The 225883-nt window shown below is 57.9% G+C and overlaps 18 protein-coding genes and 1 non-coding gene across 86 annotated transcripts; 9 read left to right on the forward strand and 10 right to left on the reverse strand.

Moving 5' to 3' along the window:
• Positions 1-10003: 10003 nt before the first annotated feature.
• On the forward strand, positions 10004-14492 carry SLC39A4 (solute carrier family 39 member 4). Its single transcript, NM_001046067.1, has 12 exons — positions 10004-10278; positions 10726-11010; positions 11401-11596; positions 11697-11839; positions 11932-12103; positions 12456-12628; positions 12740-12877; positions 12957-13085; positions 13266-13320; positions 13450-13602; positions 13960-14147; positions 14237-14492. Exons 1-12 carry the CDS (start codon positions 10078-10080, stop codon positions 14363-14365), a joined length of 1962 nt encoding a protein of 653 aa, NP_001039532.1. The 5' UTR covers positions 10004-10077; the 3' UTR covers positions 14366-14492.
• A 3985-nt stretch (positions 14493-18477) lies between these two features.
• CPSF1 (cleavage and polyadenylation specific factor 1) lies at positions 18478-32989 on the forward strand. Of its 3 annotated transcripts, none has more exon segments than NM_174720.3 (38): positions 18478-18590; positions 18668-18826; positions 24889-24916; positions 25006-25148; positions 25228-25308; positions 25390-25541; positions 25622-25768; positions 25884-26023; positions 26106-26216; positions 26289-26382; positions 26471-26558; positions 26632-26754; positions 26833-26884; positions 27155-27249; positions 27319-27393; positions 27483-27563; positions 27634-27723; positions 27893-28003; positions 28072-28213; positions 28297-28475; positions 28558-28694; positions 28850-29024; positions 29100-29306; positions 29380-29469; positions 29550-29693; positions 29780-29932; positions 30650-30766; positions 30893-30983; positions 31055-31139; positions 31240-31381; positions 31454-31606; positions 31683-31859; positions 31960-32026; positions 32097-32144; positions 32226-32381; positions 32452-32581; positions 32662-32800; positions 32876-32939. In NM_174720.3, coding segments are annotated over 37 exon segments (4335 nt in total). In that variant the 5' UTR covers positions 18478-18590; positions 18668-18682; the 3' UTR covers positions 32924-32939.
• Positions 32978-46572, reverse strand: ADCK5 (aarF domain containing kinase 5). Of its 4 annotated transcripts, none has more exons than XM_010811850.3 (15): positions 46505-46572; positions 39834-39937; positions 39251-39400; positions 35461-35536; positions 35152-35352; positions 34931-35071; positions 34745-34870; positions 34542-34673; positions 34300-34383; positions 34121-34202; positions 33961-34039; positions 33790-33881; positions 33476-33728; positions 33290-33406; positions 32978-33211 (listed from the first exon to the last, which is right to left on the reverse strand). In XM_010811850.3, exons 1-15 carry the CDS (start codon positions 46514-46516, stop codon positions 33106-33108), a joined length of 1755 nt encoding a protein of 584 aa, XP_010810152.1. In that variant the 5' UTR covers positions 46517-46572; the 3' UTR covers positions 32978-33105. The 4 variants fall into 4 exon arrangements, 3 of the variants coding, with proteins under 3 accessions (XP_010810152.1, NP_001421985.1, XP_010810153.1); NM_001435056.1 differs by having other exon boundaries at positions 32981-33211; positions 34745-34858; XM_010811851.3 differs by having other exon boundaries at positions 33123-33211; positions 33290-33401.
• Positions 46573-54206: 7634 nt separating this feature from the next.
• Positions 54207-56891, reverse strand: SLC52A2 (solute carrier family 52 member 2). Of its 11 annotated transcripts, XM_059893282.1 has the most exons (7): positions 56850-56887; positions 56429-56541; positions 56020-56212; positions 55045-55918; positions 54827-54950; positions 54611-54724; positions 54263-54385 (listed from the first exon to the last, which is right to left on the reverse strand). In XM_059893282.1, the coding sequence occupies exons 3-7, from the start codon at positions 56147-56149 to the stop codon at positions 54281-54283; spliced, it is 1347 nt and encodes a 448-aa protein (XP_059749265.1). In that variant the 5' UTR covers positions 56150-56212; positions 56429-56541; positions 56850-56887; the 3' UTR covers positions 54263-54280. The 11 variants fall into 11 exon arrangements, with proteins under 11 accessions (XP_059749262.1, XP_024857369.1, XP_024857373.1 ...); XM_059893279.1 differs by having other exon boundaries at positions 54207-54749; positions 56499-56541; XM_025001601.2 differs by having other exon boundaries at positions 54207-54749.
• A 26-nt stretch (positions 56892-56917) lies between these two features.
• On the forward strand, positions 56918-60026 carry FBXL6 (F-box and leucine rich repeat protein 6). 5 transcript variants are annotated; one of them, XM_025001945.2, is made up of 9 exons: positions 56918-57585; positions 57695-57853; positions 58017-58080; positions 58371-58502; positions 58577-58684; positions 58771-58884; positions 58953-59184; positions 59272-59518; positions 59781-60026. In XM_025001945.2, the coding sequence occupies exons 1-9, from the start codon at positions 56918-56920 to the stop codon at positions 59929-59931; spliced, it is 1875 nt and encodes a 624-aa protein (XP_024857713.1). In that variant the 3' UTR covers positions 59932-60026. The 5 variants fall into 5 exon arrangements, with proteins under 5 accessions (XP_024857713.1, XP_024857714.1, XP_024857715.1 ...); XM_025001946.2 differs by having other exon boundaries at positions 58989-59184; XM_025001947.2 differs by having other exon boundaries at positions 58771-58803.
• A 421-nt stretch (positions 60027-60447) lies between these two features.
• On the forward strand, positions 60448-62802 carry TMEM249 (transmembrane protein 249). The gene is made up of 8 exons (XM_059874515.1): positions 60448-60586; positions 60670-60692; positions 60842-61039; positions 61114-61264; positions 61619-61713; positions 61819-62014; positions 62172-62257; positions 62501-62802. The coding sequence occupies exons 1-8, from the start codon at positions 60448-60450 to the stop codon at positions 62681-62683; spliced, it is 1071 nt and encodes a 356-aa protein (XP_059730498.1). The 3' UTR covers positions 62684-62802.
• Positions 62803-70635: 7833 nt separating this feature from the next.
• Positions 70636-76023, forward strand: SCRT1 (scratch family transcriptional repressor 1). The gene is made up of 2 exons (NM_001206823.2): positions 70636-70750; positions 72704-76023. The coding sequence occupies exons 1-2, from the start codon at positions 70636-70638 to the stop codon at positions 73645-73647; spliced, it is 1059 nt and encodes a 352-aa protein (NP_001193752.2). The 3' UTR covers positions 73648-76023.
• A 4241-nt stretch (positions 76024-80264) lies between these two features.
• On the forward strand, positions 80265-90241 carry DGAT1 (diacylglycerol O-acyltransferase 1). Of its 2 annotated transcripts, none has more exon segments than NM_174693.2 (17): positions 80265-80468; positions 84085-84172; positions 86116-86156; positions 86236-86321; positions 86414-86466; positions 86682-86787; positions 86877-86990; positions 87091-87165; positions 87236-87339; positions 87430-87468; positions 87547-87588; positions 87662-87706; positions 87781-87893; positions 87981-88046; positions 88133-88220; positions 88302-88364; positions 88437-88868. In NM_174693.2, coding segments are annotated over 17 exon segments (1470 nt in total). In that variant the 5' UTR covers positions 80265-80277; the 3' UTR covers positions 88593-88868.
• HSF1 (heat shock transcription factor 1) lies at positions 90108-109848 on the reverse strand. Of its 8 annotated transcripts, none has more exons than XM_005215151.5 (14): positions 109565-109848; positions 94952-95060; positions 94545-94681; positions 94183-94307; positions 92952-93027; positions 92824-92885; positions 92641-92737; positions 92425-92561; positions 92074-92343; positions 91635-91718; positions 90993-91098; positions 90849-90914; positions 90690-90759; positions 90108-90619 (listed from the first exon to the last, which is right to left on the reverse strand). In XM_005215151.5, exons 1-14 carry the CDS (start codon positions 109679-109681, stop codon positions 90414-90416), a joined length of 1662 nt encoding a protein of 553 aa, XP_005215208.1. In that variant the 5' UTR covers positions 109682-109848; the 3' UTR covers positions 90108-90413. The 8 variants fall into 8 exon arrangements, with proteins under 8 accessions (XP_005215208.1, XP_005215207.1, XP_010810128.1 ...); XM_005215150.3 differs by having other exon boundaries at positions 90690-90762; XM_010811826.4 differs by having other exon boundaries at positions 94183-94340.
• Positions 109849-109973: 125 nt separating this feature from the next.
• BOP1 (BOP1 ribosomal biogenesis factor) lies at positions 109974-128613 on the forward strand. Of its 2 annotated transcripts, XM_002692583.6 has the most exons (16): positions 109974-110104; positions 111547-111747; positions 116074-116154; positions 125739-125893; positions 125970-126087; positions 126164-126265; positions 126344-126556; positions 126639-126800; positions 126871-126951; positions 127029-127098; positions 127185-127317; positions 127399-127579; positions 127672-127960; positions 128033-128117; positions 128193-128300; positions 128380-128613. In XM_002692583.6, the coding sequence occupies exons 1-16, from the start codon at positions 110009-110011 to the stop codon at positions 128531-128533; spliced, it is 2229 nt and encodes a 742-aa protein (XP_002692629.2). In that variant the 5' UTR covers positions 109974-110008; the 3' UTR covers positions 128534-128613. The 2 variants fall into 2 exon arrangements, with proteins under 2 accessions (XP_002692629.2, XP_024857706.1); XM_025001938.1 differs by lacking the exons at positions 109974-110104; positions 111547-111747 and adding an exon at positions 112362-112565.
• SCX (scleraxis bHLH transcription factor) lies at positions 118415-124241 on the reverse strand. 2 transcript variants are annotated; one of them, XM_059874342.1, is made up of 2 exons: positions 122831-123249; positions 118415-122724 (listed from the first exon to the last, which is right to left on the reverse strand). In XM_059874342.1, exon 2 carries the CDS (start codon positions 120014-120016, stop codon positions 118790-118792), a length of 1227 nt encoding a protein of 408 aa, XP_059730325.1. In that variant the 5' UTR covers positions 120017-122724; positions 122831-123249; the 3' UTR covers positions 118415-118789. The 2 variants fall into 2 exon arrangements, with proteins under 2 accessions (XP_059730325.1, NP_001422157.1); NM_001435228.1 differs by lacking the exon at positions 122831-123249 and adding an exon at positions 123534-124241 and having other exon boundaries at positions 122399-122724.
• Positions 128614-128688: 75 nt separating the features above from the next.
• Positions 128689-185031, reverse strand: MROH1 (maestro heat like repeat family member 1). Of its 24 annotated transcripts, none has more exons than XM_059893219.1 (44): positions 184943-185031; positions 183807-183924; positions 163907-163987; positions 163134-163279; positions 162171-162302; positions 161576-161738; positions 161305-161403; positions 156412-156563; positions 155908-156048; positions 155579-155671; positions 152612-152690; positions 152370-152483; positions 151386-151459; positions 150204-150326; positions 148411-148518; positions 148129-148273; positions 148007-148047; positions 147581-147776; positions 147166-147278; positions 146633-146740; positions 146126-146242; positions 145923-146045; positions 145046-145192; positions 144931-144957; positions 144018-144140; positions 143833-143912; positions 143612-143762; positions 143395-143505; positions 142854-142958; positions 141093-141228; positions 140862-140974; positions 139735-139887; positions 134984-135138; positions 132901-133066; positions 132133-132329; positions 131430-131567; positions 131061-131175; positions 130629-130856; positions 130264-130452; positions 129978-130133; positions 129776-129910; positions 129604-129706; positions 129430-129495; positions 128691-128956 (listed from the first exon to the last, which is right to left on the reverse strand). In XM_059893219.1, exons 3-44 carry the CDS (start codon positions 163926-163928, stop codon positions 128871-128873), a joined length of 5169 nt encoding a protein of 1722 aa, XP_059749202.1. In that variant the 5' UTR covers positions 163929-163987; positions 183807-183924; positions 184943-185031; the 3' UTR covers positions 128691-128870.
• MIR1839 (microRNA mir-1839) lies at positions 167871-167942 on the reverse strand. The gene has a single exon (NR_031086.2). It is a non-coding gene; the product is annotated as a microRNA mir-1839 (primary transcript).
• A 123-nt stretch (positions 185032-185154) lies between the features above and the next one.
• On the forward strand, positions 185155-188330 carry TSSK5 (testis specific serine kinase 5). 6 transcript variants are annotated; one of them, XM_025001955.2, is made up of 8 exons: positions 185155-185748; positions 186107-186214; positions 186374-186576; positions 186661-186716; positions 187015-187147; positions 187242-187357; positions 187770-187904; positions 187984-188330. In XM_025001955.2, exons 1-8 carry the CDS (start codon positions 185545-185547, stop codon positions 188277-188279), a joined length of 1251 nt encoding a protein of 416 aa, XP_024857723.1. In that variant the 5' UTR covers positions 185155-185544; the 3' UTR covers positions 188280-188330. The 6 variants fall into 6 exon arrangements, with proteins under 6 accessions (XP_024857723.1, XP_059730322.1, XP_059730320.1 ...); XM_059874339.1 differs by having other exon boundaries at positions 186380-186576; XM_059874337.1 differs by having other exon boundaries at positions 186107-186576.
• A 68-nt stretch (positions 188331-188398) lies between these two features.
• Positions 188399-191348, reverse strand: HGH1 (HGH1 homolog). The gene is made up of 6 exons (XM_002692546.6): positions 190665-191348; positions 190492-190592; positions 190303-190401; positions 190004-190095; positions 189792-189914; positions 188399-189715 (listed from the first exon to the last, which is right to left on the reverse strand). Exons 1-6 carry the CDS (start codon positions 191225-191227, stop codon positions 189536-189538), a joined length of 1158 nt encoding a protein of 385 aa, XP_002692592.1. The 5' UTR covers positions 191228-191348; the 3' UTR covers positions 188399-189535.
• Positions 191349-197072: 5724 nt separating this feature from the next.
• On the reverse strand, positions 197073-205721 carry WDR97 (WD repeat domain 97). Of its 7 annotated transcripts, XM_059874325.1 has the most exons (24): positions 205562-205721; positions 205261-205391; positions 204454-205082; positions 204161-204282; positions 203261-203966; positions 203047-203189; positions 202724-202960; positions 202560-202650; positions 202251-202383; positions 202040-202179; positions 201723-201783; positions 201426-201575; positions 201120-201350; positions 200916-201041; positions 200746-200829; positions 199787-199915; positions 199489-199695; positions 199211-199405; positions 198924-199121; positions 198726-198847; positions 198494-198656; positions 197659-198221; positions 197501-197562; positions 197073-197401 (listed from the first exon to the last, which is right to left on the reverse strand). In XM_059874325.1, exons 1-24 carry the CDS (start codon positions 205689-205691, stop codon positions 197199-197201), a joined length of 4956 nt encoding a protein of 1651 aa, XP_059730308.1. In that variant the 5' UTR covers positions 205692-205721; the 3' UTR covers positions 197073-197198. The 7 variants fall into 7 exon arrangements, with proteins under 7 accessions (XP_059730308.1, XP_024857729.1, XP_059730307.1 ...); XM_025001961.2 differs by having other exon boundaries at positions 201120-201575; positions 202040-202161; XM_059874324.1 differs by having other exon boundaries at positions 199489-199692; positions 201120-201575.
• An 85-nt stretch (positions 205722-205806) lies between these two features.
• On the reverse strand, positions 205807-208846 carry MAF1 (MAF1 homolog, negative regulator of RNA polymerase III). 5 transcript variants are annotated; one of them, XM_005215167.5, is made up of 8 exons: positions 208498-208846; positions 207654-207776; positions 207422-207550; positions 207181-207346; positions 206929-207050; positions 206720-206839; positions 206420-206560; positions 205814-206293 (listed from the first exon to the last, which is right to left on the reverse strand). In XM_005215167.5, exons 2-8 carry the CDS (start codon positions 207734-207736, stop codon positions 206272-206274), a joined length of 783 nt encoding a protein of 260 aa, XP_005215224.1. In that variant the 5' UTR covers positions 207737-207776; positions 208498-208846; the 3' UTR covers positions 205814-206271.
• Positions 208847-209049: 203 nt separating this feature from the next.
• On the forward strand, positions 209050-213378 carry SHARPIN (SHANK associated RH domain interactor). The gene is made up of 9 exons (NM_001109766.1): positions 209050-209674; positions 209964-210138; positions 211622-211759; positions 211834-211975; positions 212060-212150; positions 212229-212382; positions 212462-212580; positions 212663-212791; positions 212862-213378. The coding sequence occupies exons 1-9, from the start codon at positions 209477-209479 to the stop codon at positions 212943-212945; spliced, it is 1230 nt and encodes a 409-aa protein (NP_001103236.1). The 5' UTR covers positions 209050-209476; the 3' UTR covers positions 212946-213378.
• An 828-nt stretch (positions 213379-214206) lies between these two features.
• CYC1 (cytochrome c1) lies at positions 214207-216604 on the reverse strand. The gene is made up of 7 exons (NM_001038090.2): positions 216435-216604; positions 215661-215857; positions 215452-215578; positions 215209-215366; positions 214963-215123; positions 214611-214711; positions 214207-214509 (listed from the first exon to the last, which is right to left on the reverse strand). The coding sequence occupies exons 1-7, from the start codon at positions 216561-216563 to the stop codon at positions 214405-214407; spliced, it is 978 nt and encodes a 325-aa protein (NP_001033179.1). The 5' UTR covers positions 216564-216604; the 3' UTR covers positions 214207-214404.
• Between the last annotated feature and the right edge of the window lie 9279 nt (positions 216605-225883).

Consider the following 225883-nt stretch of genomic DNA (forward strand, 5'->3'; position numbering starts at 1 on the left):
TGAATTTAACTCAGATAACCATTATATCTACTACTGCGGGCAGGAATCCCTCAGAAGAAATGGAGTGGCCATCATGGTCAACAAAAGAGTCCAAAATGCAGTACTTGGATGCAATCTCAAAAACGACAGAATGATCTCTGTTCGTTTCCAAGGCAAACCATTCACTATCACAGTAATCCAAGTCTATGCCCCAACCAGTAACGCTGAAGAAGCTGAAGTTGAACGGTTCTATGAAGACCTACAAGACCTTTTAGAACTAACACCCAAAAAAGATGTCCTTTTCATTATAGGGGACTGGAATGCAAAAGTAGGAAGTCAAGAAACACCTGGAGTAACAGGCAAATTTGGCCTTGGAATACGGAATGAAGCAGGGCAAAGACTAATAGAGTTTTGCCAAGAAAATGCACTGGTCATAACAAACGCCCTCTTCCAACAACACAAGAGAAGACTCTATACATGGACATCACCAGATGGTCAACACCGAAATCAGATTGATTATATTCTTTGCAGCCAAAGATGGAGAAGCTCTATACAGTCAGCAAAAACAAGACCAGGAGCTGCCTGTGGCTCAGACCATGAACTCTTTATTGCCAAATTCAGACTTAAATTGAAGAAAGTAGGGAAAACCACTAGACCATTCAGGTATGACCTAAATCAAATCCCTTATGATTATACAGTGGAAGTGAGAAATAGATTTAAGGGCCTAGATCTGATAGATGAAGTGCCTGATGAACTATGGACTGAGGTTCGTGACACTGTACAGGAGACAGGGATCAAGACCATTCCCATAGAAAAGAAATGCAAAAAAGCAAAATGGCTGTCTGGGGAGGCCTTACAAATAGCTGTGAAAAGAAGAGAAGCGAAAAGCAAAGGAGAGAAGGAAAGATATAAACACCTGGATGCAGAGTTCCAAAGAATAGCAAGAAGAGATAAGAAAGCCTTCTTCAGCAATCAATGCAAAGAAATAGAGGAAAACAACAGAATGGGAAAGACTAGGGATCTCTTCAAGAAAATCAGAGATACCAAAGGAACATTTCATGCAAAGATGGGCTCGATAAAGGACAGAAATGGTATGGACCTAACAGAAGCAGAAGATGTTAAGAAGAGATGGCAAGAATACACAGAAGAACTGTACAAAAAAGATCTTCACAACCCAGATAATCACGATGGTGTGATCACTCACCTAGAGCCAGACATCCTGGAATGTGAAGTCAAGTGGGCCTTAGAAAGCATCACTACGAACAAAGCTAGTGGAGGTGATGGAATTCCAGTTGAGCTATTTCAAATCCTGAAAGATGATGCCGTGAAAGTGCTGCACTCAATATGCCAGCAAATTTGGAAAACTCAGCAGTGGCCACAGGACTGGAAAAGGTCAGTTTTCATTCCAATCCCAAAGAAAGGCAATGCCAGAGAATGCTCAAACTACCGCACAATTGCACTCATCTCACAGGCTAGTAAAGTAATGCTCAAAACTCTCCAAGCCAGGCTTCAGCAATATGTGAACCGAGAACTTCCTGATGTTCAAGGTGATTTTAGAAAAGGCATTGGAACCAGAGATCAAATTGCCGACATCCACTGGATCATGGAAAAAGCAAGAGAGTTCCAGAAAAACATCTATTTCTGCTTTATTGACTATGCCAAAGCCTTTGACTGTGTGGAGCACAACAAACTGTGGAAAATTCTGAAAGAGATGGGAATACCAGACACCTGACCTGCCTCTTGAGAAATCTGTATGCAGGTCAGGAAGCAACAGTTAAAACTGGACATGGAACAACAGACTGGTTCCAAATAGGAAAAGGGGTATGTCAAGGCTGTATATTGTCACCCTGTTTTTTTAACTTCTATGCAGAGTACATCATGAGAAACGCTGGACTGGAAGAAGCACAAGCTGGAATCAAGATTGCTGGGAGAAATATCAATAACCTCACATATGCAGATGACACCACCCTTATGGCAGAAAGTGAAGAGGAACTAAAAAGCCTCTTGATGAAAGTGAAAGTGGAGAGTGAAAAAGTTGGCTTAAAGCTCAACATTCAGAAAACGAAGATCATGGCATCCGGTCCCACCACTTCATGGGAAATAGATGGGGAAACAGTGGGAACAGTGTCAGACTATTTTTCTGGGCTCCCAAATCACTGCAGATGGTGACTGCAGCCATGAAATTAAAAGACACTTAACTCCTTGGAAGGAAAGTTATGACCAACCTAGATAGCATATTCAAAAGCAGAGACATTACTTTGCCAACAAAGGTTCGTCTAGTCAAGGCTATGGTTTTTCCTGTGGTCATGTATGGATGTGAGAGTTGGACTGTGAAGAAGGCTGAGCGCTGAAGAATTGATGCTTTTGAACTGTGGTGCTGGAGAAGACTCTTGAGAGTCCCTTGGACTGCAAGGAGATCCAACCAGTCCATTCTGAAGGAGATCAGCCTTGGGATTTCTTTGGAAGGAATGATGCTAAAGCTGAAACTCCAGTACTTTGGCCACCTCATGCGAAGAGTTGAGTCATTGGAAAAAACTCTGATGCTGGGAGGGATTGGGGGCAGGAGGAGAAGGGGACGACAGAGGATGAGATGGCTGGATGTCATCACTGACTCGATGGACGTGAGTCTGAGTGAACTCCAGGAGTTTGTGATGGACAGGGAGGCCTGGCGTGCTGCGATTCATGGGGTCGCAAAGAGTCAGACACGACTGAGCAACTGATCTGATCTGAACCTTTTCTGCACTGGAGGGCCTCAGCTGACAAGCCAACACAGCAAGCATAGCCACAAACATTACTATAGGAGTGGCCTCATATTTCCCCCTTTCTATTAATTTTTCAGCCCGCTGAGCGAGATGTTTTAGCTGGCCCCAAGTTAGTACTGTGTTGGAGGTAGCTGTTTGAGTATGATGATGGCGACGAGGTGGAGCAGAATACGGCTGAAGTCGATCAGCATGTCTGTCTTGAAGTGCCAGGTGCCTGAAGCGATGTACTAGCGATGAAGCCTCAGGTGAAGAGTCACTCAGCCTTTGGCTTTTCCCTGGCTCCTTCAGGCCTGGACTCAACGAGCTTTTGGTCTCCCCATCTTTTTTCAGTCCCGGACTCCAGGGCGCCAGGGATCTCAGTGACCTCGGGGGTCTTCGTGATCCTGGAGGTCTCATGGGGCTGGACATGTCAAATCAGTCTGTCAGGAATCCGGACAGGAGAAGTGGAATCCTGTAGAAACACACAAGCATACCCTCTCCCACAAGTTAGCAACACATCTGGCCCTTTTCACTCTCTGGTAAGGAGGTCTTTTCACTTGACCAGGGGCCGAGTCATAGCCCCTTTAGGAATCCAGTGTCTCGTCATTGCAGTCTACCCCTGTGTGTCTATGTTTAAATGATTAATTACAAACAAAGCATGGTGTAAAACATGATGTGGAGAGGAATACTTAAATTCTCCCTGCCTTAATTTAGCTATCTGATTTTTTAAAGTCTGGTGCGCTCTTTCTACTATGGTTTGGCCTTGGGGATTATAAGGTATTCCTGTTGAATGCACTATAGAAAATTGTTGACAAAATCTCTTAAAAGCAGCAGAGGTATAAGCTGGGGCATTGTCTGTTTTTATCTGTTCAGGGAGTCCTATTTGGGAAAAGCACTGAAACAAGTGTTGAATTACATCTTTTGCTGCTTCACCTGATCTAGCAGAGGCTGTAATAACATGAGAAAAGGTATCCACGGTAACTTGCACAAAGGATAGTTTTCCAAAGACCCAGGTATGAGTGACGTCCATTTGCCAGAGAGCATTCGGCCTAAGGCCTCGGGGATTCACTCCTAATGGTGGAGATGGATTAGATGTTAGGCAATTTGGACATGACTTAACTATTTGTCTAGCTGCCTCCCTAGGGATATGAAACTCATGCCTTAAACCAGCTGCATTTTGATGGTGGATTTTGTGAGAACTTTTGGCCTTGTCAATCTTTTCATGTAAGTTAAAAGCAATTACTTTAGTTAATGCATCTGCCAAAGCATTTCCTTCATGTTAAAGGCCAGGCAAGCCAGAATGGACTCTAATATGTCCCACAAAATATTTCTTATCTCTGTGTTTAATCTCTTTCTGTATATCAGATAACAAGGAGAAGATAATAGTTTTATTTTCCACAATATTAGCAGTCTCTATATGAGGAAACAACCCTACAATATATCGGGAGTCAGTCAAAAGATTGAAGGTGTTGTCTCTTAAATGTTGAAAAGCCTGAATAACTGCTAGTAACTCAGCCCTCTGGGCAGATGTCTCTTCAGTTACCTGAACATGGGATATTCCATCAATAATTGTGACTGCTTTACCATTAGAGGAACCATCTGTGAGAACTAAAATCGCCCCTTCCAAAGGTTGAATAGAAAATTTCTTCGGAAAAATCACTGGATGAGTTTTCAAAAAAAGCGAAAGGGGGCTTGAGGGCAAATGAAACAAAATTTGACCCTGGAAATCTACCAGGGAAACTTGCCAATCATCACTATTTTGTAAAAGAAATTGCAGTTGATCTTTATTGAATGGAATCACTATATTTGCTACTTCTTTTCCAAAAAGTTCTACACTTTTTTTTTTTTTTACCTTTTATATATTAATTGTGCCACCAAGCTGGGATAAGATAAAACTATTTTTCTTGGGGTCACTGGTATATGGAGCCATTTCAATGGGCTTTCTTGCCACAAGCATCCTGTAGGTGTATGCTCTGTGGCGAGAATCATTAAATCCCATCCTCTGATAATATTAACCCTAATTAATTGATCATTTAAACCCTCATCCACTTTAACAAGAGCCAACTCACTAGTCAATTCTCTCTTAGAACTTGGATTAGGATCGCCTTCAGATCAGATCAGTCGCTCAGTCATGTCCGACTCTTTGCGACCCCATGAATCCCAGCATGCCAGGCCTCCCTGTCCATCACCAACTCCCGGAGTTCACTTAGACTCACGTCCATCGAGTCAGTGATGACATCTAGCCATCTCATCCTCTGTTGTCCCCTTCTCCTCTTGCCCTCAATCCCTCCCGGCATCAGAGTCTTTTCCAATGACTCAACTCTTCGCATGAGGTGGCCAAAGTACTGGAGTTTCAGCTTCAGAATCATTCCTTCCAAAGAAATCCCAAGGCTGATCTCCTTCAGAATGGACTGGTTGGATCTCCTTGCAGTCCAAGGGACTCTCAAGAGTCTTCTCCAGCACCACAGTTCAAAAGCATCAATTCTTCAGCGCTCAGCCTTCTTCACAGTCCAACTCTCACATCCATACATAACCACAGGAAAAACCATAGCCTTGACTAGACGAACCTTTGTTGGCAAAGTAATGTCTCTGCTTTTGAATATGCTATCTGGGTTGGTCATAACTTTCCTTCCAAGGAGTAAGTGTCTTTTAATTTCATGGCTGCAGTCACCATCTGCAGTGATTTTGGAACCCACAAAAATAAAGTCTGACACTGTTCCCACTGTTTCCCCATCTATTTCCCATGAAGTGGTGGGACCGGATGCCATGATCTTCGTTTTCTGAATGTTGAGCTTTAAGCCAACTTTTTCACTCTCCACTTTCACTTTCATCAAGAGGCTTTTTAGTTCCTCTTCACTTTCTGCCATAAGGGTGGTGTCATCTGCATATGTGAGGTTATTGATATTTCTCCCGGCAATCTTGATTCCAGCTTGTGCTTCTTCCAGTCCAGCGTTTCTCATGACGTACTCTGCATAGAAGTTAAAAAAACAGGGTGACAATATACAACCTTGACATACTCCTTTTCCTATTTGGAACCAGTCTGTTGTTCCATGTCCAGTTTTAACTGTTGCTTCCTGACCTGCATACAGATTTCTCAAGAGGCAGGTCAGGTGGTCTGATATTCCCATGCCTTTCAGAATTTTCCACAGTTTGTTGTGCTCCACACAGTCAAAGGCTTTGGCATAGTCAATAAAGCAGAAATAGATGTTTTTCTGGAACTCTCTTGCTTTTTCCATGATCCAGTGGATGTTGGAATTTGATCTCTGGTTCCAATGCCTTTTCTAAAATCACCTTGAACATCAGGAAATTCACGGTTTACATACTGCTGAAGCCTGGCTTGGAGAATTTTGAGCATTACTTTACTAGCCTGTGAGATGAGTGCAATTGTGCGGTAGTTTGAGCATTCTCTGGCATTGCCTTTCTTTGGGATTGGAATGAAAACTGACCTTTTCCAGTCCTGTGGCCACTGCTGAGTTTTCCAAATTTGCTGGCATATTGAGTGCAGCACTTTCACGGCATCATCTTTCAGGATTTGAAAGAGCTCAACTGGAATTCCATCACCTCCACTAGCTTTGTTCGTAGCGATGCTTTCTAAGGCCCACTTGACTTCACATTCCAGGATGTCTGGCTCTAGGTCAGTGATCACACCATCGTGATTATCTGGGTCGTGAAGATCTTTTTTGTACAGTTCTTCTGTGTGTTCTTGCCACCTCTTCTTAATATCTTCTGTTTCTGTTAGGTCCATACCATTTCTGTCCTTTATCAAGCCATCTTTGCATGAAATGTTCCCTTGGTATCTCTAATTTTCTTGAAGAGATCTCCAGTATTCCAAAGCCTCAATCAATTCAGATAAAATTTGTTGAAACAAGGCTCTGTCCTTATGAGCGGCCAAAATATCATCTATATAATGAATCAAATATAAATCCTTATACTTTCTTCTAACATTTTGCACAGCTTGGTCTACAAATTTCTGACACGATGGGGCTATTTTTCATTCCCTCAGGCAAAACCTTTCATGGAAACCTTCTATAGGGCTGTTTAAAATTAGCTAAAGGGAAGATGAAGTCGCTCAGTTGTGTCTGACTCTTTGCGACCCCGTGGACTGTAGCCTACCAGGCTTCTCCGTCCATGGGATTTTCCAGGCAAGAATACTGGAATGGGTTACTATTTCCTTCTCCAGGGGATCTTCCTGACCCAGGGATCGAACCCGGGTCTCCTGCATTGGAGGCAGATGCTTTAACCTCTGAGCCACTAGGGAAGCCCATCTAAAGGGAGACTGAAGGCAAACCGTTCACAATCTTGATCAGCCAGGGGAACGGTAAAGAAACAATCCTGTAGATCTATAACTATCACATTGTACTGAAAAGGCACAGCCACTGGGGAAGGGAGGCCCGGCTGGAGGGCCCCCATGTCTTCCATAGTTGCGTTTATAGCTCTCAAATCTTGTAACAATTTTCTATTTTTTTGATTTCTTCTTAATAACAAAAAATAGGAGTATTCCAGGGGCTACTAGAAGGCTCCATGTGGCCGGCTGCCAGTTGTTTCACAACTAAATCCTCAGCTGCCTGTAGCTGTTTAGCTGTTAAGGCCATTGCTCCACCCATACTGGATCATCAGATTCCCAGGTAATAGGGTCGGCAGCAAGAGCAGCAGCCTCTGGATAAATTTGAATATCCTTGACCTTCTGTATTTTTGTTAGGAACCACCTCTAAGGCAGAAACAATTTTCTGCTGATCTTCACCAAGCGCCTTATCAGGATTACATCTCATTTGCAGCATTTGATTAGTAACCTTTTTATCTGGGCTATATAAAAGCATTCCCATCTGAGATAATATATCTCTCCCCCATAAAGAAAAAAGGTAGTGAAGGAATCACATATGGACAAAAGGTGCCTTGTGCCCTCTTCTCATCTGACCTGGTCAAAATTTGTGAGGTCTTAGCAACCAAGGGCACTGACCTTATTCCTACCAAGCCAGCACTGGTCAAGAGTGTCAGCCAGGACAAGGGCCAGTCTTTTCCAGCAATGCAAGAGACGTCTGCTCCAGTATCTAACAGCCCTGACATTTTATTCGCTTGAATTAAAAGATCTTTCAAAGGCCTCGGAGCTGTAACTACCTGCACCCAAAAGGCTAGATCACTAGATCCAAATGCTCTGGGGTCCCTAGCTTGAGAAGTCAAGTTTTTTCCTGTCTGATAATAAGATAAAACCAAAAGCTGTGTTACTCTTTGACCTTTCTTAATTTGCACAGTTTTGGTAGGCAGCGAGATCAAAACTTTAATTTCCCCAATATAATGAGAATCTACTACACCAGGCATCACCGAAATTCCTTGAAAAGAAAGCGAGCTACACCCCAGCACAAGTCCCACGATGCCCTCAGGTAGGGGGCCAGCCACTCCCGTTGGAATCGGAGTAACTGGCATGTCAGGGGTTAATATTGTTGCTAAATCCCCTTGTCGTTCAGCTTCTCTCCTAGCCTGGGTGAGGCCCCCCTGAGGGAGTTTTCTCCAAGGAGTAGGTTCTGCATATTGTGCATGCTTTAAAAGCTCCTTTGTTCAAAAAACTATCTTCCTCAGCCTTAGGCAACGCTTTGGGAGGCTTTGGGTGCAAAGTGGGGAACTCCTGGGCCCTGGGAGGCACAAACGGAGGCAGCGGCGAGCGCCTTAAATCAGAAAATGGTGGATAAATTTTTAAAGGTTTGCGTAGAGGGGGAGGGGGCTCGCCAGGGCGCCCGGCTGCAGCGTCCTGTAAGCCCTCTCCTTCCTCAGGAGGTAGAGCACAGTCTCCCTCCTTTTCTTTGTCAATGGCAGAAAATATGATCTGCACAGAAGGTGGAGACCCACCACCCACCGCCATAGCCTCCCCCATAGGCTATCTAACAGCCTCATGACAAGGGTCCAGGACATTTCTAATCATATTCCACAGAGCAAAAACATCTACAGGAACCTTTTCTGGCCCATGCAAAGTATAAAACAAATGTAGAAATTTAGACAGTCTTCCTGTGCTTTCTTTAATGCCTCTATGGGCTAACATGTGAAGTAATATTTCAATAAACATTTGTCTATTCTTAGATGCAGAGAAACCCATTCTTCTAGAGAATATTCTTATTCATTCTGTACACTCCTCACCCTGCCTAAACTGCAGAGGGGTGCCCGCCACCCACAGGTACAATCCTAATGCCCCGCGTTACAATCTCAGATTACCTTCCCTTCAGTGTCCCCTGTTCTGGGCGCCATTTGCCGGAGTCCAGCTCCAGCAGCCAGGGATTCAACCTGAAGGGGTGGGCGGTGTCAGCGAGAGAAACTGAGGCAGCCTCTCATTTTTCTTGGACTGCCTGTTTATTTCAAGCTTATGATTCTCTTTTATACTTTTACAAAAGCATTAGGTCAGAGGTTTGATATTTTTAGTTCCCATTGACCCAGATTTATTTTTCTCAAAAAATCATTGTTGCCCCTCAAAAGGAGTTCCTCCCTCAGTGATTCTCTTATCTACTTTTTCTCAAGTGTCCTTGTGAATACACTGTAACTCATGCTAATGTCTGGGCTGCATACCACATTCCTCAGTTTCTTTCTTATCTAAGCCCTGTTTGCCCCTAGTGTCCTAAGCTCACTATTTCTTAGAAAGGGCTTCTAGCTAATACTACCTCTAAAGTCCCTAATTTCTATAAGCTATAGTAGAATATGCTAACATTACAGCAATCCTTGTATCTTTAGCTTCTAACTATTTTAATTATTCCTAAGCCCTAAATTCAGCAAACTCCTTTGCCATAAACACTTTTCTCACAAATGGCCTTCAGACAGCAATCCCTCCCATGGTCTCAAGCTGCGGCCTGTGTGCTCACCCTGGAACACTTTTTTGTAAAAGTCCTTGAACAAATGTCAGTGATTAACTTTATGAATTATTCTTTGAGCACAGCTGCAGAAGGCTTTATGCCTTCTTATGCTCCTCTCAAAAACAATAAGCACCTTAATATTCTCTTCAGTCAACTCAGCCGAGGAAAGGAAGAAACAAGTCAGAATCACAAAGCCTAACTCCTTCATTCCGGGTCCGTGCCTACGGAACAAAGGGAGGGGGTTTAGGGCCCTGCCTCCATTTTGTCAGTAATGCCTAATGTGGCTCCTGACCCCGGCCTCACCCTGGGGCAGCAGCCCCGGGCTCAGGGAGGACTGCCACTGGAATGGTTAACCTGCGGCAACGCCTTGGCAGCCAATCACAGGGCCCCGCAGGAAATACCTGGAGAGCCTCGCTGGGTGAGAGGTACTGGCCCAGCCCCAGTCCGGCATCAGGCAGCCCCTGCGCCCCGCAGCCACCCAGGCAAGCTCGGCCTACCCCGAGCTCAAGGCACCCGGCGGCTGCAGCATGGCGCTGCTGGGCCGGCCCGGACTGGGGCCGCTGCTGGCTGTGCTGGCCGCGCTGGCGGCGTCAGGGACGACGACCCGTCCTGTTCATCTGCTGACCCTGCTGTCTTCGGGCCAGGGCGCTCTGGACCGCGTGGCGCTGGGCGGCCTGTTAAATACACTGGCGGCCCGTGTGCACTGTGCCGACGGGCCGTGTGGAAAGGTAACACCCCCAACCGACGGGTCCTCCGGCCCCAGCCCAAGCCCGCCGCTCCACCCTGAGGCCGAGGCTGGCTGCAAAGAGCCTGGGCAAACTCCAGGAGGCGGGCCGCGCGGCGGCCTGACACCGGGCCCTGCCCGCAGGCCCAAGCCCACTCTCCTCAACTCCCTTTCAGAACCCCCTGAGCTCCCTGGGGAGGGGGCAGGGTATGGCTCTGGGATCCCATGGCTGCCCCCCAATCCCGTCAGCGCCCCCCTCTCCCCACCCCCAAACTGATAATGGTTCCAGGCAGAAACCTCCCTAGGATGGGGGACCCTCCATGGGTGTGCCTGCCTGTCACGGGGGACGGCGGGGGTCGGTGAGCGAGCCAACCGTGGAGGGCACCGGCATGAGGGACAGGAGGGTGGCAGCCCTTGTGTATGGCCCCCGCCTGTCCGTCTGTGCCAACAGTGCCTGTCTGTGGATGACGCCCTGGCTCTGGGCAGACCTGAGCAGCCCGGGGCCCCCTCGGGCCAGGTCCTGGAGCCCAGGCACATCGCCCGCCTCAGTGCCGCCGCCGCCCTCTACCTCAGCGACCCAGCGGGCACCTGCGCCGAGGTCCGGGCTGGCCGCTGGGCTGCCCGGGCCGACCAGCTCCTGGTCCTGCTTGAGAGCTCTCAGGCCCTGAGCGTGGCCCTGACCAGGCTGCTGCAGCAGATCCAAGCCCGCGCCGCTGGCCAGCCCACTTCTCAGCAGGTGGGCACCTGGGCCAGCTGCCCCCGGGCACTGGAGGAAGAGGGTCTGAGAGGGACTGAGAGAAGGGGGACCACTCGGGTGGCGCTGGGCCTCAGCACCTTTCTGGGTGCACGGGGGAGCCTGGGCTGGGGCGGTCACAAGTGGACACTCACCACTGAGCCAGGCAGGGCCGCGGGCATCCCGACAGGGCCCTGATCCTCGACGGGGCTGAGAAAGCTCCCAGGGCTCCAAGGAAGAGCCCGGACGAGGCAGGGCTGGGAGCAGCTGGGCAGGGAAGGGGACAGCTGTGGTGCCTGGGTTTCAGCAGAGTCCGGGGGCACCAAGGGCACCGGAGAGGGAGAGGCCAGTGTGGCCACGCTGCTTGAGACATTGAGGCCGGCTCCTCCCCAGGCCTGTGTGGACCTGCCTCAGCTGCTGGGGGAGGCGGCAGGAATCGGGGCTCCCGGCAGCCCTGGCCCCGTGCTGGCTGCCCTGCTGGGCCACGTCTGGAGCGGCGCCTGCTTCCACGCCCTGCCGACCCCCCAGTACTTCGTAGACTTTGTGTTCCGGCAGCACAGCAGCGAGAACCCCAACATCACACTGGACGGTGAGGCCTGAGCTGGGCTACAGGGCAGGGAGTGCCCTGAACCCCAGCATCCGCCCCCCTGGGGAGTGCAGGGCTGGAGCAGATTTTCACCCTCTGCCAGAGCTGGCAGCCTTGATGGAGCGCCTGGGGCTGGGCGGAGCGACGGAGCCCCACGACAGCCACAGTGACGACAGTCCTCTGGGAAAGGGCCAGGGCCCCGTGCCCCTTGCCGCCCCCAACAGCAGCGCCAGCGCGTGGGACACGGTGAGCCGTCCGTGTGCCTGAGTCCCGGAGAGAGGTGGGGGCCCATGGACTGCTCAGGGCCCTGAACACCAGATCTGTCACCCCCACCCCAGCTGTGCCTGAGTGCTCAAGACATCATGGCTGTGTACGGAATGTCTGAGCAGGCCGGGGTGACGCCGGACGACTGGGCCCGACTGAGCCCCGCTCTGCTCCAGCAGCAACTGAGCGGGGCCTGCAGCCCTCAGCCCACGCTCCCCACCCAGGATCAGCTCAGCCAGGCTGAGAGTGAGTGTCCACCCTACTGCCTAGCTGCTTCCTGGTGGTGTCCAAGGGGCTGGCAGCATGGAGATGGAACCAAACAGGGAGGAGAAAGTAGCCGCTGGTCTGCGGAGAGCCGGGACCAGGGCTGGCAGACCAGGCAGCGGGGTGGAGGGGCAACAGGGAAGGGGGTGCTGTGAGGGAAGAGGATGGGGACTTGAGGCCAGGGGCCAGCAGGAAGCCGAGGTCAGGATTGCACCCGAGTGCCTGCAACCTTGGGGGGGGGCTCCTGCTTCTCCCAGACTCGGTCTGGACGCCCCTCCCGAGAAAGCAAAGGGCCACAGTTGGGAGGGAGGCGCTCACTGTCCTCCCTGTCCAGGGTACCTGTACGGCTCCCTGGCCACGCTGCTGATCTGCCTGTGCTCCCTCCTCGGGCTCCTGCTCCTCAGCTGTGCCAGCTGCAGCACCACCTCCCACTACATCATCCAGGCCTTCCTGAGCATGGCTGTGGGCGCGCTCACTGGCGACGCCCTCCTGCACTTGATGCCTAAGGTTGCCCCAGCCCGCCAGAGCCCTCCCTGACCCCTAATCTCTACCCGCCTGTCTGGGAGGAGGAGGTCCCAAGGCACCCAGTCCAGTGTCCTCTGCCCACTCCCCCACCAGGTGCTGGGGCTGCACACCCATGACGGGGAGGACCATGGCTTCCAGCCCACCTGGCACCTCCTAGCTGTGCTGGGCGGGCTCTATGCCTTCTTCCTTTTCGAGAGACTCTTCAACCTCTTGCTGCCCCTGGACCCCGAGGTCAGGTGCTTGGGGGCTGGACGTGGTGTGGGGACGGGGTGGCGGAGGCACGGTGGATCCTGAGCCTCCGTCCCCGCAGGACCCAAAGGATGGGGCCTGCAGCCATGGCCACAGTCACGGCGGCCATAGCCATGGCGTGTCCCTGCAGCTGGCGCCCAGCGACTTCCGGCAGCCCAAGCAGCTCCATGAGGGCTCTCGCGCAGATCTGGTGAGCCCGCTCTGCCCGGCGTCAAGCCCTCTGGCGGAGCCCTGTCTGTGGTCCCAGTCACCCCTCCAGAGCTTCCGCCCCTGGCCTGATCTGGGGACTTGGCTCCGCCAGCGCCTCCTCACCTTCCTGCCCTGAGCCTAATCTACACGGCCCGCCCACCAACTTGGTCTCCCCCTCCAGGTGGCGGAGGAGAGCCCCGAGCTGCTGAGCCCGGAGCCCCGGAGACGGAGCCCAGGTGAGCCCTGAGGGAGGCCCTGGAGCGTTGGGGGTCAGGGTCTCGGTGCGCGGCGCAGGCACCGGGACGGGGAGGGGAGCGGAGGAACCGGCCGGGGCAAATACGCACCCACGCCCGCCGCGCCCGCAGGGCTGAGACTGCTGCCCTACGTGATCACTTTGGGCGACGCCGTGCACAACTTCGCCGACGGGTTGGCCGTGGGCGCCGCCTTTCTGTCCTCCTGGAAGACGGGGCTGGCCACCTCGCTGGCCGTGTTCTGCCACGAGGTGCCGCACGAGCTGGGTGAGCCTTGCGGGGTTCCAGCCGGCCGGAGGCGGGGCCTGCCCGCAGCTGGGGTCTGGGTGTGGCTGGTCGACCGCGTAGCTGGGCGGGACTATCGGGGAGTGGGCGCGGCCCTTGACCTGACCCCAGCCCCGCCCGCGACTCATGGCTCAGACAGTAAAGAATCCGCCCGCAGTGCTGGAGACCCGGGTTCGATCCCTGGGTCGGGAAGATCCCCTGGCGAAGGGAATGGCAACCCACTCCAGTACTCTTGCCTGGAGAATCCCATGGACAGAGGGGCCTGGGGGGCTACGGTCCATGGGGTCTCAAGAATCGGACACGACGAAGCGACTAAACAACCCCCACCGCCCGCCCCAGGGGATTTCGCGGCCTTGCTGCACGCGGGGCTGTCGGTGCGCCGCGCGCTGCTCCTGAACGTGGCCTCGGCGCTCACGGCCTTCATCGGCCTCTACGTTGCGCTCGCGGCCGGCGTAGGCGAAGACGGCGAGACCTGGATCCTGGCGGTGGCCGCCGGCCTCTTCCTCTACGTGGCGCTCTGCGACATGGTCAGAGCCGGGCGGGCCGGGGCTGCCCCGGGGGGGGGGTGCGCTGGGCGGGCGCTCTGAGCCGGCCCTGACTCAGGCCCCGTCCTCAGCTCCCGGCCATGCTGAACGTCCGCGACCGGCGGCCCTGGCTCCTCTTCCTGCTCCACAACGTTGGCCTGCTGGGCGGCTGGACCGTCCTGCTGCTGCTGTCGCTGTATGAGGATAACATCGCCTTCTGAGAGCTTCTGCCCCCCCGCCCCTCTCCCCTTGGGCTCTCGCAGCCCTTCAGACGCGCCGGCTCCCTGAGCGCCCCAGCCTCTCCCCCGCGCCCTGCTTCCCAGCTTCAATAAATTCTCTCGACTTGGAGCCCGGCCTGCTCGCCTCATCTCTCCTCCCCAGGAGAGGAGGGTTTCCCACCAAGAAACGTCGACAGGTGGGGGGTCCAATCCCCACAGCAGTGCCTGGTGCCTGATGGGGAGTCAGGACAGTTGAGCTCAGGGCCCTCCAAGAAACCAGCCTCAGACCCGCATCTGTGATGCATGTGTGAAGCGAAGCCCAGAGAAGTGGGTCCGGGGCTCAGGCAGCGGCCCTCCTCCTCCGCTTCCTGCCCGCCTGCTGCGGCTCTTCCCAGGGCGGAGCTGCTTCAGTGCCTCTGGCTCTCTCCACCCTGGGCCCCTTTCTCCCACAGACAGACAGGTCGCACATTGTTAGGGCGTGTACCACGAGCCAGGCTTGAGTCTGAGGGTTCTGTGGTCACTGAGCTGTTTAGCCGTCACAGTTGCCCTGTGATGTGAGTGCTGTGACTGCCTGTCTGACTCGGACGGGGAGGGCCGGTGTCCTGGCCGTGGCCCCCGCTTTGCCCACTCCCTCCTCTAGCACGTCCTCGGGGTGGCTCTGGCTAGTTGATTTGGGTTTTTTCTGATTTTACTTAGTTTTGGTGTGCTGGGTCTTCGCTGCTGCTCAGGCTTTCTCTAGTTGCGGAGATCGTGGGCCACCCCCCAGTTGAGGTGTGTGTGCTTCTCATTGTGATGGATTCTTTTGTTGAGAAGTATGGGCTCTGGGGCACTTCAGCTTCAGTATTTGCAGCACGTGGGCTCAATCTTTGCGGCTCCCGGGCTCCAGAGCACAGGCTTAATAGTTGTGGCGCATGGGGTTAGTAGCTCTGCAGCATGTGGGATCTTCCTGGATCCGGGATCCAACCCATGTCTCCTGCATTGGCAGGCAGATTCTTTGCCACTGAGCCACCAGGGAAGCCCTGGCTCCAGTTTTGGTTTTTTTTTTAATGACTTTTTTTTCATGCTCTCAGAACTTTATTAGGTGGAGTTTGGGCAAAAGAGAGAGAAAACCTCTGAGACAGTCACCCACCTGGTTCAGCACAAGCAGAACAGAGAAACCTTTGGTTGGAGATGTACTCTCACTGGGATGACAATATCTCTGATTTTTAAATGGAGAGATGACTGGCTGAATATCTCTGGGCACAAATTTAGGTTATTTTAAATATTTAACATATATTTTAACAAATATTTTAAAAATTTTCCACCAGAAGAAGGCAAGTCTCTGAGGACAAGACCGGACCAGAAGCAGGAGCCCCAGCCCATATGGAGACAAACCAGTGCCACTTTTATGTTGGGTGAGAGGCAAGGGATATACCTCTGCTACTCCCAGATCAAGATTTGGAGGCAGGAGAACATGACAAATGACAAAAGGACCAGTTTCTCAAAAAGCGAGGGATAATGACACAGGGATGAAACTCAGATGCTGTTTTTACAAGGAAGCAAGATAAGTGAAGAGGAACTAAAAAGCCTCTTGATGAAAGAGGAGAGTGAAGAAGTTGGCTTAAAGCTCAACATTCAGAAAACGAAGATCATGGCATCTGGTCCCATCATTTCATGGGAAATAGATGGAGAAACAGTGAAAACAGTGTCAGACTTTATTTTTGGGGGCTCCAAAATCACTGCAGATGGTGAGTGCAGGAATGAAATTAAAAGACGTGTACTCCTTCGAAGGAAAGTTATGACCAACCTAGACAGCATATTCAAAAGCAGAGACATTACTTTGTGAACAAAGGTCCGTCTAGTCAAGGCTATGGTTTTTCCTGTGGTCATGTATGGATGTGAGAGTTGGACTGTGAGGAAAGCTGAGCACCGAAGAGCTGATGCTTTTGAACTGTGGTGTTGGAGAAGACTCTTGAGAGTCCCTTGGACTGCAAGAAGATCCAACCAGTCCATCCTAAAGGAGATCCGTCCTGAGTGTTCACTGGAAGGACTGATGCTGAAGCTGAAACTCCAATACTTTGGCCACCTTATGTGAAGAGTTAACTCATTGGAAAAGACCCTGATGCTGGGAGGGATTGGGGGCAGGAGGAGAAAGGGATGACAGAGGATGAGATGGCTAGATGGCATCACCGACTCAAGGAACATGAGTTTGTGTGAACTCTGGAAGTTGGTGATGGACATGGAGGCTTGGCGTGCTGCGATTCATGGGGTCGCAAAGAGTCAGACACGACTGAGCGACTGAACTGAACTGAACTGAACTGAAGATAAGTCATGACTCTTCATTGCTGTCTGACCCCACAGGGCGGCCTGCTGAGTCGAGTGAAGAGAGGTCTGCCTAGCTGCGCTTGGTGGTCCTGGCTCATGGGCCCTTGAAACTACTTTAAAGCAGTCTCTTCAGACACAGCCCTCCAGGGGGCCATGTTGGGCTGAGGTGGAGGGGGGCTTATTTTGCTACAAGAGAAGGGGCTTGAGTGGGGAGAGTAGCAGCTACTCCCCACTCCCCCACGACTTCTGTCACAAAAAAAAAACCACCTGTAAATGCATGACATACAATAGTGAATCTGGGAGGCAGGCTCCCCACGGAGAGCCTGCTGACATATGGACACATTTACAGGCCTCAGTAATTCTAGGAAGGGCTGCTGTGTTCTCCCAGGCCCATGGTAAGCCCTGCCCCAGTCCACCCCTCTCTTCAGGGTTCAATTTTGTTATGACTTTTAAAGGCACTGGTGTGGTTTGGGGTCACACACCTGCCCAGGCACCCAAGTGACCCCTTGGTTCACAGCTCAAGTCTTGATGCTGACATGACTAAGTGGGCAGCTCTGGATGCAACAAACACATACTTTGCTATTTTCTTGGCTTTGCCTATATTTTCTTACTTGTTTTATTTCTTAAGATTCCATTTCTTGGAATTCCCTGACAGTCCAGTGGTTAGGGCTCCGAGCTTCCCCTCTGCACTGCAGAAGGCACAGATTCCATCCTTTCATTCAGTTCAGTCGCTCAGTCGTGCCGGCTCTGCAACCCCATGGATTGCAGCACGCCCGGCTTCCCTGTCCATCACTAACTCCCGGAGCTTGCTCATACTTATGTCCCTCAAGTTGGTGATGCCATCCAACCATCTCATCCTCTGTCGTCCCCTTCTCCTGCCTTCAATCTTTCCCAGCATCAGGGTCTTTTCAAATGAGCCTGTTCTTCGCATCAGGTGGCCCAAGTATTGGAGTTTCAGCTTCAGCATCAGTCCTTCCGATGAACATTCAAGACTGATTTCCTTTAGGATAGGTTGGTTGATCTTGCAGTCTAAGGGACTCTCAAGAGTCTTCTCCAACACCACAGTTGAAAAGCATCAATTCTTCCGCGCTCAGCTTTCTCTATTCGATCCTTAGGCAGGGAAATAAGATCCTGCAAGCCACAGGGCAGCCTGCCGAGCCGAGTGAAGAGAGGTCTGCCTAGCTGCGCGTTGTGGTCCTGGCTCATGGGCCCTTGAAGCGGGCAACTACCAGGCCTGGGGAGGGAGCAGTGGGCAAGACGGGCGAAAAGGTGTCCTCAGGGGAGGGGCTCGTAGAGGGACAGTCCAGGGCCCCGCGTCGTGAGCTCGCCTTCTGGTGCTGGTGTCGCGGGGGGCGGGGCGGGGGGGTCGTCCTGCGGGGGCAACGCCGAGCAGGGACAGGACAAGACGCCTCCAGGAAGCTCTCCAGACCCCTGTGCTAGTCGGGCTCCGCCAGGCTTCCGGCAGCCGCCGGGGCCTAATTCGGCGCGTGTTTGGCCCGGGGGTCTCTGCTCCCCCGGCCTCCACACTGCTGCCAGCATCCAGCAGGGTGCTTGAGACCTCGCCTCTTCTTGCGGGAGAGACCCTCTGCAGTGACCCCATTCTGGGATCCGGGGGGCGAGCAGGTCCTGACCAGCCAGCCCTGAGCCGCCCAGCCACCGTCCGGCTTCCAGCCGGCTCTGCATTCTCCGCAGTGAGACCCTGGATCTCCCGCGAGCTGGGTTTTCGGGGCGCTGTATGTGGAACCCGGGAGCGGAGCCGCGAGGCTGCCCCCGGCCGCCAGGGGCCGCTGCGTCCCCCGCGGCCGCCGCGCCTCTGTGGCGCTGCGCAGGCGCAGGACCCGGAACCGTGGCGCGCGGCTTCCGCGTCCCGGCGGGCCGTGTTCGGCGCCGTACAGGTCCCCCATCAGCTGGCTCCAACTGCAAGGTGGGCGGCGGGTGGGCGCGGGCGGGCCCGGGGTCCCGCGCGGGCGTTCCTGCTCACCCTGTCCCCTTCCTGTGCAGCCCGAGTGCGGCGCCATGTACGCTGTGTACAAGCAGGCGCATCCGCCCACCGGCCTCGAGTTTTCCATGTACTGCAATTTCTTTAACAACAGCGAGCGCAACCTCGTGGTAGCCGGGACCTCGCAGCTCTACGTGTACCGCCTCAACCGGGACTCCGAGGTAGGCAGGCCCGCTGGGGCCGCTGCGCCCCGCGGCGAGGGGGTGCCCCGGCCCGAGGCCGATCGGGCCGACAGCGCCGCGCTTGGTCGTGTCCGGGAACCATGTTCCTCGACCTCCTGAAGCTCTGTTGGGCTCGGCGGCCTACCCTGGGCATCTCATTTGCTCTATTTCTCAACAAATCGCATGAATATGTACCGTGTGCTCGGTTTTAGCGATACGGTAGAGAACAAAATCTGCACACACTTGGAGCAGGAGGACACCTACTGACTAAATACACGCGTGAGAACACACACCTGTGGACACCCTGCAGAAACAGCGAAGGAAATAGATGAGGGCTGAGGGATCAGAGGAACCTCCTTTAGACAGAGTAGGAATTCGTTGGGGGAAAGAACATTCCTGGCAAAGGGAACAAGGCTGGGTGTAGGGTGGGGGCAGGTTGTGGGTTGGAGGTCAGTAAGGTGTGATGAATCCCTCGGTGGGGGAAACACCGGGGGTGCTCTGATTGCCAGAGGTGTGAGGGTTTTGGTGGTGAGGGGTGGCTTCTTCAAGAGGCATCTTCGCATCTGTTCTTGGAAGGGGAGTAAGAGCCAGATGCAAGGATAGGGAGGGGTGGGTTCCACGTGGATGCAAGGACAGCGTGCCGGCCAGAAGCATCTGAGGGCAGGCAGGGTTGGACTGGGGTGCAGAGTGGAAGTGGGGCAGGAAGGGTTGTCCTCCGCAGGGCAGGGTTCTGAGTAAGGGCTGGGGCAGCAGGGAGGAGGCCGCCTTCCCCGGGCACTTACTTCAGGACACTAGTGTTTGTTTTATGTTAAATGTGTGTACAGCTGTACTAATCCACACATGATGAAGCAAGCAAAATACAGAAGAATGTGTGAGAGGTTAGTGACTGTTTGTGTCAGTAAATAATATTAGTTTAAGCTTTTGTGATACAGCAGTTTTGAGATCAGTATTTGGCTTTTGTCGACATTTCAGTCAAAACTGAAAATGAAATTTTGCTAATAAATACATACGGCTCTACATTGAATGAGAGCATCTTTGCTGTATATACTATATCTGACACTGGCTTTCAGTCAACTTTGAGGGACAAATTGAATGTTTTTACATCTGTATATGTTTTGCACTTGGGTTCGCAGCCCCTTCCTTAGCGATCACTCACTTCTCTTTCTAGGGGTCATCTGTTAAGAGCCTGTTTTGTGTGGGCATCTTGAGAGGGGTTGATGAGCTGCCCTCATGGCTGTGGTTCTGGGGGTAGGGGGCCACACGCTGCCAGTGCAGCACTTGCTGAAGGCCAGAGTGCCCATGCATACCACCAGGACGGGATGGGGAGTGGGGAGCCAGGCGAGGTCTAAAGCTCACCTCCTTGGAAAGGTGAGATTTGAGTGGGTGAGGAGGAGCTGATGGGGGGAGCCTTGTAGGTGTGGGGGGGAGAAGAGCTTTGAGGCGGAGTGAAGGTGCCAGGGCAGTAGGGAGGGAAGAGTGGCTGGTCACAGGGCTTGCAAGGCTGGATCAGGGCATCAGCAGGGTAGCCTTGAGGGCAGTCTTGGGAGCTGAGTGTTGACCTGAGGCCAATGGTGAGTTAAGGTTTGGGCAGAGGAGTGAGCTGATCTGACCCTTGTGTCCTGGGGTCACCGTGGCTGCGACAAGTAGAAGGCGACTGGGCTGGGTGGTCATTGGTGGGGCAAGGAGGCAGGATAGACAGGATGTGAGGCGCGCAAGGGAGCGGAGCTGTGGGCTGTGCAGAGGCTTTGCCAGAGTTGGGTTTGGGGCCAGACTCACCCTGCAAGTGAAGTTGCTGGCACTGCAGGGGCGATGGTTGCGGGGTGAGAGGCATAGGGGCGAGAGTGCACTCTGGACGTTGTTGGAGTGTGTGTTGCTGTCAGCAGCTTGAAGCACCGCCGGCGCCTCAGCGTCTGTCGTCAGGAAGCCAGGAGCTCTGCCACCTGCAGGCCCCACTGGGGTATGGTTTCTACCATCTCTCGATGCACGCATGCAGCTACTGCAGAAAGCGTCCGGCCTTGCATCACCGCCTCCCCCAGGACAAGGGCTGAGAGACCTGCCACGCTGGAAGCCGTGGAGCCTTTCATGGCCTAATCTGGATGCTGGGCCCTGTGTTTCTGAGCCTCAGATGGGTCCTGAGACCTAGACGCGCTTGGCGACCCCGACGAGGAAGCCTGGCGTCAGGCAGGATGTGGGCTGGTGAGGCCAGGAGCCCAGAGCAGGAGAGTTAGCACCAGTGGACAGAGACAACTCCATGGGGGAGATCTGTGCAAAGGGAAGGGAAGGAATGGAACAGGAACTGGTAGGAAAAGCAGGGTTTTGTGAGGTGAGTGAGGGCGCATTAGTGCCCTGAAGGGAAGGAGCACTGGGCAGCCCCCGCATGGAGCCCACCGAGACCCTCAGAGGCTCTGCATACCTTTCAACAGCTGTGAAGAATCCCACAGGAGGCCCTCGGCAGACCGGATGTGGCTGCCAGGCCTGAGTCAGGTGTTTGCTCCACAGCCTTTCAGCGTAGGGCAGCCTCCAGCTCCTGGACAGAGCACAGAGTGTAGTGGCAGGAGGGAGTGTGGCGCCTGGGCAGAGCCCTCAGTGGCTGAGCCCGTCGGGGACCAGCCTAGTCACTGCTGCAGGACAGCCTGCCTGGAGCCCCAGACACACTGTCACCAGGGTGGCACAGTCCTGAGGGCAGCCGGGAGCCAGGACAGCACCACAGGGACCATGCGGACGGACGCCCGGCCTGGGCCCGGTCTGCGTGACGGGAAGGGCCTGTCTCCTCTCTCTCCACGGGGCTAGCCTGGTGTCTGACCGGTGGCCTCGCGGTGGCTGAGCTTCCTGGGTGGTGAGACGAGGCCAGGGCCAGACCACTCACAGGGCACTGCCTCCCTTTTGAGGCTCCTGTCCTTCAGAGCAGCCCCCAACTGGGATGAAGAGAGGATGGTGAGCCCCACGGGGCCATGTGCAGTCTCCGCCAGGGAGCCAGGTTCATGGGCAAGGTCTGCAGGGTGGCGGCAGGGAAGGGAGAGGGTCCCGAGCAGGTGGTGGGCCTGGCGCTGGGTGTGTGCCTGGCTCGGGTCCTGGGCTGGCAGACCGCGGACAGCGGCCGGGGCAGGGTAGCTGTGTGTGGGAAGCGGGTGAGTGCTGGCTGGGGCAGCTGTGACCTTTGAGAGGAAAAGACATGTAGGAAATGTAGGGCACTTCCTAAAATTAATGACAGTCCCAAGTAAACAGAAAAGGTATCATGGACGGGAAGTCTCAATACTGTAGAGATGTCACCCCCCCCGCCCTGCCCCGCACAAATTAATCCAAAATTAATTAATTAATTTTGTCCTTTTAATTAATTAAATGTCCTTTTTCTCAAAGTTGCAGTAAAGTTTCTCAACAGTTTAATTTATCGTGATTCTCAGATTTACATGGAGGAGCCAAAAATCAAGAACGTATAATTTTAGAGATGAACAAGATGGAGCACTTGCCCTATAGGGTTGTCAGGAATCGTGTGTGTGTGTAAGTGTGTAAGCTGAATTATTAGGTACAGAAAGACAAATTACAAGTCACTTTGGGGGACTTCATGGTGGTTCCACTGCAGGGAGTGCAGGTTCCACCCCTGGTTGGGGAACCATCTCCACATGCTTGTGAGGCCGAAAAAGAGTTACTTTTGAACTGAGCTTTTTGTCGGGAAACGTCCCCCTTTAATACTTTTTGCCTTAAGATCTACTTTGTCTAGTAGTAACTTGGCTACGCGTTTTTCGTTTGTTTGTTTTCTTAAGTCCTTGCATAGAGCATCTTTTTAAAATCTGTGTTGTTATGTTTTCAGTGAACCAATAGCAAATAGTTGGATGTTGTTTATCATTCTGACGGTTTTTATTGTCTTCTGGCCTGAATGTTTGGTTTATTTATTTATCCTGTCACGAATGGATCTGCTCTGGTCTAGTTATTTGAGGGAATTTCTCGTGTAGTTGGGTTTGAATCACCCTCTTGCATCTTACTGTTCTTTTATTTATTGTTTTGGATTGATCAGCTATTTTGTTTCATTTTATCTCTTCAAGAAATATTTTATTTATTTGCTTGTTTTTCGTTTTATTTATTTGGCTATGCTGGGTCTTAGTTGTGGCATGTGGGACCAGGATCAAATCTGGCCCTCTGGCATTGGAAGCATGGGGTCTTAGCTCCTTACTGGGCCACCAGGGGAGTCGCTCATTTCATCTTTTCTGTTGACTTCGGGTTGTGCATTTTTTCTTACATTTGAGGTCACAGCAGTCTCTGGCTCGAGGGAGCCTGCCCAGACAGCCTAGAATCCTTGAAACCCTTCACCCTCTTTCCCTGCTCGCTGCATTCTGTTGTCACAGGCTTGCTCCTGCAGAACATTATACTGTTGTTAGCATTTTGATTTTACATAAATTCAGACTCTCAGAAAAGCTGCATAAGCACCAGAATTTCCTGCATACCCTCGTCTACAGTCCTGAACGTGTTGCTGTATCTCTGGCTTTTTCCCTGGGCCTGGAGGATCCCCTTGGCTTTTCCCAGAGGTCAGTACACCTGTGCATCCAGGCAACACCACAGTCCCTGCTGGGACCACAGGCCCGTGAGAGTCCAGGCCTGGTCAGATCCTTGGTGTGGTCCTGGGCGCTGGTGTCGGTGGCTTGGAGAGGTGGGTGGTAGCCTCCCCACTGTGACACGGACTTGAGGTGGAAGGTGCCATCTCGTGCTCAGACCTTCCTCTGCGCTTGGCATCTGTGGGGTGGCGGGGCAGCTGGGGCGCACCTCACTCACCCTCTCCCCACCTCCAGGTGCGCCTGCCTCTCTCCCCTGAGTCCTTCCTTCATTTATTATCACACGTTCAGCAGTTCACACTCTGTGCAGGAGGCTGTAGTCTTTTTTTGTCATCTGGGGTCTTCAGCCTGAAGACCTTCCTTTGGTAATTGTTGAAGAGTGTTTCTGATGTTGATGATCTTGGTCCACTTTTGTTTGTCTGAAAACGTTTTTATTTCAACTTCCTTTTTGAGGGATATTTTCATTGGGTTTACAATTCTAAGTTGACTGTTTTCTTCTTTCATCACTTTAAAGACCGTCTCTGGCTCCTATAGTCAGTTTTAATGAAGGTGGCATTTCTGTTCTCCTCTGACTGCTTTTATGATACTTGTCTTTGTCTTTGATTTTCTGTCTTTCAACTGCGATGTGCTTGGCTGTAGTTTGTTTGTGTTTGTCCTGCTTTGGGACTTACTGACCTTGAGTCTGTAGGCTGATGCTTCTCATCAGGATATTTCGGTTATGTCTTCAGTTAGAGGTTCTGTCCTTTTCCTGCCTCTGCCTTCTAAATTGCCAGTGGTGTGTTAGATTATTTAATTACGTCTACGTGTGTCTTAAAATCTGTTATGTTTTCCCTCTGTGTCTTGTTACTGCCCAGAGTGGCAGTCAGTCTGCATCTTGACCCTGTGTCTGGCCAAGGGAGGCGGTGCCCTGGGCTGGACCCATCGCTGAGGGCAACTGTCGTGTTCAGTGCAAGTGTGTCCCTGCTAGAGACCCGCCGGGGATGACTTTTTCTGGATTAAGGAAGTTGTGTTCTGGGTCAGCAAGGGGTTTCCGTCATGAATGGGTCTCGTCTGTTATCAAGTGCTTGACATAGTCACTGAAAACAGTAGATGGTTTTTCTCCCTGCTTGGGTGCAGTGGGCTGTAGTGAGGGGCGTTCCCGGGATGCAGCTCAGGGTTGGTGTGGCCGCCTCCCCTCACCAGGGTCCTGGGCCCTGGGCCTACCTGGAGGATGCAGATGGGGTGAGGCCACGGCCCCGGTAGGGTCACTGTCACAACCAGTTGGGCTCAGCAGAGCTGGGGTTCCTTCTTCCTAGCAAGCACGTGTCATCGCTGGCTGGCCCAGGGTGAGTCTGAGTGGTTTTGGGGGGCACATACAGTGCTGTCCAGCCTTCGACCCTGAGAGCCCCAGCGTTGGGGGAGCTGGGGGTGCTTCCTGCGGGCTGGTCGCCCGCTCCCCATTGAGGGCTCTTGGCCACAGGGCCGGTTGTGGGTAAGGTGGGCCCCTCACAGTTTTTTCCTTCTTCCTCCCTCCTCCAGGCACCGACCAAAAATGACAGGAGCACAGGTGAGTGAGCTCAGGGTGGCTGCCCAGCCGTGAACCCGGGAGCGGGGGCTGGACGTGGGCCCCAGGCCCTGTTCACTTTCTCTCCGCAGATGGGAAGGCCCACCGAGAGCACCGGGAAAAGCTGGAGCTGGTGGCTTCCTTCTCCTTTTTTGGCAACGTCATGTCCATGGCCAGCGTGCAGCTGGCCGGCGCCAAGCGGGATGCCCTGCTCCTGAGCTTCAAGGATGCCAAGGTGGGGCGGGGGTGGGGTGGGCAGGGGTGGGATCTGGGGGCTGTGGGGGGCGGGCCCCATTCTGACCTGCCGCCCCCAGCTGTCGGTGGTGGAGTACGACCCAGGCACCCACGACCTCAAGACCTTGTCTCTGCACTACTTCGAGGAGCCTGAGCTGCGGGTAGGGCTCGACTCCCCACCCCCAGCCCAGCCCCAGCCCAGTCTCTGGGGGGTGCTCCTGCCTGACGCCCCTCTCCTGCAGGACGGCTTCGTGCAGAACGTACACACGCCACGGGTGCGTGTGGACCCCGACGGGCGCTGCGCGGCCATGCTCATCTACGGCACGCGGCTGGTGGTCCTGCCCTTCCGCAGGGAGAGCCTGGCCGAGGAGCACGAGGGGCTCGTGGGAGAGGGGTGAGTGTGGGGGCGGGGTGGGGGCCCCACGGAGTCCAGGTGTGCACCACACTGCCCCCACTGACGCCTGCTGCCCCTAGGCAGAGGTCCAGCTTCCTGCCTAGCTACATCATCGACGTGCGGGCCCTGGATGAGAAGCTTCTCAACATCGTCGACCTGCAGTTCCTGCATGGCTACTACGAGCCCACCCTGCTCATCCTGTTTGAGCCCAACCAGACGTGGCCTGGGTGAGGGCCTGCGGCCTGGTTGTGCACAGGGCTTGCTGCGGGGGAGGAACCTGGCTGGTCTCCGGGGGAGCGGGTCTGCTATGCTGGCCCCACGCTGACTCCTTTTGGCCCCCAGGCGGGTGGCCGTGCGGCAGGACACATGCTCCATCGTGGCCATCTCCCTGAACATAACGCAGAAGGTGCACCCCGTCATCTGGTCCCTCACCAGCCTGCCCTTCGACTGCACCCAGGCCCTGGCGGTGCCCAAGCCCATAGGTGACAGGGGCCTGGGCTGGGGCGGCAGGGGTGGGGTGTGTGTGGAGCGTGCTGGGCCCTGCCACCAGCGTGTCTGTTCCAGGTGGAGTGGTGATCTTCGCGGTCAACTCGCTGCTGTACCTGAATCAGAGCGTCCCTCCCTACGGCGTGGCTCTCAACAGCCTCACCACCGGCACCACTGCCTTCCCCCTGCGTGAGTGCTGGGGAGCAGGGCCCAGGGTGGCGGGGGCTGCTGCTGGGCCTGGCTGACCACCCCTGCCCACAGGCACCCAGGAAGGTGTGCGGATCACCCTGGACTGTGCTCAGGCGGCCTTCATCTCCTATGACAAGATGGTCATCTCCCTCAAGGGCGGTGAGATGTGAGTCCCCGCTCTGGGGCCCGTCCTCCCTGGCAGGGGAGTGGTCCCCCAGCCCCAGCTGAGTGTCCTCCCACCCCCGCCCCCGCAGCTACGTGCTGACGCTCATCACGGATGGCATGCGCAGCGTCCGGGCCTTCCACTTCGACAAGGCTGCTGCCAGTGTCCTCACCACCAGCGTGAGTGGGGTCTCGGAGGGCGGCCCCGGGCCCCAGGTTGGGCAGGCCGCACCCTCACCCATCCCGCCCCCAGATGGTCACCATGGAGCCTGGGTATCTGTTCCTTGGCTCTCGTCTCGGCAACTCGCTGCTCCTCAAGTACACGGAGAAGCTGCAGGAGCCCCCGGCCAGCACCGCCCGCGAGGCTGCCGACAAGGTGAGCTCAGGCCCGTGGGGATGCAGCCCCTACAGGCGCCCTCCGAGGTACTCAGTCCCTACTCCTCCCACCTCACAGGAAGAGCCACCCTCCAAGAAGAAGCGTGTGGACGCCACCACGGGCTGGTCAGGTGCGGGCTGGTCGGGTGCGGGGCTGGTTGGGTGTGGGCTGAGCGTCAGGTGAGGGGCTGTTCGGGTGAGAGGCTGGTCGGGTGAGGGAGGGCTGAGCGTCAGGCTGGTCGGGTGCGGGCTGGTTGGGTGCAGGGCTGGTCGGGTGCGGGGCTGGTCGGGTGCGGGCTGAGCATTGGGTGAGGGGCTGGTTGGGTGCGGGAGGGCTGAGTGTCAGGCTGGTCAGGTGCGGGCCAGCAGGTGGGCTCAGGTGGGCTCTCGTCATGCTCCAGGGAGCAAGTCAGTGCCGCAGGATGAGGTGGACGAGATTGAAGTGTATGGCAGCGAGGCGCAGTCAGGCACACAGCTGGCCACGTACTCCTTTGAGGTGAGGTGGGGCTCAGAGTGGTTGCCCGGTCCTGGCCAGCCTGCCTCCTGACCACTGCCGTGCCCACAGGTGTGTGACAGCATCCTCAACATTGGACCCTGTGCCAACGCCGCCATGGGCGAGCCTGCCTTCCTCTCTGAAGAGGTGCCCACTGGGGGAGGGGGGCACACGGCGGGGCGGGGCAGGCTGCACAGCAGAGGTCCGGCCCTCACCCCTGCCCCTGCCCCGTGCAGTTTCAGAACAGTCCGGAGCCAGACCTGGAGATCGTGGTGTGCTCCGGCTATGGCAAGAACGGGGCCCTGTCGGTGCTGCAGGTGAGGGGCGTCGAGGGGGCGCCTCCTGGTGGGGCCTGGGTGACCTGCTGACCCCCGCCTGTCCTTCCAGAAGAGCATCCGGCCCCAGGTGGTGACCACTTTTGAGCTCCCTGGCTGCTATGACATGTGGACCGTCATTGCCCCCGTGCGTAAGGAGCAGGTGAGTGCGCCCAGGTTGGCAACACCCAGCCAGCGATCCTGGCCTGCGCCTGGCCTGTGGCGGGTGCCCAGGGGCCACGGGGCCCGGGACCCGGCTCTGTGCCGCTCAGGCTTGCTGCTCAGGTGGCGTGGCCTGGGCTGGGAATCCCTGCCCTCTTCTGCCTTCACAGGAGGAGACCCTCAAAGGGGAGGGCACGGAGCCAGAGCCTGGTGCTCCTGAGGCCGAGGATGACGGGCGGAGACACGGGTTCCTCATTCTTAGCCGGGAAGACTCTACCATGGTGAGGCACCCGGAGCCCGGGTTGGGGCCCTACTGTGAGCAATGCCCCTCACCCACCGCTGCCCACAGATCCTGCAGACGGGGCAGGAGATCATGGAGCTGGATGCCAGCGGCTTTGCCACGCAGGGCCCCACGGTCTTTGCTGGCAACATTGGGGACAATCGCTACATCGTGCAGGTGTCGCCGCTCGGCATCCGCCTGTTGGAAGGAGGTGCGCCAGGCCTCGGGCGGGTGGGCGCGGGCCCGGGGCTGGCGCGTGCCCCCTGCCCGGGGCTGACTGGCCTGTGTCCGCAGTGAACCAGCTGCACTTCATCCCTGTGGACCTGGGCTCCCCCATCGTGCAGTGTGCCGTGGCTGACCCCTACGTGGTCATCATGAGCGCTGAGGGCCACGTCACCATGTTCCTACTCAAGAATGATTCGTACGGGGGCCGCCATCACCGCCTGGCGCTGCATAAGCCACCCCTGCACCATGTAGGCGCCCTGCTCTGTCCCAGGGCCTGCTGACCTCTGCCCGCGTGCCCCCTCCCCAGCTGAGCACTCTCTCTCCCCGCAGCAGTCCAAGGTGATCACACTGTGTGTATACCGGGACGTCAGCGGCATGTTCACCACCGAGAGCCGCCTGGGAGGAGTCCGCGACGAACTGGGGGGCCGCGGCGGCCCTGAGGCTGAGGGCCAGGGTGCAGAGACCAGGTGTGTGAGGGCAGCAGGGCGGGGTGGGTGCAAAGACCAAATGTGTGAGGGCAGCGGGGTGGGGCGGGTGCAGAGACCAGGTGTGCGAGGGCGGCGGGGCAGGGAGGCTAGGCCGCGCGCCTGTGCCTGTGACCTGTGACACCTGCCCTTCGCAGCCCCACGGTGGACGACGAGGAGGAGATGCTCTACGGGGACTCAGGCTCCCTCTTCAGCCCCAGCAAGGAGGAGGCGCGCAGGAGCAGCCAGCCGCCCGCCGACCGGGACCCCGCGCCCTTCCGGGCCGAGCCCACCCACTGGTGCCTGCTGGTGCGGGAGAACGGAGCCATGGAGGTGGGTGGCACCCTGTGCCCACGCCCCCCAGGCCTGCCCGGCGCCCGCCCCACCGCTGACCGCACCACCCCACAGATCTACCAGCTCCCCGACTGGCGGCTCGTGTTCCTGGTGAAGAACTTCCCTGTGGGCCAGCGCGTCCTGGTGGACAGCTCCTTTGGCCAGCCCACCACCCAGGGCGAGGCCCGGAAGGAGGAGGCCACGCGCCAGGGCGAGCTGCCCCTGGTCAAGGAGGTGCTGCTGGTGGCTTTGGGGAGTCGCCAGCGCAGGCCCTACTTGCTGGTGAGTGTGCCCACCTGCCCGCCCTGACCCGGCCCGCCTGCCGGCCCTGCCCCCTGACGTCCCCTGTCCCCAGGTGCACGTGGACCAGGAGCTCCTCATTTATGAGGCCTTCCCTCACGACTCACAGCTCGGCCAGGGGAACCTCAAAGTTCGCTTCAAGAAGGTGCAGTGACCGGCAGGGCTGGGTGTGGGGGCGGTGAGGCAGGGCTAGGGGTCCCAGCCCTTAACTGCAGCACCCTCCAGGTCCCCCACAACATCAACTTCCGGGAGAAGAAGCCAAAGCCGTCCAAGAAGAAGGCGGAAGGGGGTAGCACGGAGGAGGGGACAGGGCCCCGAGGCCGCGTGGCGCGGTTCCGCTACTTCGAGGACATTTATGGCTACTCCGGGGTAGGCCAGCTGCTCTGCGGAGCAGGGTTGGCGAGCACAGGGCCTCCCCACAGTGTGAGGGGCTTCCTCACACTGTCTGCCCCCAGGTGTTCATCTGCGGTCCCTCGCCCCACTGGCTCCTGGTGACTGGCCGGGGGGCCCTGCGGCTGCACCCCATGGGCATCGACGGCCCCATCGACTCTTTTGCCCCGTTCCACAACATCAACTGCCCCCGAGGGTTCCTGTACTTCAACAGACAGGTAGGGAGGCCCCATGAGGCCCGGCCAGGCGTGCCAACCCCCTCCGAGGACAACTAGGCAGGATGAGGTGCTGGGGCCCAAGAATGAGGCCCTCAACCCATGGCTGGGAATGGGGGCACCGTGGCGTGGAGAGTCGGGCTGTCCGGTGGGTGGTGGGAGCCAAGGTCAAGGAGGTGATGTGGGGCTGAACGCTGGAGAGGCTTGGAGGACGAGGAGATTGGCAGTGGAGGGTGTGGCCCACAAGGGCACCAGCCGGGTTCAGTCGCTGGTCTGCCCACTGGGCGCCCAGCTCTGCTCAAGGCGCTGGGTGACCGGCTGGGATGCTCACGTACCGAGCTTCCTCGTGTCACAGAGATGACAGCAGTAGCCCCATGGGCCGCCGAGGACTCGGCAGCGCCAGTGCACTTAGGCCTGGGCTGGAGGGGAGCCGCTGGGCCCCGTGTGCAGGTGCTGGCGTGGCGTGCGCGTCCCACCCTGTGCCTGCGGCCTCCGGCGCCCACCCCCCCGAGCCCAGCCTCAGGCCACACCCATGCCAGCCCTGGGCAAACCTGGGTGAAGGGACAGGAAGCCCGCAAAGAGCAGGACAGTGGGCCACAGCCTCTGTCGCTGCCCGTTCCAGCGGACCCGAGGGCTGACCTGAGGGAGCCCTCGAGGCCTGGGTTCACCAGCTCGGCCTTCAGTGGGCACCAGGCCTCCCTCACCCCTGTGCCCACCCAGGGCGAGCTGAGGATCAGCGTTCTGCCCGCCTACTTGTCCTACGACGCCCCATGGCCTGTTCGGAAGATCCCGCTGCGCTGCACCGCCCACTACGTGGCTTACCACGTGGAGTCCAAGGTCTGCCCCTACTCGGCCGGTGACCCTTGGGGCTGGACCACGTGGAGTCCAGGGTCCGCCCCCACTCGGCCAGGAACTCTCGGGGCTGGGGTGGGCTCTGGCTCCTGACACCCTGCTCTCCCCAAGGTGTACGCCGTCGCCACTAGCACCAGCACACCTTGCACGCGCGTTCCACGCATGACGGGCGAGGAGAAGGAGTTTGAGACCATCGAGAGAGGTGCGCGGGGGCCCAGGCCGGGCCTGTCCTGGGGGCCGCTCCTCCCTGATGGTCCCCCTCTGTCCTTACAGACGAGCGGTACGTCCACCCTCAGCAGGAGGCCTTCTGCATCCAGCTCATCTCCCCAGTCAGCTGGGAGGCCATCCCCAACGCCAGGTGAGGCTGTGCCTGAGCGGGGCGTGGTGGGTGAGGCTGTGCCTGAGCGGGGCGTGGTGGGGCGGGCCGGGGCTGGCTCTGACCGGGGCTCCACCCGCAGGATCGAGCTGGAGGAGTGGGAGCACGTGACCTGCATGAAGACCGTGTCGCTGCGCAGCGAGGAGACTGTGTCAGGCCTCAAGGGCTACGTGGCCGCTGGGACCTGCCTCATGCAAGGGGAGGAGGTCACATGCCGAGGGCGGGTAAGTGGCCAGCAGGGCTTTCACAGCAGACAGTGCCCAGCACCCTGACTCAGCCACCCATCTCCTCGGCAGATCCTGATCATGGATGTGATCGAGGTGGTGCCTGAGCCTGGCCAGCCTCTGACCAAGAACAAGTTTAAGGTCCTGTACGAGAAGGAGCAGAAGGGCCCCGTGACCGCCCTGTGCCACTGCAATGGCCACCTGGTGTCGGCCATCGGTCAGAAGGTGTGCACCGCCCCCGCGGCCCCCATCGCCACCCCCCAGGCACCCCCCAGCTACTCACTCCCCCGCCCACCCCCAGATCTTCCTGTGGAGCCTGCGGGCCAGCGAGCTGACGGGCATGGCCTTCATCGACACGCAGCTATACATCCACCAGATGATCAGCGTCAAGAACTTCATCCTGGCCGCGGACGTCATGAAGAGCATCTCGCTGCTGCGCTACCAGGAGGAGAGCAAGACGCTGAGCCTCGTGTCCCGGGTGCGGAGGGGGCTGTGCCGTGCCGTGGGGGCTGGGGGCTGGTGGCTGGCCCGGGCCGTCCAGCTGGCCCGGGCCGTCCTGATGGCCCTCCTGTCCTCAGGATGCCAAGCCCCTGGAGGTGTACAGTGTGGACTTCATGGTGGACAACGCGCAGCTGGGCTTCCTGGGTGAGTTTGGGGGCTGGGGCCCCTGAGACCCCTGGGTGTGCACAGGGGCTGACTCGGCTCTGATCCCCAGTGTCGGACCGTGACCGCAACCTCATGGTCTACATGTACCTGCCAGAAGGTGAGTGCTCCCTCCCTCCTCTGCCGGGTGGGGTCGGGTGGGGGCCAGGCGGGCAGTGACCTGAGGTCCCCTGTGGCCCAGCCAAGGAGAGCTTTGGGGGTATGAGGCTGCTGCGCCGGGCGGACTTCCACGTGGGTGCCCATGTGAACACGTTCTGGAGGACCCCATGCCGGGGGGCCGCTGAGGGGCCCAGCAAGAAGTCCGTCGTGTGGGAGAACAAGCACATCACGTGGTTCGGTGAGCATGGGGCCGGGGTGGGGGCAGCGGGCCGTGGCGGGTGCACTGGGTTCATTCCCTGTCCCCTCAGCCACGCTGGACGGTGGCATCGGGCTGCTGCTGCCCATGCAAGAGAAGACCTACCGGCGGCTACTGATGCTGCAGAACGCCCTGACCACCATGCTGCCCCACCACGCTGGCCTCAACCCCCGCGCCTTCCGGTGAGCCCACCCCCCAGCCCGACCAGACCCCCTGGGTCAGCCCAGACCCCCTCATGGCCTGTGCCCTCCGCACCCCCCAGGATGCTGCATGTGGACAGGCGCGTCCTACAGAACGCTGTGCGCAACGTGCTGGACGGGGAGCTGCTCAACCGCTACCTGTACCTGAGCACCATGGAGCGCGGGGAGCTGGCCAAGAAGATCGGCACCACACCCGACATTGTGAGCCGCCCCCACCGGCCCCTGCCCGCCCGCCCCCCGCCGGCCCCCCGGCCTCACCCAGCCCTCTCTCTGCAGATCCTAGATGACCTGTTGGAGACGGACCGAGTCACCGCCCACTTCTAGACCCCTGGATACTGCCACTCACCCCACCCCTTTTTTGTACAAAATAAAAAACACTTGTTTTCAGAAGAGCATTGTGATTATTTCGGGGCCCCAGGGCATCCCCTACTCCAACAAATCACAGTCACTTGGCCCTGGCTGGGTGCGCGGTGGGACGAGCTCTATGGTCCTCCTGTCCAGGATGCCTAGGTCTCCAGGTACTTGGACAGCCCCTTGGTGTCAGGCATGATGCCCAGGTAGACCAGAACTCGAACCAGGAGGGCAGTGAGCCGCATCGACAGGGTCTCCAGCCTGTGGGGGGGTCGGGGGGCAGGTAGGTGGGGAGTGGGCCTTGGCTTCCCATCCTCCGACCCCCACACGCCAGCTCACCTCAGGGCCACTTCAAACTTGAACGTCTCCCAGATGACCCTGATGTGGCGCAGGATGCTGGCACCATAGATGCTCTGGTACATGGCACCTGCCAGGCGGCTCCAGCCCCGGACTGCACTGCACAGACACCGCGCGTGAGGTCAGCGCGGCCTCCCGCCCCCACCGCCCCAGGCTGCGCGGCCCTACCTCTTGGCCATGAGGAAGTAGCGGTCCACCGGGGCGCCCAGGGCGTTGTTGATGGAGCGCACCGTGTTGACGTTGCGCAGCACGAGCAGCATGGAGCGCGGCAGGGCCTTGAGCACGGCCATGACCTCCTCGAAGTGCTCGCGGGCCATGTCCTGCATGTAGGCCGCCTCCTCACGGCTCAGCAGGCGCGAGCGCCACAGCTGCCCCAGGCGCACGGGCCGCTGCATGAGCACCTCGGAGAACAGGAGGTAGTCTGGGGGGGCCTGAGCCAGGCTGTGCCCCCTCCGGGCTGCACACCCACCCCCCGGCCTCACCTTGCACTCCCAGCTCAGCTGCATGCGCCTTCATGGCCGCCTCGTCCCTCAGGATGATGGCCCGCCACAACTGGCACAGGGCGAGCCTGTCCCTGCAGGCCCAGCAATGAGCAGGGGAGTGGGTGGTGGCCAGTCGGGGGGCGTGCCCCCCCAGCCCACAGGCCCGCTTACTTCTCGTCCAGGAACTGGTAGAGCCCATGGTCCAGCAGCACCAGCTGAGCCTTCCCGTCCGGGCCTTTCCGCACCAGAACTGGGGAGGGGCGGGCTCTAGTTCCCTGGTTCTGGGGTGCAGCCCCCAGCACCCCGCCCCCAGCCGTGGGGCTCTCCTTACCATTGCCGGGGTGGGGGTCAGAGTGGATGAAACCCGTGTAAAAGATCTGTTCGGCAAAAGCCTTGATCAGCTTCTCTGCAATCTGGGCCAAGGACAGGCAGGAGTGGGGATGGGGTCAGACCACACGCCATCACGCCAGACGCGGGTCACACCCTCCAGTCCAGCCCCACAGCACTCACATCCTGCACCGCCAGCCCCATGCTCTGGATGGCCTCCACGTCATTGACCTTGCAGCCCTCATAGAACTCCGCTGTCAGCACACGCTGGGAGAGAGCAGGCGTCAGAGGTCCCCTACCCAGCGGGGCCCAGCCCACCTTACTGGACGTGCCCCAGTGCACGTGGGCACCACCCAGGGGGGCCCAGCCCACCTTACTGGACGTGCCCCAGTGCACGCGGGCACCACCCGGGGGGGCCAGCCCACCTTACTGGATGTGCCCCAGTGCACGCGGGGCACCACAACGTGGCGGAAGTGTTGCAGCTCCCGTGCACAGCGCTCAGCGTTGCGGCCCTCGTTCTCAAAGTCCAGCTCCTGGGCCAGGGTCCCCTTGAGGTCCTGGGAACCATACGGGCAGTTGGGGGTCCAGCCTGGGAGCCGGCCCACCCCAGCCCCCTGCCCCGCGGTACCTGGAGGACCCAGCTGAAGCCGAAGCTGGGGTGCATGAGCTCCACGAGGTGCAGCAGGAGCTCCAGGGTGTGGATGTCGCCATCAAAGCGGTCCCGCAGATCGATGTACTGCACCTGCACAGGAGGCTTCAGGGAGGGCCGGCTGCCGGCACCGCGCCCCCCACATGCCCTGGGGACCCCTCGTACCTTCACGGCCACCACGGTGCCATCGTGCAGCCTGGCACGGTGCACCTGGGCCAGGCTCGCTGCAGCAATGGGCTGGTAGTCAAACTCCTGGAAGAGCTCGTGGGGCGGGGCCTGGAAGTCTTCGAGGAACAGCTCATCCACCTGGAGGAACACGCCTCGAGCAGCGTGGGGGACACCATGGGGCCACACTCCCCGCCTCACGCCTCGGGGGGTGGGCTCACCTCCCGGAAGCCCCGCGTGAGGGCCCTGTCCTCCAGCACCCGCAATGTCCTGATGTACTCGGGGGGCAGCAGGTGGTTGAAGGAGCAGAGCCCCTGGCCCAGCTTCACGTACAGACCCCCGTTGCTGATGGCCCCCGCCACCAGGGCGTCAGCCGCCCGCTGATGACACGCAGACATCACCTCCAAGTACCTCGGGCTGTTCTGACCACAGGCAGAGAGGACAGGGATGGGGGCAGGCAGGACCCTGGGCCCCCCAGGCATGCCCACCCCACAGGCACAGGACGGGCCAGCCAGGACGCAGGTACAAACCTCCTCCACCCCACGCAGGATGACGTTCGTGCACCACCAGTAGTCCAGTGAGATCTGCAGGCCGACCCGCAGAGACCTGCGGGCAGAGGACGCCCTCAGCCCCAGCTGGCCCGTGCAGCAGGCACCCCACCAGCGCCTCGGACAGCTGTGAGCACCTAGGGGATGCCGCGGGGCTCTCGGGACTGCACAGCCAGCAGGTCCATCTCAGCTCCTGGGCTGGGCACTGGGCAGCCTGCACGCATGCCACCCCCCGGTCCCTGTATGCAGATGAGGGGTGCCCAGGACAGCAGGGGGCGCAGTCCCTAACAAGCAGACGTGTTCCTTCATTCTTTGATAGCACTTGTTAATAGGAAAGCCCACCCTCGAGTAAAGCCGCTCCGTCTGTGGACACACTCGTGTCCGTGCACAGCGGACCCTGCACAGCGGCCCAGCCTCCTCTGCACTCGGCTGCGCCCTGTGGACTGGAGCCCTGGGTCGAACCCCGGAGCTGCGGGTGCACCCCGAGCAGTCCCACGGGCCCTGGCCTTCTGGTGCAGGCTGAGGTCATCACTCCCTTCTGCACCCCAGGCTATGGACATGGAAGCCCCGGATCTGGAGAGGGGAGGATCCAAAACCAGGTTCCAGACCCTCACTGAGCACCACAAACCAGGTCCACCCAGCCACTCCAGCAAGAAGGGCTGTCTGAGCACGTCAGGGTGAGCAAGGACACACGTTTCTCTGAGCTCCCGGGACCCGAGGGAGCTGCACTCCTTCCTGAGTACTCTGTCCAAAAGCCAACGCAAGGTCTGCACAGGGGCTGATGGTGAGGTGCAGCTGGTGGGGTGAGGTCTACACTCATGGGGGTGACCTAATAAGTCACTAATTTAGGGACAAGGGCAGCCGGGTGTCTCCCAGGTAGAGAAAAGGTTACAGACACAGAAAGAGCGGAAATCTGGAGGACTCACGTTGAAAATGGAACGGCACGTTTACCTCTGACAACGGCAAACAGCTGACTGTACATGCAGCCCGGAGCGGCAAACACACTGGCGCCGCGCCAGGGTCCCTGCCCATCCTGAGGGTGGATGGTCACAAGGCTGAGCCTGGAGTGACTGTGGTGCCAGCGGGAGTAAAATGCTTGAAGGATGGATCACGTCAGAAGGATTCAGAAATGTCAGAAATAAAATGTTGTACGTTTGAAATGATTTACAATAAAATTGTAGAGATTAAAAGAGAGGGTCACAAGTCAGGTGCAGGAGCTCCTACAAAACAACCCTCAAGAGTTGCAGCAACAAGCCGGCAGTGACGCCATGTGTCCGGTAGAGGCTGATGCGAGCAGGGTTGGGGGAGACACACAGGAGGACAGGGTTCCCTGACGGCAGAACAGCCCTTGGGGGTGGATATGACGGCTGAGCCAGGAGGACGAGCTCACCGGACAAGCACCGGAAGGGAAGGCGCTAAACCAGCAGCAACAGGAGAGGGCAGGGCACCGGCGTCAAAGTATGAGGGAAGCCGAAGGCCAAACGTGGGACAAACCACGAGCACACATCAGAAGTACACACGTCGGGGCTCGGCAAAGCTTTTCTTGGAAAGGTTAGACAGTGAACACTGGGCCTCAGGGGCAGCCTCAGAAGGGGCAGGGATGTCCTCCACGGAGCTCGCTCTACGGAGCAGGCAGCACCTCGGACCTTGTATATGGCACAGGGCCAGGGTGCTGACCTGATGGTGTCATAAGGCCTATCGGCCCGCAGACATGTCAAAGTCATCATACGATGCAGAATTAATGTAAGCCTGCTCCTGTAAACCTAGAGGTTTCCCGAGCGAGGCAGCTGATGGCGGCCAGAAAGGACAACCATGGCATTAGAGTTGGGGGTCTTCGCTCAGTCAGGCCTACGGAGTGCAGCCCCAGCAGAGATTCTGGACACCACAGTCAGAGGCCAGGGGTGTGGGAGCTCTGAGGCGGGGCCGCCCAGACCCCTCCTGGGCACCCCGTTCTCGTGCTGAGTCTAACTTCACCTTCTTGTAGTAAAAACACCAAAACCAACATGGTGTTTTCTGAGCCATCCTAGGAAACTATCAAAACTGAGGGAGGGTGGGGACCGCCCCGTGTGTAGCCCGTGGTCTGAGGGGAGGGAACCTTGGGGATGCTGGGACTCACAGCTGCTGTCAGATGCCCTGGGCAAGGGGGGTCTGGGGACCGTGTCCTGAGCCTGAGTTTAGCCACGAGAGCCGAGGAGACTCTGAGAGCTGTTCCAGGCTGAAGGAGGCTAGACACGGGCCCAGACCTCATGTGGAAATGGCTGTTACTGGAGGGCCTGGTGACACAGGACGGGGTCTGAGGGTTAGAGGGTCACAATGTGTTTGTCAGCTCCCTGATCGTGGCTGTGGAGGAGAACATCCTTGTTTAGGAAATTCTCAAGGTTTCAGGAATAATGGAGCATGTTGACAACATACTTGTCAATGTTTCAAAAAGAAAAAAGTTGTATTATTAGTCCAACTTCTTTGGACATTTAAAATTGTGTCCAAAAAAAACAAAAACAAAACCCCACAGGGTTTGTAAAGTTAAAATTAAGTAAGAGGTGGGATCAGAAACCACCCTTAAGCACCCCGGCCCCGTGAGCAGGCCTGGCGCGTGCGCTGCGTCCCAGCCCCCCCGCCACAGCAGGACCAGCCGCCACCCTTGGGCGAGCCAGGCCCGACTTCCTGGGCTCCTGCCAGCACACTGCAGGCTCCCGGGTCTCCAGGGGCCCCGTGGCTGCCCTGCACCCACCAGGGCTCGGCCAGGCCCACCCGTTCTGGCAACTGTCAGGGCTGAGAGCTGAGGAGGCCACGCAGCTGGTGGGGAAGGTAACCTCTCTAGCGCTCCTTCACTCAGTCCCAGCTCGGCTTCTGAAAACTGGCTGTGAAAGCCCCCTGAAGGAAGAGGAGCGGGTGGGCGCGCCGAGCCTGCAGCTAACACGGGGGACAGCAGCACATGCGAGCTGGAAGGGGAAACGGCCCGGACCCGCTGAGGCCGCGGGCTGTGGAGCCTGGGAAACCCTGTAGGACAGAGTCCGCTGCCTGGAACCTGCCCAGGAGGGCAGCCAGGAGTTCAGGCAGACCCTCAGGAGGGTGGAGGTGAGGTGCTTGTCTGTCTGCCCACCCGCAGCTGCCGCTGGGGTAAATCTCAACAAAGAGGCAGCCAAACGGCCCTGTCCTAGGCATCCTGATCCTCCACCAGGCCTGGACCCGGGCTGCCCAAGGGCTGGGGGCTCAGAGCTGGCACAGCAGGACAGCCACTGTGGCCTCCGCACGCAAGGCCGCGCAGGAGCCGCCTCGGGCCATCGCCTCCCGGCCCCTCGGTAGGGTGGGGTGGGCTGAGGTCTCCCACTACGGAAGCTGGCTCTCAGGCCTCTGTGGGCAGCAGGCTCGGACCTGGCTGGAGCAGGACGCCTGCCCAGGCTTCTCAGAAGGAAGACCGCCCACACTACCCCCAGAATCCTGCCTAGGAGATGCAGGAGCGTGAGGCAGCCTTCAGCTTAAGGAGCCCCAGGCTCCAGTGACCAGCAGGGCGTGGTGCTGGTCCAGGCACCTGCTAGTGGAGGCAAGGAGGAAGCCCCCGCGACCCCGAGCTATCCCTGGGAAAGCAGGGGTGGCCAGAAGGGAGACAAGGCAGCGGCCAGAGATGGGTCTGTGGGGGCCACACCCTGTGCAGACAGCTCGGTCCTGCAGTGCTCAGTCGCCCCGGGGCAGAACAGCGCCCCAGGGAGGCAGCATCAGAGCGCCCAGCAGAAACCTGCAGCCCCAGCCCCCAACGTGGCCGCGCCTGCCCTACCTGCTGAAGCGCCCAATGCCGTCCACCACCAGCCGCATCCGCCTCCTCTCCTGGGCTCCCGCCGTCAGGTATCGCACCCCGAGCAGCAGGGGCGCCCCCAGGGCCGCGGCCGACAGCGCCTTCCTCCACAGGGGCTGGGGCCTCAGGGGCCTGCACAGACACGGGCGCACGGCCCAGTCACCCGGGCGGCTCCGCCCTGGCTAAGGCCACAGGCGCTGCAGCGGCACTAGGACCTCGGCAGGCGGCACTGACTTCGGGCGCTTGACCTGCGGGTCCAGGTCACCCCACTGAGCCCCCCAGACGCCCAGACCCCACATGGGCTCCATCCTGCCCACTGTCCACCAGGCCTTGGATCCTCCCGCCCCCACCCTCGCTGCCCCCTGGTCTCCAACAGGCGTGCCCCCCCACCACTCTCAGCCCACAGCCCCCACCAGGTCCCAGACCAGGGCCCTGGCGGTGGGGGGCCGGCACAGCCCGTCGTGGGAAGGGTGCGCAGAGAAGGTCCAGCCTTACGCCCCCCAATGGAGGGCACCCTGTATGATGAGGGGCATGTGCCAGAGGGTGCCTGTGGCGAGCTCCCCACCTTGCTGGTGGGGCTGCGAGGTTCCTCCTGAAGAAGGTGGCAGGGGACGGCCAGGGCTTGGGCCTGCCCTGCAGCAGGGCCGAGTGGAAGTGGCAGAGCTGTGCCTGCAAAGAGCAGAGGGCACAGGGCTGGCGGCAGGAATCCCCCTTGCCCCCCACGACCCATCACTGCGGAGCGTCAGTGCTTCCTGGGCCCGCGTCTGACTCGGGAGCAGCAACAGCTCCAGGTTCAGAGCGCGGGCAAGGGCAGTGTCACACGAGGGAAGCAAGGCCGCATCTGCACCAGGAGGCCGCCCCCCACTGGCCCTGCCCCCAGCTCCCGGCAGAGTCCTGGCGCCCTCACCGCCTGTTTCCCCTCTGAGACCAGCAGCTTCCCAGGGAAGGGTCAGGATCAGAAAGGAGGCAGGGCCTCGGGGACTGGCACTGGGCAAGTAAACAGACACAAGAACTTGTGTCTCTGAGCCCCATGGTGAGACCTGGGGTGGGAGGCAGGGGGGGCACAGCCAGGGGCAGGCAGAGAAGCAAGGCCCCACGAGCTGCCCTGGCTGAGGGGCACGGAAGAAACCACGGCACGCCACGGTCAGCCTTAGTCTCCCGATCTTACTGGAGTAAGACCTGAAGGGCTCTCAGCCTCAGGTTCCCCAAACTGTAAACAGTCTCAGTTTCGGGGACAAAAAAAGATTTCGCAAACTAAATCATAGCCCACAGCACAGATGTTAACGTTATTATTATGAAATCTGAGCCAAACAAGGAACTGACTTTCCAATCACTTTCTGGCCAAAGCACACAGCCCTGGAGACGATTTCAAGGATACAAAACAACACAGAAGTCAAAGGAAAAGTCAATGACCCACTGTCCTCAGAGGAGACCAGGGCTGACAGAGAGCGCTGCTCCCCAAGGCCCCCGCAGTGAGTGCAGATCCTCGAGGAAAACCCCGCAGGGGCCACAGAGGCAGCCTCGGGCAGACGGGCAGCAAGGGCCAGCCGCCACAGACGGTGCCCACCCTTTCCTATCCCCCACCCCCAGCCCGCTGACAACACGAGCCCGTCTCCTCCCCAGCAGAGCCCTCTGCGCGTGTCCGGTGGAGACATGCTGGCCGCAGGCCCCCTCAAGCCCTCTCACCACCATCGTCCTGCAGCAGGAGGTGCATGCCCCCGTGTGCTGCGCTGGCCCAGCCGCAAGGCCTGGTCCTGGAACACTGGAGCCTCAGCCAGGTGGGGTGTCCCAAGGGACCCCAGGGGATTCATGCAGGGAGGCCGTAGAAGCAGGCAGGGCCAGATGCCCAGCAAGACCGGCTGCAGCCCGAGGCAGAGCTGGGCCTCTGGGGCGATCAGGGAGACGGCATAAGGAGCCAGCACGAGGGCCGAGGCCGGTGCCTGAGTCGAGAGGCTGCCATTCCCCTCATACCAGCCACCTGCGCCTCCGGCCAGGGAGCAGTCTGATGCGGCTCAGTCTTCTCAGAGAGACCACAAACCCACGGAAAAAGAAATGACGGCAGCCAGCAGCCCTGGGGCTTCTGGTTCATTATCTGTGACCCAGAGGATTCTTGAGCATGGGGTACTCTTTACACAGCAGTCTGGCCTCTCCGAAACCTGTTCAGATCCACGCGTTGACAACTACTGGTACCTGGTACAAGCACTTATCAATTCTCTCTCCTTGTTGTACATGTTGCCTAGTTTTCATTAGAATTTTAAAAAAGAGTCACAAGAAAAAACCTGGGAGGACTTGCACCAAATGCAAAGCATGAATCCTAACTGAATCTCTGAAAGAAAACACCTATGAAACACTTGTGGGACCACAGTCAGCAGAGAGCCACAGTCAGGATTTTGAGGTGAGATGGTTCTGATGGTCACATCAGAGGATACCCTCCTCCTTTAGGGGTGCACGATGAAGTGTCGAGATTATGCGTCAAGAAGTCTGTGTCTTACTTTCAAAATACGTATGGTTTCAAACGGACACAATCAGCTGGAGCCAGATGCTAACACTGGGTAGACCTAGGTGGAAGCACCTGGGTAAGTAACTCTCGGGGACCCTACACTTGACCGTTTTCACAGTCACAGGGGTAGCGCGTCTGCCGCACTCTCCGGGAGGCGGTGGGTCCAGGCACACCTGGCACTGCCCGGAGACGCTGAGCGGTCACGACCCGGGGCGGAGGCGCTCCCGGCATTGAGGGGACCGCTCACCACCAGCCACTGGCTGGGCTCCCCAGAGCCTCAGGCTGAGCCGAGGCCGCGGCTCAGGGCGGACCCTGGGGCCACACAGCTGGGGCTGGAATCTGGGCTGAAGCACTTGCCAGCCATGCCATTTAGGTAAGTTCCTTCCTCTGTGCCTCAGTTTCCCTGTCTGCGGGGTGGGACCACTGCACTGCTGCAGCGCGGGTGAGTGAACTGACATCTGGAAAGCCCTTGGGCAGTGCCCAGTGTGGGGGCAGGTGAAGCACCGCCAAGGCCAGCCTGTGGTCAAGGAGAGGGCAGGCCCTTCCAGGTGCTCCTCGCTGCAAGAAACTGCCCGCTGGTCCCCAGTGCTCCCTTGGGCACCCTCCTCCCAGCAACCCTGCCCTCCCAGCTCCGCAGGCCACCCCACCTAACACAAACAAGCACTTATTTGCTGGGTTGAACTAAGCTGAGAAAACAGACTACAGATCTTCTTTGATTTACGATGGGGTTAGGGTTAAACCCATTGTAAGTTGAGAAATGTCAAAAGTCGAAAATGCATTTAATACACTGAACCTACCAAAGTTTAGCCTGGTCTTCCTGAAACCTGCTCAGAACACTCACAAGTGGGCAAAACCATCTAGCACAAAGCCTGTTTCACACTGAAGCGGGGACCAGTTCTGTAACTGACTGCACACCGCGCCGACGGTGAATACAGGACGCGGTCAGGGCACCCGAGTGTGCCCTGGAGATTGCAGGCTGACGGGGAGCTGCTGCGGCCGCTGCCCAACATCAAAGAGAGCATCCGCTTCCCGCCACTGGTCCAGAAAAGGGCCAAACTCAAAGCTGGAAGTACTTTCTACTGACTGTGCATCACTTCCGCACCATCATGAGTCAGGGATCAACAGGTAGAAAGTGTGGAGCAGATTACACACGCTGATAAAGAAATCCTCAGCTCTGGAGCGGATGGGCCGCTGCCAAGTCCCGGTGGGGACGCACACGAGACAGCGAAGGAAAACGGCCAAAGCTGACAGGTAACGATTACCCTGAGATGTTCCCATTCAGAGGCAAGGAAAGGACAGATCCACAAGTTATTCTAGCCAGAATGCCAACGACCTGCAGATCCAAGGCTGCCGGCGCCAAGGCTGAGGTGAGGCCTGAAGGGGCTGCCACACCAAAGGGCAGGCACAGCAGCTCCAAGACCACGGCTGAGCCCAGGGCCACATCTCCTCCACCAGGGACCCCGCACACGTGCTCCGGGTGTGTTTCAGGGGCAGCAGGAGACTGCGAGCGAGGACGGTGCCCTGAGAGGGCACTGCCATCAAGGCCTCCACCTGGGCAAGGCCCAGAGTCCATCAGGGAGATGCGGCGGGGCACATGGCGAGGACACTGCCAGAGGAGAAGCAGGCGCAGCCCCAGTCGGTGCTCCTCCAGGGGAACGGCGCCCCGGGCCGACAGGGGCTGCAGAGCGGGGCAGAGTGCCCGCGGGCCAAGCCCTGCACTGCGCCGCAGGCCTGCCCAGCCGCCTCACTGACCGCACTCTGTGCCTGCGGGGCGGCTCCCTGCTGTGCCCTGCCAAGCTAGAAAGGTGGAAGATGGCAGAAATAAAGCGCCTTGCTCAGGGCCTGGCACCTAACAGGTGCTCAATAAAATGCACGCATTTCTGAGGCGGGGCTTATTTCCTCACGAGGCCCACAGCACAGCAGAGAAGCCAGAGGCTGGGAAATCGAACCACTTCCCCAGCCCATACCCTTCCCATCCCCAAACCAGCCACCAGGCGGAGCACACTGTCCCTGGAGTCATTAGTAGGAGAGTCCAGTGAGAAAAAGGCAAATCACCTAACAAGTAAGTTTACGTATCACGTTCTTACTAAACACAGTTCTTTTCACAGAAGGCCAAACCTGAATCACTGACTCTAAAGCTCAGGGCCCTGGCTGCTCCCACAGCCTCCTGACCACTGTCCACCACCGGCTGGGGCTCTGGAAGGGAAGCTGAAGACCAGCGTCCACAGCCTCCGGACACCTGGCCAATGCCAAGGGGGCACGGCCAGAAAAGTAATGGCCCCTGACCACAGCCCCCAGAGCAGCTTTCTGTCGTTTTCTGAGGAATCAGCACCACAGCAGGCGCTCTGGCCACACTGCCTCATTCCCAGCCCTGACCCCTCACTCAATCGCCCGAGACGAACATCCCTCTGGCAGACCCTGCACAGCCGCGAGGAGCCTGGCCCAGGCCTGCTCTCCAGGCCGCTGTTGTGCCTGAAGCCCGCCCCCATTCACCAGGGCTCTTTGTTCCCCCACCCCACTCCACTGTCCTTATCACAGGAGCACAGGTTAGCCTGCAGGCTTTCTCCCCACCAGGCTGGGCAGGGCCATCTCTTTCTTAATCATCTCAAAGGTACAGCAGAAATTCTTTATCATAAACACTTGCTGACCTTAGATAAATGCAGAACCCCACATGGCCCAGGCCATGTGCTGAGCAACAGGTGGAAGGCCGCAGTCAGGAGAGAGACAGCAGCCGCTCCCCCGGAGAATGAGGCCTCTGCTGACGACACCAGAGCCCTCACGGGGCCCTGATGGCTCATGCCAGCTGGATGCCGGGGACTCCCCAAATATCCCCACCACCCAGGAGACACCCGAGGGTCACAGAGCTATAAATGCGGCAGAGCCAGCAGCCAGAACTCCCAGGAGCCAGTCCAGGGCAATATCCACGCATCACATGTAACCCGCACCACACCCAGAGCGGCAGCAAACAGGTACAGAGAGGGCGCCTCCTCAGCAGCATGAACACACACGCAGCCTTCCTGGGGCGGTCCTCTCACTCCCGAAGCCTCCCGCTTTGGGACAAGATGAGAGGGCCCTTTTCTCAGCCCAGGTGCACCATGCTCATCCGGAACTCAGCTAACAATCTATCCAGCAGTGTCACTCAGACAGACACTACAGAGCTCACAAACTCCGTGTGCACATCAACACCGAGCCACGAGCACCTGCCCTCATGCTTTAGGTACAAGCTGAGCTGTTGGATTTCCTAACACCCTGTAGATTAGACACAGCAGATTTGAAAAGTCACTGCAGATAAGCCGGACCCCAGAAGAAGCATCTGCTGAATCTCACGAGACCTGAAACTACAAAGAGGTGACAAGAATCTGGGCACTGTAAGGGCAGGTCAACAGCCCTGCGCACACAGCAGGAGAGTAAGCAAGCTCTGAGCCCGAACTGCTCTTAAGGTCAGGAAGAGAGGCTGGGTGTCTGGGCCCGGGAAAGGGAGTGGAGATGACCTTGAACACCGTGTCCTTTGCTTTTCTCGGGTCTCTGACCCTCTCAGCACCAGTCAGGACTCAGAAGCCTACTGGGCCCTGCTCTATTTACTGGTCATGAGCATCTCCTGCTCAAGGGCCAAAGCCCGCCTGCCCACTCCCGAGGGCTGCCTAGAGGACGGAGTGACCTGAAGGAGTGAAGCCGCTTTATAAACTAGAAAAGACCAACTCACTGTCTCTGCCTGACTCTCAGACTAACGCTGCTTCATCATCTCACCCACAAAACACCCCTGTGTAATGGAGATGCTCTACAAGCCACAGAGCCAATGGACATTCATTTGTATTGACACCTAAGCCCACAAGGCTAGGCTTATTAGAAAACTATGAGGTCTACAGAAAATTCCATGTTGAAAATGGTGATGAGCCCCACTCAGTCTCCTCACCTCTAAACCAAGGGGCTAGGTTTTCGGAGAGGGAGTGGCTAAGACCTGGGTCAACGACTATGACACCCTGCTTGAAAGGTGCCAATTCAAACGGCAGAGATGCAATAAAACGGGAGGTCCCACGGGGCGCAGACTGGAAAGGCAGGTGCCATGTTCGGGACCAAAAGAAGCTGAGTTAGGCGGGCAGCCCAGGGCCAGGCAGAAACCTAGGAAGGCCTGAGAGGCGGGGTGACCCCGAGGCACAGCCGGGCCGCAGCAGCTGTCAGCCCACCTGCCGCCCCTGCAAGTCCTGTCTCCCCAGAGGCGGGGGGCAGCAGTCAGCCCGGGATGACCCGGGCTGGGCTGGTGACAAGGAGAAAAGGGTGCCCAAGGGATCAGGTGAAGAAAGGGCGGGGGGGTCCGCTCTGCGATTCGTTCGGGCAGAGCCTGCAGCGGCGAGGGGTCTGAGGCAGACACGGGGCAGGCGGAGGCGCCAGGCGCCAGGCAGCCGCCTCGGGAAAGGGCGTCTCCCTGGGGAGGAACGTCCGTAAGGGACGAGGGTCGTCCCTCGCGGGGAAGGAGGCTTTGGAGAGTCGCCTCTGAGACAAGACTCCCGCACCAAGAAGTAGCCTCGGAAAAGCGGAGCTGCGGCGTGCGGCGGGGAAGGCCCGATGTCTCCCTCACAGGGCCTGGGGGCTGAAGCGGGGACCCGAGGACAGGCTGCCTGACGGCTGTGACGGGCTCCAGCCAGCCGGGAGGATCCCTGGGGGGCGAGTCTTGGGCCCTGCGGGTCCCGGCTGGGCGACCCGGGCCGCGGCAGGGGCGCGAGCGCTCGGGGTCTCACAGGTCTCCACATTTTCGGTCCGCCGCTCAGCTCCCGCTCGCCACACGCCGCACACCTTCCGCCGGCCCAGCAGGCACTGCGGGAGGGGCACAGTGCGCACGCGCGCGCCGTCCGATGGGCGGGCGGGACTGGAGGCCACGCCCCGAGTAGTCCCGCCGCCGCGGTGGAGCAGCGCCCCCTGGCGGCTCCCGGCCCACTAGGTTTAGGGCCAGTACCGGCGCTCGGTCAAGGCACGCGGTCTGAAACCGCTCAGTTCAGTTCCGTCGCTCAGTCGTGTCCGTCTTTGCGACCACATGGACTGCAGCACGCCAAGCTTCCTTGTCTATCTCCAACTCCCAGAGCTTGCTCAAACTCACGTCCATCGAGTTGGTGATGCCATCAACCATCTCCTCCTCTGTCGACCCCAGACCCTGCTGCTGCTAGGGTTTTTTCCCACCCCCAGTGGAAGCTGAGGTTTGGGGAGGTCAGGTCACCTGTTGCCCCAGGAGTTCACAGCAAAGGCGGAAGCCGGGAGGGAGAAGAGACCCCACTAGGGGCTCAGCGCCGGCAGCTGGAGTTGAACCCAGGGCGGGGAAGGGGCAGCCGTTTCAGCCCAGCACTTGCAAGCGATGGATTAGGGTGACTAACTGCTCAAGCCTCGCTTTTCTTGCTGCAAAATGAGGTCCTGGCTCACAAGTTAAGGATGCTAAGATACCACGCAGGCCACCTTAAGTTTGCTTTGCTAGAAGTTATTATAAAAACTCTCAGATTGGACTTTCAAAGGCCTCCATTATTTGTTATCCCAGGTGAGAAACATAATGTATATTTTATGAGCGAATTTCTGTTTGTGAGCCTGCTAGAAAGAGGCCTTCCTGACTGCCTATAAGGCACGGAGTGCGAAACCCTGGTAGTGTTCTGTAGGCATTCGCTCCAGGAGGTCGACCCATGTTCCCTAGAAGTGACTCACTCCTGTTAATGAGCCACCCTCTTGGTGTGGCCATTTACAAGGCCTCTTGCACACAGCAAATTTCTCCAATTCTGTCTTGGTAAAAAGAAAGATAGACTCTAACTGAACTTGTGCATATATATCTATGCTGCTGTGAAGAGTAAGACTCAGTAAAAGTCTCAGTGTGAGAATCAGGGATGCAAGTTGGTGAGAAGCAAGTGTTATTTACAGATTGATTCCATTTTTTGGCTGATTCGGGTCTTCATTGCAGCCGGAGGGTTTCCATTGCCCTGTGGCATGTGGGATCTTAGTTCCCCAGCCAGGGATTGAACCTGCGCCCCTTGCTTGGAAGCACAGTGTTAACCACTGGACCATCAGGGAAGGCTCTGCTAGTATAACTTTGTAGTAAGTTTTGTAATTGGGAAGTGTGAGAGATTCCTGAAACTTTATTCTTTTTTTTAGTGCTTTTAAAATGTTATTGCGTGTATGTATATTATATGAAATATATGACTACGTATTTCTACATTATCTTGTAAATCCCGACCAAGGGATCGAGCCCCAGTCTCCTACATTGCAGGCATATTCTTTACTATCTGAGCCACCGGGGAAGCCCATATGTATATACATACATACACACACACATATATATATGCTTTTGAAATAAAATGTTTTTTTCTTCCAGTTTTATTGAGATGTAACTGATGCTGCACTGTGTAAGTTTAAGGTGTGCAGCATGATTAGACTCACATACATCATAAAATGGTCACTACAATACACTCACTGAACATCATCTTGTATAAACATAAAAGGTAAACAATTTTTTTCCTTATGTTGAGATCTCTTAGGATTTACTCTGACAAACTTTCATATGTAACATTCAGCAGTTAATTAATCATGCTGTATATTACATCCCTAATATTAATACTTACCTTTTTTTGGCTGTGCCACTCGGCATGCATGCATGTTAAGTCACTTCACTTGTGTCCAACTCTTTGTGACCCTATAGACTGTAGCCCACCAAGTTCCTCTGTTGATGGGATTCTCCAGGCAAGAATGCTGGAGTGGGTTACCATGCCCTTCTCCAGGGGATCCTCCTGACCCAGGGATCAAACCCATGTCTCTTAGATCTCCTGCATTGGCAGGAGAGTTCTTAACCAGTAGCACCACCTGGGAAGCCTGCCGCTGGGCATGCAAGCTCTTAATTCAGGATCGAACCCATACCCCCTGCAGTGAAGCAAGGCGCCCTGACCGCTGGACGGCCAGGGAAGTCCCCCTAGTACTTGCCTTACAACCGGAAATTTGCCCCTTCTACCTTTATTCAGTTCTGCCTCCCCCACCCCTTGCTTCTGGTAACCACAAATCAGACCTCCTTTTCTATGAATTTATTCTCGATGCATAGTTGACCTACACCACCAGTAGTTCCAGGTGAACAATGTAGTGATTCAATATTTCTGTACATTACAAAATGATCCCCAGGGTAAGTCTAGTTACCATCTGTCACTGCACAAAGTTACTACTATATTATTGACTATATTCCCTCCTGTACATTTCATACCTGATGACTCACTTATTTTGTAACTGGAAGCTTGTACCTCTTATTAATCTCCCTCACCTATCTCACTCATCTCACATACCTCTCCCCTCTGGCAACTACCTGTTTGGTCTCTGCATCTATGAGTCTGTTTCTGTTTTCATATGTTTGTTCACTTGTTATGCTTTTTATTCCACTTATAAGTGAAATCATACAGTATTTGTCTTTCACTGTCTTACTCCACTCAGCAAAATACCCTCTCAGTCCATCCATGTTGTCGAAATGGCAAGATTCCATTCTGTTCTATGGCTAATTGTGCTCAGTTGCTCAGCTGTGCCCGACTCCTGTGACCCCATGGATTGTAACCCACCAAGCTCCTCTATCCATGGGATTTTCCATGAAAAAATACTGGAGTGGGAAAAAAAAAAAAAAGAATACTGGAGTGGGTTGGCATTTCCTACTCCAGAGGATCTTCCCAACCCAGGGATCAAACCTGCGTCTCTTGTGTCTCCTGCATCAGTAGGCAGGTTCTTTACCACTCTGCTACCAGGGAAGCCCAAGGACAGGGTTCTGTGGCTAATACTCCATTGTGTGTATATATATATAATACATGTGGCACATCTTCTTTATCCACTTATCTGTCAATGGACAATTAGATTATTTGTGTATCTTGGCTATTGTAAATAATGCTGCAATTAACATAGGGGCTCATGTATGTTTTCTAAGAACAAGTGTTCTTGTTTTCTTGAGATAAATACTCAGAAGTGAAATTGATAGATCATATGGTAACTCTATTTTTAACTTTTTGAGGAAACTCCATACTGTTGTCTACAGTGGCTGCACCAGTTTACGTAACCACCAACAGCATACAAGGTTCACTTTTCTACACACCCTCTCCAACACTTATTTGTTGTCTTGTTGATAATGACCATTCTGGTGAGTGTGAGGTTAGATCTCATTGTGGCTTTGATTTTTCTAGTGACTGATGATGTTGAGCATCTTTTCATGTGCCTGCTCTCCATATGTATGTCTTCTTTTGTCTATTTTGGTCTTCTGCCCATTTTTTAACTGCTTTGTTTGTTTTACTGAGGTTGCATCATGTGAGTTCTTTGAATGTTTTGGATATTAATCTCTTGTTGGATATAACCATTGCAAATATCTTTGTCCATTCAGTAGGCTGCTTTTTCATTTTGTTGATAGTTTCCTTTACTGTACAAACGCTTTTTAGGTTGATGTAGTCCCATTTGTTTATTTTTACTTTTGTTTCTCTTGCTTGAGGAGACATATTCAAAAAAATTGCCAAGGCCGATGACAATGTTTTCTTCTAAGAGATTAATGGTTTCAGATCTTACATTAAGTCTTTAATCCATTTTTGGTTTATTTTGTATCTGGAATGGGAAAGTACTCCAGTTTGAGTCTTAACATTTGCAGCGTCCAGTTTTCCCAACACCATGTACTGAAGAGGTTTGCCTTTTCCCCTTTGTATATTCTCCTGCATTGGCTGGCAGATTCTTTACCACTATTGCCACCTAGGAAGCCCCCCCCCCCACCTCCTTTGAATATTCTTGTCTCTTTTCCTTGTAGATTAATTGATCATAAGTGTGCAGGTTTATTTCTGGGCTCTCTGTTCTGTTTCACTGACCTATATGTCTGTCTTGATTACTGTAGTTTTGTAGCCACCTATATTCTTTTAAAGATTGTTTTGGGGAATTCCCTGGCGGTCCAGTGGTTAAAACTCAGCACTTTTACTGCCAAAGATCCAGGCTCAATCTCTGGTCAGGGAACTAAGACCCTGCAAGCCATGTGGCATGGCACACACACAAAAAGGATTGTTTTGGCTATTCCGTGTCTCCTGCATTTTGTTTTGTTATGAATATTAGGATTAGTTGTGTTTTTTTTTTTTTTCAAAAAAAAGCCAGATGGGATTTTGATAGGGATTAGTTGAATCTGTAGATCAGTATTGCCAAGTTAACAACAGAAGTCTTCTGATCTATGAATATTTACTCATGTCTTTCATTGTTGTCAACATTTTGTAGTTTTCCATGTACAAGTTTAGCATTTCCTTTGTTATATTCACTTCGAGGTACTTTATTTTTTTTGATGCTACTGTAAAAAAATGTTCCTTAATTTCACTTTCAGATCTTCGGCTGAACATGTATAAAGATACAACTGATTTCTGTATATTGATGTTGTATTCTGCAAATTTTGGTTGTATTTGTTTTCGGTCCTAACAAGTTCTTTGTGGACTCCTTATGATTTTCTATACATAGAACCCTGTCATCTGAGGATAGTTTTACTTTTTTTCCCACCTGGATGCCCTTTTTCCTGTGTAACCATCATTGCCAGGACCCGCAGTGCAACGTTGAATGGAGACAGAGAGCAGACACCTTCATCTGGGGATCTGTCTGTTTCTCCTCTGGATGCCTGAGCACCCTGGCCGCTGCATCTCTTCACATCCCTCTGACCTAAATCCATGTGGGGTGGGGTGGGCACTTGCAGGGGGACATGGGTAGCAGGACGCCTGTGAGGGGTCAGGTAGGGGCCCTTTTGCAATCTGCTTTCTAACGAGCTCAGTTCTCCTGCCACACTTGCAAAGGAGAGGAAACATGAAAACAGAAACCCCCTCCAGGGCTTTGTCTGGATAGTCCAGCTGAAGAAGGTCCTGCCTCCTTCCTTGCCCGGCCTGGCTCAAGGTGTTCTGAGAGGGTCCAATCTCCAGGAAACTCTCCTTTCTAGGGTGGAAGTGGTCAGCGAAGCATCCTGCTCAGGAGCTGGTGGGGGAGCCTAGGGCTCTTGACATGGGGAGTACAACGGGAGAGTCTGCAGGACGGTGACTGATCCTCCCCCAGGCACGGAAAGGTCAGCCAGTGCTCGGCATGCAAACTTCTGGATGGTCCCAGATGCTTCAGAGACGAGAGAGGACCTCACAACTCTTGCAGCTGTGACAGATAGAAGACAACTCAACTAAAATAAGCACAAAATTTTGGGCTGACATAACTTGTAAGTCCAAGGGGTTTAGCTTCAGGTACAGCTGGATCCAGGCAACTGCAGGATGATGTCAGGGTCTGGCTCCCTCCACCCCTTGCTCTGTTCCCTCTGTGGTATCTTCACCGTCTGGTGTGCACTGAGTAGTTTGGGTAGTTTTTACAACTCTTGGAACAACTGACACGCCTAATACCAATCTACTGGGTCCTCATTTGCTCCACAGGGTCACCTCTCCTCCCCCATTTCAATTGGTGTGGGCACCATGGCTGGATCAGCTGGGTTACCCACCCAGCCACAGGGTGTGGGCCAGAGGGGTCTGTGATTAATAACCCACTAGAACTACAGTTGCCTCCGAGACCCCTGGAAAGTGCAGTGGACAGAATGTCTGGGGTCTCCTTCAAAGTCTGAGACACCCTTTGGGCAGGGCTGGGAGGCCGAGTGACTGGCCACATGCCATCCAGCTGGAGGCATCATGCCTGGGTGCAGTCCTGGGGGACACTCTGCTCTGAAGGGCTGGCTTGGTGGGCTGCCCCGCTTCTGGCCCTCATCCCTGGGTGGCTGAGAGTGGGAAGGGTGTGCCAAGCAAGCGAGTGGCTCTCCAGGATTTGGCCCTGTGGCCTTTCCTCCCCTTGTCATCTGGACCCCCACTTGTTTGTTTCGGGGACGCTGGCCGGAATGTCCTGGAGACTTCAAAGGGCGGCTGCTTCCTCAAACCCCCTCCGGTTCCCCTGCCCCCCTCCTCTTCGGGAGACCATGCACATTCTACGCAGCCTGGCACATCTGGCAGACACAGAGGCAGGCAGAGGCTCCCTGGACTCCCAACGTGGAGGGGGAGGGGCTGCGGGGAGGGGCTGCGGGCAGGAAGGAACTGGGAGCCATTCCAGGGTGGGCAAGGGAGGGACAAGGGCAGTGTCAGGGGGTGCGGGGAAGGATACACCACCCATTTCATGCCCTCAGCCTCTGCTCGCTGCAACCAAAAGCAGTGTCCCTAACTCACAGCTGCCCGTCACCTTGCTTCCCAAATGCAAGAGGCAAGTCAAGCTGCTGCTGCCCCCTACCCAGTCCCGTCAGGTCAAGTGGCCTGCTGGTTAGCACCACTAGGGCCTGTCTTCGGGGCTGGGCTGTCTGAGCTCCATGGGAGTGTGGCCCAGCTGAATGCTTGTTGGAGGGTCAAGGCCTGGAAATCCTTCCCTCCCACCGGGAAGTTCCTCCTGCTCAGCTGGTCCAGCCAAGGCCGGGGCCTTGAGAAGCCCACGTGCTTCCCGAGTCAAGGACAGCCAGCCTCTGAAGTTAAGGGCATCCGGAAGGGGCTGGGTGGCAAGGCAAGCACCACTGCCTTGAGTCCACACCCTAGGCCTCAGGGCCCCCTGTGGAAGCGGGTGCCTGGTCTGTGAGAACAGGGTCTCCATACCAGGCCGGTCCCATTGGACCACAGCTCAGGGCCCCGCTGGGAGCCTGTCCTACACAGGCCTCTCTCTGCTCCCCACCTGCCCTGGAGGCACAGAGGAGACAGAGGAAGCCCAGGCCCAGCCCCACAGCAGCCTCCATCCAAATCCCCTCCCAGCCCCTCCCAGCTCAGGGCTCTCTATAGGCTGCGCCAGTCCTGAGTGGGGGAGCCCGCAAGTACAGGACAGCCTGGCTCCCTACAGACACCACGAAGCAGAGGCCCAAACCGCCATCCTGGGGCCTCGGGGGCAGAGTGTGTGTTGTGCAAAGACAAGGCCATCTGCCAGCAACCCAGAGAGAAGGCAGCCGCTGTCACGTCCACCTAACAATGGCTTGGGGCTTGGCAGCTTTGATCACAGGAGCTAAAAATGGGACAGGTGGCTTGGGGGAGGGGGTGACATCCTTGGGCAGAAGGATCCCGAGACTGGCTAGACCCTCACATCCCAGTCTTCTGAGTCCCGCTCACAGAGCCCTTTCCATGCAGGGACCTGGCAACAAGCCCCTGGTGTAAATCCCCCCCAGGATCCTCCATAAAGCAGCAGGGAAATGCTGCCACACCTGGGCCACAGACCCAGCGACCAGCAGGCAGCCCATGCGGTCGGGCCCTTGTGCCTGGCTGGCCTGGCCCACCACAAAGCCTCTGGCTGCTGTAACCTGTGTGGGTCCTTGGCCCAGACCCCAGGCCCCGGGAGCAGGCCTTCTCTGTCCCTCTGGGCACTTCTCTGTGTGTAGAGGACAAAGTTCCACGAACCCGGGATCTCCAGACACTGCCCCAGGGAGCGGCAGCCCCTCCTGAATAGGTCAGACCAAGGCTCCAGATCAGAGGAAGTCTATCTGCACCGTAAAAGTTGTTCCTGGGATTGACTCCAACTCACGGAATAAAAATGCTTTATTGTACAAATCCCACACAAATCCTGGGCCAAGTCCATGTCTCCAGATGGGCCATGGCTCTGAGCCTGCTGTGTCCTCCACCTGCCTGCAGTGCCAGGTTCGCCTGTGGAGTGTGCAACTGTCCGTGAGCAGGCCGCATGTGAGGTGGGCCTCTCCAGGCAGTGGACAGGCAGTCTCTGTGGCACCCTGAAGACAGGTGGGGGGAGCAGAGTCCCCCCCAACACTAGGCTTAGGGGCCACAGGGGTCCACGCAGTCCTTCCCGCTGTGGAACACTTGGTAGATGCTGGTGGGAGGGAACATGGCCACGGCGCCGAGCAGGGAGCCCACCTGGATGGCCACGCCAGCGGCCAGCAACGCCGGCTGGCCCCCACCATGCAGGAGCGAGCTGGCAGCCACCTTCACGTACGAGAACACGCCCAGACACAGAATCCACGACACCACCTGGGAGGGTGAACATAGTAGCAGGCTGAGCAGAGACGCCCTGCTCTAAGGCAAACCCCTCCTGATGGCCACCCTTTTTGTTGCCCTGTCCCAATTACTCACCACAAGGACCACCCCTGCAGAGGTGCCCACCAGGGGTGGGCAGGGACTCAGGACTGCCAGTGCCATCAGGTAGGCCCCAAAGAACATGCCCAGCAGAGAAAGACCGCCCAGCCCTGCCAGGGACCTGCCAAGGGCGAGTCAAAACTCAGAGCTGGCTGTGCCTGGCCCAGGCCCTAACCCCGAAATCCCATCCCGAGGGGCCTGGGCTCCCTGTGTACCTGCACAGAACACCCATGGCTAGAAAGCAGGCGAGTGGGTTGGCAGCACTGCCCAGCACCACAGCCAAGTGGTAGGCGAGGCGCCCGTAAGGCAAGCAGGAATAGCTCTGCACAGCGGGCAGCACGCCGTTGGTCAGAGCGTTGGTGACGGCCAACAGGCCCAGCAGGAAGGCACCGTGGGTAGAGAGCAGCCTGGGGCCCACAGGTTCTGGGCTGGGGGTGGCGTCTGCCGCCGGGCTGGGGGGTTCCTGCAGGGGCGAGGCCTCTTCCTCTTCCTCCTTCTCCGCTCCTAGGGTTCCCACCCGCAGGCCAGGCCCTGGGCCGCCCGTGGGTACAGACGGCGGCAGTGGCAACAGCAGCAGGAGACCCTGAAAGGCGGCAGCTGAAATGACCAATAGGGTGGACAAGATCCCAAAGAAGGTGCTGGCAGGAAAACGCTCTGGGAAGTAGAGGGGGGGCCCAGGGGTGCCATTGGTGGGGGTTGGTGGGCACTCGAGGCGGCCCACACCCTGCACTAGAGCCAGCACGCAGGGTAGCAGAGCGCTGAGGCCTTGGCCCAGAAAGAAGGACCGCAAGAAGGGAGGTGGCAGGCGGCTCAGGAAAGGCAGGAAAGTGACGTTAGAGGCACAGCAGGCCAGCGCCAGCACGAAGGCCAGTGCCAGGAAGGCCACAGAGTGCTCCTGCCCCGCCACTGTGGTCACCTGCGGCCACAAGGGGGCCAGCAGGGCCGTGCCCACCACGCTCAGTGCCTGCACCACCTGGATGGGGACCCGCTCGCCCTTGCCCGGGGCCAGCCGTTTCCACATGGTCACCACCAGGAGACCCAGGTTCCCCAGAGCCACAAGCACACAGAGGTAGGAGGGGAGACTCCAACCTGCAAGCAAAGAAAGGAGGCAGCTGTGTCAGAGGCAGGACGCCCAGGGAAGGAAAGGAGCTGCAGCTTCGGCACCCCCCAACCCGCCCCCCGCCACTCACCCTCGGGTAGGTTCTTCACCACCACAGGGAGCTCCACCCAGATACCATTGACTGCAGCCCATGAGCCCATGCCAAAGAGGGCTACCAGCAGGTGGGTCAACACCAGACGGCCCAGCGGGGGTGCTGCCATTCAGACCAAGGCTGGCGCCTCCAGGACAGGGCAAAGGTCACAGCCAGCTCTTCTTTTCCCCACCTAGGTCCAAAGATGCTTCGGTTCTGGGAACTGAAAACCTGGTCTGGCTTGAAGGGAACACACTCGCATGCAGGATCACGACAGAAAAACACAAAACCGGAGTAAGGAGAGGACCAGGGAGCCAAGACCAGGGATACTGAGTGGGGTGCCAGGGGTGGGGAATGGGAGGTAGGAGGGGCCAAGCAAACCCGGGACACGACACCAGGATACACATACCCCCGCGGGCAGACAGAGTAGCGGGAAGCGCCGAAGCCCAGGGCAGAATGAGTAAAAGAGGGAGGATGACCTTCGGGTCTGAGTGGCCGAGACCGCCGCCACCACACTCGCACCTATGGACGTGGAACAAGGACTCCGGGACAGGGCACCGCACACCGCTGCGGCTTCTGCGAGCCGCGGGACAGTCGGAGCCGAGTCGGGGCTAGGCGGTGTGACCGCGGCGGGCACCGCCCCGCCCTACGTCGGGGAGCCGGGGAGTGCCGACCGGTGCGCCCAAGTCCCGCGCCTCCCGGTCCTGAACCTGCGCGCTGCCAGGCCCGGCGGCCGTCCGTCCAGCCACCCTCTGAGGGCGCCGCCTCCGCCCAGGGCTACGACAGTAGAACTAAGACGCAGTTGAGCCGGAGCGAGAGCCTCAACTCACCCTCCCAGACTCGTCGAACGCGCTCTCCCGACCGGCCCCAGCGCCGGAAGCCCCGCCCCGGAAGTTAGATGCTGAGCCCGAGCGAGGGGCTGGCCCGGGGTCCAGGCCCCGCCCCGGTCACGCCCTTCCGCCTCAGGCCCCCGCCCCTTCCGTCCCCGGCGCGGAATCTGGAGCGCGGCGGGCGGTTATGGCTTCAGGGACTGCAGGGCGGGCCCGCCGGGCCCGGCGCAGAGTCCGGGTCGTGCACCCGGCCGCGGCGCGGACCCGCTCGGCGGAAGACTGGTGGTGGGATCGACTTGCTCCGAGCGGCTCAGGGTACCACCTGCTGCAGTCAGACAGCATGCTGCTGGTGCTGCCAGGCCCGGGGCCCGCCCGCCCCCGCGCGCAGAGGCGCGCCGCCCGCCGAGCTCAGCGGCTGCGGTCCCCGGGGTCCCGTGCGGCCGAGGCCAAACCCAGGACCGCGCCCGCGCCCACGCCGCTGCAGGAGCCCGACCCGGGCTGGGGTGACCGCGTTCCCCTGGAAATCCTGCTGCAAATTTTCGGGTTGCTGGTGGCGGCTGATGGGCCTATACCATTTCTCGGCAGGTACCCTACCCTTTGCGCGCAGCACCGTAGCTCAGGCCGACCGAATAGGCACGCAGCGGGGGCCCGAGCGCCCACACACGTGTCCACGGCAGCAGCCTCTCAGGGTCTACTTGGAACACCCGGGGCCACACTTTGAACTGACCGCGCCGCTGTGAGAGTTGGGAGGGGCAGGTCCCTCTTAGGAAACCCCACAGCGGCAGCCAATGAGGGCGAGCGTCGGCCACAGAAAGCCCGGCCCCTCACTAGATCCTTTCTCCCAGGGCTGCGCGCGTGTGCCGCCGCTGGAACGAGGCCGCCTCCCAGCCTGCACTCTGGCACACCCTGACCCTGTCTCCCCCGCTGGCTGGCCGCCCCGCTAAGAGTGGGGCCAAGGCTGAGAAAAAGCTCCTTTCTTCCCTGGAGTGGCTTATGCCCAATCGGTGAGGAATTCCATCTTTTTCTTACTCCCTCACGTCACTTTTGTGTTGTGTGAAAGCCCCAGGCCCCTTCCTGCATTCCTGCACAAAGGGGATGGGCGGGGAGAACGCTGGCAGAAGGGAAGCAAGGAAACGGCCTGCAGCTCTGCCTCTGCTGTCGGCCCAGGTTCTCACAGCTCCAGAGGCTGACTCTCATCCACTGGAAGTCCCAGCTACACCCTGTGTTGAAGGTGAGAGCGTGAGGCTGCCCTACACGCCAGCCATGACACTTTGGGGTTGCCCAGTACTTCCAGGAAGTGAGTCAGGTACCGTGGGGGCCCAGTGATGCCCCATGAGGATGCCTGCTTGGTTTTCTTTTCCTGGCATCTCCTCCAGGAGGGAGGAGTGAGAAGTGGGAGCACCCAGGTAGGCCTGGAATGGCCAGAAAGGAGCTCATTGCTGAGACAGTGAAGTGGCGTTGGCACCAGCCATTGGTCTCTTTCCCTTCTCCAACCCCCAGCTGGCCCTCTGTCTTCCACAGCTGGTTAGCGAGTCCTGTCCTCGGCTCAGCTTCCTCAAGCTTTCTGACTGTCATGGTGTGACCCCTGACGCTCTGATCATGCTAGCCAAAGCCTGCCCTCAGCTCCACAGCCTGGACATACAGCACTCAATGGTGAGCCCTATGTCCCCAGGGGCCCCAAGGAAGCCTGGGCTGAGGTGGCAGGTACCCCTGTGCTGGGTCCCTAGGTGGAGTCCACGGCTGTGGTAGGCTTCTTGGAGGAAGCTGGACCCCGAATGCAGAAGCTGTGGCTGACCTACAACTCCCAGACAACAGCCATCTTGGGTGCACTGCTGGTAGGTTGGTGACAGCCAGGAGCAGAGCTGGGTGCCAAGCCAGGGACTGCCAGACGCCCGACCTCGTGTTCTCCCCACCTCTACAGGGCAGCTGCTGCCCACAGCTCCAGGTCCTGGAGGTGAGCACTGGCCTCAACCACAACATCACTCCCCTCCAGCTGCCTGTAGAGGCCCTGCAGAAAGGCTGCCCTCAGCTGCAGGTACCTGACGCCCCACCTCTTGCACCTGTCACCCCCCTCCCCATCTGCAGCCTGGGCCTCGCTCCTAGGTGCTGCGGCTGTTGAACCTGATGTGGCTGCCCAAGCCTTCCGGGCGAGCGATGACTCCTGGCCCAGGTTTTCCCAGCCTTGAGGAGCTCTGCCTTGCTAGCTCCACCTGTAACTTTGTGAGCAACGAGGTCCTGGGCCGCCTGCTCCACGGCTCCCCTCACCTGCGCCTGCTGGATCTGCGAGGCTGTGCTCGGATCACGCCTGCTGGCCTGCACGATCTGCCGTGTCAGGGTCAGTGCTTCCTGGGTGGCAGGTGGGCAGGCAGGATGCAGGGATCCTTCCCCACCCAAAGCTCATGCCCACTCCTCTTACCTCCAGAGCTGGAGCAGCTTCACCTGGGCCTGTACGGCATGTCAGACCGGCTGACTCTAGCCAAGGAAGGCAGCCCTCTGCTCACCCAGAAGTGGTGTCACAGTCTGCGGGAGCTGGACTTAAGTGGCCAGGGCTTCAGTGAGAAGGACCTGGAGCAGGCCTTAGCTGCCTTCTCAGGCACCCCTGGGGGCTCCCACCTGGCCCTGTGCTCCCTCAACCTCAGGGGCACTCGGGTGACACCGGGCACAGTCAGGTTAGCAACCCCCTAGTTCCGTGGGGCCAGTATAGCTTAGCCCCCATCCTGCGTGGCTTGCCAGTTCCAGGAGTCAGAAAACGGAGCCCATACTGGCCAAGTCCCTGCTTGGGGTTGGCCTCAGGGACACCCAGGGTACTGAGGGTGGGCCTTGATAGGTGTAAGGGGCATAGCCAGCTGTGGTGCAAGGGCAGCGAGGGCTCCCTAGACTGGCTCAGCCCTGCTGGTGCTTAACCTGCTGTGGCCTGCCCTGCCCCCACAGCTCTGTGATAAGCAGCTGCCCAGGTCTGCGGTACCTCAACCTGGAGTCCTGCCGTTGCCTTCCCCGGGGCCTGAAGCGGGCCTACAGGGGCCCAGAGGAAGTCCAATGGTGCCTGGAGCAGCTGCTCACCAGCCTCCCCTCCCCCAGCTAGCCAGCTTCAGGCCCCTCTGCCAGCCAGCCCTGCTCTGCCTCTTTTCCCAGTTTTGGATATTTGAGTGTTTTGTTATAATAAAACCCTTTTTGGAACTCTTGTGTGGTCTTTGGGATCAGAGTGAGGGGACAAGGGTTGTCCCTGAGGGAGGCTGTGCCTTGCCAGCTCACTCCTGGACTGAGTGCCTGTGCTTGTGTGCCCCATCCTAGGGCACTAAGGTGAGCTGCCTCTGATAGTATGTGAGGCTGACTAGGACAGAGCTGGCAATGGAGAGAGAGTGACCACGCCCAGTCATGGGCTCCTTGTGGGCACCTGCCTGCCGATTTCTCTCCAACTTAGGCTTGGGGTGTCTCTCTCTTAAGGCTGACCGACCCGAGTCAGGGACTAAAAGGCCGGGATGCGGGGCGGGGACTGGGGTGGGGGCGGGGCCGAAGCGAGGGGCCAGGCCAGAGCTGTGGCCGGATTTGGCGCTGGAATCGCAGGCTGAACCCGCCTGCAGGCGGCCCCAGGCCCTACATGGGGCGGGCTGTTCCGGGCCCGAGCCCTGAGGGAGCACGGGCTGGGTGCAAGCCCCCAGGGGTGCCTGAGAAGGCAGCTAAGGCCTGCTCCAGGTCCTTCTCACTGAAGCCCTGGCTACTCAAATCCAGCTCCCGCAGTCTGTGACACCACTTCTGGGTGAGCAGAGGGCTGCCTTCCTTGGGCTAGAGTCAGCCGGTCTGACATGCCGTACAGGCCCAGGTGAAGCTGCTCCAGCTCTGGAGGTGAGAGTTGTGGGCATGAGCTTTGGGTGGGGAAGGATCCCTGCATCCAGCCTGCCCACCTGCTACCCAGGAAGCACTGACCCTGACATGGCACATCGTGCAGGCCGGCAGGAGTGATTCGAGCACGTGATGTGAGTCAGGCTGTATAGGGGGCTTCCAGTGGGGTAGGGGCTAGCCGGGAAGTTCACGCCCACCACAACAGAATAGTCCCTTCTAGAACCCACTGCCCAGAGCTTCTAGAACCCGGCGCCGCGCAGCCTAGACCGCCACCTGGTGTCGCTCCCCTGTCTTCGCCTCAGAGCTCCTGCTCCTTCCTGACCGCAGCCCTGGAAGCATTATTCTCCCAGGTATGAGCGTAGCTGTGGGCAGTGGGTAGTGGCAACAGACGAGCCGCCCAGCTGACCGTCCGTACCCGACCCAGGCCCCCAAGGGCCGGTTCAGCGGACTGCCTACGACCTCTAGCGGTAAGCCCTTCCAGCTCTGGGCCCAAGGACTCTTCTGCACCGAGCGCAGCCTCGCCAGGCGCCTCAAGAACAACAGTTTCTACCCGTTCATGCAGCAGCAGCCCAACGGTGCGCGCGGACCGAAGTCAGGGACTGGGACTCCGACACTGAAGCGGGGAGACGCGGGGCGGGGATTGGAATCCGAATAGGGAGGGGAAGGGCGGGGCCAGAGCCTGGGTCAGGGCTGACGCGAGGGGCGGGGCCAGAGCCAGGGGAGGGGCGGGGCCGAAGCGAGGGGCTGGGCCAGAGCCCCGGGCCTGGCCTGCTGCTGCCCGATTAGGCTCCGGAACCGCAGGCTGGACCATGACCGAGGCCCGGGCCCTACGTGGGGCGGGCTGTTCCGGGCCCGAGCCCTGGCGCTGCCACCTCAGGCAGCGAGCAGGAGCCCGCTGTCCTCATGCGTCCTCGCCGCGTCGCCCCCAGTCTTCGTGCTCGAGTACTACCTGGACACGCTGTGGAAGGGGACGCTGCTCTTCATAGTATGCATCTTGCTCATCAGCTTCGGTCTCGTGAGCGAGGTCTGAGCTCCCGGGCCCGCCCCCACGACCTTCCTACCCCGGGGACCCGGCCCCGCCTCGCCACCGGCCCCGCGGCGGCTCAGGGAGTCCCCGCGGCGCCCGCAGGTGCAGAAGCAGGAGACCTGGGGCTTCCCTGCCTACGGCGTGGGCGTGGGCCTGTGGCTTATGATCTCGTCGCTGCCGCGGCGCCGCCTGGTGCTGAACCACGCGCGTGGCGTGTACCATTTCTCCATCCAGGGCCGCACCGTGTGTCAGGGCCCCATGCACCTGGTCTACGTGCGCCTGGCGCTCAACTCGGACGGTGATGCGAGGGAAGGGCCGCGGACTAGGGGAGGGCGCGCAAGGGACGGGAAGCCACGTGGAGTGGGGAGGGGCGGACACGCGGGCCAATACCCCGTCCCCGGAGCCCCACCCCCGCTCACCAGAGTCCGGGAGCTGAGCAACTTGCCCCTTACTAGCCTATCGAAGGTGCTTCTTCCAGCTGGTTCTGTGCGGCCACAAGCTGGAGCCGCTAGTGCTGGTGCAGCTGTCGGAGCGCTATGAGGTGCGTCCGACAGACAATCCTCTCCCCTCTCGGTCCAACGGGACTCCGACCACTGTTTGGGCTCTTAAGATGGGGACATTTCGCAGGTGGATGGTGCATACAACGGGCTCCTGGCCCGGGCCCTCAAGCTGGTCGCTGGCAGAGAGGGTGCCAGGGCTGACGGTCAGGGCTGGAGGTGCAGTTTGGCAAGGGGAGGGACGAGCAAGAGCTGACCTGACCGCCACTCGCCACCCGTTCACACAGCAAATGGAATATCTGGGCCGGTACATTGCCCGGAAGCTCAACATTAACTACTTTGACTGCCTGGCCACATCGTACCGGCACGTGGTCCGCCACTGGCCGCTGGGAACCACCTTCAGCCCGGGCATCGTGCTGCGCAAGACCGGTGCCTACGGGGGGAACCCTCAGTGGGACCCGGACGTGTGATGCTGCCAGCAGGCACCCACCCTTCTCCCACCCCAAGAGGCGTTCTGCCTTCCCCTCCAGTCCCCCGCCTCCACCCCCACCACTGGCCTTCTTCTCAATAAAGTGACCTCTTGCTTCAAGCCTGGGGGTTTTCTTTGTGCGAGTTGGGGCTGCCTCTTCAGGATCCTCCCCTCCTGCACAGCTCACAGGGCCTCAGGGAGCCTGCCAGGAAGCAATGGGGAGTTTGGGTTGGAAGATGGTAGTAGTGGGACTGAGCCTGACAAGCAGTCAGGCATCTAGGACATGTGTGGGACACACTGCCTTTCACGGTCAGTAGAAGTGCTGACCAATGAGCAGAATCCATGATTCAGAATCTGATTGGTCCAGTCTGGGCCAGATGCCCTTTCTAGTCCAATCAGAAATGAGACAAGGACACAGCCAAAGGTCAAGCCCTGTGTCTTCTGGTGGACTCCACTCCCCAGAGTTGCTGCTGCTGCGCCCGAGGCCAGAGCTCAAGGCCTGCTGGAGGACAGACCCATGGTGCCCCTGGAGCATGCTCCTGCCTGACTTGTGTGGCCCCAGTTCCACGTTCTCTGAGCAGTGGGTGTTTTTGCTTCCTGGGTGTTGGAGGCTGCTGTGGGAGCAGAGAAGTCACTTCGGGTTCCTGTCAGGGTTTTTCCTCAGGGCCATGCTCAACATGACCCCGGTCTGGTCTTTGTGCATCATGCCAGCTTAGTGTCCCTGGAACCAGGACCACCTGCATAATTTGCAGGGCCCCATGCAAAATGAAAATGCAGAAGTCCTTGTTAAAAAGTTATCAATTTCCAGATGGCAGCACTAGAGCATTAAACAAGCTCTGGCTCCTGGACCTCATGTCACATGCTCGTGACGGCTGCCCCTGCCTGGAACCCTGGCTCAGCACTGCTCACTTTTTGGCTGCCAGCATCTCTGCCCATCTCTGGAGTGGAGCCCAGAAGCTAGGCGAATGGCTTTAGGCAATCCCAGGGAGCAATTGTTGTTCATGGCTCAAGGCTAGGAACCCCTACTTCTCAGGAGGTGTTCTACCAGGAGATGGGCTCAAGAGGTTGGGCAGAACCCAGCTGTGGAGGTACTGGGATAGGTTGGGGGTCAGTGCAGCAAGGGAGGCATGGAGTGTGGAATGTGAGCCAGGGGCTTGGCTGCCTGGGTGAGTGCCTGTGACCAAGCCAGGCCTGGGATGCCCAGGCTGCCTGTCAGATGTGGACAGGGGCTAGAAAGGCATGCCAGCTGCCTGGGCTCCCAAAGCTTGGGCTCCGCTCGGTCAGTCAGTGAGACTTTAGGGTGGGCTTTGTTTCCACCCAGTGACCCAAAGCCTCTTCCCACTTGGAGCTGATGACCTAAGGGTGACCCAGGTTGAAGCACCTACTTCTTTGCTGGCAAAGTGGCTGGAGGAGGGTGGTGTTCCTTCAGCTAGGGGATCAGGGCTTTGCAAGGATTCAGCATTTGAGCTGATACGAGAAATTGCGGTCTTGTGGAGCTCTGGGGGAGAGACTTCTGGGAAGAGGAGGTGTGAGGTGCAATGCAGGGTAGAACTGGACGTGTAGGAGAAGACATGAGAAGACAGGCTGGGCTGAGGAAGGGGACCGGGGCCTCGGGAAATCACTGGGGAGTTGTAAGCACAGATGCACTGCCATCTGAGGAGGGTGTGGGGAAGGACCAGGAGGCTGCAGGAATTGTGCAGGGAGAGAAGGGCACAGGGGAACAGAGAGGATCGTAGGCAGGTCTGAGCCCCATTGAGGCCATAGCAGACAGGATTTGCAGGAGGGCTGGATGCAGGCTGGAAAGGAATCCAGGGTGGGACTTGAGCTGGGCAGGCAGAACAGTGAAGGAAGGACTCAAGGGTGGAGGACAAGTGGATACAAACAAGCACCCTGATCTCGGGTGCTTCAAACAGCAATGATGTACTTGTTGTCATGGTTTTGTGGGCTGGCTGGGCTCAGCTGTGCGGTTCCCCTCCGTATGTGTAGCTGCAATTGCTCATATGGCTGCATCAACTGGGATCTCAGTTGGAGCCAGAATGTCCAAGATGACCCCCATCCTCCAGGGCCTCTTTTCAAGTGGTGTGTCAATATTCAGCAGACTGTCTTGCTGCTGGTGTGCAAGAGGGAGTGTTGTAAGAGGACAAGACCCAGTGGGCCATAGTGTGCACCATCTGCATGCATCATTCATACTACATCCCAGTGGAGAAGCAAGTCATGTGGCCAAACCCAGAGCCAGAATGGGAAGGGTCTACCAAATGTGTGAACACCAGCAGGATCCTGGGAGCCACGAATGTAAGTAGCCCACCACAGTCCACTATCTGGCTCCTCCCAAGACCTCCAGCATCTCCTCCCATCCCAGAACTCAGCTCAGACTGCAAGTCCAAGATCTTGCATCTAAGTCAAGTCCACATACAGATGAGGTTTCTCAGGTGTCCTTTCTTGGGTATGGCCCTCTCAGGGGTCACTGTCCTTCGCTGCCCAGTACCAATGTCTTGAGGCCCATTGTTTCATTTATTTTGTCCAGTTTTGAAAAAATATTTATTTTTGGCTGCGCTGGGTCCTTGTTGTTGTGTGTGGGCTTTCTTTAGTTGTGGAGAGCAGGGGCTACTCTCTAGTTGCGGTGCTCAGGCTTCTCATTGCGGTACCTTCTCTTGTTGCAGAGTATGGGCTCTAGGGTGCCAGACTTTAGTAGTTGTGGCTTGTGAGCTACAGAGCACAGGCTCAGTGGCTGTGTTGCATGGACTTAGTTGCTCTGTGGCGTGTGGGATCCTTTGGGACCAGGGATCGAACGCGTGTCCCCTGCAAGGCAGATTCCTCACCACTGGACCACCAGGGAAGCCCTATTTTGTCCGGCTCTCTAGTTGTTCCAGGTAGGGTGGTAAATCTGGTTCTTGTCTGCACTCTGTGCTGGAAATGACAGCCACCTTAGTTCCTCTGGAGCTCAACTAGTCTGATGCTTAAGTCAAGGCCTGACCCTCACCACCGTCTGCACTTTGGCTGAAGAGCTGGGAGCCTGCCTCAGTGCAGGCGACCAAGGGGCTGGGCCTTCAGCGGCTAGACAAAACTCTCCGGCCCTTGCTGTCCTCCCTCTGGGGCATCAGTAGAACTGAACCACAGCCATCGCACCCCCAGCCCTTCAGTGACTGCTGCTCCTCTATTTCCCGAACACCAGGTCCTGGGCCCGCTGCCGCGTTTCCTCCCTGCTGTGTGATCCCTGCTCACCACTGGCCAAAGGTCTAACCATTGGACCTCGGCCTTCTGCTTCCGCCTGAGTTCCGCCTGCACCATGGATGGGTCCTCGCTGCCAGCCAGGCAGTAGGCGAGTCTGCCCAAGTTCCTGCTGCCTGCCTTCTTGGAGTGTTTGTTCCTGATGCCTGTCTGGGTTCTCCAAGAGGGAACCACTGAGGCAGCAGTGTGAGGACATGCCCCTTGGTCAACCCCGAGGAGGAAAGAGAGGAAGCAGGAGGGCCGAGGCCAGCCCAGCACCCTGCGAGGGCTGAGGCATCAGAATGGCTCACCAGCATGACGTCACGCATCATGCTGAGATGCCAGGCCTTTGCGTCCTGCATTGATCAGCCATTGGGTGCTGGCCACAACTAGGAGGCTGGGATGTGGGGCCAGGGGCAACCCCTGGAGCCTCTGACAGCTGAAGGTGTCCCCCGTAGGCAGTGGAGCCAGAGTCCTTCCCAGGAGGACAATAGAGACCATGTGTCATATGTGCACCCCAGAGAAAAGTCCCAGGAGTGGCAATGGGGAGTGGGACATAGGCCAGCAAGTGCTCAGAAGACTGACCAGTGCCCTTGGTGGGGAAGTGTGGTCTCAGGTTCCTGTGAGAGTGGCTGCCAGAGCCGACCTTGGTGGCCCCGCTGCTGGCCTTCCTCTGGTCGGTCACCTTTTCCCTCCTCCCCAGGGCTCACTCTGCCCCTGCTCTGGAGTCTCCTTTAAAACTCCCCAAAGAACACTCCTGGACTCAAGTGCCCCGTGACTTGATCGGGCAGACACTGTGTTAACACATGGAACTCGACACAGAGATGTTTCAGTTCTCTGGGAGTTACAGCTCAGGCTGAGGATGAGAGACAGAGGCTGTGAGCAGTTCTGGCAGCTGGATCCCTTGGACTGAGGAGGGACCTGGGCCACTTTGGGGAGGCTGGCCTCTCCAATAGCCAGCTGCAGACCCTGGACACAGCAGGCTAAGGGGATGTTCCTGCCCAAAAAGGAAGCAGGCAGGGTCTGGTGGGACTTCCTAGTATCCCCAGGCAGGGCTAGATTGACTCACAGCAGGAGGCAGGGGGTCTCTGATACAACAGCCAGACCCACCTGCTCTCATGTCTTTATTTCCTAAGAGAAAAGTGCCATTTTGTGATAGGGGGAGGGACAGAAAGGAGGCCAGATTGGCTGTGAACTGGTCTTAAGTGATGGTGGTGACAGGCACACAGTCTGACGCTCTACACTTTCGTGCATATCTAATATTTTCTATAATGAAATGTAAAAAGAAACAAAACAAACCCCCAAACCTGAATTTGCATATTTGTTGTTTAATGTCTTTTCTGGTGAAGTCTCATTTCTTGTGTAGTAAGATACCTGCGAGTGTCCCGCTAAAGTCTAACTTTTTGGTTACCTGGGACCTGCCAGGCCTCACATGCCTAGAAGCAGAGGCAGGCAGAGGAACAGAACCAACACCAAATCCTTCCCATCTGACATGGATGAGGAGCTGCTGCTGCAGTGTGAAACAGGACGGGGCAACCGAGACCTTCAGGCTGAGAGGCTCCTCGGGGCGCAGCATGTGCATACACCTGGAGTGCTGGAGTGCACGGAACCACTGGGTCTGCCACTGAGACCCCGGTCTCTTCTTCTGCAGCAAGGCCCCTTATACCTCCAGCTCCCAGTGGAAGACTCATGGTGGCCTGAGGGGAAGGGGCTGCAACTTTCCAAAAGTGTTAGTATCTCCAACTGTCCTTTCCCAGCCTCTCCCTGGTGGGCTGGACCCGATCGTGGGGCACAGTGACCTCAACCTCAGGATGCCTGAAAAGAGGCAGGCAAGGAGGACTAAGTAATTGCTCACGGGCCCCATGTGTGCTCCACACCACGGCCGTTCTGGACTGATGGCCAGGGCCTAGGCCCAGCTGCCCCTCCCTGCTGGACGCCCCAGGGGCTGCAGGCTCTACCCACAAGAGGGCAAGCAAGGGCGGCCCAGACGATCCCCTTGGGAGCGCCTGGCCGGGGGACACATGTGTCGGTGCTCTGACACCGCCCTGTCATTAAGAGCGTTGGGAGCCAGGGGATGGGAAATTGACAGAGAGGCAGGAACTGGCAACCAGGAGCCGGGGAAGGAGAAACAGAGAAGTTGGCTGAAGGAAGACAGAAATGAGGGAAAAGTGGAGGGCGATGGAGGAATGGGACTGAGGAAAGAGGTGGCGGAGTGGGGCCAAAGGGTGGGCCAGGGGAGTGAAAGAGGACGAGGTGGAGGAACAAAAGCGCATGACAGACGACCGGGCGATGGGACCAACGGAGGGGGACAGGGACGCGGTCCGACTGCAGTGTTGGGGCGGACTTTGCGGGAGGTGGGGAGCTCCGGCTGAAGGGACTGCGCCTGGCACGTCCCGCTGGCGCCCCGAGGGTTCGCCCGGTAATTAGGCCTCGGTCCAGATGGGCCCCCAGTCCCGCAATCAAAATGCTAATTGGCCCCGCGCCTCCGGCTGCGCCTCCGCTGGGACCCCCGGGAAGGGGCAAAGATGAACCGCTCGGCCGAGGGGGATCCCTGCCCCCACCCCCACTGCGGTCCCGCCGGCTGCGGCTCCGCGATAAGGGGGCGGCCGCGTCCCGCCCCCGCCCCTCGGGAGCACCAGCCACGCAAGATGAATATCCCGCCGCCGTCACAAAGCGGGCCTGCGGTCCCTGCCGCGCCCCGCGCCGGGCCGGTTCGCTTACAGCCACGCTCGCTCGGCTCCTCTGTTGCGACGCTAGGTAAAGCCGAGAGATCCGCGGAGGGCGGGGAGCCGCCGAAAGCGCGCCTCCAGAGCGGCCCTCCCGCCGCGCGCCCGGCCGGGTCCGCGGGCCCGACCAGCAGCCCCGCACAAGGTCACCGCTCGCCGCGACGGGTACGCGCACCCCCGCCTCGCACGCGCTCCCGGCTGGGGCGCGCCCGCACACTCCCGGGGCCGCCCCTGCGACCTTGGTCCCCAGAGACAGCGGGCCGCGTGGGGGCGCGCTCGGAGCAGGGAGACCCGAGCCACGGGCGGGGGTGCGTGAGGGGACAATGGCGGCGCCGGGCCCTAATTGGGGACATATGTCCCCGCGCGCGGCCATTGTGCGGCCCGGAACTCCCCGCACCCCCGCGCCAGCCATTGGTCACTGGGCCTGACGTCATGCGGGCTGCAAACTCTGGGCGGGCGGCCGGGGGAAGGGTTATCCGCCTGGTTGCGGGGCCGCGTGGGGGAGCTGCAGGCGCGCGGGAGGGCGGAAAACCACCAGTGAAACCGAATTTCTGGAGCAAGGGCACAGCAGCCCCTCTCCGCCTTCACACTCCTCTCGCTGCGACGCCGCTGCGCTCGACCTCCGCCCCTTGGGGGAAGGGCGGGGGTGCAGAAGGCCTCTCCAGCGGGCACGGGGTCAGCCCGGGTGACCGAGCGGCAGGGACACACTGCGGCACGGGGTGCGCGCAGCACTTCCACACGGCGCTTTCGCTGCCTCAGCATTCGCTGCTTCTCCGCTCGCCTCCCCCACCTGCCCCCGCAGATCCCTCGCCTCCACACCCGACAGCTGGGCTGGCCGGACCGACCATTCTGGGGTCCGCCCTGTGTTCTTCCCTCAAAGATCCCGAGTCCGGGCTCGTGGGCCCCAGGCCTGCTCCCACCTCTCCTCCCACGCCGCACAATGCTGCGGACGTCTGGGCCTCCGTTCCCGGAACCTCTCGGGGGAACTCCACACGAGCTGGAGCCGCGGCATCCCCAAGACCCCTCCCAGGAGACCCTGGCGGGGGCCAGGCCCCGCGCAGCCATTTCCGCCGTCCTCTCCCCCATCCCTCCCTCCCCCTGCTGTCGCTCCTGGGCTTTAAAAGCCGGAGGCTGGGCCGGGCCGCAGGCAGAGGCGGCCGCGGGCGCAGGAGGCTGGGCCCGGGAGCTGTCCGAGCGCCGAGCCCCGCCCCCGAAGCCCCCATCCCTCCCTCCCACCTTCCCTCGGCCCGCCCTCCCCGAGCACCCCTCCCCCCCAGGACCCCCGCCCCCCGCCCGCCGCCGTCGCCGCCGCCGCTCGCTCCGGCTGCAGAACAATAAAGCAAGGCTCCCAGAGACCCCCGCAGAGGACCCCCGCCCGGCGGCCGAGCCCCCGCGGCCCGCCCCTCGCCGCTCCCTCTGGCTGTGCGCGCCCGGTCGCTGGCCGAGGTGCTGGCCGGGCCGGCGCTGGCCGCGGTGCTGAAGCTGCCGGCGCTACCGCCGCCGCCGCCTTCTCCAGGCCCCGCGCCGCTACCTCCGGGGGCATGGGGGGTCGCTGACTGAAGCTCCGCCGCGGCGGCGGGGGGGAGGGGAAGGGGGCCGCGGAGCCGGGCCAGCCCTGCACCCACTCGCAGCCTCCGGGCCCGGGACGGAGCCGCTCCCCCCCCCTCCCCGCCCCCCCAGCCTCCTCCCCCGCCTGTCCAGGGGCGGCACTGCGGGCTGGGAAGCCGGGACCAGAGGAGGAAAGGAAGGAAGGAAGGAAGAGAAGAGAGAAGAGAAGAGCAGTGAAGAATAGAAGAAGAGAAGGAAGGAAGGAGAAAAAGAGGGGTCCGGAGCAGCAGAGGAGGAAACGCAGGACGGGCAGGCAGGAGAGAGGACGGCACCGTGCGGCAGCATCCAGAGGCCAGAGTGGGGACCCGTGCTGCCTCAGCCGCTCCTCGGATGGTGACGGGGCCCCGCCGCGGCCGCAGCCCCCCCGCGTCCCGGCTCCGCAGGCCCACAGCGCCGGAGCCCCGCAGGAATCATGCCCAGATCCTTCCTGGTCAAGAAGGTCAAACTTGACACATTCTCCTCGGCAGACCTCGAGAGCTCCTACGGGCGCGCCCGGAGCGACCTCGGCGTGCGACTGCAGGAGAAAGGTGCGAGTTGGTATGGGGCTGGGGCGGCGGGCGAGGGGCTCAGTGCTGGAAGGAGTAGAGGGTCAGAGAGTGGGGCTGGAGGGACCAGGAACCCCAGGCTATAGGCTCGGAGGAATCAGAACCAGCAGGAGGCAGTGTCTGAAGCGGACTTGGGAGGGGATGGGGATGGGGGTGGGGAGAGGGGAACGCAGAGGTAGGCCAGAACGGAGCCAAGGCTGAGCAGGGAGAACATGGATGCAGGAAAGAATGTGGGGAACAGGGGTCAGGAACAGGAGGAACACACTGACCCGCGCCCTGACCAACACAGAATGGACCCTGCTGCCATGTCAGGAACCAGCAATGTATGCAAACCACACTCAGAAACAGCCTGCCTCAGAACCGTCTTCTTTTCTTTGGCTGCACCTCTAGCCCCCTCTTCTAGGGCCAGCAGGGAAGTGCTAGGAGCTCCAGGGAGTAGCCATGTGGTCCAGTGGGGGCCGCCCACCTATCGGGGCAGAGGCAGTACCAGTGCCCCCATCCCTGGAGCAGGGTCAGGGAGAAGGGTGTGGGCAGGTGGGCTGTGGGCAGGGAAGTCCAAGTGCTGGAGGCAGGGGGAGGCTCTTTGTGCTAGGGCGCCCAAATTCAAGGACAATTGCTAGCAAGTGGGCAAGGGGGCTGGGAGTGCCAGCAGCCTGGGGTGGAAAATAAGTGTGACCTGCAGGAGCATAAGCCTGTGTTCAAGCCTGTGTGCACATGTGACTGCGTGTGGCCATGTGACTATGTGCACTTGTGTGTGACCCTGTATCAGTGTGTGCCTGTCTGTGTGCCACTACATGGGACCATGTGACTCTGAGGCCGTGATGTGCCCATGTGATTGGCAACCCCAGCTGAGAGTGTGTCTGGTTGGCTACATGTCTGACCCTGCGTGAGTAGGTGGTGCAGGCCTGGCTCAGGGTGCGGCCCACCCTGAGGGGACTCCAGAATTTACAGTCTGAGAGGCTGAGGGTAACTCTGAAGAAGCCAGACTCTGCGTCGTGCGGGGTGTGTATTTGTGACTTTGAGGTTGTGAGATCCATCTCATGCCTTGAGAACAACCGCAGTTGCAGGCATGAATAATGCTGCCTGCCTGCAGCTTGTCTCTGTGAAGGTGTCCACTGGTGCGTGCCCTGGCACTGCCTCCAACACAGTGTCTTCCTGGTCACCTTTCCTGGGGTTCAGGAAGGCCCCACAAAGGATTAGGGCCTGGGGAGAGGGAGTAATGTGGAACAAGGTGGTACCCAACGGTGCAGGATGACGGAAAGGAGTGGTGGGGAGAAACAAGAGTGGATGGAGGGAGACAGGGTTGGAACGGAAGGTGGTCAAATCTAGTGAGTAGTGGGAGACCTGGAAGATGAAAGGGAGGTAGAATTCTCCAGGGCTTGTTGGGAGACCCCGAGCACCAGAACAGGTGAGCATCGAGGCTGGACACAGGCTCTGGGCACGGTGGATGAGCCAGTGGGAACCGTGAGAACAGGAGCGACGGGGTCCCTGGACAGGCGGTCCTGGCTTTGTGCGCTGCGGTTCTGCAGTGTGTTGCATAATCAAGGAAAACTGCTGAAGTGGGGAGAACCCGAGGGGGAGGGAGAGGGGGAGGGGAGGAGGGGAAGGAGGGCGAGGGAAGCGCCGCCCCTCCCCCCTGACCTTGAAGCTCCGCGGAAGGTGGGGGGGGGGGCAGCCGCGCCCGAAGATGCGAGTCTTTCCCTCCTCCAGCGAGGGCGGGGTGCAGCCCGGCCGGGCCCTGGCTCATCTCTCCTCTCTCTCCTCCCTTCCCCGCCGTCGCCATCCTCCCTGCCCCGCTCTCCCTCGGCCCCTTCTCCTTTGTCCTCCCCGTTCCCTTCTGGCCGGCCCCGGTGTCTCTTGCCACCCTCCTGTGTGTCTTGCCTGCTGCCCTGTTCCCCTCCCGCTGTCTGCCTGTCTGTCCGCCTCGGCCCTTAGGATACCTCAACGACTACGCGGGGCCCGCCTCCGTCTACGATGGCGATGCCGAGGCGGCCTTGCTCAAAGGGCCATCCCCGGAGCCCATGTACGCTGCGGCCGTGCGGGGAGAGCTGGGCCCGGCGGCCGCGGGCTCGGCGCCGCCGCCCACCCCGCGCCCGGAGCTGGCCACAGCCGCTGGTGGCTACATCAACGGCGACGCGGCGGTCAGCGAGGGCTACGCAGCTGACGCCTTCTTCATCACCGACGGGCGCTCCCGTCGTAAGGCAGCCAACGCCAGCGCCGCCGCCGCCCCCTCCGCAGCCTCGGCGCCGGCCCCAGACGGCGACGGCGGAGGCGGGGTCGGGGCGGGCACGCGCGGTGCGGGGTCGGGGGCTGGGGGTCGGGGCGGCGCGCGCGCGGGTGCGGGCACCGAGGCCCGCGCGGGGCCTGGGGCCGGCAGCTCAGGAGGCCGGCACGCGTGCGGCGAGTGCGGCAAAACGTATGCCACGTCGTCTAACCTGAGCCGCCACAAGCAGACGCACCGCAGCCTGGACAGCCAGCTGGCGCGGCGCTGCCCAACGTGCGGCAAGGTGTACGTGTCCATGCCGGCCATGGCCATGCACCTGCTCACGCACGACCTGCGCCACAAGTGCGGCGTGTGCGGCAAGGCCTTCTCGCGGCCCTGGCTGCTGCAGGGCCACATGCGTTCCCACACCGGCGAGAAGCCCTTCGGCTGCGCGCACTGCGGCAAGGCCTTCGCCGACCGCTCCAACCTGCGCGCGCACATGCAGACGCACTCCGCCTTCAAGCACTTCCAGTGCAAGCGCTGCAAGAAGAGCTTCGCGCTCAAGTCCTATCTCAACAAGCACTACGAGTCGGCCTGCTTCAAGGGCGCCGCCGCCGGCGGTCCCTCGGCCCCTGCGCCCACCGCGCCGCCGCAGCTTAGCCCTGTGCAGGCCTAGGGCGGCGGTACCTCCGCCAGCCGGGTTGGCTCTCAGCAATACGGGCCCCCAGGGAGGTCTCCGCCGGCGACCAGGCGGAGGGGCCGGAGGGCGGGCCCCTCCTCACAGCAATAGGGGGAGGGGGCCCGGCCCCGCCCCGCCCGCCAGGGGCCTTCCCGGCCCCTTCAAGCAATAGGGTCCCGAGGGGAGACCCACCCCGAGCCCCCTCCCTTCCCCTCCAGGGTGCCCCAGGCTTTTTCCCAGCAATAGGGTCGAGGAGACCCAGAACCGAACCTCATCTCCGAGTTAGGTCTCTGAGACCGGGGTGGGGTGAGGTAGGGAGCGCCCCCTCCTCCCTCTTCTGCGCCCCTGGATCGCGTGGCAGAGACTCAGGTCTTCCCCACCCCTTCCCAAGCCTTCCAGAGCCCGGCCTGCGGCCTAGACGTCGGGGAGCAACAACGGGGGAGGAGCAGGGTGAGGGGCGCAGAGGCTACCTGCGCCTCCTTCTCGGTGTCCGCTGAGCCCCGGGAGTGTTAGACGAGTGCGGATCGGGGACTGGGGCGGACGGCGGCACCTCTCTCCCTTGGGTTCCTTCCGGGGCCTCAGTCCGAGCCGCTTTCCTACCCTTGCCTCGCATCCTCTGCCCAAATCCGAATTCTTCCAGCCCAGCTTCCCGGGCTCTGTCCTCCATAACGAATAATAATGACGCATATCAAACCGCATGGACTTATCCGACCTCCTCAGATCCCGCTCCCGCCCTGCCCTGGGGCCCCCTCCCTCGTACCCGGGCATTCGGTGTTGGAGGACGGATTCCTGGGGCCTGGCAGGCAGGCCTGGGCACGGCCCTCTACACACCTCTCTGTATTCGCTTTGCGGGTAAAGCCCCCTAGGGGGGTTGCGGATGCGTCGGGTTTTCTTTCTGTATTTGTACGTTTTATTTATGAACGGATTGCACTCGGGTCCGGGAAGGGGCGCAGAGGCCCCTATCCTTCCCGCCGACGCCGGGGGCTTGGGACGTCCAGGATCACTTTCCCCGCCCCCGAACCCCGCCCACCTGGGCTCCGCCTCTCGGGAGCCGCAGGCCCCGCCTCTCAAAGGCCGGCCCCCTCCCGGAGCCCCAGACCCCGCCCTCACTCTGTTGCCAACTTACACCCGTCTATGCCAAAGCCTCGGCGGCGACCCCGCCCCAAGGGCCCGCCCCATTGGCCGCCGCCTTTGTGACGTCACTGCATGCAGCCCCAGTGCCCCTCCCGTCCCTTCCCGGAGCTGCCCGCTCCCAGTCCCTCTTAGTTAGTCCGAAGCCGACTATAGAGCAATAATGCGCACTGCATGCGAAGCTGCCGCCGCCTCTAGAGTTACTGAGAATCAGGTATCCCCCCGCCCTACCCACCCCATAGGCCCCTAGATCAGGGACGCTGCGCGGGGCCGGACGCGCAGACTTTCTCCCCCCTCTCCTGCTCTTCCCTCCCTCCCCTCCCCCCCTCCCACGGCAGAGGCCGGCGGGTGTAATGGTTTCAGGGGCGGGGCGGGGTGTTTGTCCCCAAGACCCCTCCTTCAGTCGTCCATCACCCACCCATACTTCATTAGGCACCTACTATGTGCCAGGCCCACTGCTGAGTCCGCCAGGGGTGCGGCGACCTGCGGGAAGGTGCATGTTGATGAGGGATCCAACCGGCTTCGGTGGGCCAGGGATGGTCACAGGTGCAGAGAGAGCCGCGGTCCCTAGACCCAAGCGTGGGCCCCTCACTCCTCCCCACCCCAGCTGGGGCCAGTGCTAGGCACAGGGGGCTCTGCTTTGACTTGGGCCCGGGTCCTCAGCTCAGGTGGCACAGACCCGGGCCCCAAGGCCCAGTGCCACCCATACCGAATCCCATTCCTTCCATCCCTTGGCAATGGCAGCTTTGTCACGTCAGGCCAGGGTCCCAGGTCAGAGGACAAGGTGCATGCTGGAGCATTTGACCTGGCCAGCCCTATCCCAGTGGGTACCAGGCCCAGCGGCTCCCACAGGGGTGGACCCGGGCCTCAGGGCCCGGCACAGCAGGGCTCATGTCCAAGACCCCTCCATCCCAGCTCAGTGTTCACACAGCTCCCAGGCCGGGGCCTGCCCACTTGTGCTGGGCACACCCGCATGCACAGGCACACACAGGTGCCCCACCCTACCCTACACGCCTATCTACCTACCTACCTAAGGAGAAGGCCGGAGGGCCGTGGGCCGGCCAGGGTCTCCCGCTTCTCCCCACACCCCGCCGCCGTGGAAAGCCATGGGCCCCCTCCCGCCCCTGTAACTAAGCAGCACAATAACCGACTTAGCGAATTCAGGTAGAAGGAACGTTTAGGTAGCACCTATTTTGTACTGATTCTATAAGTAGGGCCCGAGATGCGGGGGCCCTCGGGTGGGGGCTGCGGCCGCCGGCCTGCCTTGCCCCCACCCCCGCCTGCACCCCGCCGCCTTGTACATACTCCCACCCGGAACAGGCCGGGATTTTTACTCGGGCTGCGCCCCTCTTCCGCCCCCGTTTGGGGCCGGGCCGGCCGGACAGACGGACGGACGGACAGACCTCCTTCCTAAGCACAATAGCACCAGCTCCCCGGAGCGCCGCACCTCCACGAGGAGAATAAATGCCACTCTTGATAGAACTTGGAGTGTCGGGCTGATGTATACAAGGCTGGGCCCGCGCCGCAGGAGACACTGAGGAGTCTGGGGGGCATCTTTCTGGGCCTGCAGCATCTCAGAGGCCAGGCAGGTGCAGGCCCTGCGCTGGGAGTGGCAGTCTACCCATGCAGCCCTGGAGTCTCACCGCTGCCTTTTGGGCATGTGTTTTCTTTGGCAAGAGGACAGTCTTCCACCCTGGAGGGCCGGCTCGGCAGACCAAATGCAAGAGGACACTCCTGAAGGCAAAGCAGCTGGCTTTCCTCCCATGGCAGGTAAATCTTCTCTGTGCCAGGAAGTGCGGAGCCTAAGTCAAGTCTAGCCCAGGACTGATCTAGAACGGCCACAGTGGGTACAGCAGGGCCTGTAAATCCTGTGGCCTGGGGTATCCTCACTCTTCTGTTAAGACCTCCTGCTGCCCCGACAGGCCTGACAACCAACAACAAGCCTTCCTCAATGCCACTAGAGAAATGGGAAGTGCAGACCCCTTCCTGCAGCCTGCTTTCCACATCCTGACTTCCAGATTCAGGGGACATGTCCCCACACTGAGGAGGCTTTCCTTGGTAGCTGGACCAGGCTGGTTGTGGGGAGGAGATACCCAAGGAATAAGAACCTCCCATGGCCACCCCCAGCCCTTAGGCTCTAGACAGGGTGAGTCAAGTTGAGAAGATGAATGGCAGGGCTGTGCTGGGCTCAGACAACCAAGGAACATAGACTCCTGCCCCAGCAAATGCCCTTGGTAACCAGGTAGGTAGGCATGAGCTAAGAGGCTCCAAATCTTTGCAGACATGTGGTCAAACTGGATCAGCCCAGGGCCAGCACAGCTGTCTGCACCCTGGCAGGGGACAGGCCCACCAGACTCCACTGGTGTGGACAGCAGGAAAGCCTGACCTGCAGTAGACCTGCTGCTTCAGGGTGGGATCACCTGAGGTGGGCACCCCCTTCTGGGGAGCACTGTCAGCCTTCATAACCTCAGGATGAAAGCCCCCAGTATTGGTAGAGCTTAGGTAGGCATCATTGCCCAATCTGCATATGAAGAGTCTGACCCTCAGGGAGAGAAGCAGCTTGCCAAGGGCTGCCTTTGACTTAAGCCCTGCTCCAGTTGGGCTTCCCTGGTGGCTCAGACCCTAAAGAATCTGCCTGCAATGTGGGAAACCTGGGTTCAGTCCCTGGGACGGGAAGATCCCCTGGAGAAGGGATGGCAACCCACTCCAGTGTTCTTGCCTGAGAATCCCACGGACAGAGGAGCCTGGCGGGCTGCAGTCCATGGAGTCGCAAAGAGTCGGACACGACTGAGCAACTAACACTTTCACTTTCTGCCCCAATACCCCACCCATCTGAACCTGAATACCTGAGTGGGTCCCACTGGCAGGAAGAGAGGCTCCTAGAGGCCCAGTCCTCCCCAAGGCTCCTCAGCTTTGGGGCCTGGATTGACTGTTCCAGGACTCTGATGGGCGGCTGGGGTGGATGACGGGTAGAGGCTGCCTCCCCAGTGACTGGGACAGGCCTAGCCTTGTCTCCACAGGTGTCCATGGACAGGACTTTGCAATCCAGAGGATGGGTGGTGTGGTGCAGGCTGCTGACCACTGTGTCCAGGGTCTTCTCTCACGGGCCCAAGGCGCCTCCAACCTGGAGTCAGCCCAAGGCTCTTTCTAAATCCCCAAACCCTTCCAGCCCTTCATTCCGCCAGCCTGCAGATTCCTCGTCCCAAGACAGATGTTGCTTCCACCAGGGGGAGATTCCTCATTGAGCTTTCTTTCAACAACTCCTCACGCACATTTGTCCCCAAAAGACCCCACCTATCTTGACGTTTTCCCTCGTGCCTCTTCGCTGTGACCCTGGCAGCACCTCAATCAGGATCCAGAGGTACCAGGGCTGTAGGCCCCGCCCTCCCCGGAGGCCCCGCCCTCCCCGGAGGCCCCGCCCTCCCCGGAGGCCCCGCCCTCCCCGGAGGCCCCGCCCTGTATCAACCTTGGACCCCGTCTTCCTCAAACAGGCCCCGCCCCGCCTTGGTACAGAGGCCCTTCCTGATTGGTGCCTTCACAGTCCGTGCCTTCTCATTGGCTTGAGGCCCTGATCTCTCAACTCCAGCGGTGGAACCCTTGGTTCCCTCACGTCCCGGGTCAGATCGGTTCTCTTTGATGACCCTCGGCCCACCCTGGTGTCCTCACTCCAGCTGTTTCATGTTAGCCGAAGGCAAAGGAGCCTGGACGCGGACACAGGGAGCCGCCCCCAACACGTACCTTCACTCGTCAGTGGCTACTGTGCTCAGCCTCTCCAGGCCAACAGGCAGCCTGAGCCGTCAATCTTCTCCTCTGCCAATCAGCGCGCCAGCCAGGCTGGCCCTCTAGTCAGGGCTCGGTACTGAAGGATGGCAAGTCCCGAAGGCTCCCAGGGACGCGTGCGCACGGGTTAGGGGGCTTCCCACCAGCTGCCTGGGAGAGGGATAGGGAGGGAAAGGCAGAGCTCCCGGGACTCAGCCCTGCTGCGCGTTCCTGAGAGGACTCTCTCCTCCTTCCATCCTCCCTTGGGAGCTATACTGAGTCCTAGCGCTGAGTGGCCCAACTCTGCCTATGAATAGACGAAGGTGCTTGGACACTGGCTAAGGGGATACTCCTGATCCACCGAGGCCGGGCCTGTGAGGAGGCAAGAGGGGTTCTCCAGCCTGATGAGGTCGCTCGAGCCCTTCCACACGCTACTCCAAGACACGGGCCAGGTAGCTCCAGCCTGCCAGGTAAGGATGTCAGGCTGGCCTCAGCCGCAAATGGTCCAGTGGGAGAACATGTCACCAGGGTCCCAGGTGCCTGTTGGTTGAGGTAAGAGGGTCAGGAGCGAGTCCGGCAGGAAGGAGGCTTGATCTCAGGCTGAGCCTCTTGGTTTATTTGCTTTCAGAGAGGCGGTCTTCCCAGCTTTGCTTACCCCATGGGAGTGAACGGAGTGGGTTCTGTGGCTAGGGGTGTTTCTTGTGTAAACCAGGCCTAAACTCCCGGTGAACCCTCGCATCTGGAGATCCAGGATACTCACACTCCATGCTCTTTGCCAAATGTTTGTGAAACCAAGTAAGATCGGCCTTGCCCGCGCACGGGCCTCACTGTGCAGTTGTTTTGGTGTATTGGTTGCTTCATTCAACGACTGGATGACTGCCGACTGTGCAATGAAACAGAAACCTCTGGGTCCCTGCGAATCAACACCCCAGGATCCTAACTCCCTGGCAAAACTGGCCCAAGTGGGGAAGGCGGGAAGTTCTGCAAGTCTGCAGATGAAGGCAGAAGCGGGGCGGGTGGAGAGGCGGGCTGGCTTGTCTACTGTGGGGGCCTGGGCAGGGGAGAGGTGGCCACCCTGGGAATAGGTGGGCATGGCACAAGTCCCGGAATGCGAGGACTGCGGCCTTTCTCCCCCTCCGTTCTCTGACCTGGCGCGTGTTTGAACAGCCTAAGTGGAGGAAAAGTGGGTGCCTACGGTGGTAATTAGTGGGTTCACAGAGCACGACCGTGCCGCGGGATGTACGTTCGGTAGACGCGTTGGGTGTCAGCCTGACGTTAACGCACTAGGCATTTCATAAATAACTACAACCCCAAATTCTGCGCCTGAGCTGAGAAATGACGAAATCCTGTGTTTATAGAGCGGGACAAGGGGCAGGCAGCGGTCAGCAGAGGCTTGTTTGCAGCTGCCCGGAAGCCCCGCGTGTTCCTCGTCTGTCCGGGATTGCATTTGCCAGGAGACCACAACTCCCAGGGTGCACCGCGCGCCAGCGGACTACAAAGGTATGCGCGCCGCGGCCCTGGGCCAGTTAGCTGCTCCGGGAACTACGCTTCCCAGGACTCCGAGAGGAGCCGTCCGGCACGGATTTGCACGCGCTGATTGGCGGCGCGGACCACGGCAGTGGCGTAGTAGAGGCGGTGGCGGCAGTTGGCCAAGGGTCCGGAGGCGGGGCCACAGGCCTCGGGTGCTGCCAGCCCGGCGGGCTACGACTTGGCCGCGGCGGGGTGCGAACTAAGGCCATGGGCGACCGCGGCGGCGCGGGCGGCTCCCGGCGCCGGAGGACGGGGTCGCGGCCTTCGATCCAGGGCGGCAGTGGGCCCGCGGCAGCGGAAGAGGAGGTGCGGGATGTGGGCGCCGGAGGGGACGCGCCGGTCCGGGACACAGACAAGGACGGAGACGTAGACGTGGGCAGCGGCCACTGGGACCTGAGGTAGCGGTGCGCGTGACCCCTAACCTTTGACCCCTGATACGGGGCCCCTGCGACCCAACCTGGTGGCCCAGGCCTGTCGGCGGCAGCTCGGGCTCGAGTCCGAGAGTCTGGCGCCTGGACCTTGGTGCACAGCTGTGCCCCTCGGGCCTCCACGGGGAAACTTAGCGGGAGGTTGGGGGCGGAGGGTCTCCTGCCCGGAACACCCAGGTACGGGGGCCGAGGGGAGGGCAGCGGCTCAACTTCTAGACGCCCTCCCTCTGCCTTCCTTTGGTGGGTTCTGAAGCTTTCCCAGGGTGAGCCCACTACGCACAGTGTCCTCTACCTGGAAGGAGATACAGGGGTCCTTCCTGAGGGCTATGAGGGGTGCCTTGTGGGTTGATAAAGCTCCCGGGGGAGGAGGGTGGACCGGCGGAGAACAGAGGCAGGGGCAGTGCGAGGGGATTTCTCATCCCTCGCAGACCCTCCAGAGAATGGTCTTCACAAAGGTCCCTCATCCGTCACCCGGCGATTGACTGGCCTAGGATCCTGCTTATTACCAGCACAAATGGCTGCTCTAGGGTCAAAGTGGGTCCTGTAATGGGACCCTCACCCCTGGTTGGGGTACAGGGGAGGAGTTGGAAGTGCGCACACCCACAGGTGGGCGCCCTGCTTAGCTGAAGGACTGATGGGAAGGAGTTGGGGGAGCAAGCTGCGGCTGAAAGGGAGGATCTGACCCACGTGGGCATCAGCTAAGTCCTGCTGGCTGCCTCCAGGCGCCCCCTTTGCCATCCTCCACGCCCCTCCCCCCAGCCCTGACCTTCATCCTGGTCAAGGGCTCTCAGGGGCTCTGGTTTTGGGATCAGCTCCAGAGCTAGAGGTTATCAAGGAGGAAGTGGGCAACAGGTCAGTCAGCAAGGATTTGCTATCTTCACTGGGTGCTGTGGGGAGGGGAGGGACAAGGGCAGTTGGGGTGCAGGCACTGTCCCTGCCCTTGGGGGGCACACAGTTCACCTGAGAGATAAGATAGCCGCAGCCCTGAAGAGTGAGAGCAAAGGTCAGGCACAGAGTTCAGGATGACACCAGGGGAGGGTGGCTCTGTGAGGGGCACTGGCTTCCTACAGGCCCCAGGTGGTCCTGAGGGGGCGGCTGCAAAGGCCAGGAGGCCCACAGGCCCCTCTGCCCACTCCTGGGGAACTGGATTTGGGGTCACTTTGTATGAGGTGGGGGCGGGTACCAGCTTTGGGCCAAGCTGTCACCCTGGATGGGCCATCACTTGCCTGCTCTGTATAGGCCAGATGGCCAGAAGCTGCTCCTGTCCTGTTGATGGCCCATCCTCGAGGTCTGGACCCTCGGGAAGAGGAGCAGTTGGTGGCAGGGATGGGCCACCGGAGACCCTCCTGACCTCCAGGACACGCAGCTGTGTGTGCCTGTCCCCAGGCCACATGCCACAGGGCTGGGGGCCTCCTGGGGCAGGGCTGGGCATTGGTCTGGCTACTCTTGGTATCGCCTCTGCCTCCCTGCCTCCCAGTCATCATCCTCCCACCTCTGCCTCCCTGCCTGTTCCTCTCTTTCTCCTCAGGCCCTTCCGGACATTTCCTGCTCACCTAGGTCTGGGCAGGCGGGGTCAGGTGCCGGGTGTGAGCTCACTCCTTCCGGCAGCAAGGTGTAGCTATGTGCCGGAAGGAAGGCCGCTGCTGTTGCCTCGCCTCTGAGTGCATCCCTTCCAGGTCCTCCACACTCCCCTGTGCCCCGACACCTGGTGCGTCCTTCAGCCATTGGTTCATGTGTCCTCCAGGCACAGCTTTCTAGTCCAGAGCCTCTAGGCTGGGTGCAGGAAGTGCTGAGGAAGTGGCAGCCGGGAGGCGAGCTGGCACCCTGTCCCTCCTTGTTCTGTCCGTCCCTGGAGCTGGACCGTATGGCCCCGCATGTGTGATCCCCACTTGGGGCTGTGCCTCTGGGCAAGTTGGGAAGCTTGGTGAGCCTCATTTTCATGTGCCCGCCTCCCAGTACTGATGTGCAGGTTGAATGAGGTGCCAACTGTAATGAGTTGGAATGGCCCTGCTGGCTGGGTGGGACTGGGGAGCAGGTGGGGGCCGCTGGGGGGCACAGAGGCACACCCAGTGCCTCAGTCAGGGAGAGGGTGACAGAGAAGCTCTGGGTGAGGCCCCACCTCCACTCTGGCCATGGCTGCTGCCCTTTGGTCCACTGCAGTGAACTGTGCCATGGGGCTGGACCTCTGTGGGGATTGGTGGGCAGTGGGCTTTCTTCCCGCTTGGGGCCTCTGACCTCTGGGGGCAGGGCGCTGCCCGGGTGGGACAGTCGGAAGGCTGGTAGAGGGACCTGAGGGGTCTGTGTGGTGGCTGGGGGCAGGCCTCAGGAATTTGACAGCAGGGATCTGGAAAAGCTTTAATAACATTATTTGTTGTCAGGATTGGGAAATGCTCCCCTCCCCCCTCCCCCTCTTTCATCTTAGAGACTGCTGCACATCTGGTCAGTGTGGTCTTCTTGGTGGCCCCCAAGGTGGCAGGGGTCACACTGTTATGAAACCGTCCCCTGGGTATGTGGTGCAGACATGCACATGCAGATGGTGATTGGCAGGTTGTAGCATGAGGTGGCTTTGGGACGGTTCCAGTGACAGTGAGTGGGCTGGATCTGGGGGGTTCTGGGCAGGTCCATCAAGCGGATACCCCCACAGACTGTCCTCTTGGGATAGTTGGGCCTGGGAGCCCTGCTTGCCTTGCCAAAAGGCAGGCGCAGAGTCATGAAGAAGAGGGCTTGGGGGCTCAGAGCCCCACTGTGTGTGCAGCCCAGGGTGGACCTGGAGGAGGTGCGTGGGCAGGCTGGGCCGGCCGGGGCCTGGGGTGGGGGGGCCTGGTGTGGCAGGGAGGCAGGGCCAGACTGTCAGCGCTGCCTGGCTGAGGATGCTGGCACCCTGTCCTCCCCAGCCGTCTGTCTCCTGGGTGCAGCCATCTGAGTGCTGACCCCAGCCGCCCCTGGAGGCTGGCTGTTCTCCTGTGCCCTATTGCTGGGGACATGTGTCCACAGGAGGGAAAGGGAAGCCCCGGCCTCTCCCCTTACAAAACTGGAGGCCTTGCTCAATGCCCTGGATGGCCTCCTGGTGGCAGGGTGGTTGGTGGGAGGTGGGGCTGCTGCTTAGAACCCGCCAGCGGGCCTGGGCCTGGGCTGAGCTGCACCCCTCCACCTCTGCCTCCAGCTGAGGGTTGGCTTCCATCTCCACCAGGCCCAGCACTGGGCACAGGGCTCTCAGAGGCAGGCTCTGAAAGTCCCCTGCTGGCTTCTGCAGTGGACTCCAGGCGCCGAGCCCCCAGGGGGCTCGCATGGCGCTCACCCTGCGAAGCCACGTGAAGGCTGGGTCCTCCCCTCCGGAAGGGCCAAATGCAGGGCATGGGTGGTTTGAATGGTGGCCCCTGGGCTCCCCGGAGGGACCAGCTGCTGTGAGGGCCGCCCCCTCCCCACTTCCGTCTTGCATCACCAGCTCCTGTGGCACTCCCCACGCCCCGTCCCCCAGTGGGAGCGGCAGGCCCCCGGTGGCTCTGCCCGCGGAGGGGGATGTGTGGGCGGCGGGGTGGCCTTGCTGCCAGATGCTCTGCCCCGAGTGTCCGTCTCCGCTCTCCAGGTGTCACCGCCTGCAGGATTCCCTGTTCAGTTCTGACAGTGGCTTCAGCAACTACCGTGGCATCCTGAATTGGTGTGTGGTGATGCTGGTACGTAGAGTGACACCTTGGAGCAAGGGTCCTGACGGCCGGGGGGCCATGGGCTCTTCTCCAGGGGTAGGTGTCTGTACTTGTGTAGCTGTGGTGAATGGAGCTCTGTGCTGGCGGTGGGGGTCCCTGGAGCAGCCGTACCCTGGGACCCTACCGGGAGCATGCTCATGCCGTCCCTGCTGAATCCCAGGAGATGCCTGCAGAGGGCAGCCTGGGAGCCTCTGAGCTGGGGTCTGCGCCCCAGGGGGCACTGGAGTCTCCCCAGGGGGCGAGAGAGAGTAGGCAGGGATGGTCTGGTGGCCCTGGGTGGGGGATGGCTGCTCCGTGGGCCCAGGCCCTCCCTGGCAGCACAGGTGAGTGGTCTTGGGGGTCCACGTAGAACTTCCTCTTCTGTTCCAAATTGCCCTCATGGGTGCGGCATGCCTGGGTGAACCTGGGGGAGCAGGGTGAGGACATGCTTCTCAGCCCAGCCCACAGCTCCAGGCCACACTCTGCAGGACTCTGGCCCCTCCCTCAGCCCTGGAGGGAGCAGGACTGGAGTCCTGTGTCCGCCTTGCTCTGACCTGGCCGAGGCCACTGCTGTGGGGCCCCAGCAGGCCTGCCCAGCAGAAGGTGGAGTGCAGGGACCCCAGGGGCAGCCTTCAGGGTGGGGCAGGGTGAGGCCCGACTGGGCCCAGCCCCACCGCTCAGTGCTGATGTGGCGCGAGGCCTTCGCCCCTCCAGCTGACGTGTCTGCCTGCCCTGGGTGTGGCTCCAGAGGCTGCCTGTGTACCAGGGGCCCCCACGCTTCTGTTTGTGGTTCTGGGCAGTCCCCTGGGGAGCGGTGGGGGCTGTGTGCCAGTCCAGACCCAGTAGTCCACGCGTCCTGGTCTCTGGAGGCCGTGGCTGGTCCAGGACTGTGGCAAGGTGGTCGTGCAGGGCAGGCCCTCAGCAGCCTGTCTGTTCTCCTGCAGCCCCCAGCCTCCTGGCCCTTTGGTGCACCCACAAAGCTCCCCCCTCCCCCAGGAGCTGGGGCCGCCTGCTGCGTCCTCTCGGCAGCCTGGGCTTCCAGGTGGCTGGGCCTCTTGGCAGCTCCAACTCTTGCCTGTGGTGGGCTCTCAGGACAGACAACTGCCAGTCGGCAGACATTGCAGGACCACGTGTGTCCTGGTAAGCTGGCTGGTTAGGTGTTTAGCTGGGGGATGGTGTGGCAGGTGGCCCCTGCATCTCTGAGCCTGTCACCTCCTCGGGAAGCCTTCTGGGTGGGGGACTCCACCCATGTCGCCTGGAGAAGCATCACTTTTCCACAGAGCCTTCTGCAACCCCCGTGGGGCCTGAGCCTGGGGTGGGGGAGGTGGTGGCCCCTGCTCCTGCAGAGGCCAGCCAGGCATCTGGCCCCAGGCCACTGGCAAGAGCTCGTTGTGTTGGGGGATCTGTCCTTTGCTGCTGCTGCAGGAGCGGCCGAGGCAGGCGGGGGCGTGAGTAGGGGTGGAGACCCAGGCCCAGCTTCCCCAGCCCCTCAGGACCGGCCTGCTCTTTCCCACCACCCCACCAAGTGCGTGGGCACACCCCGCCTGTGAGGATGGGCCCGGTTGGCAGGGCGGAGCCCTGGGAGGGTGGCAGTGCGCCGGGCAGGCTTGGACTTCACTGGGGCTTGGGGTTGTCGCTGTGGCCAGGGGCGCTGACCCGCTTGGTGGGACGGACGGCCGCTGGGCAGCAGGTTTCTTCTGCCACGGTGGCACAGGCACCTGGGGTTGTGGTTGGCTCCAGGCGGGCGGGGGCTGCGTGCCCCTGCGCAGGCACATAGGCCGTGGGTGGGGAGTCTCAGAGCTTGGCGTGAGGTCCCACAGGGCTGGGCCTGCAGGATGGAGGCCACTGTCCTGAGCTGCAGGTGCTGGCAGGAGCTGGGGTGGGCGTTCTGGGGCCGTGGCTGACAGCGTTATGTCCCTCTCTCTCTATCGCAGATCTTAAGCAACGCACGGTTATTTCTAGAGAACCTCATCAAGTGAGTGGGCCCCGGCCTGCCCCAGCCCCTGCCACCTCACCCCTCGCCTACACAGACCCTCACCCACCTGCGTCTGCAGGTATGGCATCCTGGTGGACCCCATCCAGGTGGTGTCTCTGTTCCTGAAGGACCCCTACAGCTGGCCAGCTCTGTGCCTGGTCATTGGTGAGCTGGGTGCCCAGGAGGCCTCAGGCCGGCGGTGGGTGGGACAGGGCTGATCTGGGCCTGAACCTGCCCTGGGTTGCTTCTGTCCTCAGTGGCCAATATCTTTGCCGTGGCTGCGTTCCAGGTGGAGAAGCGCCTGGCCGTGGTAAGCAGTGCCCTCACGCCCTCCCCTGACTTGCCTCAAGGTCCTTACCAGTCGGGCTTAGGGCGGGCCACCAGCTGGTCCCACTGTGCTTCAGGGTTTTGGGCCTTTCGTGGCCTTCCTGAGAGGGGCTGCACCTCAGGCCTGGTGGCTCTTCCTCAGGGAGGTCCTCTGACCAGGGAGGGGGGTCCCTGGCTGACGCTCTGCTCCCACCCCAGGGAGCTCTGACGGAGCAGGCGGGGCTGCTGCTGCACGGGGTCAACCTGGCCACCATTCTCTGCTTCCCAGCGGCCGTGGCCTTTCTCCTCGAGTCTATCACTCCAGGTGGGCCCCACCCCCGCCCCCGCCCCCGCCCACGCTGTCTCGGCCACGGGCAGCGCGGGGGGCGTGGCCTGAGCTTGCCTCTCCCACAGTGGGCTCCGTGCTGGCCCTGATGGTCTACACCATCCTCTTCCTCAAGCTGTTCTCCTACCGGGACGTCAACCTCTGGTGCCGAGAGCGCAGGGCTGGGGCCAAGGCCAAGGCTGGTGAGGGCTGCCTCGGGCTGGGGCCACTGGGCTGCCACTTGCCTCGGGACCGGCAGGGGCTCGGCTCACCCCCGACCCGCCCCCTGCCGCTTGCTCGTAGCTTTGGCAGGTAAGGCGGCCAACGGGGGAGCTGCCCAGCGCACCGTGAGCTACCCCGACAACCTGACCTACCGCGGTGAGGATCCTGCCGGGGGCTGGGGGGACTGCCCGGCGGCCTGGCCTGCTAGCCCCGCCCTCCCTTCCAGATCTCTACTACTTCCTCTTCGCCCCCACCCTGTGCTACGAGCTCAACTTCCCCCGCTCCCCCCGCATCCGAAAGCGCTTCCTGCTGCGGCGACTCCTGGAGATGGTGAGGCGGGGCCTCGCGGGCCAGGGTGGGCGGGCCTGCCGGCACCCGGCACCGGGGCTCAGCTCACTGTCCGCTTGCTTCCTTCCCCAGCTGTTCCTCACCCAGCTCCAGGTGGGGCTGATCCAGCAGGTACGTGCCCGGGGGGGGGGGGGGGGGGGGGACGGGGACTCTGGGGCCGTTGGGGAGCTGACTCTGCGCTTTTTGCAGTGGATGGTCCCGGCCATCCAGAACTCCATGAAGCCCTTCAAGGTGAGCAGGCAGGCCTGGCAGGGTGGGTTCCGGGGTCAGGGCTGAGGGAGCCAGCTGTGCCCTGTGCCCACAGGACATGGACTACTCCCGCATCGTGGAGCGCCTCCTGAAGCTGGCGGTGAGTGGCCTGCTGGGTGGGGACGTGTGGGGGCGGGTGGGGCTGTTCTGGCACCTGGCACCCACTCCCCACAGGTCCCCAACCACCTCATCTGGCTCATCTTCTTCTACTGGCTCTTCCACTCCTGCCTGAACGCCGTGGCTGAGCTCATGCAGTTTGGAGACCGCGAGTTCTACCGGGACTGGTGGTGGGTGGCCTTGCCGGGGCGGGGGTGGTGGGGGCCCCCGCTGGGGCTGGGGCCGGAGCCCCTGCCCACTCTGCCCCGCCCCCGCAGGAACTCCGAGTCCATCACCTACTTCTGGCAGAACTGGAACATCCCTGTTCACAAGTGGTGCATCAGGTGGGTGTGCGCCTGGGGGCGGGGGGTTGGGGGGTGGGACGGGGTCGCGTGGCCCGGCGCCCAGCCCACTGCCGCCTCCCCCGCAGACACTTCTACAAGCCCATGCTCCGGCGGGGCAGCAGCAAGTGGGCAGCCAGGACGGCAGTGTTTCTGGCCTCCGCCTTCTTCCACGAGGTCAGTGCACTGAGGGCGCGCCCTGCCCCTGGTGGGGGTGGGGGTGGGGGTGGGGGCTCGCTGACGCCCCTCTCCCCTCAGTACCTGGTGAGCATCCCCCTGCGCATGTTCCGCCTCTGGGCCTTCACCGGCATGATGGCGCAGGTGAGCAGCCCTGGACCCCCGCTCCGCCCCGCCCCGCGAGCGCAGAGGCTCACTCCCGTCCTGTGTCCCCAGATCCCGCTGGCCTGGATAGTGGGCCGCTTCTTCCGCGGCAACTACGGCAACGCGGCCGTGTGGCTGTCACTCATCATCGGGCAGCCGGTGGCCGTCCTGATGTACGTCCACGACTACTACGTGCTCAACCGTGAGGCGCCGGCAGCCGGCACCTGAGCGCCTCCAGGCTGGCCCCCTCGTGGGTGTTGGACTGCTTTGCCGCGCTGCCTGCGGCTGGACTAGAGCCTGCCCCAACCTGGGTGCAGCAGGAGGAGGCCTGGCTGGTGGAAGCTGCCTCCTGGCCTCCACCAGGCCTCTGCCTGAAGGGCTTCCTCCTGCCAGGGGAGAGCAGGCCCGACGCAGTTCTGGCCCCTGGGAGGTGCCCATGCTCTGGAAACCCTACAGATCTCGCCCAAGGGTCTGAATGTGTCAATAAAGTGCTGTGCACAGTGAGCTCCCTCAGCCTCCAGGGCACAGGGCTGGCAGGAGGGGGCGGCCCTCCCACGTGGGGCCATGCTGTGGGAAGGAGGCCCCAGCGCCTGGAGAGGAGCTGGGGCTGTGGTGACCCTCCCTGCCTCACAGGGCTCTGTGGTCAGACGTCTTGCCCTGCAAGGTGGAGACTCCATGCTCCAAGGCCCCCTGTGCCTGAGGTCTGCACACAAGTGGATTCAACTTGGGTCAGGCCAGAGGCTAAGGTGTGGAAGAGGGTTGAGAATCAGGCTGACTTGAACGGCAGCAAAGACTCCAAGGCAAGGCTGCAGAGGTCTCAGAGGCTATGCGCACAGTCCCCTGCTGGGGTGCTCACCTGGGCTGGGCTCTGGGCTGCTTGGACAAAGCAGGTGGCCTGGCTCAGCCCTCACCGAGGGCCTCCCTTGGGGGCAGAGGTTGGCCTGATGCCAGGGGCTCCCCGTTTTTCCAGGCCCTCAGCAGGTAGTTGGGTGTGGCCCTCAGGATACCTTGGTCCCAGAGCTTGCCACTCAAAAAGCTTGGCAGTGAGGCAAGGGCAACCCCGGGCTGTTCCCCCCTCTACTGGCTCTGCCGCCTGGGTTGGAAACCCTGAGGCTGTGCCAGGCAGGTGTACCCTGACAGCCAGCCATGGCCCAGTAAGATGGGTGCCCGAGGTGGTACCTGGGCAGCGGACCCAGCTGTGCTGCCCCCGCCCCAACCAGAAGCCGCTCTAGCCCATGGTGGTCGTCTGGGCGAGACAGGCTGGTTGGCTAGGCACTGTTTGGTCTACAGCAGGTGTAGGCAGCGTCTCCCTGACCCCTGCCTCCTAGGAAGCCACCACCCTGGGCCCTACTCATCAGCAAGGACAGCGAGCAGGGCTGAGCTGGGGGTGCGTGGGCTGCTACGGCCCGCCACCTCCATCACATGCACCTCTGCACCCCCTGCTGCCTGACTCAGGAGTGGGGGGGGGGTCCTGTGCTTCCTTCACTCCAGACCCACGGTGCTGACCCAGTGCACCCACCTGGTCCTCTAGTGCGGACCTGGCCACAGGGCTCCTGTGGGCCCACGCTGATCCCGCCCTGGTCCCTTCATAAAGAACTCTTGAGCACATGCAGCCCAGGGGAGCCAGGAGGCTCCAGTGTGCTGTGTCCATCTGCCTCCCTCCAGCCCCTTCCGAGACACTGCGCATCATGCCCCCCTCCACCCCCACCCACACTGGCAGGAGGAACAGACAGGGAGACCACACACAGAGCTCGTTGTTTATAAATCTCTGCCTGGCTCATCGGTCTGTTTGTCCATGTATATATCTGTATATCTCTATGGAAGGGGAAAGGGGGACTCGTGTAAAAATCCAAAATACAATTCTATGAACACCTGCATCCTGGTCAGTCTGAGTGTGGCCGTGAAGCCCAGGTGAGCTGTGGCTCACAGGGCTAGGCCCTCGGTGCTGGCCGGGGGCCACGCCCCACCCCCTCTCCCCCCCTCCGCCAGCCAGGGGACCAGGCTCCTGGACACCAGGCCTGCCCAAGGCCTGCTCTCCTCCTGGGGCTTCTACGAGACAGTGGGGTCCTTGGCTTTGGGGGGTTCTGAGCCCGTCAGCAGGGAGATGGTGGGGTCATCCGAGTAGTCGTCTCCCTCGGAGAAGTAGGAGCCCTCCCCCAGCTCGAAGAGCACCGGCAGGTCGCTGCTCCCCACGTCCACGGAGCCCGGGTCCAGGAGCAGCAGGGGCTGGGCGGTGTAGTGCACCAGCTGCTTCCCTAGGGGTGCGACTGGGTCAGGGTGCCGGTGGGGCCGGGGGGCGGGGTGGGGGTGGGGGGCTCAGCTCACCTGAGTCTGGGCTGCTTTTCTCTGCCTCCAGAGGTCTGGGGGGCTCCTGGGGAGAGAGGAGCTCCTGGATCTGCTGGGGCAGCAGGAGGGAGCACAGTGAGGGCTCCCGCGCGGCCCTGCCCCCCCCCCCCCCCCGCCCCAGCCACCCCGCCTACGCACGCTGGCCAGGCTGCTGTCCAGGTCGGGCAGGCTCATGTCGGGCACCGTAACCGAGGGGCTGAACAGCTGCAGGGAAGAGGGGGCGGTCAGACTGCCCTGGGAGCGGGGCGGGCTGGGCGCGGGGCGGGCAGGGCTAGGACTCACATCCAGCAGGGTGCTGGTGTCCACGCTGAAGCCATGGCTTGTCAGCATGGTCTGCAGGTTGTCCAGGTTGGAGTCCATGGCGTCCAAGTGGTCGCTGAGCTCGGTCCTGGCCAGAGGAAGGGGAGCAGGTGACGTGGCATCCAGGCACCCCCAGGTGCAGTCCTGCCGGCCCTTAAGCCCAGCTGCCAGCCTGCCCTGCGCAGGCTCACGGGAGGCCCTGAGGTGGGGCCCTGGGCCTGGGACACTTGGCCACCGGTGGTGGCTCAGGCTCCCTCATCACCGTGAGGCCCCGTAAGGCAGCACGTCAGGCTGGGCCGGCTAAGACATCAGGGGGCTGAGTTCAGGGCTCAGAAGGGCCGGGGCCCCAGCTTCTCAGGTTCAGCAACGCCTGCCCTTCACACTGGAGGACAGCAGGAGGGTGGAGCTGTGCTCGGCCAGGCTGGGCCAGCCTACCCCAGCATGCGCCAGGATAGATTAGGCCTGCCCCCTCGAGGAGGCCAGGCAGTACCTCGGGGTGCTGCCTCAGGCCCCAGAGGTGGGTGGGGAGCCTGTTCACAGGCTGGGCAGGGGTCTGCTCAGAGGCTGGGGAGGGGCCCAAGCTCTGGCGGAGCCCTCCTCCCTCCCCAGTGGGACAGCGCTAACCCTGGCTGGACTCGGCCATGCAGAGAGGAGGAGGGGCAGGGGAAGAGGCGGGCGACCCCAGACATCTTTGGAGTGCGAGCCAAACTGCAAGATAGAAAGACAAGAGCCCCCCACTGCCGGTGGGGGCCAGGCGGACTCCAAGCCCCCACCCCGCTCACCCACCTCTGGGGTGGTAGGACAGACAGACCAGGCGGCCCGGGGAGGGCGGCTCAGGGGGCAGGGGTGCCCGCCACGTGCCTGGTTCCCACGGTGCAGGGGCTGCGGGACCCCCTGGCTGGCATGTCTCCCTCCCCAGCTCCATGCTCTGGGCCAGGTCGGCCAGTTTCCCCCAGCAAATCCCATGCCGAGGGCCTGAGGGCCATGCGTGTCCAGCCCGGCACTGTCCTTGTCGGAGGCCCCTGCGCTTCCAGAGACCGAAGGGCGCCTGGAAGGCACTCACTTGTCTAGGCAGGCGACGCTGAGGCACTTCTCGGGAGCCGAGGCGGGCAGGGGCGAGGGGGGGCGGCCCCCGGTGTCCACGAGGGGTGTGGTGGAGGCAACGGGCGTGGGCTCGCTCTCCCGGAGGATGGAGTCAATAAGGGTGGTCGGGGACAGAGGCGTCTCCACCATGGAGGATGGTCGGCCGGGGCTGGCACCCTCTGCCCGGGGGCTCTGTGGCGGGCTTGGGGGCTCCTCCTTTACGCGAACCAGGGGGCTGCTGGACAGGGGCCTGTCCGTGGGGCACAGGCATCAGCGGGTGCCTTTGCCGGCCCCACCCGCTCCTGCCTGCAGGGAAGGCGCTGGGCCGCACCTCTCGTCTACACTCCCGCCTGAGGAGGCCACGGGGCTGCCGGGGGCCAGTTCGGTGATGTCGGAGATGATGGGTCCGGAGCTGGTGACAGCGTCTGGGGAGTAGAGGCTGGAGCCGCTGTAGGCTGGGGAAGGGGCCTGCCACCAAAGGGAGGTGAGCACGGTGGTGCGTGCTGCGTCCCCACCCCCGCCTCCGCCCTGGGCGCCCGCAGCTCACCGGGTAGGGGCCTGGGCCGTGGATATGCTCCAGCGAGTACTGCCGGCCGTACTTGGGCATGGGGTGCGCAGGGCCGCCGTCGTTCAGCATCAGGGGGCTGTGGGGAAGGGTGGGTGAGTGGCGGCCCGGCCTTGTGGCCCCCGGGTCGCAGCCCACGGGAGACGGGCGTGCCCCGTGCCTCACATCTTTCTCTTCACCCCAAGGATCCGGTTTGACTGCACCAGCGAGATGAGGAACTGGATGAGCTGCAGGGGGAGAGGCGGTCAGCCCAGTGCGGACAGGGACCCCCTCCCCGCCGGCCCGGTGCACACCTTGTTGACGACTTTCTGTTGCTGGGCGTGCTTCTGCCGCAGGCTGGCCACCTCTCGCCACAGCGCCTCGTTCTCGCTGCAGCAGACCAGGCGTGGTCAGCAGGTGGCGGGAGTCTCGGGATACCTCGCTCCACCATGCGCCCACCCACTGGCCCGTCCCTGCCCGCTGCCGAGCACGGGCCAGAGGCCAGGCTGAGACCCCAGGGCCCTCTCGGTCACAGTCAGGGTGGCAGAGCCTCCAGGCTCTCTGCCTGGACCGAGGATGGGGCTCCAGGGAACAGAGGCAGTGCGGCTCTCAGGCCACAGGGCTGCAAGTGCAGGTTCTCCTGTGCCTTTAGGGGGTCAGAAGTGGCCTTAAAGAGCTCGAAGGGCCACCGCAGCAGCCCACGCCCTGCTCAGCACCAGTATGTCTTCTTGACAAGCGACAGACCCTCCTATGCTCACTCTAAGAGGCATCCCTGTCCTGGAGGCCAAGGCCACCTAATCCCACCTCTGGATTCCAGCCAGCCAGGCATTCCTGCTGGGCTCTGACATGAGTAGTTAGGCAGGGGCTAGGAGCCTCCTCCACGGTCTAGGGGTGCGACGGCCTGCACCCCAAGTGGTTTTGAGGCCACCCTGGGCTGGGGTGCTTGAGGGCCCCGAGTACACAGGAGGAGGTCTAAACTGGCCCCTATGGGGGTCCTGGCAGTGGGGGGCTGGGGGGCCTAAAACCGGTTCTGTGGTGACCAGACATGCCCCAGGGAAAGGGAGTCCAAACCTGCAGGCCTCCTGCGCCACGCCCGATGAGAGGTGACACACACTGACTGGTGCGAGGCGCATGTGTGGGTGGCGTGAGGGGCCCGAGGGCATAGCTGGTGCTTGGGCTCAGCTCTGCGGGCTACCACGGGACCGCACCTGACCCCACCTCCCAATAACGAGTCCAGCCTGGCATGGGCCGGGAGCCTGTGCAAGTCCAGACGTGGCCCTGGCCCGAGACTGCAAGGCCCGGAGCCCACAGGACCAGGGCGGGGGAGCGGCCTCGCCAGCAACACCTCCCCCATGTCACTGTGCAGGAGGCCTCTCACGTCCCCACCCCATCACTCTGCACGAAGTTCTTTCTGGAACCCTTTCCCGGGGGTAAGTCTGGTTACGACAGAACCAGCTTTAAGCTCCCCCCAGGCTGGACCCCCCACGGTAACCCCAGCATCCCAGAGGAGGTGCACCCTGCTCCCACGGCTGTCCCAGGACCTACTGCTTCATGGCCAGCAGCTTGGAGTCCATGCTCTCCTGCTTCCCCTTCATCAGCTGCACGTCGGTCAACAGCTTGGTAACACTGTCCTGGCGAATCTTTATGTCCTCGCTCCGCAGAGTGGACACCTGGGTCCCCGGGGGAGCAGTCACTGAGATGGCCTGGGGGCGGGGCGGGATATAGCAGAAAGGGCCGAGGGGCTGCTGGGGTGGATGGGCCTTCTCTGGGGTGGCCAACGGGGGACAGGCACCTGGTAGAAAGCAGGCTTGGCACAGCTACGTTAAGCCAGGCCAGCGAGTGGATGCTGCTGTTGCCGGGGGTCTGGGCGGAGATCTAAGACCATGATGGGGAGAACGGCTACTCACACTGGTCACTTTCCTCTTGATGTTCTCGAGGAGCTGCTCCTGGCCTCGCAGGAAGCACGGGTGCTGGAACTCGGTGTCGTCCCTCTCTGGCTTGACCAGGCCACCCTGCTCAATGTGGACCACCTTCCGGAAGCCATCTGCGCACGATGGAATTGGGGCAGTGCTGCCTCAGGGCTGGGGTCTCACCCCTCACTCCAGTGAGGCCCCTACCCCAGGGAGGATGGAGGGAGGCCCTGGCGGGCGGGGCCTGGCTCAGGGAATGTCCAGCACTGCCCTCCCAGAAGCGCTGCCTGTGGTGGCTGGGTGGTCTTAGTCTCAGGGAGAGTCCCTGAGACACCCCTTCCCCTTCAGCTGCGTGGGCTCTGGGCCGCGTGGGGCTGTATGCAGGGCCAAGGCAGTACACTCACACATGTTGAGCTGCCGCACGAAGCTAGCCATGTTGCTGTGCTTGAAGTACTTGGGCAGCACCTCCTTGGCAAACTGGCCCTGGTCCAGCACGTGGAAGCTGTTCCCGCTCTGCCGGGAGACGTGGGGGTCACCACAGCCTCTCCATGCAGGGGCTGCACCCCAACCCTAGGCTGGGTGACAGTTTTCACCTGGGATCCCACATCCCTGCTGGAGGCCCGCCAGGTCACACCTCAGCACTGTGGGCCCTTCCCTGAAGGGCCCCATGTCAGCGCCAATCCACAGTTTTTCCCTACGTACGGCTAAGACCCCAAAAGGAGGCAGCCAAGGAGACGGGACCTAACATCAGGTCCTTGGGAGGAAGACAACACAATCATGCTCAGAACTGAAGTTTTGTGGTTCTTCTTCTGGGAACAGAGATGAGAACAAGATGAAAAAACCGCTACACTGCTCTTCCATGTCTGTCCAGACCTCGGTCCAGAAGCTCCCAGGGTGGGCTGGGCATGGGCCCCGCTGGGGTGCAGGATGGGGTTGGGGAGGAGCAGGAAGGGCCCCGTGGTGTCAACACGGACGCACACGTGAAAAGACACAATGGAAGAGCGTGAGCTGAGGGGAAGGGTGGAAAAGGGACCTTCTACAGCTTTTCTCCTCCACAGACACAGTAAGAACACCAGCAAAAAATGCTAGAGACAACTTCTTCAGAACTCTGAAAATGACCCACAAGAATTTATTCAAGAAATGGTTGAATCTCAGTAAGATCCGAGAACTGTGGTGTTCTAACTTGCCATGTCCCTACCTCCTCTCCTGTAACTGAGAAAGCCAACAGCTCAAATCATGGTGGAATAAACGTTCTAGCATCCATGGGGCTAGGGCTCATTCAAGGCCTGCAGTGTCTCCCTGGAAGGTTCCACCTCCAAGGCTGTTTTTGATCTGACCTTTTATGCTGAAGCTCTTAGCAGAAAAAGGCTTTTCCCTAGAGATGTTTGCTGAAAGCATCAAGAGGCAATTTTAAATTCATGACGGAAAAAAAAAAACCCAACTCATCACGCCGAACACAGTGGACCACAGATGGAGAAAACTGGCCAGCCAGGAAACATAAAAGAGCTAAGGAACAAGATTTCAAGAAGAGCTTTGAAAAGCTCCAGGATATTCCTGGGATCCAGAAGTCACACGTGCATGTACAGCTGTGTGCATGTCCATGAGAGGTCCAAGGCAGCTCTGTGTAAGCAGGAAGCTGAGGAGAAAGTCAGGGTGCCGACAACGTGGCTGGGGGCTAAAGGCACACCCAGCACACACAGTTCGCCGCAGAGACTGGGAGATTTACTGGTTCCAGCCATTAAGGAACACTCCTGCTCCCCACACTGCCTAACCACTGCGCTCACTGCGTAGGCACCTCAGTGATCACACATAGCAAACAACACAAGTTGCATAAAATTAATTCAGAAAAGCCACTAAACAAACAGCAACAACAGGAAATTGCAACAAATCCTGGTGGGTGGGTAAAATATGATATTGAGTTTAACAAATGGCGTATTATATTAATGGAAAACCTTTCAACAAAACACTCTGAGACATGCAAAGAGACAAAGTATGACCCACACATAGGGAAACAAGCAGCCAGGGGAGACCGTCCCCAAGGAGGCTCAGATACTGGACTTACTAGATGAAGACTTCAAATTCATTTGAAATATGTTCAAAGAGCAAAATAAAACAGTATGCAGGGCAGGAAGCAACAGTTAGAACTGGACATGGAACAACAGACTGGTTCTAAACAGGAAAAGGCGTCAAGGCTGTATATTGTCACCCTGCTTATTTAACTTATCTGCAGAGTACATCATGAGAAACGCTGGGCTGGAAGAAGCACAAGCTGGAATCAAGATTGCCGGGAGAAATATCAATAACCTCAGATATGCAGATGACACCACCCTTACGGCAAAAAGTGAAGAGGAACTCAAAAGCCTCTTGATGAAAGTGAAAGAGGAGAGTGAAAAAGTTGGCTTCAAGTTCAACATTCAGAAAACATGGCATCTGGTCCCATCACTTCATGGGAAACAGATGGGGAAACAGTGGAAACAGTGTCAGACTTTATTTTTTGGGGCTCCAAAATCACTGCAGATGGTGACTGCAGCCATGAAATTAAAAGACGCTTACTCCTTGGAAGGAAAGTTATGACCAACCTAGATAGCATATTCAAAAGCAGAGACATTACTTTGCCAACAAAGGTCCGTCTAGTCAAGGCTATGGTTTTTCCTGTGGTCATGTATGGATGTGACAGTTGGGACTGTGAAGAAAGCTGAGTGCTGAAGAATTGATGCTTTTGAACTGTGGTGCTGGAGAAGACTCTTGAGAGTCCCTTGGACTGCAAGGAGATCCAACCAGTCCATTCTGAAGGAGATCAGCCCTGGGATTTCTTTGGAAGGAATGATGCTAAAGCTGAAACTCCAGTACTTTGGCCACCTCATGCGAAGAGTTGACTCATTAGAAAAGACTGATGCTGGGAGGGATTGGGCGCAGGAGGAGAAGGGGACAACAGAGCATGAGATGGCTGGATGGCATCACTGACTCAATGGACGTGAGTCTGAGTGAACTCCGAGAGTTGGTGATGGACAGGGAGGCCTGGCATGCTGCGATTCATGGGGTTGCAAAGAGTCGGACACGACTGAGTGACTGAACTGAACTGAAAGAAATAAAGAAAAGCATAAGATTGATACCTCTTAGAAGAAAGTATAACAATAAAGACAGAAATTACAAATATGAAAAGTCCTGGAGTTGAAAAGTGTAACAAATCGGATTTAAAATTCCCTGAGGGGCTCAAGAGCAGATCTGAGCAGGAATAAGGTGGAACCAGCAAACGTGAAGGAGTATTGTCAACTGAGATTTCCTGACTGAGGAACAGAAAGAGAAGTGAATAAAGACAGTGACACACGGGACACCAGCAGAGACCAACACACGCATAAAGGAGAGGGGCGGAAAGAATATCTGCATAAATAACGACCCCAAATTTGATGAAAAATATCTGAGAAGCTCAACAAATTCCAAGAAGGATAAACTCACAGAGATTCACATCTAGACATCCATAAGACCAAGGAAAACTCTTCAGAGCAGTTAGAACCAATTCATCACACATAAGGAATCCCTAATAACAGTTTCTGAATATTCACTGGAAGAACTGATGCTGAAGCTGAAGTTCCAATACTGTGGTCACCTGATGTGAAGAACTGACTCATTAGAAAAGACCCTGATCCTGGGAAAGATTGAGGACAGGAGGAGAAGGGAACGACAGAGAATGAGATGGTTGGATGGCATCACCGACTTGATGGACATGAGTTTAGGCAAGCTCTGGGAGTTAGTGATGGACAGGGAGGCCTGGCGTGTGCACTCCATGGAGTCACAGAGTCGGACATGACTGAGTGACTGAACTGAACTGAACTGAATAGCAGCTCATCTGTCATGAGAAACCATGCAGGCCAGAAGCCAGTGGGATGACATGCCAAAAGTGCTGAAAGAAAACAGCGTTTTTATTTTGGCCAAGAATTCTATATCCAGCAAAACTATCCTCTGAAGATGCCTGGGAAGGCAGCTAAGGAGATCCTGTGAACCACTCTCAGGGTAAACAAAGCTTAAATCACCTAAGTCTCTGGAAATTGTCCTGAAGGCATATAACAAATGAAGAAACACTTATTCAAGAAAATCTAAAACTCAACAGAAACAGTGAACGATGGCATTTTTGGCCACACCCTGCTTCCTCCTCCTCCTGAGAGTTCACCTGGATTGATGGCACACTCTGGGGAGCTCTGGCCAAGAAGGTGGGGATTTCTTACCCCTCAGTTTACAATCAGCACGTTCTGTATCCTCCTGAGAGGGTGAGGGGGCAGGCCACCAGCATCTCTCATCTTGCCCAACTCAAAGTTTGAGGGTCTCCTTCTCCCTTCTGTCCCCACTTACAAAATGGAGTCTCTACCCAAGCATGACAGGCTCAGAATACTGGGGTTTCAATCACCCTCACCCCAGTTAGCGTTAATTTCTTTTTCTTATCTTAAGGTACTGGGTAGGACTTCCCATACAACATCTGCTAGCGCTGGTGGAAACAGGTTTCTGCCTTGTTCGGATTCTGTGGGGACAGCGCTCAGGAGCTCACCAATAGGCATGACGTTAGGTGTGCAGTTTGTTTTTGTAACAGCTGAAGAAGGTCCCTGCTATCTCTGGTTTCCTGAGTGATTTTTTTAAATATCGCGAACATAAATTTTGTCAAATGCTTTTTCTGAAACAAATATGATTATGTGCTTTTTCTTTAGATTATTAACATGCTGGGTGATACTGATTCAAAAATCCTGAACCATCCATACATTCCTGAGATAAATCCCATTTGTTGTGACATTAGTCTTTTTATGTACTACCAAATTTGATTTGCTAACGTTTAATTCTTGCCTTGAGAACCCTATGAACAGTATGAAAAGGCAAAAAGATATGACACTGAAAGATGAACTCCCCATTTCGGAAGGTGCCCAATATGCTACTGGAGAAGAGTGGAGAAAGAACTTCAGAGAATGAAGAGATGGAGCCAAAGCGAAAACAATGCCCACTTGTGGACGTGACTGGTGATGGAAAAAATAAAGTCTGATGCTATAAAGAACAATATTGCATAGGAACCTGGAATGTTAGGGCCATGAATCAAGGCAAATTGTAAGTGCTCAAACAGGAGATGGCAAGATTGAACACTGACATTTTAGGAATAAGTGAACTAAAATGGACTGGATTGGGTGAATTTAATTTCAGATGACCACTGTATCTACTACTGTGGGCAAGAATCACTTAGAAGAAATGGAGCAGCCCTCATAGCCAACAAGAGTCTGAAATGCAGTACTTGGGTACAGTCTTAAAAATGACAGAATGATGTCTGTTCATTTCCAAGGCAAACCAATCAATATCACAGTAATCCAAGTCTATGCCCCAGACACTAATGCCGAACAAACTGAAGTTGAACAGTTCTAGGATGACCTACAAGACCTTTTAGAACTAATACCAAAAAAAGATGTCCTTTTCATCATAGGGGATTGGAATGCAAAAGTAGGAAGTCAAGAGGTACCTGGAGTAACAGGCAAATTTGGCCCTGGAGTACAAAATGAAGCAGGGCAAAGGCTAACAGAACTTTGCCAAAAGAACGCACTGGTCATAGCAAACACCCTCTTCCAACAATATGAGAGATGACTCTACACATGGACATCACCAGACGGTCAATATCGAAATCAGGTTGATTATAGTCTTTGCAGCCTAAGATGGACAGGCTCCATACAGTCAGCAAAAACAAGACCTGGAGCTGACTGTGGCTCAGATCATGAACTGCTTATTGCAAAATTCAGACTCAAATTGAAGAAAGTAGGAAAAACCACTAGATCATTCAGATATGACTTAAATCAAATCCCTTAAGATTATACAGTGGAAGGGACAAATAACTTCAAGAGATTAGATCTGACAGACAGTGCCTGAGGAACTGTGGACAGTTTCATGATATTGTACAGAGGCAGTGATCAAGACCATCCCCAAGAAAAAGAAATGCAAAAAGGCCAGATGGTTGTCTGAGGAAGCCTTACAAATATCTGAGAAAAGAAAAGTAAAAGGCAAAGGAGAAAAGGAAAGATATACCCATCTGAATGCAGAGTTCCGAAGAATAGCAAGGAGAGATGAGAAACTCTTCCTCAGTGGTCAAAGCAAAGAAATAGAGGAAAACAACAGAATGGGAAAGACTAGAGAGCTCTTCAAGAAAATTAAGAGATACCAAGGGAACATTTCATGCAAAGGTGGGCACAATAAAGAACAGAAATGGTATGGCCCTGACAGAAGCAGAAGATATTAAGAGGTGGCAAGAATTCACGGAACTATACAAAAGGATAATCACGATGGTGTGATCACTCACCTAGAGCCAGACATCCTGGAATGTGAAGTCAAGTGGGCGTTAGCATCACTATGAACAAAGCTAGTGGGGGTGATGGAATTCCAGTTGAGTTATTTCAAATCCTAAAAGATGATGCTGTGAAAGTGTTGCACTCAATATGCCAGCAAATTTGGAAAACTCAGTAGTGGCCACAGGGCTGGAAAAGTCCCGCCTTTCATTCCAATTCCAAAGAAAGGCAATGGAAAAGAATGTTTAAACTATCACACAATTGCACTCATCTCACATGCTAGCAAAGTAATGCTCAAAATTCTTCAAGCTAAGTTCAACAGTACGTAAACTGAGCACTTCCAGATGTTCAAGCTGGATTTAGAAAAGGCAGGGGAGCCAGGGATCAAATGGTCAACATCTGTTGGATCATAGAAAAAGCAAGAGAATTCCAGAAAAACATCTACTACTGCTTCACTGACTAGGCTAAGCCTTTGTGTGGATCCAAACAAACTGGAAAATTCTTAAAGAGATGGGACTACCAGACCACCTGACCTGCCTCCTGAGAAATCTGTATGCAGGTCAAGAAGCAACAGCTGGAATGGGACATGGAACAACAGACTGGTTCCAAATTGGGAAAAAAGTATGTCAAGGCTGTATACTGTCATTCTGCTTATTTAACTTCTATGTAGAGTACATTATCCAAAATGCCAGGCTGGATGAAGCACAAGCTGGAATCAAGATTGCTGGGAGAAATACCAATAACCTCAGATATGCAGATGACACTACCCTTATGGCAAAAAGCGAAGAAGAACTGATGAGCCTCTTGATGAAAGTTAAAGAGGAGAGTGAAAAAGCTGGCTTAAAATCCAACATTCAAAAACCTAAGATCATGGAATTCGGTCCCATCAGTTCATGGCAAATAGATGGGGAAACAATGTTAACAGTGACAGGCTTTATTTTCTTGGGTTCCAAATCACTGCAGATGGTGACTGCAGCTCTGAAATTAAAAGACCCTTGCTCCTTGGAAGAAAAGTTATGACCGACCAAGACAGCATATTAAAAAGCAAAGACATTACTTTGCCATCAAAGGTCCGTCTAGTCAAAGCTATGGTTTTTTCAGTAGTCACATTCACATATGGATGTGAGTTGGACCATAAAGCAAGTTGAGCGCCAAAGAATTGATGCTTTTGAACTGTAGTGTTGGAGAAGACTGTTGAGAGTCCCTTGGACTGTAAGATCCAAGCAGTCAATCCTAAAGGAAATGAGTCCTAAATATTCATTGAAAGGACTGATGCTGAAGCTGAAACTCCAATACTTTGGCCTCCTGATGCAAGGAACTGACTCATTGGAAAAAACCCCGATTCTGGGAAAAATTGAAGGCAGGAGGAGAAGGGGACAACAAAGGATGAGATAGTTGGATGGCATCACCAACTTGATGGACAGGAGTTTGAGCAAGCTCCAGGAGTTGGTGATGGACAGGGAAGCCTGGCGTACTGCCAGGGATCACAAAGAGTCGGACACAACTGGCGCGCTTTCATGGCGTGCTGGCGCCATGGCAAAGCCTGGCATGCTTTCATGGGATCACAAAGAGTCGGACAGAACTGAGCAACTGAAATGAATGGGACTGAGTGACTGAACTGAAAGTTTTATAAACATTATGAAGCATATTGGTAATTTTCTTGGGACGGTTTCGTTATAGGTATTTTGATCTGAAGATTTTTTAGAAAGGTTCATAATTTTACGAATTCTACTTCATTAATATAATCAAGACTACTAATAGTTACCTGTCTCACCCTGGGTGCGTTTTGACAGTTTGTGCTTTTCAAGGAATTGGTTCATTTTATTAAATTTACATGTGCAGAGCTGTACTTCCTCATTACCCTCTTACTGCCTGTGGTGTCTGTTGTGATACACCCTCTGATGGTCATCATGTTGGGAATTTATGTCTTTTCTTCTTTGTCATGCTGCAAGTTACCAACCTTTTCAAAGATTCAGCTATTGAATTGATTTATCATGTTTTACTGTTTTCAGTTTCATTGGTTTTCCTTGTCTGTATTATTCTCTTCATTCTGCCTGCTTTGGTTTTACTCTACTAACTTTCACGTGGAAGCTTAGAAGCAGTTCTTATTTCCCTTTTGGCACGACTTTAGGTGGATCTTTCGGACAGGAAGCGTCTGGTGGACAGATGGGGAATGTTGGCACAGCAGGTGGAGATCCTCAGATGGAAGATGAGGAAGAAAGCAAGGCTCCTATGAAGGCTGCCCTCTCACGAGTCATGATGGTGGTGGCAGGTGCCACGGAGCCTCAGCTGTTTTAGGAAGTTAGTCTGGAGGTGCCTGGCTACACAGCTGTAGATAATATAACCAGTACATATTCTGTAGTGTTTGGAGCACTGTACTTCCATTGTCAACAGCTCGTTACTAGTACGTGGAATCAGAATTAATTTCTGTATACTGGCATTGAAGCCTATGAACTCACTAAATTCACTCATTAGTTTTAATAAGGTTTTGTAGATTCTTTAGGATTTTCTAAGTAAATAATGATGCTTTCTATGTATATACTTTTAATTCTTACTTTCCAATCTTGATATCTTTATGTATTTGCCCTATTGCCTGACCAGGACACCTAATACACCATTATGCTTCTTCTGCCTCCACTGAGAAAACTGTCAACGTGGTGAGTTACTCCAAGTCTTGAGTGTTGAGCAGACTTCAGCTTACAAGGTCTCTTCCAGCCCAGGCCTCACGCCGACTCTGCCAGGAAGTCAGTCTCATTCTTGTCCTGTTCTTCCACATGCAATTTCCTTTTTTTTCCATGCTGCTTTTAAGATTTTCTCTCCAACGCTTGTTTTCAACACTTTGATACTGACATGCATTGGTATATTTTGTGTTTTTATCTTCTTTGGGAGTCAATGCAATTCTTGGATCTGTGGGTTTACATTAAAAAAAAAAAATTCGGGAAAATGTCTAGCTTTTTCTAAAAATAAAGAAAGAAACCAGTTATTTCCAAAATTTTCCTCCATCCTTTACTCTGGAACTGTGTGCCAGCCCATGTGGTATTAACCCTGTAAGGCTCTGCTCACTTTTTTCGCAGTCTTTCCTCCTCTCTGTGATCACTCTGGATAGTTTCTTTTGCTACTGTGCTGTTCAGTGATCTTTTCTTCTGTAGTTTCTAGTCTGCTGTTTAATCCCCTTCAAAGACTTAATAAAGACAAGCCTTTTATGTCAGAATGCTAGACTTACCGCAAAGCTAAGACAGTAGAGTTCTGTATGTCCCACACCCGCTCTCCCTGTTATTAAGAGCCTGCACTAGTGCATTTGCCCCCAGTGTCATAGCGATGTGCTTCATCCTTAACCAAGGCTCTCATTTTTCTCAGATTTCCTTAGTTTTTACCAAACATCCTACTGTTCCAGGACATCATCCAAGACAGTACACGACATTCATATCTGCTTATGTCATGCTTGACTAACAATCTCTCAGACTTCCCTGGTTTCTGACGACCTTGATGGTTTTGAGGACTGGGCTGGTATTGTGTAGAATGTTGCTCAATTTGGATCTGTCTGATGTTTTTCTCTCATGATGAGTTGAGGTTACATAAGTTTCTGGAAAGGAAGACCACAGGGGTGGTGTGCCTGGCCCATCATGGCACGTCAGGGCACAGCCGTCAATGTGACTCATCACTGCTGACGGAGGCCTGCCTGTCCAGCGCCTCCACTGTGCAGCCCCCCGCCTTGCGGGACTTCTCAGCAGGAAGGCGCTGTGTGCAGCCCCCAGTGAAGGCTGTGGTTATGGGCCACCTCTTTGAAGGGGGAGTGAACACAGAGGTAACCAGCGGTGATTCTTCTGCAGCGGACACTTGTTCCCGACACATTCTGCTTATCCGCCTTCTTTCTCACATCTTCTACTTCTCGGTCTTAAGATTTTAGCTCTACATTCTTGAGCACACAGAGCGTTTTAGTAACTGTTTTAACAGTTACTAGTTTCCTGCTAGTCAGTTCCATCATACCTGGGTCTGTTACTCTAACTCCCTTGTTACCGGTGACATTCTCCCGCCAAGTGGCCCATCTATTAGTTTCAACTGGATCCCAGACACGAGGCATGTTACCACATTCTGTTTGACTTTAGTCGTCCAGTTGTCGTCCTTTCAAGAGGGCTGCACCCTCAGTTCTGAAGGAAGGGATCAGCCTGATCCTTTCAGGCTTGTCTTTAAGTTCGTTCACACGGCGTCGGGGCAGCTTTTTCTCTGGGGCCAATCCAGCTGCACCCTCAAGCCTCGGCAGTTCTGAGGCACCGGGCAGGCTCTACGCTCAGAGCAGACTCTACGCCCCAGCTGCGAGGACTGCACACAGCTCCTAGTGGCTGTTCTTTCCCTGGAAGGTTCTTGGGCAGTTGCCCAGGTCTCACGCCACCGGTGGGTGAAGCAGCACTTAGCTGAGACCCGCGCAGGGCCTCTCGCATAGCTCCTTCTCGCTAGTACCAGGTTCTGCCAATTCTGGCTGCCTCAGCTTCACCAAAGACCAGGCTCTCGAGTTTGAACGCTGCCTGGACAGAAAGCAAGGGCTCACCCGTCCTTTCGTGTAACAGACCTGAACACTGTCGGAGGGTGAGTCCATATTGGGTGTGTCCTGCCAGCCCAACCTTAAGGGCTGTTAGAAGCCTGGCAGGCCTGATGGTGAGTCCCTCACAGGACCTCTTCCCTCGTGCCTCAGAAGTTCAAGGCCCCTCCTTCTCTGCTGACCCCATGTCATTCCTGAAGAAGGTCTTGGCTTACCCTTGGACACGGAGGGACTAGTGATGGGACATACAGCAGGGGAAGGGAGAAGCCGATGCCCAGCTGCTAGCTGGCAAGCAACGCCTTTGCCTCTGAAATGCAGGGCTTAGTGAATACCCAGTCTTGCTGTAAATTTGGAGCCTGTGGCCCTATTTCCTACAAAACGTTTCCCTGAAACATATACAAAGTTCTGCACATACGCACATCTTTACAGAGGGAGGGTCTCTGTCTGTGAGCAGATTCTCCAAGGGCTCCACATCAACAGGATTAACCACCACGGTGACTCCAGTGGCCCACCTGCACCTTTCAAGAGTCTGCCCAGAACAGAAAGCCCGTCTTAGTCCTCCAGCCAAAGCGATAGGTCTGCGTGATGTGTTCTGGGAGTCGCGGGCATGCAGCGGGCACCCGCGTGCAGTAAGAGTGCCAGCGCTGTGTGGACGCAGCTGCAGAGCAGCTCGGTGCCCTTCACGGCCTGTCTCCTCAGCCAAGAAGGAGCCCACCTGCACCCCCCTCACGTCCCCGTCCTACTTGTGCTCAGGGTCAAGCTCTCCGGCCGCCACCCCACACTTGGGTCTCCAGGCCCAACTGAACGCAGGGGCCTCTGCTGACTCAGTCACCGCTGGGCCCAGGGGCAGGGGCTCTGGGGTGGCTGCCAGCGCTCCCAGGTCGGGAATCCCTGCAGCCAGAGGTGCAGACGTGGGTCCCTAGCCTGTGATACCTGATGGAGCTGACTGCTCTGCCCACGGTGGGTCCTGTGGGCCCCCTGATCCCTCTGAGCACACGCGGCCTGTGGAGCCAGGCGGACTCACGTCCACTGTGTCCACCTCCCTCCCTCCAGCCCCTTCCGAGCCTCTGTGCCCCTCCTCCTCATCACCCCCCCACCCCCCGGCCCCCCCCCCCAGCCCACCTCAGCAGGAGGGACAGACAGGGAGCCCGTCCTGTATAGATCTCTGCCTGGCTCGTCCGTTTCTCTATCTGTCCACGTATATATCTGTGTACCTCTACGGAAGGTGAAACAGGGACTCTCTTGTAAAAACTCAATACAATTCTATGAACACCTGAGTACTGATCAGTCCAAGTATGGCTCTGGTCCAGCTAAGAAAGCAGGTGGGGTGAAACCAGAGCCTGGACCCCACCGGCATGGGCCTCGGGCTGCCCTCTATCCAGGACACGCGGCACGCAGCGAGGGCAGGCGTGAGCCACAGCTGTACACCAGTAAGAGACCGTGGACTCCGGGTCTGGTCCTGCCGTCCTCCTGCTTTTCATCTGTTTCCTAGTGTTTCTGGGACTCAGTTCCCGTATCTGTAAAAGGCCAGCAGCCACCTCTGTGTGGTGCTGTGGGAGGAGGTGAACTGATGCCCCAGAGCTGGGCTTCCTGCTATGTGGAGGGCCAGAAAGGGCTTGCCGGGTCCTGGGTGGCAAGTTCAGGGGGCACCAGGAGCCTCCAAGGCCCCAGCGCCCCTTGCAGCCTGTGCTGCGTGCTGGGCACTCCTCCAGCCTTTCTCAGGCACTGCCAACCCCCAAGGGCAGGATGGAGGGTCTGCTGGGACCCACCTGGCTCCCGGCCAGGTGGTCATGGGAGCCCCAGGAACAATCCTCGGCCACCTCAGAGTGGCCAGGTGCGACTGGGGCCCTCCTCAAGGAGTCCCGCAGAGAGCTGGCGACCTGACTGCAGGCTGCTCTCCAGCCAGGGCCTCCAGAGCGATCCTGACTGCAGGCGCTCACACTGGCCACCTGGGATGGGGCCTGGTTTGGCGACACCCAGCTCCTAGGCAAAGGAGGCCCTTGCTCTTAGGGCCTCATGGTGCCCACAGCCTAACAAGAAGAGCCTCCTTCAGGAAGTCACCCACCCTCCTACCACTGTTAACGCTGTCTTGAGGCCAAACAGGCCTGACTCATGGAGCGTCCCATGGATGCAGCTGCCACGCTCACCAGGTTCCTTCCCAAGGTTGTGGGGCCTTTGGTCCCACAGGGCTGTCTGAGGGGCAGCCCTGGCCTATTCTGTGGTGGTGCCACACCGAGCATGGTAACTGACTGGGGGTCTGGGAGGGAAGGGGAAACTAACACGACTCTCCAGGCAGGGCCTCAGACTGTGTGGAGGATGCACAGCGCTGCTGGGGCTGGAAAGCCCTCCACCCCGCCCCCTTTCCCTTGTCTCTGGGGCCAAACACAGGGTCCTCCATGCAGAATGGGGAGAAAAGTTCCAGCTGGAGGGGAGGCACCAAGAGAACAGACGCCAGAACATTCCAAGGCCTCTGGAAGCCAACTCTGGGCTTCAAGACCGCAGAAGTCTCCCCCAGCAGACTTTCTGCCAGAGGCCTGGGGCTTGTGTGGGCATCGCGGAGGCCTCAGGCAGAGGGCCATCTCCTTTCTCAGGGCCAGGCAGCTCCACAGCCCCTGCCCAGCCTGGCAAAGGGCTTCCTTCCACAGCTGAACCAGTGCTCAGTTTCTGTCCTGCCTGGCAGCACAAGCCCCCTGCCCGCTGCGCCCTGCACCAAGCACATCCTGGTTGGCCTAAGGACAGAGGGGAGGGGGATCAAATGCATGGGCTCCAGCCGGCTGCTCCCACCCTCTCCAGTTTACGTTCCAGCAGGGCTGGTGGGTGGTGCAGCCACTGTGTGCGAGGCTGTGGCAGGCTTGATCCATCCTGCTTTCCAGGTCTAAGGTCTCGCTCAGAACACAGGAAGTGGGACCTGGAGAGCTAGCTGGCAGGGCTTTGGCTTCTGCCTCACCATCTTTAAGCAGAAACATCGAGCAGATCAAGAGGTGAGGCAATTATCCCGGTAGATTAAACTCAGACTATCCCAAAGGATCTCCGATGCCCCTCCCCAACCTGGGTAAGAGTATCTCCTGGGAATTTAGGGGAAGGAAAAAGAAGAGAAAGGAAGAATAAAGACAGAAACCTGGGGTCATTTCCTTGGGTCAGCAAAGCTTAGGGCCTTGAACAAGGGGATGGTGGTAACAGGACAGGCTGTGGGGAAGGAAATACAGCCTCCTCTTGGGGAACGCTGCGCACAGTTACAGAAGCAGACAACAGGGATGGAGCGTGGCACACAGGTGTGTCACTGGGACCAACACGAAGTGTTCCCTACAAGGACGCTGTATGATTCTGACTCTCTCTACCAGCTTTGAGCCAGAGCTTCAGCAAACAGCCCAGGAACCAGAGGACCCGGCCTCCCGCTCTGGGCTCGCCTCAGCTCAGACTGCTCCTCCTTTCTAAGGGCTTAACAGTGCGAAAGAGAAGTACTTAGGAGAGTCTGGGCGAGCCAGCGTCCGGGCCCTCAGGAGAGCAAGTGTGTCCGGAGGCACCCAGAGGTTCCCCAAACCAGGGCGGCCCAGGCCGCACATCTGCGGGCCGGGAGCTATGGCTCCGGCCTTCCCCGGACGCGACGTCATAGCCCGGACGCAGACTCTCAGCCGCAACTCCAGATAGTCTCTGCTTTACCTCTGCAAACGGAGGAGCTGTCCGGCCTGCAGGGTCAGACTATGGAGACGAGCCTGCTGCCAGGCAACTGGAGGCAGGGGCGTGGATAAAGAGGCCCGAGAGGAACGAAAACCAAAGCGGCTCTGGGGAAACCCAGCTGTGGTGTCCAGACAGGAGTTCGAGACCCACCACAACTTTATGACGTTGTGCTTTGTTTTTCGGTCCCTTTCCTTTCCCAGTCGAACAACGCCCTCCAATACCTGCGCCAAAACCTCATTTCCTTGCAACAGCTGCCGACCCCGCCACCCTGGTAACTCATGTGAAAAGCTGTGGGGTCACCTGGCCACCACGCTCGCCACTGGGTGCTGCCCTCAAGCCAGGCGCGCTTCCGCCGTCGTCTCAGTTACTCGGCGAGAGACCGAGGAGAGGCCCTGCCCAGACCCGGGCAGCGCGCACCGAGGGGAGGCCTCGGACGCTCTTTCCCGAACCCCGTGCTGTCCGCCCCCACACGTCCCGGGCCGGCGCGTCCAGCCCCTCACCGGGCTCCAGCAGATGAGCGCGTCCGTGTCCGGGTCGCTCACGAGGGTCCACAGCTTGGTCAGGAAGGCCGGGACGTTGCTGGGCCCCGCCGCGCCCGGGCCCACGGGCAGATCCATACCAGGCAAGGCGGGAGAGGAGGAGGTAGCGACCGCAAAGAGAGGCCGAGGGCCGGGCTAGCGCAGCCGCCGAGCCTGCTGCCTGGGCCGCGCTGCCGCCGCCCGCTGCGCACACACGGCCCCGGGGCCTGGCATGGCCGCCGCCATCTTGCGACGGGCGCGCTCCCGCCGGCGCCGCCCGCCTGCGTCCCCACGGCGCGCGCGTGCGCGCCGGCCCAGCCCATTTGGGCCCGCCTCTCGCCCTCTGACCCCTCGGGCCCCGCCCCCGGACCCACGAGGTCTGTTAGCTGCCGGAAGTGGCGGCGCGGGTCTGGGCGGTCCGGGAGCATGGCTTGCGCGCGGGGCGCGGGGCGCGCGGTGGCGGCGGCGACAGTGGCGCAGCCCGGGAAGCGGCCGCCGGAGCCGGAGCCGGAGCTGGAGGAGGTGACCGCGGGCTGCTCGAGCGGGACAGCGTGGCGCGGCTGGGCCGCACATGGCGGCTCCGGGACGGCCAGCGCCGGGGAGCAGGGCCCAGGAGTGCGAGGAGGCGGTTTGCCAGCTCTCTGCTGGCGGTGGCCTCGTGGGGGCGTCCTGGGCAGGGGGCTCCCGTAGTGTGGTTGGAGAAGTGTGGGCCGGAGCGAACTAGCAAGAGGGGCTGGCATCGTGCTCGTGGCCTCCCTAGCCCTTTGAATTGTGGTTCCTGCATTAAAGAGGTTTGAGCCTGTTAGTACGTTACCGATATGTCGGGTACGTTGTAAAAGGGCACGAGAATAGGAAGGCAGTGCCTGCTGTATTGGCCACATCCCTTTTTAACTGCACTCAAAGCCATTCCTGCTATGCAGCAGAACCCCAGGTGGGTTTTGGATGTCATCAGCCTTCCAAAGCTTGTCCACCACGCCTGCCTAAGGGAGCACTCCACGTTACTGGGTTGTCAGGCAGCCCCTTTCCCCTGACCAGTCCTGCTGCTCTCCTGCCAGCAGGCATTCTGGGCACCAGGCTCGCCTGCTTCCACCACTCAGCTCTGTACCCTCAGCAGCCGTTTGTGTTTGTGCCATTTTTTTTTTTTTTTTTGCTGTGGTAATTGTGTAGCTTACTAAGCGTTGAAGATAGTGTGTATCAGAGTTACTTCTGTGGAAGTTCAGTTGAATGCTGCCAAATAATTGGTGAGTGCAGGTTTTCCTGTTAGCTGAGAGAATTAGTAGCTATTAAAAAGCAGAAATCTAGGGTTCTCCATTCGAGTAAGTGCTTGCTGAAAGTCTGTAAGTTCTTGTTTCCCCTCTCTAAGTGCATGGGTCTTGTGAACTTAGGGATTAGGTGGTGTCTGGTCAGCAGACCTCTGCTCAGAGGAAGCTCTGGTCCTATCCCATGGGGTGGTGAACCAGAACACTTGCCTTTAAGTAAAGTTTGCATGATTTTTATGTCTCTTCAACCAGTCTTTACAATTTACTGATAAAATTGTCAGTCCCAATCTGGTTGGATAGAGTCCTCTTCTGGCGGGAAAAGCGCCTCAGGTTGTGGTCCTCTCCCTGTCCCAGACCCCACCCCGGTGCCCTGGTAGCTCTGGAGATGTGAATGCCAGAGCTACAGGGAGTGGCTTTCGGGCGTGGAGGGTGGAGGGGCTGGTACGGGTGATGTGATGGGAATTGAGCTCCTTGGAAAGTCCTTCTCTTGTGAGACTCTTAACTGAATGTCTCCTCCAAGGGCAAGAGGCCTGCTGGCGGTGGAGGTGGGTGGTGAGGGAGGCCTGGGTTGGGTGGATGGTTTTGATGGAGCTGGAGGCTTGTGGCCTGAGGGCCATGGCCGTGGAGGCTGGCCGCACAGGCTGTGGGTCAGCGCTTGGTGCCCGGTGGGTGGGCTTGGGGTCATCAGTGCCATGCCTCTTGCAGCCTTCTCTCCTCGACGCTCCGGCTCCCAGCCGCAGGCTTGGCAGTGATCCTGGCCTCAGCGACAGCGACAGCGAGGAGAGTGTGTTCTCAGGCCTGGAAGATTCCGGCAGCGACAGCACTGAGGATGCCACTGCCTCAGAGGAAGAGGGGGAGGGGACCAGCGAGCAGCGCGGCAGGATGGACAGGAGTCCTGGGCAGCAGGTGGGTGAGCCAGGAGTCTCCCGAGGGCTCCCTGCACCCCAGATGACCATGGCCAAGATAGCGCCTGCCGGGCATCGGGCTCTCTGAGGGCCCCTGGCACTGATCTCTCCTGCTCTGTGACCCCAGGGCCCCCTCCCTCCTCCCTTGGGCACAGCGAGGGCGGGGCAGAACGCCACTTGGAGCCGAGGAGTCCTGAGCTATAGAGCACAGTCCTGTGCTCTGTTCACAGTAACCCACGAACCCTGACATTACTTCTCCTGGGTCTGAGGCTGCCTGCTAGACTTAGCTGTCAGCTGGCTTCCTCGGGGCGAAGCCTGAGGTGGGATTTCTGTGCAGTGACTTAAGGTAGGCCTCTCCTCCGCCTCCTTGACAAAGAGTGACATCTTCAAGCGGCACCATTTGGGAGACGAGGTGTTCCTGTCCGCTCCCTTAACTCTCCTGGTGACTGTAGTTCATGGCTGGACAGTTTTGCCTCTGTGACAGCCCTGTCGTGCTCCGCGTTAGCCTGTTCCTTGCATCCTGAAGCCAATGAAGGGCTGCTCGCCTATGAAACCTTCCCACCACAAGGGCTGTTCGCTGGCTCAGGGCCCTCTCGAGGGTCCGCTGACTACCTTCCCCTGTCACAGCCCATGGCCGCCCTGTGTCACGAGGCCCTGCCGTGGGTCCTCGCGCAGCCTCCGAAGGGAGTGTCCCCACCCCACAGCTTCAGGAGGCATGTGGTGATGACGCTCCGGCAGCCACCAGCCCCTCCACCGAGCGGCCCAGCTCTGGGATGGCAGCCTCGAGCTCCTGTGATGCTGGCCACAGCCATGGCCCTGGTACAGTTTATTTATTTATTTTTTTTCCTGGTACAGTTTAGACGAAATGTGGACTTAGGTGACTTGCCCCCCACCACCACCCCCACCTCTCCGCCAGTTCTTAGCAGGGCTGCCTGAGCGGCCCCGCTTTAGCGGGGCTCCTGGCTGGCGTTTCACCAGCTCCACTCATTGCGCCCTCCTCAACCCTTGGCAGGACACATCGCCTGCAACTTGTCTCGAGGCTTTTGCTGGCTCCTGCTAAGGATTGGGGGCAGCCCCTGCGGTGTTCAGGGGCATGCTGGGGAGATGTCAAAGACCTGGGTGCAGGCCGGCAAGGGGCCCCAGCTTGGGGTGTGCCTCTCCAGGCCTCTCTCTGCCTGGAGTGGGAAGTGCCTGGTCCAGACGCCTACCTGGGGACAAAGGTAGCCAGTGGCCAACACAGGAGGGAGCCTGTTCTCTCTCTTCCGCTAAGAGTTCCATGGTGGAAGGGTCACTCTTCCGGGGAGCCCTGTCCCCTGATTCTGTGGGTTCCAGGTGTGCGGGCCATGGGCCGTGCGAAGCAGGAAGCCTCTCCAGCCTCACTCTCGCCTTTGGCGCATCCTCCACTGGCTTGCCTCTCCCCGCACCTCACCTCCGCTGGCCCCGCTCCCCTCCTGCACCCCGCCCCACCCTCCCATCTCCACCTTGGGCCTGGCCCCTCCCGGGCACCTGGCCTCGCCCCGCACCCCCAGCAGTGCTCGGGGGCACTTTGGGCAGCTTCTCTGTCAGGAGAGATGTCTGGCTCTTGTCATGGAGTGTATCAGGTACTTTTTGCCATTCTTTCCCATCATGCTTCTTTAGATCTCTTTTTTCCTACTTGTTGTGTTTGGTCTGGTCCTTTCTATAACACTTGTGTGGGTTTTCTCCTATTTTGTTTTCATACTCTTTCATACAAAAGTTCCCATTTCTATTAGTTCAGTCTGCTTACCACATTCAAGAATGTAACAAAAGACTCACTAAAGGTGCCCAATGTGGAATTACCGTTTTCTAGGTAACTTACATTGAGTTCTGCCCAAACTGTCTGTGCCTGGAGCTTAGGAGCTTACTGCAAACCCTTGGGCAGGAGGCGCTTTTCTAGAAGCAGTGGGCAGGGTGCTAGGCGGGTCTGGTGTCTGGGGAGGGAGCAGGCCGTGTCTCACAGGTTGCTTAGTGAGGCCACCTGAGGCAGGGCACTCTGGGCCTGTCCCAGAGAACCCCGGTGCGACCCAGAGGCTGGAGCGGGGGCCCCCGTGGGGGAGCTGTGCCCTGCCTGGCTCAGCATTGGACTCTGTTGTCTCTGGTGATGAGAGTTCAGGCGGAGAGTGGTGGTGTCAGTCTGGGGTGACATGAGTGGGTTTGAGGGTTCCCACGGCACCTCTCAGTTGGTCAGAAGCATGTCAACTTCTGTGCTCCCCAGAGCTCTGGTAGCTCTTTCCTCAGAGGCTTAACACATCCCATTTAGGGGTCCAGGTGGGGTAACCTGTGTGGGGCTCTCACGTGCAGCACAGCAGCTCTTCACAGCAGTCCTGGTAAGAACCTGGTGCAGAGGGCAGCAAGAGGGGAGGGCAGAGCAGCCCGCCTAAGACCCCCGCTGTGGGCTGCTCCCCCGGGGCTGGCCCCCCAGATCAGCGTGGGAGCACACAGACGCTGCCTCTCCTCAGGAAGAAACTCAAACCTTTGTAGCCGAAGTTAAAAACTGCCTCAGCCATGCGAGGCTGCAGCCCTTCCCGGGAGAGGCCTATCGTGGTCGCCTGGCCCCCTTGGCTCAGGCAGTTGCCTTCAAAACCTCACTTCCCTCTGGTCTCGCCCGTGGGCCCCCAGCCATCCGCGTGGGCCCATTAGGGCACCCCCACACAACGTGGCCTTGAGCCCGTCTGGGGGTGGGTGTGGGTGGCTTGTGTGCCGAGTGGCTCTGGGCAGACCCCACCATCTGGTGCCTGCGTCTGAGGATGTGGGGGCCGGGGCTGGACCGTGTGAGGAAGAGGAGGAAGAGGACTCTGGCACCACCCCCCCCCCCCCCGCCCCGGTCTCCAGGCTTTGGAGGGCTGCGGGTGCTCAGTCGGCCTGGTCCCCGCTCCGCCGGGTCCCACGTTGCGGCTGCCCCCTGGTGGCGGCCGGCGACACTGCCGGTGCCTCTGGAGAGGCTGTCCCGTGCCCTGAGCAGGGCCCTCGCCGCCGGCGGCTCTGGCAGGAGCCCGGAGCCCCACGGCTGGGTGTCCCCCCAGCCAAGCCCCCGCCGGTGTCTGGCTCCGGATGGCACTGGGGCTGCCACGCCTGTGGTTGCTGCCAGGGCCCGGGACCACGGCCTGTGGTGCAGGTGGTGCAGGGCCCCTGGGGCCTGAGCGGCCGGCGGCCAGAGCAGGGTGGCCCATGCGGGTCCTGGCTGCCACGGGCTGGCCTCAGGGTCTCGAGGAGACTGACAGCAGCTCCCTGCAGGGTCCTCCCGGCCTGGGCCCTGGGCAGGTGTGTCCGCTGGATGCTCCGGACAGGGTGGGCGGGGAGCTTGGGCCGGGCTGGCCCCTGTGCCCCCTCCCCACAGGCCGCCCACCTGGTAGGGCTGACCCACTTTCAGTGGGCAGGGCTCCCACAGCGCACAGCCTGGGGAGTAAGGGTGGGAGAGACGTGGAAACCGAATCTCGCCTTTTCCTGGCCTGGAAAAAAACTTACTGTCCCAGCCTCCTCACACGGAGGGAAAAGCTGGCGGGCGGGAGGAAGAGCTGCCGGGCGGCTTCTGGCTTCTGCCTGGGCAGGGGAGCGGGGCTCCTGCTCCTGACGCTTTACTGCCCCCCCGGGGCGGGGGAAGATACGGGCTGTTTTCCCCATCAGTCCCAGTTCTGGTACACCGATTCCCACCCCACCAGGGGAGGATCTGTTTCCAGGTTGGGGTGTCAATGCCCAGTGGCACCCACTCACTGGCCTGGTGGGCGGGGTCAGCCCAGGGCCAGTCCTCCCAGTGCTCCGAGGGTGTGGGTGCCTCTCCAGGCCCTCAGCCAGCTGGGCTAAATGTGCTGTCCTCAGGCTGAGGGTCTGGCCCTAGGATGGGCCGGGGTGGCCCTTGTGCTAGTGGCTGATATCGAGAGCCTGGCTTCCCCTAGATGGACTGGCCTTTATCTGTTGCTGCCAAGAGGCCACCCCTGCTTTGTCCTCTGACCCTGGGCTGGCTCTGGGCTCAGCTGGGCCTTTGAGCCAGGAGCCTTGCAGCTGTTTTTTACCTTAAGGAGTGCGGGGGTGGCTCACCTGGTGTCAGGCCCTCTCTGGGGTCTTCCCCCTGAGCTTGGATATCTTGATGGCCCTTGACAGAGGTTCACCCTGGGTGGAACCCTCCTCCCCAAGAGACCCACTTAGATTGGGGGTGTCCACACTCTTTTCCTGGCAGTGGGACCAGGTCAAAGCTGCTTAGAGATTGTGGTGCGGGACCTCAGCCCCAGTGTGGGCAGGAGGGGCAGGGTGCCCTGGCCCACAGTCTGCCCCAGGTCCTGAAGTAACCTCTCCCACTCTCTTCCCTTCCCAGGCCAGGACCCCGTGCTCGCGGATGGAGGTGGCAAGCATGCCAGGCGAGGACGAGTATGCGGAGGACAGCTCCGATGAGGAGGTAGGCTCATTGGAGGCTGCCCGCTTGCAGGGTGGGCTGTGTGGCCACTGCAAGGCCTGAGTGGGCGTCCTGGCGTGGCCCCAGGCCTGTCTGGAAGAGCAGTTTCAGGGTCGGGGACACATGACTGCAGGAGTGTGTGTCATCACGGGCAGGGCGGCTGGGTGCGGCGCGGCCACCCTGTGCCCATGTCCTGGCCCTGGACTGTGGGGGTGCCTCTGGCAGGCAGAGGGCACCGCATCTTCTGTGGGGGCTGTGCTTCCACTCTGGGTGGACGTGGACAGGCCTCCCCCGGCAGCCAGCCTGTGCTGTTGCCCGAGTTGGGGTGGGGGTGGGGGTAGGGGCAAGCCCAGCCGGCGTCTGCACTGGACCCCAGGGACAGGAGGCGGGCGCCCTGTGCTCTGTCCCCTCCTCCCCGGTGTCTCAGAGGCCCGACTGCCATGGCCCTGGGTGAATCTGGTCCTCCCGGTTTACGTCTCACAGGGAAAGCCTGCTGACAGGCTGGGGTGCCCCATCTGGCCAGAGGTGGCTGTGACTCCGCTGCCCAGGGCTGCCCATGGGCTCTTGGGGGGTCTGAGGCTCAGGGGCTCCCTGCTGGACGTGATGGGTGCTCCCCTGCCCACCCCCTCACTGGTGTGTCCCTGCCGCCTGGGGGCAGGGCCTAAGGCCCCTCTGCCCACTGCCCTGGTGTCAGCCCCCCGGATGTGAGCCTCCTCGGGCTGGGGGGCCTGCAGAGACCGCGGTCTCCACCCCTAGCAGCTCTTCCTGCTGCCTGTCAGGGGCTGTCCCCGGCTGGGAGACACGCGCCCCCTCCCCTGCACGGCTTCTACCCCCATCCTCCGCTCTTTTGGCAGCGGCTGCAGGAGCCTTGGCCGCCCGCCCGATTCAGTCTCTGTGCGTTCAGAGAACAGAGACAAAACAAAATAAATTGGTTTCCTGGCCGGAGCAGCGGGCGCACTCAGTGAAGGGGGGCCGTGCAGCGCAGCTCCCGGCCTGTCTCCCCCTCCCAGGGGCTCTGGCTGTCGGCAGCCACATCCTGTCGGCTACTTTTTTATATTCGGTATTTTGAGAAATCGATGATGATTGTAAATGGAGTGCAGAGGACGGGGGAGGGGCTTCGGCCCGCCCGCGGGGAGGTGCTCCTCCTGGCCTGCCCCATTCTGGAGCCGCCGCGGGGGCTGGGGGGGCCCGCTTCCTCCGGCGATGACTATCCCATATGTGGGCCTGAGTGACAGCAGGAGCCGGCTTCTGCCAGTGCAGCCGGCCGCGGCCCAGGGGGCGGCAGGGCTTGGCTCTCGGGGCCAGGCCCGCCTGGCTGAGGCTCTCCTCCCTGAGAAGTGCCCCCCACCCCGTCACGGCATCTCTGCAGGGTGGGCTTCAGGAAGGGGCTTGGGAGGCTGGGGTGCGAGAGCACAGGAGGGGCTCAGGGACCCCCACCCCGGGCTTTGGTTGGCACCTGTAAGGGCCCGCAGCCCCAGAACATTGGTCGTGGGGTGTTGGGCAGCCCCTTCTCCGCAGCATCCTTGGAGGTGGTTCATGGTGCCAGGACCCCACTCCAGCCCTGGCCGGCCTCCAGCAGTGGGCAAGGGCGTCCGGACAAGGTGTGTTTCTGGGGAAGAACCTGAGGGGTGGCAGTGCCCAGCCTCCTCTTCCCTGGGCCTTGTCTGAACTTAAGGCCTGGGCTGGGGGACCCTGGGGCTTCTAGGTGCTCTGGCTGCTGGCCTCTGCTGGGCCCAGCTTTGGGGTCCCCTGCCCTGGGCGCTGGCCGGTGAGTGAGGGTTCCCCTTCTCAGAGGGACACCCGCGCCCTGCGTCCTAGCTCGGCCTCGACGGTGCCATCCTCCCGGTTCTCACCCTGGGCAGCGCCTGGCCTGCGGCCCCTGGCCGAGCCACCAGCCTGGCGGGGGTCCCTGCGGCCGCGAGTGGGGGAGCCCCTCCCCCATCCGCGCGCGCCCCTCCCCCACAGACGTGATCTCATCCGGCCGCGGGGGGCGGGGGCGGGGGCGGGGGCCCTCGCAGGCGGTCGGGCTCCAGGCTGGGGGAAGGCTCCAGCCTGGGAGAAGCCGGAGAAACTGAGGCCGGGGGGTGGTGGGCCGAGAGCGCGGGCGGCGGGCGGCCCCCTCCGCTCTCCCGCAGGCGCCGCTGACGGCCTCCCGCTACCGAGCGGCAGCAGCCTCGCTGGGCCCGCCCCGGCGCGGCGCTCGGCGCGCTCGCTGCTGGCGGCGCGGCGGCGGCTCGGGTTTCGAGCTGTTGTGCAGAGCGTGCCTCTCGGCTCGGCTGGGCCTCGTGGGCTGCCGGCCTCCCTGGCCGCCCCCACACCCGCGACTAGGCTCCGGCCGCCCCTGCCGTCTCCCCACCGCCTCGCCAGAGAGGGGCCTGGGGCCCGGGGCCTCGCAGGTGGCCTTAAGGGCTGGGTGTGGTGGCCGTGACCTCGGGGTGCCCCGGGTCCCTCTGCCAAGTGCCACCTCTGAGCCAGGCCCGCCGTGATCCGGTGTGCGGGGTGCCCTCCTTCTTCCAGGACCAGCCACCCGGGTCCAGTGGTCCTGGTCAGGAGACAGGGCTCCCCTGGGGGGGCGGGGCGGGGCAGGTGAGGGTGGGGCGCCTTCAGAGCCCACCCTTCTCTGGTCTGGGTACGCAGGCTATAGAGGCCTGGCCTGCCATGTGCCCACCGGGAGCCAGTTTTCTGGGTGGCAGGAGCCCAAGCTGGGGGTCTTTGCAGGGACAGAAGGGGGTGGGGTTGCCCTCAGACTGGAGGCGTGGCCCCAGGAGCTGGGGGCTGGCAGCCAGGTGTATGGGGGGCAAGTCCTGTCTGAAAAGTGGTTGACGGCTTGGCTGCAGAGTGGGGACCAGGCAGGGCTGGCGCTGGAGGCTCTGGGCGAGTCCCCGCAGTGGGATCTTGGAGGTGGCCGCAGTATCATGGAGCTCAGAATGGGTGTTTGGCACTCTGTGGGGGCCATACCCGTTTCCAGGGACCTGAGGCGTTTCTGGGAGCCACCGCCACCGCCACACGTGGGGACGCCCACGCTCCCTGGACAACGGAGGGGGTGGGGGTGTCTTGGGTATCTGAGGACCCGGGAGCAGGGGGCCTCCCTTGGTGGGGGGCCCTTGGTGGAGGCAGACTTGCTTCTTTGCCCTTCAACAGCCCTGAGGCACTGATAGGGACCGAGGAGTGGGTCAGGGGCCAAGGAGTGGGTCGGAGGGTCCCAGGGCCCACACGTGTCCAGAGGTTCAGCAGCGGGCCTGGGTGACAGCGCTTCTCTGAGGATCATGCACGGCAGGGGCAGTTTGACAGGGGAGGTTTGGGAGGGGAGCTTCAAGTCCGAGTTCCCGGCACCCCCACCCCCACGGTACAGCGGGTGGGCTCCACTCAGCCAAGCCCCGCAAGGCCCCTCTGCTGGCTTTGGCCTTTGGGACCAGAGGAGGCCCAGAGGGACCTGGCCTTCTGCCTCGGGGCTGTCGCCCAGGGCTCCTCGTGTGGGTACCTTGTGGAGGTCCAGCTGCAGCAGGTGGCCTGGGGCACGCGGCTGGGCCACCCCCCACCACAGAGGGCGCTTTGCGGGAGGAGGGGGAGTGGAGGGAACACTGCCGGCATTGTAATCGGAGCGGGGCAAGGGGAAGAGCGCGCCAGAGTGAGGGCGGCTGACCCCGAGCTCCCAGGGGACAGGTGGGAGAGGCGAACGAGGAGAGAGTGAAGGATTCCAGAGGTGGGCCGGCTTCCTCTCCCTCAGACAGACACGGGAGGGAGGCGGGCAGCGGGCCAGCGCCGTACCTGCAGTTCCAATCTGCGGTCCTGACAGCTGCAGCCACTTTGGGGAGGGGGAGGGGGAGGGGGCTCTTCGAGAGCGGAAAAATCCCAGCCGACACATCAGCGGTGGCCGCGGTGTCCGGAGCTGCCGGGGGCGGGGCGCCTCACGGATGCGCTTCCGTGTCCCCCTCCCCGCTCCCCGGAGAGTGCGGCCGAGAGTGCGGGCCGGGGCGTCTGGGCCCTGGAGGGGTCGGCGGGCGCGGCCCCTGTGGGGTCACATGTGCTTCCTGGCAGCCGCAGGTGCTGTGCAGGGTGGGGGCGGGCCAGCCCAGGGCGGGCAGCCTGGTGATGGGTCACGTGGTGCCGCCAGCAGCTCGTTCCCGGGCTGGGGACAGGGAGCTGACAGCCCGGCCCTGACGGCCATCGGAGCGTTTCCAGGCCTGCTTGGCCTCAGGAGCGGCTGCTGGCCCAGGGTGTGAGCCGTGCCCACTTTTCACTTTGCCGCACAGGGCACGCGTGGGGCGCTGGGTCCTGGGCAGGGAGTGGGGCTCTGGTGCACGGGGGGCCCGGCTGCTGCAGTGGACGGCCGAGTGGACTCGCGCCCGCTGGGGCTCGGCCGGCCCACCACCCCCAGTCTGGTTTGAATTTCTGGAGCAGTGGAGGGTGATGGTGTGCTTCTCCCCGCCCCCGCCCCTCCTCTCCCGCTGGCTGGCGGGCCAGGCCCTCGGCCTCTGCTGCTACCGGTGCAGCTCAGGGAGCGACCGGGCCCACTGCCCAGGCCTGAGGCCAGCCAAGCTGCAGCCGCTGTCGAGTCCCAGGCCCGGCAGCTGAGGGCCTGGCTGCACGTCCTGTGCCAGGACCTGCTCCCCGCAGGGACTGTCCCAGCGGCCTGTCCTCTCCTACTGACTTGGCACCCCCGAGACACCCTCCAGCCTCACTCTGCCTGTCCTTGTGCTCTGTGGGGAGTCCCTCACGCTCACCCCCACTTTTGTGCGGGGCATGCTTCCCACCTCTCCCCCATCTGCCCAGCACCAGCCTGGCTGTGAGGTGGGCACCTGTCTGACTACGCCTGACTACCTGTCTGTCGTCTCTGGAGGATCTATGAGGGGGTCTGGGCCCTCACCCGGCCCACGTATGCGTGGGCAAGGTGGGTGGTTTAGCACAGGTAGGCCCCAGGCTGTCCCCACAGGACTGCTGGTGCCCAGTGGAGCAGGGGCGGCAAGCTTGGAGGCCCTCGGGAACGCCCTTCCCAGGTCGGTTCTCCAAGTGTCTTCAGTGCCCAGGAGCAGAAGAGGTACCTTTCTCAGCCCTTAGCGGGACCCCCAGGTTCTGCCTGAGAGTCCTGGCTCTCTAGGCAGGTGGGGGTGGGGGGCTTCTGCAGTGACCGAGCGTGCCCTCTCCCCCTCCTGCTGGCCAGCTGTAGGCTCCTGCAGGATTAAGGAGAGGAAATTTGGGGTTGGGTTTCTCTCTGAGTGGAACCTGCCGTTGTGACTTTTTATTCTGTTACATTTCTATCAGATTGGACACAGCACCCCCCCAACCCTTAATGGCTCTGGCTTTGAGAATTTCCTCCAAAATTACACCACTGCTTCCTGCTTCTTGGTTCCCTGGAGCCCGTCTGTTAAGAGGAGGGGGCAGCTCTGGGCCTGCCCTGTTGGGGTGCCCACGTGGGCCTCGGCACCTGGCCTCTCCTGGGGCCCCGGGTCGGCCCCTGGCACTCTCAGCCCGGCTGCCGGAAGTCAGGCTGCTGGTTAGCGTGGGGGGGGTGCCGCAAGGCGCTGCCCCCAGCTTGCTTCTCTGCTGTGCCTGTGAGCTTACGCCACTAAGCTGTAATTGTCACCTGCAAGATTTTAATGGTCAGCCAGCTGTGCGCAGCTCCGAGAGGCCTGAACTGCCCTCCTCATGGGCAGGTGGGGCCTTCAGGTTAGCTGGGTGGGTGCAGGGGCGGGCGGCCAGGGTCCTCCACTGTAAGCAGGACTTCTGGGGCCAGGGCGGCCTAGGGTGGGCACCTGCCACCTGGTTCACACCCTCAGGCCTGCACAGACTGGGAGCTCCTTCTGCCAGACAGTGCCCCGCCTCCCACTTCTGGGGCTCTGCGAGCAGGGCCTGAGGTGCCAAGGCCCAGGAGACCAGCACGTTGCACGCTGTACGCACTGCCCTTGCCTTCAGGGCGCCTGGACCCCTGGTGGCCCTTGGAGCGGGGGTGGGGCGGGAGTGCTCCCTGGCTTCGGCCTGTCCCGCTCTGTCCCTTGCCAAGTGCGGGGGGGGGGCTGTCGTCTTTCCTCGCCCTCTCCCCTCGCTGGTCTGCAGACCCTGTGCTGCAGTTCCCTGGCAGCGGGGGCTGACCCTGAGCCCTGGAAAGTGGGGGCTTTCCCCAGGAACCAGGTGCCTTGGCCTAGGGTGCCCGGGACACGAACAGACCACAGCCCTGAGGGCCAGAGTGTGGGCTCGGCTCTGCTTACGACGGGTTCTGGGCTGCTCCAGAGGACATCGTGCATCTGCGTTTGGAAGATACTGTTTTGTTTTTAATTATACAAAATTTCCAGACTTTATATTATCATATCAAAGACACAGAATGCTAGCACATAATGGCCAGAGGAGAACCAGGTAGCGAGCCAGCACGGAAAGTTCCAGTGGGGCCGGGCAAGTGCTGCGGTGGCCGCGCGTCCCACCGCCTGTCTGTCCATCAGCCCCACTTGCAGCTGGGGCCAGGTGGGCCTGGGGGTGCCCTCAGCGAGGCCTGTGCCTGAGTCAGGTCTGGGGCTCTCCGTGGATGGCCCGGCGTCGCCTCTAACTCCGGATCGCCGTCTTTCTGTCCCGGTCCTTGCTCTGCGGAGGGGAGGGCAGTGTCAGGGCCCAAGCGGAGGCCAGCACCAGCCTGTGCCTCTGGACTTCCCCATGGGGTGCGCTGAAAGCACCCCCCTTCCACGCTCACCCCGGCTTCCCCGAGCAGTTTGGGGAGGAGAGTGCGCTGCTGCACAGCCGAAATTGTAAAATTAAATCTCCCAGATGTTCAGGCCCCAGGAGCTCACGCGTGCTGTCTGGAGAGGAAATGGGGATTGGGGAGAGCCGCGCCGTATTTTCTCCCTGCTCACCCTGCTCTTCCGGTGCCACCACGCGCAGCAGGCGCCGTAAATCAGAGCCGGCCAGCGTCTCCCGCAGCGGGGCCCTCTCCCCCAGCCACACTGGCGTCAGAGTGGGCAGCCGGGTCCAGGGAGGGCAGGCAGGTGCCCGGTAAGCCTTAGGCCACGTAGAGCAAGCGGACCCCAGCAGGATTTCCTCACTGCCCCCAAGTGCCCTTTCCCTGATGGCAGGGTAGGTGGCCAGAGTTGCTTGATCAACCCTGGTCTGGTCCCCTAGCTTCTTCCCCGTTGGTGTGGGTCCTGCCTGGGTCTCTTCCCTCTCTGTCCCCACAGGAGCCTGTGTCCTGGGGACCTGCCAGCTCTAGCTGGGCCCTCCTCATCTTCTCTCTCCCTGGACCTGGGGCTGCGGGTGTCACAGGCGCTGCTGGGGGTTCTGCCTGCTTCTGGCCCCGCCCTCTCTGCCCAGCAGGTGTGGGCTGCAGGGGTGGTTTGGAGGTGGGGGACGCCCCATCCTCCTAGCCTCCCTTTCCGTGGACACCCCGCGGCAACACTCACCAACTTTCTCTGGTTGCTGAGGCAGAAGGTGCAGATCTGTTTGGGCTGGGCGTTCTCGCCGTCACGGGCAGGGGGTGGGGGCGGCGGGGGCGGGGGGCTGCCGGCACGCGATGCGTGGAAGAAGGCGGGCCCCGAGTGGCAGGGCTGCCCGTCGCCGCAGGCCTCGCCCACCAGCAGCACGTTGCCCAGGTGTGAGATATAGCTGGAGGCCAGGCGCAGGGTCTCGATCTTGGAGAGCTTGCGGTCAGCGGGCTCGGTGGGGATGAGCGTGCGTAGCGCGGTGAAAGCCGTGTTCACGCTGTTGGTGCGGTCCCGCTCCCGCGCGTTCGCCGTGTGCCGCTGCCGGGGCTCGCGGCCCGGCCGCCCTCCGGGCCCCAGGCCACTGCCCCCCACCCGCCGGCCCCCGGCCCGTCTTCGGGCGCCCTGGAGGCCGCAGCGCGCCGCGTGCACACGGCAGGGTTTCTCGTCTGAACCCGAGCTCTCGCTGCCTCGGTCCTCGTCCTCCGACAGCGGGCTCACTTCAGGGTACAGGTAGCGGCCGGGCGGCGCCGAACGCAGCATTGCGAAGGACATGGGGCCGGCGGCCGCCGTCAGCTCCGTCGCGCGCCGCACATGCCGCCGCCACTGCCGCCCGGGCCAGGGGCACTCGGGTCTCGGGGCTCCCGCGGTGGCGGCTGCGGCGCAGCGCGCACGTGTGCGTCCCGGGCTGGAGCGGGGCCGCGGGCCGGGCCTTTATAGCCACGGCGGCCCCTCCCCCGCGCCGGCCCGCCCTCCTCCCCGCCTCCCAGCCCCTGGAGGCCGCTTGGAGCAGGGGCCCTCCGTCCCTCTGCCTTCTCGCGCCGTGGTGAAGGGGCCTGGAGCATCCTGCTGTCTTTGCGGGGAGGGGAGAGTGGGCGCCCCTCCGGGGGGTGCGAAGCGCTGCTGCCTCCCCTCCTCCCTCTTAGCAGGGGACAGGAGGGAGGGTCAAGAAGGATCCGTGACCCCGGCCTTCTCACTTGGCATGACCGCCTTAACCCAGATGCCCTGGCCCCAGCGCCTGGCCACACCCTGTCTGTCTCTCCCTCTCATGTACACTTGGGCCTTCTGTGCCCAAAAGAGGGCACGGAGGCTCTCTGAGCAGCTGGAGTCCAGCCCCTGGCCCCCTCAGCTGGCCCCCTCAGCTGCCCCCCTCAGGTTGTCGTGGGGCTCACCTGACAGCACAGCCTGTCTTTCCTGCACCTGCCCCTCCTGGCACCACCCTCCAGGTCTGGCTCCTGCCTGCACTCCTGCCTGGAGAACCCCCCCACCCACACCCTGTTCCTTGCTAAATGCCCCATGGGTCTTTCCTGGGCCGCCCACATCTGTCCAGTCCAGGGATGGCTGTGTGGACTCGGGGAGCACAGGAGAAGGACGGGCATTCCCAGCAGTGGGCAGGGACCTGGGCACATATGGAGGAAGGCAAGCAGGGAGGACTCAGGTCAGCAGGCTGGGGGCTGGGCAGGTGCAGAGGGGCCGTGCCCAGAGGGTCCTGTCCCTGTCCGGGTTCCCAGGTTGCCTGCTGTGCAGTCTCATCTGGGCCCCTCCCCCTGTGGCTACTGTTGCAGGAAGCGGCCGCCTGGGCAGCAGTCTCCGTGCTGGGTGGAGGGAGGGTGGCGGCTGGCAGGGGCCTCGACCAGGAATGTGTGTCCAGGAATGTGACTGCTCTGCCCACTGAGGGTGGGGTGGGGGCAGGGCTGGGAGGCTGGGGGAGCCCCTTAAAGTGTGCCAGGCTCAGTGCAGCGGACTTTGTCTCTTCTTGGAGTGGACTTCTTGGTGGGGTCTTCCCTGAGTCCCTGCCCATGGCTACCCAGTTTTGCCTAAGGCCCCAGCCAGGGGAGGGAGCCCACGGGCGATGAGGTCACCCTTGCCTGTGGCTGCCCAGAGCCCTGGCCAAGGAATCCAGGGGGGAGGCTCTGGGGTTGGCACCACTTCAGTGGAAAATGTGAAGGTACAACTCTGGCGCCTCTGAGGGTCTGGGTGGGGGGGCGGATAGTGCTGGCCGTCCTGCCACGTCACACCCTGGGGAGAAGCTCAAGTCAGGGTGCCTGGGTGCTGCTCCTGCAGCCTGGAGGCCAGCCCCTTTGCTCTGCCTTTCCCCTTCCTGGCCTGTGTCTTTCTCTGAGGGGCTTCGAGGGAGGGGTGGGCACGGTGGGTATCTGCTGCTGACTCGCAGGCCTCCTGCCCCAGGACATCCGGAACACGGTGGGCAATGTGCCCTTGGAGTGGTACGATGACTTTCCCCATGTGGGCTATGACCTGGACGGCCGGCGCATTTATAAGCCCCTGCGCACCCGCGACGAGCTGGACCAGTTTCTGGACAAGATGGACGACCCTGACTACTGGTGGGTGGGCGTGGGGCGGAGCCTGCGGGCTGGGTGGGGTGGGGCCAGGGCCAGGGCTCTGACTGGGTCCCCCCAGGCGCACGGTGCGGGACCGGATGACGGGACACAGCGTACGGCTGACGGGCGAGCAGGTGGCCCTGGTGCAGCGGCTGCAGAGGGGCCAGTTCGGGGACGTGAGCTTCAATCCCTACGAGGTAGGCGGCAGCTGCTGGCCCTGGGGTTGGGGGCACCTGCAGGGCCCAGGCCCACCCTCCTCTGCTCGCCCCCCAGCCAGCTGTGGACTTCTTCAGTGGGGACCTCATGATCCACCCAGTGACCAACCGGCCTGCAGACAAGCGCAGCTTCATCCCTTCCCTGGTGGAAAAGGAGAAGGTGGGTGTAGGCCATCCTGGGGGTGCACCTGCCCACCCCACCCCTGCCCCGGCCCCCCTCACCCTGCCGTCTCTGCAGGTCTCCCGCATGGTTCATGCCATCAAGATGGGCTGGATCCAGCCTCGCCGGCCTCGGGACCACAGTCCCAGTTTCTATGACCTGTGGGCCCAGGAGGACCCCAACGCGGTGCTGGGTCGCCATAAGATGCACGTGCCTGCTCCCAAGCTGGCCTTGCCTGGCCACTCGGAGTCCTACAACCCGCCTCCCGAGTACCTGCCCAGCGAGGAGGAGGTGGGCCTGGTGCATGGTGGGGTCTGGGCTAACCCCTTGCCCGGCCCCGGCTCCGGCTCCTGGCTCACTCCTGCCTCCACAGTGCCTGGCTTGGGAGCAGCAGGAGCCTGAGGAGAGGAAGCTCAGCTTCTTGCCGCGCCGGTTCCTGAGCCTGCGGGCTGTGCCTGCTTACGGCCGCTTCATCCAGGAGCGCTTTGAGCGCTGCCTGGACCTCTACCTGTGCCCACGGCAGCGCAAGATGAGGGTACGCCGGGGTGCCCAGGCAGGGGCGTGGAGTGGGGGTGGGTGCAGCTGACCCTGTATCCTCTTCTCAGGTGAACGTGGACCCTGAAGACCTCATCCCCAAGCTGCCCCGGCCACGGGACCTGCAGCCTTTCCCCACGTGCCAGGCCCTGGTGAGGAGACAGGGCAGGTGGCAGGGAGCAAAAGCTTCCGAGTGTCTGGTCTTTACCACCCTGCCCTTTCTCTGCAGGTCTACAGGGGCCACAACAGCCTTGTCCGCTGCCTCAGCGTCTCCCCAGATGGCCAGTGGCTGGCATCAGGTGGGCACGCAGTGGGGCAGCTCCGCAGCTGGGCAGGGTGGGCTGGCCTGGAGGGCCAGGTACTGAGGGCCTGTCTGCGTGTCCAGGTTCAGATGATGGCTCGGTGCGACTCTGGGAGGTGGCCACTGCCCGCTGCATGAGGACTGTGCCCGTGGGTGGTGTGGTGAAGAGTGTCGCCTGGAACCCTCACCCCACCGTCTGCCTGGTGGCTGTTGCAGTGTGCGTGAGGCCCGGGGTGCCCAGGGTCGGGGTCGGGGGACAGACCCATGCCTGAGGACCTCCATGTGGCTCTGACTGCAGGGAGGACACGGTGCTGCTGCTGAACCCGGCCCTGGGGGACCGGCTGGTGGTGGGCAGCACGGACCAGCTGCTGAGCGCCTTCACCCCACCCCTGGACCCCGCCTCACAGCCCGCGCACTGGCTGGAAGCCTCCCAGGAGGAGCGCCAGGACGGCCTGCGGCTGCGCATCCACCACGGGAAGGTGGGCGGAGGGCAGGGCGTGGGGCGGAGGGCGGGGCGGAGGGCGGGGCCCCGGGGAGGGGCCGCATCTCACCCAGCCTCACCTCCCTGCAGCCAGTAACGCAGGTGACTTGGCACGGGCGCGGGGACTACCTGGCTGCGGTGCTGGCCACTCCAGGGCACACCCAGGTGCTGATCCACCAGCTGAGCCGGCGCCGCAGCCAGAGCCCCTTCCGCCGCAGCCATGGCCAGGTGCAGCGTGTAGCCTTCCACCCCACGCGGCCCTTCCTGCTCGTGGCTTCCCAGCGCTGCGTCCGCCTTTACCACCTGCTGCGCCAGGAGCTCACCAAAAAGCTGATGCCCAACTGCAAGTGGGTGTCTAGCCTGGCAGTGCACCCGGCAGGTAAGGGGGTGTCCTGGTGGGAGGGTGGCACTTGGAGGGCCACCAAGTCCCCACCACCGAATTTGCCCCCAGGTGACAACATCATCTGCGGCAGCTATGACAGCAAGCTCGTGTGGTTTGACATGGACCTCTCCACCAAGCCATACAGAGTGCTAAGGTGAGATGCTGGTGGGCAACCGGTCACTTCCTTCCCCGACCCCTGCCTCACTGAACCTGGTTCCCCCCACCCCAGGCATCACAAGAAGGCCCTCCGGGCCGTGGCCTTCCACCCCCGGTACCCGCTCTTCGCATCTGGCTCTGACGACGGCAGTGTCATCGTCTGCCACGGGATGGTGTACAAGTGAGTGTCAACGGCCCCGCCTGCCCGCGCCCCTTGGGGACGGTTCCACCCACGTCCTGAGTCTCTCCTTCCCCCACAGTGACCTGCTGCAGAACCCACTGCTGGTGCCCGTGAAGGTGCTCAAGGGGCACGCCCTGACCAGAGACCTGGGGGTGCTTGACGTGGCCTTCCACCCCACCCAGCCTTGGGTCTTCTCCTCCGGGGCTGATGGCACTCTCCGCCTCTTCACTTAGACACCCTGCTTCTGGGGCGGGGCAGGTGGGGGTGGGCAGCACATGTGCCCTGGACTCTCAATACAGGAATTTGCTGGGTAGTCTTGAGTCAGCTTCCTAACGGGGGAGGGGGCTGCTGGCCTGCCCACAAGCCAGGTCACATTACCACATCACCTGCTGATCAGCAAATGGCTTTATTGGGAAGATGGGGGTTGGTGACTTGACCACCCTTGTGTTCCAGCCCTCCCTTGCTGTGTGGGCCCAAGGCCTCCCCTGTGGCCCTGTGGGCAGGGGACTCCTTAGGGCCTTGTCTTGGACCCTCCAGCCAGCCAGGCTGGTATTGGGTGTTGGGGTAGCCTCAGGCGAACTTCACCAAGCGGCCCAGAGTCTTCACAGCCTTCAAGCGCACCTTAAGGGCTGGGTCCTTGAGCAGCAGCTGGAGTGCTGGGGGACAAGGAGCCGCTGCTGGGGGCTCCGCCACGGCCCTTGGAGAACTGACTGAGCCCAAGATCCCGCCCACACCCCGCTAACAGCTGCGACTGAGGCTGCCCCCACCCCTTCCGGGCGCACAGAGCCTGGGGGCCAGGACCCTGAGGCTGACACCCCACCCTGTGCGTGGGGCCGCCCGCCCACCGCCCTCCTAAGACAGGCCTCTGCCGGGAGGGCTCAGGAGCCAACGGAAAGATAGTTTTTCCTTTTTTAGTGTTTTTTAAGCTCTTTTGGAACAGTTAAGAAGTTTCCGTGAATTACTAGAGACGATGAGGTCACCAGTGACAGGGAAAAAATCCTTGAAATCCAGGAAAATCACTTAGTCCCCCCTGGTGCCCACAGGGTCAGTGCAGCCCAGCATGTTGGGGGGGCGGGGGCCCTCTGGGCTCCTGGCTGTGTGGGGCGGGGTTGGCAGGACTGGGGCTCACCCGTGAGGAGCTGCTCCAGGTCCACCTGTGGCCGCTGCTCAGCCTCCATGTGCAGCACCAAGAACCCTGTGAGGGTGGGGCCGCAGTCAGGGGCCAGTGAGGGGGCTTGGGGGCCAGGGGTAGGACCGAGGTCAGGGGCCAGGTCGGTGTGGGGGCTGCCTGGGGCGGCCTCACCTGTGAGCATGGGGGCAGCAGCACGGACATCCTCCCAGCTGCTCTTATAGTAGAACAGACTGGTGCTCAGCAAGCGGCCCAGCAGGTCGGGGAAGTGGCGCATCTGCAGAGAGGCGGTCAGGCAGGCCCGGTCCCCCCGCCCAGCCCGGCCCTGCCTAGCCCCGCCCCTCACCAGGTGCTTGCAGGTGGTGTTGAGGAACTCTCCAAAGTGCAGGTCATGGCCTTCCTGCAGGTGCCTCTGGAAGACAGCTGCCAGCTCCTCACACTCCAGGTTGGGGCCGCACATGCGCAAGGCGAACCTGCAGGCCTGCAGGGCACACGCTGAGCCCCAAGTCCCTGAGCTGGCCGGGCCTACCCATCCCCCGCTCGCTCACCGTGACCACGGGTGCGTGGGGGTCACGCAGGTGCAGCAGAAGGGGCACCAGGCCGCCCACAACCTGCTCCAGGAACACGTCCTTGCAGTCCCCACGGCAGGCCTTGTTGAGGTGCCCGAAGAGGCCAATGGACACTGAGCGTAACTCCATCCTTTCCTGGGCAACAGCAGGTGTCACATGGCCCTCCCAGCCCAGCTTCCCGGGCAACCGCAGGGCAGTGAAGGGGGAGCAAGAGGCAGAGTGGGCCAGGCTGTAATGGCCAGGGGCGGCTGGGGGGGGGGCCTACGCTGTCGAAGAAGGGCCGAATGCGGACAGCAATGTGCAGCAGCACTGCATGTAGGTCCCAGGCGTCCACCAGGTCCATCAGCCTTGCCAGGCCCACCATGGCCTCCAGCGCCACCAGGCTGTGTGGGTCGTCCCCGTCGTCCAGCCCACCGATCATGGCTGTCAGGAGTTGGGGGCTGTGGGTCTGTACCTGGGGAGGCCACACATTCCTGTGTGCCCAGGCCATGCCATGCCCAGCTGCCCACCCTCCGAGCACCACCTCCGATCCTGTGGCTGCTGGGTCTGCCCGGGTCTCCTCACCAGCTGTGGCTCTGCTGTCCCTCCCTCGCCCAGGAGCAGGGCCCCAGAGGGCTACCGGACGGTCACCTTATCTGGGGAGCCCAAGGTGATGTTGGCCAGGCCGTGGAGCACCAGCCTCCGCACGCGGGCGCTCGTGTCCTTCTGCCGTGCCATCAGGTTGTACAGCAGTGACTCCAGGAGCATCAGGTCGTTCACCACATTGCTGCTGAGCAGCTGGGGGCAGAGGCGTGCTGACCACCACACCCGCCCAAGTGCACCGGGCAGCACCGGCCCCTGGTCACTGAGGGGACATGGCTGAGGCCAGCAGGCCAAGGGGGGCTCTTGGCCTTTCCTCAACCTCCCCTGACTCCTGACCCCAACCCCTCCCTGGCCCCCACTGCCTTGGTCTGGGGTGGGTTTTCAATGTGGCTCCCCTGCCCTACCCAGGCCTGCCTATGGGGGGTACTTCATACTGCCCCCCTCCCTCCTCCATTCATGGTGCAAAGCAAGTGCTCGTACCTCAGCCAGGAAGGCTGTGGAGGTGACCCTCTGGACCTCATACATGCTACTCTGTGTGGTGAAGAGCAGCTTCATCACCAGGGGCAGCCGGGGGCCTGCGAACTTTGCCATGGCACTGGGAAGGAGGCACGCGGGCAAGAGCTGGGGCCTTAGGCTGCCCAGAGCACACCAGTCCCGGGGGCCTGGGGAGCGTGCCTGCCTCCCACCCTGTACCGTCTGGCCCGCTAGCCCTGCCCCCCAGCTGCCCTGCACATCCTCCGTTCAGACACGACCCCCCCAAAGAGGCCTTCCCCCTGTGCCCGGTCCGCTGCACCTACAGAACCTGCTGCCCTCACGGACTCCCCGCTGCCCCACGTGCTGCCCGCTCACCTGGCCAGCCGGGTGACACCTTCCTCGTGCCCAGCCGAGGTCCTGAGCAACTGCCAGCCCCCGTCCAGCTCCATGCACTGGACCACATCCTCATTGCCACCGCGGACAAGCACGGCCTGCAGCGCGTCCACCGCAGAGCTGCGGAGATACGGGCACGGGCTCGGCTGGCGCAGGCAGGGCCCAGCTCTGCCCCTCGCACGCATGTGCACACACACCCGCCTATGCTCTTAGAAGACATGCCCAGGGACCCCCAGCCTGCTCCCTGCTACCAGTGTCCCTTCCCCTGGGCAGCACTGTGGGCCCTCTGCTCTTGCAAGAGCTGAAGGGGCCCCAGCCTGTCCCCAGACCCCCCGACTGAGAGACATGGAGAAGGCGCGGGCACAGCCAGTGGCACCAGGCCCTGCTGCAAGCCAGCAGGGCCTCACCCATGTGGCAGCTGCGCTCCTACAGGGCTGGGGCCAGAGCCGTGGCCAACTGCAGGTGGGGGCCCTGCAGGGTCTCAAGTTGGGGCCCCAGTTAGTGTGGCTGAGGACTGAGGCTGCACTCAGAGTGGGCTGGCTTGGAACCTGCTGACCCCAAGCATTCCCCAGGGAAGGCGCAGCTCAGGGTCAGCTGGTGCCCGGCCCCCCGCCCCCAACCGCTGGGAAGCTACTTCCAGCAGCCGACAGTCATGGCCTGGGGGTGCCAGGCCAGGCCCACTCACCTGCAAGGCTCGAGGCTCCGTGAGGCCAGGCCCGAGCTGGCGCTCCTCCTCTCCTTGGCCTGCAGCTGCCTGGGCGGCTGGACACCCACGGTGCAGCTGACCCGCAGCAGCAGTGCCACAAACAGCTGGGGGTAGAGCTCCAGCACTGCTGGCCCGGACGCCGGGGCAGATGCGACCTCGTGCAGTGCACAGGTGGCCTGTGGACGGGCCACCTCAGCCTCTGCCCCTACCCTCAGGGTAGGCTCAGAGAATGCTGGACCCTGCACCCGGGACAAAAACCAGCCTACAGCTCCTCTTTCTTTGCAGGCACCCGGCATTCCTTGAGCTCTTGGGCCCTGGGAGGGGTAGCTGTGGGGGTGAGATGAGGAGCCCAGCCCTGTCCAGCTTGGCCCACGGGGCAGAAGGCAGGCCCGGGGCAACGTGGCCACCTTGAGGACCAGCTCCCAGCATCTGCTCTTGGCTCCTCAGCAGGAGAAGGAAATTCTTGCAGCTGTTTCACTGTGGAAATGCTGCCAAGCTGGGTTTATTTTTTTCCCCGTAGGATGAAATAGAGTGGGCTCCCTTGGGGGCCTACACCTGCGGGGACTTTACGAGCCTGGGCTCACAGCTCGCCGGCTCCAGGGTTCCCATCAGCTGCCAGGTGCCAGCAAGGCGCAACCCAGGCTCCCCATGGGGCCCTCTGGCAGCGGCCACGTGGCCCCTCATCGCCTTCTGGGCCCACGGGGGAGGGCAGAGGGGGCGGTGCGTGCCGGCCCAGCCCCCACTCACTGCGAGGGGCAGCAGGGTGGCCACGCGGTCCGGCGTGCTGCTCAGCAGGAAGGCCTGGCTCTCCTCAAACAGGACGTCCTTGCTTATCTTCTCCAGGAGCAGCCCCAGGACCTGTGCAGCGAGGCCGGGCTCCAAGGCCAGTGCTCGCCACAGGGTGCAGGTGTGGCTGGAGGGGCAGGAGAACAACTCCTCTGAGGCCTCTGCCGGCCCCAGCTCCACAGCCCCGGCATGCCCACCGGCCTCGGCTCCAGCCAGGCCACAAACAGCACCCTGACTCCAGGCCCTGAGTGACCCCTTCCTCCAACCCAGGATCCTAACCAGGCAGCTTGATGGTGAGCAGAGACCCAGTCGTGGGGAGGTGTCCCCTGGAGCTGCCAGAAGCAGACACTGGGCTCCCTAGAGGAGTCACTGTCACCCCAGCCCCAAGCACGCCTGCAAGTCACTTCTGAGCAAAGAGCAGCACGTGGCCAAAGAGGCATGCAGGTGAAGTCAGGCAGAGGCTGCAGGAGGCCCGAGCTACCCCAGCCCCAGCGTTTACACAGGTTTGCAGCTGCACGGTACGTTTACAGGGAGAAGCGACAGACATCAGAGATCTAACCAGAACCAGAAACTCTAAACACAGAGTACATTTGGAAGCGAACCAACAGCCCTTTAGAAATGATGAGACAAGACACGCAGCGCTGTGCTCGGTGACGTACTTGACATCAGCCTGGACACGGCAGGAGAGAGAAATGGTGAACTGGAAGACAAGTGGAGGAAGTTGCCCAGAACCCCGCAGGGAAGGGTCATCAGATGTTCAGAAGCAGAGGTGTCAGGGGCAGGGTGGTGGGGGTGAGCGCACATTCGAGTGGCGTCTCACAAGCAGAAGGGAGACGGTGTCTGAAGAGACAGGCTGAAAGTCGGGAGAGCTGCTGACAGACACTGACACTAACTCACAGGCTCGAGAAGCCAGGGAGCCCCCTGGCAGGACTAAGAACTGAAAGCCTCAGACTCCTCTCTGCCAGAAGGTGCAGAGCACCATCAACAAGGGACACCCCGTGCGCGTCCCTTGGCCTCAGCCTAATCTGGGCTCACAGGAGCCAGAAAGGACACATCCTCTTACTCAAGCTAAAGGGAGGCATGTGCTGAGCTCAAGCTCCAAACCCGGCAACAGCCCTGGAGAGGGATGGCTGAGTAAACGTGGTCCAGACACAGAAGTGCAACTTCCAAACTAACCGAGTGAAAAGTGAAACTGCAACAAGGCCCTGTCAATCTAAAAAGACAGGAAGGAAGATAAAAAAGACCAAGGGAAGAAAAATAGGCAGTTGGTTTAATCCCAACCATATCAGCTATCAAGTGTGGTTTACTCTGGGAAAGGGACCCCTGGAGCGCAAAGGGTAAAAGGCCGACAGTGATGGCAGGAGGGGCAGTGGCAAACAGGACCGCCGCATCTGGGGAGTGGTGCCCGCTGTCTAAGCGAGAGCCAAGCAGGCCGTGGGAGCCGCACTCTGGGGCAGGTGCAGGCGCTTCAGGCCGCAACCACAGGGAAGGATGCGCTGCCTCCCTGTCCCCTGGCGTGGGGGTCTCCAGATCACAGGTGCCGGCTCCATCCACCACGTGGACCCAAAGAAAGGCATGCCCAGCGGGCCCTGAGCTCTGGAAGCACTGGGAGCAGAGCAAAGGCTGCCTGGAGGCCTTAGCGCAGAAGCAAGGGCCCTGGGGACTGGGGACCCACAGGGCCTGGCACAGGCCCGGTGTGGACACGCTCTGCCCTGAGAACCCCATGGCGGCAACTGGAGTGTCACTGATGCGCCAGTGGTATCCTCGGGAGCCGGGGTGGCAAATGGAGACCTTTCCTGGCTCGAGGAGGGCCCTGGGCCAGGGTCTTGCTCATGGATGATGGTGGATGGAGGCCCGGCAGAGCACCAGCCCCAGAAAATTGGCGAGCACTGCCCAAGAGAGCAAGCCATCTCCACCCGGCCCAGTGCCAGGGCCTCCAGGCTCCCACACACAGGATTAGGGGGCCCACAAATACTTGGTCAGGCGTGGGGACACCAGAGCATGGAACCCCATCCATCCCTGCAGGTGGGTGAGCACCAGGTACCTGTCAAAGGGCAGGGGGCTGCCCAGAAGGTTGGACACCACAGAGGCACAGTGGTGGGTGGCCAGGGCAAACACGCTGTGCTGTGCGGCCTGTAGGATGTGCTCCTCTTGGGTCTCCTGCAGCTTGGAGCGCAGCACACTCACAATCTCGGGCACCTGTGGGCAGGCGGCAGTCAGGCCAGCGGCAGGACATGCCCACGTGCGCACCAATCCCTGGGGCCAGGGAAGCCAGCACCCCTCACCCGCCGGTGATGTCGGGGCTCCTTGCTCCCAGCCCTGATGAAGAAGGACAGGAGCCAGAGCCCTGAGGGCCAAGGGAGATGACTCATGGCCCCAGAGTCCATGTGGAAAGGGACAGGAACCCAAGAGGGGCCTGCTGGCGGGAGGTGCCAGGACAGACAGAAACACACACACAACCTGAGGGGACAGAGTGGGAGGGTCAGGCCACGGGGGTGAGTGCTGAGGCTCACAGGGTGACCCTGCCTGGACCCCTGCAGGCAAGACACAGCTGCCCACTCCTCACCGGAAAGCGCTCCGTCCCTCCTCCCAGGCCATAGGCTTGGCTAGGAGGGGCGGGCTTTCTGGCCGTGGCGGCTGAGCAGCAGCCGATGGGCAGCAAGGGCACCCGGCGGCCCGAGCCGATGGGGTGCCGCCCCGCACCGTCCATATTGGACAGCTAGGAAGTGTCCTGGTATGAGGCGAAAGTTGATGACAGTGCTGGCCACGGCCCCAGGGACAGGGCCCCCTGCATGGGGCAGCTGGCGGTCGTGGGCTCCACCCTGGGGCAGGGCTGGCTGAGGACCCCCCGGGGGCCCTGGGCCCAAGAGCAGAGGGAAGGGCCCGCCAAGCTCTGACGGGACCCACGCCCACAGTGGGGACAGGGGCAGGGGGGAAATGTAGGCACACGTGTGGCCAGCCTGAAGGAGGGGCTCTGTCACCACAGTTCTCAAAGGATTTGTAAACATAACCAAGTCCTCTTTCTATGACCCGAGTCCACAAGGCTGACGACCTTCTAAGGACCTGGACCTCTTTGCTATGGCTCCGCCCATCGGCCCCGACCCTCAGCCCATCCAGCTGCGCCTCCCTGACCAGCTGGCTGCCGCCACACTGAGCCTGCTCAGGAAGCCTGGCGGGAGGGTGGCCCTGAGCCAACTGTGGCTGGGTTCTTGTCTTGGCCGTTGGCGTGGGCCCAGTGACGTTCGTGGGTAGATGGGCTGTGATCGTCCCATTCACAGTGCCACTGGAACAGGCCACACCGTCTCTGGGGCAAGGAGCGTGGTTCACTCCAGTCTCCTGGGCTCTTTCTCAGCCATGAGGGGCAGGGCTCCCCAGAAGACCCCAGGCCTGGCTGGCTGGCGCTGGTACAGTTTTCGTGGGTGCCGGTGATGGTGGCGCCCTGCGGAGGCCTGTCCCTCACCCCAGGTTCTCAAAGTCCCCTGGAACATAACTGCCTGTATGTCTACTTTACTGCATTTCAAATTTCTGCGTGTAATTTTTTCCCTGTTTCCATTTGCTCCCTTGGGTGTCAGTCTGAGACACTGTCTCAGCTCATCTGTCTCTGTTGTCTTTGCTTCTGCAGACTTTCTCAGCAGCAATACCCATGAGCCCCAAGAGCAGCTTGGACCTCTCTGGAGCCGTGATGGTACTCCAGTGCTCAGGTGTGGTGGCTCTGGCTGTGTCCGCACCGGGTTCTCGGTTTCCCGGGACTGGTGAGCGGGGCCCACCCTGCCCAGGGGGCTCAGTGCCACCTCAGGCCTGCTGGGCTGCTCCACATTCGCCCTCAGCAGCCCACACCCGCAGCTCCAGACTGGGAACCCTCTTCATGGGGTCCCCCCACTCCTTAACCTGCACAGATTTTTGTGGGCACGGCTGCCTCACCCAGGCACATGCCCAGGAGGAACCACTGGGCTGGGGCACCCTCTGCCTCGGGTCTGCCGGCCATCTCTGTGGAGCGGCGCTGCTTCCCATGCCTGCACGTTGGGAGGCAGCTGTTCGTTCCTGCCATGTCCCTCTGCCCTTGACCCCCAGTTCCCTCTGCGCCCACCTGACCATCCTGGGGTGTTGGGGCAGGGGTCAGCCCGGCCACAGGTCACCGACTAGGACTCCTTTTTCTGATTCGGTATCAGAGAAACTCAAGTCCGACTGTCCAGGTGTCTCTGGGGGTCCCCCAGCAGGCTCTCAGGGCAAGAAAGGAAATGGTACCAATGGCGCTGATGCCAGTGTCCCTGTCACGTGAGCTAGAGGGGCCTGCTGCAGACAGACTGGAAGCGTGGGGCAGGGACACCACCCTGGGGTAGGTGTGCTGAGTGGGTCTGCAGGCTGAGCCGGAGGAGACAGCCTAGCAGCTCTGGAGGCCGGCAGCCAGCTCAGCACATGGGCCCCGGGAGAGGCACCCTGATTTATCCAGTACGGGCAGGACTCAAAACTACTAGTAAACTTCTAGAGAAAAACGGAAATCTTCGGGACACTGGATTTGGTAATGACTCCTTGGAAATGAGCCTCAAAGCACTGCATGTGGAGCTGCAGCAAAAGACAATCTACGGAGAAGACGACCTATGCAAAAACACCTGCCAGTCATGTATCTGATAACGTGTTAATTTCAGAGTACAAGCAGCTCCTACAGTTCCAAAATGATATTGAATCCAATAACCTGATCTGGAAATGGGCAGGGATGTTGACTTCTCCAAAGAAGACAAATGGCTGGCAAGCATATCCACATCACTCACTGCAGAGGAATAGCAAGTTGAAACCAGTATGACATGCTGCTTCACACACATCAGGGTGGCCACGATTAAAAACACAGGCATTGACCAATACTGGCCAGAACCCCCGTGCCCTGCTGGTGGGAACGTAAACGGGTGTAGTCACTATGGAAAACAGTATAGCGGTTCCTCTGAAAATTCAAAATAGAATCACCATAAGATCCTGCAATTCCACTTCCAGATGTTTACCCAAAACAAAATAGGATCCTGAAGAGATATGCCTTTCACCCACGTTATACAGCAGCATGGCTCACAACAGCCAAGAGAAGGAAGCAGACCAAGTGTCCACGACAAAGGAACGAATCAACAAAACGTGTGCATGTATATACAGACACCAGGACCACCAGCGGCCACGGCCTGCAGTCCGGCTGTCCCCCTCCCCCCACACAGAGCCCCAAGGCTACCTTTCTACCACTCAGAGCTGACCCAGGAGCCCCACTCAGTGCAAAACCTGAACCTTGGCCCGTCAACCCCTGGCCGTCGCTTGCAGTCACACCCTCCTCCATCCTCCTTCCACTCCCTGCCCCACAGCCTCAGGCCCTGGCTGGGGTCCCACAATGGCACACGTTCCCCTCCAGGCGCCACACCACACACACCCCCACCCCCACCTCGGCAGGTGGCCCCTCCACACAGGGCTTCTCCACTGGCAGCTCCTGCTTCGCCTCCCCCCAGAAAACACCTGTGAGGGACCCATCCAATACAGGACTTGTACCCAGAATATACAAAGTACTTCTGCAAACTGGTAAGAAAAGCACAGACCACCCAGAAGAAAATGGCCAAGATCACTCTCCTCATGGAGGAGATCTGAGTAGCCAAGAAACATGCAAGTGTTCCAGGTCATAAGCCACAGAGAAACGTGCGCGAAGGAGCTGGGACAGCCCCGAGGCCTTCTGACAGCCCTGGGACAGCTTTCCTGCGGCCCCAGTCACTTTCCTGGCCGTGTCTCCAACCGAAATGCACCCTCAGGTCCAAAGGAGCCTGACTCCAGCAGCACTTGTGCTCAGACTGGGAACTGCCCAGCACTTGCTAAGGTGGGCGTGAGGGAGTGATGGGGCGACCCACGTGGGCCAGGCCTGGAAGACACGCCGTCCCACAGACGACGGCCATGCACACCAGACGTGAGGCTCCTGCTACACGAGGTGCATCCCAAGCCCTGCTCTGTGCTGCAGAGAGCTAGTGGCACCCTGTGGAGCCAGCTGGGGTGCCAGGGGCTCTGGGGTTGGTAGGGCCTCTACTCCTGTGAACCCCAAGGCTGTCCACTTAGCACAACCCCCCTTTTCTATTGCTATGCTTCACTTTAATAGGGAGCTTAAATCTTTGTCCAAGCACATGGGAACGCACCTGCTGGGTCTTGTAGTTCATAGGACTCATGGGCAGCCATGAATCTAGCACTCATCTAGCAGTCACCTGAGCTTTGGAGCCTGTTCAGGCCTCAGGACCTGAGCACATCTGTCAGGGTGGCTGGCAACTGTTTGGGGACCACGTGGGCCGCCACATGAGCTCATGGCCAGAAGGCCTCAAAGGTGATGATGGGATGGTGGATAGGGCAGGAGCTGCGTGTCCCGGACGCCTCTGCTCTGGGCTGGACCTGCCGCGGAAGCCTCTGTGCCAGCACCTAGTGACCCTGTGGACCCCTGTCCTCACCAGCAATGTGAGCAGGGTGCTCAGCCTGTGCCGGCTCAGTGCCCAATCACAGACCCTAGCACTGGCCTTTCCCTTTCAATTGCCTTTTCTATCTTTACGTTCTGAGCAGTTACTTTCGCCTAGTTCAGTCTTCAAAGAGAAGAGGAAGATTTATCCCATCAGGCCCACAGGGAGAAGTGCAGAGTGCTGAGGGCCAAACCTTCACAGAGCAGGGAGTTGGGTGGGGAGCCCCAGGTTACCAGCCCTGCCCACCGGCATTCCCGGCTGACCCTCTGGACATGACCACGCCCACGCCATGCCCCCAGGGAGCTCTAGACCAGGCCCTGGCCCCGCCCCCAGGCCCCACCTTCTCCTGCAGCATGTTGCCCCGTTCCTTCAGCAGGCAGTTGATCATGACGCTGGCAGCTCTCGAGCAGTTCTTGTCGGGATCTCCCAGGCTCTCAAACAAGGTTAGCAAGAGGTTGATGAGCTGATCTGGAGGGAGGCGCTTGGCAATAAGCTAGGAGGACAGTTGTGTCAGGAAGACAGAGAGGAGGGGCTCAGCACACCTTCGGGGCGTGGCATCCCAGGGACAGCTTCTCAGGGAAGGACTGGCCCCTTTCAAACCCCTCCTCCAGCCCTTCCCACCCTCTTACAGGCCCTTAAAGCCTTTAGAGCTTCTGCCAGTGCGGGGTGGGGTGGCCCACGCCCAGGACCCCTACCCAGACTGAAGCCAGGTCTAGGTGCAGCCCTTGGCCTCCAGGCCCCTGGAAGGGGGTCCCTGGGCATCTGCAGGGCCCAGGTCAGCACCCTCCCAGAGGCTTCTCCTGACCAGCGGGGTAGACTAGGAGTGGTCCTGGTGTGCAGCCTCTCTAGAGTAGAGTCAAGGGCAGATGGGGGCATGCTCTATCCTGGACTCCCCAGCCTCAGAGGCTCCAAAGCACCCTCAGCTCCTCCCACATAAGAGAGTCCCTGTGCTCCCTCCACATAACAGAGAGCAACCAGAAGTTAGGGCAGATAAACTCTGTACAGAGAAGAAATAAAATCACAAAAGTGGATGAATATTTAGAAAGTCTGACCCCCAAACATGAAGTTCCCACTCCCCCTGGACTCCCCTTGGGCTGGGTCTTTGCTTCTCAATGTCTCAGCCCTGCTGACCCCCACAAAGGGCCCTGCTAACCCCCTTCCCTTCCATCTTCAGCAGGAGAGAAAGCCTCCAGACCCCTGAGGGTCATTTCCAGTCACCAAGTGGAACAGAAGCACTGTCCTGGCTTGGGAGTCACCGGGTGGGCTAGGGCAGCTTTCTCAACCTTGTGGAGCCAGAGGCTGAGCTCCTGCCACGCCCTACTGGGCCCCGGAGGGTGGGCCCAGCAAGTGCAGGAGGGGCGGGCTGGTGCTGGACACAGAACTCTGATAAGACCTGCCTGCCTGCCCAGCTGGCACCCACACAGCCCGTACGTGCAAGGAGCTGCTGCAGCGGCCACTGGCAGGTACCTGGGCAATGCTGTGGCAGGTATGGAAGAGAATGGCAGGGTCAGGGTGCACCAGGCCATCTTTGAGGCTGAGGAGCTGCTCAGCCACGTCGTCCTGGTAGTCTCGCGAGAAGCCTGCAAGGCAGCAGGGCACGTGGGGTGGATGCAGGCCTTCCCTGGCCACCAGAGGCCCAGCCTCTGCTCCCTCATCCCCCTAACACACAGACACTGCTGCCCAGCCAGGGGGGCTCACCCACACAGGTCAGCTGCAGGTATAGCAGGGAGTGGATGCAGCTCACAGCCTCTCGGCGAGTGGCAGGCCAGAGGTCGGCGCACCGTGGGGAGAAGAGGCCAATGAGGAGGCCCAGGTTGTGGAAGGGCACCAGGGCCTGGAGAGGCAGACATAGGGCTGCCGTGGGGACTCTGGGGGCAGATAGCCAGAGATGGCACTGGGGCTCAGGAGTCGCTGGGGTGGGCAGGTACCTGTACCCCCTGGACCCAGATATGGGCAGGCCTGTGACCAGAGGGCAGCCGTCCCCCAGCCCAGGGTGGGTCCCAAGAGGGACGAGAGCTGGGAAAGCAGCGGTGTGGACAGGGCATGGCCGGCTTCTGATCACTCCTCAGACACGTGGAATTCCTGCCCCAAAAGCCAAGGGGTGCTACACAAGCCCTTTCATCCCCATGGGGACTGGGCCTGTTCTTCAGAGCCTTTCCTGCTTTCCTTGAATACAGAGCCTCTCAACCGTGCTCTGAGCAAAGGGCCCTGTTTCCTATGCCCCAAACTGGGGGACATCAGCTACCCACCACCCACACACAGCCCACACACAAGTGGCTTCCCTGGGAGGGGCCACCACGCGCCTGCCCAGCACAGGCTCTTGAAAGGTGTGGGGCTCCACGCTGTTACTCCTCCCAAAACCAGGGGGAGGCTGGACGGGGGTTGAGGGCCACCAGCTGCGTTCCTCTCCACAAGGGCAGAGCCCTGTCTCATCACGAATGCAAAATGAACTCTGGTTGGACCAGGGTTACGTGAAAAACAGGCCATGGGAGAACCTGGGTAGGAAAAGCTGTCTAAGCCAGCCAACAGACGATGCCCTGAACACAACAAAAAAATAAACACTGCCAACCAACGAGCATCTTGCTTGAGAGTTAATGGCTTGGGGCCACCGCCAGTGTCCACCTTCCTGCAGTCAGCAGCACAAGCCAGCAGGTGTCGAAATGGTGAGAAAGGCCAAACTCATGGCCTTTGTGAACGGCTGTGGCTGTGTGTCTGAAGAGCAGAGAATTAACTAAACACTCATTAAGAGTCATAGAGAAATTTTATTCCTTATAAACTACCCAGTTCCTACCAGTTCCTAAGTATCCAGAAGTCCAGTTCTCCTGCCTACCACAATAAGTAAATGATTATGTACAGTGGAGACAGCAGCGACAGACCGTGCCTCTGCTAGGGCCGGGGGCTGGGGTGGCCAGGTCCACCATTATCAGCACAGGAGCCCTTGGTACACTCCTGTCAAGGCCACGCGGGAGCGTAGGAGGACCATGCCCGTCTACCCTAAAGCCAGCAGAGTAACGGCCTCGTAAGAACAACTGCGAGGTTCTAACAAGGGAAGAGGAGCTGCTGAACCCCAACAAAAACTAAAATGCAAAGTAACCACGGGGCTCTGGGAGGCGCTCCTTCCCACTGTTCCAACTAACGGTGCTGTCTTCTCTGCCGCGCTCCAGGGGTTCACAAGTCCCTACCTTGGCCGGAGCTGCGGCTTCTGCCTCCAACACCCATCACCCTTCCCTGTGTCGGGCAGGCTCCTAAGGATGAGGCTGCCCATCAGGTTCAATGCTGAGTGGCCAGCCCTGGGGACACTTGCTGACCCTTGTGGTCCTCTGTCCACAGCCCAGGAGAGGACAGTGCCACTCACAGCACCAGGCAGTGGGAGACGCGAGGGCCCCATGCTGTGGCCCCGGGCCAAGGGATGGGCATGCGGCTGAAGAGGGGCCTCACAGGCCGCCCTGGGGCACTCACGCTGATCTGCAGGTGTTGAAGGAAGAACTGCAGCAGGCAGGCACTCAGGCCGACCGCCCGCACCCGCTCGTGGCCCCTCGGGGACTTGATCCATGGGCTCAGGTGCTGAGGAAGAAGGGGCTTCAATAGGTGCAGCTTGGGGCAGCCTCCCTGCCAGGCCACCCTCTGGGCACGGGGGCCAGTGCACCAGATCAGAGTGGGCCCCCTGGGCAGCACTCCCCCACCCCCTCATTCTGTCCTGCTGATGTGGCTTACGGCCACGGCCACCCCTGGCGTAATCTCTAGCCATGCCCATGCAAGGACATGGTGTTCCTAGACACCATCCACCATCATGATGGCCTCAGAGGGTCAGGAGTGCCCATATGGGGCACCTCAGGGTCTCTCTGTCCAGGCCCCACGATGGGGGAGCAGAGAGATCAAGCTCCGAACCCCTGTCTGCTCAGACTGCACCCATCTGCATAACCCCCAGGCCAGAGGGGCCCTGCCCACTGGCTCGCAGGCCGCCCCCCGCTTGCACAGAGTGCCACTGCCTGCCACACACCTCCAACATGACCTGCAGACCCAGGGGCGTCATGTTCCACAGAAGAAGGCTCGTCAGCAAGTCCTTGAGGACCTGCACGGTGTCCAGGTACAGGGACTGGAACAAGAGAAGCTGCCAGTCCTGCTGTGAGCCCCCACCCCTGGACAGGGCCACCATGGGGGCCGCTGATAGCTCCTGGGGGCTGTCCCCCACCTCCCACCACAGGGGTCGCTGATACCTCCTGGGGGTCCCCCCCCACTGTGGGGGCCGCTGATACCTCCTGGGGGCTGTCCCCCTCCTCTGGCTCCGGCAGCACGGCCATGACACGGTGCAGGCAGCTGTGAATCAGGTCCGCCTGCACCTGCTCCTCCAGGGCCGGCTCCAGGGTACTGAGCCGCCAGTTAAGGCCCAGCTCTCACGCAGAGGGCCCCCCACAGCCGCCCCCCAAGGAAAGGATACACCAGGTACGTGCAGGCAAGCATGGCCTTCTTCCAAATGGGCGTCTTCAGCGAGTCTGGGGGCTCCGCTCTGATGAACTCCTGGGAGAGCAGCCGCAGGGCAGCCCTTGGCCAAAGCTCCAGCTTGCCCCCGGGTCAGGCCCCACAAGCCGGGGGCTCGGTCCTCCCCAGCCCGCCCACACTCACCACCATCTGCGCCACCAGCTCCGCCTTCCTCGAGAGGTGGAAGGAGCTGCTGTGGGCACTGCTGCAGATGGCCTGGGTGGCCATGCACACACTTTGCACCAGGCTCAGTCTCAGGGCCGGGTCCTGCAAGGACAACTGGGCTGTGGGAGCCACCAAGGCCCGAGGCCCAGGGGTTGAGCCCGATGGGAGGGGGCCACCCACAGTGGCGAGGCCAGGGCGCCAGCCACTCTCCTGCAAGCCAGACGTGGACTCCCCTCCAGTCTACGGGCTCTCGGCCAGTCCTCCACGTAGGCCAAGATGGGTCTGCGAAGGAACCCAAGGCCTTTGGCTGTGGGCCCAACCTGGGGGTCCCGGGGTCACAACCCTGGGCAGATGACTGCAGGTTCGCCAGGCGCTATCCAGCTGCCTCCCCCAAGTGGAGGGGACGCAGCTGCTCTGGCAGAGCCCCAGCAGAGGGCTGGCCCCCAGCTCTAAAGGGCTGAGTCAGAGAGAGTTCACAGAACAGCCCCGGCCCAGAGACCCCAGGAGACCCAGGGTGGTGGGGGTCCGCTCTTCAAGGGGACAGCCCAGCCACTCCCAGAGAAAGTTCCCAGGTTAGTGCCAGAGTCCACAAGGGAGTTGTGTTAGTGAGGCAGAGGCTGTTGCCTGGCTGCAGAACTCCCCCAACCAGGCCCTGGCAGAGATGGAGTGGAGCCAGGAGAGGGGCACACTGAGGCCCCTGCCCAGCCTGGGAGCCACCACCTCCCCTCCGTCCCCCCAACCTCCGGGGCCTGGGCCAGGGCAGGAGCTCCTAGGCCCTAGAGGGCCGTCCTGCAGGCCTTGCCTGAACTGGGACTAGGATGCCCCAGGAGTGCCCCGCTGCCACCCCGGCCAGCCCAGACAGAGGAGAGAGCCCAGGCCCCGCACACTGTACCTGGGTTTCTACCTTTATCCCCAGAACCTGGACAACAGAAGTGAGACAAGTCACATAAGCGGCTGCTGAGGCAGCGCCCTGCCCCAAGCCACTGAGACACCCAGAAGACGCCCACCTTGGTGCTGAAGCACTCGGACATGTTCCAGAACAAGTCCGCCTCCACCCTGGCCAGCAGCAGCTCGCGCGGGGCCCCGGCCGCCACATGCCCATAGCACAGGATCAGCGCACTCCTCACTTTGTTGGCCTCACTCTCACTTCGATTCTGAGAAGTCAGAACTCTGTGACAATCACACCCCCAACAGGAGCCGCGCCCTCTGACCCCAGGTGCCAAAGAACGGCAGAGCCAGTCTGAAGGAAGATGCCACTTGACTGAGGAGTCTGGGGCCTGTTGGGGACCAAGGGTCAAAAGGGAAAGGACGCAGGCCGGGACCACAGTGGGAGGGGCAAGCAGGCGGAGGGGCTGGGGACTGAGAGCTTCCAAAGGGCCAGGTGGGGTCCCCGTCTTCGCTTGGGTAGCTGCCCAGGGCCCCTCTGTCCTAGGGCCCTGTTCATACTACACCAGCCCGAGACTCCGGCACTGGTAACCCTGGTCCAGGAAGACGGGCTAGGGTAGGAGCAGACAGCGCAGATGCTCCCCAACGACTGGCTTCAGCCCATGTGCAGCCCCCACTAGCCACCAGGGGGCAGATGACACACAAACCAGGGGTGGGACAGGAAGGGGCTGCTCCCATCCTGCTGCCCAGAGCCGGTTCGTTGCCCCCCACCCCAGTGTGGGAGAGAGCCCACACATGCCAGCCCCACCCATGAGGAAGCAGAGACTGGAGGCCAGCTCCCTGCCCCACCCCCGGCCTGCAGGGCACCGAGCCCAGGAAGCTCTAGGACCAACGCTGTCCACCCTACTGAACCTCAGCATGCTGGCACCGCAGCTAAGGCAAAACCCCGGGCCAGCCCACCCCAGGCCTCCCCCTCAGCTGTCAGCCTGACCTCACTACCTTAAAAAGGTTGAAAATGCCAGCAGATTTTCTGAGTACGTCTGACTTCACAAAGTCGTCCAGCTGGGCCAAGGTGTCATCCAGGTGGGAGATGGCACAGATCCCAAAGCAACAGGCAAGGCCCTGGGGAGGCACAGGTGCACTCACACCTGGGCAAGGTGGGGTGGGGAGGCGTGCACACACACACACTGGGGGGCAGCCACCTCGTGCTCCCTCTCCTCCTGGTATCGGGCCGTCTCCAGCAGCTCCCGCAGGTGCTTCCTCACCACCTTACTTGAAGCGGCACCCAGGGTGGTCCCGACACATTTGTACAGGAAGTTCTGCAATGAAGCCAGACAAGGGCTGGTGCCAGCTCCCCAGTGGAGGGATGCCCCTAGCGGGGCACTCAGTGCCTGCACCACAGGCCAGACACACCACTGCACACCACTGCAAGGGCCAGACGTGCTCTGCGCACTGTCTGAGGAGCAGCAGGTGGGTGCGGAGCCCTGCGTCTCCAGCCGCCAGCCCACAGCCTTCTGCTCCAGGTCCTGCCAGGACCACAGCGGCCATCAGACAGGCTCAGGGAGCAAGAGACGGAATCAGGGGACAGGATCGAGGGCCGTGCCCACAGCACTGCTGGCGGTGTGTCCTCCTGCACCTCCTCCTGGGGGAGCTCCTCCTGGGGCTCCCCTTCCCCCTCCCCTCCTCCTGGGGCTCCCCTCCCCATGCACCTTCTCCAGGGGCGTCCCGTTGTAGTTGGGTAGCTGCTTGCACATTTCCAGGGTCAGGTGGCAGACCCAGGTGTTGTCAGACACGACAGCCAGGGAATCCCGGAGAAACTGCGGACAGGAACTCAACCAATGAGGGCAGGCTCGGCCTCTCACTGGCCGGCCTAGGGGAGAACCCAAAGCCCCAGGTGCCACAGGCGGTGACCACAGGTCCTGTGCCATAGCTCCGAATGGCCATAGGTAACTTTGAAGCTGAGACAGAAATTCTGGGTGGTCAGGTGTGCAGCACATGGGGCACTGGGGCCTCAACCAAGCAGGGGACAGGACGGAGGGCTCTCTGGCCAGAGCAGCCCCTGTGATATGACCCCATCGCAGCACGCAGTCCTCACCCAGAGACACCCGCCTGTCCCCGCGCCCCTCCCCACCACCTCAGGTCACGGCGAGCACCACCACTCGGGGGGTACAGTGCCCCCAGCACCCACGGCCCAGCCCTCCCCACCCGGCCAGAAAAGGGCCTGTTCCCAAAGCAGGCTAACTCTCGTCTTCTCCTCCTGTTCCCAAAGCAGGCTAACTCTCGTCTTCTCCTCTTCTCTCACCACCAGCAGCTTTTCTTCCCACTCCTTCTGTGACAGCGTTTCTTCACTGTATTCTGAAATGACCAGTCACCCGTTCAGCCTGGCAGACAGCAGTGGAGAGCTCAGAGTCCCCTCCACCAGGCCCAGGCCCCTTCGGCTCCAGGATAGAGGAAGAAAGGGCCCACATCCAGTGAGCTCGCGGGTGACACCAGACAAGGAGCATCTTTCCAGCCCACTCTCCAGGCCCTTTCCTGAACCACAGCAAAGGCGATTTCTTCCAACTTATAAAACCTTGGTCTCCAGTGGCCAGCCTTGATGCCAACAGGCAACAATCGGGGTCAGAGGAAGAGCGGCAGCGCCCACCCCTGGGCCTCACCGTCCAGGTGCTCCAGCAGCAGGGGGATGGCGGTCACCCACCGCTGACCCAGGGCCGGGTGGATGTCCTGATGCAAGACATTCAAGAGGCGCAGCGAGGCTGCCCCGCGACCGTCCCCCACATAGGGATGGGAAGACACGGCCTGCAGAAGGCAGAGTTGGGGCCTCCACCAGCGTCCTGGGCCACAGTGCTCCACCTGAGGCCGAGCACGGACACCCAGGTGGGGGCAAGGAGGCCCCAGAGACACAGCTCCCCAAATCCCTCCCGGAGTGCCTGATGGTCCTTCCCGGGGAAGTGACAGCACAAGGGTGGGGCAACAGGGACTAAGGGAGAGTCCACCCCCACCCCAACACCCCTCAGAGTAGGCACTGCCTGGAGGCCACCTGGCTAGGAGGAGAAGCCACTGGGGCCTGAGCAGCTGCTTACCAGGAGTCTGGTGGTGATGGCGTAGGGAGACGGGAGGTGCACTGCAAGGATAGAGACCACAGCACTCAGGGCTGCCGCCTTGGGGGGCAGGGAGGGAGGGCTGGGCTGGGGCAGGGGCACACCGTTGCCGTTGTACTGGATGAGGGGAGCATGGGCCCCCGCCTCCTGCCTCTTCTGGGCCAAGTGCACAAGGCTCCTGCAGAGTGGGCTCAGCGCCCTGGTGAAGCGAATGGGGACCAGGAACTCAAGCAGGTACGGCCAGAGGACCTGGGGGCAGTGCAGGGTGTGTAGGAGCGTGGCCTCCCTGCACTGCAGCCTCCTCACACCCACAGCCTCCCCACACCTGCTCCCAGACCGAGGGGTCAGGAGCAGGGTGGTGGGTCCCCCAGGGCAGGGGTGCTCACCTCACCCATCCTGTCCACAGTGGTGCTGACCAGGTAGAGAGTGCTGACGCTGATGGCCCTCACGCTATCGGCCGCCAGGGCCTCACTGTCGGCACCCAGCTTCTGAATCTGGGGGCGGGAGGGCAGGATGCTGTGCACTCTGCTCTGCAGGTCACCAGTCGTGGGCTCTGGCCCTGAGGACACGGCCTGAATGGAAGCATGACAAGCCCTGCCCAACCCCTAAGGAGGGGACCATCCCCGGTCACTGGCAGGACACTCGCCCTCCACTAAAATCGCCCAAGAAAGCCTGCTCCCCGGGCCAAGCTCCAGCATCCAGACTAGAAAAACTGTGAGCATTTCCTGAGAGCTGCTAACCGCATCCTCACAGGTGGTGTTCCGTCCTTGTGGACGCGGTCATTGCCTGAGAAAATGCCATTCCCACCAAGAACACAGACAAGCCCTGCTGCCCCACGGGCCAGTGGTTTCTCTCAGACCCAAGGAGCCAGTGCTCCAGAGCCTGGCTCCCTGGAACCTTCCAGGCAAAAAAGGACTCTATTCTCTAAATTCTGAGTCTTCAATTCATGCTTTGAAATTCTGAAAAGCAAACACTGAAAACCAAGCAAAAGTGGGAAAACTGCAATGACTGTTGGAGACATTTGGCCCCTCTCACCAAGAAATTAAAGATCGAGAAGAAAAAAATAGAGATGTTTAGGGCCTGAATAGCAAGCTTTAGAGCATGCTCTAAAAATATAGATAAAACTTCATACCAAATACACACAATCAACACTGAACGCCTGACTGCCTATTAGGGTTATTAGGCCAAGAAGAAAATCTCAAGAAACACTTAGAAGCAGAAATATACCTGGCCAGATTCAATGCAATAAAATTACAAGCCCACAGTAGCCACAAAAGGTTGATCACCTAGGAAATTATAAACATCCAAGTCACTGGGTTCTCGACATCCAGGCAAAGGCAGCTGGTCCACGTGGGGAGAAGAGTCTTTACAGTGAACGTGCTGCGACAACAGGACACCCACGTGCAAAACACTGAGCCTGAACCCACATCTCACGTTAAACAAAATGACCTCAAGCTGGATCACAGACCTTGTGTAAAACTTCTAGAAGCAAGCATGGGGGAACATCTTTGTGGCTTTGAGTAAAGAAAGGATTTACTAGTTACAACACCAGAAGCAAGAGCTATAAACAAAAGCCCAATGACGTGGACTTCTAAAACATTAGCACTTCTGCTTTTTGAAATACAATGTTAAGAAAATAAATGCCTACGAGGCAACAGATTCGTCAGAAAATATTTACAAACCATAAATCTGATAAGGGACTTGCATCTAAAATATATGAAGAGCACTTCTGTCCTGAAGAAGAAAGGCAACAGCCCAACTCCAAAGCAGGTAAAAGCTGTGAGCAGGCACGCAGACACATGGATGCCAATATCACTGGTCACAGGCACAACGCTAGCCTGTCACAGTGGCTAGAAAATGAGACACACAGCACTGACCTAACCCCGTGTGCCAACAGAGCTGCTGCTGGGGCCACGAGATGGCACAGCTACTTTCAAAAACCACCTGGAAGCTTCTTATGAAATTAAACATCTCAGCACCTCACAGTAGCTGCTTACACAGGGGGACAAACGCATGCCCTGCAGAAACCTGCACCCTCACTTTCACAGATGCTTTATTCACACCTGTTACGTGGCTAACAGACTAGCACACCCCCAGAGCGCCACTCAGCAGTCAGACGACAAACCACGGGTCCAAGAGACAACACGCAATGATGGAATAGAGGGACGGCGTGCCTTACCTCAGCCTCGGGGGGCAGAGCGCACTGCTGCACGATGTACTCGACCATGGCCTTGCCGCCAGGCTGCTCCAGGTAGCCGTGGTGGGCCATGGCACTGACCACCTGCACCACCGCCCGCTTCACCTGCCCAGAGCAGGGGGCGCAGGAAGGGGCCTCAGAGGAGTGCTGGCCACAGCATGACAGCCCAGCAGGGGCCGGCATCTCACCCCCGCTCTGCCCACACCTCCCGCCTTCCCCCAGCCCAGCACCCCTCTCTGGGACCCTCCCCCTGTCCTGGTCACACCTCTCCTCCCCAGATCCCAGGTCACATGTGTGTCCTGAGTGACCATGGGCTGATGGGTCTGGAGGGACTGAGCCATGTGGCAGCCTGAGGGCCCCTAGGCTGGGTGCTTCTGGCCACCGACACAGCGGGCAGGCACTGGGCCCCTCTGAGGGTGGCACAGGGCACAGGAGCCCTGAAACAGACGCAGCTTTGGTGGTTTGGGCTCCATTCCAGTAGCTTCTGGGACTCTCACAGACAGTCCCCAAGAATGGGGTGCAGGATGAGCACAAAGGCTGGGGCAGCCGCGGGAAGGGGACCCACTGCTGCTGAGCCCAAGCAGGGAGGGCCAGCCTCGCCCTCAGCTCTGGGGTCACCACCAAGCTGTGGATATCCTGCTGGAGTCCAAGCTCCTGTTCCCTGGGGCTTCCACTGTACCAAGTCGTCTAGCCCTGTGACTCGGGTGGGGCATCAGGCCACCCAAAGGGCTGGATGCCTAGATCTGCATGACAGAGGCCTGACAGAGACCCCAGACACAAGGCTGGGGCTTCCCTGGGCAGCCCTCCATGCGAGCCAGCACAGCGCTGCCCACAGCTCCACAGGGCCAGGACGAAGCCTCCGAGTGCCCAGGCCACCCCATGGGCGTCTGTGTGGCTGATGCTCACGTAGGTCTTTTTGGTGTAATAGCTCTTGAGTTCTGGGGGTTCTTCTAGAGAACGATCAAGCCCCAAGGTGGTCTTGAGGATTGCTTCCTAGCTTCACACCTGGTTAACGCATCAGGAGGAAGCTGGGGGCCCAGACATGCAGCTCAGCAGACACCCAGGCCTGCCGAGGCCTGGTGTGCTGAGGTGGCAGCTGCCTGTCAGCGGTGGCCATACCGCCTGTCACTGTGCAAGGCTGCACCAAGCTGCCCGCTGACTCACCTTGTTGTTGGTGTCCAGAAGAGGGAGCTTCATGGAAGAGAGAATGACGGGTTTCTTAACTTCCATCTGAGCAGCTGCAAGAAACCAACAGGGGGCTCAGCCTGCCTGCCGATAGGCAGACGCTGGGCAGCCCTTCCGCCACGATGCGGGCTGAGCCCGTGCTGCAGGGCTCTGGCCTCAGTGTGGCCCTCTGCGTGGGGGGAGGAGAAGGCCACCTAAGCACAGGCCCACTTATCTCTCTCCGAGGGAAAAACGACTTTTTTCAGCAAATGACATTATTTTATCAGATTAAGAAGTGAGGAGGTTAGAAGTTCAGGGCAGCAGAGCTGAGTCAGGGGTCCCAGGTTCAAGTGTGGGGTGAGGGCGCCTCCAAGGTCATCAGAATCTTAGCACCACTCCCTGCTCCCAGCTCCAACCTGAAGGCCTGACGTGGCCACAGCCACTGTTTAGCAACCAAGACTCTCACACACACACACACACACAAATTCAGGTGTGAAAACCATTCAGGCTTATTGCTGATTAAAACTGCTTAAAAGCAAGAAACCTGAACTCTCCTATCCAGTTGTGAGGAAATCTTCAGACACATGGAAACCAGGGACTTTCCACTGAACTGGCCTCCACTCCTCCCAAGGTCCACGTCTAAGAGACAGCGGAGAGAGCTGTGCCCATGGCCAGGCCTCCACAATGAGGGGCCACTGCAGCAGATGGCTGCAGGTGGGGGGCGTCGGCAGGACTCAGCCACCAGCCCCCCATGCCGAGGCGCCATGGCCTGCCGACTACAGCCCCTGCCAAGGGCAAACATCAGAGATGGACAACCTGCTGGCAGGCAGGTGAGCACCACTGCTGCAACCCTTCAAAAAGCAGGGAATTTTGCGAAATAGAAAGTTGGGGAAAGTATTTTAAGAACTCAAAGCAAAATGCTCCTTTTCATGCTGAAGATGGACAAGGTGGGCCTATCCCATCTCCGTTCCACAAGGTACTCACCCGCCGCGTTGATGACGTGCCTCAGAACCTGCAGGGTGCCCACACGGGTCCTCTCATTGCTGGTGTCCAGCTTGGGCAGCAGGAAGGCCAGCAGGCGGTCCGGCGAGCAGCAGGCTACGGGCAAGTGCTCATCAAGACCGTCTTGCTCCCTGCTGGTTGCCTGCATCCCCCAGGCCCAGCGGGGAAGACAGACGCTCAGGGCGGTGAGCACCCTGATGAGACCAAGGGCTCCGCCTGCATACCCAGCACGGTGAAGCAGCGCAGCACCTCCTTCTGGTTGCTCATCACCAGTGGGCTGGACGACTCCACGGGCACACAGATCTGTCCAGGACAAAAGACAGTCAGCGGCTGGGGGTGCTGGAGGGGTGTCTCAAGCTGCCAGAGCTGCAGGTCCTCAGGCGTGCTCACCTGGGTGAGGAACCCCTGCCTGCGCCAAGACACGCTCTCAGGCCCTGCGGTTGGGGCGGGGACGCAGGACACACAGCTGGCCCTCCTCCTGCACCCCACCCCACCCACCAGCAGCCAGGAGAACAAACTCCCCAGACACACTTCCTGATGAGGAAGGAGACAGCGGCCCACTTTCTCGGGCAGGACACGCGAGCACAGAAAGCGCTGGAGTCTGTCCATCCAAACCGAGACAGAAAGGGAGCTACCCTGGCAGGGGTGCAGGCAGAGGCTGCAGGCGGCGGCGCCCCTGGGCCCCACTGCACCTCTGTGGGCAACACTCTGGGGCTGAGTTTGGGTGGCGCCCCTGTCCCCACTCAGCCCCCAAGGTCACAACAAAGGACCTGCAGGGCTCTGAGGGGACCCGTGGGAAAGCCCAGCCTCCCAACCAGAAGGGAGACGTGGTACAGGGATCACAGGTGCCACCCCAGCCTGGCCCTGCCAGTTCCCAGGGGACTGGAGCAGGTGGAGCAGGTGCAGGCAGGGCTGCCAGGCTGGCTCCAGGTCCCCAGGGCCCTGCTGCCTGCTCCCGGGGTCACTCAGCGACCCACGGAGCACCTCCCACCAGGGCTGGGGGCCAGCGAGGGAGCAGCTTGGAAGCAGATGCTCTGGCCCGCCCCAGGGAGCCTGCAGAAGATGCATGAGGTGCTCAGAACTCCTCGGTGACTGGAGCACAAACCGCTGCTGAGTCCAGGCGCTAAGGTTTGCAGTGATTGATTAAAAGGCGATAGATCAGAGAGATAACTAGTGACGAGGGCAGTCACCTGGAAAAAAGATAAAACTAGCTTTTCACTCTTCCTCTAAAATACACTCTAGACAATTAAAAAGTATAGGGGAAATGAGAGAACCTAAAAACTCACTGCAGAATTGGAAAACCTTTTTAAGTACAGCAAAACCTGGAGTGTATAAAGAAAGATAAGTGATGGCTTTAAAAAATTAAATAATGTTCCATGGCAAAAAAATATCATAAGCAGAGCCACAGATAACAATAAAGCAGAAACAAATATCTACATACATGACACAAGACTATAAATAACTGCTACAGACCAATATGGAAAAAAAACACCCTAAAATCAACAGAAAAACAAAAGACATGAATGGAAAGCACTAAGAAAAGGAAATATCACACTTTTCTAGCTTCTCAGCTTTTCCACAAATATTCTCCTTTTAAACCTCCCCCCGCCCCCCACAGATTACAGTTTTTAGTTTCAGGCCATCACTTTGTATTAAGTAAATAATACTCCATCTCTCATTTTTTCCTCACTTTTTTCCAAGTTGTAAACTTTTTCTCCACAGAGATCTTAGGCATTCTTCGCTAGGTTAATTCCCTGATACTTTACAATTAAGTTTCTGTTGCTACTGTAAACACCTTTTTTTTTTTTTTTTTGGTACTTTATAGCTGGTCACCACTGATGGGGGAAAATACTCTTGATTTTTACAGGTTGGTCTTGTAACTGGCAGCCTTGCTGAACAGAGTTCTAGGACTTGTAAATAGATTCAGTTCTTGTACGAATGAACTTCTAGATGAGTGCATCAACCATCCAAAACAAATATCTGCTGGGAGCAGACATGGCGGGGGCCAGAACAAGGCAACCCTGCCCTCAGGGCTGTGCCGCCTCACTGAGCATGGGGAGCAGCGGCCCGCCAGGATGAAGGGTGGGCAGGCGGCCAGGCGAAGGCAAACCACAGGTCTGTCCGGGGTCCTTCTCTTCTGCTTCTCTCCTCCAGGATTCACCCCAGGCCCTGCTGACACGCGACTGGGGCCCCTTCCTGCTCTGGACGGTAAGGGAAGGTGGTCGCTCCTATCTACTGTGATGCAAACTGTATCCATCACATGTATGATGCATGCTGATGGACCAGGTATTTAAAATTTGCCAAGTAAGAGAAGTTCCTTTCCCATCCTGGTTGCTAAGAGTTTCAGTGACAAATAGGTGCTGAACTTCTTCAAAAGTTTTTTCTGCATCGCTGAGATCAGAGAGAACCTTCCCACAGCCCCTCCCGCTGGGGCCCATGTGCGGTGAGTACGAGGTGGGCAGCCAACTCTCCTCCGCACAGACCCTCATGCCAGCTCACCCGCGGGTGCCCAGACTTCTCTGTGTGGTCCTGACTTGGAGTCAAGACCAGTCCCATAGAACCTGTCAGGCAGCTCCAGATACTTTTCTCATTTCCAAGCCCACCTGTGTGAGGTGGAAATGGGCTATCCCTCAAAAGTCTGGAAGAGGCAACCTGAACACCACTGGGTCCCGGGTTTGCTGTCAGAAAGGAAGGGCCTGGAATGTGGTCTCCATTTCTTTACTGGTTTAGTCAAATTTTCTATTTCTCTTCTACCAATTGTGACATTTTTAAGATTTTTCTAGGCATCTATCCACCTCATAGTTTTTCAGGCTCATTACAGCTGAGAAGCCCCCTGAAGCCTTTTCTCCAGGAAAGCCTTCAGGCCCTCCCCTTGCTGGCCTCAGCTGCTGATGCGGCTCCTTTGCTCCGCCTGAGCCGACCCTCGGGGACCCGCAGGCAGCACAGACACTCCCCCTGCCCTGCTGGCCACCTCCTCCCCTCCTGCCCCTGCATGTAGGGCTGTCTGGTGCCCCACTGCCTGAGTCAGTGTACCCCTAAGGGCTGCACCCAGACGACTCAGGAAGCCTGCAGAGGTCCACCTGGCTGGACCCCCACCCTGAATCTTGCTCCCTGGGCCCCTCAGCAGGCACCCCCATAGAAGGAGCAAGCGCCCAGCCCCAGCCTGCTCATAAGCCTCTCCACCGGCCCACCTGAGCATGCAGAGCGGCAAGGAGAGAGTTGAGGTGGATGTCCAGAGTGCGGCTGCCCACACTCACGGCTGCCTCCAGGATCTGGCCAAGGCTCTGCAGGGAGGAGTGGCCTGTCAGGACCTCCTCGCCCCCAGCCCCGCCCCACCCCACCTGGCTGAGAGCCTCCCAGCAGGACACCACCCTGGGGCTGGAGCAAGGAGGGAGCGGTGCCAGGAAGGGGGCCCTGTGAGGCCAGGGGCCTGGCTCTCCAGCTCTGCCCACGTCCCTTGCTGAGGCCGACACCTGGCCAGGGCCTCAGCCACTGAGGCTCACAGCCACACTGTGCGTACCTTGGACACATGGACGGTCTCGGTGTGCTTCTTGTAGAAGGCAAGAACCCTGGGCAGCAGCTTGGGGAGCTGCTCCTCCAGCTTCTCGCTGGGGAGCAGGTGGCTCATGGGCCCCAGGGCCTCCACCACTGCAAGCCGCAGCTAGAGGGGGCGGGACACGGTCAGTGGTGGGGGACAAAGGCAAGGAGTCCTCCCCCTCGGACCTGGAGCAGAGGCTCCTGTGAGGTGGAGGCAGTGGGCCCAGGGAGAGGTCAGAGCGGCCAGGCAGCCTCCTCCCTAATGCGTGGAGGCCCCAAGGTGGGGGTGGGACCTCAGCAAAGCAGCCCAACGCTGTGAGGACCTGCAGGGGAGACCCCACAACACAAGGCTTGGCGTGGGCAGGTGGACACAAATCTCTACCAAGATCTGCGGGATGGCAGAAGGGCCCAGGGGTCTGTGGCAGGACCCCCAGGCTGGGGAGGGAGAGGGCAGGTGCAGCCACCAGTCCCCACCCACAGAGCATACCTTCGCTCCCCCACTCTGTAGCCACTGGTGGAAAAGGATGTCGTAAGCACCAAAGATGTCTGAGGCAAAGGCGTCCTTTCTGACTGTGGGGTCTGGGGCCTGATCCAGGTTGGCCAAGTATTCTAGGATACTCTCACTGAAGCGCTGCAGGGCTGCAGTGACCCCAGTGGTGAGGCGGCAGGCATGGTCACGCTGGCTCTCACCCAACCCCTCTAACATCCCACGCCCGCCTGCGAGACACCCTCCTGAGCACTCCGGCCAGGCTCAGGACTACAGGGTGGGGCAGGGTGAAGGGTCCCCTGACTCTTGTCCTTCCCAGAACCTGAACATGACTTTTCTAGAAATTCAGTCTCTGCAGATACACTAAGACTAGGTCACGGTGGGGTAGGGTGGGGTGGGGTGTGCCCTAACCCACCAGGACCCTGTCCTCGTAAGAAAACAGACAGACATATTGATGACGGAGGTAGACGCTGCAGTGACGCAGCCTCAAGCCCAGATGCCCAGATCGAGAGACACCTCCAGACACCAGGGGAGCCTGGAAGGACTCTGTCCAGAGTCACAGAAGGTGAGCGGCCCTGCCAACAGCCTGCTCTCAGACACTGGGCTTCTAAGCTGTAGAAGACAGCCCCGTTGTCTTAAGCCCCTGATTTGTAGCCCTGTATCACAGTGGACACCAGTACATGACCAACCTCTCCCAAATGCCACCAAGCCACCACGCCCACCTGCTCTGGTCTGTGGTGCCCACCTCTCCCCTCACAGACACACATACCACATGCTTTCAAGGGCTGCTGTCCAAGATGGCGTAGGACCCCCCAGGGCACATGCAGGAAGACCCGGGTATGTGAGCCTGGGTGCGAGTGTGGTGCTTAAGGTGGGGAGCACCAGCCTGGGGGGGCACGGTGTCCGTGCAAGGGACGGTGCCATGGATGCCCAGGCAGGGAAGCCGGGGGACCCACTTAGGTGTAGACCTGTGAGTGGTCAGCAGGGCCTGGACTGTGGGTCAATGGAGACAATGGGACCACAAAGAGTCAGAGGCCAGGACCTGGCCACGCAGCCCCACTGAGGCCTGGGCAGTGGAGGAGATGAGAACTAAATGGCTGGCAGCATTGTCGGCTCACAGCTGGCCACGAGGCCAGAACCCACCCCCAGGATCTTGACTGACAGGACCACGTGCTCCAGCTCATGACCTCTGACCTGGACCACTTGCAAGACTACTTTCTCAGCTTATGCTTTGCAGCCCAGCCCTACACCTACAGGAAGGCAGCTACGGTCACAAGCACTCAGAGAGCATATAGGACCCCCCTCCCCCGCCGGGGCCCACAGCAGGAGGCCTGCGTCTGGTTGTCCTCCCACTGAAGGTGCCTTGGGGGAGGGGGTCTGCTTAGGTGGGCCCTGGTCCCTGCCTGCCACCCCAACCCCTGCGTCCCCCTACTCTTGCTCCTTGAGTTGCTCAATCAGACTACTGATCAAGCTAACCAGGGCTTCGAGGTACCCTGTGTGGGAAGGGCTTTCAGGATAACAGGACATCAGGTGGCCAGAAGTAGAACCACCCCCCTCCCTGAGTTACTTACCAGGTTTGTACTTTTAATCAAGGACAGACTTGCCTCAGGTAAACGAGCCACTCAAGCCCCTCCCCCAGCCTGATTTTCCTTATTCCAGAAGCAAACACCAGGTTTGGGCCTCTCTCTCCACACACATGTGCGCAGTGTTCCCCACGTACCCCAGGCCGGGGCCAGCCCGTTCCGTCCACCCCTCCAGACCCCCGTGGCTCTGAGCCCACCACTCCCTCCATGACCAGCTGTGTTCTGACTTAAGGACCATCTGGGGTTTGAGTTCCCTCGTTCTCCAGGCCCAAGTCACTGTGGCAACCTCCACACCTCTTGCCACACATCCTGAGGCTCCTCCAGCCTCACCACATGGGCCACACACTTCCGGATCCTGCCTTCTCAAGGAGCCTCTCTACACCTTCCTGCTCAGCAAGCCTTGGGGCAGGGTGCTGACTCACAGTGGTGCCTTCCTCTGGAGCTTTCTAGCATTCTCCCTCAAGCAGAAGGCAAGCCCTTGGCCTTCTCCTGACCACCTGCCCCGAGGAAGCTTCCCGAAGCAGGCACAGGGAGGGCCTCTCCACCTGTGGCACCTCCCACAGCGACCCCCTCCGCTTTCTCTGTTCCTTCTATCCAGGGTGATTATCCAAGACTGGCTTCATGGCTTCACTTGCTAAGTCTTTTCTTTCTGTTTTCCACATACTTGCATTTTTGGCTCCATTTTCTAGAGGATTTCCTCAACACTTCCACTTCTACCTTCCATTTTCATCATGTTGCTAATTCCCAAAAGCTTTATTGCATTGTCCAAACGTAGCTTCTTCAGAGCAAGGTGCTTCTGTTTTATGAATGCATCTTCTCGTCTCGATGAAATATCAACCAGGTTTCCTCTCCTACCTGTTTTCCCCTCCCTCAACTGTCTGCTTCCCCTAGTCTCCCTTTCTGTCTATTTTGCTGCTGCCTCTCTCATTAGACCTTCCTGGTGGGTGGTGAGCTGTGGTTGCCTGCCAGCGCTGGCAGTGTGTCCAGGCCAGCTGAGCACCTGTTGTCTGGGTCCTGTCCATCCACCTCTGCGGCCCTCCTCCCCGCCCTCCCCCTGCCTGGCCGCAGCATTCTGCGAGCTGGACAAGAACCTCTGAGTGCACACACGCTCCTATTCTGGGCCCCATGGCCCACCTGGGCCACCTTCCTGCACAGTGAACACAATCTGCCCAGAATCGGAGACTGCCTGGAAGAACAAGAGGTCCCAGTCCTCTTGTGGCCCACCCAGGCCACGGATGAGCTGATGTGGACCCTCCTGGCCTGACTGAGGCTGCTCCAGTGGGTAGGACCATGCTTCCCTCAACTGCAGACCTGGAGCGCTGTCCGTGGTGAGGAGCACACACCTCAGCCAGAGGGCGGCTGCAGGCAGTGTCTCCTGGCCCATCCAGCCCTCCACACACGACATGGCAGCCAGGTGAACACTGTAGGCCTGCAGTCTGTGAGGGGCAGGGCCTCCTGCACAGGGCTCTGCAAGTCCTGGAGCTATGCCAGCACTTCCAGCGATGCCAGGGACCAGCCCTCAGCTCCAACACAGGCTCTCCTTCTCCCTCCCGGCTGGAATGAGTGCTGTCCTTGGAGCTCTTTTCCCCCAGCCCCCACAGCTCTCCCCAGTCCCTCCTGTGTCCCCCCAGCTGGGATGTGTACTGTCCTTGGCGTGCTTCGCCCTCCCCCCCCGCCCCCCCAGCTCTGCCTCGGTCCTCTCTGTGTCCTGCCCCTGCACTCTGAGCTCAGCAGTGATTCCCACCCAGCTGCTCAGGGATCCTGTCACAAGTTCCCTTTTCAGCAGAAACCAGGTCAAAGAGGGTTTCAGTCCAACAGCCTGCTATCACCCACATGTGGGAGGGGCCCTCAAGAGGAAGGCGTGGAATAGAGAGAATGGGAATGCCGCAGCTCTGAGGGGCTAGAGCTCTTCCTAGAGTCCCTGAGAGCTGAGGAACCTGAACCCAAAGCCACCATGAACAGGAGGGCTGCAGCCCAAAGCTCTAGGCCCCAGATAGGAAAGTCCCCTGGTGTGCACAGAACAGGCAGCTTCACTGGGACTCCTCTGCAAACACCAACTCTCTGCTTGGCTACCAGCCTCCCAACCCCTGTCTCGATGTGGCCACAGCCTAACCACGTCCCTCTAGCCTGGCCATGGGGGTGGAAGCCCAGGACCTCTAACAGCCTGGGCTGGGGATTAAAAAGGGTCCTTAGGGCTTCCCTGGTGCTCCAGTGGTTAAGAATCCGTGTTCCAATGCAGGGGACTTGGGTTTGATCCCTGGTCCAGGAAGATCCCACATGCCTCGGGGTAACTAAGCCCGTGCGCCACAACTACTGAAGCTGGGGTACCTCGAGCCCATGTTCGACAAGAGAAGCCACCGTAACAAAGAGTAGCCCCTACTCTGCACAACTAGAGAAAGCCCTCGCCAGCAACAAAGACCCAGCAAAACCAAAAATGTGTGCATGCATGCTAAGTTGCTCAGTCATGTCTGACTTTTTGTGACCCTATGGACTGTAGCCCACCAGGCTCCTCTGGCCATGAGATTCTCCAGGCAAGAATGCTGGAGTAGGTTGCCGTACCCTCCTCCAGGGGATTTTCTCAACCCAGGGATCAAACCCACAGTGACAGGTGGGTTCTTTACCACTAGTGCCACCTAGGAAGCCCACAACCAAAAATAAACTATTTTAAAAAGAGGATCCTGTCTTCACGGGGCCTCATGGGCCTAGGTGTTCCCTCTCCCTCCCCTCAGTAGCAGCTGTCTTCCTGAGACAGGAGGGGACGCTAGGGACACTAGGAAGCCAAGGGACAAGAGCTGTGTGCAGGCCACTAGAAGAGGCCAGGCTCCCTCACGCCCCATGTTTCAAGACTCTCTGTTCCCCCCTATAGGAGTGCCCTCCTGCCCATCAGGAGTCATGCCATGAGGCACTGCCCATGGCACACAGAGGGTGGGAGAGTGAACACTCCCAGGACACCCAGGGAAATGTCACTCTGCCAGCGTGAACAAGGAGAAAAGTGGGAGGGAGCTGCAGCTCTGGTCAGTCTCCTCCTGCCCCCCATCAAGTGTCCAGGGCTCAGGGAAATATGCCATAAGGTCCTGGTGGGGGGGTCTCCAACAGCAGAGAAAAGCCGCCAGACAGCAGAGGTCAGCTCTCTACCTACAGCAGTGCCCGCTCAGCCTCCACCTGCATCACCCTTCCTCTAATCATCCCACCCTCCTCCTGCAGCCTGAAGGCCCCCCAGCCCCCCACAAAGGAGCACTGGAAAAAAAAAGACCCCCCCAACTGTGGGCAGGCCACACCCACCCACCACCCCACAGAGGCCCTGTCTTACCACAGCAGAACACTACTTTCATTGAGTCGTGCTTGGCTGCGCCCAGCATGGGCAGCATGGTGCTGAGGATGGACGTCAGGAAGGGCACCACGCCAAACACTGCAAGAAGGGGTGCGTCACAGAGGCCCACGGCCACCCCCACCCCGCCACACACCTTGAGCTCTCTCTGCACAGCCTGGGGCATGTGGTGGAGTGACTGGGACCAGAGGAACCGAGGTGCCATCCTCAGAATCTCTGAGCATGTGGGTGGAGGGGCGGGGCTGCCACCTACCATTGGAGACAGAGAGGCTGGCGAGCGTGTGCACGGTGCAGGGGTGTGGCAGAAGCCCAGGCTGGAACTTGCTCAGCAGCTCCTCCATCACGCTGCTGATGAACCGCCTTCCCACCGCCACCAGGACGCTGCTGGCGGCTTGCTGCCAATCAGAGACCAGCTCCTGTCCCCAAAGACCTCAACTGACACCCTGACCAAAGGAGGCAAACCTCACCCACCCTGAAGGTGCCCAGGAGGAAAACTGGACACTCTGCCTTCAGTTCCACTGGAGGACAGGCCGCCAGTGTTCAGGACGCTCTCGGGCTGCTGTGAGCAGGGCCCCAGGCTGAGCCCCGAGCCCATGCACACTCAAGTGGGGTCCTGGTGCTCCTACATTCGCCCTGAGAGCTTGGGAGCACTGCTTTCCACTTTGGCTTACATCTGAGATGGCGGGGTGACCCGCCCCACCCCACAAGGGCAGTCAGTACACAGGACCAACAGGCCAGACCTGAGGCAGCCAGACACAAACCCATGTTCTCAATGCACTCGGGAAGAAAACAGCTCCCTGACCCAGCCAGGGGCAGGTCAGCCAGGCCAGGGCAGGTATCCCCCACACCTTCACTTTGGTCATCTCATTGGAGGCCAGGAGGATGATGGCCCTGGCCGTGTCCTTGTCCAGCTCGCTGATGTGATTGCTCACGACTATCTCCATGGCCCTTAGGATTATCGTCCGGTATGGATGAGCTAGCTGTAGAGAGAGATGGTGGAGGAAGGACCGGGACTCACTTGTCTCTCATGGCTCCTCCCTGAGCTCAGAAATGAGCCCTGGTCTCCTTAAACTGGGACAGTGGCGGGGGTGGGGGCAGGCGCAGGAAGGGGCCTTGCTGGAGAGGAGGGGTCATCAAACTGGTTCAGGAGCCCAGGGGCCCTGTCAAGACTCAGCTGTCTAACCCTGAAATGGCAGCTGACAGACAAGAGCCCCAAACTCAAATAAAAAGAAAAACGGTCTTTTTTTAGTCTAACTCCTAGGAATGAGCCTAAACCATGCACTGTGGAAACTGAAATTATGTCCCACTACAGGGAGATAGGAGTGTCACAGAACCCGGAAGCCGGGACCAGGAGAGGCAGAGCTGGCACAGCCCTTGGTGCAGTCTCAGCAGGGCCCGACCAGTGGAGTCTATGGTTGGGCAGGGAGCAGAGGCGTTCTGCTTACCACAGGGACCCAGGTCCTCTCTCACTAGCTGGTAGATGAGAGGAACGGTGGACTGGGCCTGCGCAAGGGCAACCGGACACTACAATGCCGACCACCCGGTCCCCCACAACGGGACTGACCCACAGGACAGAGTGGGTCACCTATGCTGGACTTGCCGCTTCAAGGGGTTCTGGACTTGCCAGTGTGACTTTCCACCTACAGCAGCCTGGTTGCATACTTCAGACCCACCCGGGCCACTGCCCTGCAGGCCCCACCCCTCACCAAAGGCCCCGCCCCTCCACAGACCCCGCCTCTTGCCATGAACCCTGCCCACAGGTCCCGCCCCTCCCTGCAGGCCTCACTCCATCATATTGCGAGGAGCAATACCTTTTCGTGCAGCCGCAGGTGCTCCTCGCAGGCGCTAAGAACCTCCGCTGGCTTCGACTCTCCGAAGTCGCACAGGGCGCCACATACCTGCTCCTGCATCTGAGGGTCCTTGTCAGTGACAGCGTCCAGCAGGATGGCGGACAGCCCTACAGTGACAAAGTCCAAAGGCAGGGTCAGGCCCAGCCCCGGCCCACCACCTGGCTCAGCCTCACCGGCCCAGCCTCTGCAGCCTCAGGCGCACACACCGCTCCCTCCGTCCACCGTACTGGCCGAGGTCTCTGGAACCCACTGGCTGCCTGCTCTGAGGTCACTCTGGCCACCTTTACCCCGACCTTCCAACCCTGGCCGCATTTTCGCCGCCTCTCCAGCCTGACTGGATCCGAGCTCCTATAAAAAGCAGGCGGTGTGGGCTCAGCCCCATGAAGCCACTCCAGGAGGACCTCTGGCCCACACTCTGCCCTGGACCATGCCCTAGGCAAAGAGCTGGCCCTGGCTGCAGGTACAGTGGCCAGTCAGAGTGAACACTGGTTCTGGGGCTTTTGTAGGAAGGAGGAAGGCACAGGGACTCTCCCCTACAGAGCACAAAGCCACTGTGTCAGGCAAACACTGTCCCCACACCAAACTGAGCCAGCGTCGGCAGAGGCGAGAGCTTCCTTTTCTTGTCTAATGAAACTTTAAAGAAATTGTGTTCAAGCAGCCATCACTCCTCCCAAGTGCATTTACTCAGAAATCCACAGCATGCCATGGAGGCCAGCCAAGGGGCCCACACTCACTCTTCGCGTAGGTCTCGCTCATCACTGTGGTACGAGCTTCTTTTTGCCTCCTGGTGTGAACCTGGATGCCTCTCTTCAGACCTGGAGTCACCAGACGTGCAACATTTAAGTCACTGGCCTCCTCAGTTTACGAGTAGTTAGTGTGTTTGTGTAAAACACAAGATCAGAAGGGGTTCGTCTGGGAAACAATCTCTGCCACACTCTGGCTAGGTGGTGTGCAGAGGACAGGCAGCACCCGCTCCACCCCAGCAGCCGGCAGCCCCGCCGCCATGTGCTGGGCCCACAGGGTCTCATCCTGGCTGGCCCGCAGAGGGTGCCAGGCCAAGCGCGATCACCATCTCCACTGACAGCATCTTCCTTCACTCTGTGCATGTAAGGCCTCGTGCTGCTGACGGACTGTGCGGAGAGGGACACCCCTCCCTGAGGGCCAAGAACAACCACCTTGGTCACTATGTGGCTGGGACCCCCCACTTCCTGCTGGCTGAACAAGACTGGACAGGCAGCTCAGGGAGCTGGTGGGCTCTCTGGTGTCTGAAACCAACCATCCAGACAGCTCACAGGATTTGAGAGTTGCAGCTTTCAAACATCATGTGCCTCAAAGCACCACTTGCAACAGTTGGACCCAAAGAATAAAGCCCATGGAATATGCAAGTGCCTCTGCACTTCCCCACGTGGTCACAGGCTCCAACAACTGGTACAGGACTGCTTTCTCACACTGGGGTCCTCTATTTTCTGGGCACCACCTTCATTCTTGGGCACTGCCCATCCAAAAAAGGGTGAAGGTAGAGGAAGCAAAGAAGACAGGCCTCCACCTGCTCCTGAGCAGGAAGACACACTCACTTGGCTGTGGCCACATAGGAAGGGGCTGTGAGAGGTGTCTGATGAGTGGGGGGATTACAACAGGTGAGAACTCTAGATGGAGAAGGCACCCTGGTCCTAGGCATTCACCCATCCCACCAAAACCTCAGTGCAATGACGGAAAAGATGCATGTTTTAAAAGAACAAGCCCACAAGGGCGCTAGAACACAAGAACAGATAAAATTAGCAGACCAGACACTTCCAGGAATCCCAGGCAGACAGAAAGCAGATGGAGAAGACTGGTTTGAGGCTGGTGGGATCAGCAAGGTGTTTCCCCTCTTTTCCTGGAAAACATCTAAAAATAACCCGGAAAACAAGAAATAAAGACACATATTCCATTAGCAGCAGAGCAAGGAGGTGGCAAACCGCCCCCCCCCCACACACACAAAGGTGAAGGGCTGGAAATGCCACAGCTGTCAGGCAGGTATGAAGGTGCTGGCCGCAGGCTCCACAGAGAGCCATGAGGACTCTTCTCAGGCAGGCACCCCTGCGCATGGAACCTGCTTTCTGAGGTCCCTGGGCCAGTCTGGGTTATAAGCACACAGCCCACTCCTGGCACAGGGGCTTTGCCTGTGAAAAGCCACAGCCACCCATCTCCATGGCCTCAGAGAAGATGGGTTGAACAGCTCCAGCTCCAAAGTTTGGAGCATCCTTCATACAAATGCAGACAGCTGTGCACACCCAACTCGAGCAGGAACAAACAGGAACATAAGGGACATCAGCTCCCAGCCTGCCTGGGAGGAATGGACCTATTTGCCGCCTCAACCCAAACAACTAAAAAAACTGAATGAAACACATGGAACCAGAGTTCTCAAGCTGATGGGCATCAGGAACAAAGGGTGGGAAAGCCTGTGATCATGCCAGCTCATCGCCTGAAGGGCACGTCCAGCTGAGGACACACAGAGCGGGCCCAGGAACAACCCGGGAGGCCTGGGTCTTGCTGGAGTCCACAGGGTCCAGTACCAGGGAGAACCTCAGAGGCCTGCAGAGAGTCCCCAGTCACTCAGCTGATTTACTGGCCAGCACAGGGGCAGCAAAATAATGTCCCCAAGGATGCCCATGTCCCCATCCTCAGCACATGAGTATGTTACTTAGCTGGCAAAAGGGACTTAGCAGATGGGGTCAAGGGCACAGACCTTAAGGCAAGGAACTCAAGATTATGTGAGTGAGACCCGCCTTAGTTCTTAAGAGCAAAGAACCTTTCTCAACTGCACCAGAGACATGAGATGAAGAAGGGAGGAAAAAAACAAAGCATGGGAAGAACACCCACTGTGGCTGGCTGCGCAGATGGAGGCAGGAGGCCAGAGATGACCCAAGGCGGGGGAAGGAACTGCCCAAAATGATTAGCTGAAACAATCTGTGGGGCTCACAAGTGAGCCAGGAACGGGCCTCTCCTGGCAGCAGGGGAATACCACAACTCTCAGCGGGCTGGGAAGGACACTCAGGAGGGTTTCAACTCAGTAAAGAAGTAAAACTAGGGCGTTCCCTAGGGGCCCAGTGGTGAGGATCCCAGGTTCACACTGCCATGGCCCAGGTTCAATATCTGGTTGGGGAACTGAGATCCTGCAAGCCAAGCCATGCAGCCAAAAATGGAAAAAGAAGAAAAAGGTAAAATGCCATTCTGGTTTCACTTACCAAAGCTAAAAGCAAGACCTGAAAGGATCAAACTGTTCCCAAGTAACTTAGACCAGCCCAGCACAAAGCTTGAGAATAACAAGAGGAAAACAAAACACCATGCACCAACAAACAAATATAAGAAAGAAAAATAACAGTGTCTGGCATCCAATCAAAAATGACCAGGCACACAAAGAGGCAAGAAAACACAACCCAAATTTGCTGTCTGGCTAAGAAACTCAAATAGGGGCTGTGTATCAACCTAGAGGGGTAGGATGGAGAGGGAGATGGGAGGGAGGTTCAAAAGGGAGGGGATATATGTATACCTATGGCTCATTCAGGTTGAAGTTTGACAGAAAACAACAAAATTCTGTAAAGCAATTATCTGTCAATAAAAAAATAAATAAAAAACACACACACACACACAACCCATAATGAGGGTGAATCAGTCAATAGACAATGACCTGGAAATGGTGCAGAGTAAAGAATTACTAGATAAGACATTTAGATTACAACTGTATTTCATATATTCTAGAAACCACAGGAAACACTAAGTATGTTAACATAAAGAGGCTAAAGTAAAAGAATGGGAGAAGAAAAATGAGGCTGACAATAATCACAAAAAAGCTGGAGGGGCTTCCCTGGTAGTCCACTGGTTAAGAATCCACCTGCCAATGCAGGGGACACAGGTTCAATCCCTGGTCTGGAAAGACCCCACATGCCTCAGGGCAGTTAAGCCTGTGCAACACAACTCCTAAGCCTGTGTGCTGCAGCTACCAAAGCCCACATATCCTAGAGTCTGAGCTCTGCAAAAAGAGAAGCCACTACAATGAGAAGCCTGCACACCACAGCCAGAGAGTAGCTCCTCCTCACAGCAACTAGAGAAAGCCCATGCACAACAGCGAAGACCCAATGCAGCCAAAAATATATAAATAAATAATTTTTTTAAAGCTGGAGTGATTATATTAATATTAGATAATAAAGTAGACTTCAGAGACATAGCAATTATTTTTTTAATCGCTTTTTATTTGGAAAAGTGTATGCTTAATAATTGACTTCCTACTGGTTCAATCAACATGATGCAAGCACTTGTACACATCCAATAAAATATTTCTGAAGCTTGTGCTTGATCATCAGTCTGCTCTTCTCATTCTCCAGAATGATTTAAAATTTTAACTCATTTTAAGAGTTTTAAATGGCTCCCACACTGGCAGCTGCCCAGAATGATTCACCATGATGCAGCATTCTGCAAATGAGACTATGCTGGTCTCCCTACAAGGAGGCTTGGCCACCAGAAGCTGTCCTGGACCCTCTGAAACCTGTACTACAGGAAAGGTCCTCTCGTCCACTTTCCTAACCAACTTCTCCAGTTGGCAGTCACCTTCCTGTCAACTAGGGCAAGATCCTCATGGGTTCCCTAAGTCTTTCTTCACCCTTACTCATCTCTTATTTACTACTCCTATTTTCTACAGTGAAACAATGGAAACTATATCATTGCTGTTGGTAGATATGTAGGTCATGAATTCATTTTGCAAACAAGACCTGTTCTATCTACCTTTTCATTCAGGAGGCTAAAAGCAGAGTCAGCTTGACTTCAAGGACTCTATTTTCTTAGCAGAGACATAACAATTCTAAACATTTATGCACCTAATAACAAAGCTTTAAAATACACAAAGTCAAAACTAAAAAAATTCAAGGAGAAATAAACAAATGCAAAATACAATAGAAATTCCAACAGCCCTCTATTTGTAATTGTTAAAACAAGTATACAGAAAATCACTGCAGGTACAGAAGACTTGAACAATACCATCAATCAACTTGGTTCAAACAGTACTTTTATAACATTCCATTCATTAACAGAAGAATATATATTTCTTCAAAAAGCTCATGAAACATTTACCAAGATTGACTATATTCTGAGCAATAAAACAAGTCTCAATAAACCTAAAAGTATTCAAGTCATACAAAGTATGTTTTCTGTGCTGCCAGGTCGCTCAGTCGTGTCCAGCTGTTTGTGATTCTATAGACTGTAGCCCGCCAGGCTCCTCTGTCCATGAGATTCTCTAGGCAAAAATACTGGAGTGGGTTGCCATGCCCACCTCCAGGGGATCTTCCCACCCAGGGATCAAACCTGCGTTTTCTAAGTCTCCTGTATTGGCCAGCAGGTTCTTTATCACTAGCGCCACCTGGAAAGCCCCTGTTCTCTGACCACATGGGATTAAATTTGAAATCAATAAGAGAAAGCTATCTGAGAAATCTGAGTATTTATCAACTACTGAATATGCTTTAAAATAATTCATGAGACCAAAAAAATGCAAAAAATGAAATTAAAGTGAATGAAAATGAAAACATATTAAAATGTGTGGGAGAAATTAAAAAAAAAATAAAAAATGTGTGGGAAATAAGTAGCACTAAATGGTTGTATTAGAAAAGAATGACACTGTGGATCTGAACAACAGTAACCTCATTTAGCAGGGGAAGCCAGAGGGGGCAATCCCACACACACCACTTCAAGTGAATCACAAAGCCAACAAGAAGAGCCATGACTTGCATTCCCAGCAGGAAGACATCTCTGGTTTGGGACAGGCCACAAGCCCAGCAGATGGGAACCTTCTCAGCTCAGAGAGTGGGAAGCCACCACCATCCTAAACATCCCTCCCTCCCATAGACTTTCTTTCAGAGCAACCCCTCCTTTTCTCTGCAAAGTAACTTCCTCTCCTTTGTTTGCTGGACTTGCCTATTATTGTTGTTGTTCAGTCGTTCAGCTGTGTCCAACTCTTTGCAACCCCATGGACTGCAGCATACCAGGCTTCCCTGTCCTTCACCACCTCCCAGAGCTTGCTCAAACTCATGTCCATCGAGTCAGTGATGCCATCCAAACATCTCATCCTCTGTCATCCCATTCTCCTCCTGCCTTCAATCTTTCCCAGCATCAAGGTCTTTTCTAATGAGTCAGCTCTTCACATCAGGTGGCCAAAGTATTGGAGTTTCAGCTTTAGCATCAGTCCTTCCAATGAATATTCAGGATTGATTTCCTTTACAATGGACTGGTTTGATCTCCTTGCAGTCCAAGGGACTCTTAAGAATTTTCTCCAACTCCACAGTTCAAAAGCATCAGTCCTTCAGCACTCAATTTGCTTTATGGTCCAACTCTGACATCCATACATGAATACTGGAAAAACTATAGCTTTGACTATTCGCAAATTTGTTGGCAAAGTAATATCTCTGCTTTTTAATATGCTGTCTAGGTTGGTCATAGCTTTTCTTCCAAGGAGCAAGTGTCTTTAAATTTCATGGCTGCAGTCACCATCTGCAGTGATTTTGGAGCCCAAGAAAATAATCTGTCACTGTTTCTATTGTTTCCCCATCTATTTGCCATGAAGTGATGGGACAGGATGCCATGATCTTCATTTTTTGAATGTTGAGCTTTAAGCCAACTTTTTCACTTTCCTCTTCCACTTTCATCAAGTGAGGGTCTTTAGTTCCTCTTCACTTTCTGCCATATGGGTGGTGTCATCTGCATATCTGAGGTTATTGATATTTCTCCCAGCAATCTTGATTCCAGCTTCTGTTTTATCCAGCCCAGCATCTTGCATGATGTACTCTGCATAGAAGCTAAATAAGCAGAGTGACGAAATAAAGCCTTGATGTACTCCTTTTCTAATTTGAAACCAGTCCATTGTTCCATGTCCAGTTCTAACTGTTGTTTTTTGATCTGCATACAGGTTTCTCAGGAGGCCAGTAATGTGATCTGATATTCCCATCTCTTTAAGATACAAGAACAAAGATACCCCATACCATGTTCCACAGTTTATTGTGATCCACACAGTCAAAGGCTTTGGTATAGTCAATGAAGCAGAAGCAGATATTTTTTTGGAATTCTCTTGCTTTTTCTTCCAATGGATGTTGGCAATCTGATCTCCAGTTCCTCTGCCTTTTCTAAATCCAGCTTGAACATGTGGAAGTTTTTGGTTCATGTACTACTGAAGCCCAGCTTGGCGAATTTTGAGCATTACTTTGCTAGCGTGTGAAATGAGTACAACTGTGCAGTAGTTTGAACATTCTTTCACACTGCCTTTCTTTGGGATTGGAATGAAAACTGACCTTTCCAGTCCTGTGGCCACTGCTGAGTTTTCCAAATTTGTTGGCATGTTTACTGCCACTTTCACAGCATCATCTTTTAGGATTTGAAATAGCTCAGCTGGAATTAGTTTTATATAGTTTTTGCTATAGTATGGCTGTCCTGAGTTGCAATTCTCTGCTATTCCCAGATAAACACATTCTGCTGGTAAAATAATTACCTCTTTTAGTTTTAAGGTCAACAACGTTAAATCCTACCTTAAGAAATTACACACGCAAAAGAAGCAAAAGAATTAAAATCATAAATATCAGTACATAAAGAAATAAGAAAAAAAATAAAAGTGCCAAAGGCTAGTTATCTAAGAAGATCAATAAATTTGATAACCAACCTGCCTGACTGATCAGGAAAAAGAGGGACAACACAAATTACCAATCTTAAGAATGAGAACAAATAGATTCTACAGATATTAAAAGGATAATAAGAATATATCTAACTTGTCGAAGGTAAATTGGACAATTTAAAAGAAATAGATGAGTCAATTTTACCTCAATAAAAAATTATTAAAATCAAAAAACAAAAGAAATAGACAAGTTCCTTGAAACACAAACTATCAAAGCTCACTCAAGAAAAAATAGATTAAAAACAAAAAGAAAAAATAGATAATCTAGGACTTCCCTGGTGGTCCAGTGGTTAAAACTCCACACTTCCACTGCAGGGTCCACAGATTTGATTCCTGGTCAGGGAACTAAGATACCCCATACCATGTGGCACAGTCAAAAAAAAAAAAAGAAAGAAAAAAATAGCTTTATATTTAACAAAGAATTGAAGTTGTAGTTAAACGCCTTCGCACAGAGAAAACTCTAGGCCTACATGACCTCCCTGGGGAATTCTATCAAACATTTAAGGAAGAAACAACTCCAACTCTACACACATTCTTCCAGAAAAACTGAACCTAAAAAGCACTTAACAACTGATTCTCTGAGGTTAGCATTACTCTGATAGCAAAACTAGACACAACAATGAAAACTATAGATCAATATCCTTCACAGATGCAAAATTTCTTAACAATATTTTATCAAATCATATCCAACAACAGGTAAAAATGATAATACCTCATGACCAAATTGGGTCATTCCATGAGTGCAAGGTTGGTTGGTAGTTTTAACTCCAGCCACTGTAAATCACAATAACAGACCAAAAAATAAAAACCACATAATCATCTCAATAAATGCAGAAAAAGCATTTGTCACAATCCAACATCCACTTATAATAAAAATTATCAACAAACAGGAACAGAAGAAAACTTCCACAATCTGATAAAGAGCACCAAAGGGAAATCTATAGGAACATTATACTTAACAGTAAAAGACTAAATGCAATCCCTACAGGATGGGGAACAAGGCAAGGATGCCTACTCTCACTAGTTCTATTCACTGTCAGCTGGAGGATTTAGTCTGTGAGATAAGGCAAGAAAAAAAATAAGACATCCAAATTGAAAAAGAAGTAAAACTATTTTTATTCACAGGTGATGTCATCATCTATGCAGAAAATGCTACAGAATCTAGAGTTGGAACCAGATCAATAAGTCATCTAGCAAGATCACAAAATATAAATATTAAATTTTTAAAAAACATTAATATTAGAAAATCAACTATATTTCCATATACTAACAACAAACAATCAAAAATTGAAAAAGCCACAACATCTGCCATTGAGCAAAAATTATATGAAATATTTAGGGACAAATTTGACAAAAGATGGACAATGCAGTAAAATTATCAAACACTGCTGAGATATAAAAGAAAACTTAAATAAATGGAGAGAAATACTGTACAAGGAAATCAATTCTTTGCAAATGGATCTACAGATTGAATGCATTCCCAATCAAAATCCCAGCATGTTTTTTGTAGAAACTGACAGACTGATTCTAAAATTCATACGGAAATGCAGAGGACCTAAAATAGCCAAGACAACTCTGAATAAAAAAAATGGAGAACCTATACTACATGACTTCAAGAGTTATATGGCACATCACACCACTTGGTAGCAGACACACATCACACCACTCAGTGACAGACATACTGTGATCAACATTAGCCACCCGCCTCCTCACCCTGCTCCAACCCTTCATATCGGGCAGCAGGTGCCCTGCTCCCCCTCTGAGAGCCCATCTCTGATGGCTGCCTCTCCTAAAGCTGCCTTGGCCACTTCCTCCACCCTGAGAGTGCTGGTCTTCATCAAACACAGGCTGTATCATGCCACACCACTGCTCAGTGGTCTTCACTGCTGCTCACAGAATCAAAGCAATACCTTCGACAAAGACTTTTGCAACCCAGACCCAAGTCCCTCTCTGCTCCTCTCTCATCCCTCATGCTTCAGGCATCCTGAATGCCCTGGGCCAGGGCTTGGGCTCTTGTACCTCTGCTTCTGCTGCTCCCTACAAACACCCCACCCTGTCCTCTTCACCCCACAGAACACATTCATTCCTCAGAGGTCAATCACTTACCTCCCCCAGGACACTGTCACCCCTCCAGCAGATGACCCAGGGTTCCCCAGTCCTTGCTCCTACAGGGATAGTGGCATTCTTTCTGAACAGCAGATATGCATGCTGATCTGCCTTCAGCCCACCATGCACACAGATAAAGCTTTGATTTATATTCTTGGCATATACACAATTTCAAAAAACAAACAAAACACTGTTCATTGAAGGAAAAGACTCAAAATCCTCATCTAAGACTCAATATTATAAAACTGTCAATTCTCTTTCATTTATAAAAATGTGAATCAGGCTACTGGAGGATTCCACTTGATAAAATGGTTCCAAATTCATATGGAAGAATCAACATACAACAGTAGCCAACTAAATTCTGAAAAGTCTGTGAACAGCGGGATTTGTCCTATGTTATGTTCAGTTCAGTTCATTCGCTCAGTCGTGTCCAATTCTTTGCAACCCCATGGAATGCAGCATACCAGGCTTCCCTGTCCATCACCAACTCCCAGAGCTTGTTCAAATTCATGTCCATCAAGTCAGTGATGCCATCCAAACATCTTATCCACTGCCATCCCCTTCTCTTTCTGCCTTCAATCTTTCCCAGCATCAGGGTCTTTTCTAATCCAGTTCTTCGAATCAGGTGTCCAAACTATTTGAGCTTCAGCTTCAGTATCAATCCTTCCAATGAATATTCAGGACTGATTTCCTTTAGGATTGACTGGTTTGACCTCCTTGCTGTCCAAGGGACTCTCAAGAGTCTTCTCCAACACCACAGTTCAAAAGCATCAATTCTTCGGTGCTCAGCTTTCTTTATAGTCCAACTCTCACATCCATACATGAATACTGGAAAAACCATAGCTTTGACTAGATCGGCTTTTGTCAGCAATGTCTGCTTTTTAATATGCAGCCTAGGTTGGTCATAGCATTTCTTCCAAGGAGCAAGTGTCTGCAGTCACCATCTGCAGTGATTTTGGAGCCCCCAAAAATAAAGTCTGTCACTGTTTGCATTGTTTCCCTAATTATTTTCCATGAAGTGATAGGACAGGATGCCATGATCTTCATTTTTTGAATGGAGTTTTAAGCCAACTTTTTCACTCTCCACTTTCACTTTCATCAAGAGGCTCTTCAGTTCTTTATCGCTTTCTGCCATAAGGGTGGTGTCATCTGTATATCTGAGGTTATTGATATTTCTCCCAGCAATCCTGATTCCAGTTTGTACTTCATCCAGCCTGGCATTTGGCATGGTGTACTCTGCATATAAGTTAAATAAGCAGAGTGACAATATACAGCCTTGACATAATCCTTTCCCAATTTGGAACCAGTCTGTTGTTTCATGTCTGCTTCTAACTGTTGCTTCTTGACCTGCATACAGATTTCTCAGGAAGCAGGTCAGGTGGTCTGGTATTCCCATCTCTTTCAGAATTTTCCACAGTTTGTTGTGATCCATATAGTCAAAGGCTTTGGTATAGTCAATAAAGCAGAAGTAGATGTTTTTCTGGAACTCTCTTGCTTTTTCGCTGATCCTACAGATTTTGGCAATTTGATCTCTGGTTCCTTGCCTTTTCTAAATCCATCGTGAACATCTGGAAGTTCTCAGTTCACGTACTGTTGAAGACTGGCTTGGAGAATTTTGAGTATTACTTTGCTAGCGTGTGAGATGAGTACAATTGTGTGGTAGTTTGAACGTTCTTTGGCATTGTCTTTCTTTGGGATTGGAATGAAAACTGACCTTTTCCAGTCCTGTGGCCACTGCTGCGTTGTTGCCCAGTAGTAGATATAATGGCCATCTGAATTAAATTTTCCCATTCCAGTCCATTTTATGTTATGTTAAAATGTACTAAAATGCTGCCATAATTAAAACTATGCCTTTGTTATAAGAGGCACACAAATCAACAGAGCTGTACGGAGAATCCAGAAATAAACACCAATAAGGAATAAAAAGGGAAAATTTTAAATAATAAAGACATTAGCCAACAAATAGTGTAGGAACAGCTTGGTAGGCACTCAGGGGAAAAAATTAGTTTTCCCTACATCTTTCCTTACCCCAAAATAAGTGCTAGATGGATATAAGGATCATGTGTAAAAAGTAAATGTAGTCCTAAGTAGAAAATACAAAGACATATCTTACAGTCGTAGAGTAGGAAAGGACTTTCTAAGCCAGACACAAAACTCCACATATCTTAATGAAAGCTTTCAGTTGGACTATATGAAATTTTTTAATTTCTGAAAATCAGAAGCATACATAAACTCAAGACCACATCCATACATACACCTATGCCCACAATTGTACACTCTCAGACCTCACCCCATCCTCAATAGAGCATTAAGTAAATGAAAGACAAAATAGGTCAAACCATTCATTATAGGTATGACAAGAGCCCAATCTGCCTAACATTAACATGCACAGAAGTGCACCCACATCAACAAGATGAACAGGAAGACAGGCGGCACAAAGAAGACCACCAGTCCAGGACTCCACTTCCCGTGCACCGCCACTTCCCCTCACTGCCCCACAGGACTGAGGGGCGGGGAGCAAGGCCTGCAGTGGCCACACATAGGTGGGGACAGCCAGCAGAGCCTGTGAAGTGTTCCCTACAAGCCTGAATGGTCCCACTCTGTGATGGGATCGTCCATCTTCCAATACCCATCTACAGAAGCCCACGGAGTGTCATAAAAACACATATGTCAATCAGGGATCTGGTTAGATTTGAAAAAACAAGCACTGGAAAAGAAGTGGGAGCCAGGTAAGTATAGATTACCTGGGTTTGACTGGTTTTGAAGGTCTCCACCTGCGGCCCCTGCCCCAGGCCAGGAGATAACTGACCTGTGAGCACAGTGCTGATGGCAAAGCCAGGTGTAACCACCACAGAGGAAGGGGGCACACAGACAGGGGAGGGCCCAGGAGGCTCCCTGCCTCCCGCGGGAAGCACCTTAGAGGCACCATCTCCTGAATCTGCATGGCCAAGTAAGTCCAAGACGGGCACACTGTGAGCAGCTGGTCAGCAGTGGGGCAGGACTCCACCAGGACTGGCTCCTATACTCCCCTCCACGGCTGCCCGCCTGCCCACCCTGATGCTCCTGGCACATGGCACAGGGCAGAGCCATCAGGGCCTTCCCTCCCTGCACTGGACACACTGTGGGCCAGTGAGGAAGCAGCTGCCCCCTCCCCCATGCTCACCAGTAGTCAGCATTGATTCAGTGACATTTAGTAAAAGCCCACCAGGTACTGCCCCTGCCCACAGAGCCCTGGCCTGAAAGATGCCTACTTGTATTTCAACTGCCACGTGAGCTGACAAACCTAACCGTGGTACAGGACCACTTCACTGAGCTGGGTGGGGCTCAGAATGGGGTGTGGGAGGGCTAGGAGGGTCACATACCTCCCAGCCCAGAGGCAACAGGAGTGGTATGGAAGGCAGGTGTGTGAGGGGGGACTAGGAAGTCAGGAAGCCCAGCAGGGGGTCACAGGATAGCCCCACCAGGCCCAGGGTCTTTCCCTCCCAGCACAGGAGCCAGAGCAGGAACCAACTTCCAGAGTCACCAACAAGAACTGGGGCAGATGACCTGGAAACAGTCCACAGCTCACTGCTCACAGCTCCTGGAGAGCACTGCTTCTCAATGTAAGCCATGCCAGCGGTGTCACCCCCCAGAAGTGGTTGGCTCTCCAGCTCAGTGAGGAAAGCACGCATCTCAAGACGCCCAGCAGCCAGCATTCCTTGAACAACAGCAGGGACTCTCCTGGAGCGCCTGCCTCAAGAAAGTCAAGTAACTTGGCTCCATGAAAGGGCTCACGCAATCTGGGCTGCTCATTGGTGCCTCGGTAGGCCCTGGGTCTGAACTAAGCACAGATACCTGCCTCCAGGCATAGGCGGCAGCTATGAGCTCCAGGGAGCAAGCAAGAACCCCAGGGTTCCACCTCTGATCTACTGGGGCCCTCAGCAGGCAGTCCTGGTGGAGTAAGATGCAGCAACAACAATCCACGTCAGCCTGGACATTGATATCAAGGTAACCAAGACAGCTCAACTTGGTCATTCCACTTTAGCAACAAAGAGAGACCTGAGGTGCGTGCTCACTTGAGTCGTGGCAGCCAAAAGCCCTGTTGACAACCGCATTCCCAGGCCCTCTGGCTGTCAGGACCAAAGGGGTGACCACATCATAATCCTGCCACCACTCAAGTGTCCCACCAGATGATTCCCACATAGGTCTCCTGGGGCCCAGGGCCTGCTGGCCATCTCCACCAGGACCATCATCGCCACAAACCCAACAGCTCCAACACGATTGTCACCCAACCCCTCCCCAACCCACAGGTCACTTGCCTCTTCTGTGTCATCATGCACTTAGCTCTCAGGTCAGAAGCAGCATCACCCCTTCCTGTTCCTCCACCTCCATCCCCACACTCTATAGTGACTCACCTTCTCCACCTCTACCACCTCCCTTTCCAAAGTGGTCCCCTCAAACCAGCCTCCACCCCAACCCCGCCTGGCCCCGCAGCAGACAGCCATTCCAGCTAACATTGCCACAAAAGTCCCCTCTGCCCCCTACCCCCCTTTGTGCCTCATCACCCTTGAGCTTTCCAGTCAGCCCCTCCCCTATGCCGCTGGGCTGGCAAAGGAGAACCTCTGTAGAGTGTGCAGATGGGAACCACCACGCACACAGAGCCCTCTTACCAGGCCCTACGGCTGCACTGCAGCTCAGCTGATGCTACAGAAAACCGGAACCCAAAACTGGGCCTAAGAGTCCAGGGACTGGGGGCCAGCCGTGGCCAAGCACCTCCGAGCTCTCACCCAGATTTAGAGAGGAATTTCCTGCAGCCTCTCCAGCTTCACACCTACAGGGCATGACCAGTAACCCTCAGGACTGAGGACACATTACCTCCCGGCTCTGGACCGCCTCCTCCTCTCACGCCAAAGAGAAAGTAGAAAGAATACAATGGTACCTGCGCTTTGGGACCCTCGGGTTTAGAATGAGTTTCCCACAGAGGACCCCCGTTTTCCCCTGGGGAACCAAGGAGGTGGACCACACGCCTCCGAAAAGTGACAGAATGAACGCCCCCCGGGGTGGGGGGAGGGACAGGCACGGGCCGAGTATCCCGAGTCCCACCCTGGGAGGGGCCGGGCACAGGGGGACGCGCTCCGCACGCCAGGCGAGGAAGAAAGTGAGCGGTTGGACTCCCAGGCCGCTCTTCCGGGTTGTGACGCGGCAAATCCGTCTCTGTGCGGGGCTGGGCGCACCTGAGCCCGAGGAAGGGGGCGGGCTCAGCCCCGCGAAGCCCGGGACCGTCCCTGCGCTCGCCTGGTGACTTTGGAGAGGCACCCCCTGACTCGGTTTCCCGCGGCGGCCGGGCCAAGGGGGCGACCCAAAGGTCTGCGACCCAGGCTTTCCCGAGGGGCACCTCCCCGAGTGACCGCGGCCGGCTCCGACCCCCGGGACCTGTCCGCCCTTTACCAGAGGAGGCGCCGCGGCCGCGGCCCCCGGAGCCGCCCTCGCTGCAGCCGTTGACCGGAGTGGGCGGGGCCACGCGACGAGCCCGCCCCCTGCCAACTGCCTCCCACCGCGCGGTAACTTGGCCCCGCCCCCACACGATCTCTGCGCTCATTGGTTGAGAGATCGTGTCTCTCCTCTCTCTCTCTCTCTCGGCCCCGCCCCCAGCCGGCTTGTGACCGCCACATCTGACTGTTGGGCTCCAGTCTGGCCGCCCTGTGGGCCTCAAGGGGTGTGGCAGGTTACTGCGTAGGTGAGGGACCGGGCCTGCTTGCCACTCTGCTCTGTGACCCCTCCCGACACACCACGGTGATCCTGTCACACAGACACAGACCCACATACCCTGAGATACCTGGGGCACCGATGTACCCAAACCCAGTCCCTTTGCAAACACATACCTGTCCAGGAACACACGCCAGGTGGGCTAGACCTGGACACAGGCAGGAACTGTCATGCCCTATATCTCTCACACACGAACACCCAACAAATAACCCCAAAGAGCCCAGGGCCACAGGCCCCTCTACACACAGGTACACACCTGAACACACGAGGCACATATCTAGTCTGCCAATAGTCCCTGGGAATCACAATGTGAAGGCACCGATAAAACTAGAGCAGAACACAGGGAAAAGGTTCTCTGACATAAATGGTACCAATGTTTTCTTAGATCACTCTTCTGAGGCAGTGGAAGTAAAACCAAAACTAGATAAATGGGACTTAAACTCACAAGGTTTTGCACAGCAAAGGAAACCATAAACAAAATAAAGTGACAACCTAAAGAATGGGAGAAAATACTTGCAAATGATGTGACCAACAAGACTTTTATTTCCAAAATATACAAACAGGCCGTAGAACTCAATGTGTATATATACATATATCTATACACACACACATATATACAATATATACAATGTATATATATATATATATATATATATATATACACATATGTATATAAATGGGCAAAGGCACTATGGAGAACAGTATGGAGGTTCCTTTAAAAACTAAAACTAGAGCTACCATGCTGCTGCTAAGTCACTTTAGTCGTGTCCGATTCTGTGTGACCCCATAGACGGCAGCCCACCAGGCTGCCCCATCCCTGGGATTCTCCAGGCAAGAACACTGGAGTGGGTTGCCATTTCCTTCTCCAATGCATGAGTGAAAAGTGAAAGTGAAGTCGCTCAGACCCTGCAATCCCACTCCGGAGCATATATCCAGAGAAAAACATGATCTAAAAGGATACATGTTTATTGCAGCACTGTTTACAATAACCAAGACATGGACGCAACCTAAATATCCATCAAAAGGGAATGGAAAAAGAAGATATGGTACATATATACAGTGGAATATTACTCAACCATTAAAAAGAAGGAAATAATGCCATTTGCAGCAACATGAATGGATATAGAGAGTGTCATACTGAGTGAAGTAAGTCAGACAAAGAAGGAGAAATATTGTATGACATCCCTTATATGTGGAATCTAAGAAGAAATGATACAAATAAACTTACAAAACAGAAAGAGACTCACAGACTTAGAAAATGAACTTATGGTTGCCAGTGGGGAAGGGAGAGTTAGGGACTTTGGGAAGGTCATGTATACACTGCTCTATTTAAAATGGATAACCAACAAGAACCTATTGCAGAGCACATGGAACTTTGCTCAATATTTTATGTCAACATGCACGGGAGGTGGGTTTGGGGGACAATGTTTGTGTATGGCTGAGTCTCTTCTCTGGTCACCTGAAACTCAGTTCAGTTCAGTTGCTCAGTCATGTCTAACTCTTTGAGACCCCATGGACTGCAGCACACCAGGCTTCCTTGTCCATCACCAACTCCTGGAACTTACTCAAATTCATGTCCATTGAGTCAGTGATGCCATGCAACCATCTCATCCTCTGTCACCCCCTTCTCCTCCTGCCTTTGATCTTTCCCAGCATCAGGGTCTTTTCCAATGAGTTCTTCATCAGGTGGCCCAAGTATTGGGGTTTCAGCTTCAGCATCAGTCCTTCCAATGAGTATTCAGGACTGACTTCTTTTACGATGGACTGGTTGGATTTGCTTGCAGTCCAAGCGACTCTCAAGAGTCTTCTCCAACACCACAGTTCAGAAGCATCAATTCTTCGGCGCTCAGCTTTCTTTCTAGTCCAATTCTCACATCCATACATGATTACTGGAAAAACCATAGCTTTGACTAGACGGGCCTTTGTTGGCAAAGTAATGTCTCTGCTTTTTAATATGCTGTCTAGGTCATAGCATTTCTTCCAAAGAGCAAGCGTCTTTTAATTTCATGGCTGCAGTCACCATCTGCAGTGATTTTGGAGCCAAAAAAAATGAAAGTCTCTCACTGTTTCCATTGTTTCCCCATCTATTTGCCATGAAGTGATGGGACCAGATGCCAAGATCTTAGTTTTCTGAATGTTAAGTTTTAAGGCAACTTTTTCACTCTCCTCTTTCACTTTCATCAAGAGACTCTTTAGTTCGTCGCTTTCTGCCATAAGGGTGATGTCATCTACATATCTGAGGTTATTGATATTTCTCCCAGCAATCTTGATTCCAGCTTGTGCTTAATCCAGCCCGGCATTTCACATGATATTAAGAAGAGGTGGCAAGAATACACAGAAGAACCATACAACAAAGATCTTCATGACCTGGATAACCACGACGGTGTGATCACTCACCTAGAGCCAGACATCCTGGAATGTGAAGTCAAGTGGGCCTTAAGAAGCATCACTGCGAACAAAGCTAGTGGAGGTGATGGAATTTCAGTGGAGCTATTTCAAATCCTAAAAGATGATGCGGTGAAAGTGCTGCACTCAATATGCCAGCAAATTTGGAAAGCACAGCAGTGGCCACAGGATTGGAAAAGGTCAGTTTTCATTCCAATCCCAAAGAAAGACAATGCCAAAGAACGTTCAAGCTACCGCACAATTGCACTCATCTCACACGCTAGCAAAGTAATGCTCAGAATTCTCCAAGCTAGACTTCAACACTATGTGAACTGTAAACTTCCAGATGTTCAAGCTGGATTTAGAAGAGGCAGAGGAACCAGAGATCAAATTGCGAAAATCCGTAGGATCATCGAAAAACAGTTCCAGAAATACATCTACTTCTGCTTTATTGACTATGCCAAAGCCTTTGACTATGTGGATCACAACAAACTGTGGAAAAATTCTGAAAGAGATGGGAATACCAGACCACCTGATCTGCCTCCTGAGAAATCTGTATGCAGGTCAAGAAGCAACAATTAGAATTGGACTTGGAACAACAGACTGGTTCCAAATCGGAAAAGGAGTACGTCAAGGCTGTATGTTGTCACTCTGCTTACTTAACTTATATGCAGAATATACCTGAAACTATCACAACATTAATTGGCTATACACCAATACAAAATAAAAAGTTTAAAGTCTGGGGGAAAAACATGGGCAGAAGACCTAAACAGACATTTCTCCAAAGAAGATATACAGATAGCCAATAGGCACATGAAAAGATGCTCAACATCACTAATTATTAGAGAAATACAAATCAAAAGTTTAGTAAGGTACCACAGCACTCAGGATAGGCATCATTAAAAACTCTAGGGATTTCCCTGGTGGTCAGGTGGTTAAGGACCTGTCTTGCAATGCAAGAAACACAGGTTCAGTCCCTGGTTGGGGAACTAAGATCCCACATGCTGCAGAGCTACAGAGCCCACAATGAAGATCCCACATGCTGCAACCAAGACCCAACTCAGCCAAATGAATAAATTAAAAAAAAAAAAAATCTACAAATAACAAATGCTGGAGAGGGTGTGGAGAAAAGGGAACTCTCCTCCACTGTTAGTGGGAATGCAAATTGGTGCAGCCAGTATGGAAAACAGTAAGGGGGTTCCTCAAAAAACTAGAGTTGTTGTATGATCCAGCAATCCCATTCTAGGGTATACATCTGGAGAAAACTATAATTTGAAGAGATACATGTACCCCAGGACTATTTACAACAGCCAATACATGGAAACAGCATAAATATCCATTGACAGATGACTGGATAAAGATGTGGTGAAAGTGAAGTCGCTCAGTTGTGTCCGACTCTTTGTGACCCCATGGACTGTAGGCCACCAGGCTCCTGCATCCATGGGATTTTCCAGGCAAGAATACTGGAGTGGGTTGCCATTTCCTTCTCCAGGGGATCTTCCCGACTCAGGGATCGAACCCGGGTCTCCCGCATTGCAGGCAGACATTTTAACCTCTGAGCCACCAGGGAAGCCCAAAGATGTGGTACATATGTACAATGGAATACTACTGAGCAATAAAATGAAATTACGTCATTTGCAGTAACTTGGATGGACCTAGAGATTACTATACTAAGTGAAGTGAGTCAGAAAGAGAGTCAGAAAGTAAGTCATAAATACCATATGATATCACCATATGTGGAACCTAAGATATGACAGAAATGAACTTATTTATGAAAGAGAAACAAACTCATATGGAGAACAGACATGAGCCTGCCAAAGGCGGGGGCTGCTGTGCGTTGCGGCTTAACAGATGCAAATGAGCGCGCACAGAGTGGGCGAGCAGCAAGACGCTACTGCATAGCACAGGAAGCTCTATTCAATATCGTGTAATAAACTGTAATGGAAAAGAATATAAATACACATGCATAACTAATCACAGTGCTATACACCAGAAACTAATACAACATTGTAAATCAACTATACTTCAATAAAAAGCAAAACATTAAAAAAAATAAAAAATATTTTATTAGTCTTTAATAAAAGATTAAAAAAACAAAAAGCAAGTATATGCATTTGGGACCTTGGGATCTGGAGAGGGAGGCAGACAACAAGCAAGTCAATGATTCGTAAGTTGCACAAAGTGCTGTGAAGAACTGCAGCTGGGGGCTGAGAAAGAGAGAAGCCAGGAGAGGAGCCCAGGTTCTGGACAGACACACTGGCCCCCGCAGAGCCCCGGAGGCTGAAATCACCTGGGTGTGCCCACAGACCAAAATGAAAGGAGCAAGTGGTGTTCCAGAAGCTCAGGAAAGGAAAAGCAATTGGAGAAGAAAGGGCCAGTCAGCAACAGTACATCCTCGGCATTAACAACTTGTCTGCGTCTCACTGGGTCCACAGGGATCTGTGGGCGAGGAGGCAAAGTGGCCTCAGTTTAAACATGGGGGCAGGTTGGTCATTGGACAGTACGGCAGGGATGGGGGGATTCTTTTTTCACAGAGAGAAGGGCTGCAGCCTTCTGTCCTAGGGATAGAGTGCAGAGAGCGGGACAGAACTCTTGTAGACGGCTGATACAGCGTTCTGCTCCACAGATGGGGCCTGGCCCCCAAGAAAGAGCTCCCACCCCCCAGGTACTACATAGGCAGGAAGGGAGGGTTATCCAAGGGAGGCTCATACCTGGATGGCTCACTCTCCCGTCGCTGTCCCCATGGCCAGGGTTCAGGACACGCCACTGGTCCTACCCTCCCCAGGCTCAGCTGAATTTTTTCACTCCTAAGCACGCACACACGCTGCCCTGGCACAGATAACAGCATCATTCAATTTTTATTAAATTATTAAGGCCAGGGACTTCCCTGGGCGTCCAGTGATTAAGACTCTGTTTCCACTGCAGGGGGCGTGAATTTGATCCCTGGTTGGAGAACTAACACCCTGCATGCCGCGAGGCCCCCCGCCTCAAAACAGAGTATTAAGGGCAGTCTCTCTTCTGTAACAGTAAGCTCTGTGAGAAAGGCCCGTGCCTGTGACTGGCTCCCAAGGGCTTGACACCAAGCCCAGCACAGGGAGGTACTCAGCAATGCTCTGAAATAGATGGATGACCTGGGGTGCAGAGAAAGAGGAGGGTGAGCAGAGCTGGTGAGCACTCTGAACCCTGCCTGTCACCTATCTGAGCAACAGTCACTGGCTTCCAGCTGTGTTCTGGAATGAGGGGGAGCCAGGGAGGCGGTGTAGGCTCCCCCCATCTCCAGCCCATGTAACACTTTCGTAACCATCACGAGTTAAATCCCCTCCCCTTGAAATACTCAGTTTCTCTCTTCCTAACCCGCATGGAGCAACAAACCAGCTAAACTGTCCATATTTTCTATCCTCCAGGCAATTTGCCAGACAAGGGCTGTGGGTGAGCCAGGGGATATCAGACACAAGCCTTGCCCTCCAGCGGCCCACAGTCCAACAGGGAGGAGAAAATGTATCCATAGCTCATTTCCATGCAGAGGGAGTGCTGCAGGCACCACGGATCCTGTGGGGACAAATCTGGTCTGCAGACACTATGCTGTCCAGCTCACAGAAGAGAGACCGTGAACTTGGCCCTTACTTGTTTCGTCTGTAAAGGGGGCATCACTTGGTGATGTTCACATTTGAAATCCTGGGTGTGGACTGCCTACCATGGGACAGGCACTTTGGTGTGCACAGAAGCAGGATTGTGGGAGGTAGTTGCAGCTTCAAACAGCGCCCGCAGGCAACACAGCTCCACCCCGAGTAACAGCGCTCACAGAACACTGCAGGGGCCGGGAAAAGGGAGGTGCATGCTGGCTCACCTCCTTGAGGTGGGCGGTCCAGTGGTTAGGACTCGTCCTTTCACTGCTGGGTCCGAGTTCAGTTCCCGGTTGGAGAACTAGGATGCCCCATGCTGCGCCGCACAGCCAAAACCATAAAAGGGCTGTCTGTGGCCCTTGGGGTTCTCACCCCGTGGAGTGGGCCTCACACAGGGCAGGGCTGGTTCCAACAAGATGTTCTCAGGGCAAGCAATGCCTGGGGAATAGAAGGATACCCCTTTGAGGGCACAATGCAAGCACAGCTCTAGAACCTTCCATTCTAGAATCTGCTCCTGCTTTCCCAGAGCCTGTCCAACCCCATGCCAGTCCATGGTTGTGTGGCTGTGTTAGCCTCCCTCCCCATCTCTGCTCCTGTCCCAGAGAGGCTTCAGAAACTTGGCTGCAGCCTTGAGGGCCTGCAGGCCCCAGCTGGCCTCCTGCAGTACATCACCCCATCACTCCACAGTGCATTGCTCCATCCGTCTACAACCCATCACCCCATCCCTCTAACACAAGTCAAGCCTCAGCTGAACCTCCCAGAGCCCCTCCCCACGGCCCTGCGGGGTGCTGGGTAGCCCCAGCTCTCCCACAGAGCCCTGATTTTTATGAAGGCTGCCGGCAGGAAGAAGCTGGACCAGAGAGCCTTTCTGGAGCAGGTGCATGAATGCAGGGACAATGGCTACCTGCTGTCCTCCAAGAAGATTGGTTCTGGGGCCTTCTCCAAAGTCTACCTGGCCTACGCCACGCAGGAGCGCATGCGGCACAACTCCAAGCTGGCCTCTGACCTGCGGGGCAAGCGCCACACCATGGTGAGGCAGGCTCGCCTCCTCCCCACGGGGTGGGGGTTCCATAGTCAGCCCCAGTGGCCCCTGTCCTAACTCCACTCAGGCACCTCCCAGGTGCTCTGGCTTCCTCCTAGTCCCACATCTTCTAGAAGGCCCAGGCTCTGGCAGTCTGATCCCTCCCAGTTCCTGGACCCATTGAACACATAAGTAACCAGGACAGGATGAGGGGGAAGGTCAGTGCTGCCTCCCAAGGCTGCTGCTCACCGAACCTTGCCCTAGTCAACTTCGGCCACATGCACAAAGGCCATGGGGCCTGTTCTACCACATCCTGTCCCCAGGGGGGTTGTGGCCTTTGCACAGTGGCCACCCTCCACACCTGCAGGTGGCTATCAAGATCGTCTCCACTGCGGAGGCCCCTGCAGAGTTCTCCCGCAAGTTCCTGCCCCGTGAGATTTCATCACTCAATGCTACATACAAGCATCTGAACGTGGTGGGCAGAGACCCCAGGCAGCCGGCCCTTCCTACCTACCCCAGGCCCGCCCCTTCACCTCCTGAGATCCTTATACTCGGGCTGGCCCCATTCCGAGACCCCAGCCCTGTGCACCCGAGGGCCCTGGTTGGGGGTGACAGTGGGGGGGTGGCCCGGCAGGTGCAGCTGTATGAGACCTTCGCGAACAGCCGGCGCACCTACTTGGTACTGGAGCTGGCGGCCCATGGTGACCTGCTGGAGCACATCAACGCCACTTCTGCTCATCGCCGCTGCCCGGGACTGGAGGAGGAGGAGGCTCGCAGGCTGTTGTGGCAGCTGGTCAGCGCCGTGGCACACTGCCACAACTCAGGCATCGTGCACCGGTGAGGGCGCCACCCAGCCTGCTGCCCAGCGCGTGGAGACCTGCCTGAGCTCAGGTCCAGCCCCGCCTCCCCTTCCCCACGCAGGGACTTGAAGTGTGAGAACATCCTGCTAGATGACAGAGGCTGCCTAAAGCTGAGTGGTGAGCCTGCGGCCCGGCCCCCAACCAGGCTCCCAGCCTGGGCCAGCCCTGATCACCTTCAACTTCCCTGGGTCGCACATACCCCACTCTTGCCCCAAGCCCAGGGCTCCAGCCTCTACACTGGTCTGCTCCAGACTTCTGACCCCAGTCTGCCTTGTCCTTCAAGCCTCCAATGAGGCCTACACCCAACAGTTGCCCACAGCCACACTTATAGTTACCCACGTGCCCCATGCCCACAGCCCCCTCAGGAGCCCTCTCTCTAGCAACCTGCCCCGCCCTCCCTGCACGTCCCTTGCAGACTTTGGCTTTGCCAATCGTTCCGGGCTCAAGAACTCATTGCTGAGCACCTTCTGCGGGTCTGTGGCCTACACAGCCCCAGAGATCCTCATGAGCAAGAAATACAACGGGGAGCAGGCCGACCTGTGGAGCCTGTGAGCACCACCCCAGGGGCTCCAGGACCCTGGGTGGGGAAGAGGGGCAGGGGCCGGGGAGGAGGGGTGGGCCCTGAGAAGCCCATACCCCCAGAGGTGTCATCCTCTACGCCATGGTGACTGGGAAGCTGCCCTTCAAGGAGTGCCAGCCCCACGGAATGCTGTATCTGATGCGCCGGGGCCCCACCTTCCGGCCAGGCCTGTCACCAGGTGAGCACCTCCACCACGTGTTCCTCCCAAGTCCCAGCCGTGCCTGGAGAGGGGGCAGCAAGACAGACCTAGGTCCAGAGAAGGGCCACATGTGCTGTGGCATGGGGGATGCTGACCTGGCATCTTTGCCAGCCCAGGCTGGGGGATGGACTGTGGTGACAGGGGAAACTGGGGTTGGTGGCCCCATTAAGCTTGAACCCTGAACTAGCCCTAGGTCAGGCTGCCTCACCTCTCGCTGCCTGTCCGTCCACGTGCGAAACACGGACACCCTCTAGCCATTTGGGAAGACTGCATGGGGCAACCCCACCAAGGGGCCAGAATCGTTGGCTGTGAGGGCCGTGGGCTGGGGGCATGAGAGGTGGCAGGAGGGGGCCGCTACAGTGAGGCTGCAGCCTGGAGTCCTCGCCCACAGAATGCCAGGACTTGATCCGAGGCCTGCTCCAGCTGCGCCCACGAGCTCGCCTGGCCCTGCAGCAGGTGGCCACCCACCACTGGATGCTGCCTGCTGCACATGCGCTCTTCTGCACCACACTCTGTGCTATACCAGGTGTGGCAGGCCTAGCTGGGTGGGCAGGTAGGAGGCTCCTCAGCGCCCCTCCTAACCCTCCCACTGTGATCCATTGCAGAAAAACCAGAGAAGCCCCAGCTCCAAACATCCCTGGACAATGTGGAGCCCAGCGCAGACTCCGATCCCCCAAGGTCGCTCCTGCAACTGTGGCGACCCCAGCTACAGGGCACCTCTCATGAGAGTGCCTCTAGTCTGACGCCTGAGCCCCCAAGGGCTTGCCCAAGACAAGTTGCAGACTCTGCCGGGCTTCAGCTCTGGAGAACGGAGACAGCCGGTCGCAGGGTGGGTCGCTCCAGGCATCCACTGTTGCTATGCTCCATCTGGAGCGTGCCTGGACACTACCTGGTTAGCTGAGGGCGGGCGGGAGGGCAGGGGCGAGGCCAGATAAAGCATTTATTCTATAGAGCCAAGGGTGTGGACTTCTCAATGCAGGAAGAGGGATGTTGGGGCATCTGGAAAACAGTCCACATACCTTCAGGCCAGAGCTTTAATTTAATTGGGGGAGGGAGAATGAAGAGGGGACCACAGAAGAGGAAGACACCTGGTACCCACAAAGAACTCAGCTTTGATTTGAGCTCCAGTAGAGCTGGCCCCAGCTCTGGAGGTAGTACCAGGACTGAGGACAAGAGGGCTGGGGGTTGGTGGTGGGGTGCTCTGCAGAGAGAAGCCTGGAAGGGCAGGGAAACAGGGATCCACGGCAGAAGATGGCACTAGATTTGGTGGGAGGCCCAGGAAGGGAATACAGTGGGGTGAGGGACAGCCTGCTGGGCTTGGGGCCGTGGACTCTTCAAGTGCCTTCAGCACTACATACGGGGCCAACGGGCTCCAAAGGGGCAGAGCGTGGTCCAGGGGAAGACTTGGGCCAAGGGCAAGGCTTATTAGCTTGGTGGGCATGGGATCTGGGGGGCTAAGGCTCAGGGGAATTGAACAGGGAGAGGGCCTAGCTAGACAGGGAAGGTGGGAGCATCAGGTCGGTCCAGGACTGGGAAATAGCACTTGAAGTGCTCACAAAGGCCTGAGGGCTGGGTCTGGGCACAGGGAAGGTGCTGAGAGTGAAGAGGAGGCAGCACCAGCAAACACCCCAAGGACAGGCCAGGGGGATGCAGCCCTGGGAGACCCTGACAGGCTGTGGCTGGTGAAACTCTCAACAGGTCAGCCCTGTGAGGCCAGGTCTCAGGCAGGGCCAGCCGAGGGCCCCCAGGGTGGAGGGACCTGGGTTGGAACTGGCAGCAAGGGGCACTGCAAGCACTCAGACCCCTAGAGCACCCCTGAGACTCATTGGGAAGCTCTAGCTGGCCCTTCAGGCCTGCAATGTTTTTCTGTCCAGCCCTGCCAGCCCTCCACCTGGAGACACCTGAGCGAGTCAGAGGTCTGGGGCAGCCCTGGCTGAACAGTCCTCCTCTGAGCAGCCAGCATTCTTGCTGGAAGCAACAGGGCACATGGAGGCACCCTCAATCCTCAGCAAAGACCTGGAGCGGAGCTTAAGGGCAGCTCTGCTTCTCAGCCAGATACACTCTCAGAGCAGGGGACAGCAGGCAGGCCTGGTCTGGGAGGCCTGGACGGACTGTGAAGAGAAGTGGGCCCAGAAATGCTGGCAGGCCTCAGGGGCCTCACGTGGGTACAGCTCCCTCTGCTTGTGGCTCTGGGCCCAGCTCCAGCTCCTGCTGCTCCCGCTCACACTGCTCCCGCTCCTGGTGATCCTGCTGCTGCAGCTGCCGCTCAACCTCCTCAGGCACCTGCACCTCCAGCAGGTTCTCGAGGCCGCGCTCTGGCTCGTCCCCAATAAGTACCTGCCAGCAGGGGAGGCACGTGGGGAGCTGGCTGGCATACCTTGGACGCCCACCCCTCCCCCAACCCTGCACCTACCTGGATGAGTTTCTCACAAGTCACCCGCACATCAGGCTCAGGCTCCCAGCTATGCAGCTCTCGCAAGATCAAGTAGGCTCCCTGGTCCCTCACCTGCTTCCGACCAGGTGCCGTGGCTGTCAGCTGGAAGAGGGCAGAGGGTACCCAGGTGTCAGTGTGCTAATGTGTGTGTGTTGGGGGGGTAGCATTAATGAAGCAGGACCCCTGCTCACCAGCATGATGGTCTCAATTAGCATCTTACGGATGTCAGCGTCAGGCTCTCGCTGCTTGTCTGGTGGCAGGTACTGCAGATCAACAGGCAGCCCTAGGGGTGAATTTGTGAGTCAGTGGGTCTCCATGCTGGCCCCTGGGCCACTAGGCAGGACCCTGCCATTGTAAGGCTCATCTGTGCTCAGCAACTCCCTGCTGGGAGGTTTCAGAAGGGCCCTGATCTGGACACCTCCTTCTGCCTCTCCCCTACCGTCCCCCCCTCCTGTTAAACCAACCCTGAGGCTCGACCCTAGCCACTCACGCTCCATCTCTTCCTCAGAGAAGTCTTCTGGCCCAGCCAGCGGCAGTAACAAGAAGGGGAGAACGTCCACCTCGGGCCCAAGCAACCATTCATGATGTCCTGGGGAGAAACAGGAATGCAGACCTGTCCAGAGAGGCCCCAGAGAACAGCCTATTCCCCCCATAAGGCAGCATCCCCACCACGACTCACGGTGCTCGAAGCAGCAATTTCGCAGTGTTCCCACCACCCCGCCCCTGCGCACCGAGGAGTCCGGGTACTGGGTAAGGGGCAGCAGCCGCTGGACCACGCACCTGGAGGGAAGGGCCACTCAGTGCCGTCCCTGCGCACTTCCAACCCCTCCCCGCGAGCGCCCGGAGCTTCACCTGTTGCGGTCCAGCAGAAAAGCGCGGGTCGCGGGACGCTGGCTGAGGTTGGAGAGCACTGGTCCCAAGTAGTGCAAGGGCGCGCGGGCGTTGTAGCCCGGAGTGCACAGCGCGCGCACCAGCCGCTCCAGGCCCGACTCCCCGGGTTCTGCGGCTGCCAGAGCCTCTATCAGCGCAGCGCACGGCACCGGCTCGCGGCTGAGGTTAGCCAGCACGGCGGCCGCTTCCTCGGCCCAGGGCCACTGTGGGTCCAACGCGCAGCCCAGCAGGCGGACAGGCAGTCTGGGCTCGGCCGCCAGCAGCGGCTTGTGCAGGCCGGGGTCGGCAGCCAGGTTGACTAGCGCGCGAGCGGCGTCTCGGGCTGGGGCGGGAGGAGGGGCCACCGCCAGCTCGACCAGCGCCCGCAGCAGTGCCGTCTGGCCGGCCAGCAGCGTGCGCCCAGGCCCCGAGCCAGTCAGAGCCAGCACATGCTGCGCCGCCGCCGCCTGCAGGTCAGCCCGCTCCCCGAGCGCCAGGAAAGGCAGCAGCTTCGCCGCCTCCGCCTTCGGGCTGGTCTCCGACATCGGCGACCCTACGGGAGCTAGGCCATCGGCTGACTGACCCCTGTCCCCCCCGTCCTCCCACAAGCAGGTCGGTGAGCTCGGGGGAAGCACACTCAGCCAGGCCCGGAACCTTCAGGTGGTCAGCGGCCCCGCCCACCAGGTAGCGGAAGCCGCAGTAACCAATCCGAGACCATGACTCTACCCAAGGGGCGGGACCTGAGCGCAGAGGCGGGGCCACGTCTAGGCCCCGGGGATTGTGGGATTGGATGCCGCCCGGAAGCAGGCTCGGGCCCGCGGGGAGCGTGACAGTCGCTGGAGAAGTAACAGCCGTCTTTTGGGGGCTCCTGCCGACCTTCCCGCTCCGGAGAAGGCAATGGCACCCCACTCTGGTACTCTTGCCTGGAAAATCCCATGGGCGGAGGAGCCTGGAAGGCTGCAGTCCATGGGGTCGCGAAGAGTCGGACACGACTGAGCGACTTCACTTTCACTTCTCACTTTCATGCATTGGAGAAGGAAATGGCAACCCACTCCAATAATGTTCTTGCCTGGAGAATCCCAGGGACGGGGGAGCCTGGTGGGCTGCCGTCTATGGGGTCGCACAGAGTCGGACACGACTGAAGCGACTTAGCAGCAGCAGCAGCCGACCCCCTCATAGTGTACGTTGGCTCTGTTCCTTCGTGGGATTGACAGAGATCTGTTTTCTCTGGAAGAAAAGCATGATCAGTTACAGTGATTGACTTTCTAGTGCATTCCTGACATAATCTCTGGTCACGATATATATTTTCGTTTTTGTTTATGGTTGTATTCAATTTGCTGAAGTTTTGTTTAGAATTTTTGCATCTCTGCCCATGAGTAATATTGGTTTGTAGTTTTATTTTCTCGTGATGTCTTCGCCTTGTGTTGCGTAATGCTGGCCTCAGAAGGATTGGAGAAAGTATTCTTTCCTTATGAATTTTACGTTAGAGTTTGTCAACCTAACATTGCATGCGTAGGTGCTAGTTCCCAGTCGTATCCCATGCTTTGTTGACCCCATGGACTGCCAGGTTCCTTTGTCCATGGAATTTTCCAGGCAAGAATACTGGAGTGAATTGCCGTTTCCTTCTCCAGGGGATCTTCTTGACCCAGGGATTGAACCAATGTCTCTTTCATCTCCTGCATTAGCAGACCGATTCATTACCACTGTGCCACCTGGGAATTAAACCTAGTGTTACTTCGTAAACGTTTAGTGAAGCCTGAAATTTTCTTTTTGGGAAGGTTTTTTAACTGCAAACTCAATTCATTTCATAGAAATATGGCCATTCAAGTTGTCCTTTTCTTCTTGGGTTACTTTTGGTAGTTTGTGTGTTTTAATTAGTCCATTTCATCTAAATTGTTAATTGTCATAAAGTTTTTCGTAATATTTCCTTATCCTTTTACTGTGTCGTGGTGTCACCTCTCTCATCCTTTATATTGGTAATTTGTGTCTCCTTTCTCCTTTTGTCTTGCCAGAGGTTTGTCTGTCTTATTGATCTTAAAGAACTGCCTTTTGGATTAATTTATTTTTTGTTTTCTTTTTCAAGTTTATTGATTTCTACTTTGGTCTTTTTCCTTTCTTCTGCTTACTTCAGGCTTAATTTGCTGTTCTTTTTCTATTGTCTTAAGGTAGAAGCTGGGGTCACTAATTGGAGACCTTACTTTTCTCACGTAGGGGTTTCCCCATTTGTTACCTGACTCTTGAGTTATTTGTTATGTGCATTACTTTTCCACAGCTATATGCCCCTTAATAGGTGGATATTACTTTTGTTTCACACTAAAGGCTAGGACAAAGCCTCGAGGGGCCGTAGCACCCAGGACAGCCAGTTGCAGGGAACAGTGTGCCCCTCGAGTCAGCAGGTCAGAAGGTGCAGGAGCCTTAGACCAAAAGGAAGAGACTTCATAGCCTCAATCCCAACCTCAACTTTCCTGAAAGTCCCCTGGAAACTGAGGAAGAGGGTGGACGAGTCCAAGGAAGTGCTGCCTCTCTAAGGCAACCACACAGATCCTAGGCAGAAGAGTTGAAAATTCCTCAAGATGTAGAATTAAAATATCATGGATAATCTAGATAAATGATGCCCTCTGGTGGGTACTTTTGACTGAGGCAAAAATGTGCACCTTCAGGACCCATGCTTTGAATGATTCAAGGAAGTGTTTACAGAAATCACCAGGTTCAGTCGCTAAGTCATGTCTGACTCTGTTACTCCATGGACTGTAGCACGCCAGGCTTCCCTGTTCTCCACCATCTCCTGGAGTTTGCTCAAACTCCTGTCCACTGACTCAGTGTTACTATCTAACCACCTCATTCTCTGTTACCCCCTTCTCCTGCCCTCAATCTTTCCCAGCATCAGGGTATTTTCCAGTGAGTTGACTCCCTGCTTCAGGTAGTCAAAGTATTGGAGCTTCAGCTTCAGTATCAGTCCTTCCAATGAATATTCAGGGTTGATTTCCTTTAGAATTCACCAGTAGGGAGCCTTAACTATTCCTGCTGCTGCTGCTGCTAAGTCGCTTCAGTCGTGTCTGACTCTGTGCGACCCCATAGACGGCAGCCCACCAGGCTCCCCCGTCCCTGGGATTCTCCAGGCAAGAACATTATTGGAGTGGGTTGCCATTTCCTTCTCCAATGCATGAAAGTGAGAAGTGAAAGTGAAGTCGCTCAGTCGTGTCCGACTCTTTGCGACCCCATGGACTTCAGCCTACCAGGCTCCTCTGTCCATGGGATTTTCCAGGCAAGAGTACTGGAGTGGGGTGCCATTGCCTTCTAACTATTCCTAAGATGAATTAAAAGATCCGAAGTCTTTAGAAGTGATTTAAAGTTAAAGGAAAGCCCATATAGCATTGACCCATAAGCCTCAGTTGGATTCCCAGATAACCCCAGTTACCCCAGTACCTGTGTGTCACCTCTTGTGCCATTCAGGCAGGAACAGCTCTTCATGCCCTTGACACAGGCCCCCAGCCAGCTGTTGTGGAGCACGTTCCTTGATCTGCATGTGTCTGGTTGCCTCCTGACTAGACTCAGGTTGTATCTTTCTGGCAGGAGTGCTCTGGAGGAGATGCTGGGTTCTTTTCTTCTTGTCCAATTGGGTAGCATGGCTTTGGTCTGTTGGAGCGGCTTGTCTTGATCACTTAATTAAGGTGGAGTGGCCCAAGCTTCTTCCCTGTCAAGTTACTCTTTTTCTTTTGGTATATGGAAGGATACTTTGAGACTGTGTGAATACGCTGTTTCTCAACAACTTTCGCTCCCTAGTTTTTGCATGTACTGTTTTTTTCTCTGAATTATTTATTACCATGATGGTTGCCAAGTGGCTGTTTTCTAATTTTATCGTTTATTGTAGGGAAAAAAGCTTTCTCTTTACCTATTTATATCAAAGAAGACACATGTATTCCTAGTTTATTCAAAGAAATATAATACTTTACTGTCATTATTTTGATCCTCAAGTTGTCCTCAGTTTGGTCAGTGGAAGCCCCTTCAAGGAGGTTTCTGTGTGTTTTTTAAAATAGCTTTATTTGAAATCAAACAGGACTTCCTAGGGGGAGAGACCCCCCTCCCCCACTGGAATGTCCCCCACCTCTGTAGAAGGGCTTTAGCCTCCTAGGCCTTCGCCAAGTACCAGTGAGCAAAATTGTCAGAGAAGTGAGAAAATGCAAAGACAAAAGCAGTCAAGCAAGACAAAGTAGTAATAGTTTAGCCATAAAACAAAGCTAAGTACTTCTACACAAAGGCTAGAAGTAATAACCTGAGCAATAGCCATGGAGTGGTTTTGCAGATACTGAAACCCCCTGCTGGTGGAAGAAATTAACTGTGTGCTGACCACCAGCACTTAGTCCCCAGACCAACTGGAACCTGAAAATTGATAAGGCTGCCTGCAGTGACACCACCCGGTTACCTCACTATCAACCAAAGAACTGTGCGTGAGGTAATCATGAAACCCATGACTTTCTTCCTCACGCTGTCTTTAAAACCTTCTCCTGAAAGCCTTGGGGAGCTCGGATCTTTTGAACATGAGCTGCCTGTTCTCTCTGACGGGCACCTGCCCAAACCCTACACCCTCCTCGCCACAACCCAGTGTTCGCAAGTGGCTTCCTGTGCATCAGGGGGCAGACCTAGTTCCATCTGGTTATGTCTTGAGATATAATTCAACATGTAATTTCATGGACAGAGGAGCCTAGTGAGCTATGGACCATGGAGTGGCAGTCAGACAAGACTGAGTGTCCTACTGAATGACTAACACACTTGAGATAAAATTTACATACTATAACAGATCATCTATTTAAATTCCATGGTTTGTGATGTATTAAGTTTTGTAAATAGTTGTAATATAAATAACACAAAATATATATTTAACTTTTTTTTTTTTTAATTTTGGGCCGTACCGCAGGGCTTGTGGGATCTTAGTTCCTTTAACAGGAATTGAACCCTTACCCTTGGCAGTGAGAGAGCAGAGTCCTAGCCAGTGGACCACCAGAATTCCCATGTTTGTATTTTCTAAAGCATTTATTGTCTCTATAATTTGAACCATAGAGACACCAGTAGAAGCAGACTACCACGGGCTTCCCAATCCTTGTTTTAGGGGGCGCAGTTCCTCTTTATAAAAACATCACGTGTGTCTGTGTGTTAGTTTTTCAGTTGTGTATGACTCTTTGCAACCCAATGGACTAGCCTGCCAGGCTCTTCTGCCTATGGAATTCTCTAGGCAAGAATACTGGAGTGAGTTGCCACTCCCTTCTTCAGGGGATCTTCCCAACCCAGGGATCAAACCCAGGTCTCCCACAATGTGGGCAGATTCTTTCCCATCTGAGCCACTAAGGAAGCCCCAAAGTGAAAGTGTTAGTCACTCAGTTGTGTCCGACTCTTTTCGATCCCATGGATTGTAGCCTGCTAGGCTCCTCTGTCCATGGAATTCTCCAGGCAAGTGTACTGGAGTGGATAGCCATTCCCTTCTCCAGAGGATCTCCCCAACCCAGGGACTGACCCGGGCTCTCCTGCATTGCAGGCAGATTCTTTGCCGTCTGAGCCCCCAAGGAACATCATGTACTGAAAACCATCAAGAGCTGCCCACCGGAAGCCCCACAACAAGGTAGGGGTTTGTGGGGAAGGTGTGAGCAACCAATTTTAACACGAAACCATTGAAAAGGAACGTCAAAAGTCAGAGGCTGATGGCGCAGGAAAGAAGTCGTCGCTCAGGCCTCCCAGCAGCAGGACATGAAGAGCGAGCACTGGCCCTTCACACAAGCTGTGCTGACAGCCAGTGCACACGTGGGCCTAGTGGGGGCTGGGGCAGGGCTCTGTGAGGTCACGGCAGTGCAGAAGAAAGCCGAGGCCCTCTGAGACCCTGTACCTTCCAGACAAGGTTCGTCTCCTGGTGACTAAGGGGAAAGATCCAGAGGACACACTGCCCCTTTACTGCTTTGTGGGTAAAGCATGCGGGGCCCCTTCATCAGTCTTCTCCTTTCCAGCCTAGACGTAGCAAAGCTCCGACCACTCCTGGTTTCATCTGCATCGAACAGGTTCCCCCACACACACCTGCCACCACCCAGACCTTCCCCTCTCCCTGGCCCACCTGTTGGTATCTCCCACCCATCCTGACCCCAGTAACTAACAAGGAAAGGTTGGCTGAGTGCCTGAGCAGGGACATGCCCGTGCTATGGGCTCCTTCTCTGGGCAGACAAACACACCCCCACCAGGAATACTGCTCAACATGTGCTGACCCCAGCCCAGATGCTGTCCCACCCCAGACCCCACCAGGCCCCTACACATTCCTCACACGTGCAACTGGCCACCAGCAGGTTCACCACACACCAGACCCTCTGCCCAGCTCAGTGGCCCCCAAAGGTGAAGGTGGCATTCAGTGTGTGGGTTGTGGCCTCTGGACTTTATTCCAGCCCTGAGCCTTAGCTGGGGCAAACAGCTGGCTGGAGAGCTGTGTCTTCATGCTGGAGGGAAGGGGGAGCCAGGGCCAGGCCAAGGCCACTCGCTGGGTCAGTGGTAGTTGTCAGGGTTGGTGTCATCTGGCAGAAAGTAGCGCTGCAGGGCAGGGTGCAGGAGCCGTGGGGGCAGCGGACGGGCAGACCTGGGCCAGTCTGGGGGGAAAGGCTGCAGTTCCACCCGAGGCAGTGGCAGCTTCAGTATGCGGATGGTGCTGTCCAGGGAGCGGTCCACACAGAGCCGGGACAGCATTCGGCCTGGTGGGCCAGCAGGATGGTGAGACCGCGGTGTGGGGTGGATGCTTGGCGGGAACTGGGCTGGGCTGGGGTCCGATTTCCATCCCTGACCCCACTCACCCCTCAGTCTCATGGGAGACCTCTGGACCCTGGCCTCCTGAAGCCGGAGGATGCGGTCGTGCCTGTTGGGTGGGGAGGTGGGCTTGACTGAGCCAGCGCCTAAGCCGCCCCACACAGGCTCTGCCCCAGCCTCACCCTGGAGCCCATGGCCTGCTCACCGGGGATCCGGGGAGTGTGGCAGCACCATGCCACAGAACTGCGGGGGCAGGGGAGGGCCTGGGGGTGGGCTGTAGGGCTCCTCGGGCAGGGGCCCCTGGTGCCGAATGCGCTGCTGCTCGCAAAAGAAGTTGAGTGCATCAATGGGCCCCAGGTCCAGCATTTTGGACTGTGACCAGACCATCTGCGCCAGGGGCAGCATCTCACGCGGCGGCATCTCATGGGGCAGTATGGCGGGCGCGGAGGACCGCAAGACGACCTCAGGCTGGAGGCAGAAGTGCATCAGGGTCTCCGACAGTGCACGTCGGGTCCGCGTAAAGTGCAGCTGTGGCAGCGTCTGCTGGGCCTGGGGCTCCAGGGTGGTCAAATCTGACACCCCCGGTGAGACCACCAGAGAGGGTGTCTGGGAGACATTGGAGGATGTCACAGAGACGTGACCAGCTGCCCCAGAGAGCATCGAGATCTGCGACAGGGCCTCTTTAGAAGGGGGGTGAAGTCCTGAGGTCTCTGAGACCTTGGGCAGCACCTCTGACATCTTGGCTACAGACAGCTGCGTGGTCTCCATCTGCAGGAGAGGCGGCTAGGGGAGGGTGCACCAGGGTCCAAGGCAGAGACCCCACCTTCCCCTCCTCCTGGGGAAGTTCAGGAAGATCCTGGGCGATGGGGACAGGGTAGGGGAGGATGGAGGAGGCACAGAGCGGGAGTAGGGAGAGGAGCCCGCTGGCCTCACCTGGTTCCCTCCCTGCCCCACCCCTAGACTTGGGGAAAGCCTGGGGAGAAGACAAGAGGCTCCATGGGCAGGCTGCCCAGCCCTGTCCCCACCCCGGCTGCCCAGACCTGCAGCTGCTGGATCATTTCCTCCAGCTTCTGGCAGCAGCGCCTGCGCAGTGTGGCCTTGGACTCGGGGTCTGGGCCCTGGACCCAGGTCATCATTTCCTTGAACAGGAAGCCCTGTGGGTCCTGAAGGCCGAGTCCGTCCAGCAGCCTCCTGAGCTCCGGCCTGGAGCAGGTGTGGGAGGTTTGTGGGCGGCCTCCCACAGCGGGGAGGGCCAGTGGGAGAAGGACTCACCGGAAGGGGGCTGGTGAGTAGAGGAAGTAGGACATCAGCTCCACCACCACCTCTCGAGACTCCAGGGAGCACGCCAGGAGCAGCTGCAGTGCCAGCATCACAAACTGCTTCTGGACCCGGTCCTGAGCGCAGGTGGAGAGCGAGATCAGTGCCCTGCGCCTGGGGCAGGGTGGGGCCAGCTGGGGGCGAGGCACTCACCTGCAGGCTGGGGGGCTGCTCCAGGTTGAGCAAGTGCAGGAGGGTGCCCTGCAGCCGGCTACAGAAATCTCTGCTGAGGTCCGGCAGCAGCCGCAGCAGCGCGCGCAGCACATGCACACGGTCAGCCCAGGAGGCCTCCTCCAGCAGGTCCATGAACGCCGAGGCCAGGCCCTCCACCGTGCCCATCTCGGGGTAGGCCTGCCGAGCCCCGCCCCCTGCTGTCACCCTGGGCGCTCCAGCCCCCCTGCTCCCACCCCCGAGTCCGTGCTTCCGAGACCCCCCCGAACCTGCAGGGTGAAGATGGGGAAGAGCTTTTTGAACCAGTTCTGCTCAACGAAGAACTGCAGGAACTTTGGCAGACGCCCGTAGCGCTGCTCCCAGAGCAACTGCGCGTAGTGGAACTGGGGGTGGTGAAGGTAGGTCTCGGTCTTGGCGGTGTCCTCGTGGGTGCCCTTGAGGCTCAGGATAGGGTCCTTGGCGCTCTAGGGCAGCAGCAGCGGCAGCTGTAGACCCTGCCTCCCTAAGCCGCCCCTGCGCTGCCACCGGCCCAGCCCCCAATGCCTACCTGTGCCCGCAGCCTCACGGGCACCAGCAGCGGGTCGGAGGGCAGCCTGTGCGGGGGACTCGGGGGCTCCAAGCCCCAGTCCAGGTCCGGCTCCTCCTCGTCCTCATCCTCCTCATCCCTCAGCCACTGGATCAGCTTCTGCTGCTGCTTGGTATGGCGCCGCCTGATGCCCCGCACCAGCCACAGGTCCTCCTGGCCCCTGCACTGCTGCAGAGGCGAGAGCCAGGCCCTGGCCACGGGCCGGGGACGGGGGAGGGGGCTCGCCCTCCCGCAGACCCCGCCCTGCAGCTTGCCTCACCTTGCTCTCGAGGCTGCCCGAGAGCCCGCCGAGGGCTCCGAGGCCGCTGACCTCCTCGGGCAGCCACATCTGCTGCAGCACCACCGAGTTGGGCACGCAGCCCGGGAAGCGGATGGGCCGCCGCCAGTACTGCGGGCAGGGCACAGCGGGCTGGGCTGAGGGCCTGAACTTGCCAACCCCAGAGACCACCCTGGTGGGCACCGGCTCCACGTCCGGGAGCTAAGCCAGGCTCACAGCCCTGTTCACGACCCCAGTCAGGAAGAGAGAACCTCCCAGAGTCAGGCAGAAGGACAGGCAGAGTGCGGTCCACTGTGGTGGCCGAGAAGGGAAGTCCAGGTGAGGCTAGCCTTTGGGAGCCCTGACACCCACATGCTCTGCACCAGCTCAGCCCGGGGCCATAGGAGGGACTTCCCTCTCACTGCCCAGGACCAGGGTTCAATCCCTGGACAGGGAACTAAGATTCCACAAGCTATGCACAGCAGCCAAGAAGGAAAAAAGGGAGGGGGGCAGTAGGAGCCCCCGGGAGTGTACTGGAGGCTTGGGTAGATAGAGTAGTAGCTGGAAGGTTCAGTGGGGAATGCCAGACGTGAGCGTCGGGGAGGGGCTAGGTCTGTCTGGGCATTGGGGGGCAGAGGGGTGCAAAGTGGGGAGGTGGCTCCCAGTGATTCCGCTCCCCTTGGGGCAGGACAATGGTTTCCCACGCACAGTCCAGAGGCCCCGCCCCTGACACTTGCTGGGAGCGGCTGCAGGCAGGGCAGGCAGCAGAGGCTCTGGCCCTCTGGCAGCTGGTTCCCAGAGTGCGAGCAGCAGCTGTGAAACTGGGCTGGGGGTGGGGAGTGTGGGTGGGCCTGGCCCTCAGGGTGGAGTTGGCACAAAGGTGCACAGCCAGGGGAAGATGGGGTCTCCAAGAAGGGCGCCCTGCGGAGGAAGGCACCTCTAGCTCAGCCTGGGGCTCTCACCTTGTAAGGATGGATGGTGGCAGGGAAGAAGCCGCTGAGGTTGGAGAGAAGCTCCTGGGGCCGCCTCTGCAGCAGCAGGGAGGTCTAGGAGGGGACAGGACAGAGGCCTGGGGCTCCAGTGTCCCTGCAGCTCTGCCCCCAGTGGCAGCCTCCTCCCACCAGACCCTCACCCTGCTCTGCCCCAGGTCGGGGGACGGTGGATCCCAGGCCAGAGGGTTTTTGCTGAGCCGATCCCACTGCAGCTGCAGGTCCAGACTGAGGCCCAGCTCGCAGCTCAGGGAGGAGCGGGCCAGTAGCTGCGGCGGAAGGAGTCAGAGGGTGGGGGGTGGGAATTATGAGGTGAAGGCAGGGGTGGGAGGAGTGGGAGGCCTCACCTGGGATGCTCTGCTGTGCACCCTCCGGTAGGTGGGTGGGAGAGGCAAGGGGACTCGGGGCGGGCGGGCAAAGCGCCTGCCCAGGGTCCCCACGTCCTGCAGTGGTGGGGCTTCGGTGCCCCCGAGAGCAGGGCCATCTCTGGGCTGGGCACTTGGGTCCCAGGTCTCTTTTTCCACTGTGAGGGCCACCGTGCCCCACTGCTGCTGGGGCTCTGCTTCAGAATCCAGACCCTGGGGGGGGTGCGGGACACACAGGCAGGTCAGAGGCCCAGGGCACAGGGAGGTCTGGGGAGGCCCCATGCTCACCAGCATGCCTGGGCCGTAGATCAGATGTAGGTAGTTATCAAAGGCCTGCTGGCGCTGCTGCCAAGTCAGCTGGGGCCGGGCTGCCGGGCTCTCCAGCCCCAGTCTCAGTTGCTGAAGGTCTTGGTTCCGGACAACCAGGACTTCCAAGTCCTGGGGTGGGGGTCAGGGGTCAGCTCACTCTTCCTTGAGCCTTGTCGTGTGCCACCCAGACAAGTGCAGGGATCCCAGGCCTGCCCCAGGGACTGAAGGGGAGGGCCCTGAGCTTGGGGGCTGGGGGGACACTGGGAGCCACCCCACCTCCTCCAACACTGGCTGCTGAGGAGCTGTTGTCTGGCGATGGATGAAACACAAGGCTGTGCTGCAGACAGGGAGGGGCACATGGGACACGGATGGCATTGCCAGCGGGGTAGGGCAGAGGCTGGGCTGGGGCCCCGGGGTGGGTGCCTAGGCCCCTGGTGGGGAACCATGAACGGTCAGGACTGGCATGGGCTTGCGGTGAGTGTCTGAGGGGCCTGGGAGCTCTGGAGTCTCCTGTGGGGGCATGTGGCCAGGCCCTGACCCAGGGGAGCCGGGTGGGGGCCTCTGGGACAGTTCAGCCAGGCCTCTCAGCAGACCTGAGGCTGGCCACCCCACGCAGGTTGGCGAGCCTCTGTAGCTGGGCTGCAGTCAGTAACTCTGGGCTGGTCAGCGGCAGTGGAGGATCATCCACCCCATCAGGGACCTCTTGGCACAGGTTCTGAACAGGGAAAGGAGCCTGGAGCCCTGGCCTCAGCAGCTCGTCTGCCCACAGCAGCCCCGCCCCGCCCACCTGTGCTCACTGCACACCTTAAGTAGGTAAGATGTGGGCAGGTAGAGTCTGTGGTCCACCAGGCAGAGGCGGGAGCCTAGTGCCAGGACCAGGTCCCCATTGTTGCTGCAAAAGGTTAGGGCCTGAGGGGCACCGTTCAGATGTAGGAGCCTGGAGGGGGGTTCAGGGTGGGAGTCCAGGTCTGCTTCTCTGAGTAGAACACCAAGGCAGGAACAGAGGCAAGGCCCCAGCCACCCCTGCACCCCCTCCAGCTGCCCGGCTCCCTGGTAGGGTGAAGGCGGGAAACCCAGGCAGCTGCTCCCCACCCCCACCCCTCCCCAGCCCACCGCAGCAGCTTGTTCTCCGCTGTCCAGATCCGGATGGTGCAGTCCAGGCTGGAAGAGGCATACAGCTTGAGCGTGGGACAGCAGCACAGGCCTGGGGGCCAGAACTCAGCTTTAGGGCCAGAGCCATCTGGAGGCCTGGGCTTCCCCTGGCCCTGCCCCCTCACCGGTGATGCGGTCCGTGGGGTCGTCCTGGGGCCGGTGATCATAGCGAGGGCTGCTGCCCAGGCCAAACTGCACCAGGCCATAGGTGGCATTGTTCGGGTCCTCGAAGCCCACCGTGACGCGCTTGCCAAGGGCGCAGAGCACTACCGCCGGGTGGCAGCAGCAGAAGGTGCGCAGGGGGCTCAGGCTCTCCTCGGCGTAGGGGAAGACGCGCCACATCTTCACAGTCAGGTCTCCCCCTGTGCGGGCAGGAGCCACAGTGGCGCCTCTGGGGAGGGAAGGAGTCCCCTGCCGGCGTGGCGGGGGAGGGGGGAGAGGTACCGACCAGAGGACACGATGCTGTTCCAGGTGGACGCGATGGCAGTGATGGGGCCCGGGCTGTGTGCCTCCGTTCGGAAGACCGTCTTCAAGGAGCGCAACTCGAGTACGGACAAGGTGCCATCAGTGTGCCCCACCACGGGCAGGTACCTATTGGCGACCACAGCCCGTTGGCACGGGCCCGGTTGTCTTGCCCAGCCCCGGCTGGCTGCGGCACCCACCGGTTCTTGTCCTTCCAGGCCCAGGCCACGTCGCTGCGGCACAGCTCGCCCTTGTACTGGCACACTATCTCCCAGTTGGTGAACGCGCTGGTGGGGTCCGTGAGGTGGCTGTAGAGGTGCAGGCAGCAGGGCTGGGGCGCGGGTGGCGGCGGCGGGCACAGGCGGCGCAGCACCCGCATTGGGGAGCGTGCTGCATTAGCACACAGCAGGTGTCCGGCGCGCGTCAGCACCCACAGCGCCTCGCGAGGCAGGCAGTAGGCCACGGCAGCCGCGCAGTCCTCGGGCTCCAGAAGAAGCGCGCTCACGGTGTGTCCGCCAGAGACTGACACCAGGTACACCGAGCCATCAGCGCAGGCGCACACGAGGCGGGCGGGCAGCGCCACGTGCGGGGCGGTGGGCTTGGGCAGCGCCGGCGCCAACTGCAGGTGGAGCACCGGCGCAGATAGCTGCGCCAACGGCGAGTAGAGCTCCCGCGCACGCCACAGCCCCACGCTGCGGGCCTCCAAGGAGAGCAAGGGCCAGCCCGGGCCGGCGGGGGCCAGCAGACGGCTCACCCTCTCCGACGGCACGCCGCGGCCCCAGCAGGTGAGTGCCACCTCACCCACCTGCGCTGCTGCCTGAAGGTCCCACGTGCGCAGCGTCCCGTCCTGTGAAGCCGACAACACCAGGGCTGTGTTCGGGAGCACGGTCACCGCGGTCACCGGGCCTGCAGAAGGGGCGTGTGTCACTCGTGCGTCCCAGGGACCAAGGAAGGGGGAGCCTTCGGTCAGGGTCGTGGCCAGGATGGAGAAGCTTGGCAAGGAAGCAGCAGACATTCTGTGCCAGGGGCTCTTGAAGGCAGAGGGCTGTGCCCAGGGTGGAGGGAGACCAGGCTTCAGGAGCCACCGTGGCCCAGCGCACCTCTGTGTCCCACGAACACCATCCGGATCTGCCAGTCAGCCTCCCACACTTTCACTGTGCTGTCCCGGGAAGCTGTCACCATGGCCTCTACCTCTTTACAGTACGCCAGGTCGAAGATGGTGCTGAGGAGTGAGAGGGAGGCCGGGTGGACTCAGAACTGCCGTGTGTGTGCCCATGGACTGCCGTGTGGGCGCACGCGCATGCGCCCACCTGCACCTCTGACGACTGGATTTCCGTCGCAGCCTCGCCTCATGGTTTCCGCCCTCCCTCACCCGTCCCTGGGCCCCCCTCACGTTTTGTGCAGATTCCGACGCACATCTGTGAGAGCCCAGGTTTGCAGATCAAAGGTGAGCACGGCTGAGCCATAGGCTGCGAAGCAGCATGGGTCGTGATGGGGAGACCGAGGCCCCAGAGCCAGACGCGCAAGCGCACCCGAGATGCTTGGCGGTAGCTGCAGAGGTGACCCGTGGGGAACCAGGCAGCGGCCCCCTGAACGGAACTTCCAGAGCACCAGGCTTCCGCCTGCCTCCGCCACCAGTAGCAGCCCGGGATCTGGCACCGGCAGGCAGCAGATGGGCTCGTGGCCTGGCACCCCATGCTCCCCTGGCTTACTCAGCCACAGTAGGCTAAGGTCGGACTTTAGTATGGCCAGCCCCACTGGGCCCCAGCCCACAAAACGGCCCACAGTGCCCAGAGGGCCCAGCACCGCCACTAGCCCTGTAAGTGCAACTGGAGCCAGCAGCTTCTCTTGTGCCCAGCCATCCTCTCTGTGCAGGTGCAGGCGGCCTGCACCATCCAGCACCACGAAGCGTCTGCCTACGGGGTCCTGTGCCACCGAACACAGCCCGGCTGCCACCTCCAGGCGCCGCAGGGGTTCCAGCCCGTGCGTCAAGCGCGCCACATGCAGCTCAGCTCTCTTTTCCTATGGGCCAGAATCAACAAGACTGCAGTGAACTTGGCGGGGGCCTGGGGTTGGGGGTAGGCAAGGCACCTGCCTAGGGATGCCAAGAGGACCCCAGCTGGGATCCTACTGGGGACCCCTAGGGGAAGAGCCAGGTCAGGAAAGAGGCCTTGACACAGATGCCATGGCCGAGCCGCACCTTTTCCACAAAGGTCTGGAGGCCTGTACGCAGGAGCAGCCACAGCTGGCGGGCACGGGCACTCTGAGCCATGTTCTGCCACTGCGAGTTGTTGGTAAAAAGCTGTGGGGCCCGCTCCGAAAATGACGACTCTGCGAACCGGCAGTGGAAGTCATCACAGTGTGGTCTTGGGTCCCTAACTCTGGAGGTCGTGGGCAGCCAAGGGCCCTCCTCGGAGCCCTGCCCAGTTAGAAGACTGCCCAGGGAGCGTTGCATTCCCCGAGGACAGAACCTGTGCCTCAGTGAGCCCAGGCCACCTCACCCCTCTCTTCCTTGAGGAGCCCCGGGTCCGGGACTTCATAAATGTCGGTCTCATATGGCTCTTGGTCTACAATCAGGTAGTCGCCTCCTACTGTATACGGGTTGCTTGCATCCAACACTTCCGACTCCATTTCAAAACCGGCGGGTCCAGGCGGCTCAACAGCCCCTAAGACCGTTGCTAGGATACCAGCCGCAGCAGGCCCCGCCCTCGACGCAGGCCCCGCCCTGACGCCTTGTGAGTCTAGGTCCACACTAAGTCACAGAAACTTTTATTGGAAACAAACCAGCTGCAGCAAAGTGACACTCAGTGCACGCTGCCCAATGGGCAAGGTGGCGGGGTACAAGTGGGCAGATGACCCCTGGGACCACTTGCTGGGTCTCCGGCCCTTTAGGCTGGAGTGTGAAGGCCCAGGCCTGAGCCCACACAAAATACAAAAATAAACTCTGCAGTCCAGCAGCCCCTGCCTGTGTCAGTTTGTGGGAGCAGGGCAGTGGCTCTTCCCACCAGGCCCTGTGCTGTCTAGTCCAGCCACAGTGTGGGCAGCAGCAGCCTGTGGGGGTGAGTGGGCAGCCACAGGCTAGAGCCAAGGGCTAGGCAGGCATGGCCTAGGGTGGGCTGGTGCTGTGGCAGCGCCGGGACCTGGGCCCTCAGGTGGGCAGGTCCAGGCCCTGTTCGAAGCTGGGTGAAGCTAGGGCCTCTGCTTCTTCTCTTCACATACAGATCACCGGGACCCTGCACAAAGGGTGGCGTGCAGTGAGCTTTGAGGAGCCCACACCCAGAAGCCCAGGCAGAGCGGGCCCTGTCCTGCCCTGCCCACCCCAAGGTCCATGGAGGGAGGCTGCTGGGGCGATCTCACACCTGTCCTCTTCCATGGTTCCAGGCTCCTCAGGCCCACCCTCGCTGCCTCCACCTCCACTCTCTTCCTCCTCCTCCTCATCTTCCTCCCCGAGCTCCATGTCCAGCTCATTGCCTGCCTCCGAGGGAGTGTAGGTGGATCCACTGGGGGGAGGGGAGACCAGTCTTAAAATCGCCTGCCCCCAGCCTACTGCTGACTCCAGGGAGGATGTCCGAGAAGGAGAAAGTTAGGAATGGGGTGGGGAAAAGGTGTGTGGGCCAAACAGGGAGGTAGGGGACGGAGGGAGACAGGTGCCAGCCAACCTGATAGAGCGGCAGCTGAAGAAAACAATCCGTTTCAGCCGCTTGTTGTAGAAGAAGTAGTTGAAGGACCAGAGGCTGCCATCTTCCCCAAAAGGGTCTGAGTCCAAGTCTGGGTTGTAGCTGGGGCGGGGTGGGGGGTGAGACATGGTGTGAGATCCCAGTGCCACGGAGACCCAGGACTCCCGCCCCATGCAGGGACGCCAGCCCACCTGTAGATGTCACATTCAGCCAGGCAGATCTCCTCATCCACCGCGTTCCACAGTTGTGGCTTCAGGGCCTTGAAGTCCTCCCGGACAGCTGAGAACAGGCTGCAGTTGACTGCGTTCACCACCTAGGATGGTCACAGTCGGGGCTGACAAGGAGCCCGGCAGCAGGAATGAACCGGGCTGAGCACGCTAAGTTAGGGAGGACACCTGGGATGGCTGTGGGCCTGCAGGTCCCTTCCCCAGCCCCACCCTCACCCAGCTGAGGCTGGGCTCCCGGCTGAACTCATGGCTGCGGGCTGTGCTGAAGTCGTAGTCCGGCCGGAAGGACTCATTGAGCGTGGCAATCAGGTAGAAGAGGGTCTTGCGGCTGCACTTGTCGCTGAGGGGGCCTTCATCCTCGCCACCTTGGCTCTTACTCAGTCTGCACAGAGACAAGTGTCAGCCCCGTGCTGGCCCATTCGCCAGTCCCCTATAGGCAGGCCCTGCCCCTACTCACCTGCTGGGGCTGAGGCCTGAGGTCTGGGGTGGGGACAGAGCCTCCAGCACATGTGGCTGGCCCTCCTGGCAGAACTGCTTGAACATGTGCTTGTCGTCACCCGCCATCTTACACGAGTAGCTCTCAATCCTAGAGACGCAGGCAGGACCGTGGAGCATGCCACCTCCCATGCTCAACCAGAACCAGTGCAGAGTGGCCTCTAAGAGGCCAGCCCCCAGAGCCCCAACCTCACCTGCCAATGATATGTGCATCTCCCGTCTCCACGGTAAGCTGTGAGTTGATGGCCTCGAAGCTGGAGTTCTCCAGCAGCTTCATGTCCTCGGGAAGGGTTCTGTGCTCCAGGGGCTAGTGCTGCCTGAGGACGGAGATCAGTCCATGGGAATCTGGCCCGTGGGGTTCCACTTTCAGACCTCCTCACAGTAAGAGGTGCTGCTGTAAACAACTTGGGCCCCTCCTGCAGCCTGCTTCCAGCCCTTCAGCACTGGCGGGAGAAACGGTAAGATCGGCAAGTCCAGGCCCAGCTCAGCTACACCTCCTGCACCTCACAGAAGTTCTTTGGTCAGGCTGGGGGACCCACCGGGGATCCTGCTAACCCCGAGGACGCTGGGTTAGTCTCTCCCTCAACACTCCCCATCCCACCAAGGAGAGCCCTGGGAGTCCGCGAAGGGGCGTGACTCCTGCAGTTTCCCCCCGGCAAGACAGAAAACCCGCTTCCGGTAAGGAACCAGGACATCTGGGGCTCGGCTCTGCCGTCGCCTGGACGCGGCGCTCTTCCCTGTTCTACAGACGGCTTTCTAGTGAGGGAGAGAGGAAACCCATGAGCTCCTCCGTTTTCCTTCAAAAGTAGGAGAGAAGGCGGAGAGAAGCCCTGAGGCCCCCGGAGTGTCGGCCAGACAGGCCGCTAGGGAGCCCCAGCGTCCGCCGGGTCTCGGGGGAAACCCCAGCCGGGGCGCACGAACTACGCGTCCCAGGCAGCCGTGCGCCTGGGGGTGCGCGCATGCGCGCCGGCGCGAAGCCCGCTGGGCACTGTAGTCCGGACAGCCCGGGTCGCCGCCGGGCACAGGGCGTACACCTACCTGCTTGCGCCGCGCTCAATCGGGCCGGGCCAGACTCGGCAGGGTCAGGTCGATGGGCGTCGATACGGCTGAAAAGGCGGGGTGGGCCTTGCGCGGCGCGGGCTTCTCAAGAACGGGCGGAGGCGCCGCGGCCTCCACTCGGGCCGCACTGTATCCGGGGGAAGAAGCTCCGCTGCGACGTCCCGTTACTCCCGGCCTTGCCGGCCCCTGCGGACTGCCACCGCGACATAGCCTCGCCCCTGCACGGCGCCCTACTATCGCGACCGACTTGTCCGCCGACCGCCACAGAGGGCCCGAGCAAGCGAGCGAACGACCTCTGCCTCCCGGAGCCGGACAACAACAAGCGTCTGCCAGGTCCGGCCCCACGCATCTGAATGGCCCGCTCCAGCCGTCGGAACCGGGGGCTCGCACAGTCATTGGGGGTGGCATCCGCCGCTCAGTCCCGATGTCCGCTCCTACTGGATACGACCCCTGTCCATCATCTTCTCCGACCGTGCGAACCCTCCTCCCACCTTAGCGTTCATTGGCCGCGGCCCTCGAGGCCCCGCCCCAGTGGCTTCCCAGTTCCCCGGAGGGCCTAGTGGACTAGAGAGGCAACCGCGTGAGCGGCGGGAGGTGGGCTGCGGCCCAGAAGGGGCTCCGGAGTAGCGTTCGGCTTGGGAGTTAGATACTGGGTTCACAAGGACCGCCGAGCTCAGCCCCAACCCGAGCCTCTAGGGCCTTCCATTCGTGGCCGGTGCTGGCGTCTCTGACGCTCTGCCTGGAGTACAGGCGTCCAAGCCCAGCCTCACCCGCTTTTGTCGGGAGACCTTTGGGCCAAGCGCCATCGTGGGCGAAGCGGGAGCGGCAGAAGGCTCCGACGCTCGGGCAGCGCCCGGAACCCCGGGCTCGTGGTTACAGTTTCCGGCCGGTGTAGGCGTTCAACGACCCAAGGCCACGGAAGCGGGCTCGGGGGGGCAGTGCGGGGGCCGGACCGGAGATGGCGCCGCCGGCGGGCGGCACAGCCGCGGGCTCGGACCCTGGCTCGGCCGCGGTGCTCCTGGCCGTGCATGTCGCGGTGAGGCCGCTGGGCGCCGGCCTGGACGTGGCGGCCCAGCCGCGGAGGCTGCAGCTGAGTGCGGACCCCGAGCGACCAGGGCGCTTCCGGCTGGAAATGCTGGGCGCGGGCCCCGGGGCGGTGAGTGGGGCCGGCGGGGGCGCGCGGCCTGGCCACTGAGCCTGAAGCCAGGCTTTTCCGTTTGCTAGCCGCGTGCCGTTATCTTTTCCTTGCTTCTGTTTCCTTGTCTGTAAAATGGGGATAATGCTGGTACTTCCCTTTGTAGGATTACTGTGAGGGTTTCATAAAATAACACTAGTAAAAGGCTTAGGACGTTGTAAGTAGTCGACAAACGTTACCTTGTATTCCTTTGATTATCATGCAGTATGTGCTGGGGGAGGCACTGAGCCTGGACTCTCCCTCTCCTCAGGTCATTTTGGAGTGGCCCTTGGAGTCAGTCTCCTACACAGTCCGAGGCCCCTGCCAGCATGAGCTGCAGCCTCCACCGGGAGGGCCTGGGACTCTCAGCCTGCACTTCGCCAACCCTCAGGAAGCTCAGCGGTGGGCAGCCCTAGTCCGAGATGCTACCGTGGAAGGACAGAATGGTCAGTGCCCTGGAGTGAAGATTCACCAGGCCAGGGCCAGTGTTTGTTCTGCAGGAGGGCAGGAGTAGCCCCAACCCCCCAGGCTTGGATGGGGGCAGTAATGGGGAAAGCTGAGCCCCTCTTGCCCGCTGCTGGGGTTTGGGAGCACTCCCAGGAGTAAGGCAGTAGAGAAAAGGAACAGAGACCGAAGGCAGTGCCAGACAGGTGTGGAGGGGCAGTGTATGCAGACCCTCAGGACCGGGGTGAGAAGACAAGACTATCAGAAGCGTGGAAGATACTCAGTGGGAGAGTGACAGGCTCAGATTCAAGTTTCTGAAAACTGGTGGAGCCTTGCATTCGTGTGAGTGATGCAGACAGGCCTGGAGGGAGGAAGGATGTTTCCAGAGATGCTTAGGAGAGGACTTGGCTGGATTTCCTGGAGGTTTGAATGGAAAAGTTAATGGTTGAGAAGCTGGAAGGAACAGACACTGCAGAGGGCCTGTTTGGGAGAGCATAGAAGTTGTCAGGTTCTTAAAACATGTGGGAGGGAAAGGAGGTAGAAGGAGCTTGGGTTCTGAAGAGGAAAAGTTGGGGGTAGAAAAGGTCAACCAAGGTCACTAGAAGACAGAAACAAGGAGAGGGTCCGGCAGGCAGCCAGTGCATCAGGGAAGGAGTTCACAGATGCTACAGGTGAGCTGGTGAGCAAAAAGCACCTAGTGAGATGGAAGAGAGGTCCAGACAGCAGCATCTGCGGAGGGAGAAAGACACTTGCCTTTCATGCATACATTGGTTGGTTGGTTCACCACATGTGTATTCTGCACCTGTAGTAAGCACTCCTTCAAGGCCTTAGAGAGTCCAGGCAGGCCTGGTGCTGGGTGCTCGGGAGCCCTGCTTATGTGAGTGGGCAGATGGCTCAGAATATTGAAGCAAAGGAACTGCATCTGCACCACATGGGCAGGGCGTAAGTGGGAGGTAAGAAAGGGAGCCGGTTGCACGCTCAGGGCAAGCACCAGCTGGAGAGGGGTTGTTTGGAATGGGATCAGCCCAGAGTGCTCTGTGCTGATGGCAGAGCCAGGAGAGACGTCGGAGTTCCCTGGAAGGAGGCCACCTTGACTGCAGGACTCCTGGAGACTTCCGCTGGTTCTGCTGTGAGGCCCAGGGAGCTTCTTGGCTGGCTGAGAGGGCTTGTACAGGCCAAGAGAGGTGGCCCAGCCCCTGTGGAGGAGGGCTGCAGGTGGGACTGGGCAGCAAAGGAGGCCAGAAGGACTCCAGAGCCCAAAAAAGAGCCAAGTGCAACTCTGAGTGAAGTCAGCAGGGACCTCTGGGGTGTGCAAGGCCCAAGACTGGGCCAAGGCAAGGCCCTGGCATGGGCTGGGCTGAGCTAAGGAGGGAGGAGACAAAGGTACTGGAAGCCTGAGGTGAGACAGCAGAGGCCTTGGTGTGTACTCCGTGGGGGGCCAGATCTCAAAGAGACCACCAGCCCACCCCACATCTTTCCTCCTAGGTAGTGACAGCTTGCCCCCAGCCCTAGGCCCAGAAACGCGCCCTGTCTCCCCGCCCAGTCCCCTTGAAGTGCCCACACCCAAGGCCCCCAAGCCCAAGGTGGATCTTCCTTGGAGCCCTGGAGACTTGATGGAGAAAGGTAAAGGCAGGTGGCCGGAGGGGCTGGGGGAAGTAGCCAGTGTGGGGTTGCGATGGCTCTCTCTTCCCCTGCAGAAGAGCTGGCAGGGCGCCTGACCCGGGCCGTAGAGGGTGGGGATGAGAAGGGAGCAGCCCAAGCAGCAGCCATCCTGGCACAGCGTCATGTGGCCCTCAGGGTCCAGCTCCAGGAGGCCTACTTTCCTCCTGGCCCCATCAGGTAAGGCCTGGGACCTCTTTCTCACCCGGACCCCCAGGCCTCTCAGGTCCCCCATCCTTACCTGTGACCTCCATTCTGGCCCAGGCTCCAGGTCACAGTTGAAGACGCTGCGTCCTCTGCCCATGTCTCACTGCAGGTTCACCCCCACTGCACCATCAGGGCCCTCCAGGAGCAGGCGAGCACGTGGTCTGGGGAACCCGGGTGGGGGGTGGCGGGAGGCGGCCTGGGTGACACTCTGACACTCTGGCCCCAGGTGTTCTCAGAGTTTGGCTTCCCACCGGCCGTGCAGCGCTGGGTCATCGGGAGGTGCCTGTGTGTCCCTGAACACAGCCTCGCTTTCTATGGGGTCCAGCGGGATGGAGACCCTGCTTTCCTCTACCTGCTCTCAGCTCCCCGAGAAGCCCCAGGTCAGTCCTTGATTGGGGCGGGATGAGGAAGGTGGAGTGCAGCCCGCCATGGTCCCGAGTCTCACCCCCTCTGTCGCAGGACGCAGTCCTCAGCGTCCCCAGAAGGTGGATGGGGAACTAGGCCGCCTGTTCCCCCAGTCACTGGGGCTGCCCCCAACCCCTCAGCCAACCAGCTCCAGCCTGCCCAGCCCCCTTCAGGTGAGCAGGGACTGGGCTGGGTGGCCTTGGCACTGTGGGTATTGAAAGCAGGTGAGCAGCAACCGTGTGCTCACCTCCCTAGCCCGGCTGGCCCTGCCCATCGTGCACCTTCATCAACGCCCCAAGCCGCCCCGGCTGTGAGATGTGCAGCACCCAGAGGCCCTGTGCTTGGGACCCCCTTCCCACAGCCTCCATCCAGCAGCTCCCAAAGGTACCAGGAGCAAAGGCGGGGAGGGGACAGGACAGAACAAGCAGAATGACCCATCTTCCCCTCCTTCCAGGTCACGCGGAGAGAGGATGGCCCTTCCCTTCCAGGCCCAAGGTCCCTGGACCCCCTCCTGAACCTCTCAGGGAACCTCTGCTGATTGCTCGCTGGAGTCATTAAAGACACTTCTGAGCTGGCCACATGCCCTTTCACTGTGCCTTCCTGCAGCCTGGGAGGATGGAGGGCAGACAGCCCTCTGAGAGGAACCCTGGCAGTCTTTGGTGGGTGGGGCCTTCCCAGTGGAGCCCAGGAGGCTACCGAAGAGCACACTTGGAATGCAGGTCGCAAGGCGTGGGGGCCTGGCACCCATTCCCCAGGTGCCAAGGGTGGGCAGGGCGCCCCCCATCTGCTGACCCCTGGGCTGGCCCTTCAGACACACACCCTGCCCTCCTCTTGGCGCTCACCCTCCCCACTCTGGCCGCCTCTCTAGGCTGCTCCCACCCTGCTGCCCCTCACACTCCCTGCTTGGGGACAAGAAAAACTCTGAAGCAAAGAGCCCTGGCCAGGGCCACAGGCCAGTGCCAAGAAGCACCGCCCTGGCCCTCCACCCACTAACAGGTCCATGGCTGTGTAAACCTGGCCACTCCCAGCCATCCTGTGGACTGCCAGCGGGGGGGCCATCCACTCAGAGATGGGGACCATTCTGTTTACAGCAAGCACCTCCAGCTGCCCAGCCAAGAGACCAGAAGCTCCTTCCACTGGCCTCTGCCTGCCTGTTTCTTGGCAGGGCTGAGAGCTGCCCGCCTCTCCCAGCCAGCCCCAGTCCTAGGATCAACTCCTGCAGCTCCTACTTGAGGCCAGCCTCTCCATGGTTGATATGCACCAGGGCCCCCTGCTGTCCTCAGGATGAAAGTCAAGTGGTTTTACTTGACTCTGATTACTGCAGCAGGGCTCAGGACCCCCTTTTCACCTGTGACCAAGTACTCGCCACTCTAATTAATGTTGCTATTTTCCAGTTCTCTGCTTCCTGTCCTATATTCAGTGCTGACTGGACTCTCAGCCAACAGTCCGTGCAGGGCAATCCTGACCACACTACACTGGGCACCCCCAGGAGCTCTCAGGGCAAGGGTCCCAGTCCCATCGTGTGTGTGTGTGTGCACGCGCACGCACACACATGCATGCTAAGTTGCTTCAGTTGTGTCTGATTCTTGTGGCCCCATAGACTGTAGCCCGCCAGGCTCCTCTGTCCATGGGATTCTCCAGGCAAAAATACTGGAGTGGGTTGCCATGCCCTCCTACAGGGGATTTCCCCAACCCAGAGATTGAACCCTCATCTGGTGGGTCCTTTACCACTACCACCACTTGAGAAGCCCAGAGTCCCCTGCAAACTTATACTCCCATCACACAATAGTTCAGGTAGGTGTGTTGAGAAACTTAATTTATTTCCACAGTGGGCGCTGAACGATCTGGAACTGGAGCCCCAGCTCCTGCCCCTCCCCCTCTTGTCCCAGAGGAAGAGGGGCTTGGCCGGAGGGCTGCCTGAGACCTCAGCAGGCCCAGTGTGGCTCCCGGGCCTGAGGACCCTGAAGCTCAGGACAGCAAACAGACACCGGGTAGGGTCACTTGGGTGGCCGATAGGCCAGCTTTCGGCTCTTGAGGACTGACCACTTATGCCGCTTCATGGCGTAGACCAGGGGCAGAAGCAAGCCCATCATCAGCAGCATCTGGGGACGAGGCAGGCTCAGAGGAGGGAGGCAGAAAGAACCCCTGCTCAGCTCCCAGCCTGTCCCCAGGCCCACCGTGCCCCTCGGCCCAGTCCCTTCACCTTAAGCCCCATGCGTTTGCGATGGTCGTGTTCTGGTTCAGCTGCCCAGCGCAGGAAGGTACACACATCCTTGGCTACCTGGGACATGGTAGCTGGGGTGCCTGAGTCAAGGACAAGTGGTCTAAGGGCTGTCCGAGGGGGTCCCTGCCCAAAGCTTCAAAAGGGATGAGACCCAACCCTACCCCCAGTACACAGATGGTATGAATCTGACCATGGGTCATATGAATCTGACCCATGCTTCTCCATACACATACATAGTGCCCCAAACCAAGGAAGGGGCAAGGCCTCTTGGGGCAAGAAAACAGGGAAAGCAGGACCCAACTTGCCCATCCCCAGGGTGGGGGCCTCTCACCATCATCAAACTCCAAGACCTCATTGTAGATTGGAGGGGCCATGCCAATGGCCTGGCCAGGAAAATAAGGGTTGAAGTAGAGGCCTTCTCGCAGCGACACCCCAGTGGGCGGCTCACAGTAGCCGGTGAGCAAGGAAAAGACGTAGTCCTCACCACCGTGCCTGGGACCAGATTGGAGTGCCCTCAGCCTCTGGCCTGAGGTGGGCCTTCCTCACTCCCCACACCACCCTGCAGGCAGCCCCTTACCTAGCTCGCACGATGTAGCTGAGGTCAGGGGGCAGTGCTCCGTTGTTGGCTGCACGTGCAGCCTCGGGGTTGGGGTATGGTTTGGGGAAGTAGTCAGACAGCTTCCCTGGGCGCATGAACATCTCCCCATCTTCATTGGGGCCGTCCTGAACCTCCACCTGCCACCGAGAGACCCATCACAACCCTGCTGTCCAGCACAGCAGGAGCCCCAATACTTGGGTCCTTTGCATGCCCGGTGCCCACCTCCTCAGCCAGCGCCTTGGCTTCATCCTCTGTGTAGCACACGCCCACCAGGTGGCGGTAGGCCACATAGTCCATGCTGTGGCAGGAGGAGCACACCTGCTTGTACACCTGGAAACCCCTCCGGATGCTGGAGAGAGAGACAGGGTTAGGGGCGCCAAGGATTCCACCCCACCCGGTCCACCCATAAACTCCCCCAGCCAGCCACACACCTGGTGTGGTCCAGGGAGGAGAGGAGGCCACGGTGGGACCACGGATAGCTGGGGGGGTGCAGCTCCAGGTCACTAGCACTCACGGCAGAATGCAGAGCCACTGCCAGCCCTGCACCCCCTGCCGCCAGCATGCCCAGCGCTGACAGAATCACTTTCCGGCCCCGGGACAGGCCAGACTTCGACGACAACGACACTGCCTGCAAGAGTCCCGCTCAGCGCCTTTCAGAACACCACCCAGCCCTACCTGTGGATCTGACTCTCATGCACCCAACACCGGCCACCTCGCGCGCCACTGCCCTCCCCGCCGCGGACCCCTCGACCCGCTCTGTCCCCGAGGAGGAGATGTGAGGCGTGATCTTGGATCCTGGGCCGGGAATCAGGCCGAAGTGAGCAAGGGTGCGGGGACAGGCCAAGGTCACAAGCAGCTGCTGAGGTCAGGCTGAGATCAGTTCAGGACGCGGGCCCAGTCTGGGAGGCCGGGGCCGGAGCGAGCCTCGGCGCGACCCCCGGGGAAGCCCCCGGTCCCGAGCCGGCGGCGAGCCCGCCCCGCAGCCCCCCACGCTCGGCATCAGGCCCTTGTGCTGCTCGGAGGAGTGGAGGCCAGCCCTGCTCCCAGGCGCCCAAGGTCAGCACGCGGCGGGGGTCCGGCCGGGGCGGGGGCCCAGGTGCGGAGGCCGCTCCCGCGCTGCCAAAGCCCGCGCCGGGAGCCTCCCCGCGGTGACCTTCAGCGGGATGCGGGGCCGCGCGGCGGCCAGTTTCAGGGCCAGAGCTCACCTGGGGTGTCCGTAGTGGGAGCTGCCCGGGCCGCGCGCCACACAGCAGACCTCGGGCCCGCGCTCCCGGCAGCCCCGCGCCCCGCGGGCCCACCATCGCCCCGCGAAGCGTAGCCGCCGCCGCCGCCATCTTGGCCCTCTTCAGCGCGGCCACCGCTCCCGTCGGCCTCTGCGGCGGCAAAGGATAGTCAACCTCGCGATAGCCGGGAGGCGTGTGAGGAGGCGGGGCGGGGCGGGGGGTGGGCTCTGTCCTTCAGGGCCGCGCACCGCAACGCGGTGCTACTCCAGTCGTTGTGGAAGCCTGAGGTTGTGCAAGTCGGTGTTGTGTCTCTCTGTTGCCGTGACAACGCCCAACTTCCTGGTTACCCTAGTCCCGCGGCTGATCTCTCCAAGGCTCAGCTGTGCTGCGCGCCTACGCCTAGATGCCCCTAACCCGGAATCCACCGCTTTATTGCACGCTTTCGTCCAACAATATTTCCCGACTTGGAGCGGTGGAAGAACACCTTCATTGCAAAGAATTGCCATTATTTAACCAGTCTGATGGCCCCCTGTAAACCCCACTTGCCAAGCCTACTCAGCTTGTCCAGAGCTATTAGCCTAACCCCCAAGACTGTTGAAGGCAATTCTGGCAAGTGTTGTAATTTCCCCGAGGCAATGGAGAACAACTGGTGCAAGTAATAGACTAACCAAAAAGTTTGAAAGGAAGAAAGGGGAATACAATGTCCACAGGGCGCTCAGACTGTGAAGAATCTGCCTGCAGTGCAGGAGACCTGGGTTTCATTCCTGGGTTGAGAAAATTCCCTGGAGGAGGGCATGGCAACCCACTCCGGTATTGCCTGGAGAATCCCCACAGACAGAGGATCCTGGCGGGCTATACATTCTATGGGGGTCGCAAAGAATCGGACACGACTGAGCGACTAAGCACAGCACAGCACGTATTTCCAGAATACAGAAAATCCCGAACATAAGTAGGACAGTGTATCTCATGAAAGACCAGAAAAAGCCCTAAGTGCTCACTTCTGGCTAACCTTGAGGCTCTGTGCACAGCTGAAGCCTAAAGCAGAGTTGTAAATTGCCTGGCTGGATTCTGAAGCATGTCCTACATGCACCCAGAGCCACTTAGAAAAAGATAGAGATTTATTGGTTATGAAATTAAAAGATACTTGCTCCTTGGAAGAAAAACTATGACAAACCTGGACAGTGTATTGAAAAGCAGAGACATCACTTGGCCAGCAAAGGTCTCTCTAGTAAAAGCTATGGTTTTTCCAGTAGTCATGTATGGATGTGAGAGTGGAACCATAAAGAAGGCTGAGCTCTGAAGAACTGATGCTTTAGAACTGTGGTACTGGAGAAGACTCTTGAGAGTATCGCTTGGACAGCAGGGAGATTGAATCAGTCCATCCTAAAGGAAATCAGTCCTGAATATTCATTGGAAGGACTGATGCTGAAGCTGAAGCACCAGTACTTTGGCCACCTGATGTGAACAGTCAACTAATTGGCAAAGACCCTGATACTTTGAAAGATTGAAGGCAGGAGGAGAAGGGGACAACAGAGGATAAAGGGGTTGGATGGTATCACGGATTCAATGGACATGAGTTTGAGCAAACTCTAAGAGACTGTGAAGGACAGGGAAGCCTGGTATGCTGCAGTCCATAGGGTCAAAAAGAGTCAGACATGACTGAGCAACTGAACAATTATTGGTTCCAGACACTTAAGGAAATTTCTGTCCAGTCATTTATCTGACCACTGAGCTAACCAGGTAGAGACTTTGCTGGCTACCCATGACAAATAGTAGACTTACTTGATAGAATTAGTTGAGAAAAGTCACTATACCAATACAACTACCACAGCAGCAACAGTAACAAAACTTGGAATCTAATGTCCAGAATTTCTACTTTGTATCATTAAATCCAGTCAGTCCTAAAGGAAATCAACCCTGAATATTCATTGGAAGGACTGATGCTGAAGCTGAAGCTCCAGTACTCTGGCCATCTGATGCAAAGAGCCAACTCATTGGAAAAGACCCTGATGCTGGGAAAGATTGAAGGCAGGAGGAGAAGGGGGCGACACAGGATGAGATGGTTGGATGGCATCACCAACTCAGTGGACATGAGTTTGAGCAAACTCCAGGAGATAGTGAAAGACAGGGAAGCCTGGCATGCTGCAGTCCATGGGATCTCAAAGAGTTGGACACGACTGAGTGACTGAACAACCACAACAACAAATCATTTAAAATGTCTAGCTTTCAACAAAAAATTATGTGACATCTAAAGAAAGGAGAGGGTCTGGCCTATAAATGGGAATAAAAAGAACCAATCAATAGGAACTACTCCTGGGGAAATTTAGCTAAATATAATTTAAAGAAGGAGGGGCTAAATATGATATATACATACCACCACATATAAAATAGATAACTAATGAGGACTTTCTGTATAGCACAGGTAACTCTACTCAATACTCTGTAATGAGTCACATGGGAAAAGATCTAAAAGAGGGGATGTATGTGTATGTATAACTTTCATTTTGCTGTATAGCAGAAACTAACACACAACATTGTAAATAAACTATACTCCACTAAAAGTAAAAATCTTTTAATAAAAAATTGAATTAAAAAGTATGTTCAATGAGCCATAATATCTAAAAAACTAGAGGAAAGTATAATAATGTCTCATGAAATAGAGAATATCAATAAAAAGAAATTACAAAGAGAATCCAAATAGAAATGATGGAGTTGAAATGTACAACAATGGAAATGAAACATTTTACTGAAGGGCTCTACTGCAGGTTTGAGTAAGCAGATGAAAGAATTAGCGAACTTGAAGTTAGGTCAATTGAGATCGTCTGATCTGCAAAACAAACCAAAAAAAAAGGAGTAAAAATTAACAGAGCCTCAGCGACCTGTGGGACATCACTAAGCATACCAACCTATACAAAATTCTCAGGAGCAAAGGAGAAATAAAGTAAGGGACAAAAACAATATTTAAAGAAATTGTGACTGAAAACTTTCCAAATTTGACTGAAACAAACAAACATGTATGTATTCTACACATACAGGAAGTTAAAGAACCCCAAGTAGGATGAAGTACACCTGTACACATCATAAATTGTTAAAAAGGAAAAAAAAAAAAAAAACCTAAAAAAAAAACCAGCAAGAGAGAAGTAACTCATCACATACAAGTAGTCCTCAATAAAATTAACAGAAAATCTCATACCAGAAACCATGGAGGCCAGAACGTGGTGGTATGAGTTGGTTCAAGTGCTGAAAGAATAAACCAGGTAAATCTGCCAACCAAGAATTCTATATCTGGCAAAACCATCTCTCAAAAAAAAAAAAAGGAGGCAATTAAGACGTTTCCAGATAAACTGAGAGTTTGTCACAAACACCCTGCCCTCCAAGAAATACCAAATGGAGTCCTTAGGCTGAAATGAAAGAACACTAGACGATAACTCAGATCCACATGAGAAAATAAAAGCACCAGCACAGGCAACTACATAGACAAGTACAAATGCTTTTTGTAACTTTTTTCTATCTGATTTAAAAACTCCTGCAGAGAAGGCAACGGCACCCCACTCCAGTACTCTTGCCTGGCAAATCCCATGGACAGAGGAGCCTGGTGGGCTACAGTCCCTGGGGTCACTAAGAGTCGGACACGACTGAGCGACTTCACTTTCACTTTTCACTTTCATGCATTGGAGAAGGAAATGACAACCCACTCCAGTGTTCTTGCCTGGAGAATCCCAGTGACGGGGGAGCCTGGTGGGCTGCCGTCTCTGGGATCGCACAGAGTAGGACAAAACGGAAGCAACTTAGCAGCAGCAGCAGCATAAAGCAATAATTATAAATCTATGAGTATAAGGAATTCCTTGGTGGTCCAGTGGTTAGGCCTCTCTGCTTTCACTGTCAAGGGCCTAGGTTCAATCCCTGGTCAGGGAACCAAGATCCCACAAGCAGCACAGTGTGACCAAAAAAAAAAACAACCCTATGTAGACAGATGCACTATATGAGATGGAATCTATGGCAATAAATAAAGAAGGGGGAAACAGTTATATAGGAGAAACATTTTTTAACACAATTAAAATTAATTTAATGTTAATCTGAATCAGATTGTACAAATTAATATGTCAATTGTGATCCCAAAGGCAACCACTAAGAAAATAAATAAAAAAATATAGTCAAAGAAATAACAAAGGAATTAAAATGGTACACTGTAAAATATCTAACCACACACACAAATACAATAATGAAGAAACTGAGGGAGAGAAAGACATAAGACACATAGAGAACAAATATCAAGATGGTGGTGGTTTAGTCGCTAAATCACGTTTGACTCTTGCAACACCAGGGACTGTAGCCTGCCAGGCTCCTCTGTCCATGGGATTCTCCAGGCAAGAATACTGGAGTGGGTTGCCATTTCCTTCTCCAGGGGATCTTCCCACCCAGGAATTGAACCCAGGTCTCCTGCACTTCAGGCAGATTCTTTACTGACTGAGCTATGAGGGAAGCCCAAATACCAAGACAGCAGATATAACTGTACTATATCATTAATTACGTTAAATGTAAATAGATAAAGTCACCAATTAAAGGGTAGAGCTTAGAATAATGGATTTTTTAAAAGTCATGATCCAACTATACAATGCCTATAAGAAACACATTTTATATTCAAAGACACAAATAGTAAAAATTTGGAAAAATATACACCACATCAACAGTAACCAAAAGAGAGTTAGAGGGGCTATACTAATATCAGACAATATAAACTTTAAGACAGATGTTGATACTAGCATTAAAGAAGGACATTTTATAATGGAAAAAAAAAGGTCAGTTCATCAAGATGACAGTTATAAAGATACATTAGACTAACAGAGCCCCAAAATACATGAAGCAAAACTGTACAGAATTGAAGGGAGAAACATAACATTTAACATAACAGTTGGGAGACTTCAGTACCCACTCCCAGTAATGGATGGAACAAATAGACAGATCATGAGCAAAGAAAAGAAAGATTTGACCAACACAGCAAGCCAAGCAGACCTAAACACATCCGTGTAACACCCCACCCAACAACAGGAGAGTACATATTCTTCCCAGGTGCACATGGAATGTTCTTTAGGATAGATCAATATGTTAGGCAATAAAACAAGTTTCAATAAATTTAAGGGTAGTAAAATCATAAAGTATGTTTTCTGACCACAACAGAATGAAATTAAAAATCAATAACAGAAGGAGAGTAGGGAAATTCACAATTATGTGAAAATTAAATAACATACTCCTAAAAAAAAAATCCAAAGAAGAAATCACAGAAAAACTTAGAAAATACTTTGAGATGAATGAAAACAAAAACACAACATATCAAAACTTAGCACCATCAAGAGAGGTGCTAAGAGGGAAATTTAGAATTCTAAATTGCTGTTATTAGACTTCCCCAGTGGTACAATGGATAAGAATCCACCTGCCAGTGCAGGGGACACGGGTTCGATCTCTGGTCTGGAGAGATCCCACATGCTCCGGGGCATCTAAGCCCATGCACCACAATTACTGAGCCAGTGCTTTAGAGCCCACAAGCCACAAATACGGAAAGCCTTTTAACCCTAACCCTAAGTGCTTGGTTACGATGGAAAAGGCATTAAATTTGTGGGTGGAAGACAGGAACAGAAAGTCAGATTCAGTGCTATCCAGAGTTTCAAGCATCCACTGGGAGTCCTGGAATGGATACCCCGCAGATAAGGGATCCTATTCATTCTTATCAAAGTCCAGTTTCCAGAAACCCAGAGACAGAAAATAGGGTAAGGATAAAAGGGGAGCGGGGGTACAGTGTTACTTCTGTGTGCAATAAAAATGTTGTGAAGGCAGGAGTTGGTTGTGCAGGTCTTGGAGAGCAAGGTGAGGAGGCTTAATTTTATCCCAGATGCAAGGGGCATCCCTGGAAGGGAGGCAAAGTGGACCCCAGGTCCAGAATTGGGTGAGGGCACAGGGAGGAGGTGCATGCAGAGTAGGTGTTCAGGTTGGGAAGAGATGACTTAAAGGGGACCGTGGCAGATCCAGGAGGCAGAGGTGACAGATGTGGCCTCAGAAGAGGGGCCTAGACAGGAGGCAGGACTTGAGTGTGGGCATGAAGGCAGCTGGAGCCTGGAAAGGACCCTAAGGCAGCCCAGAGCCCCCACCTTGAAGCCCCAGGTGGAATGGGGTGACTTGGCAAAGGGTCTGAGAAGAGCACAGAGCTAACCTGGGACAGCCAGCCAACCACAGGGTGTCTGCAGAAGGCCTGGCTGTGGGGAAGCTGCTGTGTGTCCTGAGGCGGGTCCTGCACCCTCGACCTCCCAGACTTCACCCCGTATCCCCAGCCGTGAGCCCCGAGGATGGCAACGGGCCTGACCCCAGCTTCCTCCTGGACTTCCAGAAGGGATCCCTCTGATTCTTTTCTTCTTTCATTCAACAAACACAGGTGTATATTCTACCTTTCCAGTCCTTGGCTCTGCTGGAAAAGAGGCAGAAAGTAAGACAAAGGCCCTGCCCCACAGAGCTCCTGTTCTGGGGCGTGGGAGGCAACCTGCAAAGGAATATCGAGTACTTATTACTAAGGCTGGTGATCAACACAACAGATACGCACAGTTGTAGATGCATACATACTTCTAGATGCTTCCAGCTGGCAACTGCCTGAGAGTTCCTGGGTGGCTCAGCAACAGACACCTTGTAGGAACTGGACTGTAGTGTCAGAAAACTCCAAATAATGACTCAAACATGGTAGAGATTTGTTTCTCTTTCTTGCAAATGAAGCCTAGTTTAGCAGCCCAGGGTCTTGGAGGTCCAGGGAGTCCCCCTCTTGTCTCCTCCAACCCACAGGGTGGGCTGAAGCTTACATCTCTGACGTGCTTCATTCCACATCCCCAAGGATGGGAAAGAAGCAGCTGTTTGATGTCTGCATGGATTCACCCAAGGGATGGGCACAATAAGGACAGAAATGGTATGGACCTAACAGAAGCAGAAGATGTTAAGAAGAGGTGGCAAGAATACACAGAACTGTACAAAAAAGATCTTCACGACCCAGATAATCACAATGCTGTGATCACCAACCTAGAGCCAGACATCCTAGAATGTGAAGTCAAGTGTGCCTTAGGAAGCATCATCACAAACAAAGCTAGTAGAGGTGATGGAATTCCAGTTGAGCTATTCCAAATCCTAAAAAATGATGCTGTGAAAGTGCTGCACTCAATATGCCAGCAAATTTGGAAAACTCAGCAGTGGCCACAGGACTGGAAAAGGTCAGTTCTCATTCCAAGCCCAAAGAAAGGCAATACCAAAGAATGCTCAAACTACCGCACAATTGTACTCATTTCACATGCTAGCAAAGTAATGCTCAAAATTCTCCAATCCAGGCTTCAACAGTATGTGAACTGTGAACTTCCAGATGTTCAAGCTGGATTTTGAAAAGGCAGAGGAACCAGAGATCAAATTGCCAACATCCGCTGGATCATTGAAAAAGCAAGAGAGTTCCAGAAAAACATCTACTACTGCTTTATTGACTATGCCAAAGCCTTCGACTGTGTGGACCACAACAAACTCTGGAAAATTCTTCAAGAGATGGGAATACCAGACCACCTGATCTGCTTCTTGAGAAATCTGTATGCAGGTCAGGAAGCAGCAGTTAGAACTGGACATGGAACAACAGACTGGTTCCAAATAGGAAAAGGAGTACATCAAGGCTGTATATTGTCACCCTGCTTATTTAAATTATATGCAGAGTACATCATGTGAAATTCTGGGCTGGGAGAAGCACAAGCTGGAATCAAGATTGCCGGGAGAAATATCAATAACCTCAGATATGCAGATGACACCACCCTTATGGCAGAAAGTGAAGAAGAACTAAAGAGCCCCTTGATGAAAGTGAGAGGGGAGTGAAAAAGTTGGCTTAAAACTCAACATTCAGAAAAGATCATGGCATCTGGTCCCATCACTTCATGGCAAATAGATGGGGAAATAATGGAAACAGTATCAGACTTTATTTTGGGGGGCTCCAAAATCACTGCAGATGGTGACCGCAGCCATGAAATTAAAAGACGCTTACTCCTTGGAAGAAAAGTTATGACCAACCTGGACAGCATATTCAAAAGGAGACATTACTTTGTCAACAAAGGTTCATCTAGTCAAAGCTATGGTTTTTCCAGTAGTCTCGTATGGATGTGTGAGTTGGACTATAAAGAAAGCTAAGCGCTGAAGAATTGATGCTTTTGAAGTGTGGTGACTCTTGAGAGTCCCTTGGGCTGCAAGAGATCCAACCAGTCCATCCTAAAGGAAATCAGTCCTGAATATTCATTGGAAGGACTGATGCTGAAGCTGAAACTCCAATACTTTGGCCACCTGATGCAAAGAACTGACTCATTTGAAAAGACCCTGCAGCTGGGAAAGATTGAAGGCAGGTGGAGAAGGGGATGAGAGAGGGAGATAATTGCATGGCATCACCGACTCAATGGACATGAATTTGAGTAAACTCAGAGAGTTGGCGATGGACAGGGAGGCCTGGTGTGCTACAGTCCATGGGGTCGCAAAGAATCAGACATGACTGAGCGACTGAACTGAACCGGACTCACCCTTGAAGCTTCTGCTCAGGTCTAGGGGCCTCTGTAGTCACATGACCTCACCTAGCTGCACGTAGTCTGGGAGCGTCTTTATACATGGTGGCCTGTGCTCATGCCAAAATGAGGGTCCCGTGACTGAGGGAGAGGGATACCTTCAGAGTTAACCCTGTGGGACCACATACGCAGCCCTTGTACATCTCATCTGTATCTTGAGAGCCTGACATTTTCTTTCTTTATAAAACGTACAGCACACAAAGTGACATTAATGAAAATCAGTGCCAAAATCCAGTTCTGCAAAGCTAAGCTCAAACAGCAAATAGTCGTTTCATGAAGTAACATATTTCCACAATTTGTGTTTTAAGTGACTGCCAAAGTCTAGTTAAAAATGGCTGATCGAGGCTGAAGCCCGGTAGAATGCCGGTCTGCAGTCAACAGGGAGACCACAGCAGAGCCGAGATCTCTTCCACCTTGTAAGACAGGGAGCCCGCAGACCAATGGTGCCTGATCGACCAGGGGAGAGTCCTGAGAGAGGTAGCCTGGAGGCATTTCTAGGGGTGCGGGGGTGGGGGGTGGGCTGCAAGTCTTTGCCCAGCCTCAGGATCTGAAGTTTTTTCAACAGGGAAGTGACTAGAAGACACACAGGCCAAGGGCAGGCTGCAGTCACAGTGGTCTCCAACACCCTTGCTCCAGCCCATCCAGAACAATCTGGACCCAGGGTGCCCGTACCCTTCAATGCTGAGAAGTCCCAGAGTAAAGCCCTCCAGGTGCTGGCCCTCTCCCACGGTGGAGTCAGGGACCCCTAGGTGTTGAGGGAAGTCTCCCACAAGAAGAGGAGCCCCACCACAGAGGCAGGCCTGGGTGGGGGGTCTGGGGCCT

The sequence above is a fragment of the Bos taurus genome, chromosome 14, assembly GCF_002263795.3.
Source record: "Bos taurus isolate L1 Dominette 01449 registration number 42190680 breed Hereford chromosome 14, ARS-UCD2.0, whole genome shotgun sequence".
NCBI lineage: Eukaryota > Metazoa > Chordata > Mammalia > Artiodactyla > Bovidae > Bos > Bos taurus.

Coding starts and splice junctions, on each gene's coding strand:
- SLC39A4 (NM_001046067.1), top strand. CDS start 10,078: ATGGCGCTGCTGGGCCGGCCCGGACTGGGGCCGCTGCTGGCTGTGCTG. Junction 12,104..12,455: donor TCAGCTCAGCCAGGCTGAGA/GTGAGTGTCCAC, acceptor CTCCCTGTCCAG/GGTACCTGTACGGCTCCCTG. Junction 13,603..13,959: donor CGAGGTGCCGCACGAGCTGG/GTGAGCCTTGCG, acceptor CGCCCGCCCCAG/GGGATTTCGCGGCCTTGCTG.
- CPSF1 (XM_005215130.5), top strand. CDS start 18,683: ATGTACGCTGTGTACAAGCAGGCGCATCCGCCCACCGGCCTCGAGTTT. Junction 18,827..24,888: donor GCCTCAACCGGGACTCCGAG/GTAGGCAGGCCC, acceptor TCCCTCCTCCAG/GCACCGACCAAAAATGACAG. Junction 25,542..25,621: donor GAGGGGCTCGTGGGAGAGGG/GTGAGTGTGGGG, acceptor TGCTGCCCCTAG/GCAGAGGTCCAGCTTCCTGC.
- ADCK5 (XM_010811850.3), bottom strand. Junction 34,871..34,930: donor GCACCGTGGTGGCCGTGAAG/GTACGAGGGGTC, acceptor CCCTCCCTGAAG/CCTCCTGTGCAGGTGCAGTA. Junction 34,203..34,299: donor TGGGGCTGGCGGTGCAGGAT/GTGAGTGCTGTG, acceptor TCCTTGGCCCAG/ATTGCAGAGAAGCTGATCAA.
- SLC52A2 (XM_015474343.3), bottom strand. CDS start 56,149: ATGGCAGCACCCCCGCTGGGCCGTCTGGTGTTGACCCACCTGCTGGTA. Junction 55,919..56,019: donor GGTGAAGAACCTACCCGAGG/GTGAGTGGCGGG, acceptor CTTTGCTTGCAG/GTTGGAGTCTCCCCTCCTAC. Junction 54,750..54,826: donor CTGCAGGGGTGGTCCTTGTG/GTGAGTAATTGG, acceptor GTCTCTGCTCAG/CCTGCTACTATGTTCACCCT.
- FBXL6 (XM_025001945.2), top strand. CDS start 56,918: ATGCTGAGCCCGAGCGAGGGGCTGGCCCGGGGTCCAGGCCCCGCCCCG. Junction 58,503..58,576: donor TGGACATACAGCACTCAATG/GTGAGCCCTATG, acceptor CTGGGTCCCTAG/GTGGAGTCCACGGCTGTGGT. Junction 58,885..58,952: donor AAGGCTGCCCTCAGCTGCAG/GTACCTGACGCC, acceptor CCTCGCTCCTAG/GTGCTGCGGCTGTTGAACCT.
- TMEM249 (XM_059874515.1), top strand. CDS start 60,448: ATGGGGCGGGCTGTTCCGGGCCCGAGCCCTGAGGGAGCACGGGCTGGG. Junction 60,587..60,669: donor ACTCAAATCCAGCTCCCGCA/GTCTGTGACACC, acceptor GTACAGGCCCAG/GTGAAGCTGCTCCAGCTCTG. Junction 61,040..61,113: donor TGGAAGCATTATTCTCCCAG/GTATGAGCGTAG, acceptor TACCCGACCCAG/GCCCCCAAGGGCCGGTTCAG.
- SCRT1 (NM_001206823.2), top strand. CDS start 70,636: ATGCCCAGATCCTTCCTGGTCAAGAAGGTCAAACTTGACACATTCTCC. Junction 70,751..72,703: donor CGTGCGACTGCAGGAGAAAG/GTGCGAGTTGGT, acceptor CTCGGCCCTTAG/GATACCTCAACGACTACGCG.
- DGAT1 (XM_059893129.1), top strand. Junction 86,157..86,235: donor TTTCTAGAGAACCTCATCAA/GTGAGTGGGCCC, acceptor CTGCGTCTGCAG/GTATGGCATCCTGGTGGACC. Junction 88,365..88,436: donor TCACCGGCATGATGGCGCAG/GTGAGCAGCCCT, acceptor CTGTGTCCCCAG/ATCCCGCTGGCCTGGATAGT.
- HSF1 (XM_010811825.4), bottom strand. CDS start 109,681: ATGGATCTGCCCGTGGGCCCGGGCGCGGCGGGGCCCAGCAACGTCCCG. Junction 94,682..94,951: donor CGTGCGGCAGCTCAACATGT/GTGAGTGTACTG, acceptor CATCGTGCGCAG/ATGGCTTCCGGAAGGTGGTC. Junction 92,886..92,951: donor AACAGAAAGTCGTCAACAAG/GTGTGCACCGGG, acceptor CTCCCCCTGCAG/CTCATCCAGTTCCTCATCTC.
- BOP1 (XM_002692583.6), top strand. CDS start 110,009: ATGGCTTGCGCGCGGGGCGCGGGGCGCGCGGTGGCGGCGGCGACAGTG. Junction 110,105..111,546: donor CGGAGCCGGAGCTGGAGGAG/GTGACCGCGGGC, acceptor TGCCTCTTGCAG/CCTTCTCTCCTCGACGCTCC. Junction 128,301..128,379: donor TGCCACGGGATGGTGTACAA/GTGAGTGTCAAC, acceptor CTTCCCCCACAG/TGACCTGCTGCAGAACCCAC.
- SCX (XM_059874342.1), bottom strand. CDS start 120,016: ATGTGTCGGCTGGGATTTTTCCGCTCTCGAAGAGCCCCCTCCCCCTCC.
- MROH1 (XM_059893219.1), bottom strand. CDS start 163,928: ATGAGCGAGACCTACGCGAAGA. Junction 147,777..148,006: donor CCATCACCACCAGACTCCTG/GTAAGCAGCTGC, acceptor GCTCGGCCTCAG/GTGGAGCACTGTGGCCCAGG. Junction 146,741..147,165: donor AACAGGAGGAGAAGACGAGA/GTTAGCCTGCTT, acceptor TCCTGTCCGCAG/TTTCTCCGGGATTCCCTGGC.
- TSSK5 (XM_059874337.1), top strand. CDS start 185,545: ATGAAGGCTGCCGGCAGGAAGAAGCTGGACCAGAGAGCCTTTCTGGAG. Junction 187,358..187,769: donor CCGGCCAGGCCTGTCACCAG/GTGAGCACCTCC, acceptor CCTCGCCCACAG/AATGCCAGGACTTGATCCGA. Junction 187,905..187,983: donor CACACTCTGTGCTATACCAG/GTGTGGCAGGCC, acceptor GATCCATTGCAG/AAAAACCAGAGAAGCCCCAG.
- HGH1 (XM_002692546.6), bottom strand. CDS start 191,227: ATGTCGGAGACCAGCCCGAAGGCGGAGGCGGCGAAGCTGCTGCCTTTC. Junction 190,593..190,664: donor TTTCTGCTGGACCGCAACAG/GTGAAGCTCCGG, acceptor CCTTCCCTCCAG/GTGCGTGGTCCAGCGGCTGC. Junction 189,716..189,791: donor CTTGTGAGAAACTCATCCAG/GTAGGTGCAGGG, acceptor CCCTGCTGGCAG/GTACTTATTGGGGACGAGCC.
- WDR97 (XM_059874323.1), bottom strand. CDS start 205,691: ATGGAGTCGGAAGTGTTGGATGCAAGCAACCCGTATACAGTAGGAGGC. Junction 205,392..205,561: donor GCTCCTCAAGGAAGAGAGGG/GTGAGGTGGCCT, acceptor GCCGGTTCGCAG/AGTCGTCATTTTCGGAGCGG. Junction 202,651..202,723: donor CCCCACGGACCGCATCACCG/GTGAGGGGGCAG, acceptor TCTGGCCCCCAG/GCCTGTGCTGCTGTCCCACG.
- MAF1 (XM_005215167.5), bottom strand. CDS start 207,736: ATGAAGCTGCTGGAGAACTCCAGCTTCGAGGCCATCAACTCACAGCTT. Junction 207,551..207,653: donor GATGCACATATCATTGGCAG/GTGAGGTTGGGG, acceptor CTGCGTCTCTAG/GATTGAGAGCTACTCGTGTA. Junction 206,561..206,719: donor TTCAGCTGCCGCTCTATCAG/GTTGGCTGGCAC, acceptor CCCTCCCCCCAG/TGGATCCACCTACACTCCCT.
- SHARPIN (NM_001109766.1), top strand. CDS start 209,477: ATGGCGCCGCCGGCGGGCGGCACAGCCGCGGGCTCGGACCCTGGCTCG. Junction 212,383..212,461: donor AGCTCCCCGAGAAGCCCCAG/GTCAGTCCTTGA, acceptor CCTCTGTCGCAG/GACGCAGTCCTCAGCGTCCC. Junction 212,581..212,662: donor GCCTGCCCAGCCCCCTTCAG/GTGAGCAGGGAC, acceptor TCACCTCCCTAG/CCCGGCTGGCCCTGCCCATC.
- CYC1 (NM_001038090.2), bottom strand. CDS start 216,563: ATGGCGGCGGCGGCGGCTACGCTTCGCGGGGCGATGGTGGGCCCGCGG. Junction 215,858..216,434: donor TCCCACTACGGACACCCCAG/GTGAGCTCTGGC, acceptor GGACTCTTGCAG/GCAGTGTCGTTGTCGTCGAA. Junction 214,712..214,962: donor GGTCTTGGAGTTTGATGATG/GTGAGAGGCCCC, acceptor TCCTTGACTCAG/GCACCCCAGCTACCATGTCC.